We start from the raw sequence: 288,358 nt of genomic DNA, 5'->3' as shown, positions 1-288,358 counted from the left end.
CTTGTGCATTATACTATATGGAGGCCTATGGGGGTGCATTATACTATATTGAGGACTATCAGGTGCATTATACTATATGTTGGCTACCGAGGGGGACATCATACAGTGTGGAGATTACAGTAATGGGGCCATCATACAGTGTGTTGGAGCCATAAAACAGTTTGGGGGATACTAAGAGGTCAGTATATACACAGTGAGGGGGCATTATACTGTGTATAGGGGAGCTGTACAGGGGGGAAGACTCGGGACATTATTAAATGTAAAGTGGGCACTTATTGCTATAGGGGAACTCCAGTTATTGCTTTCTAGGGAACAAAATGTGGGCATTGTTTTCTGGTGCACTTGCGCCCAGCATTACTATATTGTAGAGGGTTGCTTTAGAATTTAGAGGTCACACAGAACCACACACTAGGTGCAGTAATAGGGACACATACGGCAGCAGCAGCTCAGCATTGGGGTATCAGCAGGATGAGGAGTTTGTGTAGGTTGGGGATAGATGTAGATGTTGCTGAAAATACTTGAAATATGTCTTTGTTGTAATCTGCAGACGAGTCCTGGCTGGAGAAGTTGTCATGTCTGTTTGGGCCAGATGGAAAAGATGAGAAAACTGAACGATTCCATCAGCACATCAGCTGTAAGTCACTGTCTGTAACTGTGCTGTAATCTCTTATATGTTCCGTAGGACTGGTATCTACCACTGATCATATGGCGTTAATATTAATGTTGGTCTTTATATAGAGATTATTTTCAGTAACAGAGTAGTCATCTGCTGAGGTTCTCCTACATCCACTATTAGGGTGCGTCACCCAGTTATAATCAAGGTTACCTGGGTAGTGGCCCACTCAGAAGTTTCGCCCCACCTGAACCAAAACCCTAGCTACCGCTCTGCACAAAGCACTAAAAAATGCTTGTAATGTACTGTCCAGCCATCATAATGATAAATAAGAGTTCACAACTGCGTGATCTGATCACCAACCAGTGGGTCTATGTCCAGATAAAAAAGATTCAGGGGGAAAATGTAAAAAGAGGGGACTTAAAAAAGTTACATTAGTAGTGAGGTCGTATAAATGTCCAGCCTAAATAGATGTGTTTTAGGGCACATTTGTAACTGCGAACCCAGTTGCACAGAGCACAATTAATCAGGTTGTATGGGGTAGTGCATTCTAGAGAACCAATGCAGCATGAGAAAAGTCTTGGATATGGGAATGGGAAGTTAAAATTATAGACGATGTTCGCTTTGGATCATTAGGAGAACAGAGAGCATGACTAGGGGAATAGAACAAGAATATCGACTTTGCTAAAGGGAATACCCAGGTCACAATCTAAGAGTAGCCTCTTTAGGGTTAGCTGACAGATGTGGTGTCCAAAGAACCAAAACAAGATACATGAAATATAGTCAAGACAACTCTAGGTCAGGGCACACAGAGTTTACTCAAAAATGATAAACATGCAGTAGGTCAGTACAATGCCAAGTATTTGGAAGGCAAGATCATTTGGAGGTACTCAAGGACTGGAGTTGAGCAATACTGGCCTGCATGAATCATTGACCTATATGTTCTACCAACTATATTGTTTAATGAAAAAATAGATTGAATGGTGAGTTTTTATTGCCACCTAGTGGTCATCTAAGATAGAAGTTTGCAGAATTAAAGGGAAGCTGTCTGTGACAGAGTCAGCTTCAGTTGAGTCAACTTTTCTGAGTGGACCCTCTGGGTCGTGGCACCCACCCACCTAGGGCGAGCTGACCTTGTGAGGAACCACCCCCTATACAGGGAGTGTCAGGGGCAAGACCAAGTGGGTGAGCCACCACGACTGCTGGAACCAGACGGCCGGCTCAAGGAAGACACAATGTGTAAGTGTCTGACAACACGGGACGTGCAGGAAACAAGACAAAGCGTGGTCTCAGGTTATCTTCATTAAAGCGTGATCTCGGGTAACAACAGGTGCAAGTCGTGATAACTGGGAAAACATAGCAAGGTGCGTGCGTGGGCACACCAAGGTCCATGGCATGGTATGTGCTAGGTGGCACGCCTGGGTACAGGCAAGGGCTCGATGGCATCGGACTCCGGACAGCTGGCAACGATCGACAGGATCAGGGCATCAGGCTGCGGACATCAGCTCCGGACATCAGGCCGCAGTCGTCAGGCTTAGGATCTCTGGCAGCGATCGGCAGGTTCCGGGAATCCGGCAGGCAATCCAGGGTTCAGGCAAGGATGCACGGCAGAGCTCAAGACAAGGTGCGTGTTAGGAGACACGCCAAGGTCCAAGGCAGAGTTCAAGGCAGGGTGCGTGCTAGGGGCACACCAGGGTCCAAGGCAGGGTGTGTGCTAGAGGGCACACCATGGTCCAAGTCAGGGTGCATGCTAAGGGACACTCCAGGGTTCAGGCAAGGGCCTGCATGCACTAGGAGGCAGGCCAGGGTTCAGGCTAGGGCCTGTGCATGCTAGAGGGCAAGCCAGGGTACAGGCTAAGGCCTGTGCATGCTAGAGGAGACACCAGGGTACAGGCTAGTGCCTGTGCGTGCTATAGGGCACACCAGGGTACAGGCTAGTGCCTGTGCATGCTAGAGGGCACGCCAGGGTACAGGCTAAGCCTGTGCATGCTAGAGGCACGTCAGGGTTCATGGCAAGACCTGCTCATGCTTTAGAGAAGCACGGGGAGGTATGCCAAGGAGCAGGCTAAGGCCTGCGCGAGCCAAGAGGGCACGCAATGCACAGTGCAGGGACAGTGAGAGTGCAAGGAAGCACAGAGCACGGCTGGGGCACTGGTTAGTTGGCCGGGCTGAGGCTGGCACGGCTGAGGCACAAACAGGCGGGCGAGGGAAGGCCAGGCACGTGCAAAGGGCACGCGGAGAAACAATGCAAGACTAGGGTGAGTACAGAGCAAGGAGCAGAACTTAGGCAGAAGCACAGAGCCGGGTACAGGAAAGAGAAGCGGAGCATATGCTAGAGCCCAAAACCTGGGTCAGAGACAAAGAGCAGAGTACAGTGCTATCAGCGCAACATAGGCCGAAGCCCAAAGCCGGGTCAAGGCAGAACCTTGAGACTAGACAGGGAATGTGCTAGAGAGCACCATAGGACAGAGTATAGAAAAGGAACAGAGGTTCTGCTAGAGACCACAAGAAGACAGAGGATAGGAAAGACAGGGAAACATAGGAAGTACTAAAAGGCTAAGGATAGCAAAGACAAAACATGGCATAACAGGCAAAGACAGAGAACATAGGAAATACTACAAGGCTATGGATAGCAGAGACAAAACATGGCACGGGACAAGAGGCAGAATACAAGCACAGAGCGTGTGCAGAGAAGCACAACAGGGCAGAGTGCAGGGGCACAATACAGGGAGCGACCGAACAGACCAAGCAGCCATGCAGGGAAGCAACATGATACTCAGGCCCCGACCATAGGAAGGGGCGGTCTGATATAGGGCATTAGCCCCTGTGCTTCCGGGTCAGGACCATGGGAAGGACTTCCGGTTCAGATCCTCCAGGATCATAGAGAGGATTGCTGGATCAGGTTCTGCTGGACCATAGAGAGGATCACATGGTCGGGTCCTCCAGGAGCATAGAGAGGATCACAGCAGGCAGAGCAGAGACGGGCGCGCACACGGCAACAGCATGCAGCCATGAGGAGGTACGCCTGCACACTAGCGATGGCGCACAGCCATGAGAGGTAGCACATGTCATAGCAGAGTGTATCTTTTGAGAATCCACTGGTACACAAGAGATCTTCACTGAGCAAGTTATCTTGAGTAATCAGCATTTACTTCTTATGGGTAAACATGAGATAAGAATTCAGAAGCACACAGTCGTGCTGCTGGTATAATACGGTGAAAAGCGAAAGTAAAACTAACATCAACAAGAGAGCTTCCCTCCCCACAATACAGCAAACATTTAACTTCACACTATTGCTATCTGCTGTCAGGCTAGTGTAAAGTCCTCCTTTACATAAACATTAAGTCAATTTCTGTTTCATATGCCAACACCCTTTCTCAACAGTAAGGACTTATTCAGTCAAACCCAACTTTTTTATTAGTCTCTGGTGTTTATCAGCATTCAACGCCTTCGTGAAGATGTCTGCTGTCATTTCTTCAGTAGGATAATCCTTCAAGAAGTTATACTTCACATTTCCCAAGTCTTTGATTTCAAAATGTAGATTCAGGATTTTTAGAATGTTTACTTTATCCCTTTCTTGTTCAGAACAAATCAAAATGTCGTCTACATATATGAGTACATAAATCCATCTATTCATCAGCCTTTTTTGTGTACAAGCATGGATCAGCTTTGCTTCTTTTACATTTTTCATTTGTAAGCACTTCTGTGACTTTGTCATTCCACACTTTAGCGGCTTGCTTTAAACCATATATGCTTTTCTGTAGTTTGCAAACTTTGGGTTTCTTTCATCTTTGAATCCTGGAGGTTGTTCCATGTAAATGTCTTCTGTTAAATCTCCATTCAAAAATGCTGTCTTTACATCCAGATGTATCAGTTCCATCTGTTTTATTGCTGCAACTGTAAGTAAAATTCTTATTTTAGTATGTTTGACAACTGGAGCAAATGTCTCATCATAGTCTTCTCCATATTTTTGAGAATACCCTTTAGCTACGAGTCTTGCTCTGTATCTTTCAGGTGTGCCATCTGTTTGGTATTTTACTTTAAAAATCCATTTACATCCTATGGCTTTTCTTCCTTCTGGTAAATCTGTCAGTGTCCATGTATTTGAGTCATGCATGGATTTCATTTCTGTTTCTGTTGCTTCTATCTATTTATTAGCTTCTTTAGGGAGTTTAGATATGTCTTGCCAAGAAGTAGGTTCATAAATTTTACTTGTGCTTGTCTTGTATGAGAGACGTTTTGGTGGTTTACCTTTGTTCTCTCTCATTGAATGTCTTGGTTCTGTGTCTGTTTGTAGTTGTATCTCTTCATTTTCAGTATTCTGTTCTTCATCAATTTCAACTACTTTTTCATCAGATACCCCTTTAGCTATGTCACTGCTGTTTTTCTCTTTTTTGTGTCAATTGAAATCATAGTGTCTTCATTTAGATCCTCAATGAATGTCACACTGTTACTCACCGTGACTCTGTTTTGGGATCTAGGATTCTGTATCCCTTGCAATTTTCACTATGTCCAACAAATATTCCCTCCATGGATCTGTTTTGAAGTTTGGAACATTTTTCTGTTGGAATGAATACAAAAACTTTACATCCAAAAACTTTTAAATGATTGACACTTGGTGTCATACCTTGCCACAGTTTATATGGAGTTTTCTTCAGTTTTCTGGAAAAAAGTCTGTTCTGTAGATATGTAGCTGTCATTGCTGCCTCACCCCAATATTTCTCTGGTAGTTTGGAATCTGTCAGCATACATCTCATCATTTCTGTCAGAGTTCTGTTTTTCCTTTCTGCTACTCCATTTTGTTCCGGTGTGTACGGAACAGTTTTCTGGTGTTCTATACCATTCTGTCTTAAGTAGTTTTCTATTGTGGGACCTGTAATTTCACCTCCATTATCACTTCTGATGACAATTGGCTTCCTTTGAAATTTGTTACTCGGCCTTGTTACATAGTCTACAAGTTTATCAAAAACGTCACTTTTGTTCTTAATTAAGTATGTGACTGTGTATCTTGAGTAGTCATCTATGAAAGTCACCAGGTATCTGTTTCCTCCTGATGTAGTCACTTGCATGGGTCCACATATGTCAGCATGCACCAAATCAAGTGGTCTTTTGCTTTTCATCTCACTTTCTTTTGGAATAGATATTCTTGTGGCTTTAGATTTTATACAACATTCACATCTTACGGTAATTGAACAATCTGATATATTTAGATCTTTTGTCAATTCTTTTCTTTGTAGTTCCCTTATACTGTCAGGGTGTCTGTGTTCTAGACGTTTATGCTACATGTGAATACAGTTCTTGTGATCATGTGTACATACCTTCATCTGTTCCTTTGGTGTGTCGAGATGATATAATTGTTCATCTGCCTTGACACTGGTTATCACCTTGTTTCCTGCTAGAATTGCACACTCATTGTCTTTGAATTTTACAGTGAGTCCATTGGCTGTTAAACGCTTCACAGATAACAATCCGCCTTCCAATTTTGGAACATACAACACATTCTGTACAAGTATCTTTGAATTTTGTCCGAACTTGTTTGAACAGTTTAGCATACCTTGTCCTATACCTTCTGCGGTTATTTTGCTTCCATCTGCAAGATAAATGGCTTCTTTCTTATCTAAATCAAGATCAGTGAAGAAATTCTTGTCACTTGTCATATGACTCATTGCTCCTGAATCAATAAACCAACCAAGATGATTTCTTGTCTGTTACTTTAAATGTGCCATTCCAATTAGTCTCACATGAATTGTTTTTCACTTTCTGTGTATGCTCTCTATGTTGTAATTTTTGTTGTTCTGCTTTCCATATGATACAGCCTTTCTTTAAATGACCTTTTTCTTACATCTGAAACATTCTCTTGTCTCTTTTTTATAGGTTTTTTAAATTCTGTAGCTTTAAGAGCGTTTCCACTCTCCTTTTCAGTAGAAGAATCATTTGTCTGTTCTTTTCTTCTCTGATATTCATCTATTAGTCTTGTTTTCACAAAATCTAATGTGATGTCTTTTTGTCTTTTCCAGGTCTTGTCTCTAGGGCATTTATTAAGGCTGTATACGAATCTGGTAAACTGCACAATAATATTGCTACTACATGACTTTCTTTAATGTCTTCACCAATAGACCTTAGCTGTGATATTACTTCCATCATTGAGAATATGTGCTTCTGCATATTTTGCACTCAATCTCATACTGTAAAGCATTCTTAATAGAATTAACTTGTGATTTAAACTAGATCTTTCATATAGCTTTTTCAATGCGTTCAACGTTCCTTTCACTGTTTCTTCATTCCTTATGTGTATTAATTGAGCATCATCCACTAATAAGCTAATGGTGGCTCTACCTTCTCTATTCTTTCTATCCCATGTCTGATTATCTTCATCAGGTCTATCTGTAATGATTACATCCCATAAATCATCTTTAGATAACAACATCTCTACTTTGAATTTCCATAACTGATAATTTTCACTGTTCAGCTTAGCTACTGTGAGTTTCAGCTCAGTGCTGCACATCATTTTTATATAATCTTACTTTTTTATGAAGATATTCTTCTTTCTTCTTTAGAATTCCTGTTGTCATGATCCATGCTGGATCAGGACATATAAAAAGCACAGGTAACCTTTTTTTTTCCTAAGCTGTGCTTAAGGTTGGTTTTTGCCCCCGGTGGCCATTAGGATTATTGCACTGTGGTGTCGTTTGTTCTAAGTTTACCCCCGGTGGTGGTGAGCGTCATTGCACTCTAGTTTCTTTAGTTAAGTGCACATGATTATTATGCAGGTGTGATTGCTGGCTCTGCTATAAAAGAGTCACAGGTGTTGCAATCAGTGTTGGTGATAGTGTTCATTTCAACCATCCTTGGTGGAGGAAGGAGCTGGAGAGCGTTCCTTGCAGCACTGTCTTAGCCTGGTGTGAAAGGAGTCATAGGGGATTTCCTTTGTAGCTCTGACAGAGCTTGGTGGCAGCGATTCAGGAGGAGAGCTGCATGCTGGTGGTGGACTCTGTTGCCAGGAGCAAGTGCAACAGAGTAAAGCTAAGTGGTGTTTCCCTGTTTGTGTTTTTCCTTAGTGTGTATTAGTACAGCGGTGGGGCCAGTGCCTGCGCCACGCAGCTCCCTAGCAAGGGATAGGTGTAGGGTGTGCTAATCAGCGCCCGGTGCGGAACCGGCATAGGGAGCGTTAGGGACACTGACTCAGGGGAGTGCAGGAGGTCTCCACGTCCCCTTTCCCTATCGCAGGGCCCACCATTGTAACTGTTTCCCTTCCCTTTGTCTTGTTGTTTTAGTTACCGGCCTGCGAGCCGTGTCACACAGGACAGTATCACGTGCCACGTCCTGTTGTTCTAGCTACCGGCCTGCTGGTCACGTCACACAGGACGGGTCCACGTGACACCTGTATTTCCTCTGTGTGGTGATTCTCTGTAATTATCTCCAGTGTGCGGCCATCCAGTTCCTGGGTCATAAATTCCTTTGTCCCTCTGTATCTGGATTTTTTTTTTTCAGTCTCGGTTCACTGGGTTTTATCTTATCTATTAACAGAGCTTATCTGCTTCTCCATGTCTGAGGTTATTCCTTGCAATTATCTTCTGGGATTCTGTTTTCTGGGACTGTCTCCTGTTCTGGGTGTCTGGGCCCATAACCTGTAGCAGAGTGTATCTTTTGAGAATCCACTGGTACACAGGAGAACTTCTCTGAGTAAGTTATCTTGAGTAAACAGCATTTACTTCTTATGGGTAAATAAGAATTCAGAAGCACACAGACTGCTGCTGGTATAATACAGTGAAAAGCGAAAGTAAAACTAACATCAACAAGAGAGCTTCCCTCCCCACAATACAGCAAACATTTAACTTCACACTATTGCCATCTGCTGTCAGGCTAGTGTAAAGTCCTCCTTTACATAATAAGTCAATTTCTGTTGAATATGCCAACAGATGTGTGCACAAGCAATGGCGTATAGCCATGAGATAGCGCATGAGTGCGCACCAGCAAAGGCAGGCAGCCATGAGGTGAGCTGCGCGTGCAAACTGCTCCAGGAGTCACACAGCACAACAGTCATGAGGTGCGCATGCACACTGCTCCAGGGATCTGCAGCATAACAGCCATGACGTGCGTGTGCACACTGCTCCAGGGATCACGCAGTATAACAGTCATGAGTGTGCGTGCACACTGCTCCAGGGATCACGCAGCATAACAGTCATGAGGTGCGCGTGCACACTGCTCCAGGGATCATGCAGCATAACAGTCATGAGGTGTGCATGCACACTGCTCCAGGGATCACGCAGCATAACAGTCATGACAGGTATAACAGTGAGGTGCGCGTGCACACTGCTCCAGGGGTCATGCAGCACAACGGACATCATGGGCATGACACTGTCACATGAAAAAACGCTATTTACCTGCAAATATTTCTTTATTTCTTTTTTTTTACTATAGAAAAAGTCAAAGAACCCCGGCACCTGTGCACTACAGGAACTTGCTCTGCCTCCACAGGGCAGAGAAATACGCCTGCGCAGTAGCGTGGTGCCTTAGAGACTGTGTGGATGATGCAGGAACGCGTCATCCACACGAAGCAAGCAGAAGGATGGTGACTGTAAGAAGATGGGAGGCGCCAGACCAACAAGAGCGACACCCCCCGGACCGGACCGCAGGTGAGCATGCTAAAAGTTATTTTTCTTCTTTTACAGGTCGGGTTGGGGTTTATCTACAACATTATACAGTAGAATGCTGTATATCAGCCCTGAAAGGTGATGGCCATAACTTATATCGGCGAAAACTGGTGACAGGTTCCCTTTAAAAGCATTCCAGACGGTGACAGATCCCTTTAACTCATCTCCTAGTACATTTGCAGCCAGGAACTGGGCAGGCACTAGTGGATGAGCTCCATATAAACCAGAAGTCCATTATGTAAGATAAAAGCTGTTGCAAACTTGCTTATTTTCATGCTCTCTAGTTAAACTAATGTAATAACTGAGAATACCCCTTTATTTATAATAATTCAGAAAAGACCATTTTAAGTTTAAAAATTGTAATGTGAATGACCACTGTTTATAATTCTGATAATTAATATGTAGACATTACATATGCACATTCCAGTATGACTAGTTTACTTCTTTTTATTTTTTACTTCCTGCATTATATAAATTCTGCCCACACAAAGATAGCCTATGGTTTGCACTACAGTATAGCATATGAAATGAATGGCTGTGGCTAAAACAGATGACTGCATGTTGTGGTTAAGATTGCAGAAGACATTTCCTGAGATTCAGTCTGTGCGGTTTAGAATAGTTTGTCAGATCACTGGTGTCATAACTGACGTGAAAACATTGGATTATGTGACTGCAGAAGATTGAACTTACAAGAGGAGCACCCAATATGAAAACTTCTGCTAGGAATTGCTCATTAGAAATAGGAATATAGATGAAAACGAATATGATTTTTTCTACATCACAAATACGTCATTTCCAGTTGTCTTTATTCACGGAATTATCGTATTACTCGCTAGCTATTCATGACATTTATGACACTGGCTAGTCATTGCTTGCGTTCAGAAACATGTGATGGTGTCTCCGCGGCTGTTGATTTACATGTTTTTGCATATTTCCCATAAGGGATGGGGGCATTGCTCTAGAATCACTGTGTTGAGAAACATGTGATGATGTCTCCGCAGTGTTGGATGTTGATCTCCATGAGGTCACTCATCCTCATTTTCGCAGTCTTTTTACTAGGCATTGCTCCTACTAACCAGTTTCCTACTCCACACTGATGAGGGGCAATACACCGAAACAGCTGTCTGTGGATGGATACCATGTTTTGGCATAGGTGGTTTCCTTCATTGGAGACTGCCCTTCCCGTGGTTGTTCCTTCCCGGTGAAAGACCTGGCTAGTCATTGCTTGCGTTGAGAAACATGTGATGGTGTCTCCGCGGCTGTTGATTTACATGTTTTTGCATATTTCCCATAAGGGATGGGGCATTGCTCTAGAATCACTGTGTTGAGAAACGTGATGGTGTCTCCGCAGTGTTGGATGTTGATCTCCATGAGGTCACTCATCCTCATTTTCGCAGTCTTTTTACTAGGCATTGCTCCTACTAGCCAGTTTCCTACTCCACACTGATGAGGGGCAATACCCCGAAACAGCTGTCTGTGGATGGATACCATGTTTTGGCATAGGTGGTTTCCTTCATTGGAGACTGCCCTTCCCGTGGTTGTTCCTTCCCGGTGAAAGACCTGGCTAGTCATTGCTTGCGTTGAGAAACATGTGATGGTGTCTCCGCGGCTGTTGATTTACATGTTTTTGCATATTTCCCATAAGGGATGGGGCATTGCTCTAGAATCACTGTGTTGAGAAACATGTGATGGTGTCTCCGCAGTGTTGGATGTTGATCTCCATGAGGTCACTCATCCTCATTTTCGCAATTTATGACACAGAAGTCACAGAGTGCATTTCAGCAATGTTGTGATTCAACCAAGTCATTGTGGGTCTGGGCTAAAAAAAAAGAACAAAATACATGATTGAAATGCAGACTGTGAACCCCAGTGTTGAATATTAATGATCAACCTCACTTATGTTCTTGAAGCACATATGTATGGTGTTATGGTGTCTCTACAGCTCTGGCAAAAATTACTGTAAGAGACCACTGCAAAATTTTCAATTTGTCTGATTTTTCTCTTTATAGGTATATATTTGAGTAAAATGTAAATTGCTCTTTTATTCTATAAACTACTAACAACATGTCTTCGAATTTCCAAGCACAAAATTTTGCATTTATTTTCAGAAAATGAGAAATGGTCAAAATAACAAAATAATGCTGTGTTTGCAGACCTCAAATAATGTTAAGAAAACAAGTTCATAATCATTTAGAAATAACAATACTAATGTTTTAACTCGGGAAGAGTTCAGAAATCAATATTTTGTGGAATAACCATGGAGCGCCCACCAGGGCCATGGGGATACTCGCTACCTGGCCGGTTCTTAAGGGGATATGTCACGGCAGCAGTGACCCGGTTCGTGGCCCTGGGCGTCCAATGAAAATGATGATAAAAGGGAAATAGAGTTTATAGAAGATTCGTGACGCCACTTGTGGTACTCAGCAAGTGAGATGCTAACCGACGCTGCAGATTCAGTCTAGTGGGGCAGTTGTTAATGCAACAGAGTTGGTTCAGATCTCCAAAGGCAGAGCTATTCCCCAGGGCAGATTATGGTGTGGAAGATAATGGTGGTTGTAGTGCAGGGCGAATGACGCAGCAAATAAACTGAGGACACAGCAGAGTGCAGTCTTCACACTTTACTCACAGTTCTGATGTTACAGTCCCCATCCGGGGTGCTGTGTCCTCCAGCTCTCAAGTAGTTTGGTGATCACTGTACCAAGATTCCCTTCAGATGTTCCTATCCTGGCCGTCTCACTGTGCTGGTTCCCTCCTCTCCTGCCCTGCGCCTTCACATACAGTGTCCCAAGCCAGCAGCCTTGGATCTTGTCGGGCAATGACCACTAGGTCCCCTGGATCCTATATCCGGCTGCCTTTTCAGCGAATGTATTTGGAGTTGGCTGCAGCACATGCAGATACTGCAACCTCCGGTTTTCCTAGCTGAGTCCTTAGTTTCCCCACTAGTTTTGGAGCCAGTCCCCTAACTGCGACCTGGTCCCTCCACCTGACAGCGGTCAGCGTGGATATGGGCCCCACGGGTGGGCTTCTCACTACCCGTGCCACTAGGACCCCTTCTTCCTTCCTCCGAAGCTTATCTTTCTGTCTTTCCTGACTTTCTGTGAAAAATGAGGATGAATGAACTCATGGAGATCAACATCCAATACTGCGGAGACACCATCACATGTTTCTCAATGCAGTGATTCTAGAGCAAAGCCCCCATCCCTTATGGGAAATATGTAAAATATGCAAAACACAAGCCGCGGAGAAACCATCACATGTTTCTCAATGCAAGCAATGACTAGCCAGGTCTTTCCCCAGGAAGGAACAACCACGGGAAGGGCAGTCTCCAATGAAGGAAACCACCTATGCCGAAACATGGTATCCATCCACAGACAGCTGTTTCGGGGTATTGCCCCTCATCAGTGTGGAGTAGGAAACTGGCCAGTAGGAGCAATGCCTAGTAGAAGACTGTGAAAAATGAGGATGAATGAACTCATGGAGATCAACATCCAATACTGCGGAGACACCATCACATGTTTCTCAACGCAGTGATTCTAGAGCAAAGCCCCCATCCCTCATGGGAAATATGTAAAATATGCAAAACACATACCGCGAAGACACCATCACATGTTTCTGAATGCAAGCAATGACTAGCCAGGTCTTTCCCCGGGAAGGAACAACCACGGGAAGGGCAGTCTCCAATGAAGGAAACCACTTATGCCAAAACATGGTATCCATCCACAGACAGCTGTTTCGGGGTATTGCCCCTCATCAGGGTGGAGTAGGAAACTGGTCAGTAGGAGCAATGCCTAGTAGAAGACTGTGAAAAATGAGGATGAATGAACTCATGGAGATCAACATCCAACACTGCGGAGACACCATCACATGTTTCTCAACGCAGTGATTCTAGAGCAAAGCCCTCATCCCTTATGGTAAATATGTAAAATATGCATATTTACATATACATATTTCCCATAAGGGATGGGGGCTTTGCTCTAGAATCACTGCGTTGAGAAACGTGATGGTGTCTCCGCAGTGTTGGATGTTGATCTCCATGAGTTTATTCATCCTCATTTTTCACAGTCTTCTACTAGGCATTGTTCCTACTGGCCAGTTTCATACTCCACACTGATGAGGGGCAATACCCCGAAACAGCTGTCTGTGGATGGATACCATGTTTTGGCACAGGTGGTTTCCTTCATTGGAGACTGCCCTTCCTGTGGTTATTCCTTCCCGGGGAAAGATCTGGTTAGTCATTGCTTGCGTTGAGAAACATGTGATGGTGTCTCCGCGGTTTGCATTTTACATATTTCCCATAAGGGATGGGGGCTTTGCTCTAGAATCACTGCGTTGAGAAACATGTGATGGTGATAAGGAGAGAGTTAAATTAACCCTTCACGGTTGAGACAGTGATTTCCAAATTATTCCAGTGTTGCTAGCAACTCAAATGACCACACGGTGACGAGGTCTCTGTACGGGAGGATCGAGGCAGATCACTAAGCCCCTTTATTTTAGTCACATCTTTTATAATCTTTTGCTTAATTATGCAAGGTTCTCAAGTACCAATAGCATCATTTCACTTTATAAGCCAATAATATTGCAAGAAAACCGGAAACTACATATATGTCCGTATCCAAATAGAAAGTAGTATAATGGCATATTCAGAGCAATACACTCCCCCCCCCCCCCCCCCTCCCGAGCCCCTTATCTTGCACCTGATGGAAACAGTCTGGTTTCATGACAGGCCATGCCAATTATAAAAATGTATCTTACAACAACAAAAACGGAGAAACGAAACCTTACATTGAATGGATAAAGCGAAACTTCAACTCTGATTTTAGTATTAACCCTTAACATTCCCCCTAGATAAAAAAATTTTTAACACATATGCAGCATCAGAGGTGCTATCCCAAGCTAACAGCTTGAGGGGTACTGGTCTTCACATGACTGATGCCGTGTTACCAGTCATGGCTGTCGCGGCGCACCCATGCCCCCTGTATACTGCAGTTCACGAATAACAATTTTTGATGACGGTGATGGGGAGCTTTTGTAGGTAGCCATGTGCTTGGCTTCAACATCTTCATCAAGTAGCCTTTTGAGATCGGTGTAGAGAAAAGCAGAGGCAACGACGCCTTTGGTATCATCATTAGCTGGCTTAGTGCAGAATTTCCTAATACATACAGAAATACACCAAAAAACAAGTTTTAGTATCACATATACAACAAGGATACAGGCAGCAATGTGTAACAAGCTTTGTAAGATCCCAGCTATTCAGCCCCCAATTCCCCTAAATCAATTGGCTGAATTGAAAAAGGAGAAGGTGTCTGAACAACCAACTGTCCTTATTACGATCATTGTCTTTATCGTATTAATCTCTGAGTCATTGAATATCTTCTAACTTTAACTTTTAACTTCTACCAATAATAATATGAAAAATGCGGAAAACCAAAACATTATGCCCCTTCATTTGCTATTGGCTTGTTGGGTGATGAGGAGAACTTGATAGGGACCGTCATACAAGGGTTCTAGTCCGTGCTTCCTGACATGCCTTTTCACGACTACCAAATCGCCAGGCTTCAGGTTATAACAGGTATCGGTTTCTGCTGAATCTGGAAAGGAAAAGAAAACTAGAACATAGGTGTTAGCAAGATTTTTACTAAGCAGAATAACATATTGAACAACACGGTCAGTCTCTTCTGATAACTGCTGAGGCTGGAAATTTGCAACTGGGGGCCTAGCACCAAACAATATCTCATATGGGGACAGGCCATGTTTTGCAATAAGGGTAGTACGAATGTGGTATAGTACAATGGGTAGGAGCTCTGGCCAAGGAGCTGTAGTCTCCTGCATCATTTTGGTCAATTGTCCCTTCAGTGTGCCATTCAGCCTCTCAACTTTCCCACTGGATCGTGGATGGTACGGAGTATGGAGGGCTACAGTGGATCCAAGCATTGTCAGAACTTCTTGGTACACATGAGAAGAAAAGGCCGGACCTTGACCACTTTCAACAACTTCTGGAACCCCGTACCTGCATATGACTTCCATCACCAGTTTCTTCGCTGTGGTTTTTGCAGTCATGTTGGTAACAGGGAATGCTTCCAGCCAACTGGAGAACATGTCAACAACAACCAAACAGTATTCATACCTTCCATACTTAGGTAACGTGATATGGTCCATCTGTAGCCTTTGGAAAGGATAGTCGGGCTTAGCAAGATGCTTCGGAGGTACACGTTGAAGTTGACCGGGATTGCAGGTCTGACAGATATTTACAGGCACGGTTGAGCGCTGTCAAAAACTGTGGAAATTCCCGGGGCCCAGTAGAATTTTTGCACCAGTGTGAGGGCTTGATTTTTCCCTCGATGTGTAGGTCCATGTGCCCATGTTGCAATAGCAGGGTACATCCGCTTAGGGAGACACACGAGTTGGTCCTTTTTCCAGAGACCATTATCCATTCGTGACCCATCAGTCTTCCATTGCTTCACCTCTTCTTTTGGAGACATTATCTGCATCGTCATTAAGCGGTCTTGCGGGGTCCGACAGAAAACTTCAGTCTGTTGTAGATCATCAGGTTCTTGTAGGGTCAATGCTTCTTGTAACTGTTTACGCTGAGAGCGTGTGGTCACCATAGCTGGTATGGTTGGTTCAACAGGTAAAAGAGCAGCGGCTTTTGCTGCTTGCATATCCACAAATGCGTTGCCAACAGTCTGTGGACTCTTCCTAGGACAGTACGCCTTAACTTTGATAATAGCCACCTGAGTAGGTAATTTGATCGATTCCATGAGGGTTTTAACAGCTTCAGCATTTTTCACTGGGGTTCCGGCAGTAGTAATAAACCCTCGATTGGCCCATAGAGCCCCAAAATCGTGAGCAATACCAAATGCATACCGTGAGTCCGTGTATATATTAGCCCGTCTGTTCTTGGCCAAAATACATGCAGTAGACAGAGCCTGAAGTTCTGCTTCTTGTGCTGACTGTGAGGGCGGGGGTGCAGCTGCGTGCACTACAGTGTCCTCTGTGGTAACAGCATATCCCATGTGGAATCTACCAAACTCGTCAGCATATCTTGAACCATCTGTGTATAACACCAGATAGGGATTTGGAAGTGGATTCTCACTGACATTTGGTGGAGTAGCTGTTTCTTCAGTCAGAAGTTGGGAACAATCATGTTGGAGATAATCCTCATCACTGCCATCTTTCTTGGGGACCGGCAGTAAAGTAGCGGGGTTGATTGTAGTACAGCGATGCAACTTGACATAGTCAGGCAAAAGGAGTGAACACTGCAGCCGTAAGTGTCGTTGCACAGTCAAATGTCTTGGTTGCTGAAGTGTCAGTATTTCTGCAATATCATGCGGGCAAAAATATGGTTTCATGTCCAAGAAAACGTTGGAGTTCAGCTTCATCTTTTGGGAAAGGAAGGGAGCTGACAGCTATTTTTCTTTCTTCTGCGAGGTGTCTGACACCCTGAAGGACACCTTTTGTCCACCCTCTTTGTTATGTTTGGTGTGGAATTATATCCAATTTGGCTTTAGGACAATTCTTTTTGTGTTTTTTCATTTAAGACAAAGTAAATGAAGATAATAATACCAAAGAATTTGTATTTGCAATCATTTTCAGGAAGAAACTGAGTATTATCTGACAGAATTGCAGGGGTGTCAATACTTTTGGCCATGACTGTACATTACTATAAGACACATACTGTGAACAGATGTAATTTAATTTGATTAAAATGTCTTCTATAATCAAAAGCTAATACTGCATTTTTTTACAGCTGCAAAACAGAATTTCTAAACCATATTAACAAGTATTCTCACAATTCTTACCTATATAATTTGCTACCACTAGAGTGCGCTAGATGGCTGAAGCTGATACATTTGACAAATATTGGTAACATCTATACTTGTGTCAAGCCCCTGATCTTTAAAGCACCACCAAAGCATTTTTAAGTCACCCTTCAAATGTGAGAGACCTGCAGCAGTTTGCAATAGAATATTGGTCCAAAATTCCAGCTGAGATGTGTAAGTCATTTGTTGATGGTTATAGTAAATGAGTGATTGCAGTAATTTATGCCAACAGGTGCAACCTAACTTAAGTTGAGAGTTCCAACAATATTGTCCAGCCCATTTTTTTGGATTTTGTGTGACATTATGTCCAATTTTACTTTTTTTTCCTGGGTTTTTTTTGTGTTGTTCCAGCACAAAACAAGGAAATAAAAGTGTACAACAAAACGTGTAATTGCAATAATTTTCTGGGAGAAAGGAAACATATTTCTTACACAAGGACCCCAAGATATCAGTGTCTACCCCTGGTCTACTTGTCTGTGAGAGATGAAGAAGAAAAGCGGCGATAAATGGCTTCAGTTGGAAAAGTCACTGGATTTACCTGTGGACTTAGATTACAGTGCCTTGCTAAAGTATACGGCTCCCTGGAACTTTTCAACCTTTTCCCACATATCATGCTTCAAACATAAAGATACCAAATGTACATTTTTGGTGAAGAATCAACAACAAGTCGGACTCAATTGTGAAGTTGAACGAAATGTATTGGTTATTTTAAATTTTTGTGGAAATTCAAAAACTGAAAAGTGGGGCGTGCAATATTATTCGGCCCCTTTGCTTTCAGTGCAGCAAACTCACTCCAGAAGTTCATTGTGGATCCCTGAATGATCCAATGTACTCCAAAATGACTAATGATGATAAATATAATCCACCTGTGTGTAATCAAGTCTCCGTATAAACGCACCTGCTCTGTGATAGTCTCAGGGTTCTGTCTGAAGCACAGAGAGCATCATGAAGACCAAGGAACACAACAGGCAGGTCAGTGATACTGTTGTGGAGAAGTTTAACGCTGGATTTGGATACAAAATGATTTCCAAAACTTTAAACATCCTAAGGAGCACTGTGCAAGCGATCATATGAAGGCGTATCATATGAAGGCGTATCACACCACTTCAAATCTACCAAGACCTGGTCGTCCCTCTAAACTCTTATCTCAAACAAGGAGAAGACTGATCAGAGATGCAGCCAAGAGGCCCATGATCACTCTGTATGAACTGCAGAGATCTACAGCTGAGGTGGGACAGTCTGTCCATAGGACAACAATCAGTCGTACACTGCACAAATCTGGCATAAGCCATTTCTCAAAGATATCCATAAAAGTGTTGTTAAAAGTTTGCAACAAGCCACCTGGGAGACACACCAAACATGTGGAAGAAGGTTCTCTGGTCAGATGAAACCAAAATCGAACTTTTTGGCAACAATGCCAAACGATATGTTTGGTGTAAAGGCAACACAGCTCATCAGCCTGAACACACCATCCCCACTGTCAAACATGGTGGTGGCAGCATCATAGTTTGGGCCTGCTTTTCTTCAGCAGGGACAGGGAAGATGGTTAAAATTGATGGGAGGATGGATGGAGCCAAATACAGGACCATTCTTGAAGAAAACTTGTTGGAGTCTGCAAAAGACCTGAGACTGGGACTGAGATTTGTCTTCCAACAAGACAATGATCCCAAACATAAAGCAAAATCTACAATGGAATAGTTCACAAATAAACGTATCCTGGTGTTAGAATGGCCAAGTCAAACTCTAGACCTGAATCCAATTGAGAATCTGGAAAGAGCTGAAAACTGCTGTTCACAAACGATCTCCATCAAACCTCACTGAGCTCGAGCTGTTTGCCAAGGAAGAATGGGCATGAATTTCAGTCTCTCGATGTACAAAACTGATAGAGACATACCCCAAGCGACTTGCAGCTGTAATCGCAGCAAAAGGTGGCGCAACAAAGTATTAAGTTAAAGGGGCCGAATAATATTGCACGCCCCACTTTTTAGTTTTTGAATTTCCACAAAAATGTAAAATAACCAATAAATTTTCTTCAACTTAAGTTCCACTTGTTGTTGATTCTTCACCAAAAATTTACATTTGGTATCTTTATGTTTGAAGCATGATATGTGGGAAAAGGTTGAAAAGTTCCAGGGGGCCGAATACTTTCACAACGCACTGTATATACTATATACAGAGCTGCTGGATATAAAGTCACTGGTGATTGCTGAATTACCTGCACACTTATATTATATACTATATGCAGAGCTCCTGTGTATAATGTCACTGGTGGTCACTGTATCACAAGTACACTAACACTATAAACTATCTACAGCGCTCCTGTGCATAATGTCACACTGGTGATAGGTGATTTGTCTGCATACTATACACTATATATTACCGTACACTGGCTTCCCTGAGTGTCAGTTCACTTACCCATGCTGCAGTTGGCCCCTCTCTTCCTCATGCTCTGCATGCTCCCAGCAGCACTTCCAGCTGGGTCTCTGGCCATGTTTTAAGGGCAAACGTGCATGCGCTCCCACCCTCTTAAAGGGTCAGCACGTGCACTTGCTATTTCTTCCCCAGCCAATGGTTTTGAGGCATTATGTATATATTGCTTCATCTCCACTGGGGAGGTGCCTGAGCAACCTTCCTGGTTCAGTCTATGTTGTGTAAGGTGGCATACCAGTGCAAGTCCTGACTGTTGTACACTAAGTACAAATCCTGCCCGTAGTACTCCAAGTACAAATCTTGCCTACTATACACTAAGAGAAAATCCCACTTGCTGCACACTGGAGCAAATCCTGCCTGCTGCACTCTGAAGCAAATCCTGCTTGCTGAACTGGCACAAACTCTGTCTCTGACGCAAACTCTGTCTGCTGAACTCTGATACAAGCTCTGCCTGCTGCTCCATCCAGTCTGTCCTTCTGGGTCCAGCTGCTGAGCGGCCGTTGGTCTGCCCTGGAGTGGCACCTGGTGTTCTTCAGGGCCAAGTCTAACCTCCCCATCAGAGGCTCTAGTGATTAGTCAAGTGATCGTTTAGTCACGCCCCTCCAGGCTTTCCGCAGTCTGTGGCACAGTGGTTCCACAAACCACAATCGTGACAATGTCAGCAATGATCACTGTATTACCTGGACTGTACACCTATGCTATATAATATATACTGTCTACAGAGATCCTGTATATAATGTTACTGGTGATCACTGTATTTACCTGGAGACTTACACTATATACTATCTACTTCCTATGTATAGTTTCACCAGTAATTACTGTATTGCCATGTTTTTACTGGTCAAATCTGTAGTTGAACCAACTAGAGATGAGGAAATCTTTTGAAATTCAAATTTGCCAATTTCATTGAATTTTTCCCAAAACTTTGATTCGTGACTAATTAATTCAACACAAATCGCAAGTACGGCAAAACCTCCAATTGCCTTGAAAACACGCAAATAACAATCTGAGGTCTCTTAGTTCTACATTGAGCATTTTTAGTCTCTTTAACAAAGCCTTAGTAGTGTTCACGTGACCTCAACATACACTCACTGGCCACTTTATTAGGTACACCTGTCCAACTGTGTGTTAAGACTTAATTTCTAATCAGCCAATCACATGGCGGCAACTCAGTGCATTTAGGCATGTAGACATGGTCAAGACAATCTCCTGCAGTTCAAACCAAGCATCAGTATGGGGAAGAAAGGCGATTTGAGTGCCTTTGAACGTGGCATGATTGTTGGTGCCAGAAGGGCTGGTCTGAGAATTTCAGAAACTGCTGATCTACTGGGATTTTCACGCACAACCATCTCTAGGGTTTACAGAGAATGGTCCGAAAAAGAAAAAAAATCCAGTGAGCGGCAGTTCTGTGGCCGGAAATGCCATGTTGATGCCAGAGGTCAGAGGAGAATGGGCAGACTGGTTCGAGCTGATAGAAAGGCAACAGTGACTCAAATTGCCACCCGTTACAACCAAGGTAGGCAGAAGAGCATCTCTGAACGCACAGTGCGTCGAACTTTGAGGCAGATGGGCTACAGCAGCAGAAGACCACACTGGGTACCACTCCTCTCAGCTAAGAACAGGAAACTGAGGCTACAATTTGCACAAGCTCATCGAAATTGGACAGTAGAAGATTGGAAAAACGTTGCCTGGTCTGATGAGTCTCGATTTCTGCTGCGACATTCGGATGGTAGGGTCAGAATTTGGCGTAAACAACATGAAAGCATGGATCCATCCTGCCTTGTATCAACGGTTCAGGCTGGTGGTGGTGGTGTCATGGTGTGGGGAATTTTTTCTGGGCACTCTTTGGGCCCCTTGGTACCAATTGAGCATCGTTGCAACACCACAGCCTACCTGAGTATTGTTGCTGACCATGTCCATCCCTTTATGACCACAATGTACCCAACATCTGATGGCTACTTTCAGCAGGATAATGCGCCATGTCATAAAGCTCGAATCATCTCAGATTGGTTTCTTGAACATGACAATGAGTTTACTGTACTCAAATGGCCTCCTCAGTCACCAGATCTCAATCCAATAGAGCATCTTTGGGATGTGGTGGAACGGGAGATTCGCATCAGGGATGTGCAGCCGACAAATCTGCGCCAACTGTGTGATGCCATCATGTCAATATGGTCCAAAATCTCTGAGGAATGCTTCCAGCACCTTGTTGAATCTCTGCCACGAAGAATTGAGGCAGTTCTGAAGGCAAAAGGGGGTCCAACCCCTTACTAGCATGGTGTACCTAATAAAGTGGCCAGTGAGTGTATATGTCTATGGGTAAACTGATTGTAGGTGATATTTACGGCTATCCTATCACACACGCTACTGGTTATTCAGTGTTTTAAGCTCTTTCTTGTCACCTCTATTGCCAAGTTGTGAACTGTGAGCTCTTTGCATAGTTGAACTGTCCCACTACAGAACGGGAGATCCTCCTATGGACACTGGCATCTTTAGTACCTCTAGTACTTCTATAAGGCACTTGAGTCAGCGAGAACTTGGTGCCAAACTGTGAGCCAGTGCTAACACCTGAGGATGCATATAGCATTGAATACAATTGCGGAGGACAGAGCTCATGACTCCCTCCTCTGCCATTCTGTCTGTGCATCTGAGACTTGACGTGGCAAGCATGATGAAGTCAACAGATCACGCCTATCGTGCAGAACTACAGACCACGTGCTGCAGAGACCAGATCAGTGCTGAGGGACCCTCATTATGTTTATAGGGAGCTGTGAGGGTATCATGCAGGATATAGGGAGCTGTGGGACTCGCATATTGTATATCGTTAGATGTGGCTGAGCTTCATACTGCATTTAAGGAGCTGTGGAGGTATCATACTGTATATAGGGAAGTTGGGGGAACTCATACTGTTTATAGAAAGCCGTGGGAGGCATTTTGCTGCATATAGGTAGCTGTGGGGCCACCATACTGCATGAATGTGAGGGATATCATAATGTATTTAGGGATCTGTAAAGGCCATCCTATTGGATATAGGAGAGTTGTGGGGCCATCAAACTGTATATAGGAAGCTATGGGGGAAATCATACTGTAGACAGAGAGCTATGGGGACATAACACTGGATATAGGGCCTCATAATGTATAGGGGACATCATACTGTATAATTGGGGCATTAAACTTTGCTGGGTCACTCTGGGGTAAATATATATTTCTTGTGTAAGGGAATTATACTGTATACGGGTGTGGCATTTTGGGGGGCATTATACTCAAAGGCAGCCATAATAGAGATATTGTCATAGGTAAAAATACTATGGGACTTCCTTGAGAAAATTAAATTGATTAATTTCACAATTAGGTCAACGATATTGGATCTAGTATCTCAAGAGCCTCCATTTCCTCTTTGCTTTAAAATGCAATTTATTCAATATTAATTTCCTTGCCAATAGATGGGTATCATTTGTTGACATAAATGCATCTAAATGAGAAGATGGAGGGAATGTTAGGCCGCGTTCAAGCACATTCAATTGTGCATTTGTCAATTTGTGGTGAGATAAATTCACTTCCTGGAGTCGATGTCTATTTTTTGTCTTAGTAGGTCTGTTAAACATGTCTGGGAATTTTTTCTGACTCCCGCTTCTCAAATGGAAGTCTTTGGTATACTCAGCATCACTAGTGGAAGCATTACTGTCTTGACCTGAAGCACTGAAGGTTTCAGACAGATCAAGCGATCTAGATTGTGACGGTGTCATTCACTTTTTCTGCCACCAATAGATTTTATTAGTGTCATAATCATACAGGTCTCGAATGCACTTCTTTAATTTACCTTGGTTAACATCCTCTTCCCATTTGCCGTGTCGTTTTCTAAGTCTTTCAGTCAGGTTACCAGACGATCACCTGACATTTGTGGAGTGATTTGTATAGATGCTCACGTTCATCATCAATGACATTCAAAGAAAGAGTATTTTATTCAATTATTATTTTTATAAACTCACTAGAACATGTGGAGCCGGAGACATCCATTTTTTTTGGAGTTCACTGTCCTCCAATTCAAATGTGGGATATAGCTGCGCCCTTAAACCTCTTGGTATGGTTTTCTTGCTATAATAAGCTTCCAATGTGGTCCGATTCCACCATAGTTTTGTTTTTCGATGGAGAGCATTTTTATTACTGTGCATCAGATCTTTGTTGTCATGATAGGTATCAGGTGAAACTACTGAGTCACCCTGTTTAAAGATATCAATAGCCTTGCAACACCAATATATTTCCTTGGCTGTGAGATCCATATTTGTGGACAATCTGTTGTAAAAACAGTAAGCAAAATCTATTTATCAAAATTGTGTCCTATAAGTTATACAAATTCAGACAATACGATAAACATGTTCCCTGCCCATATCTTCAGGGTCCAGGTAAAGAAGAGATCTATTAATTTAAAACCACATAAATTCTTTATTAGAAACCAAAAATTTACATATGTGGAGGAGCGACAGCATCATGCGCCGCTGATGTCAGCGGGTTACAAGCACACCGCCCGAATACTATGCGGCACCATTGGTGGACACATCATTTATTAGGGCAGTTATCCCTCATCCTGACACGCCCCCAAAAGAAGCTATTTGTGAAACGCGCGTCGAGATGAGGGGGACACCGCTTCCATCCTGCATTACCTAACTTCTCCTTGGACACTTTACTCATAGGTATCTATTTGGGATCTGGTTTTCTTTATTAGCTTTTTGCATGTGTTACATTCATCTGAACTCTCTACTTGTTATAGTATTACTTGTAGGGTTTTCTTACCCCCACATTAGGATCATTGTTTAACAATGCTATGATATTAAGCTTTATCCCAGATTTTTCAATTTTGGGTCTTTTTGGGACAAATATTAGGTGTCAGTGTATACTGCCATTGTTAGGAATTTTTTCATCATTGTCTAGACTGCGTAATATTTCATGATTTACTTTATCCTATATTTAGGGATATACCTGGTTTTTGTACCATATTCTTTATATTTATTGATATACGTTTTTGAATTATTGCATTGCTAAAACTCCTAAGTGAGTGACAGTACACTATTGGGGATTTCATGGTGTCCCCCTACTGGCCACTGTTTCTACATTTTTAATTATGTATCTCTTAATTTTTGGTTTCTAATAAAGAATGTATATAATTTTAAATTAATGGCTCTCTTCTTTACCTTGAACCTTGACGATATGGACAGGGTACATATTTATTACACCTACAGTGGGTACGGAAAGTATTCAGACCCCTTTAAATTTTTCACTCTTTGTTTCAATGCAGCCATTTGGTAAATTAAAAAAAGTTCCGTCAGGTTGGATGGTGAACATTGATGGACAGCCATTTTAAGGTCTCGCCAGAGAGGCTCAATTGGGTTTAGGTCAGGGCACTGGCTGGGCCAGTCAAGAATGGTCACAGAGTTGTTCTGAAGTCACTCCTTTGTTATTTTAGCTGTGTGATTAATGTAATTGTCTTGTTGGCCTTCGGCCAAGTTTGAGGTCCAGAGCACTCTGGAAGAGGTTTTCATCCAGGATATCTCTGTACTTGGCCGTATTCATGTTTACTTGAATTGCAACCAGTCGTCCTGTCCCAGCAGCTGAAAAGCAACCCCATATCATGATGCTGCCACCACCATGTTTCACTTTTGGAATTGTATTTGGGCAGGTGATGAGCAGTGCCTGGTTTTCTCCACACATACCGCTTAGAATTATCACCAAAAAGTTCTATATTTGTCTCATCAGACCAGAGAATCTTATTTCTCATAGTCTGGGAGTCCTTCATGTATTTTTTTAGCAAACTCTATACAGGCTTTCATATGTCTGCATCTGTGGAGCTCAGTCACAGTAATCTTGGGGTTCTTCTTTACCTCTCTCACCAAGGCTCTTCTCCCACGATTTTTCAGTTTGAATGGACGGCCAGGTCAAGGAAGACTTCTGGTGGTCCCAAACTTCTTCCATTTAAGGATTATGGAGGCCACTGTCTTTTTAGGAACCTTGAGCACTGCAGAAATTCTTTTGTAATCTTGGCCAGATCTGTGCCTTGCCACAATTCTGTCTCTGAGGTCCTTGGCCAGATCCTTTGACCTCATGATTCTCATTTGGTTTGACATTCACTGTGAGCTGTGAGTTCTTATATAGACAGGTGTGTGCCTTTTCAAATAAAGTCCTATCAGTTAAATTAAACCCCCTTAATGACCCCAGCTTTTTTCGGTTTTGTGCTTTCATTTTTCGCTCCCCTTCTTCCCAGAGCCATAACTTTTTTATTTTCCATCAATATGGACATGTGAGGGTTTATTTTTTGCGGGACAAGTTGTACTTTTGAAAGGCATCATTGGTTTTAGCATGTAGTGTACTCAAAACGGGAAAACATTCCAAGTGTGGTAAAATTGCAAAGAAAAGTGCAATCTAACACTTGTTTTTTTTTTTTTGCTAGGTTCACTAAATGATAGAACTGACCTGCCATTGTGATTCTCCATGTCATTGCGAGTTCATAGACATCAAACATGTCTAGGTTCTTTTTTAACTAAGTGGTGAAAAAAAATTCCAAACTTTGCTAAAAAAAAAAAAAAAATTGCGCCATTTTCCGATACCTGTAGCGTCTCCATTTCTCGTGATCTGGGGTTGGGTGCGGGCTTATTTTTTTGCTGTTGAGCTGACATTTTTAAGGATACCATTTATGTGCAGATACGATCTTTCATTCACCCGTTATTGCATTTTAATGCAATGTCGCGGCGACCAAGTAAACTTAATTCTGACGTTTAGATTTTTTTCCCCGCTACGCCGTTAAGCGATCAGGTTAATCCTTTTTTTATTGATAGTTCAGGAGATTCTGAGAGCGGCGATACCTAATGTATGCATGTGTTATTTTTTTTTTAATGTTTTACTTTGAATGGGGCGAAAGGGGGGTGAATTAAACTTTATTTTTTTTTATCTTTTTCATATTTTTAAAAACATAAAAACATTTTTTTTTATTTTGGCATCCTTCAATAGTCTCCATGGGAGGCTAGAAGCTGCCACAACTCGATCGCCTCTGCTACACAGAGGCGATGCTCAGATCACCTGTATGTAGAAGAATTACAGCATTGCTATGAGCGCCGAACACAGGAGACCTCTGGTTGTTATGCCAAGGCATTGCTGACCCCCGATCACGTGACTGGGGTCAGTAAAGCGCGTATTTCCGGCCCGGTGGCCGGAAGCGCTTGTTAAATGCCACTGTCAGCGTTTGACAGCGGCATTTAACTAGTTAATAGGCGTGGGTGGATCGCGATTTCACCTACGCCTATGGCGGGCACATGTCAGCTGTTCAAAACAGCCGAAATGAAGCAAAGAGTGAAAAATTTAAAGGGGTCTGAATACTTTCCGTACCCACTGTATGTCACAATGTCATGTCCCCAACACATCTGATAAAATAAAGATAAAGTGGCCGACCACGTTAACTCATTTTGTAGCTAGCAATAGCCAGTGTAATGAAGCGGCTATAGGAGGCAAGATGTGAAAAATTTTTAATAAAACCCATTGCAAAAATAATGTTTAGTCTTACTTGTATATATTTAAGTAAGAAAAATTGCTGTAAAATGTCTGTTCCTAAATCCATGAGAATATAACCTGATATAACATCTTTTAGTAAACAATATCAAGAAAGTTAATAGAAAATTACTGAGAGGATGACCAGGTAATTGGTTTTAATGAATATATTTTCAAATATAGTGAAACAGTTTTTCTCTCTGATCCAATAACTATGGCTACATGCATTATAAAGTTCTGAAGAAAAAACTTATATTATGGAAATTAGAAAAAGATTATGTTAACATGCAAATCCCCTTTAAAAGACAATTTTTTTATGAATGTTTAAACAACACCTTCCCAGTGCAAAAAATCGGCCAATGCCAAAATATGAAAAAACCCTAATCTAGAGTGCTGCACAGCCCTAAAATAAGGCCTCAACTGATACATTCCTTGCCGTGGAGGTTGGCACCCTAAAAGTACAATATTTGGCGCCCCCACTCAACGAGGACTGTCCCTCGCTTCCCTAATAATCCCTAATATCATAGAAGGGAAAACAATGTTCAGATATAGTACAGGGATGAAAGGATCAGAGTGCCCTAGAACTAGTGCAGGATCCCAGACAAAATAAATCACAAAATTGCAATTAAAAAATGTATGATAACCACATCATGAAAACATGTGACCCAAAATATGCTACCAAGGCATGATAACAGCTGATCCAACTCAGGGGATATATACACTTAGATATACTTAATAACCAATGGGTAGTCACTTATGTCTGTAGAGAAACCTCAACGCGTTTCCCCGCCGAGGCGGTTCATCAGGAGGAGAGACCAATGCTGCTAATGATGCTGTTGCCACCTCATGTCTGATATCACAATGTTGCTACACTCCACGGCAAGGAAGGTATCAGTTGAGGCCTTATTTTAGGGCTGTGCAGCACTCTAGATTAGGGTTTTTTCATCTTTTGGCATTGGCCGATTTTTTGCACTGGGAAGGTGTTGTTTTAACATTCATCTAAATAAATTGTCTTTTAAAGGGGATTTGCATGTTCACATACATGTGTGGCGCCCCCAGGAGTATGGTCACCACAGTGGCTTTGCCTTCCTCCAGGGGAGGGTAATGCCAGGCTTGTAGGCAATGATGGGTCTCTCTCGCAGTCAATCCATATATGCAACACAGTTCCACTCCAGGCCAGCAGGGGGGGGGCTCTGAACCGGAATTAAGGGGAGGAGTGCTCTCTGAGGGCCAAGAGGAAGGAGTGGTCAGTTAGTCTGCGGAGGGTGAAGTGTTGTGAGTTCATTTTCCCCTTCACCATTGAGGTCTGATGAACTCCCTCTTCTGGTGAAGGAAGGTAGTGAGGCTGATTACCAAACAGCTGAGCAGAATGATGATGACTGGGTGACGGGAATTGCTGACTGGATATAAGGCAGCCGACGCCCTTCTGCCTTGCGGGTCATTTCTCTGAGGGATTCTTGGAGACCAGTCTGATTCCTGCTCCTCAAAAGCTAAGTTTTCTGCTCTGCTTTTTGCATTTTTATTTTGGTTTTGTTTTGCCTTGTTTTGCTGGATTTCTGCCATTCCCTGCTGGGTTGAGCTGAATTCCTTTTTGCTCTGTCTTCAGAAAATACCTGGGTACTGATATAGTCTTTTTGAAGCCTAGCGTCTTCAGGGCTTTTTTCCCTATCAGTCTGTTGGCTCTTGTTTCTATAGGGTTTTGGTGGATTGCAGACAGCAGCTTTTCTATCCTGTCCTATTTAGTTAGCTTGGGCCCCATCATTTGCTCAGCCTATCTTTCTATCTGTGTGAGTGTTTTTTCATCTTGCTTCACCGTCATTATATGTTGGGTGCTGCCTATTGCTTTGGGGTCTGCTCTGGGGCAGTTTAGATTTCCCTTTCTGTCTTTAGGCTATGTAGTTCTCCAGCTGAGATCGAGGGGTCTAGGGCACCATAGGAACCCCCCACGGCTACTGCTAGTTGTTGTTGTTAGGTTCAGGGGTCTGCAATCCGATAGCTGCCAACTTCTCTGGTTTTCTGGACTTAGCTAGTATTTCTGTTTTTGCCTCCTACGGTGACTCATTCATAACAGAATCACTCGCCATACCGCAGATCCTAGGGTACTCAATAGCAGGAAAGAATTGTAAAAAAAAAAAGTGTGTATATTTTTTCCTCTATATCTCTGAGGCCGTAGGGGGAATTTTTTTTTCTCTCAATGGAAATAAAGCAATTGTCTGATCGTGTGGAGCAGCTCGCTGCGGAAGTGCGGGGAATTTCCGCCTACCTTTCTCATTCACATGCTGCTGAACCAAAGATCCCTACTCCTGATGTGTTTTTTGGGGATCGGTCTAAATTTTTGAATTTCAAAAATAATTGTACATTATTTTTTGCCTTGAAGCCTAACTCGTCAGGGAGCTCCACGCAGCAGGTTAAAATTGTCATCTCTTTGCTGCGTGGCGATCCCCAGGATTGGGCGTTTTCTTGAAACCAGATGATCCTATTCTGACTAATGTGAACGCATTTTTTCAAGCCTTGGGGTTGTTGTAAGACGAACCTAATGCTATTGATCAGGCTGAAAAGACCCTGTTGGCATTGAGCCAGGGTCGAGATTTTGCAGAATTGTACTGTCAAAAATTCGGAAAGTGGGCGGTCCTTACTACCTGGAATGATAAAGCCTTGGCAGCTCTCTTTCGGAAGGGTTTGTCAGAAGTCGTAAAAGATACTATGGTGGGATTTCCTGTTCCCTCTGGTCTTGACGATTCTATGTCATTAGCCATTCAGGTTGATCGGCGTTTACGTGAACGCAGGACTGCACGAGAGGTGTTGCCACCTGTTGAACAAGTGTCTGAACCTATGCAATGTGATAGAGTTTTGTCCAGGGAGCAACGTCAGGAGTTCAGAAGGCGTAATAAGCTGTGTTTTTTTGTGGAGATGCCTCGCATATTATTTCTGTCTGTCCTAAACGAGAGAAACGTTTTGCACACACGTTTTCTGTGGGTGGTGTTCAACCTAAGTTTCTTCTGGCAATTACTCTGATCTGCTCCCTGTCCACATTTTCCGCCAAGGCTTTTGTGGATTCGGGAGCAGCCCTGGACCTAATGGACTTGGATTTTGCTAAACGTTGTGGATTTCCGATGACACCTCTGCGGACGCCTATCCCTTTGAGGGGGATTGATGCTACTCCTTTGGCGAAAAATAAACCTCAGTTTTGGACCCACGTGGTAATATGGGTCGCCCCAGACCATCAAGAAAATTGCAGATTTTTGGTGTTGCATAATTTGCATGATACCATTGTTCTGGGGTTTCCCTGGTTGCAAATTAATAATCCAGTTTTGGATTGGAAATCTGTGTCTGTGGTGAGTTGGGGTCGTCGGTGTGCCCTTAGTGAGGCTCCGTTTTTTTCCACCTCTCCTCAGTCGCATGATGTTCCTGACTATTTGGCGGACTTTTATGTTGTATTTAGTGAGAATGAGTCTGTGTCTTTGCCTCCTCATAGGAGTTATGACTGTGCAATTGAACTGAGCCCGGGGTGTAAATTTCCCAAGGGTCGGCTCTTCAATTTATCTGTACCCGAGCACGAGGCTATGCGATCCTTTATTAAGGAGGCGTTGGAGAAGGGTCATATTAGACCATCCTCTTCACCCTTAGGTGCCGGGGTTTTTTTTCGTGGCCAAAAAGGATGGTTCATTAAGGCCTTGTATTGATTATCGTACCCTCAGCAAAATTACTATTAAATATCAGTATCCGTTACCCCTGATTTCTGATCTATTCTCCAGAGTTAAAGGTGCTTGCTGGCTTACCAAGCTTGACCTCAGGGGGGCGTATAATCTTATCCGCATTAAGCATGGGGATGAATTGAAGACGGCGTTTAATACTCTGGAGGGACATTTTGAGTACCTGGTGATGCCTTTTGGGCTCACTAATGCCCCTTCTGTCTTTCAGTGCTTCATGAACGACATTTTCCGAGACTTTGTGGATAAATTTTTGATTATCTATCTGGATGATATTTTGATCTTCTCCAAGGATTGGGATTCTCATGTGGAACATGTTCGGACTGTGTTCCGGATCTTGAGGGAGAATTCCCTGTATGTCAAAGGATCGAAATGCCTTTTTGGGGTACAGAGGATTTCATTTTTGGGATTTATTTTGTCTCCGTCATCTATTGAAATGGACCCGGCCAAGGTACAGGCCATTTATGATTGGGTTCAGCCCACTTCTTTGAAGGCCCTCCAGAAGTTTTTGGGTTTTGCTAATTTTTATCGGAAATTTATGGCAAAATTTTCTAGTATTGCCAAGCCATTGACTGATCTGACTAAGAAGGGTGCTGATGTGTTGAATTGGTCTCCGGAGGCTGTTTCTTCCTTTCAGGAGCTGAAGCGAAGATTCACTTCTGCCCCGGTTTTGCGGCAACCTGATGTCTCACTCCCGTTCCAGGTAGAGGTGGACGCTTCTGAGATTGGTGCAGGAGCTGTTTTGTCCCAAAAGGATCCTGTGACATCTAAAATGAATCCCTGTGCTTTCTTTTCCCGATAGTTCTCTCCATCTGAACGTAACTATGATGTGGTGAATCGGGAACTGTTAGCCATGAAATGGGCATTTGAGGAGTGGAGACATTGGTTGGAGGGAGCTAAACATCAAGTCGTGGTCCTCACTGACCACAAGAATTTGATTTACCTGGAGTCGGCAAAACGCTTGAACCCTAGACAGGCTATGTGGGCCTTGTTTTTTACACGTTTTGATTTTGTGGTCTCTTTTCTTCCTGGCACTAAGAATGTCAAGGCAGACGCCCTCTCTAGGAGCATCTTTGCTGATTCTCCTGTGGTGACCAAGCCTGCTACCATCTTAGGCGAAGGGGTAGTTCTTTCTGCCATCTCGCTCGATTTGAGACGTGCTCTGGAAGAGTTCCAGGAGGACAAACCTGAGCGTTGTCCCAGTGGAAAGTTGCATGTTCCTGACCAGTGGAAGAAGAGAGTGATGTCTGAAGTTCATTGCTCTGCATTGGCTGGTCATCCAGGTATTTTTGGTACTAGAGATCTGGTGAGTCGGTCTTTTTGGTGGCCCGCCTTGTCTCATGATGTCAGGAATTTTGTGCAGTCCTGTGGGACGTGCTCCCGGTCTAAACCTTGTTCTCGCTCTAGTGGGTTGTTGATGCCTTTGCCGGTCCCCAGGAGGCCATGGACCCATATTTCAATGGGTTTCATCTCTGATATGCCTGTCTCTCAGAGAATGACTGTTATTTGGGTGATTTGTGATAGGTTCTCTAAGATGGTTCATCTTGTACCACTCCCTAAGTTGCCATCTTCCTCTGAGTTGGTGCCCCTGTTTTGCAACAGGTGGTTCGCTTGCACGGGATTCCTGAGAATATTGTATCTGACAGAGGAGTTCAGTTTGTGTCTAGATTTTGGAGGACTTTCTGTTCCAAGCTGGGAATTCAGTTGTCCTTCTCCTCTGCTTTTCACCCTCAGACCAATGGGCAGACGGAGAGAACAAACCAGACCTTGGAGTCGTATTTGAGATGTTTTATTTCCGCTGATCAGAATGATTGGGTTTCATTTTTGCCCTTGGCCGAATTTGCTTTAAATAATAGAGCTAGTTCTGCCACTTTGATGTCACCTTTTTTTTGTAACTTTGGGTTTCATCCTCGATTTTCTTCAGGGCAGGTGGAGCCTTCTGCCTGCCCAGGTGTTGACACTGTGGTGGAGAGAATGCACCAGATCTGGGACCAAGTGGTGGATAAGTTGTCTCTCTCCCAGGAAAAGGCCCAGCGGTTTTCCAACCGGCATAGGACCATTGGTCCCCAGTTTAAGGTTGGTGATATGGTTTGGTTATCATCAAAAAATATCGTTATGAAGGTGGCTTCTCCTAAGTTTAAGCCTAGATTTATTGGACCTTACAAGATTTTGGAGATTATTAATCCGGTCTCTTTTCGTTTGGCTCTTCCTGTCACATTTAAAATCCATAATGTGTGTCATAAGTCCTTGTTGAAGAGGTTTGTTGAACCAGTTGTTCCTGGGGTGGCACCTCCGGACCCTGTATTGGTTGAAGGTAACATGGAATATGAGGTAGAGAAGATACTGGATTCCCGTCTGGCTAGACGGAGACTCCAGTATTTGGTTAAGTGGAAGGGTTATGGTCAGGAGGATAATTCCTGGGTCTCTGCCTCTGATATTCATGCCAAAAGATTGGTGCATGCCTTTCATCGGGCTCACCCTGATCGCCCTGGTGGCGTGGATGAGGGTTCGGTGACCCCTCCTCAAGGGGGAGGTACTGTTGTGAGTTCATTTTCCCCTTCACCATTGAGGTCTGATGAACTCCCTCTTCTGGTGAAGGAAGGTAGTGAGGCTGATTACCAAACAGCTGAGCAGAATGATGATGACTGGGTGACTGGAATTGCTGACTGGATATAAGGCAGCCGACGCCCTTCTGCCTTGCTGGTGATTTCTCTGAGGGATTCTTGGAGACCAGTCTGATTCCTGCTCCTCAAAAGCTAAGTTTTCTGCTCTGCTTTTTGCTTTTTTGTTTTGGTTTTGTTTTGCCTTGTTTTGCTGGATTTCTGCCATTCCCTGCTGGGGTGAGCTGAATTCCATTTTGCTCTGTCTTCAGAAAATACCTGGGTACTGATATAGTCTTTTTGAAGCCTAGCGTCTTCAGGGCTTTTTTCCCTATCAGTCTGTTGGCTCTTGTTTCTATAGGGTTTTGGCGGATTGCAGACAGCAGCTTTTCTATCCTGTCCTATTTAGTTAGCTTGGGCCCCATCATTTGCTCAGCCTATCTTTCTATCTGTGTGAGTGTTTTTTCATCTTGCTTCACCGTCATTATATGTTGGGTGCTGCCTATTGCTTTGGGGTCTGCTCTGGGGCAGTTTAGATTTCCCTTTCTGTCTTTAGGCTATGTAGTTCTCTGGCTGTGATCGAGGGGTCTAGGGCACCGTAGGAACCCCCCACGGCTACTGCTAGTTGTTGTTGTTAGGTTCAGGGGTCTGCAATCCGATAGCTGCCAACTTCTCTGGTTTTTCTGGACTTAGCTAGTATTTCTGTTTTTGCCTCCTACGGTGACTCATTCATAACAGTGAAGTGTGCAGACGTGTAGGGAGAAGCTGGAGGTTGAGCTGCAGAAGGCGAGCTCCCTCAGCTTGAGAGCGCAAGGACTGGAGCCTGGTCTCCACGGTTGTACGGATACTAACGGTCCTGCAACAGATACCAGAGGAGTAGGAGGCTGTAAATGCCCTACTCCCATCTAAGACTTGAGGCACAACAGCAGCTTGGATAGAGAGCCAGGACTCAAGAGTGGAGTCCCCGAGAGAGGCTACAGCTGTCTGCCGTGCAAGTAAGGTTCTTGGGAACATCTGACAGGAGGAACTTCAGGGTAACTTAGTACTGGAGTGCTTCATTCAAACCAACGTCAGGAAGGAGACTGCACAGCCCGACTGCTGAGAGAGAATCCCTGAGTTGCTTCCAGGCTAGCCTGCTCCGTTACCATCTGTAATCAGGACCCTGGACTGCAGTGATCAAGTAAAGGTACAGAAATTGCACCCCGCTGTGTCTTGTCTGCTTCCTACCCTTACGGCACTGCTACATCCCCGTGCCAACCACCTCTACACTGCCCTGGGACTATAGCTTCACCTGTGGGGAGCTTTTACCCCTTTGCTGCACCCTACCATCATTCCCAGTGGATCTGCATGCAGTGTCGACTTAACATCTCACTTGCCGAACACCACAGGTGGCATTACGAACTATTCCATTTCATTAACTACATTTCCCCATTACTTGGGCGCCCAGGGCCACGGACCGGGCCACCGCTGCTGTGACACATCCCACTGACACCGACCCAGTACCTAGTACCCCACAGCCCTGGGATGGCGACCCAACTTGGCGTCACGAACAGGATTACGGAGCCCGGTATCCCCGGGTCCTGTGTGCCATAGACTGTATTTGTGTAACAGACTGTGAAATTGGCGCCAACTGCCGCCATTGCCGCTCTGCTTGGCGCATGCGGGAAGAAAGGCGGGCCTTCGTGGGCGGAGCCTGCCGCAGAGCGCGAAGAAGCGAAGTGCCACGCGGGAAGAGAGGACAGCGCGCAAGAGAAGGAGGAGCTGAGGCCTACAGCCCGGAGCGTCGGGCCTGTGAAGCGGCTGCCAGTGAGCTCCCATAACCCCGGCCCTGGCTAACGTTAACTGGGGGGGAGGATGTCTGTGCCCAACGGCGATGCAGCGGCAGGCGCCGGTGCCAACCCTGCAGCACCACCAGGAGGAGCGCCTGCCACAGTGGTCTCCATAATGCCGCTGTCTATGCCCTACATACCGGGAGTGGCCTGGCTACCGCAGTACTCGGGTGAGTCGCATACCCTGAGTGAATTTAAAGAGAGACTGTGTAGTTTGTTTAAAGTATACCCTCTGTCTGAAAGCCAGAAAATGAATATCCTGATTGGACAGTTAACGGGTGCAGCGCAGAGAGAAGTGAAAGCCTGGCTGGACACTGATAAAGAGACTGTTGCAAAGATCCTGGCCAAGCTGAGGAGCACCTTTGACACACGCACTGCAGCTGAAATCAAGATGAGGTTCTTTGGCTGTAAACAGAAGGCGCAGGACAGTATCAGGGATTATGCTCTCAACCTGCAGGAGGCACTGCGAGCAGTTAAGCAAGTTGATCCTGACAATGTGAAGGAGGAAGATAAACTGTTAAAGGAGCAGTTCATTGAAGGACTCCTATCCAGTACCCACAGAGGACAGTTGCGTATCATAACCCTGCAAAACCCTGATCTGGACTTTGCTGATTTTAAGGACATGGCTATTCGGGTATGCAGGAGTCCACTGACAGCCGTCCAGCGCCCCCTAGGCGCCCAGCGATCACCTACCATCAGGAAGTAACATCCTTCCCTTCCATCCCTGTGGAGGCTGATGCACAGACTCTGGATAAAGATCCAACTGAGGAGCTGCGTCTTCAGGTCCAGGAGTTGACCAAAGGAATGGCTGCACTTACTAAAACTGTGCAGTCCCTACAGGAGTCCTCCAAAGAAAAGATCCAGCTGGCTTCCAGTCCAGAGGATGTCCCTTGGCTCTGGAGGAGGAGAGCCCCGCCACTTCGAGGGAGGAACAACGATCGCTATGACCAGGACGGACGTCCCATCTGTCGCTGCTGCAAGGCAGGTCATCTTGCAAGATATTGTCCTTTAAACGAGCAACCCCTGGGGCAGAGGGCCAACCCCCAGGAGTAGGATCCCCAGGCCCAAGGAACTGGAGAGCCAAGTATGTGGGAGGGAGACCAATCCTTCCTGTGGTGATTGACGGCATCCCCATGAACACTTTGCTGGGCACTGGCTCCCAGGTGACCACTATGCTGTACATTCTGTACAAGAAATATTGGGCTGATTCAGAGCTTACCCGTGGCCCAACTGATGAACTGACAGTAGTTGCTAGTAATGGTCAGTCTTTACCGCAGATAGGATGTAAAGAAATTACTGTTAAAGTGGGGCGGGTAGAGCTAAAGTCCCAAGGTTTAATAGTTGTTGATATTGACCGACGTGAATGCAATCCCATGATGACTCTTGGTACAAATGTAATTGAAAACTGTCTGTCCGAGGTTATTGTCTTGTTGCAACAGGTGGCTGAGACTGCTGGTTCCGGAGAACAACGAGTCCTGCAGAAGGAGATCCGAGCCCTGATGCAAAGGCAACGGGTAGAACTCTCTGGCGGAGAGATCGGCAGTGTCAGAGTGAGTGATGCTTTTCCCATTACAGTACCCCCCAGATGTGAAATGTTGGTTTGGTGTCGGGCAGCTATAGGTCTTAGAGGGAGAGATTACCAGGCGTTGGTAGAACCAGTATACTCCGAGAGCAGGCCCACTGTCCTGACAGCCAGAGGGGTGGTTGATGTACGAAAGGGAGAGTACCTGTACGTCTTTTGAATTGTGGGGAAGAGGAAGCCACTATACCTCGGTACGCCACAGTTGCTAAGCTGCTCACCGTTAATAACAAGTCTTTGCAGGCAGCAGAGCCCTTGGTCTCATCTGATCAGGTGGAGGACAATGGCTCTGTGAAGCAGCCAGATGAGTGGTGTCAGCAACTGCAGGTGGGAACTGACTCTACATCTTCATACCAGAAAAATGGGGTTTACAGAGTGACACAAGAGTATGAGCGGGTATTCAGCAAACACCCACTAGATTTTGCGCAGGCAAAAGGGGTTCAACATCATATCCCCACGGGAGACCATCCACCCATAAAGGAGAGGTACAGACCTATTCCCACAACACAATACCAGTGTGCAAAGAGTATGTTGAGGGAGATGAAGGAGGCAGGGGTCATCAGAGACAGTTGTAGCCCCTGGGCAGCTCCAATAGTGTTTGTAAAGAAAAAGGATGGTACCATGAGAATGTGTGTTGATTACAGGAAAATTAACAGCATTACACATAAAGATGCCTACCCATTACCTAGAATTGAGGAATCATTATCTGCACTTAAAACTGCTAATTACTTTTCCACCTTGGATCTCACCAGTGGGTATTGGCAGGTTCCCGTGGCAGAGGCAGACAAGGAGAAAACAGCATTTACCACTCCATTGGGTCTCTGTGAGTTCAAATATATGCCATTTGGGCTCTGCACTGCTCCAGGAACATTTCAACGGCTGATGGAGTGCTGCCTGGGATACATGAACTTTGAGACGGTCCTGTTGTACCTGGATGATGTCATTGTTTTCTCCAAAACCTATGAAGATCATCTGGAGCACCTGGCTGAAGTGTTTGAAGCTTTGTCCAATTTTGGCCTGATGGTGAAGCCTTCCAAATGCTACCTCCTGAAGCCCAAGGTGCAGTACCTCGGACATGTGGTCAGTGCAGAAGGTGTGGCACCAGATCCTGATAAGGTCACAGTCAACCGGGACTGGCTGAAACCCAGCAACCTTCATGAAGTACGCCAATTCCTTGGACTGGTAGGCTACTACCGAAGATACAGCAAGGGCTTTACTGAAATAGCCACCCCTATGCAAAATCTCCTGGTGGCACAGTCCAAGAAGACCAAACAGAAAAATTCCACCTTTGAATGGACTGAAGAGTTGGAGAGATCCTTCACTCGGCTGAAGATGGCTCTCACCGGTGATGAAGTTCTGGCCTACCCAGACTATGACAAACCCTTTGTGCTGTACACAGATGCCAGCAACGTGGGACTAGGAGCAGTACTGTTGCAGGTACAGAATGGGAAAGAAAGAGTGATCTATGCCAGCAAGAAGCTGCGCCCCACCGAAAGGAACCCTGATAATTACAGTTCTTTCAAGCTGGAGTTCCTTGCCATAGTTTGGGCTGTCACCAAAAGGTTCTAACATTACCTAGCCTCTGCCAAGTTCACTATCTTCACGGACAACAACCCGTTGACGCATTTGGATACTGGAAAACTAGGTGCGCTGGAGCAGCGATGGATGGCCCGGCTATCGAACTATGAGTTTACCATCAAGTACCGGGCAGGGCACAAGAATGCCAATGCTGATGCGCTGTCCAGAATGCCTAGCCTACCAGATGCAGGAGAAGACCCAGAGGCTCTTGAAGAGATAGAGCTACCTCCCTTCCACCGGCCACTGGCGGCCCAGAGTGCTCAAGGAGTGAGAAACAGACGGTCTGACTTGAAGGAGGTCACCCTGAACCCATTGCCCCATCATGATTGGGCAGAAATGCAAGATAGTGACCCTGCAGTCCGTCTGGTGAAGGAACTGCTGACCCGAGCTGACTCACGTCCAGAGTCGGATGCTCCTGAAGAAACTCAGCAGTTGTGGAAGGAGAGAGGCTGGCTGTTCTTTTATGAAGGGAAGCTGTGTCGGAGGAGTATCAATGCCCGCACTCATGAACTGGTTTGGCAGGTGATAGTCCCAAAGAGAGAGGCATCAATGGTCCTGGAAGCATACCACAATGGAGCTGGACACTTCGGATGGAAGAAGTTGGAAGTATTGCTCCGAGAGAGGTTCTACTGGGCTGGTATGAGGAAAGCCATTGAGAGGTGGTGCCGGGAGTGTGGACAATGTAACCTGCGCAGAAAGGATCGGGACAGCCAGAGAGCTCCTCTACAGCCAATCATCACCAAACAGCCCCTTGAGTTGGTAGCCCTGGACCATGTTAAGCTGGTTCCAAGCCGGTCGGGCTACATCTATGCTCTTACCATTGTGGACCACTACTCAAGATTCCTGGTAGTTGTACCTGTCAAAGATCAGACCGCCAGGACAGCAGCCAGAGCGTTCCAGCAGCACTTCTGTAGACCACATGGGTACCCGGAGAAAGTGATTACAGATTAAGGTCCAGCTTTTGAGGCAAAAGTGGTCCAAGAATTCTGTAACCTGTAGGGTTGTAAGAAGATCCGGACAACGCCGTATCACCCACAGACTAATGGCATGTGCGAGAAGATGAACCAGGTAGTGATGGACCTCCTGAAGACTTTGCCCTTGGAGGAGAGGAATCTGTGGCCAGAGAAGTTGCCCGATCTGGTAAACCTCTACAACCATATTCCAGTGAACTCTACCAACTGTACCCCAGCCTATTTAATGAGAGCAAGACCTGGTAAGCTGCCTATCGACTTAGACATGGGAGTCTTGACACCTGAAGTGGCGTCCCTAGATGCTGATTGGGACACTGAGAGGCAGCAACAGTACAGAAGAGTTCAAGAATGCGTAGAAAGGAGTCTGGCTCAGGCAAGACAAAAGCAGGAGAAGCTTTACAACCAAAATGCACCTGCTGTTCCTTTGTCGCCAGGAGAGCAAGTCTTGAAAATGAAGAGAAGATTGCACAAATTGGATGATCAGTGGGAAGCTGAACCTTATACCATTCTGCCCTCAAATTTTGATAATACTAAGGTATGCCTTGTGAGTAAAGATGGAGGAGAGACCTCAGCAGCGGTATCGAGAGATCATTTCAAGTTATGCCCTGACCAGTTAAAAGAAAGAAGAGAAGAACCAGATCACATCCAGCCCATAGTGGAAGAAGAGAAGGTCAGCACAGTGCTTGGGGAATTCCCTGCGAATTGGACTAAAGTGAACAATGCTATAGTGGTGCCAGTGTTGCAGTTTCCCCAATTGGTAGCACAGGAAGATGTGACTCAAGAGAATCAGGAAAATCAGGTAGCAGATGCCACACCAGCAGTGGAGCCAGAGAACCCTCGCCCTGCCAGTGGTGAACCTGTTGTACCCCTGGAGAGTCTAAGAGTTCACAGACAGTCTAGTATCCCTGTGTTACATAGAACCCCCAGTAGTGTATCCAGTACATTACCGACTACACCAGTCCTACGCAGGTCTACCCGCACCACACAAGGTATACCGCCCCTTAGATATCGCATATAGCAAAATAAATGTAAATGTTGAAATTGTGTATGTGTAAATATGCAACTGTTTTTCAAGTTTTGTGCCTACAGGTAACCTGTAAGAGTTTCCTTTGGAGTTTGTCTTATGGACACTGAACCACAGGACTTGTGTGTGGTCAAAAACTTTTATCATTTGCCCAGGAATGGACCATGGACATTGACGCTTGAACTTATCATCATAGGATCATTTTTGAAGCACTTGGTTTTTGTACATTTTTCATTTTTTAAATCTTGTACAATTGTTATTGTCTAACTGTTTACAAATGTTCATGTTTTTGTTCAGCCCAGGAGTGCTGACTTGCACTAGGGGGATATGTGGTGCCCCCAGGAGTATGGTCGCCACAGTGGCTTTTCCTTCCTCCAGGGGAGGGTAATGCCAGGCTTGGAGGGAATGATGGGTCTCTCTCGCAGTCAATCCATACATGCAGCACAGTTCCACTCCAGGCCAGCAGGGGGAGCTCTGAACCAGAATTAAGTTGAGGAGTGCTCTCTGAGGGCCAAAAGGAAGGAGTGGTCAGTTAGTCTGCGGAGGGTGAAGTGTGCAGATGTGTAGGGAGAAGCTGGAGGTTGAGATGCGGAAGGCGAGCTCCCTCAGCTTGAGAGCGCAAGGACTGGAGCCTGGTCTCCACGGTTGTACGGATACTAACAGTCCTGCAACAGATACCAGAGGAGTAGGAGGCTGTAAATGCCCTACTCCCATCTAAGACTTGAGGCACAACAGCAGCTTGGATAGAGAGCCAGGACTCAAGAGTGGAGTCCCCGAGAGAGGCTACAGCTGTCTGCCGTGCAAGTAAGGTTCTTGGGAAGATCTGACAGGAGGAACTTCAGAGTAAATTAGTACTGGACTGCTTCATTCAAACCAGCGTTAGGAAGGAGACTGCACAGCCTGTCTGCTGAGAGAAAATCCCTGAGTTGCTTCCAGGCTAGCCTGCTCCGTTACCATCTGTAATCAGGACCCTGGACTGCAGTGAGCAAGTAAAGGTACAGAAATTGCACCCCGCTGTGTCTTGTCTGCTTCCTACCCTTACGGCACTGCTACATCCCCGTGCCAACCACCTCTACTCTGCCCTGGGACTATAGCTTCACCTGTGGGGAGCTTTTACACCTTTGCTGCACCCTACCATCATTCCCAGTGGATCTGCATGCAGCATCGGCTTAACATCTCACTTGCCGAACACCACAGGTGGCGTCACGAACTGTTCCATTTCATTAACTACATTTCCCCATTACTTTGGCGCCCAGGGCCACGGACCGGGTCACCGCTGCTGTGACACATCCCACTGACACCGGCCCGGTACCGAGTACCCCACAGCCCTGGGAGGGCGACCCACATGCATTATAAAAGAATATGAAGTGTATTATCACACATCCATAGGATTATGAAGAAATAGTCTTGACTCTGGAAACAAGGACATATCTGTTTGAGAGAAAGTGTTTGCCGCTGTCCCACAATTAGCTTTTTGTGACCTTAGTCTGTGTGTTTCTATATATACTTCATGATGGAACACAGCATTATCTGTAAACATTATTGCAGAAACATTATCGAACTACTAGAGGAAATGCATCTTGCTAAAGTGAAGGTTCGCACATAGCTGTAGAATAATGGAAAGATTTATAAAAGTGGTTAGAGAGTATAGAGCATTTGCCTCATAGTAAAGTGGATACAATCACGTGTCCATTACTGAGTGAAAAGGTAATAGGGCAACAACGGGGTCCTCGATAGAAAAGAAAAGCTTTCATTTTATGTTTTTATTGGGTCTTTTTCCAACTTATACTGCCTTCTTTGTGTGCTGTCTTCGCTATTGTGTTAATTGCCCTTGACCTAACTTTACATCCCTTACTTTTCACCCTAGGTCAGCAATTAGTAATGCGCAGCAGTTGTAAACATTTCTAAAGCCTTTATTTTTTTCTGAATGACATCATGTAACATTTCTATATTAATCTTCCTTTACCGATATTTTATATTATTACATTTTAGAGTTAAACGTTGTGCCCCTTTTCATTGTTAAAATACATAATGCTATTATCTGCTGTGGGCTAAGCTAAATATTAAGGAAAATATACAAATAACAGTTACAAGCTACAAAATAAATATTCATTCAATATTATATCATTAGTTACAAGTTATAAGTACAATAAAAAAATAAAAACAACAAATATTTACTTAGATATTATATTATTTGGTGGCTTGAGGACATTTTTGGAGAATACTCATGTAAGCAAATTAATCGAGAAGTACCTTAAAATTTTGAATAAATTATGAGTTAATTATAGAAAGAATACACTTTGCAGAAAACCAAAAAAGCTACCGCCTTTGCCTGACTTTTTCTGCATCCTACTATGATAAGTAGACTTCTAGAACAAATTTTTACATCAAACTCACTAAATAATAGAATAAGTGTCATAATTTAGAGAAACATTAAATCTAGAAATGAATAATAAAAGTAAATAGGAAATAATCTTCACCCTAATTTTTCTCACTTTGTAGGATATTTTGTTTGTTACCAAAACAAACATTTTTATAGAAATCTTGCGTTAAGCCCTTCACACATTATAGATAGCTGATCTGAGAGCCTTCTTTCCTGGCTCACTCAAGCATTCCTGTCTTCTTTATTAGGGCTCATACTCACTTGCGAGAGACTCGCATGAAAACCCGACACTGCTGCAGACACTCGGACCAGAGCGTGCGCCTCCATGTATTTCTATGCAGCCGCACGCTCCGGTCTGAGTGCCGGCGGCACTGATAGGTTTTCATGAGAGAGACTCGCATGATAATCGTATGAGTCTCTCACAAGTGAATATGAGCCCTCAGTGTGCTGCTTCCAGACTCCTCCAAAAATGGCCATACTGGATGCTTCACTCACCAACTGTCGGTCGATCCAGCCAATATCGGCAGGTTCAGCCAACATTAGTGTAAACTAGAGGGTTTGGGTGCTACTTTTTTTCTTGATGGCCATCCTTAAGATAGGCCTTCGAAATATGATTGGTGAGGGTGCAACACTCGACTGTAAATGGCGCCCACCAAAAGTTCTAAAATGATGCAGGAACACAGCAGCGTTATCGTTTCTATAGTAGTTGCAGCGAGGTACTGAAGAATCAATGAATAGGAGGTCGATCTGCAGTACCCCGCCGCAGCCACTATAGTTTAGATGGAGCTTTTGTGTTCCAGCATCATTTTAGAATTTCTGGCCAGCTCCTGTGACAGCTGATCGGCAGGGCTGCCGAATGAGACCCTCCCCACAGATTAAATATTGATGGCCTATCCTAGGCTATGAAAGAAGAAAGAGCTCAGCTTGCTTATTTTATTTATTGTGCATTTTCTATGTTTTGTGTTTAGGGAACCTGTCAAATGATTCATGCTGCCCGCGAATCAGGATAAGGCTCTTTAATTACAGATATATCTGTTTTGCTGCTAAACACTTTTGTGTTGTAGAGAAAACATAGTTCAAACAGGAGATGAAAACAGAGATAGTAAATATTAGGGTCGGTCATTGCCGGTTTCCTCCGAAATGGCTATGCTAGATTGACAGGTATTTCGTTATATGTTTATCAGGAAGGACCTGTCAATATAGCAGAACTGCCCTGATGACCGGTCCTCGTGCATCTTGCAGAATTTTTTGATCCAGCTATGGATGCTGAAATCTCTGTATCGGTTGTGTCTGAATTGGCATAAAAAAATCTCACTGTTTTGAGACTTAACTAAAGCAGGTCAATTAGGCTATGTGCCACAATTATCATGTAGCCCCTCCATGCCAGGATACTAATATGAAGCTTATTTAAACAAAAGTGTTTTCTTTACTGTTTTAACCCCTTTCCAACATTGAGCGTAATAATACACCGATATCGGACAACCTCCCTTTGATCTGGGCTCCGGCACTGAGCCCACATCTTTTTCAGCACATGCAATGGCGGATCTTAATAGGGGCGGATGGGGCGGTTGCCCCGGGCCCAAGGTTTTTTGGGGGCCCAGGGGCAGGGGCGGGCTGGGCCGGGTGTCAGAGAGGCAAATGCCCCCGGGCCGCTCCCCCAGCACCTGTACAGTGCCGGCCGTGCCCTGTGCTGTGACGCCGCCGGCAGCAGACAGCCGCCCGCGTCACATTCTATGAGGCCGGGGCCGGGAGCTGTGCACGGCCGTCACCTTGACGGCTGCTCAGCTCTGGCTCCCTCCGGCTGTACTTCCGGGTCAGATTTCGGGCGTGCGCGATGACGTCATCGTGCACGCGCCGACATGTCCCGGAGGATGCTGAAAGCAGAGGCGCTGCTGGGAAGCGAGCCGGCTGTGAGGTAAGTATGGGGAACTTTTTTTATTTTTTTTTATTTATAAAATGAATTAAATGGGGGAGGGGGTGAGTGGGGGCTGTACACAATGAAGGGGGGGTGACTGGGGCCTGTATATGATGACGGGGGGGTGACTGGGGCCTGTATATGATGACGGGGGGGTGACTGGGGGCTGTATATGATGAAGGGGGGTGACTGGGGTTGTACAGGATGAAGGGGGGATGAGTGGGGGCTTCACAGGATGAAGGGGGGATGAGTGGGGGCTTCACATGATGAAGGGGGGTGAGTGGGGCTACACAGGATGAAGGGGGTTGAGTGGGGTTGTACAGGATGAAGGGGGGTGACTGGGGTTGTACAGGATGAAGGGGGGATGAGTGGGGGCTTCACAGGATGAAGGGGGAATGAGTGGGGGCTTCACATGATGAAGGGGGAATGAGTGGGGCTGCATATGATGAAGGGGGGGGTGAGTGGGGCTGAACATGATGAAGTGGGGGATAAGGGGGACTGCACATGATGAATTAAGGGGTAAGTGGGACTGCACATGATGAATTAAGGGGTAAGTGGGACTGCACATGATGAATTAAGGGGTAAGTGGGACTGCACATGATGAATTAAGGGGTAAGTGGGACTGCACATGATGAATTAAGGGGTAAGTGGGACTGCACATGATGAATTGGGGGTAAGGGGGACTGCACATGATGAATTGGGGGTAAGGGGGACTGCACATGATGAATTGGGGGTAAGGGGCACTGCACATGATGAATTAAGGGGTAAGTGGGACTGCACATGATGAATTGGGGGTAAGGGGGACTGCACATGATGAATTGGGGGTAAGGGGCACTGCACATGAAGTGGGGGTAAAATTAACTGCACATGATGATGGGGGAGTGGGGCTGCACATGAAGTTGGGGGGGAAGGGGACTGCACATGATGAAATGGAAGGGGGATAAGGGGCTGCAAATGATGAAGCGGCACTGCAGATGAAGTGAGTGGGTGATAGGGGACTGCAATGGATGAAGTAAGGGGACTTCAAATTAAAGTGGGGACATTAAAGTAGATCCCCTATGGCCAGGATCACGTTGGGCGATTTTGTGCGTATTGGCCGTAGGCCTACAGCTTATGTGCAACGTCTTTTTAGGCCATGTCCACACGTGGTGGAATGGTGGCTGGTTTTCCGTATGGACCCGCAGCAAACCAAGTGCTGCGGTCCGTACGGCTGTTAATTCCCGCACGGGGACCGCAGCGCTCAGGTGGGAAGGGGGGTACAGGGGCCCAGGTTTTATGAACAGCCCCGGGCCCATAGTCCACTTAATCCGCCACTGAGCACATGTGAGTTGTTTTGAACAGCTGACGTGCCGCTAACAACCGCGGGTGGAATCGTGATCCACCAGCGGCTATTAGGCTGGTTTCACATTTGCGTTTTTTAGCGCTGGAAAAAAACGCATATGTGCGCATGCGTTTTTTCCCCTATATTTAACATGGGTGCGCATACCTGCGCGCTTGTAAGCGCATGTATGCGATTTTCATGCTCTGCGTTTTTTTGGGGTGTGCGTTTGTATTTTCCAGACGCAGCATGTTGCATTTTTTGGCCCTGCAAAAAAGCGCATGCGCACATATGCGCACGTTTTGCGCTAAAAATGGCCATTATAGCCTATGGATGCGCATATGTGCGCACTGGCATGCTCATGTATGCGTTTTTTTGCATATGCGTTTTTTTTTTAACCATGGAATTTAGGGGTTTGGGTTAGAGTTAGGGTTAGTTAAGGGGGTTTAGGGTTAGGGTCAGGGTCAGGGTTAGGGTTGGGGTTTGGGTCAGGGTTAGGGTTAAGTATGGTTTGGTTAAGGGTTAGGGTCAGGGTTAGGGTCAGGATTAGGGTTAAGTATGGTTTGGTTAAGGGTTAGGGTCAGGGTTAGGGTCAGGGTTAGGGTTAGGGTCAGGGTTAGGGTTAAGTATGGTTTGGTTAAGGGTTAGGGTTAGGGTCAGGGTTAGGGTTAGGGTCAAGTATGGTTTTGTTAAGGGTTAGGGTCAGGGTTAGGGTCAGGATTAGGGTTAAGTATGGTTTGGTTAAGGGTTAGGGTCAGGGTTAGGGTTAGGGTTAGGGTCAGGGTTAGGGTCAGGGTTAGGGTTAAGTATGGTTTTGTTAAGGGTTAGGGTCAGGGTTAGGGTTAGGGTCAGGGTTAGGGTCAGGGTTAGGGTTAGGGTTAGTTAGGGTTTAGGGTTTGGGTTAGGGTTAAGTATGATTTGGTTAAGGGTTAGGGTCAGGGTTAGGGTTAGGGTCAGGGTTAGGGTTAGTAAAGTCATGGTTTGGGTTAGTGTGAGGGGCCACCTAATGTTGGAAAAAAACGCAAACGCGGTAAAAACGCACTAAAAACGCATACAAACGCATAAAAACGCTGCGTTTTTTTCATGCATGCTCATAAAAATGCTTGAAAAAAACGCAGCAGTTGTATGCTTTTGTATGCGTTTTTTCAATGCGTTTTTTTGCGGGAAAAACGCGCTGCAAAAAAAAGCAAGTGTGAAACTAGCCTCAACCTGTTAAATGCCGCTGTCAAACTCTGATAGCGGCATTTAGCTTGCGCTTCCGGCAAGAGTGTCGGAAATCGCTCCCATCGGTAACCCCCATCATGTGATCGCGGGTCACCGATGGATTGGCATGACAACCAGAGATCTCTTTGGTTGACATAGCTGGATTGCTCTGAGCGCCGCCCATAGCAAGAGTAATTCTGCTACATACAGATCATCGCATGTATGTAGCAGAGCTGATTGGACAAGTGCAGCTTTTAGTCTCGCATGAAGACTATTGAAGCATATAAAAAAAGTAAATGCTATAAAAAATATTACAAAAATAAAAAAACATAAAAGTTCAAATCACCCCCCTTTCAAAATAAAACAATAAAAAGTCAAACATACACATATTTGGTATTGCCGTGTTCAGAATCGCCAATCTATCAAGATAAAAAAGAATTAACCCAATCACTAAACGGCGTTACAAGAAAAAAAATTCAATATGCCAGAATTACATTTTTTGGTCGCTGAAACATTGCACTAAAATACAATAACAGGCAATCAAACAATTGTATCTGCACCAAAATTGTATAATTGAAAATGTCAGCTCAACATGCCAAAAATAAGACCTCACCCAACCCGAGATCACGAAAAATGGAGACACTACGGGTATCGAAATTTTTTTTTTTTTTTTTTAACAAACGTTGGAATTTTTTTTCACTACTTAAATAAAAAAGAACCTCAACATGTTTGGTGTCTATGAACTTGTAATGACCTGGAGAATCATAATGGCAGGTGTGTTTTAGCATTTAGTGAACATGGTGGAAAAAAAAAGCAAATAACAACTGTTAGATTGCACTTTTTTTGCAGTTTCACCTCACTTGGAATTTTTTTCCCGTTTTCGAGCACACGACATGGTAAAACCAATGGTGTCGTTCAAAAGTATGACTCGTCCCGCAAAAAACAAGCCCTCACATGCCCATTTTGACCAAAAAATAAAAAAGTTATGGCTCTGGGAAGAAGGGGAGCAAAAAATTGAAAATGCAAAACCAAAATTACCTCTGATCGTTAAGGGGTTAATCTGTTTTAAAATCCAATGCTAACTGTGAGCCTACCCTAAAGTCAAGGTAATTCAGTCATCCTGCAGTGTAAATCAGCTCCCGATCACCCGGTGAACAAGTAAAATGCCCATTTATCTGATAAAATTATTTTTTTGGTTTATAGTAAAGATCATAGTTCTCGGCAGCACATTGCCGTAACGGTAAATGGCAGCCTATGTACATTGAGTGATCTATTACACATTATTCAGTGCACATCTGAAGCACGGTCTGTCTGTACAACTGCCGACTGATAAATATTTACCGGCCACGGTCGTTTTATCACAAGGTCCACCTATGTAAGGGTCCCGTTACATTTAGCGATGCACCAGCGATCCCGACAACGATACGACCCGGTCAGGATCGCTGGTGTATTGCTAAATGGTCGCCAGTGAGCTGCCGAAAAGGCAGATCTCACCAGTGACGCAGCAGTGATAAACGATCCGTCGGCGGTTGCTCTTACCTGTCACACCACAGCGATGGTGACGACTTCCGCCTGCGTCCATGCGTCGCTAGTCGGTGCCAGCGGGACGCCAATGACAAAAGAATGGCCCAGGACGTTCAAGCGCAATCAGCGATATCCAGCGGGGGGCCAGTCGCAGGTACGTGTCACATGTAGCGAGATCGCTGGCGATATCGGTGCTGCGTCACAAAATAGGTGACGCTTTAGCGATATCGCTAGCAATAGCTCTATGTGTAAAAGGTCCTTAAGAGGACTTTTAGTAAGACAAAGCTATGGGACAGAAATTGTTCCTAAATTTGTGAGTGATTTCAATTCCTTATCTGTTTATCCTTGTAAATGAAGTCTTCACATTTTTTCCGAGTTCTGGGAAAACAGGGTTTCTGGTTTCTCTTGTCAGGTGGGGATTGCTGGAGATAAGGAAAACACATTCCAGGGCTGAAAAAAGTTGTGATGAAAACATTGCCATAGATGACCCCTTTTGTTCTGGTATACGAGCAAAGAGTTCAAGGGTGAAAGTTGTATTGTAACTGTTCCTAGGATTAGGGGTCATACATTCGCTCACCCGGATTTTACATTTTACGGCATAGGAGTATTTTTCTCCTGTGTTAGCTTGGTTCTCACAATTCAGTCCTGTTGTGTAGGACTATAATAGTGACTAATTGTACGCTATTAAGTTTCTTCATCTGTCCTTGACTAAAAATAATGTCTTATTTCACTTTTTTATGTGTAAATAAAAATGATTATATTTTTCTACAAGTTTGAGAATATAAATCTTGCACCATAGATGTGCTTGGCATCTGTATCCATTCGACTCTGTACTGTACAGTATGTGTCTCTATATGTCAGAGTATTGTAGATATCACCATGATATAACCTCCGACTTAGTATACCAGACAGCTTTAGAAGCCTATGTCGATTCTGTATGGCACATGGACTGCCTCAAATGCTATATTACAGTACAACAAAGCAAAACAGAACCCTAATGTTTTACATGCATGAGGCTTAAATGACCTAACACGTTACTTTTGAACAAAAGTAGGCACTAAAGATCTGGTTTTTTTTAAATTACACATTCATATTACATACGAATGTAATTGCAGTAACATTAAAATTTATAAAAGGATGGACCTTGTTGAAAAAGTGGATCATAGAAATTTTATTTCAGATTTTTTTCTACCAAAGGAAATAGTGGAAAGTTAGAAAGTAAGATATGCTGATGCATGCAGTGCTATTCCCCTAGGCTTTGGGTCTGTTGTCCCAAGGCTGTCAAAATTAATTTTATTTACCCTAAAGAAAAAAGACTGAGGATGATATTGTGATGCTGAGTCACTTATCACGGACAAGCCGTAAGTCAGGATAGTCAAGGAGTCTGAGGTCAATAGCCAGGAAGGTACGTCATAAACAGAAGGAAGAGACAAAGTCAAAGTTAGTGTGGTGTAGTAACCACTATGTCGGCTAGGGGGCGCTGTGTGGAGGTTCCAAGGGAGAGGATGAGTGGCAGAATCCTGAAGGATGGTTGTGTATCTCAAAGGGGGTGGCTTTGAGATGGAGACTTAGTTATGCGTATTGATCAGCAATGGTATTGCTGAGGTGTTATTTCAAGGTATAAGGGAGAAGTCTCTAGGTAACTTGGGAGTTGGGTGGGCCAGTTACCTACAAACCCACCCAGGGGTGTGTCTGAAAACACCTGTTGTAAAAGGCTATGTGAATGCCTGAAGGACCTGTGATGAGGTCATAGTCACATGACCCGGTGGGCGTGGCTATGGACCATATAATGTGGCCAGGGTAGGTCACATGGAGTGAATGCTGGGACCTGGTTGGTCCAGTGTGGAAGGTCCTGCAGAGATGGAACTTCCTGCCTGACAGCACGTGTGGCTGGGAGCAATGGCGATGTGTGCCTGAGAGTTCCCTGGAGGGAACGAACGTGTGCAGAATGCTGCAGCCGCATGAGGAACCCTGACGTGGGTGAGATAATTGTGAGGCTAAGTGAGCCTGCGTACTGGACATTGATAATAAGAGTGAAGCATTATAATGGACGCTATGCTGGTAATGCTATTAAGTGAACTTTCTGTTGCTGCTGTGGTTTATGAGGCGTGAATAAACTTCAAAGACTGTATGATTTGATGGAAAATCCGTGCCGGAACTGGTTTTTGTTCGCTGCAAGCGAGAATCCCCTAAGTAAATGACAGCGCTACCTCAGATTAGGTAGTGGTCTGAGGTCAAAATACCAGGAGGATAGCAGATCAGAGCAAAGGGGTCAAACAGACGGAATGTCAGAAGGAGGTCCAAGATCAGGCAGTGATACATCAACAAGCAAAATACAAGGCACAGAGTAATCCAACAACACTTAGGTGAAGCTACAGATGACAGCTATCTGGGACTGGAGAACTGAGCTGTCAATCACTGCACAGACAGCTCAGCACACCCCTGCACCAGACTGGAGAACTGAGCTGTCAATCACTGCACAGACAGCTCAGCACGCCCCTGCACCAGACTGGACAACTGAGCTGTCAATCACTGCACAGACAGCTCAGCATGCCCCTGCACCAGACTGGACAACTGAGCTGTCAATCACTGCACAGACAGCTCAGCACGCCCTGCCCCAGAATGGACAACTGAGCTGTCAATCACTGCACAAACAGCTCATCATGTCCCTGCACAAGACTGGACAACTAAGCTGTCAATCACTGCATAGACAGCTCAGCACACCGCTGCATTTTTGTAGGAAAGATGTGATTTTTTTATTTTCACGGCTCAACGTTATAAACTTCTGTGAAGCACCTTGGAGTGCATGGTGCTCACCACAAATGTAGATAAGTTCCCTGAGTAGTCTTGCTTCCAAAATGGTGTCACTTTTGAGCGGTTTTCATTGTTTAGGTACATCAGTGGCTCTCCAAACGCGGCATGGCGTCTACTAATTATTCCAGAAAATTTTACATTCAAAAAGTCAAATGGCGTTCCTTCCCTTCTGAGACCTGTTGTGCGCCTAAACAGTTGTTTTCCCCCACATATGGGGTATCAGCATACTCAGCATAAATTGCACAACAAATTGCATTGTGCAATTTCTCCTATTACACTTGTGAAAATGCAAAATTTGGGGTTAAAAACATTTTTGGGTGAAAATTTTGATTTTTTGTCTTTATTTTCATGGCTCAATGTTATAAACTTCTGTGAAGCACCTGGGGGTTCATGGTGCTCATCATATATCTAGATAAGTTCCCTGAGGGGTCTAGTTTCCAAAATGGTGTCACTTGTGAGCAGTTTCCACTATTTAGACACATCGGAGGTGACGCGCCCGAGGGGCCGTGGGATACTCGGTATCAAGCCCGTTAACTTCAATGGGAGATGTCACAGTGGCGGTGACCCGGTCCGTGGCCCCAGGCGTTCATGTAAAAGGGGTAGAATTGGATGGGGATAAAGTTCATGTAGTGACTTGTGACGCCAGTTGGAGTGTTCGACTGTAGTATAGCCGGCACTGCAGATGATCCCTGGGGAGTAGATGGTGATGGAAGCGTCCCGCTTGATTGTGGTAAGCTTCTAAAACCATAGGCACATCCTTTCTGGGGACCACTATCTGCCAGACCAGTTGATGCGTACGTGGGTTAATAGCTCTACGGATCAACTTGCCTTCAAAAAGGAACAGCTTCTTTCTCTCTTTCCACAACTGTTGGACCTCTGCAGGCGCATCAGGAGCTGGAGATGAATCTGCTTCTCCAAGGAGTTCTTTGACCATACATATAGCCGGGTCACTGCTCTGCATCTCTGCCCAACCATGGTGAGGTAGTGGATTAAGGGAAACTTTGTGAAGAGAAAGACTTCTCCCTGTCACGGGGTTTGAGTCTTGGGAGGCACCGTGGCGGTGGAATGGCGGCATCTCTATTTCTTCCAGGTCTTCTAGATCTTCTGCTGGAACAGGAGCATTTGGCATACGGGACAAAGCATCAGCATTGGCGTTTTTAGTGCCAGCTCGGTATTTAATGACGAACTCATAATTTGACAACCGAGCCAGCCATCTTTGTTCCAAGGCGCTGAGCCTGGCGGTCTCCAGATGGGTTAGCGGATTGTTGTCCGTATAGATGGTAAATTTAGACGAGGCCAAATAGGGCTTGAACCTCTCGGTCACTGCCCAAACGATAGCCAAGAATTCTAGCTTGAAGGAGCTATAGGTGGTAGGGTTCCTCTCAGTAGGACGAAGCGTCCGACTGGCATAAGCAATGACTTTCTCCTTACCCTGCTGCACTTGAGATAGGACAGCTCCTAACCCAACATTGCTGGCATCGGTGTGCAGGATAAATGGCTGATCATAGTCAGGATACGCTAAGATCTCTTCTCCAGTAAGTGCTTGCTTAAGGCTGTTAAACGACTCATCCAACCTAGCATTCCACTCAATCAGGGGACTCTTGCCTCTGGCCTTTTTGGCTTGGCCAACTAGATCTTGAAGAGGGGCTGCCAATTTAGTAAAGTATTTGATAAAGCGTCTGTAGTATCCCATTAGGCCTAGGAGTTGTCTGACCTCATGGATGTTGGTGGGTACCTGCCAGTCTCTGATGACAGTTACTTTGTCTGGGTCGGGTACTACTCCTTCTGAACTCATGACATGGCCTAAATACTGCACTTTGGGCTTTGGGAGATGACACTTAGATGGTTTTACATTTAAGCCGAAGTTGGACAACGCCTCAAAGACCTCTGCCAGGTGTTGCAGATGTTCCTCATAGGCCATGGAATATACAATCACATCATCCAAGTACAATAGCACAGTCTCAAAGTTAATATGTCCCAGGCAACATTCCATAATTCTCTGAAAGGTCCCAGGAGTACTGCTCAATCCGAACGGCATGTAGTTAAATTCACGTAGCCCCATAGGAGTAGGGAACGCAGTTTTTTCTTTGTCTGCCTCAGCAACAGGAACCTGCCAGTACCCGCTGGTTAAGTCCAAAGTGGAGAAGTACTTAGCTGATTTTACCGCTGCTAGAGACTCCTCTATGCGCGGTAAGCGGTATGCATCTTACCGACACCTGTCACCTGTCCACCTGGCAAAGCGTGAACAAGACCCTTAGGGAAGAGATGGAAGAACTCAGAGGAGTAGTAAAAGGTCTTCTGTGGGAGAAGAGCTTGGACGAAGATTTACAGCGGCCGGGCCCAGGTGATAACAAGACGGAACTGCCAGTACCCGTCTTGGCAGAGGGTCGTGAAGAGATGAGATCTCGTGAAGTTGGGGAGCTAAGAACTGAAGAAGACAGTCACCCGGTCGGGTCAACTTTAGTGAGGGAAGTGTCCGTGGTAAAGCCAGAGCCTCCTGGCCAGGAAGAGAGCAAGGCCACAACCTTCAAGTCTGTGATTGATGTACCAGAAGACATGCAAGAAGCCTGTGCTGAGGAAGTGGTGCATGAGGCTTTCAAAGAGGCGGCCATAGCGTGTAAGGTGCACTGGGCGCCTGAGACTCGGCAGTTGGTGATAATATCAGCCAGAGAAGATACATCAAACCGAGTAGCTGTCCTGAAAGAAATGCATCTGCAGTGTCTTCACGCCAAACAGCTGGTCAGGTGGAGTAATATGAAAGCTGCTCGACTCCTAGAGTTAGCGAAGGAGGCTATGGATCGGCTGGGTTTGCGGAAAGATGTGGTTCCGGTACCCAAAGCTCTGATTGGGAGAATCGTTGGAAGACTCGGGAAGGTAATGCAAGACCTTGTCAATATCTCCGGTGTGGTGAGGATGAGGATCCCTCCAGATGATGAAGACCAGGTGTCCAGTGAAGAGGGTAGGATTCCCATCATGGTGGTTGGCTCTGTGGAAAGCCTGAGAAACTTTCGCATGCTCGTGGGGTACCTGCAAGAGATTGAGCAGTTGAGGCTGGACCGTCTGCGGATCAATAAAGAGTTATGGAACACCAGGTAGCGGCCGCCTTCAACCCAAGATGTAAGGACCCGAAGGGTTCCTCCAAGAAGTGACATGGCAGATGGCCGAAGAATGTCAGCAAGTGGTAGTTCGACTGGCAGGACGAAGCTGAAAGACCGTGGTTCCTGTGAGACGCTGAATGAGTCAGACTCAGGCCAGACAGTAGGCTTAACTAAGACTTATGACCGTACTGACCGGGGGAGCTGGTCGGGGAACGGAACAAACAGGGAGAGGAATGTGGTGACCAAACAGTGTCTGATGACGCAGACAGGCTGTGACTGGAGGGCCAAGGATCAGGGCCGATATTCTGACTGCTGGGGGCAGGGGAGGCCTAACGTAGGAATGAGGCCGTATAACAGATGGAGACGGTTTTCTCGACTTGTGGGGCAGGGTGTAATGAGGGCCCGGTCTTGAGATCTTGGTGTAATGTTGTGTGTTCAACCCCACAAGTTTGAACAGAGGGGGGAGGTATGTGGTGTAGTGACCACTATGTCCGCTAGGGGGCACTGAGTGGATGTCCTAGGAGAGAAGATAAATGGCAGAGTCATGAATGACCATTATATATCTCACGGTGGGTGGCCTTGAGATGAAGGCTTGCTTATGTGCTGATCAGCAGAGCTGATCTTTCGTTGCAATGTAAAACAAAAAGCAAAAAACACAAATATCCTGAACTAAAAAGTAAAAAATAAACTGCAAATAATGCATAAAGATAATAATAATAATAATAATAATAATGGTATTTAGTAAACATAATTTTGATCAAATTAATGTACAAGCCATCCCGCCACGTCACGGCAACCCTTGTGGGACAGTCCCTACTCTAGTAGGATACCCGATGTTTACATTAGAAACCAGCGTCCAGCGTTGCTGGTCCTGATCGCTGGAGGGGCTGTCTTGTGACAGCTCACCAGCGATCAGCCTAACGATGTCCCAGCGTTCCCATCATGTCGGACCGTTGGTGGGATCGCTGGGACATCGTTATGTGTAACAGGGGCTTTAGCATACCTTTTGCACACTGATGATGAGCTTGAGGTACAGGACGATACCTTTCTTTGATAGGTGGGTGATCTCCTGTGGGGATGTTGTGTTGAAACCCTTTTACCTGCCCAAAATCCAAGGGATGCTTACTGAAAACCCTCTCGTATTCTTGCACCACCCGCTGCACTCCATTTTTCTGATGTACAGGAGTGGAGTCGGTGCCAACATGTATCTATTGGAACCATTCCTTTGTAGGAACAGAAGAGCCATTGCCATCTGTCACTTCTGACGGATCCAAGGGTCCTACAGCCTGAATATCATTGTTGCTGACTGTGAATAGTTTGGCTACAGTTGCATAACGGGGCAAGCAAGCTTCCTCCTCTCCACAGTTCAGAACACGTACTGGGACCCTGCCCCTTTTAACATCAACAATTCCCCTGGCTGTCAGCACAGTAGGCCTGCTATCTGAATAGACTGGTTCAAGGAGAGCTTGGTAGTCCCGTCCTCTGATGCCTATGGCTGCTCTGCACCAGATGAGGGTCTCACTCCTAGGGGGGAACATAATGGAGTAGGGATCACTCACCCTTAAGGCCCCATTACATTTAGCGATGCACCAGCGATCCCGACCACGATATGACCCGGTCAGGATCGCTGGTGCATCGCGTCCATGGCTCGCTTGTTGGCGCCAGCAGGAAGCAGACGACGAGAAATGGACCAGGATGATCTCGCGCGATCAGCGGTAGCCAGCGGGGGGAGGCGGTCGGAGGTGAGTGTCACATGTAGCGATATCGCTATGTGTAAAAGGCCCTTTACACTACCAATCTCTCCACCAGTTAACACCACCTACTGTTGCTGCACAAGGGCCTTGATATCTTTATTGAGGGCATGCTGTTCTTTGTACGGGGCCGACTCGGCTATGTCTTTCAGAATGGTTATGACCTCACTTAAACAATTTTCAATCACATTTGTGCCCAATGTTATGATAGGTAGACACTCTCCTCTTTCCACCTCTACCACCACAAGACCTTGAGCTTTGAGCTCCACCTTCCCCACTTTAATGACAACCTGTTAGGCGTCGGATTCCTGTAGCTACACAACAGGAGTCCAGAGCCTCACATACTGCTTTTCAGCAAGTCATTCCTGAGGCTAAGTCCCACTGCCGCTCCACTGAGCATGCTCATAAGACGATCTCCCATTGGAGCTCAGGAGTCACGTGCTCAGGTCCTTCCCCTGATCTGATTGGTCCATCTCAGAGATCTGGAAGGTCCTGGCAGTGCATGGCTATAAAAGGACCGCATGGCCGTTCAACCATGCGCTAGTATAGACATTACTTGCTAAATGTGTGAGTGGTGAGATTCTGGTGACTGACTCATTTGAAACCCCTTCCCTTTGATATTACGCATGTGGATAGGGATTTAGTTCAGCAGTCAGCGCCAGTCAGTGGCAAGCCTTAGGCCACTGTGCACACCGCGCCTCTACACTTGCGTCATATTGTGCTACTCCTCACGGCACTATCGTCTTGCAGCAGTGTCCTACGCCACGCTGCAGTTGCAGCTCTCTTTGGCGCCCGCAGTAGCGACGCCGGACACACGCTAGGTCTAGACGGACGCAGTTCCTTCAGCCTTTGGTCCTGCACCTGTGACCAGATACCGTGTGTGCATATATCTGAGACCTTTGATGCTAACAGGCTCAGCCTTTTTGTGTTTACCCCTACTGGCATCTCTGTGATTAAAAGTGATTGCTCTGCGCACCTGGGTGACGTTTAACCCCGTGCGCATTATACCGCCATATAGCACATCTGCCATTACTCAGCAGCAGTTATAACACCTTCTGCACGGTGGACCCCGAGCGGTGAATGCACTTTATTATTTATTTTATTTAGTGCGTTCCGCCGTTCCTAACACAACTTCTTTGTACCCCACCTGTGTCAGAGGTTGACCATTACTTACTATTAAACACAAGTTACCATGAGGAAATTGTGTGAAATCAGCAACAGTCCAATGTCTTTGGTACAGTGTGTGAGGCATGGTGGTTACCTGTGATTCAGTGTCCACGAGGGCAGTGAAAGGGATACCATCCACTACCACGGGTATAAGTGGACGTCCTCCAAATACCTGTTTCTCCAGTTAGTTGGACCAGATTGTCTTACTCCTGTGGGGTGGTCCTCAGCCCCAGGGGTTGCCCATTTAAAGGACATTCCCTTTCAATATGATCAACCTTATGGCACCGTCTGCAGATGGGTCTCCCAGAAGAGTCCGTTCTTCTGCCGGTGCGAGTCAGTCGTCACTGATGTTGCGGCATCCTCTTTGGCCGTCGCCATGGGAGATCATCCGGGCTTAATGCTAGCTGGATCCTCTCTGTGGGGGAACAAGTCTGGAGAATCTGAACAGTTTTACATAAAGCAGCCATATTTTTAGTCAGTTTCTGTACTTGCAGCCATAAATCTGCAATGGAATCATCAACTGGAGTCTGCACATGCTGCACTGCAGGCACCTGGGGTGAGGATACTGCCCCCTGGTGGTATGTAACTGCTGGATGTTTAACTGGCTCAGTGCAGACATAGGTAGATTCTCTTAAGATACAGATAGATCTGTCCTTAAACTGAACAAAGTCCATGTCAGGGTTCTGCAATGACATCATGCACAGTTGCGCTTTACTGGAATCAGACATAAGACCTTCAATGAACTGCTCTTTGAGCATTTTATTCTCATCTCTTATACTGTCTGGATCAATTTGTTTAATGGCCTGCAGCGCCTCCTGCAGGTTAAGAGCATAGTCTCTAACAGTGTCCTGTGATTTCTGTCTGCAGCTGAAAAATTGCATCTTTATTTCTGAAGCAGTACGGGTGTCAAAAGTATCCTTTAATTTAGCAAAATTGTCTTTTACGGTCTTTTAATCAGTCGCTGGCCAAGATTTAACTTCTCTCTAAGCAGCGCCACTGAGCTGACTTATCAGTATACTGACTTTCTGCTCCTCTGACATAGGGTAAATTTCAAACATGCTGCGCAGCTTCTCCTTGAAGTCACTTAAGGTGTGCGATTCACCAGTGTACTGTGGCAGCCATGTCGCACCAAGTATATAAGGCATGGTGAGAGGCAATATGGGAGCTGCAGCTGCTGCACCCTGAGCGTCGCCGGGATTAGACATCTTTCCCCCCTAGTTAACTCTTGCAAGGGTGCGACTCACCGCTTCAGTTGCTGCAGGTCGTTGCCCCTGTAGGACTTTAGGCACGCACGGTATCCTGTTCGAATCCTGTTCGTGACGCCAAAAATGATGCGCCCGAGGGGCCGTGGGATACTTGGTACCGAGCCTGTTAACTTCAATGGGAGATGTCACAGTGGCGGTGACCCGGTCTGTGGCCCCAGGCGGTCATGTAAAAGGGATAGAATTGGATGGGGATAAAGGTTATGTGGTGATTCGTGACACCAGTTGGAGTGTTCGACTGTAGTATAGCCAGCACTGCAGATGATCCCTGGGGAGGTAGATGGTGATGGCAGTGCAGATGTTAAACCCTCTCCAACCAGGGCAGACCCCCAGAGATTGTGATGCAAGTAGAAGGTACAGAGTAATAAGGCAGGAGACAAGAAAAGTCACTTTATCATTTACTGTAGCACAGGTACAGTTCAGAGGAGATATTACAACTCTCACCAGGTTACTGTCTGCTCTGGAGAATGGGAGTCATCTTTCCCTGCAGTGACTCAGTGTAACTTCCTGCTATTCTAATCCCTTCTGGGACCAAGGCTTCCCGGAGTTTAGAACTTCCCAGTATTGCTTCTACTCACTGTTTATTTCGCCTTCAGCAACTTGCAGCGTGAATCCTGTGTGAAGCAGCTCAAGTTCCCACTTGCACTATCCTTCACTGATCCTAGGTTATTGCAGTATTTCTGAGGGAAAACACTTTTCTGCTGGTCGTACAATCCCACACAGTCTCTCAGCTTACCACCCTGCTCTGAAAGCATGGATGGTCTAGGGGCTGGTCCCTGATGCTTCTTAGCTCTCACTCCTGGATCGAGTACATGTCTTAACATGGCCTCTAAGACGTTCTTTGTTATGAATGGGTCACCGAGGAGGAAAAAACCTAAACATGCGAAGCCCAGAAAAACCAGAGAGGTTGGTAACTATGCAGATTGCAGATCCCTGATCCTACCACACAACTAGCAGCAGCCATGGAGCGTGCCTACGATGATCCTAGACGCCTCGTCACGGCCGGAGGACTAAATAAGCCTAAAGCAAGAAAAGGGAAAACTAACTGCCCCAGAGCAGACCCCAAAGGAATAGACAGCCCCCACACATGTATTGACGGTGAAACATGGTGAAAACACAGGCAGGAAAATAGGCTGAGCAAGTGATGGGGCCAAAACTAACTAGAAAGGAGAGGAAAGGAAAGACACTGTCTGCAATCTGCAAAAAAACCCTACAAAAATAATGTCCAACACTTCTGATAGCAAAATTAACCCTGAAGTGACTAGACTTCTCCCACTATATCAGCACTCTGAAATATTCTGAGACAGAGCAAAAAGAGGCCAATCTAATAAGGGACAAAAAGCAAATTGGCAAATACAGATAAGTAAGAGTGGAAATTCAGCACAGCCCAAGCCGAGGCTGGCTGACCACAAAAAACTGAATAGACCAACAAAATCAAGTGTGAACATTAACAGAGAAACTTAGCTTGAGCTGACTGGAACAAAGCTGAGAACCAAGACCTGACAAGCAGAAGGAATCACCAGCAACTGAATAGGGCGTCAGCTGTCTTAAATCCAATCTGAGAATCCTGAGGTCCAATCGTCATCCTCATTCTCAGGTGGCAGATCTCCACCGATCAAATCAGCCTCACTACCTCCTGTTACCACCAGAGGGAGTCTGGAAGGGGAACTCACAACAATACCCCCCCTTGAGGAGGGGTCACCGAACCCTCATCCACGCCACCAGGCCAATCAGGATGGGCCTGGTGAAAAGCACGAACCAATCTATTGGCATGAATATCAGAGGCAGAGACCCAAGAATTATCCTCCTGAACATTAACCCTTCCATTTGAACAAATACTGGAGTCTCCGTCTAACCAAACGAGAATCCAATATTTTCTCTACCTCATATTCCACATTGCCTTCGACCAACACAGGGTCAGGAGGTGCTGCCATGGGAACCACTGGCTCAACAAACCTCTTCAACAGAGATTTGTGAAATACGTTATGGATCTTGAATGTAACTGGAAGAGCCAATCGAAACGAAACAGGATTAAGAATTTCCAAAATCTTATAAGGACCAATAAATCTTGGCTTAAATTTAGGAGATGCAACCTTCATAGGAATATTCTTAGACGACAACCAAACCATATATAAAGTGGGTATATCACCCACTTTAAACCGGGGACCAATGGTCCTATGCCGGTTGGAAAATCGCTGTGCCTTTTCCTGAGAGAGTGACAACTTATCCACCACTTGGTCCCATATCTGGTGCATTCTCTTAACCACAGTATCCACATCTGGGCAGGACGAAGATTCCACTTGCCCTGAAGAGAATCGAGGATGAAACCCAAAATTACAGAAAAAGGGTGACATCAAAGTGGCAGAACTAGCTCTATTGTTCAGTGCAAATTCGGCCAAGGGTAAAAATGAGACCCAATCATCCTGATCAGCAGATATAAAACATCTCAAATAAGACTCCAAGGTCAGGTTTGTTCTCTCAGTCTGTCCATTGGTCTGGGGATGAAACGCGGTGGAGAAGGATAACTGAATTCCCAGATTGGAACAAAAGGCTTTCCAGAATCTGGAAACAAACTGGACTCCTCTGTCGGACACAATGTTCTCAGGAATCCCATGTAACCGAACCACCAGTTGTAAAAACAAGGGCACCAACTCAGCAGAAGATGGCAACTTTGGGAGTGGTACAAGATGGACCATCTTCGAAAATCTATCACAAATCACCCAGATAACAGTCATTCTCATAAGGCCCTTTTACTTTTAGCGATGCACCAGCGATCCAACCAGCGATCCGACCCGGTCAGGATCGCTGGTGCATCGCTAAATGATCGCTAGTGAGCTTTCATACAGAAAGATCTCACAGCGATGCAGCAGCGACGCAGCGCACGATGCTTACCATTCACACACAGCGATCCTGCGTCCTCCCGCCCGCCTCCACGCGTCGCTGGACGTCACAGCAGGAAGTCTCAGCAGGAAGCGCCCGACGAGAAATGGAGCCGGACATTCTCGCGCGATCAGCGATGGACAGCGGGGGAGCCGGTCGTTGGTAAGTATCACACATAGCGATATCGCTAGCAATATCGCTATAACGTCACAAAACCAGTGACGTTTTAGCGATATTGCTAGCGATATTGCTTAGTGTAAAACCCCCTTAAGAGACAGGAAGATCAGAAATAAAATCCATTGAGATATGGGTCCATGGCCTCTTGGGCACCGGCAAGGGCATCAGCAACCCACTAGAACGAGAACAGGGTTTAGACCGAGAACAAGTCCCACGGGACTGTACAAAATTACACCCCTCTAGGAATTTACCTACACGTGCAGTGATGATTTAGAAGGGGTTAACTACTGTGACAGTTTTATAGATCAGGTCATTCCGCACACAACAATACCAAAAATGTGAACTTTTTTTGTTTATTTTAACACAAAAAATACATATTTATGGGTATAATAATTGTTTCATTATTATTTTGTGATTTTTAAAAACAATATATTTTTACTTTTTTTATTTTACTTTTTTTCTACTGTTATACTTAGACCCTTTATTGGACTTTAACTTTCACGGCTTCAGGGTCGGTCTGGCCCACCGGGATACCAGTCAAATGCCCGGTGGGCCCCGCCGCCCCAGAGAGGAGGAAGAGAAGGAGAAGGAAAAAAAATTAGGGACGCGGGCCCTTTAAATCTGAGAAGGAGCCAGGCGCGCGTGTCCCGAGTGCGTGGTCCCGACTCCCGGCCCACCGCCACGGCTGGAGGCACCACCCGGCAAGCCCAGGTAATCGCTGGGGGCCCTAGGTGAATGGGGGGTGGGAGTGGGAGACAAGATGGGGTCCAGGCCAGCACTGGCATCAGGGCCCCCTCTAATACTCACCTCTCCTTGTTCCAGCAGCTGCAGCCTGCAGGGTCTTCTTCAGCGCCCTCTGACACTGCAGCATCTCAGGGCAGAGGGTGACGTCATCACTGCACGCCCTCTCTGTCCTGAGCATTGCAGAGCCAGGCGAGACGCTGAGTACACGGGACCTGCGGTGGGACAGGAGAGGTGAGTATGTGATTTTTTTTTCTTCATATATGCAGCACTACATGGGCTCCATAATGTGCTGTATAGAGGAACAGGGGGCCCATAATATACTGTGTAGAGGTGCATGGGGCTCATAATATACTGTATGGAGGAGCAGGGGGCCCATAATATACTGTATGGAGGTGTAGGGGGCCCATAATATACTGTATGGAGGAGCATGGGGCCCATAATATACTGTATGGAGGAGCAGGGGGCCCATAATATACTGTATGGAGGTGCAGTGGGCCCATAATATACTGTATGGAGGAGCATGGGGCCCATAATATACTGTATGGAGGAGCATGGGGCCCATAATATACTGTATGGAGGAGCATGGGGGCCCATAATATACTGTATGGAGGCGCATGGGGCCCATAATATACTGTATGGAGAAGCAGGGGGCCCATAATATACTGCATGAAGGAGCATGGGGCCTATAATATACTGTATGGAGGAGCATGGGGCCCATAATATACTGTATGGAGGCGCAGGGGGCCATAATATACTGTATGAAGGAGCATGGGGCCTATAATATACTGTATGGAGGAGCATGGGGCCCATAATATACTGTATGGAGGTGCAGGGGGCCATAATATACTGTATGGAGGAGCATGGGGCCTATAATATACTGTATGGAGGAGCATGGGGGCCCATAATATACTGTATGGAAGAGGAGAGGGGCCATAATATAATGTATGGAGGAGCATGGGGCCTATAATATACTGTATGGAGGAGCATGGGGCCCATAATATACTGTATGGAAGAGCATGGGGGCCCATAATATACTGTATGGAAGAGCATGGGGGCCCATAATATACTGTATGGAGGAGCGTGGGGCCCATAATATACAGTATGGTGGTGCAGGGGGCCCATAATATACTGTATGGAGGAGCATGGGGCCTATAATATACTGTATGGAGGAGCATGGGGCCCATAATATACTGTATGGAGGTGCAGGGGGCCCATAATATACTGCATGAAGGAGCATGGGGCCTATAATATACTGTATGGAAGAGCATGGGGCCTATAATATACTGTGCAGAGGTGCATGGGGCTCATAATATACTGTATGGAGGAGCAGGGGGCTCATAATATACTGTATGGAGGTGCAGGGGGCCCATAGTATACTGTATGGAGGTGCATGGGGTGAATAATATACTGTATGGAGAAGCAGGGGGCCCATAATATACTGCATGAAGGAGCATGGGGCCTATAATATACTGTATGGAGGAGTATAGGGCCTATAATATACTGTATGAAGGAGCATGGGGGCTCATAATATACTGTATGGAGAAGCAGGGGGCCCATAATATACTGCATGAAGGAGCATGGGGCCTATAATATACTGTATGGAGGAGTATGGGGCCTATAATATACTGTATGAAGGAGCATGGGGGCTCATAATATACTGTATGGAGGAGCATGGGGTCTATAATATACTGTATGGAGGAGCATGGGGGCCCATAATATACTGTATGGAAGAGCATGGGGGCCCATAATATACTGTATGCAGGAGCAGGGGGCCCATAATATACTGTATGGAGGAGCGTGGGGCCCATAATATACTGTATGGTGGTGCAGGGGGCCCATAATATACTGTATGGAGGAGCATGTGGCCTATAATATACTGTATGGAGAAGCATGGGGCCCATAATATACTGTATGGAGGTGCAGGGGGCCCATAATATACTGCATGAAGGAGCATGGGGCCTATAATATACTGTATGGAGGAGCATGGGGCCCATAATATACTGTATGGAGGTGCAGGGGGCCCATAATATACTGTATGGAGGAGCAGGGGGCCCATAATATACTGTATGGAGGTGCATAGGGCCCATAATATACTGTATGGAGGTGCATGGGGTCCATAATATACTGTATGGAGAAGCAGGGGGCCCATAGTATACTGCATGAAGGAGCATGGGGCCTATAATATACTGTATGGAGGAGCATGGGGCCTATAATATACTGTATAGAGGAGCATGGGGCCTATAATATACTGTATGGAGGAGCATGGGGCCTATAATATACTGTATGGAGGAGCATGGGGCCCATAATATACTGTATGGAGGCGCAGGGGGCCATAATATACTGTATGGAGGAGCATGGGGCCTATAATATACTGTATGGAGGAGCATGGGGGCCCATAATATACTGTATGGAAGAGGAGAGGGGCCATAATATACTGTATGGAGGAGCATGGGGCCTATAATATACTGTATGAAGGAGCATGGGGGCTCATAATATACTGTATGGAGGAGCATGGGGTCTATAATATACTGTATGGAGGAGCATGGGGGCCCATAATATACTGTATGGAAGAGCATGGGGGCTCATAATATACTGTATGCAGGAGCAGGGGGCACATAATATACTGTATGGAGGAGCGTGGGGCCCATAATATACTGTATGGTGGTGCAGGGGGCCCATAATATACTGTATGGAGGAGCATGGGGCCTATAATATACTGTATGGAGGAGCATGGGGCCCATAATATACTGTATGGAAGAGGAGAGGGGCCATAATATACTGTATGGAGGAGCATGGGGCCTCATAATATACTGTATGGAGGAGCATGGGGCCTATAATATACTGTATGGAGGAGGATGGGGCCCATAATATACAGTATGGAAGAGCATGGGGGCCCATAATATACTGTATGCAGGAACAGGGGGCCCATAATATACTGTATGGAGGAGCGTGGGGCCCATAATATACTGTATGGAGGTGCATGGGGGCCATAATATACTGTATGGAGGAGCATGGGGCCTATAATATACTGTATGGAGGAGCATGGGTGCCCATAATCTACTGTATGAAGGAGCATGGGGCCCATAATATACTGTATGGAGGAGCTTGGAGGCCTATAGTACTGTGTGGAGGAGCATGGGGGCCCATAATATACTGTATGGAGGAGCATGGGAGCCCATAATATACTGTATGGAGAAGCAGAGGGCCCATAATACTGTGGAGGAGCATTGCATGGGGCCCGTGATATACTGTATGAATGAGCATTATATGTGGCCCATAATACTGTTTGATGGACTATGTGGTGCCCATAATACTGTATGGCAGACTATGTGGTGCCCATAATACTGTATGACAGACTATGTGGTGCCCATAATAATGTATGACGGACTATGTGGTGCCCATAATAATGTATGGTGGACTATGTGGTGCCCATATTATTGTATGGTGGACTATGTGGTGCCCATAATACTGTATGGCGGACTATGTGGTTGCCCATAATACTGTATGGATCACTATGTGGTGCCCATAATACTGTATGGTGGACTATGTGGTGCCCATAATACTGTATGGCGGACTATGTGGTGCCCATAATACTGTATGGCGGACTATGTGGTGCCTATAATACTGTATGGCGGACTATGTGGTGTCCATAATACTGTATGGCGGACTATGTAGTGCCCATAATACTATATGGCGGACTATGTGGTGCCCATAATACTGTATGGCGGACATTGTCGTGCCTATAATACTGTATGGAGGACTATGTGATGCCCATATATTGTACTATACCTGTATTTTTTATCTATGCATCAGGAATCCTGGCATGAGTTAAAGGGACCCACTGATACTCTTTCGCCCGAGGTCCATGAAAACCTGGAGCAGACCCTGGCGGCAACGCACATCAAGATGAATGCCGGCTGCATCTGTGACAGGGCGCTCTGCTCTGTGACAGGCCGTGCGTTGATGTCACATAGCAGTTTTGTTAAACTACTCCTGCAGCCTTTGATAATCCGGCGGCCTTTCAATGTTACTATGCGATGTCAGCGCGCGGCCTGTCACAGAGCAGAGCGCCCTGTCGCAGCGGCAGTCGGCAGCCATTTTAACGACCACTCCAAATATGAAGCCACAAAAGGACGCCAGGGAACGCAAGAAGGTAAGAATCCCCCCTCTGTGATTGGGCAAGGTTGTGGCCATAGGGTCGGACATAGGGGCCGAGGGAGGTGACGTTATTAAAGTGGACATGGGGCCCAGGATGAAGACATTATAACTGGACATTGGGGTCCAGGATGGGGACATTAAATAAAGGGGCCCAGGATCTGGCACCTTATTAAATAAAGGGGTGACAATTACTGCATGGAGGTCAGGATGAGGAACATACATTATTGGTTTATTGTGGCAAGTGGGAACATAATTACTGTAGGGGCCAATCAGGGGACATTGTTTCTGCTGTAATTTAATTTACTTTTGCGGTTACTGTCTTCCATGGGGGAGAACAAAAGGAGGTCCTGCTAGAGTGCTGGGCGGCACGGTCTTTTTTTTTTCTTCATCTGACATAGTGTAGAAGTCGAGGAAAATAGTGGGGAATGTGCTCTGGAAGTGATCACTATAAATATCTGTGCTATTTTCTGCAGAGACGAATCCTTGCTGGAAAAAGTGATGGTGGTCTGCACTGGATGAAGATGAAAGACTTCCAACTACAGACATCACAGGTGAGTCAGTGTGTTACTTACACTATATACTGTATACTGTGTACTGTACAGAGCTCATGTGTATAATGTTACTGTTGATCACTGTATTACCTGTACACTGACACTATATACAGAGCTCCTGTGTATAATGTCACTGGTGTTCACTGTATTACCTGTACACTGACACTATATACAGAGCTCCTGTGTATAATGTCACCAGTGATCATTGTATTATCTGTACACTGACACTATATACAGAGCTCTTGTTTGTAATGTCACTGGTGATCACTGTATTACCTGTACACTGACAGTATATACAGAGCTCCTGTGTATAATATCACTGGTGATTCCTGTATTACCTGTACACTGACACTATATACAGAGGTACTGTGTATAATGTTACTGGTGATCACTGTATTACCTGTACACTGACACTATATACAGAGCTCATGTGTATAATGTCACCAGTAATCACTGTATTACCTGTACACTGACACTATATACAGAGCTCCTGTGTATAATGTCACTGGTGATCACTATATTACCTGTACACTGACACTATATACAGAGCTCCTGTGTATAATGTCACTGGTGATCTCTGTATTACCTGTACACTATATACAGAGCTCCTGTGTATAATGTCACTGGTGATCACTGTATTACCTGTACACTGACACTATATACAGAGGTACTGTGTATAATGTTACTGGTGGTAATAAGTGTTGTTAGTATTGCGGTTTGTATTCATGATCAGTATTGTAGTATTCGGTCACTATGTGGTGGTAATTTGTGGTCTGGTCACAGTGTGGCAGTATTTCTCCTTGTATGTGGTATTATTTTGTCCCTGTATGCTGGTAATATGTCATATTATGCAGTCACTATGTGGTGGTATTATGTGGTATGGTCATGGTGTGGCTGTATTTGTCCCTTGATTGTGGTATTAGTTGGTCACTACGTGGTCTGTTAGGTTTTGTTCCTTGTATGTATTGTTATTCGGTCACTGTGGTCTGGTCATGGTGTGGTTGCATTTGTTCCCTGTATGTGGTATTATTGGTCTTGGTATAGGGGTTTGTGTTGTGTATGGCAGTCATTTGTTCTCTCTGATATTACTTAGGCGAAGATTCTTTATTTCCATTAGAGATTAAATACTTGGATCACAGCGTCAGAGATATAGTTATAGGGGTTCGCCTGTGAAAAAAAGTAATCACCTCTCTACAGGATAAGTGATAACGTATTGATTGGGGGGGGGGGGTTCTGACTACTTGGACCCATTCAGCAAAATGCGGAACTTTTCATCCACATTAGACTGGAGTGGCATGTCCGACTTGACCACTGATCCATTCTTTCCCTCAGTGGCTGCATTTGTTTTTTTCTAGAAGCCCCAAAGAGAATGAATGGAGCTGCAGTCAGACATCCCACCTGCCGTTTCATTTTAAAATGAGGTGTTCTATCAACGATAAAACCTCCTCATTCTTTCAATCGATGCAGATTCTAATGGTTGGACCTAAGCGATCACTTATCCTGTGGAATCCACCCATGGATCGGTGATAACTTGTTTTAACCAAAGAATCCCATTAATGTAAACTACCGTAACTATACATCCAGTTATGGAGGCGCACAGTACTGTAGATGTGCAGGAGCCGCCTGTGTGTTACAGCCAATGTTCCACTATAATCAGGATGAACGACTGACAGATATTTGCATATAGCTGTAGGGTGGGCCTCTAGAGTCCATTCCCCTGGTGGGCCCCAGGCACCCCAGTCCGACGCTGCATGGCTTTGTTTGCTGATCGAATAGAAGAGGGAGCCCACTACCTCTCCCAGTCTCCTATATGTTGCTGTCACAGGTTTACTGCGGCAGAGAGGAGCCAGAAGACTGCAGCGTCTGATTTCTCCTACTCTTGCACTGGTTAGAAGCACTTCACCTTCATATTAAATGGTGCAGGTTTCATTTAGCAGTGCAGGGGTTAATCTGCTTAGTTGAGAGCTCCTGTAAGCTTTCCAGCTTAAGGCTCTCAGCTGTTCACTGTTAGCCATTCCCATCTTCTATGTAATCTGGGCCTGGCTAACATTCATTGTCAGAGAGATAGCTTTTGCTGCATGACTACAGGTTGTTGTTGGAGTTTATTGGAGAAGGTGGTTGGTGGATTTATCTGTGACTGTTACTAGGTTTTCAGTGTGTGATATTTCCCCTTCTTCTCCTACTTTGGTTTAACCCCATGCTCCACTCCCTGGTGCATTCCTCTGTTGTTTGTGTGAGTATATTTGTATGATTGGTATTTTCCTTTATCCCTGTTCGTATTACCTTGTTAGTCTGGTTGGTGTATTTCTGTACACTACTACTCCCCTCTTCCCTGGTTGGGGGAAAAGTACAGACTGAGGACGGATTCAGGTGCTAAGGCAAAGTACGTGGCCCTGGCATCTTCACCATCAGAAGTAATCAGGGGAACAAGGCAAGCTAGGACACACCTAGCATTAGGGACAGGTAACAAGCACCTTGTCCAGGACACTTGACAACAGAGTCATGACAATTACGATTGTTATCAATTGCTGCATTTAGTGGTTTAAATAGCTGGGGCGGTGAGGGCACCACTCTTGGTTGTGAGAGTCGGGTCTAGCTGTCATGTAAGCTGAAATCCCAGTGGCGATCGCATGCTTGCACAGAGCCTGTGACGCTCACGATCACCATGACGTGCCTATACGTCATTGGTCGGGAATCCCTTCCCTTCTATGACGTATAGGTAAGTCAAATGACATGATATATCTGTTAGTGCAGCTTTCTTCACAGACTCCACAGCTCTCCTGTCCATCCACAAAATAGCTGCTGGTGGAGGAACATCTGACCAGACCTGTCCATCAGCCTCCTCCAATAGAAAAACCTCTCACACAGGAAAGCTACTTTTCTACTGGAGGAGGCTGATGGACAGGTCTGGTCACATGTTCCTACACCAGCAGCTGATCAAGGAAAGCTGCAGTAACAAATGCCGGAGGAGAACCTGTAATAAATACGTCTACATTACTAAGTGCCACAAAAACATGACCGACACATTAAATGGAGAAAATGTGGCCAACGCCAACTGCTGTAGGTTTATGACAATTAGGCAATGTAACCACATGTAACAACAACATATACTTTTTTTTATTTTTTTACATTTTATGTCTTATTTCAGCAAAAAGCAGAAAAAATACTAAGATGTCAAAGCACAAACTGTAATGACATCAGTTTTTTTCCTCAAATAACCGTAGATGTGTTTGGGGGATAAAGGGTTCAATGCTGGACTGGTGGAAGGGACTCAGGTAGTCGCTGGCCACGTTCACGTTCAGTATTTGACCTCAGTATTTGTAAGCTAAAACCAGGAGTGGGTGATAATCCAGAAGTGGTGACGGGTTTCTCTTATACTTTTCCTCTGACTGTTCCACTCCTGGTTTTGGCTTACGGAGGTAAAAACTCACCAAATACTGAATGTGTGAACGTGGCCCTAATGCTTCTGGGTTTAGGAGGTGGAAGGACTTGCCTTGCCACTGGACTAAATTTACACAGCAATCATTAGGTCAAATTTGATAGTCCAAAGGTCACTTGCTCCATTTCTCACAGGTCCTCAGCCCCGCAGTCAGCGGTGTACAGAGAGCGCTAGGACGACAGCATTAAACTTGGGTCAACTAAGAAGAATTTACAATCCTCTGTGGCTGGAATGGAGACTGTACACACAACATCTGTTCTGCTGCTTTCAATGTCTTTGAAAAGCAAGGACAAGGCTATTTTTTGAATGATCTCCTGTCACAGCTTTAATAATCACCGTGGCATTTAAATCTACTTTTATGATATGATACACAATTAATAAGGTCCAAGGTGATGAAGGTGTCTGTGCCATGTACGATATAAGCAATGGGAGAGATAGCGGAATGAAATAAGCAGGGTAATCCAACCACTAGGTGGCGCCCTGGCTATGGTGTCTAATCATTATGTGGGAGCTGTAGGCCGAGCTGTGGCCCTCGCTTTACAGCAGATCCGAAAGATCATTAATTTGGTAATACGGATAAAAATCCATTATGTAGTAGAGAAGCATTAATACACAAAGGACAAAATAACGTGTATTTTGTTTATTTTCCAGCCTAGATACTACAAATATAGGCAGAGTCGGACTGGGGTGCCATGGCCCCACCAGTAACATTGACTTTGGGGGACCCACTTTTCACCTGCATTCAAATACTACATTACCCTGGTTCACAAATGTATCTATAACATAGTTATTAAGGTTGAAGGGAGACTTTAAGTCCATCTAGTTCAACCCGTATCCTGTCCTAACATCTCTCTAATATCTCTCTTTAATAATAAACTGGGTGGTTTGATTAATGAATGATGAGACGTTGCTTTTTCTGTACAGAGTAAAACATGTGACTCCTGGCAAGTACTGCCACAGAGTGGGGTTTGGGGCCCACCGGGGATTCCCCTGTTCCCCTATGGGCCAGTCCGAGCCTGAATATAGGCTACATCAATGGTCTCTACACTGTGTGCTGCCTTCTGATGGGAAACTTCAGCTCCTAACATGCAGACATGAGCTACATAGGTTAGGTCTCATGATTTTAGTCACCGGGGTCCATTCGGCACTATCGGTATCTGGTAGAACTATTGCGGAGCCAAGTTCTTGAATAGAAGCATACTCGCCAGACATGTCACCCACTGAGCATGCTCGGGCGCTCTGGATCGGTGTATACGACAGTGTGGTCAAGCTCCTGCCAATATCCAGCAACTTCGCCCAGCCACTGGAGAGGAGGGGGCCAATATCCCACAACCTGATCACCTCTATGCATAGGAGATGTGCTGCACTGTGTGAGGACAATGGTGGGCTCACCAGATACTGACTGGTTCTTATTACGCCGTGTTTCAGAGAAAATATGGTTTGAAAATCCTACTATAATCTGGGGACTACAGGGAGACCCCTGACTAGTCCAGTGCGGTCACCGGCCAGCTTCTCCCGGTGCTGCTCCGGTTGATTGACAAGTCTCTCCCTATCTGCACACTGCAGACAGTGGAATATTGTGGCGCTGCAGTCAATCACTGGCTGTTGATTGGCTGTTTGGGTCATGAGACCCAGCAATGTTATATGACCCTTTGGGAATAGTAGCGCCGACATTGTAGGAGCCGCACTGCTGGGGAGGCGCAGAAAGATTGTTATTATTTTCTCTGGGGTCTCGAATTGATAAATCTAGCAGCGGACAACCCCTTTAATGGGGACCAGCTAATCTGCCTGTGGATACCTGTATATTCTCCTGAGGAAGAGGAGAAGGATCAGGCTGATGAAGTGCAACATGTCTGATCACTGAGCTGGAAGGGGAGACCCCAGCCATGATAACCCAGCAGCAGGGACCCCCCGGTCGGAATCTTGTCCCATGTGAAGTTGTGGCTCTGGGTGCACCTCCCCGGGGAGGGGGCTACATTTCACAGCAGCCCATCAGCACAGGAAAGCAGCCATGTTTAGGTTGATTGATTGCACTGGCTGTGACAGCCGCGCTGCTGCTGGGACAGATGCTGTAAGTTGCCTCCGCCCCAGTCCCGCCCCCACCTGGACAGCGCCGGCAGCAGCAGCAGTGTGGTGTGTGCAGTGCGGTGAGAGCGCAGCCGGGGACAGCAGCACGTCCTGCCCAGTAGGGTCACCCGCTCCGGGGAGCAAGCGCACGGCGCCGGCTGTGCTCCGTACGACGCGGTGTGCCGGACTAGCAGGAGGACTGAGGCAAGAGGAGCCCAAGCTGCGGGTACCCCGAGGTAAAGCTGCGGAGGCGAGTCCCGGCTGTGAGCGCTCGTGTGTGTGAGCGGCTGGATCATCTGTACGACCGCACAAGTGAGGGGTGTAGTGTGTGCACAGTGGTGATATACAGGGGGAGAGTATATATATATCATGTGGTGTATATAATGGGGTGTGGTGCCATTGGGAGGGGGGGCGGTATATAATGGGGTGTGATGCCATTGGGGGGGCGGTATATAATGGGGTGTGGTGCCATTGGGAGGGGGGGTGGTATATAATGGGGTGTGGTGCCATTGGGGGGGCGATATATAATGGGGTGTGGTGCCATTGGGAGGGGGGGCGGTATATAATGGGGTGTGATGCCATTGGGGGGGCGATATATAATGGGGTGTGGTGCCATTGGGAGGAGGGGCGGTATATAATGGGGTGTGGTGCCATTGGGGGGGCGATATATAATGGGGTGTGGTGCCATTGGGAGGAGGGGCGGTATATAATGGGGTGTGGTGCCATTGGGAGGAGGGGCGGTATATAATGGGGTGTGGTGCCATTGGGAGGAGGGGCGGTATATAATGGGGTGTGGTGCCATTGGGAGGAGGGGCGGTATATAATGGGGTGTGGTGCCATTGGGAGGGGGGGCGGTATATAATGGGGTGTGATGCCATTGGGGGGGCGATATATAATGGGGTGTGGTGCCATTGGGAGGGGGGGCGATATATAATGGGGTGTGATGCCATTGGGGGGGCGATATATAATGGGGTGTGGTGCCATTGGGAGGGGGGGCGGTATATAATGGGGTGTGGTGCCATTGGGGGGGCGATATATAATGGGGTGTGGTGCCATTGGGAGGGGGGGCGGTATATAATGGGGTGTGGTGCCATTGGGAGGGGGGGCGGTATATAATGGGGTGTGATGCCATTGGGGGGGCGATATATAATGGGGTGTGGTGCCATTGGGAGGGGGGGCGGTATATAATGGGGTGTGGTGCCATTGGGGGGGGCGATATATAATGGGGTGTGGTGCCATTGGGGGGGCGATATATAATGGGGTGTGATGCCATTGGGGGGGCGATATATAATGGGGTGTGATGCCATTGGGGGGGCAATATATAATGGGGTGTGGTGCCATTGGGAGGGGGGGCGGTATATAATGGGGTGTGATGCCATTGGGGGGGCGATATATAATGGGGTGTGGTGCCATTGGGAGGGGGGGCGGTATATAATGGGGTGTGGTGCCATTGGGAGGGGGGGTGGTATATATAATGGGGTGTGGTATATATAATGGGGTGTGGTGCCATTGGGAGGGGGGGTGGTATATATAATGGGGTGTGGTGCCATTGGGAGGGGGGGTGGTATATATAATGGGGTGTGGTGCCATTGGGAGGGGGGGTGGTATATATAATGGGGTGTGGTGCCATTGGGAGGGGGGGTGGTATATATAATGGGGTGTGGTGCCATTGGGAGGGGGGGTGGTATATATAATGGGGTGTGGTGCCATTGGGAGGGGGGGTGGTATATATAATGGGGTGTGGTGCCATTGGGAGGGGGGGTGGTATATATAATGGGGTGTGGTGCCATTGGGAGGGGGGGTGGTATATATAATGGGGTGTGGTGCCATTGGGAGGGGGGGTGGTATATATAATGGGGTGTGGTGCCATTGGGAGGGGGGGTGGTATATATAATGGGGTGTGGTGCCATTGGGAGGGGGGGTGGTATATATAATGGGGTGTGGTGCCATTGGGAGGGGGGGTGGTATATATAATGGGGTGTGGTGCCATTGGGAGGGGGGGTGGTATATATAATGGGGTGTGGTGCCATTGGGAGGGGGGGTGGTATATAATGGGGTGTGGAGTAGTGTATAATGGAGTGCGGTGCCACTGGAGATATGTATATTTCCCCAGAAGTAGTGGCGTGTTTCTACTATATTTTTCCTCTGATTGCCCCACTCCTGTTTTTCCATACAACTACTAAGGTAAAAAAAACCTCATCAAATACTCAACATGTGAACGTGGCCTAAGGGTGGCATATTGTGTGGTAACATATGCCAGCACATACGAGCAGATAGCTTGTTCTGCCCACAGACCCGTGCCATGCCTAACCCACAGCTTCTAAGGCTATGTGCACACGATGCGGATTCACCTGCAGGTTTTTGCGCGCGGATCCGCAGGTAAAATCGCAGGTAAAGTGATCTGCAGTTTTGCCCTGCGGTTTCACACCTCTACTATGTTAAAGGTGTGAAACCGCTGCGGAAACCGCCCAAACAATTGACATGCTGTGGTTTGTAAACCGCAGCAAAACCGCTCGGAAAAAAACGCAGCGTGAGCACAGCGGTTTTGAAATGCCATTGAATAACATGATGCTGTACCATGTCAGCGGAACTGCTGCGTTTCCTCAGGGCCAAAACCGCTGCGGAGACGTAGCAGAATCCGCAACGTGTGCACACAGCCTAAGACTGCATCCCTGGCACGGTGTGGGGCAGAGGGTGAATGCCAGCAGCCAGCTGGACGGCCAGTCAGCCATTGTCTATTTCTATGGATGACTGTTTTGTTACTTCAGTAATTTGTCCGTGTTATAGTACCAGAGAAAAGCTGCTAAACTCTGAGTAATGCCACAATTACAAACCAAGTGTGACTTTTGCTGCTGAATTACACTGGCGTTCTCCAGGTTTGGGGTCAGGGTAGGACTAATACTAGGACACTATCCGAGCAGTTAGGAACGTCCTGCTGGTCACTCATTGTAGGTTTGCAGTTGATGTTGAGAATCTGATTGAATTAACTATTTTTTGTTTTAACAATGTGAACTGACGCATTAAGACTAAAGGCCGAATACTGACCCGTATCTAGAATGAATGGATCAGATTATAGCACAGATGAATGTATGGAAAAGACTCTCGCCTTGTACGTAAATGGCCCCGCATGCAGCAAAGTAAATAACTGCTCTCAGTCTATGAAATAAATGTGCTCAAGGTCATGGACTAAGCAGAGTTTTCTACTCCAGATATAAATATATGTTGGAATCTGGCCACCCTCCCTACAAAGTGCCAGTACCATGAGGCAGTTTCACCACGGAAGAGAGTTTCTTATACTCGCCAAGTTTTATAGTTTTAAAGTGTCTTGTTATAAAATCTCAAAACTTCTGAGATCTTTCATCAGCTTTGGTGTCACCAAGCCAGCCGGCTACTTTTGGGCATGACATTTAGACCTCACTTAGTCCTTGAAGACCTTTTGCCAAACTTTTCATGTTGAATTAAACGCACAATGTATTTGTAGCTGTAGAGCAGAGCAAAACTTTTTTTTTTTACCTTTCTACCACTCCATTGCGGAAATATTGGCAATAAAATTATTTGACCTCTAATGAGTTAACACCTACTTAAATACAATTTTTTTTTTTACTTTTTTACTTTTTTTTTTAACATTTTCATTGGGGCAGGTGCTTGTCTCTTGTGTATTAGTTGACCAATCATAAGCTGGCAGCAACATGGCACAGAAAGAACACTCCTCTACGATAGCTTAGGATTCTCATTGTATGAGATGTAGGGAATGGATACAGCTCTGATCTCCTAGTCCAACCTCCTGCATGATTACAATTTATAGAGTTCAGTGAATTTGTTTGGATTTGCTTGCCGAATCTGAATTTGCCATATAATAATACATTTTATTTCTATAGCGCCGACATATTCCGCAGCACTTTACATTTCAGAGGGGACTTGTACAGACGATAGACAGCATACCAATAATCACATAGATCATAACAGATACCAAGAGGAATGAGGGCCCTGCTCGCAAGCTTACAGTCTGAGTAAAAAAGGGAGACACGAAAGGTGGGTGGTAACAGTTGCCTTGATTATTTGGACCAGCCATAATGTTAAGTGTGTAACAGTACAGACACAGAAGGCTAATAGATGCATAAAGCATGTGGGAACATGATGCGGGGAACCTGGTTATGGTAAAATTTTTGACTGTGCCACACAGGGATAGTTAGGTTAATGTGTTGAGGCAGTAGGCCAGTGTGAATAAATGCGTTTTCAGGGCACACTTAAAATTGTATGGATTCGGGACTAATCGTATTGACCTGGGGAGTGCTTTCCAAAGAATTGGCGCAGCACGTGTATAGTCTTGGAGACAGGAGTGGGAGGTTCTGATTATTGAGGATGCTAACCTCAGGTCATCAGCAGAACGGAGGGCACAGGTAGGGTGGTATACTAAAACGAGGGAGGAGATGTAGGGTGGTGCTGAGCCATGGAGGGCTTTGTGGGTGAGGGTAATAAGTTTGTACTGGATTCTGGAGTGGATGGGTAGCCAGTGTAATGACTGGCACAAGCTAGAGGCATCGGTGTAACGATAGCGAGGAATATGATCCTGGCTGCGGCATTCAAGACAGATTGGAGGGGGGGAGAGTTTGGTAAGAGGGAGACCGATTAGAAGAGAGTTACAATAGTCTAGATGAGAATGAATAAGAGAAACAGAGTTTTTGCGAAATCAAAAGTAAGAAAAGGTCGAATTCTAGTTGTTTTTGGGGTGCAGATAACAAGAGCGAGCCAGTGATCGAATGTGGGGGGCAAAGGAAAGCTTGGAGTCAAGTATGGCCCCAAGACAGCGGGCATGTTGCTGGGGAGTAATAGTGGAACAACACACAGAAATGGCAATGTCGGGTATAGGTACATTAGTAGAGGGAGCAAACACAAGGAGTTCAGTCTTTGACAGGTTCAATTTCAGATATAGTGAGGACATATTAGACACAGTATTCAGACAATTGCTAGTATTATGTAAAAAGGCAGGCGTGATATCAGGAGAAGTGTATAATTGGGTGTCATCAGCATAGAGATGGTACTGGAACCCAAATCTACTGATTGTTTTACCAATAGGGGCAGTATACAAAGAGAAGAGGAGGGGGCCTAGGACTGATCCTTGAGGAACCCCAACAGTAAGTGGAAGATGAGAGGAGGAGGAACCAGCAAAAGATACAGTAAAGGAGCAGTCAGAGATGGGAGGAAAACCAGGAGAGAACAGTGTCCTTGATGCCGATGGAGCAGAGCATGGTGAGGAGGAGCTGATGAGCCACAGTGTTGAAGGCTGCAGAGAGATCCAAGAGAATTAGCATGGAGTAATGACCATTTGATTTAGCTGTTGGATCATTAGAGACTTAAGTGAGGGCAGTTTCAGTAGAGTGTAGAGAGCGGAAACCGGATTGGAGAAGGTCGAGAAGCGAGTTATCGGAGAGATAGCGGATCAGACGGGAGTGGACCAGGCGTTCCAGGAGTTTAGAAATGAAGGGAAGATTAGAGACAGGTCTATAGTTAGCGGCACAGTTTTGGTCGAGGGATGGTTTAAGTAGTGGATGTATGATGGCATGCTTAAATGAGGAGGGAAAGATACCAGAAGAGAGAGAGAGGTTAAATATTTGTTAGGTGAGTGGTGACAGCAGGGGAAAGGAAATGGAGGAGATGTGACGGAAATGGGTCACTGGTGCAAGTGGTTGGGCGAGAAGATGCAAGGAGCATGCTTACTACTTCTGTGACTGGTTACAAATCGGAGAGTGAGCTAGATGCAGTGGGGGAGGGAGGACAGTACATGGTATGAGGTGATTGGGAGATAATTTCCTGTCGGATATGGTCAATTTTTTCTTTGGAGTAATTGGCCAGATCGTCAGCTCGAAGCTCCGTGGTTGGGGCTTGCACTCTTGGGTTGAACAGGGAATGAAAACTGTCAGACATTTAGGGTTATTGGATAGTGAGGGTGTTGAAATAGGTTTGTTTGGAGAGGTGAAGGGTAGTGTTGTATGTTCTAAGCATAAACTTATAATGGATGAAGTCTTCGTGTAGACAAGATTTTCTCTACAGACGTTCGGCATACCTGGAGCACCGCTGCAGGAAACGTGTTTGCAGGGTGTGCCAGTGTTGTCACCGTCTGTCGTGTTGGTCTATGTGAAGGAGGTGCAAATGCATTCAGGGCACTTTGAAGTGTTTCATTGTAATGCTTCAGTGCAGAATCAGGACGAGAGGGAGGAGATAGGGGCCAATGATGACTGCAAGTTCTTCATAAGTTTCTGGGTGTTAATGGCCTTTATGTTTCTATAAATATGGACAGTGGTGGTGACCTGAGCGGCCTGGCAGTTCTTGATAGACAATGTAAGAAGGTTGTGGTCAGAGAGCGGGAGAGGGGAGTTTGTGAAATCATCCACTGCACAAAGCCGAGAGAAGACCAAGTCGAGGGAGTTTCCGTCTTCATGCATTGGAGAATTAGTAAGCTGTGGAAGGCCAAACGAGGAGGTTAGAGATAAAAGGTGAGTAGCAGATGGGGAGAGGGGGAAGAGCAATGGGGATGTTGAATTCGCCCATGATGAGGGTGGGGATGTCACAGGAGAGAAAATGTGGAAGCCAAATGGCAAAATGATCCAGGAACTGATGGGAGGGGCTGGGAGGACGATACACCACCCCCACTCGCATGGAGAAGGGGGTGTAGAGTCTGACGGCATGGACCTCAAAAGAATGGAAGACAAGTGAGGGTAGTTGAGGGATAACCTGAAAGGTACATTTTGGTGATAGGAGCAGACCAACGCCTCCACCTGCTCTTTTGTCTGATCTTGGGGTATGAGAAAAGTGTAGTCCCCCATATGAAAGAGCAGCAGCAGTGTCTGACTGCTGGATCCAGGTTTCAGTAAGAGCCAGAAGTGTTATGATTGAGTCACCGTAGGAGGCAAAAATAGAAGTGCTAGCTAAGTCCAGAAAACCAGAGAAGTTGGCAGCTATCGGATTGCAGACCCCTGAACCTATCAACACAACTAGCAGTAGCCGTGGGGGGCTCCTACGATGCCCTAGGCCCCTCGATCACAGCCGGAGGACTACATAGCCTAAAGACAGAAAGGGAAATCTAAACTGCCCCAGAGCAGACCCCAAAGCAAAAGGCAGCCCCCCACATATAATGACGGTGAAGCAAGAAGAAAGAACAAAGCACAGACAGAAAGATAGACTGAGAAAAGATGGGGCCCACGCTAGCTTAGATAGGAAAGGACAGGAAGGCTGCTGTCTGCAATCCGTGAAAAACCCTATGAAAATAAGAGCCAACCAACTGACAGTAAAAAAGGCCCTGAAGACGCTAGGCTTCAAAAAAGCTATGTCAGTACTCAGGAATATTCTGAAGACAGAGCAACAGGCAAAAGGAGATTCAGCTCACCCCAGCAGGGAATGGCAGAATCCAGAAAAGCAAGGAAAACAAAACACTAATGCAAAAAGGCAAAGCAGAAATCTTCGCTTTAGATGAGCAGGAATCAGACTGGTTTCCTAGAAGTCCACAGAAAAATCACCCGCAGGCCAGAAGGGCGTCGGCAGCCTTATATCCAGTCATTAACTCCACTCAGCCAGTCATCATCATCCGCCCCAGGTGTTTGACAATCAGGCTCACTACCTTTCTTCACCAGAAGAGGGAGTTCCTCGGGCCTCAGTAGTGAAGGGGAAAATGAACTCACAACAGTACCTCCCCCTTGAGGAGGGGTCACCGAACCCTCAACCACGCCACCAGGGCGATCAGGGTGAGCCCGATGAAAGGCATGCACCAATCTTTTGGCATGAATATCAGAGGCCGAGACCCAGGAATTATCCTCCTGACCATAACCTTTCCACTTAACCAAATACTGGAGTCTCTGTCTAGCCAGACAGGAATCCAGTACTTTCTCTACCTCATATTCCATGTTACCTTCAACCAATACAGGGTCTGGAGGTGCAACCCCCGGAACAACAGGTTCAACAAACCTCTTCAACAAAGATTTATGGAACACATTATGGATTTTAAATGTGACAGGAAGAGCCAAACGAAAAGAGACCGGATTAATAATCTCCAAAATCTTGTAAGGTCCAATAAATCTAGGCTTAAACTTAGGAGAAGCCACCTTCATAGCAATATTATTTGATGATAACCACACCATATCACCAACCTTAAATTGGGGACTAATGGTCCTATGTCGGTTGGAAAACCGCTGGGCCTTTTCCTGGGAGAGAGATAACTTATCCACCACTTGGTCCCAGATCTGGTGCATTCTCTCCACCACAGTGTCAACCCCTGGGCAGGCAGAGGGCTCCACCTGCCCTGAAGAAAATCGAGGATGAAACCCAAAGTTACAAAAAAAAGGAGACATCAAAGTGGCAGAACTAGCTCTATTATTTAAAGCAAATTCGGCCAAGGGCAAAAATGAAACCCAATCATCCTGATCAGCAGAAATAAAACATCTCAAATATGACTCCAAGGTCTGGTTTGTTCTCTGTCTGCCCATTGGTCTGAGGGTGAAAAGCAGAGAAGGACAACTGAATTCCCAGCTTGGAACAGAAAGTTCTCCAAAATCTAGACACAAACTGGACTCCTCTGTCAGATACAATGTTCTCAGGAATCCCGTGCAAGCGAACCACCTGTTGTAAAAACAGGGGCACCAATTCAGAGGAAGACAGCAACTTAGGGAGTGGTACAAGATGAACCATCTTAGAGAACCTATCACAAATCACCCAGATAACAGTCATCCTTTGAGAGACAGGCATATCAGAGATGAAATCCATTGAAATATGGGTCCATGGCCTCTTGGGGACAGGCAAAGGCATCAACAACCCACTAGAGCGAGAACACGATTTAGACCGGGAGCACGTCCCACAGGACTGCACAAAATTCCTGACCTCACGAGACAAGGAGGGCCACCAAAAAGACCGACTCACCAGATCTCTAGTACCAAAAATACCTGGATGACCAGCCAATGCAGAGCAATGAACTTCAGACATCACTCTCTTCTTCCACTGGTCAGGAACATGCAACTTTCCACTGGGACAACGCTCAGGTTTGTCCTCCTGGAACTCTTCCAGAGCACGTCTCAAATCGGGCGAGATGGCAGAAAGAACTACCCCTTCGCCTAAGATGGTAGCAGGCTTGGTCACCACAGGAGAATCAGCAAAGAAGCTCCTAGAGAGGGCGTCAGCCTTGACATTCTTAGTTCCAGGAAGAAAAGAAACCACAAAATCAAAACGTGTAAAAAAACAAGGCCCACCTAGCCTGTCTAGGGTTCAAGCGCTTAGCCGACTCTAGGTAAATCAAATTCTTGTGGTCAGTGAGGACCACGACTTGATGCTTAGCTCCCTCCAACCAATGTCTCCACTCCTCAAATGCCCATTTCATGGCTAACCGTTCCCGATTCCCCACATCATAGTTACGTTCAGATGGAGAGAACTTTCGGGAAAAGAAAGCACAGGGATTCATTTTAGATGTTACAGGATCCTTTTGGGACAAAACAACTCCTGCACCAATCTCAGAAGCATCCACCTCTACCTGGAACGGGAGTGTGACATCAGGTTGCCGCAAAACCGGGGCGGAGGTGAATCTTCGCTTCAGCTCCTGAAAGGAAGAAACAGCCTCCGGAGACCAATTTAACACATCAGCACCCTTCTTGGTCAAATCAGTCAATGGCTTGGCAATACTAGAAAATTTTGCTATAAATTTCCGATAAAAATTAGCAAAACCCAAAAACTTCTGGAGGGCCTTCAAAGAAGTGGGCTGAACCCAATCGTAAATGGCCTGTACCTTGGCCGGGTCCATTTCAATAGTTGACGGGGACAAAATAAATCCCAAAAAAGAAATCCTCTGTACTCCAAAAAGGCATTTAGATCCTTTGACATACAGGGAATTCTCCCTCAAGATTCGGAACACAGTCCGAATATGTTCCACATGAGAATCCCAATCCTTGGAGAAGATCAAAATATCATCCAGATAGATAATCAAAAATTTATCGACACAATCTCGGAAAATATCGTTCATGAAGCACTGGAAGACAGAAGGGGCATTAGTGAGCCCAAAAGGCATCACCAGGTACTCAAAATGTCCCTCCGGAGTATTAAACGCCGTCTTCCATTCATCCCCATGCTTAATGCGAATAAGATTATACGCCCCCCTAAGGTCAAGCTTGGTAAACCAGCAAGCACCTTTAACTCTGGAGAATAGATCAGAAATCAGGGGTAACGGATACTGATATTTAACAGTAATTTTGTTGAGAGCACGATAATCAATACAAGGTCTTAAGGCCCCGTCTCACTAAGCAATCTTGGTAGCGATATCGCTGCTGAGTCACAACTTTAGTGACGTAACAGCGATCTCACCAGCGAGATCGCTGTGTGTGACAGCGATCAGCAAGCGGCCCCCCTGCCGGGATCGCTGCAAGAAACCTCTGGACATTTCTTTGGTCGCTGGTCTCCCGCTGGCCAGCACGCATCGCTGTGTGTGACAGCGGGAGACCAGCGATCAGGAGTAAAAAAATAATAAAAAAAATAAAAAATATAGTTATTCTCACCTTCCGATGTCCCGTTCAGCCATCCTGCCTCTCTCCACGCTCCGGTCCCAGTGATCCTTTGCATGAATGACCGCGAGACTTTGTTATCCCGCGAGACCGTGACATCTCGCGGTCATTCGTGCAAAGGATCACTGGGACCGGAGCGTGGAGAGAGGCAGGGTGGCTGAAAGCGACGTCGGAAGGTGAGAATAACTATATATTTTATTTTGATACTATTTTCTAAAGCGATAGCCAGCGATGCCGGGCGCTCGGCATCGCTGTGCTGATCGCTGGTGAAGCTGTCTGTGTGACAGCTCACCAGCGATCACATAGCGACTTACTAGCGATCCTGACACCTTCATATCGGTGTCGGGATCGCTGGTGAGTCGCTTAGTGTGACGGGGCCTTTAATGATCCATCCTTTTTGGCTACAAAAAAAAAAAAAACGGCACCTAAGGGTGACGAGGATGGTCTAATATGACCCTTCTCCAACGCCTCCTTAATATAGGATCGCATAGCCTCGTGCTCGGGTACAGATAAATTGAAGAGCCGACCATTGGGAAATTTACACCCCGGGCTCAGTTCAATTGCACAGTCATAACTCCTATGAGGAGGCAAAGACGCAGACTCATTCTCACTAAATACATCATAAAAGTCCGCCAAATAATCAGGAACATCATGCGACTGAGGAGAGGTGGAAAACACCGGAGCCTCACTAAAGGCACACTGACAACCCCAACTCACCACAGACACAGATTTCCAATCCAAAACTGGATTATGAATTTGTAACCAGGGAAACCCCAGAACAATAGTATCATGCAGATTATGTAACACCAAAAACCTGCAATTTTCTTGATGGTCTGGGGCGACCCGCATTACCAGCTGGGTCCAAAACTGAGGTTTATTTTTAGCCAAAGGAGTAGCATCAATCCCCCTCAAAGGGTTAGGCGTCTGCAGAGGTGTCATCGGAAATCCACAACGTTTAGTAAAATCCAAGTCCATTAGGTTTAGAGCTGCTCCCGAATCCACAAAAGCCTTGGCGGAAAATGTGGACAGGGAGCAGATCGGAGTAATAGCCAGAAGAAACTTAGGTTGAACACCACCAACAGAAAACGTGTGTGCAAAGCGTTTCTCACATTTAGGACAGACAGAAATAATATGCGAGGCATCTCCACAGAAAAAACACAACTTATTACGCCTTCTGAACTCCTGACGCTGCTCTCTGGAAAAAACTATCACATTGCATAGGTTCAGACATCTGTTCAACAGGTGGCAACACCTCTCGTGCAGCTCTGCGTTCGCGTAAACGCCGATCAACCTGAATGGCTAAAGACAGAGTCGTCAAGACCAGAGGGAACAGGAAATCCCACCATAGTATCCTTTATGGCTTCTGACAACCCCTTCCGAAAGAGAGCAGCCAAGGCATCATCATTCCAGGTAGTAAGTACTGCCCACTTTCGGAATTTTTGACAGTACAATTCTGCACAATCACGACCCTGGTTCAATGCCAGCAGGGTCTTTTCAGCCTGATCAATGGCATTAGGTTCATCATACAACAACCCCAAGGCTTGAAAAAATGCGTTCACATTAGTCAGATTAGGATCATCTGGTTTCAAAGAAAACGCCCAATCCTGGGGATCGCCACGCAGCAAAGAGATGACAATTTTAACCTGCTGCGCGGAGCTCCCTGACGAGTTAGGCTTCAAGGCAAAAAATAATTTACAATTATTTTTGAAATTCAAAAATTTAGACCGATCCCCAAAAAATACATCAGGTGTAGCAATCTTTGGTTCAGCAGCATGTGAATGAGCAAGGTAGGCGGAAATTCCCCGCACCTCTGCAGCGAGCTGCTCCACACGATCAGACAACTGCTTTTTCTCCATTGAGAGAAAAAAAAATTCCCCCTACGGCCTCAGAGATATAGAGGAAAAAATATACACTTTTTTTTTTTTTTATACAATTCTTTCCTGCTATTGAGTACCCTAGAATCTGCGGTATGGCGGGTGATTCGGTTATGTTTGAGTCACCGTAGGAGGCAAAAATAGAAATGCTAGCTAAGTCCAGAAAACCAGAGAAGTTGGCAGCTATCGGATTGCAGACCCCTGAACCTATCAACACAACTAGCAGTAGCCGTGGGGGGCTCCTACGATGCCCTAGGCCCCTCGATCACAGCCGGAGGACTACATAGCCTAAAGACAGAAAGGGAAATCTAAACTGCCCCAGAGCAGACCCCAAAGCAAAAGGCAGCCCCCCACATATAATGACGGTGAAGCAAGAAGAAAGAACAAAGCACAGACAGAAAGATAGACTGAGAAAAGATGGGGCCCACGCTAGCTTAGATAGGAAAGGACAGGAAGGCTGCTGTCTGCAATCCGTGAAAAACCCTTTGAAAATAAGAGCCAACCAACTGACAGTAAAAAAGGCCCTGAAGACGCTAGGCTTCAAAAAAGGCTATGTCAGTACTCAGGAATATTCTGAAGACAGAGCAACAGGCAAAAGGAGATTCAGCTCACCCCAGCAGGGAATGGCAGAATCCAGAAAAGCAAGGAAAACAAAACACTAATGCAAAAAGGCAAAGCAGAAATCTTAGCTTTAGATGAGCAGGAATCAGACTGGTTTCCTAGAAGTCCACAGAGAAATCACCCGCAGGCCAGAAGGGCGTCGGCAGCCTTATATCCAGTCATTAACTCCACTCAGCCAGTCATCATCATCTGCCCCAGGTGTTTGACAATCAGGCTCACTACCTTTCTTCACCAGAAGAGGAAGTTCCTCGGGCCTCAGTAGTGAAGGGGAAAATGAACTCACAACACAGAAGGTTGAGAGTATTTGAAAGGAAGAAGTCATGGATGGAGGAGAGTTTGTTACATACTGCGCGAGAATTCCAAAGGGCACAATTAAGAGAGACAGAAGGCATGCAAGGAATATTAATAAGATTAGAGGGGTTTCTGAGTGTAGCAGTTGGGGGGGGTTTGACTTTCTATAACATGCGGGACCGGGGTTGGGAGCAATGTCTCCTGCAACTAGGAGGAGGATAGAAAGATTGAGCAGATGGTTGAGTGATTTGTGGGAGCGTCTCTTATGTTGAATGGTGGGAATGACTGGATCTGTGCAATTTAGCAATGTGAAAAGAGCGTGAGTGCTATACATAGGAGAGGAAAAGAGTGAGGGGCCAATATGGATAGAGTGTAGAGAGTTATTGCCAGGGCGGTGGATGTGTGTGAATGCAGCGGCCAGGATATAAATTACACAAATGCATATGGTATATATTTTTTGTACTCCAAATGTACAGGGAGTAGATGTATATAAACGTCTTACCTGTCTAACTGCCATGTTATAACTGCCTCATACTTTGATAAAATGTACTTCAATTAAATGTGCATAAATGCCCCTGCATAAATGCCTTCCCCAAGCTATGTCTGAATATATAGGAGGCTGAGGCTTAGATTTTTTTTTTTTTTTTATCTCCTCGTTAATCAATCAAACGAAGCTGAGACAGCAGGGCCCAATAAATATAGTAGTCAGATAACTAGTGTCCTGGCCTACATGCATCATAAACCACTTTGAAAAGTTTCTTGACCTCACAACATAAGAGGACAAGCTGAGTAAGTTGAATTAACTATATACCAGATATAAGCTTGCATAGTTGAAAAGACATACGGTATATAGCATTCAGGATTAAATGCTTGCTGACATTGAATGGAGTATATATGTGCAGGTAAATAAAGTGAAGTGCAATAAATAACTAAATTAAAAACATGATTTTAGGGTAACATACTGTAATTAAAATCTTTTTTTTACAAAACAATAAAAGGTGCAAGGACAAAGAGGGAATTCCAGCTCATGTAACAATCAGAGCAGCGATATGACGAAATGTTCATAAATTCTATATTCAGGCAGTGTCAAGAACTCAAAGGGCTAACATCAGCCACCAAAATCAACAATGAATGAGCACACCTGAAATGAATCAACAAGCTCATTAAGTCAGACAGGAATCAAACACTAGTTTGTTAAAATGGATCTACAACGACACACATTGACACCCATGCCTCCGTGGCCTAAGAAAAGTCATAGGGAAGAGTGCAGGGTGAATAATCCATAAAATATCCAAACATTTATATAATACCTGTATTAGGCTGGTTTCACATTAGCGCTTTTTAAGCGCACGCACGGCTGGGGGTAGCTCCGCCCCCGAGCCGGCTCTCTGCCCGGCGTGCCCGCCCCTTGCTTGTAGCGCCGCCTCCTAGCGCACAGTGGCGCCTGCGATCGGCGCACCCTATCTTTAGCATAGGGTGCGCAGATCGTGCGCAGGCCGTGCGCTAGTTGAGCTTTGACCTGCGCTGCGCACCTTTGACGGTGCGCCGTGCGCGCCAAAATCCGAAAAGTTTGATTTTGGCGCGCACGGCGCACCGTCAAAAGTGCGCAGCGCAGGTCAAAGCGCAACTAGCGCACGGCCTGCGCACGATCTGCGCACCCTATGCTAAAGATAGGGTGCGCAGATCGCAGGCGCCGCTGTGCGCTAGGAGGCGGCGCTACAAGCAAGGGGAGGGCACGCCGGGCAGAGAGCCGGCTCGGGGGCGGAGCTACCCCGGCCGTGCGTGCGCTTAAAAAGAGCTAATGTGAAACCAGCCTTAGACCATGCTGCCGTGTCACATGAAGGGTGTCCCTTTTTCCCCTCTATGCGTGTTTTGCTTTCACTTCTTTGGGAGGCGTGTCGGGACAGGGGGCATCCAGGTTTAAGTATCCCATACAACCAATAGAGTGGAAGCGCTCTCAGTTCTTGATGTTGCAGATTTTCTACAGCATTTGTTCACCTGTTATGTAAATTGCAGGGCTGTGGAGTCTGAGTCGGTGCTCATTTTGGTGGAGTCGGTATAAAATGGACCGACTCCTAAAATATATAATTGAGTACAGTCGTTCAATGCAGAATGTGCTGAATATTTTTTCATAGGAATTTGGGAAAGTTATGAAATGTCCTATAAATGGCTGTTCTATTCCTGATCTAAGGCTACATTCACACAAGAACAGGCTCTTGCTATTGTAACGGACAATGCTTCAAACATAACTACAATTAAACTGATGAATGAGAGTAATGAACAACAGCTAGAACATTTAGGGTTCGACATGTTTGAGATGGAAGGCCACAGTGCTGTTCATGTAACTGAGGAACAAACAGATATTACTACAGAAAAGCAAAATTATTCTGTTGAAATAGATCTTGTTGAAGCTGCTTCAAAACACTTTCCTATTCATCACATGCACTGTGTTGTGCACACGCTGCAGCTAGCAATAAGAGATAGTCTGCAAGCGGGACATGCTGGAACTCTGTTCGGTTATTGCCGCCAGAACCCCTAAAATTGATTCCATCTTGAAGAGACGTGCTGGGAAAGGGGCAATTGTCGATCAAGCCACTCGGTGGGGCAGCCCTTATTTAATGATTGAGCGATTGCTTGAACTAAAACCGTTTCTTATAGTTATGAACAACCCTTAGGTAACCCTAAATGAAGGTCAATGGACACAGGTGGCTGAATTGAAGGAATTGCTTAATCACCCATTTACCGTAACTAAAAAATTACAAGCTGAGGATTTAACTCCTGGCATTTTCATAAGAGTGGAAGAACTTGCTATTTTCCTGTCCCAAAGAGGAGGTTTAATCTCAGATGGCATTTCTGCTTCAATGAAACGGATAGAGACATGGCTATTGGAAAATAAAATTTTTCTGGCAGCTCTTTATGTGGACCCAAGTCATCGTATACTGCTTGATGATCAATAGCTTAAAATTTAAAAAAAAAAAAAACACATTTGAAAGGTTAACTCACCAAAACCATGACTAATGCACTAGCAGGATGCAGCAGACCTCCATTGATAAAGGCTGGAGCAGTACAGGTGCAAACCACTGATGAGAACAGCCAGTAACCCAATATGGTCTGGCTGGCTAGTGGAGAGAAAAAAATGCACACAAATAGGGCTTGCATAGGACATCAGTCACACAGATAAGTGTGGTGCAAAGTGTCTGAACAGCCTATTAATGACGCCCATAGTATCAGCAGGCGGGCTGCTCAGCACTGTATATATGCATCACACAGAAAAAAAACAAGCCAACATGAAGAGGTCTAGCTGCATCCTGTAAAAATTAGTCAAGGTTTTGGTGAGTTAACCTTACAAATGTGCTTTTTTTTTTTTTTTTTTTTTTTTTTTTATAAATTTTTTCCTTATGTGCGCTGTTCAGATTTAGTGTTGGGGACTCACAAAATCTGGGGACCCTTGACGTTGGGTTGTGAGCTAATCAGGGCAATTGTTACCACCCACCTTTCGTGTCTACCTCTTTCCTCATAGACTGTAAACTTGCGAGCAGGGCCCTCTTTCCTCTTGGTATTTGTTATAATCTATGTGATTATTGTTATGCTGTAATGTCTATCGTCTGTACAAGTCCCCTCTGAAATGTAAAGTGCTGTGGAATATGTCGGCGCTATAGAAATTTTATTATCTACTTTGGCCAAAATAGTAACTAATACCCCATATCTTTTTATCTTTTTGCACTTTTTATAATTTTTGCAGGATGCAGCTAGACCTCTTTATGTTGGCTTGTTTTTTTCTGTGTGATGCATATATACAGTGCTGAGCAAGCCCGCCTGCTTATACTATGGGCGTCATTAATAGGCTGTTCAGACACTTTGCACCACACTTATCTGTGTGACTGATGTCCTATGCAAGCCCTAATTGTGTTCATTTTTTTTCCACTAGGCAGCCAGACCCTCTTGGGTTACTGGCTGTTCTCATCAGTGGTTTGCACCTCTGCTGCCCCAGCCTTTATCAGTGGAGGTCTGCTGCATCCTGCTAGTGAAATTAGTCAGGGCTTTGAGAATTTTGGGGAATTTTTTCCTTATGTGTGCTTATCAATGGCTTACTAAAGGAAAAGAAGCTCTGACTGAGGTTAGCAGTTAGGAAGAGTGGCCTACAGGAGGACTGCCAGGTGCAAGAGGACTTGGGTCCTGACAGTGCTACTGCTGCCATATCTTCATCCTCATCAGATGAGGAGTTTGACTTTGACAAGTATTTGGATGACATGGAGCAGGCAAAGCGTTGTCGCGCGGAAAAAGATTTCACTCCGTCTCCTATAGCAAGCAGATTTACCAGATTTCAGCAAAATGTTTCACTTGTTCTCGAAGAAATAGAAAAATTCAACCGTTCATCAAAACTGACTGTGTCTGAGGCAATTCCTTTATACCCGGAAATTGTTAGAGCTGTTGCCCATGTGGTTACTGCTTTGCCTCCAACCCAAGTTAAGGCCCCGTCTCACTAAGCGATCTCGGTTGCGAGATCGCTGTTGAGTCACAACTTTTGTGACGTGACAGCGATCAGCGAGCGGCCCCCTGCCGGTATCGCTGGATGAAACCTCTGGACATTTCTTTGGTCGCTGGTCTCCCGCTGGCCAGCACGCATCGCTGCGTGTGACAGGCGGGAGACCAGCGATCAGGTGTAAAAAAAAATAATAATAAAAAAAAATAAAAAATATAGTTATTCTCACCTTCCGACGTCGCGTTCAGCCATCCTGCCTCTCTCCACTCTCCGGGTCCCAGTAATCCTTTGCACAAATGACCGCGAGATGTCAGTCTCGAGGGATAACAAAGTCTCGGTCATTCGTGCAAAGGATCACTGGGACTGGTGCGTGGAGAGAGGCAGGATGGCTGAACGGGACGTCGGAAGGTGAGAATAACTATATTTTTTATTTTGATTCTATTTTTTACAGCAATGGCAAGCGATGCCGGGCACTCGGCATCGCTGTGCTGATCGCTGGTGAAGCTGTCTGTGTGACAGCACACCAGCGGTCACATAGCAACTTACCAGCGATCCTGACACCTTGATATCGGTGTCGGGATCGCTGGTAAGTCGCTTAGTGTGACGGGGCCTTTAGTGTAGAGGGGTTGTTCTCTGGCCTTAAAATTATGAAGGAGGATCTGATGGAGGCAATTCTATTTCTTAGAACAAATTCATAGACTGTACAAATGTTTAGTATGTTTTTGTTGAAAACTGTTTTTTGCCACTTACATAGTTTATTAGATAGTGTTATATATATTCGATATTACATAGTGTATTACATATTTACAATTTTATAGTTTTTTGTGTTCTAAAGTTGTATTCCAATAAATATATATTATGTTCTATCTAAATATCTTGATTTTTGTATCATAAAAATTATTAAATGTCTGATGTTCACATTGTACTACAATAAATTTTTCACTTAAATCTAAGCAATATATGTGTGTGTCGGTGTAAGGGAAATTGAGGAGTCTGAGTCGCAGGTTTGGCTTACCGACTCCACAGTCCTGGTAAATTGGGTAACTTGGGCTTTTTTTTTTTTTTTTTTTTTTTTTTTTTATTTAAACTGCATCTTTTGTCTGTGTAGGCAGCCATAAGATATTCCCTTTTTTTTTTTTTTTTTTTTTTTTTTTTTTTTTTCTTCTTTCATGAGCGCTAACTGTGCTGGATCAATATAACCCACTTCTACTAACGAATATTCAAGTTGTCCAAATTGCTTAGGTTATAGGTCATCATTGATTAGGGTGATGTATGTAATCTTGTTACTTCAAGTAATGGTTATTGTAGAGATTTATTGGGGTACAATAACAATGCTCACCTTTTAGATAATTCTTAGGTTATGCTGAGTTCACACCTGGCGGAAATTTCCATGTTCCACATTATCTTTAATGCTGTCTTATTTTAACTTTTTACGGGTTCGTAAACTTGCGTTGGCAAATTTGACAAGCCTAAAAAATGGACAAGTCTCCCCTTTTGCATGCAAAAGCACTCTGCCCGCCTAAGAAGCCTCAGTTGTGTGAACAACCACAGTGATTACACTGCGTACGAGTATTATAATAGGTACGAGTTCAGCTAAAACTTAATGTAATGCAGATCCTTAAGGCTTTGTTCACACGCAGCATTTTTTTATGTTTTGTTTATGCAAAAAAGAAGCAGAGTTTTACTCTACAGCAAAAGCTGAGATTCTGGAAATCTCATGGACACTATTTGTTTTTTTTAAGCCTCTGACTGAATTTGAGAACTGCAAGTGATTTTTAAATTAGTATTTTTTTGCTTCATTTTTGCATCGATTTAAAGCAGTGAGAATGAAAAAAGGGAACAAACAGGCTTTGCTGCATTTTTAGTGAATAAAATTAACTTAAGTGTGTATTCTAAATGGATTACACTTATATTGCACCTTTAAAAAAAAAAAAAAAAAAAAATACAGCAAAACCTGCCTTTTCAACTTAATGTGTTTGCATTAAAAACGCTTTTTGTGGACAGGGCCTAAATGAGCCTTTAAAAGGAATTTGTCACCAGGTATTTCCCACCTAATCTGAGAGCTGTATAATGTAGAGATGGCGACCATAATTATACAGATTAGGCCGGTTTCACATTCGCGCTTTTGAGCGCAGCGACGGCCTGCGCACGGCCGCCGCCAAGCCCCGCCCCCTGCCCCGCCTCCACCGGTATCTCCGCCTCCGGGCGCATGACGCTGCATGCGTCGTGCGTCCCCTATCTTCATCACAGAGGGCGCAGGCCGTGCGCAGTCTGCGCACAGTCTGCGTTTGGCGGCGCATGCGTCCTATTGACGGTGCGCCGAGCACAACCAAAATGCAACAGGTTGCGTTTGGCGCTGCTCGGCACACCGTCAAAAGGACGCATGCGCCGCCAAACACAGACTGCGCACGGCCTGCGCCCTCTGTGATGAAGATAGGGGACGCACGACGTGTGGAGGCGGGGCTTAGCGGCGGCCGTGCGCAGGCCGTCGCTGCGCTCAAAAGCGCGAATGTAAAACCGGCCTTATAGAGTGATTTTTATTGAAACTGCAGAAACCAGCCCAGTAAGTGACACATGGCTTGAATGATGGTCTCTGCCCGTACATCATTCTGCTCTTTTATGGGGAAGCAAAAACCTGGTGACAGATTCCCTTTAATATGAAACAGTAGCGTATTAAAACCATTACGAATAGCAGTAGAAAGTTTGGGGTCAGCCATTGCTTTTTAATAATACAATAGCCTGGTATGTGACTGATGAATTTACTGTACGTTACTTTTAGTGCAAAAATAAAAGCCCTTTTTGTCCTCTTCTCTCCTGACTTAATGATTGCAGATGTCTAGTGAGCTTCTGTCCTTTAAACCTAGCTCTGTAATGTAGGCAACATGTTCATCATGGGATTTTCTTTGCAATTTGCGTTTGTGTTCCGTGCATTTAACAAGATCTGTAAATGGATTTTGACTTACAGCTACTGATGTTCTAGGAGAAGCCAATTAAAAGGAAATGGCATTACAGAGCACTCACACTATCACAATAGTTTGTTATGGACACCCAGGAAATGTAATCACAAGTTGTCCACCAGCCATTGGATAGGAAATAATTTCCTGATTGCTGTGGGACCAACTGCTGGGATCTCCAGTGATCCTGAGAATTGGCTCTGCAGAGCCCTGTCCTCAATGGAGAGGAGATAAACGTGTACGGACTCCGCTTCATTCATTGCTGGAAATGGCGGAGTACATTGCTCGCCTTTCTCATAGGCAGAGGCCGAGCATCCGCACCCCTGCTATATTTTTGGGATCGCTGTGAATTGGCAAGCTGCATGATTTGCGGCTGCTAGTCAGCCTGAATACATGACGGGATTCCCTAACAAACAGTCATTCCTCACATGTATTCAGCCTGGCTAGCAGCCACAAATCATGCAGCTGCGTCGACACAAACTAAATCTCCGAGCACGTCAAAATACTAAGAGATCACCTGAGCATGCTCGCTCATCACTAGTGAGCATTGTTATAACGAGGTAAACTCTGTGGTAGCTATTGTGATTGTATTATGTGCACTGTTATAATTTGTACCTAGCCATATATTAGGGATTTTCTGAGTTTATTTTGACAGGTGTGCACAGGATGTCATCTTGCAAAAGCAATTCATATGTTAAATCTGCAGTGAACGCAAAGGGGTTTTCTCACAAAATGTTTTAATCCATAGATCTTCGCAGGTCTGTAGGAGAGATCCGCACAACATAGGGTTTTATCCGAGGAGTAAAGCAGGCGATAAAATAAAAATTACTCACCTTTTATGAGTATCTATAAAGCATATAATGAAGCATATCAGCTGCAAAGAAGTCTTTTTTACTTTGAAACTCATAGAATAAACCATTATCCATTTGACAATCTGTGATATGTCTCATCCTTGATCGGCAAGCGCGGTAATCATCCACAAACCTCTCCTTTCTTTCTCCCAACAAACAGGCTCTCCGTGCTTGTTCTGTGACTGTAACACAGCCGCGACACATGCAGCAGCGGCATTTATCAGCCGGTGTGATCCAGGAAGCCGGGTTCCCTCTGCAGTTTAATTGGTAAGGGCTATAGCTTGTCGAATAACAGGGAACCCAAATAAATTTGCTCAACTCTACTGCTGACCCCAGGGGTTAGGTACGCAGACACTGAAAGGACTAGGGCTCTGTTCAGACTAATAGGTTCTGGATCCTCTGCTGAATGAATACTGACACGGAGACTAAGGACTGATTTAAGACTGGTTGTAGCAGTCTGGATATATGGGGTACTCTGATAGGCACACATTCAGACACACAGGTCTCAAATATTGATTCAGGGACGGGCCGCACCAGGACCGGTGTCTTTGGGCTCAGTCCCGGGCCGCACCAGGACCGGTGTCTTTGGGCTCAGTCCCGGGCTGCACCAGGACCGGTGGGGGTACCTCACAACTTAATTTGTAAAACACCACACTACTGAATGACTGTTTGTTGTTTGGCACCTCACTATTAGTTGGCAGCCTTCTTGCAGGTGTATCTTTTACCAAATGCCTCCCAGCTATAGACTGGGGGTATTTCACTATATGTATGTGCTGCCACTCTAATAGCAAGGGAGAGCACGTGCACTAGGCGCGCCAGTGGGATTTGGCGCACTCAAGGGGACCACACCCGTGTGGCCGGGACTGAGTATGCTGGTATCTCACAAGTGTTAAAAGGTCTATGACAATGTGTGATTAAAAAGTGAGTAGCTGACTCCTACTGAGCTTTATGCAGAAATAGGTCAATTTTGTCTTCACAAGTCTCTAGTTGCTGCAAAGTCTATAGCAGGGGGAGGATATCCGGAGTTGAAGAGCAAGATGATAAATGCAGGGACAAGAGACTTCCTGTTTCTACATACAGCAGAGAAAAATTGATTAAGTAGAAGAGCAAAACTAGCAATTGTAAGTACACAGTGCTATATAATGATTGTAATAGAATAAGAGGATACACACTTTGAGGAGTGCTTCTTTTAGAGGTTTTCCAGTTTTTGAAACCCTTGTCCACTGGCTGCAATTTGTTTAAAAAAAACAAACAAAACTGTGCTTTACTCTCCCTTCTTGGGTCCAGCGCGGAGTCCCTGACGCTGCTTCTGGCCGTTACTGTCTGAAGCATCGACATCACGTCTACCGCATTATCTGCGCTCAGTGGCTATGCTTCACTTTCCAGCACGCGCTGCTCAGTCGCTGAGCTCACTGACTGGCTGCAGTGCTGTCGTGACATCAGCGCTGCTGGATCAAGGGAGGGTGGGGAAAACAATGTGTAATGTGTGTATACATATTAATTTTTTTTTTTTTTTTTTTCCGAAACAAACTGCATCTGGGGGTTCGGGGTTTCTGAGACTAGAAAGCTTCATGTTGCGGTGGTAACGCACCTAATAGCGTGGATTTTCCACATCTAATGCATTTCTGGTGTGAAAATCTGTACGTAAAACGCTGGTTATTCGTGAGAGAAATTAATGTTGCAGATTTAAAAGTTGCACAGCAGGTCATTTTGCGCATCATGAAAATCCCAAAAAAGCGAAAAGATACCTGCCTTGGGAATGAGATTTCTATAAATGCCAACTACTTTCCTGGAACTGTAAGAGGGTGTATATATTTCCACTATGCAAAAAGCTGTGTCCAAAAACTCAGCAGACCATCATCTGGGAACTTGCCTTGTATAATGCGCTAAGTAAGCGATCTGCAAATCATTCTTGACATGGAAAATTTCTGTTTTTTTATTTTTTTATTTTCTCATTGCTTGACCCCTAATTTTATTTTTTTTGTCTTTTTGGGGCTTGTTTTATGAAAGAAGTTGACATCATTCATTTTACCACATAATGTAATAAAACACTGGAAACAAAATCCCAGTGCGGTGAATTTGTGGGGAAAAAAACACGTAATTCTGAATTGCTTCTACAACATACATTTTGTGGTAAAAATGACCCTCTAAAAAGTTTTTCCAAGTACAATTACAGTAATACTAAACGTGGCCATTATTTTTTTATTAATATAGTGGTAAGATAAAGTTTATTGTCGCAGTTGTCGGAGACCAGTAATGCTTAATTTTTTGGTCAATAGAGCATGGCGACTTTTTTAATGTTACTATTTTGGCACAGATAACATTTCGAACATTATTTTTGTGGTATTGCTGTGACTGGAAAATGCAGTTTTGCCCTTTTTTATCAATTTTTGTTTTTTTTTTCTTTTGTGTTTACCGATTGGGTTAAGTTTTTTATTTTTTTATTTTATTCCATTCCTTTGTCACTAGTTTCCTTAGGGGTCTTGAACCTGCAATTATCTGACATACAGCCATTACCTGCCAGGTATTGGGTAAGCTCGCCCCATGTACCCACTCCCTACCGCAGGGCAAAACCGCAGAGCAATCCGCAGGTAAAACCGCAGGTCTTTTGACCTGCAGATTTACCTGCGGCTTTTACAAAATCCGCGCGGCCAAATCTGCACCCCAATCCGCAGCTTGTGCACATACCCTTATGGTGCCTGAACTATGGGCAGCATTAATCTGCAACCGAACTCCTATATGGTTAACGTGTATGTTTTACTCTAAAATGCTGCAGCATTTCAGATAAGAACATAATTAAAAACCAGGGAAGGGTAACTAGTCAGCGGCAGGTTCCTTCCAGCATCCCCTGCACACAGAGGTGATCGGACTCTACCGACGTGTGCATAGGTGGAGACTGTCCGTCTAGCAGGGAGAAGCTGGCGGCCACTACCTCTTCGACTACTCGCCACCTCCTGGGAAATTCTTCCAAAGTCCAGCTTCTAAGGCTATGTGCACACGCTGCGGACTGGTCTGTGGATTTGTATCTGCGGAACCGCAGGTAAAATGACCTGCAGAATGGCCTGCGGTTTTCCCCTGCGGTTTGACACCTGGACAATGGAATAGGTGGCAAACCGCAGCAGAATCCGCAGAAAGAATTGACATGTCAGTTCTTTCTGCGGATTCAAAACCGCAGCTTTTCCGCAGTTAATCTGCAGCATGTGCACAGCAGATTGTGAATCACATAGATTTACATGCTATTGTACACTGTCTGCAGAACTGCTGGAGATCCGCAGCGACCAAAACCGCAGCGGATCCGCAGCAAAAACCGCAGCGTGTGCACATAGCCTTACGCTGCAAGATTTTGAGTAGAAAATAATCGTTGAGAATGCAGGAGCCGATTATGAATTCATGCTGCCCTGGATGTGAGCCAAACACACAACCACAGAAGAAATCCAACTCTGTACAGCCACTTTTCAATAGGTAATTTGCTTATAATAAATTTTACTTCTATAGCGCCAACATGTTCCGCAGCACTTTACATTTCAGAGGGGACATGTACAGCCTATAGACATTACAGCATAACAATAATCACATAGATCATAACCGATACCAAGAGGAATGAGGGCCCTGCTCGCGAGCTTACAATCTATGAGGAAAAAAGGGAGATCCGAAAGGTGGGTGGTAACAATTGCCCTGATTATTTGGACCAGCCATAATAAGTGTGTAACAGTACAGACACAGAGGGCTAATAGATGCATAAAGCATGTGGGAACATGATGCGGGGAACCTGGTTATGGTAAAATTTTTGGCTGTGCCACACAGGGATAGATTAGGTTAATGTGTTGAGGCGGTAGGCCAGTCTGAATAAATGCGTTTTCAGGGCACGCTTAAAGTTGTGGGGATTGGGGACTAATCGTATTGACCTGGGGAGTGCATTCCAAAGAATTGGCGCAGCACGTGTATAGTCTTGGAGACGGGAGTGGGAGGTTCTGATTATTGAGGATGCTAACCTCAGGTCATCAGCAGAACAGAGGGTGTGGTTAGGGTGGTATACTGAAACAAGGGAGGAGATGTAGGGTGGTGTTGAGCCATGGAGGGCTTTGTGGGTGAGGGTAATAAATTTATACTGAATTCTGGAGTGGATAGGTAGCCAGTGTAATAACTGGCACAAAGTAGAGGCATCGGTGTAATGATTGGTGAGTAATATGATCCTGGCTGCAGCATTCAAGACAGATTGGAGAGGGGAGCGTTTGGTAAGAGGGAGACCGATTAGAAGAGTTACAATAGTCGAGAGGAGAATGAATAAGAGAAACAGAGTTTTTGTGGAGTCAAAAGTAAGAGAAGGTCAAATTCTAGAAATGTTTTTGAGGCGCAGATAACAAGAGCGAGCAAGTGATCAGATGTGGGGGGCAAAGGAAAGCTCGGAGTCAAGTATGACCCCAAGACAGCAGGCATGTTGCTGGGGAGTAAAAGTGGAACCACACACGGAAATGGCAATGTCGGGTATAGGTACATTAGTAGAGGGAGGAAACACAAGGAGTTCAGTCTTTGACAGGTTCAGTTTCAGATATAGTGAGGACATGATGTTAGACACAGCATTTAGACAATCGCTGGTGTTTTCTAGAAATGCTGGCGTGATGTCAGGAGAAGAAGCGTATAATTGTGTGTCATCAGCATAAAGATGGTAGTGGAAACCAAGGCTACTGATTGTTTGACCAATAGGGGCAGTGTACAAAGAAGAGAAGGGGGCCTAGGAATGATCCTTGAGGAACCCCAACAGTAAGGGGAAGATGAGAGGAGGAGGAACCAGCTAAAGATACAGTAAAGGAGCGGTCAGAGAGATGGGAGGAGAACCAGGAGATAATGATGTCCTTGAGGCCAATGGAACGGAGCATAGTGAGGAGGAGCAGATGATCCACAGTGTCGAAGGCTGCAGAGAGATCCAAGAGACTTGGCATGGAGTAATGACCATTTGATTTAGCTGTTAGATCATTAGAGACTTTAGTGAGGGCAGTTTCAGTAGAGTGTAAAGAGCGGAAACCGGATTGGAGAGGGTCGAGGAGAGTTATCAAAGAGATAGCGGATAAGACTGGAGTGGACCAGGCATTCCAGGAGTTTAGAGATGAAAGGAAGATTAGAGACAGGTCTATAGTTAGCAGCACAGTTTTGGTCAAGGGATGGTTTAAGTAGTGGATGTATGATGGCATGCTTAAATGAGGAGGTAAAGATACCAGAAGAGAGAGAGGTTAAATATTTTAGTTAGGTGAGGGGTGACAAAAGGGGAAAGGTACTGGAGGAGATGTGACGGAAATGGGTCACTGGTGCAAGTGGTTGGGCGAGAAGATGGAAGGAGCTTGCTTACTACTTCTGTGACTGGTTCAAAATTGGAGAGTGAGCTAGATGCAGTGGGGGAGGGAGGACAGTACATGGTATGAGGTGATTGGGAGATAATTTCCTGTCGGTTCTGGTCAATTTTTTTTCTTTGAAGTAATTGGCCAGATCATCAGCTCGAAGCTCCATGGTTGGGGCCTGTACTCTTGGGTTGAGTAGAGAATAATAAGTGTCAGAGACGTTTAGGGTTATTCGACAGTGAGGTGATGAGGGTGTTGAAATAGGTTTGTTTTGAGAGGTGAAGGGCAGTGTTGTATGTTCTAAGCATAAACTTATAATGGATGAAATCTTTGTGTAGATTGGATTTTCTCCACAGACGTTCGGCGCACCCAGAGCACCGCTGCCGGAAACGTGTTTGTAGGGTGTGCCAGGGTTGTCGTCATCTGTGTTGTGGTGTTCTTTTTATAGGAGGTGCAAATTCATCCAGTTTCATTCAATTCAACATATTTGAACAAAATGGCACAAACTTAGTGTAAACCTACCATTTCTGGTGTCTAAATTTGTAATGTATGGCAAGGTTATGCTGAAAATTTCAATCAATGATTTATAGCTTCGAGAGGATTAATGGGATCTTTAACTTAGTGGATCAATTTAAGTGCACAAAGAACTCAGAAGCGCCTTTTATGTGGAAATAACTCCTATCCTGGAGGCGGCTGCGGACAAGTGCATATGTAGTGCTGTCATGTGAGGTGTATACAGTGAACAGAACCCCTAATTTTCCCCATTAGAAAGTGAGAGGAATCGGAAGACACTATATGCCCAATACTTAAAGGGAACGTGTCAGCAGGATTGTGCTTGGTAACCTAAAGACAGTGTCAGGTCGGCGCCATTATACTGATTGGTCCGAGTGCTAAGCGATTTTTTTTTTTTTTTTTTTTTTTCCCTCTAGTGTGACTCCGGCCTAATGTTAATCTATGGGGCAGCTCCCATCATCCATTTTTTTTTTTTTTTTCTCTCGCCCGTATCATACGTGCGGGTGAAATCGCAGCATGCTGCAATTTGCACGGTATTACGGCCGAGACTCGCCAATGCAAGTCTGAGTGCGAGGGAAAAAAAAATGATTACACATGGACCATGCGTGTGACTTTTGAGAAATACCCTCCGGTGTCCTTTAGAAAAGCCGGCAATTCAGTGCGCTATACTGTAAAATCACACTGACGTGTTTAAAATAGGATAGATAGAATACATGTATACACATAGTGTCGGGGGGTGTGTGTGTGTATAGATAGCAGAATAGGTGATAATTCAATATTGGGTATCTGTAAAATCATTACAGAAACGGACAGGGATATAAGACATGGTTTACATACAGTAAATCATTGCATATCCGTTAGATTTATAGATGTCCCTCACTAATGTTACGTGTGTGTGTAAAATTTTGGAGTTGTAGGTGTTAAGTTAAAGGATTAATGAACGGAAAAAAACTGGCGTGGGCTCATGTGCGATTTTCTCCGCCAGAGAGGGCAAGCCAGTGACTGAGGGCAGAAATTAATAGCCTAGAGAGGGACCATTGTTATTGCCCCCCTGGCTAAAAAAAAATCTGCCCTCAGCCACCCCAGAAAAGGCATATCTGTAAGATGTGCCAATTCTGGTACTTACCCGCTCTCTTCCCATTACCCTGTAGTGGATGGCATATGGGGAAATAAGGGGTTAGTGTCACATTGCTATTGTAAGTTGACATTTAAGGGGGTTTTACACATAGCGATATCGCTAGCAATATCGCTAAAGCATCACCGATTTGGTGACACAGCAGTGATATTGCTATGTGTGATACTTGCCTCCGATTGGCTCCCCCGCTGTCTGTCGTTGATCGCGCAGCTCCATTTCTCGTCGGGCGCTTCCTGCTGGCGCCGACGAGCGACGCGTGGACACGTCAGGATCGCCGCGTCTGAAAGGCAAGTAACGACCGCTGTATCGCTGCTGCATCGCTGTGAGATCTGCCTGTGTGGCAGCTCACTATCGACCATTTAGCGATGCACCAGCGATCCTGACCGGGTCGTATCATTGTCGGGATCGCTGGTGCATCGCTAAATGTAAAGGGGCCTTAAGCCTGGTTAATAATTAAGAGGCGTCAATAAAACACCTATCCATTATTAATACACTAGTGTGAAAGGGGTTAAAAAAGACATTAGGAAAAGACTTTTAATGAAATAAACACAAATTTTTTCCATCTTTAACTCCCAATCCAAGCAAAGCCATCATTCTCCTGTAAAGCAACAATATCCCATACCTGTCCACCGTACAGTCAAGTCCCATGCTGCAATGCATCTCAAGGGGTTAAATAGTTTAAACCCTGACTAGTGCTAATGCTACCGGCCTGGCTGTAAACCATGGAGGAATGAAGGAAAAGCTGCCTGTGCAGCCTCCCCACTTTTTTTTTTTTTCCCACGCTTTCAGTTCACCGCGGGTCAGGCAGGGAGTCTGCGCAGCCTCTGTGACTACCGCTGACATCAGTGAGGCTGCACTGATTCCCCGCCTGATGCGGTGAACTGACAGCGTGGGTAACCTTCTGCATGTGTGCTATGTTAATACTTAATCTAATCAGAGCACCACATGGAGATATTATCTCACCCATCAGGGTTCCTTATGCGGCTTCACCATCGCATACGTTAGTTCCCTCCAGGGAGCTCTCAGACACACCGCCATTGCTCACACAGTCGCTCCACAGGCTGTTAGCCAGGAGATTCTTCTCCTCACGGGACCTTCCAAACTGGACCAATCAGGTTCCAGCATTCACCCCTTGTGACCTACCCTGGCCACCTTATATGGTCTGTAGCCACGCCCACTGGGTCACATGGCTATGACCTCATCAAAGGTCCTTCACACACTTACAAAGCCTTTTACTATAGGCGTTTTCAGACACACCCCTAGGTGGGTTTGTAGGTAACCAGAACCCACCCATCTCTAGTTACCTGAAGACTTCTCCCTTATACTTAGAAACAACACCTCAACAATGATATTCCTGATCACACATACACAAGTCTCCATCTCAAAGCAACCCACTTTGAGATACATAATTATCCTTCAGGATTCTGCCACTCATCCGTTCTCTTGGGACAATCACACAGCGCCCCCTAGTGGACACAGTGGTGATTACACCACAGTGGGTATGGAAAATATTCAGACCCCTTTACATTTTTCACTTTGTTTTATTGCAGCCATTTGGTAATTTCAAAGTAGTTCATTTTTTTCTCAATGTACAGTCTGCACCCCATCTTGACTGAAAAAAAACAAATGTAGAAATTTTTCCAAATTTATTAAAGAAAAACTGAAATCACATGGTCATAAGTATTCACACCCTTTGCTCAGTATTGCGTAGAAGCACCCTTTTGAGCTAGTGCAGCCATGAGTCGTTTGGAAGTGATACAACAAGGTTTTTACACCGAGATTTGGGGATCCTCTACTATTCTTCTTTGCAAATCCTCTCCATTTCCATCAGGTTGGATGGTGAACGTTGGTGGACAGCCATTGTCAGACCTCGCCAGAGATGCTCATTTGGGTTTAGGTCAGGGCTCTGGCTGGACCAGTCAAGAAATTGTCATAGTTGTTCTGAAGTGACTCCTTGTTGTTTTAGTTGTGTGCTTAGGGTCATGGTCTTGTTGGAAGGTGAACCTTCAGCCAAGTCTGAGGTCCAGAGCACTCTAGAAGAGGTTTTCATCCAGGATATCTCTGTACTTGGCCGCATTCATGTTTCCTTCAATGACAACCAGTCGTCCTGTTCCTGCAGCTGAAAAACACCCCCATAGCATGATGCTGCCACCACCACCATGTTTCACTGTTGGGATTGTATTGGCAGGTGATGAGCAGTGCCTGGTTTTGCTCAGTTTGGCTGGACGGCTGGGTCTAGGAAGACTTCTGGTGGTCCCAAACTTCCTCCATTTAAGGATTATGGAGGCCACTGTGTTCTTAGGAACCTTGAGTACTGCAGAAATTATTTTTGTAACCTTGGCCAGATCTGTGCCTTGCCACAATTGTATCTGAGCTCCTTGGCCAGATCCTTTGACCTCATGATTCTCATTTGGTCTTACATGCACTGTGAGCTGTGAGTTCTTATATAGACAGGTGTGTGCCTTTACAAATCAAGTCCCATCAGTTTAATTAAACACAGCAGGTGACTTAAATGAGTGAGCAAAGGGTCAGAGTACTCATGACCATGTGATATTTTGTTTTCTTAATTTGCAAAAATTTTTCCGTCAAGATGGTGTGCTGAGTGTACATTAATGAGAAAAAATGATCTATTTTTTGAATTTACCAAATAACTGCAATGAAAAATTGAAAGGGGTCTGAATACTTTAGCCATACAGTGGATAGCAGAAGCCTTTTTTTTTTTTTTTTGTGGTTCTTCCCCCTCCTCTACAAGGCCATTTATTTTTCTCTGCTAACTCTTTACACTCCTTCCCACTGCAAACAATAGCATCTGTCCTTGACCTGATAAGGAAATCTTTTGAGTCGTTATTAACCTTTTATGTTATCTCCTAGATATTTTCAATTTGCATAGCTTCATCCCTGGTTTTTTTTTTTTTTTTTTTTTCCCCACTGTGCTGTAGTTTCTGAATAGTTTCTCCTTTTTGGCTTTTAATTTTTATCTAGTCTCCACTTTTGTTTGCTCTCTGTTAATGGAAAACACATTTTCATAGTGAGTTCCAACTTTTAGAATCTCATGAAATTGAGCTGGAAACTACTTTTCATAGCTACATCAAGCTTTCTCACATTAAAGGTCTGTCGGATATGCAGCTTATTTTTCTGATTATGCCATTGGTTGTAATTTTATTTTTGTTGGTATGCATTTTCTTTGAGAGAAGGAAAGTTGTCTGTTTTTACGCTTTTTTTAAATCAGATTTTTTTAAGTTTTCAAATACAATGCAGTACATGTACAAAAAATATCCCTCCCTCCTTCAAACCAACACTGTTTGCACCCCATATCTCAATATAGAAGAAGCAAGGTATTTTAGTGCTAGTAACTCTATTTGGAATGTTTTGTTGTGGCTGTTTGTGGTCCTTAAATTGAATCCTTGACACCTCCATGGGACCCAACAAACACATGACAACGTTTTCACAGGGTTTTTTGACATTACGGTATCTTACTATAGAATATGTTGGCCCCTAGCAACCAAAAAGTTACTAATTCTTAAGAATTTTGTGTAGGCAGAACATCTGACAACCAATGTGGCACAGTCCATTTCCTTGCAGCATACAGAGGTCTAGCAATCATCACATTCCCATGTTCGTCTGCATATATCTCAAGTACATACCCTAAAATGCATATTATACGCACTCACCCTACCATTACAAGATGTCTTCTATTTAAGGCTTGTCTGTATCTTTAGTTTTGCATCTTGCCATTCATAAGCTAACCTCTGGAGACCCTACTGTTATACATCAGGAAGATACTATATTAGCAAACATGTATGTATTGCATGTGTATAGTAAAATATACATTTTGTACACAGACACGCTAATCTACTGCCTAATGTGTACGTTCTATTACCTGGCAAGACATGGGCAACAACACAACCTTTGAAGATGTCCTGTGGTATAGATAATGGTAGTGGATCCTTTATATACTGTAAGCTGCTGGCGACCATTCTTCGACTCTGGGTGGAGGGCGAGAGTGCTCAAAATGCAGTCTTCCAAATTATGCACAAAGTAGTTTCCAAACTTTTTACAGGTTATAAAGAACTTAAAATGGTCACTTGTTGATTTTACAGCATTAGGCTAAGTGCACACGTGGATTTTCCGCGCAGACTTGAAGAAATCCGCAGGTCAAATGACCTGCATTTTTAATGCGGATTTCTTCCTGTTATTGTGCGGTTTTCCCCCTGCGGGTTTGGAGAATGGAGCAGGTGGAAAACTGCACAAAAGTGACATGCTGATTTGATTTTTTTGTACTGCAAAAAAACCGCAGCGTCTGCACAGCGTTTTTTTTTTTTTTAATTGATTTGCATTGTGCTGTAAGTCACTTTGCGGATCCGCAGCGTTTCTGCACGGTAAAATCCACTGCGGATCCGCAGGAAAAATGCATCGTGTGCTCATGGCCTTAAGAAGTCACATTTACTGAAATATGAAACATTTTATAGAGCCAAGCTACATGGTAACACAGGAACCCTTATCTTCACAATTCTGGCATCCATTGAATTTGAGTTTTTGGATAGTGTCTCCTTTAATTTCTTTGCAGGATGCCAGAAGAGCCTCCCAGAGCTGCTGTTTTGATGTGAACTGCCTCCCACCCTCATAGATCTTTTGCTTGATGATACTCCAATAGGGTTGAGGTCAGGGGAGGATGGTGGCCACGCCATGAGTCGTTTCATGCCCATAACAGCCAATGAATCTCACGTATTCTTGTAATGATGGGTGCTTTGTCATGCATAAGGATGATTTTGCTCTGGATGCATAATTCTGTTTGTACCGTGGAAGAAAGTAGTCTGTCAGACTCTATATACTTTGCCGAGGTCATTGTCAAACTTTCAGAGACCATAAAGGGTCCTACCATCTTTTGTCCCTATGACTCCAGCTCAAAACATGACTCCACCACCTCCTTGTTGACGTCGCAGTCTTGTTGGAACATGGTGCCCATCCACCAACCATACATTACTCCATCCATCTGGATCATCCAGGGTTGCACAGCACTACTCAATAAACAAGACTGTTTTAAAAATAATCTTTATGTATTTCTTGGCCCATTACAATTGTTTCTGCTTGTGAGCTCTCTTTAGGGGTGGCCAAATAGGTTTATGCACAACAGCAAGCCAGCACCAGCAGTTTCAAATACTTGATTGCTGCTTTGTAAAGGAATTTTAGCAGGTGCTCGTAATCCAATTAGTCTTGCAGAAACCTTCCTCATTTTGCCTTTATCAGCACAAATCCATCTGTGCTCTGTATCTGCTTCAAAACTCAGTCTTTATGTTCACTGGCACCATTTTCCTGAAATGCCTGGAAGGAGATGTGCGCCAGGACTGTGCCAGTGTGAAAATTAAGCATGGAGATTATAAATACACTAGAGGCATCGGAGGGGCCGGTGCAGAGCTGAAAACCCTACCAATAATATCACCCCGATGCATGAAGCTATGATTACAAGAAAACATAAGTTGCTCATTACACAAATATGTACAATGATTTCTTAACTGCAGGTATCATTTTTAATCACTGTAACAGTGCCAACATGGCTTTCTCTGTACTTAGCAAAATCCTGCTGACAAGTTCCCTTTAGGTAGTTTTCCTTTAATTGGGCTCACCAGGCAAACAAATTCACAGGTATTTCAGATTGATTTCTGTGATCCAATGAGCCCTGAGACACCTTACCATCCGTTAGATTATTTTAAAAACTACATCTTTGACACCTCAAGACAGTTTGCATAATAATTGGGAACGCTGTGTACAGCAGTTACTACTGAGCAGTGTGGCTGTGAATCCATTTATGGTGGAAGCTCAATCTATACCTAGAAAGATTCAGCACACTCTGTGTGAAATTGCTCTGCTTCACTCCTCCCCATAGAATTTAATAGGCTATGTACTGTGGAAAGAGAACAGCACTCCTGTGTTTTCTCGGTGCATGGATAGAGTCCCAACCTGTTACATGTAGAAGAATCCAGAATTCAATTTGGTGTATTTATTTACAACGTGAAGAAAGTGTATAAAACGTTTTGGTCATTGAACCTTTATCAGTTATACACTAAATGGTTCCATTAGATTCAGAGAGATTTAAATATGTAGCCTATGCGGATTCGGCTATATTTGTTCAAAGCATATGCTTGTGTCAAGGGAAAGGGTGACCTATGGCAGCCCGCAGGGTTGCGACTCCTGTCGCTAGAGTGACCAGTAGGCTATGTAACCTGTCACCGCATTGTGCTGGCAGTCCATCTTTGCTTTAATCAAGATGGACTTAAGTGGTTTTTCAGAGTGGATGTGAGTTCAAGAAGCAGAGTTGAATGAATTGGCTCCTAAGTGGAGAATGAAGCAAATGTCTCTAATTGTATATGTTCGCGTTCCTTCTATTCACCTGTACTAATCATTTAGTTGATTTTCAATATACAAATGTACATGATGTGGGATTCCTGGATTCATTGTGCATGAACTATGTGCTGTCCTCTAGAATGTGTAACGTGTAGAAAAATAACTTGAGAATTGTCTGACAATCTCAGTGTTTTAGATGGATAGTTTTCCTTAATATGAGTGACAAATGCATTATGTTGACATGAACTGAATAGTTGTGCAAAGCAATACATTCTAAAAATATCTGGGGCAGAATGACCTTATAAGACATCTGTTTCATTTATGCACGTGCTCAGAAAAAAACACATAATGGAAAGGGATTGTTGCTATTTCACGGCACGAACCATAGTTTCTCGCATACTGGACGTACATGATGAACAAACTGTCCTATCTGCATAGATAATGGTGGGGGGGTGGGGAGACTAATTAATTGCCATGAAATGTACGGTACCTTCAGCAAAGTCTGTCTGTTTTTTATGGTCTAGATGAATATAGATCGCTTAAAAATTGTTGCAATAATGCAGCCATACACGTTTTTGTCTCATTGTTTAACTTTCTGAAGGTGTCCATGCACAATAGATAACCTCTGTCTGAAAGCGCTATCTCCACCGGCTCCCGGATGCACGTCCACGCGTCTCAGCCGAGCATTGTATTTATTCTTATTGTGGAGAGTGGATTAAGCCGCAGATTAGAAATAATAATGTATCACCTTCCACAGGCTGGGATCCATACAGATCCTGAGATTGGGGATCTGAAATGCCTTGAGTTTGTACGGCCACCACAACTCCATTAATTCTTTATGGGACTGCCAGAGATGCCCAAGAGTTGTATGCATGGGATGGATTCAAGTTTTTATCACGTTACCAGTTTGTGCAGAGTAAACCATGTCCCCTTCAACAGACCAGAACCAGCTTAGGGAAACCAAGCAATGCTACGTGAGCGATGTGGCTACATTTTGGGAACAAGCAATGCCTTGTTTACAGGCTACGCCACTTTTTACAGACCTCGCTCATTTATACACCACTTCCTTAGTTAAACCTGAGTAACAGTAACCAAAATTCAGACATATTACCTTGTCATCTGCAGTCCTATGTAACACTACTACCTATGGCTTATCTTGGATAATGTAGTAGTTACCTGCTGTCCTATATCTTGTATTACCACCATACAATGACCATATAGTGGTAGATACCAGTTATACACATCTGTAGGCCTTTTCTGTGTATTTTCTCTTGCTAGATCCAGTGACTCACCGATGCCTCGCTCTGTGATTGTATTGATCACTTTCTCTTCTTTGTCCCTTCAGCACAGCCTGCCATAACTTCTTCCACCCATGTCTTCTTTATATAGGATGTAAATCGGACATAATTTGTGATTTGCTTTTCCAGCCCCCTGCTTACATCCCCCCCACCTCTACACAAACCACAGTGCTTTACCCACCCAAAGAGGCATCCTGCTTCTACTGCTTTGCCACTATTTTTAACAGTTGTTACATGCAAACCGCTGAGATCCGACCTAATCCCACTTCTGTCTCTCATTCCTGTCCACAATCTCGCTCTTTACACTGACCACAGCAGTATACAATAAAATGGCACATTGCACTGTTAGGATCTGTGGGGGTTTCTGTGGTCGGACCTCCACAGGTTTGCAAGTTATCACCTCTACCTTCTATTGGTGTTCACTTTAAAATGTTAAGAAGTAAACATTTAATCACCTTAAGTACTGTAGATTATTTTTAATGTAATTTATTCAGATACAAACTGTTACCAGTAGTTGGCTTGTGGCTCTTTCTAACGTAACTTCTGCAATGATATCTGAGTCTTAACCCCTTAGTGACCACTAGAGTTGAGCGACTTTGGTCAGATCGGGTTTCGTGAAACCCGAATGAAACAAAATTTGAGTCGGATGAAACTGGTCCGACTAGGGCAAAAAAAAAATCGGAGTTTCGTCCGAAACCCACCCCAATGCAAGTCAATGGGAAATAAAAGTCGGCATTGAGCGGATGACATTCATCCACTCAATGCCGACTTTTAATCCCCATTGACTTGCTTTGGGTTTGGGTTTTGGACGAAACTCCGACCTTTTTTTGCCCTAGTCGGACCAGTTTCATCCGACTCAAATTTTGTTTCATTCGGGTTTCACGAAACCCGATCCGACCAAAGTCGCTCAACTTTAGTGACCACCAGTACAACATAAAACTGACCTGAGGTATGACTAGCATCCCCCGATGGGTGAAGATGTCGCAGCTGTCTGCTGTATGCTAGAGGTGACACCCTGCTCCATCAGTCACAATCAATGTTCAACCATGGTCGTTTAACCTTTTACATCCGGCTTTCAATCGTGACTACAGCATATAGATGGTTAACAGTGTGGGGGCTCCCTCTTTACCCCCATGGGCGCCCTGAGATCATGCTTGTGTGCTCCTGATGGTTTCCATGGCAATTCATGGCTACATAACGGCCCTAGAGTGCCAGCTATAGCGGCCTGTTAAGAAGTTAGCAACATTAGGTGGCAAAATTAATTTTCTTTCCTGTCATACCACTCTGCATTTATTCCTGAAAAATGTGTTAACCTACCTGACAGCAGTTTTGAATATGTTGAATGGGGGGGGTGTATAACATGGGGGTTTTCCAATATATAAGTCCCTCCAGTCACTTCAAAACTGAATAAGCTCCCTAAAAATACTTCAGTTTTTCCTTGAAAAAAATGAATACTGCTACAATTTCAAAGCTTCCACATCCTAAAATAATAAAAACATTTTTACTGATGGTGCAGATTTAAAGCACAAATGAGATGCATGTTTAATTTTTTTTTTGTATGGTGCCGCGTGACTGATAATTATTTAAATCCATGAATAGTGTGAAAATTGCAAATGTTTAGAGATTAGTCAAATTTCTGATATTTTGAATAAATGTGAAACACTTCACCTTAAATCTACCATTATCATAAAATGTGTCAGGAAAAAACTGGATATGTTGAAATATTCCAGAGTTACTGCCACATAAAGCGACAAAATCTTGGCCCGGTCACTGAGAGGTAAAAGGCATTTCCTTATCAGCAATACCCATTTAAAATAACACTTGGTGAATATGGATATTAAAGGCTAATTGTTTTTAATTAGGGTTCCCAATAAAATTATAGTTGTTGGCTGTCGCCCATCTCCAAGACACCCCCTCACACAGGAAGGCTTGATCATGTGTTCTGAGGACATCAGTCAGGGGTGAGTTTGAATGTCCCAATTACATATTTAGGTAGGAAAGCATTACATTTGTGCCCAAAGTTGGGGTGGGGGGAGATACTGTGAGGAGGTGGCCACTGTCAGGATGAAAATCCACAATGTGTAAATTTCCTCCTTAAACTAAATGTTCAGCCCCGATAAAATGATGAAGGCTATTCTCTCCTCCCGTGTTTGTACGGATCCCACTGTTGGCACTTGCTCTCCCCGTTGTTGTGACATGTGATTCCGGCGCTCAATTAGCGCTGGCATCACTGTCTCCTTTGGGCCTCGCGTGTCATTCCACCACATCACCGGCACAGTAGGTGAGTATAGGCTTTTTTATTTTATCGGGGCCTAACGTTTAGTTTTAAGAAGGGGTTTTCCTAGTAGTAGACAACCCCTTTAAGTAGCCCTCTGTGTAGGAAAGCACAGTTTTCTGTGCTTTCCTACATAAATTGAAGGTACACACACATCTGCCAAATGAAAGCCAGCAAGACACATTTGGCACCATCTGGCTAATGGGTGGTCTATTGCAATATTGATGTACATCAGGAAAACCTCATAATATATAATGTAGGCTAATCACAGTGTGCACCCATCCTAAAGCTTGCCATACCCATTACTGTCAGCCAAGCTTGCCAATAATGACTGGTTCATCCAACAATCTGTGTATAGGAGGAGCCCTGGACAATTGTTTGTCAGGGATGTTAATGGTCTGAAATGTCAAACTTTAAACTGATCCTTTTGTTCTTCCTCAGGTAAGCCACCCTCAGAAATGTGAAAGCGGCTTCCTCATGGAGAACAATTGTGTTCTCAGCCAGCTGATGGCCAATATAGCTGCCAACCAAAACTGACAATCAGTGTGTTTTGACACTAGCGTTCATCAGGGGGCTGACCCCCTTGATGAAGTCTGCAGAAACGCACAGCGGTGTCTGGCGTTATTCCAGCAGGAGGATGACCACATGGGTAATATTGATTCCAGCTGATCTTATTTACTTCACTTAGCCGCTTTGGTCTTAAGCCCCCGTTACACATAGCGATATCGCTGTAACGTCACCGATTTTGTGACGTAGCAGCGATATTGCTAGCGATATCGCTATGTCTGATACTTGCCTCCGAGCGGCTCCCCCGCTGCTCATCGCTGGTCGCGCGAGAACGTCCTGGACCATTTCTCGTCGGGCACTTCCTGTGGCGCCGACGAGCGACACGTGGACACGGGCGGGAGGACGTCAGGATCGCCGCGTCTGACAGGTAAGTAACGACCCCCGACCCCTGCTATGTCGCTGGTGAGATCTGCCTGTGTGGCAGCTCACTAGCGACCACTTAGCGATGCACCAGCGATCCATATCGTCGGGATCGCTGGTGCATCGCTTAAGGGGGTTTTACACTAAGCAATATCGCTAGCAATATCGCTAAAACATCACTGGTTTTGTGACGTTATAGCGATATTACTAGCGATATCGCTATGTGTGATACTTACCAGCGACCGGCTCCCCCGCTGCTCATCGCTGATCGCGCGAGAATGTCCGGCTCCATTTCTTGACGGGCGCTTCCTGCTAAGACTTCCTGCTGTGACGACGAGCGACGCTGGACGCGGGCGGGAGGACGCAGGATCGCTGTGTGTGAATGGTAAGTATCGTGCGCTGCGTCGCTGCTGCATCGCTGTGAGATCTTTCTGTATGAAAGCTCACTAAATGTAAAAGGGCCTTTGGTGTAACGGTACCCTTACTATATAGTGAAGGATTATAGACGTACTTATCTGTACCGATCTGACTTGAATCATATTCTTACCTGTGTGTAATACTACATGCATGTATACATTTTACTTGCCTCCCTTCTGTGACTTGCCCTGTTTTTCATGTTCTATTATTTTGATAACATAAAATATATTCTAATTACCAATTTGTGGCTGTGTCCTGTGCGATTAGGTTTCTGTAGTGTACTTGGGCCATTGCCTATTATTGCATGCACTTACACTGTGGTACTACCATACAACATGCGCTTCTCCTATGCATGTTTGTGACATAGCTAAGTAGTATAGCACCTGAAAATGTATCTGTATTAAGGAGACAGTCTGCTTCCAGATCCATTGTGCGCTCCTTTTCTAGTAAGTAGGATTTTTACCTTTTGTAATCCTCATTTAACTGGGTAAGATGGCAATGGCCAGCTTTTCTTGAGCATATTGAGTTTGGGGAAAACTAAATGAAAATGCACATTAAGATAACACTAGGCACTAAATAAGTGTACGGCATCACCCCATTTTAGAAAACCCCTTCTTAGTATGCAGAGTACAGCGCTTTATAGCAAACTTCATGTATTAAGAAAGAGCAGCTGTCTGTCCGGGCTGATCGCATTACAAGCCTCTGAAATAGGTGACAGTCTGTTTGCCTCTGAGAATTACAGATTATCTGCTGGGAGGAGGGTGGGGTGTTACAAAAGGTTCAAGCTTCTATTATAGTGTGGGAAAGTACACTGCAACATGGCACATAGTAAGGAAAATCTCTATACACCAAGTATTGCGATGTTTTGTGAGTTGTACAGGGCAACATTAAAGTTAATGGGGTCTTGTCACCCCGGATCGTGATTTAAATTGGCTTGATCTTGTTTTTGCTTGCTCAGAATAGTGGAGTTGATTGCTGCTTTGTGCACCCTTTGTCCGGCTGAAGGCTCAGTGCACCGTTCTGCTCCCTCAGTCGCCATGCGCCATATCTTATGTTGATTGACAGCGCTCGCTTGCCCAAAATTTCGAGTTGTCGGAGCAGAGTCCACAGCCTTGTACATGTATTTTAAACACTGCCAAAATCCTATGAGCGCTCACACACAGGTATGGTAAAGGTGCGCTGTCGTCACTTGCTACACTTCCGTGTAACTGGTAGCGGCTGAGGACAGCAGAGGGGGGTGAGTGCATGCTAGCGCTAAGACTGTGCTTGCACGCTGGAGGGGTTATTGCAGTATCATTGCACATGCGCAGTCTGGGATTCAGTTCGGGGTGTCCTAGGCAAGTGATGACTGTAAATCAGCATAAAAGAAGGTGCACAGCATGGTGATTTGGGGGGTATAACAGAGGGTAATAACAAGGGTGTACCGAAGCTTTGACTTTACGTTGTGTGTTTTTTTTTTTTTGTTTTTTTTTAGTTTAAAAACGAAACGAAATTTGAACGAAATTTATTGGTTATTTTAAATTTTTGTGGAAATTCAAAAACTGAAAAGTGGGGCATGCAATATTATTCGGCCCCTTTAACTTAATACTATGTTGTGCCACCTTTTGCTGCGATTATAGCTGCAAGTCGCTTGGGGTATAGGGGGCTTTACACATAGCAATATCGCTAGCAATATCGCTAAAGCGTCACCGATTTTGTGACGTAGCAGCGATATCGCTATGTCTGATACTTGCCTCCGACCGTTTCCCCCGCTGCTCATCGCTGGTCGCTCGAACGTCCTGGACCATTTCTCGTCAGGCGCTTCCTGTGGCGCCGACGAGCGACGCGTGGACGCGGCGGGAGGACGTCAGGATCGCCACGTCTGAAAGGTAAGTAACGACCTCTGCTGCGTCGCTACATTGCTGTGAGGTCTGCCTGTGTGGCAGCTGACTAGCGACCATTTAGCGATGCACCAGCGATCCTGACCGAGTCGTATCATGGTCGGGATCGCTGGTACATCGCTAAATGTAAAGGGGCCTTTAGTCTCTATCAGTTTTGTACATCGAGACACTGAAATTCCTGCCCATTCTTCCTTGGCAAACAGCTGAATTGTTCACAAATAAACGTATCCAGGTGTTAAGCCCCCGCTACACATAGCGATATCGCTAGCAGTATCGCTGTAACGTCACCGATTTTGTGACGTAGCAGCGATATTGCTAGCGATATCGCTATGTCTGATACTTGCCTCCGACCGTTTCCCCCGCTGCTCATCGCTGGTCGCTCGAGAACGTCCTGGACCATTTCTCGTCAGGCGCTTCCTGTGGACGCGGCGGGAGGACGTCAGGATCGCCGCGCCTGACAGGTAAGTAGTGACCCCTGACCCCTGCTATGTCGCTGGTGAGATCTGCCTGTGTGGCAGCTCATTAGCGATGCACCAGCGATCCATATCGTTGTCTGGATCGCTGGTGCATCGCTAAGTGTAACGGTATCCTTAGAATGGCCAAGTCAAAGTCAAGACCTGAATCCAATCGAGAATCTGTGGAAAGAGCTGAGATCTGCTGTTCACAAACGATCTCCATCAAACCTCACTGAGCTTGAGTTGTTTGCCAAGGAAATATAATTTCACTTATTTGTTTTGTGTAAACACTATATTTGAACATATATAATATTATGGTCTTCAGTGGAGAATGAAAGAGGTTGAACAAGGAAATGACATCACAATTCTTTAATTTTTTTTATTTAAATATCTTTATTTAGCTCTATGGATTTACAAAAACACATAAAAACCAGGTGATTTTTTCCATTGTGTTTCCTGCCAAGAAATGCGGAAACCGCGCAGAAATTTCTGCAAGCAAATCCGCAACATGCGCACATAGCCTAAGGGTAAAATGTTCAAAAACAGGCAGTAAAATAGTTTACTCACAAAAGGATCAGCCATGATCCCCTGCTGTAATGTCTGTATACTCTTTTTTGCTTCCTCCCCTGCCCAGGAACTGTTATATCTGACCACCATGTTCCTGCACAGTCTGACACGACCATTACACAGGGGCATATATATAAGATTATTTTAGCACAAGAACATTTATTTTAAACGCATCCAGTTGTGGAGCTTATTTTCATTCCAAGAAATGTTGATTAAAATATACTTTAGTTTGTGGCACAACCTTTTTAAGGCTGTCATTGCCTGCAAGAGATTCGTTACAAAGTATTTAAAAAATCAACATTTTTATTTATGGTAAAGTTAATTTGTCCAATTTACTTTTTAGCCCCTGAAATGAGGCTTTGTAGAAAAATGGCTGCAATTCCTAAACGTTTCACAGGATATTTTTGTTCATCCCCTTTATTTAAACCTGATAGTCTACACTTTGATCTGCATCTCGAATGTTTCATTTTATATACGGTAATAAAAGTGGCATGCAGAGCCCAAATCATGAAGATTCTGTCACTGTTCAAATATTTCTGGACCAAAGTGTAATATGGTATTTTCCATGTAACAAACCCTGCCTGGTCACTGGAAAGTCACATTCTTTGGATTTTGAGGTGTTAATTGGATTCTAATCCTTGAAACAGAGGCAACATCTCCTCTTCCTCTCTGGCCATTGTTTAACCCTCCTGGTTGGTGCTAGTTCATCCTGGTCTGCTGGCTTGCATTTAATTAGGATTAAGTTTAGGTTGCCTAGTTGTCATTTGAGGGTTTTTTTGTTTGTTTGTTTCATTGCCTAAATACCTGCTGAGATGAACACAATTGTCTATGGGCTGTTTTGTAGCCAGAACTATGGTAACATCCCCCACCGTTGTCATCTTGGTTTCTAAGCAACAGGGTCTTAAGAACCTGATATCTTCATTGCAAATGTTTTGGCTGTACATGTAGTATGCTGCTAGGCTTAATCAACTCCCTTTTTTATTAAATATTGACAACTTATCAAAATAATGTGAAATACAAGAACCTCTGGCCTTGGTCTTGTGGGTAAAAGCAGATTGCTGCTGACAATTGAAGCAGGACCTTATCCTATAATTTTAATTTTTATTATAAGTAGACACATCTAGCAATGTTTCTGCCAGCTAGTAATGTCTATTACTATACATTGCTATCCAGACCTTTTGTGTTTCACGTTTTAAGATCTTGAACAGGATATGGTAATCTGATTTTGGTTGGAAGAAAGTATTTTGTTTCAAAACCGAATACTATGGTCATTCCTGTTTATGTTGAACTAGATAATCATTAAATCATTAACTTACCTTTAGCGTCATTTGTTAGGGTGAGGGTACATGCTCTCTTCTGTTACAGTAGATAACACAGCTTTATTCTTTTCAATGGCCACTTTTTCAATATAATCTAAAAAGTTGGAGCTTTTTTTCCACCTCCACAGAGAACAAAATTAATGTGATGAAAAGAATGTTTACAGAATGGAAGGAATAGAACTAAGCAACAGCACGTGTGAAAGAGATTTGGGTATACTAATAGATCAGTCTGCACATGAGTCAACAGTGTGATGCAGCAGCTAAAAAGGCAAATGCTGTTCTGGGATGTATTAGGAGAAGCATAGTCCAGATCACATGAAGTAATTATCCCCCTCTACTCCTCATTGGTCAGGCCTCATATGGAATACTGTGTCCAGTTCGGGACACCACATTAAGACATTGAAAAACTGGAACAAGTTCAGAGAAGAGCTACCAGAATGGTAAGCGGACAGCAAACGGAAGTCCTACAAAAACTATTAAAGGATCTGGGAATGTTACTTTTCGACTAAAGGTTTAGAGGAGACTTAATATCTGTCTACAAATATCTGAAGGGATGTCACAGTGTAGAGGGATCATCCTGATTCTCATTTGCACATGGAAACACGCGAAGCAATGGAATGAAACTGAAAGGGAGGAAATATAGATTAGATATTAGAAAAAAACTTTTTGACAGTTTGGGTGTTATCAATGAGTGGAAAAGGCTGCCGCAAGAGGTGGTGAGTTCTTCAATGGAAGTCTTCAAACAGGCTGGACATACATCTGGCTGAGAGAGTTTACTGAATCTTTCATTGAGCAGGGGGTTGGACACTATGACCCTGGAGGTCCCTTCCAACTCTAACATTCTATGGCCGGTTTCACATTAGCGCTTTTTCAGCGCGCGCACGGCCGGGGGTAGCTCCGCCCCCGATCCGGCTCTCTGCCCGGCGTGCCCGCCCCTTGCTTGTAGCGCCGCCTACTAGCGGACAGCGGCGCCTGCGATCGGCGCACCCTATCTTTAGCATAGGGTGCGCAGATCGTGCGCAGGCCGTGCGCTAGTTGCGCTTTGACCTGTGCTGCGCACTTTTGACGGTGCGCCGTGCGCGCCAAAATCCGAAAAGTTTGATTTTGGCGCGCACGGCGCACCGTCAAAAGTGCGCAGCACAGGTCAAAGCGCAACTAGCGCACGATCTGCGCACCCTATGCTAAAGATAGGGTGCGCCGATCGCAGGCGCCGCTGTCCGCTAGTAGGCGGCGCTACAAGCAAGGGGCGGGCACGCCGGGCAGAGAGCCGGATCGGGGGCGGAGCTACCCCCGGCCGTGCGCGCGCTGAAAAAGCGCTAATGTGAAACCGGCCTATGATGTGTGCAAAACCTAAATGCCTCCTTGCACATTAGACAAAAATGGGTCGATGACGGATTATTCCTTAGTTGAACAAACTTTTCTTAGGGCTCACTCAGAAGTCATTATTTCTTTCATATGCAGAACAAAAAAACTGTCCAATTGTTGGTACTGGTTCTTATCAGAGTGTCAACAGTGGTGGGTCACTGTGTCAGTTTCTACCATCAGTTTGGTCAAAGTTTAGTCAGTCTTTCTTCGATGAAAAAGTGAAGCTTCTCATGTCAAACAGAATGTGAAAATGGACACCACATGGATGGCAACCAAGTGATATCTGTGTTTTGATTAGCGAGTTTTATCTTCCACTTGGGTCAGTATTGAAAGTCTCTTGGTTTTTATGCAGGCCACTTTTGTCTGTTAAAATATCAGAAATGTGGACTACCTTTGGTACGAGTATTGCCCATGAAAAAACATGGGTAATACTTGTAAAAGATAAACTGATGTCCAACAGATCCCCTAGTTCATGGGCTCCAAATACTTCAGACTATACTGGACAATTTTGTCTTTTTTGCACGAATGATCCAGTTAGTGCTCAACATTGGGCATTTTAAAGGTTTACGAATGCACATCTGTTAACATGAATTACCGTTTGTTTCACTGTTCCAGCCAATGATTCTTCATTTTTGTCAAAATCGTCCATTTCTTTGTTTTATCTAACGTGTGTGATCCTTTAAGCTTATGAGCATCTTTTAATTCGTTGTCCATGCACAATATTTATTAGCTTTCTGCAGGATTGGTGTTAAATATTAGACCTCTGGCTTCATCCGACCATTTATAATGTGGTCCCGAGCCTCATATTTGTGTGCCGCTGCTCTATTCAGATGGTGGATACAGTATTTCTATTATGATCTGTGGGAACTCCAGTGATCACACATTTGTCACATATATATAGGTAACATGTTTGTGGATCAACCACTTTGTTTGAAGCACTAGACTAAAGGGGGCTTCACACATAGCGATATCGCTAAAGCGTCACCGATTTTGTGACGCAGCAGCGATATTGCTAGCGATATCGCTACATGTGACACTTGCCTCCGACCGGCCCCCCCCGGCTGGCTATCACTGATCGCATGAGAACGTCCTGAGCCGTTTCTCGTCGGCGGCTTCCTGCTGGCGCCGACGAGTGACGCGTGCGGAGGACTTCATCATCACCGCGTCTGACAGGTAAGTAACGACCGCTGCTACGTCGCTGGTGAGATCTGCCTGTTTGGCAGCTCACTAGCGACCATTTAGTGATGCACCAGCGATCCTGACCAGGTCGTATTGTTGTTGGGATCGCTGGTGCATCGCTAAATGTAACTGGGCCCTAAGAGACCATTTATAGGGAAATTGAGCCATTTGTTCCAGCCATAAAATCTACAGATTTTAAATGTTTTCCTTTCTAATGATGGTGAAATAATGTTATTTAAAGTATTGGGCAAACAAGGGTCTTGCTAAGGGCCCCGTCACACATAGCGATCTCGCTAGCGAGATCGCTGCTGAGTCACAAGTTTTGTGACACAACAGCGATCTCACCAGCGAGATCACTGTGTTTGACAGCGATCAGCGACCGGCCCCCCTGCTGGTATCGCTGTAGGAAACCGCTGGACATTTCTTTTGATAATGGTCTCCCGCTGGCCAGCACTCATCGCTGCGGGAGACCAGCGATCTGCTGGTAACTAACGTACACATCAGGTATCCAAGGGACGTGCGTCCCTTAGATACCTGATGTGTACGTTAGTTATCAGCGCGCTGATGCAGGGAGCTGGTAACTAACGTACACATCGGGTATCTAAGGGACGCACGTCCCTTGGATACCCGATGTGTACGTTAGTTACCAGCTATCTGCATCAGCGTGCTGGTAACTAACAAACACAGCGACGCCGCGCGCTCGGCGTCGCTGTACTGATCGCTGGTGAAGCTGTCTGTGTGACAGCTCACCAGCGATCACATAGCAACTCACCAGCGATCCTGACACGTTGATATCGTTGTCGGGATCGCTGGTGAGTCGCTATGTGTGACTCCAGCTTAAGAATCCCAGAAGGACCATTATTTATTTGCTTATATTACCCAATTATTTTCACAGACCTCATAATTATCCTAATCACTGTCCACATTGGGGCTTACACTGTCAATGAAGCCTTGTCTAACAAAACTGCACGTTCAACATCAAAGTCAACTTGACGCATTGGATATAGTGGATGTCAAGGTGCTGTTTCCATTTGTCCTGTCCATGATCTCCTGATGTCTCTGAGACACGAGTGGTAATTGCCAAGTTGTCCTTTTTAACGTGTGTTTGCTGCCTCTGGTTATTGTTCTACATAACTTATTTGTTTCCTTCTGTAAAACTTCACACTGACAATCTGAAATCTGTTTAATTTTCACCTATTTGTGTTTTGTAGGTGTCAGCCAGGGAGCTGACTAATGGTGATATGTCAGGACTCTGTACTGGATACTACCACTCCAAAGTGTAGTTGGAAATCTTGGCTGTTATCAGGAGATATTGGTGCTCTTTGAAACCTGTGCCAGTGATCGTTCTGAGCTCACCTGGCAAACCGTGCAGTACATGGTGCTTAGATTTGTTCTTTCTGGTTCGTATAGTCAGTATGAGATACGCCTAATTAAGCAATTTATCTTTTCCTCTGCTGAATATGGGAAGCTGTGCCTTATTTAACAGCTTTTTACTATACCTCTTTTGGTGTGATTTTGCTTACCTTGTGCTGAATAAAACACATATTGGGCTGACTTTGTCAAAACTGCCTGACAAGTTTATACCTGTTATCCACAGCAACCTGAGCGTGACTTTGATATTTTTCTAACCCTTTTGGTTGCTTAAGGCAACAAAGACAGAGTTCCTGTTAGGGCTAATGGAGAGGTCCCTGCAAACGAGTGCCAGATTGGACCGCAATGCACGGGTCGGCATCTGCCACTCTCGTGGCTAGAGCGCAATGCACGGGCCGGCATCCGCCACTTTCGTAGCTAGACCATGACTACTTCAGAAATACATTTAAGCTTATGGAAACAAATATTCCGAGTCATTTAATAAAATCCTATCTCCCTATCTTTCCTTACAGGAAAGATGTATATCTTTGTACCGTGTTAGCCAGTAGATAGAAAAATATTCAGGATTGAGAGTCCTCAGTAGTTGATACCTTTTAATGGCTAACTGAAAAGATGGTAATACATTGCAAGCTTTCGAGACAACTCAGGTCTCTTCATCAGGCTAGACTAATACAAAATCTGAAGTCACATATTTATGCACAATACAGCCTAGAAAAAATGCAATAGATAAGACAAGTGACGTGAAGCAGAACTATCAATATGGGAGAGGGAGAAACATAAATATAAACATTGGACCAGTTCATAGATAAGGAGTCTGGATGTTTTATGGTCCTCTGATTGGGGTCTAGTTCTGTGTTGCCCTGCAAGGTTTTAAAAGGAAATTCCTTAATTGATGTAAAAAGACATAAATCCATGCGACACATTCATTCCAGCACTGAGAGTGTCAAAGTTCGTCATAAATTTGGGAGTACAAATTTATGACGAACTTTGACACTCTCAGTGCTGGAATGAATGTGTCGCATGGATTTATGTCTTTTTACATCAATTAAGGAATTTCCTTTTAAAACCTTGCAGGGCAACACAGAACTAGACCCCAATCAGAGGACCATAAAACATCCAGACTCCTTATCTATGAACTGGTCCAATGTTTATATTTATGTTTCTCCCTCTCCCATATTGATAGTTCTGCTTCACGTCACTTGTCTTATCTATTGCATTTTTTCTAGGCTGTATTGTGCATAAATATGTGACTTCAGATTTTGTATTAGTCTAGCCTGATGAAGAGACCTGAGTTGTCTCGAAAGCTTGCAATGTATTACCATCTTTTCAGTTAGCCATTAAAAGGTATCAACTACTGAGGACTCTCAATCCTGAATATTTTTCTATCTTTCCTTAATATTCAATAAGGCCTCTACATCTGGTTCATTCCCAGAAGAGATGCTGGAGGCTGCAATTATTTTAATCCCTATGCCCAACCAAAGTCATTAACTACAGGCCAATCTCCTTAATTAACTTTGATCTGCAAGTATATTCTAAAATAGCGAATAGACTGCAACATTTTCTTCCCAAATTAATTGATAAAGATCAAATTGGTTTCATTAAAGGGCGCCAAGCCACTGATGGGACAAGGAGACTAAAGGGCCTGTCACACTAAGCGATATCGCTAGCAATATCGCTATAACTTGTGACGTTATAGCGATATCGCTGTGTGTGATACTTACCTACAACCCGCTCCCCCTGCTGCTCATAGCTGATCGTGCGAGAACGTCCAGGACCGTTTCTCGTAGTCAGCTTCCTGCTGGGCTTCCTGTGGAGAGACGAGCGTGGACGCGGGCGGGAGGACGCAGGATCGCCTAGTGTGACAGGTAAGTAGCAACCCCCGACCCCTGCGATGTCGTTGGTGAGATCTGCCTGTGTGGCAGCTCACTAGCGACCACTTAGCGATGCACCAGCTATCCTGACCGCGTCATATCGCTGGTCGGGATCGCTGGTACTTCGCTAAGTGTGACAGTACCTTAATAAACATTATTAAAATAATCCACTCCTCAAAACCTCCCACAGCTATCCTCACCTTGGACACCGAGAAGGCCTTCAATAGTTTAAATTGGGATTATCTGAAACTATCACTCACTAAATTTTGGCTTTTCAGGAAATTTCATATCAAGTCATGGCCCTATATTCCAGCCCAAAAGCTAGAATCTACTCTAATAATCACTCCTCCAATTTGTTTCCGATAACTAACGGCACCAAGCAAGGTTGCACCCTCTCACTTCTTTGTTTTGGCAATGGAGCCCCTTAAACAATCCATTAGGCAAAATAAAAATATAAAAGGAATTGAGACTCCCTAACTTCAGTTCAGGATCGGCCTATTTGCTGATGATCTGATCCTGACGTTATCCAACTCCCTGGAATCCATCAAGAAATTGCAAAGCACCCTCAAGATTTTTTCCTGAAATCTTACTTTAAAATTAATGAGAGAAAATCGGAAATTTTACAGTTTCATCTGAGCGTGTCGCAAACTAAAGAAATTGGCAACCTCTCAGCACTAAGCTGGACAGATAGAGATTGGTTACCTTGGAGTTACCATACCAAAAAATGTTAATTCATTAATTACTACAAATTTGAATATACTCTGACACAGTAACAAAGGACCTCTCCTTTTTGTGGGAGCCAAGATCTATCTTGGTGGGGGTAGGACTCTAGTTATAAAGACCTTTTATCCTCCCTAAAATTCTGTATATCTTTAGAACTCTCCCCCTCACAATTTCCACTTCTTATATTACAAGTCTCCAACCCTTAATTAACCTTTTTATTTGGAACCGGAAAAAAGCAAGGACCCCTACCAATACCCTATATAAGAGCAAAGCTTTTGGTGGAATCGGTCTACCTAATGTCTTGGCCTACTACCTAGCTAATCTCTTCAAACCAAGCATTTACTGGCTATCAAATGAACCTCCGGCGTGGTTGGACCTAGAATATACAATGTACAACCACAGTCCCCCCGAAGGAATTGCTCTTCAAACACCTGCTTAATAAAAATCCTCCTATTCATAACCATCCCATTTTTTTCAGTCATTCTATATGCATGAAAATTTTTAAAAAAAAAACAAAAGGGAACCAATAAACTTAATTTACTATTAAAAACTCCAATTTTCCTTGCCGTATCAATTCAAAACCTTACCCTCATTCCTCTTTGGCTGGAGCACAGTATTAAAAAAGAGATTTACATGATGGGAAAATCTTTTCCACCTTTAGTAGCTTGAAGGCAAATTTTAATCTTCCCTCATCAGTATTTATTATATGGTACTTAAAACCAGTTTCGAAACTTCTTCATGAATAAACCACTACTCTCAGAAGCAACTATTAATCTGTTAAGCAATGTTAAACAGAGTATCTATCTTTTGGAGTAACCAAAGCATTTACAAATGGTTTAATACAGACTTGGTCAAGTCCTCCTATATGTTGCTATGGGAAGCAGAATTAAAAAGTTCTCAACATCCTGAGCAATGGGAAAATGCTATTTTCCGCACATACACATCAAACATTTTGTATGACTTTTACAAGAATCCTACTTTAAAATACTAACTAGATGGTACTACACCCCAGCCCATCTTTCCCACATACATCCAAACAAATCCCCCCCATGTGTTGGAGAAATTGTGGAAGCTATGGGAGTCTTCTATATACGTCTTGGAAATGCTCCAAAATTAATTCTCTGTGGGCTCAAGCCTGTAACTTAATCAATAGTCCATGGTACCATTACTCCACAAATGGTTTTCTTATTAGAGATGGACAGCATAAACCCAACACTGTGACTTATCATAATTCACATTTTTTTTTCTGGTCATAAAGCACTCCATAGCCTACCATTGGAAGAACCCGACCCCACCCATTTTTTTACATCATAGACAAAATCAATATGCATAGATTTTATGAACAAAAATTTGCAACTGCTAATGACTACTATAGCAAATATGCTAAAACAAAACAAATGGGCCAAGTGGTTGGAAATATACCCTGAACCAATGACTTAGGGCCCCGTCATACATAGCGACGCACCAGCGATCCCGACAACAATATGACCTTGTCAGGATCGCTGGTGTGTCGCTACATGATCGTGGGTAACAAGCACTCACGTCGCTTAGAAACCCACTGTGTACCTTACTTACCAGCGCGCTGGTGCAGGGAGCTGATAACCAAGGTAAACAGCGGGTTTCTAAGTGCCACGCGGTGCTTAGAAACCCGCTGTTTACCTTGGTTACCTGCTCCCTGCACCAGCGCGCTGGTAACTAGGGTACACAGCGGGTAACTAAGTGACGCGCACCCTTAGTTACCCGTGGTTTACATTGGAAACCAACGTCCAGCTCGCTGGTCTCCCGCCAGCCACACGCAGCGATGCATGCTGGCCAGCGGGAGACCAACGATCGAAAAAATGTCCAGGCCTTTCGAGCACGATCAGTTATACCCGGCAGGGGGGCCGGTCGCTGATACCTGTCACACACAGCGATATCGCTGGTGAGATCGCTGTTGCGTCACAAAACTTGTGACTCAGCAGCGATCTTGCTGTGTGTGACGGGGGCTTTAGAGTGTGTTATAAACTCAAACTCCTATGTATTAAGATTGAATGTTACGCTGAATACGATGTTAAAGAACCTGTTAGAACTTTGTAGTCCTCTTTTGTTTGTCTTCCCCTTCCTCCTCCTTTCCCTCATATCCCCTAATATTTGTTGTAAATGTTAATAAAAATTATTGGAAAAGAAATACCATACATAAAGCTGTCCCGATCGGATCATTAGAGCCAGTCTGTGCACAAGCTGTCCATGGTCAGGGCGATTGGCACGTGTGTCGCTTGAGAAGTAAAATTTAATGTTGTGAAGCCCCTTTTCTGACATGGTCTCCCATCTCATACATAGTGGTGTTGAGAATGGAAGCTGCTTTTTCCATTGGCTTTGTAATAATTTGAGGGTGTTCAAAGCTGACTCCCTTATGCAGACCCAGGAGATGGCAATATTTTTCTACAATACAAAATGGCTTGCCTTTTTATTTTGGCCTCTCTAGATAATGTAATTTTAGATTTGGCGAGCTGTGGTAAGGGCTGTCACCCAACACTGTAACGTGCCTTTGGCATAATGAGTACGGGCTGTTCAATGCTGTAAGAGGTAAAAAGGTCACGTACAAGTAGATTTTTTGGCCGGACTATCAGAACATAATTCATCCTGGCATTTTGTTTCTGGTAATTTGTGGCAGACAGTGAAAATCTGAAGTGCATTGTACAAAATGTACTGCTCTCTGCAGATAAGGGTTGAGTTTTCTTTCTAAGCCGACATTGTAGAAGAACAGCGTGAGCTTGAAGTACAAATGAATCATTTTTAACATCCCTTGGCTGTGGATGCAGGCTGCCTTTTTTATATTTTATTATTCCCTTGGAGAGTAAACAAATAACTACACAATATGGAAGATTTTATGTGGGATGTCGAAACTGGTATTTTTGATGAATTCATAATGAACTGTTGGTTTTGTCTAATATCGGTTTTTCTATCAAAACTTGAGCCGGGTCGTGGCCTTATTGTTCGCTGTGTAGTTGCACTGTAGGGCTCCATCCACAGAGGGGCCGATATGGCAGCACAGTTGTACAGTACAGAAGTGATGTATTAGAGAGGGAGGTACCGGGCCATTTGGAGGTCTCTTGGGAGTGACTATCTTAGGAATAGAGCATCAAAACAAATGTGCAATCAATTTTTTTTTTTTTTGAATGTAGAAGAAATGAAATACTAGACACAGCCTGGGGACAGGAGTGGGTGCTGTTCTTAAAGAGGAAAACTTGCACCATATTATTTATATCTTTAAAATCACTTTAAAGACTATTCATTAATAGAGTTAAGCTAATATGTTCGCAATCGGTCACCGAATCTGAATTTGCCTTATTGGTACCCTATTTGTGCCGAATTCATGTTGGCGATTGATTCCAAACTTATTCGGTCATTTCTACTCCCATTGATTCCAATGACGTTGGGCGACTATTGCAAATACAATATTCGCCGCCGATTTTAATCGGAACCGAAAACTATTCATGAACACCTTACATGCCAGTCCCGGCCTTCAGTTAACATATGTACATAATTCATGACATGGCATATGCGATTTAATGATTTAGGCACCTTGTACTCCAGCAAGCTCCTGACTGATGTGCACCATGTTAGCTTTAAAGGGGCTACCTGGCACTAATATTTTTTTATGGCCCTAAGAGCTAACAAGCACGAATCTGAGCGATCACAGACCGCATATGCTGACGTTTCCACTGATGTCACATCGATAGAGCAGCGTTTTTTCCCACTCTACATGATTTCCCATGTCAGGTCATACTGGTTGACAGCTCCATGCTTCCTAACTGCAGGATAGGTTGTTAATCGGCATGATGCCAGCAGCCACACCCTGTCGATAAAGCAGCTCGGAAGAAGAGCTGCTAGAGCTGTTCTGTTAGTGTCGCTGTAGAATCGCCGGCAGCAGGGGTTCGAGACCGCTCCGAGCTGGCACCGAGTAGAACAGACAGGTAACTGATGTCTAGCTGCCTATTTTAGTTCTTGGGGGGGCCCATAGTAAAAAAAACAAAACAAAAAAAAAAAACCTGGAAAACCCCTTTAATAAATCTGCCCCTTACTGGTTATCTTCCTTCTCAAAAGTTGATTAAGGGCTCATTCACACAAGTAAAAATCAGACACGTGCAATGCGAGAATGTCGCATTGCACTCTGACCAATGTTAGTAAATTAGTCAGTGCTCATCTGCAAGTTTTATATTTTTTATTTTTCTCAGCTCAGAGTGAACTGAGTCACAGCATGCTGCAATTGTCTGAAAAAATTGGATCGCACTCGCCAGTGCAAGTCGGTGTGCAAGAAAAATTGCACGGCACACGGACCATACATGAGACGTCCAAATGTTTTTCTTTGTTTTTTTTTTAACACCCATCTCGATGGAAACCCAACGTTTCATCAGACAAATACAGAAAATTCACAGCTTGAACCATCAGAATAGAATACATATATGGATAGAAATGTCAGTGACTTATATATTCAGTGCAGTGCTTGTGTAAATGTGTTTAGCTAAGACTAGTTTCACATTAGCGTTTTTTAGCACAACGCTTTGTGCGCAATAGAAACGCATGCAAAACCCGCATCATGCGTTTTGCATGCATTTGCTTTTTTAGGCGCATGCGTTTTAACCGGTTTCTAGCCATGTTAACTCTTAAAATGCAGGTGTGCTCATGTCCACGCGCACGTCTGCGTTCCCATAGACTGTAATGTGATTTTTTTATTTTTTTTGACACGGGTCGGACGGACCAAAAATGCAACAGGTTGTGTCCGGTGCACCTAGGCGCACACTACAAAAAAAACGCATGCGCACGAAAACTCATACGAACGCGTGCAAACGCTAGACCATGTGCCCCCATGTTAAAGATAGGGGCGCAGGACGCATGCGCATGGACGCAGCCTAAAATAAATAAAAATAAATGAAAAAAATGATGTGGGGTCCTCCTTATTTTTAATAACCAGCTGTGGGCTGGTGTTCTGGGAAGGAGGCAATAAACATGGAGCGTCCCAGACTATTTTATATCTGCTTAGCCTTTACTGACTATTAAAAAGGTGTGGCCTTCCCTTTCCACCCAAAATAATACGTCCCTGTGCTTTGGTACTTCTGGACGCGGTACAGATTGTCAACGCGATGATGCGCACACACAGGCTGTGCGCGCTCAGTCCCCACTGGGTGTCAGCTGATTCTCACAGCCGACACTCTGCACTAAGCTCCTAGAGCCGTCCCGCATCGCTCCTGGCACTTTAACCCCCTAAATATTTCGATCAAACTACAGGTGTCAAGTCCTGTTGGAGAATGAAATTTCCATCTCCAATAAGGTTGTCAGCAGAGGGAAGCATGATGTGCTCTAAAATTTCCTGGTAGACTGCTGCGCTGACTTTGGTCTTGATAAAACACAGTGGACCTACACCAGCGGATGACATGGCTCCCCAAACCATCACTGATTGTGGATACTTCACACTAGAACTCAAGCAGCCTGGATTGTGTGCCTTTCCACTCTTCCTCCAGACTCTGGGACCTTGATTTCCAAATGAAATGTGAAGTTTACTTTCATCTGAAAACCACACCTTGCAGCACTGAGCAACAGTCCAGTTCTTTTTCTCCTTGGCCCAGGTAAGACGCTTCTGGTGTTGTCTATTGGTCATGAGTGGCTTGGCACAAGGAATGCGACACTTGTAGCCCATGTCCTCGATACCTTCTGTGGGGATGTTTCTTATCATACAAGATTTTTTTCAATCTTGAAAAAGATCTTGTATGATCGAAACGTCGCCACAGAAGGGCAGAATAAAGGAGATGTAAAATCCACCAACCTGTGAAGCGCTGTCTTTGTTTGTGATGTCTGAACGTATTCCAAGATGGACTCCTTGGACCTGACATGCGCTCTATTGTGGGTAAAGTTTAACCCTGTGATACTATGAGGTGCTGTGGACTTATTTTTCCTTTTGCATGTCCTGGATACGTCTGTGTGTGGTGGCTCTTGAAGCAATGACTCCAGCAGCAGTCCACTCCTTGTGAATCTCGCCCAAATTCTTGAATTGCGTTTTCTTTAAAATTCTTTCAATGCTACTGTTATCCCAGTTGCTTTTGCACCATTTTCTACCACACTTTTTCATTTCGCTCAACTTTCAATTAATATGCATTCTGAACAGTCAACTTCTTTAGCATTGACCTTTTGTGGTTTACCCTCCTTGTGGAGTGTCATTGACTGCCTTCTGGACATCTGTCAGGTCAGCAGTCTTCCACATGAATGTGGAGCCTACTGAAACAGAGCAAGTGACCTTTTTAAGAGTTTGGAAGCCTTTGTAGGTGTTTAATTATTCTAATTTACTGAGATAATAATTTTTGGGTTTTCATTGGCTGTAAGCCATAGTCATCAACATTAACAAATAAACACTTGAAATAGATCACTGTTTTGTAATGACTCTTATGAGTTTCACTTTTTGTGTTGGAAGAACTGTAATAACATTTTGATGATATTCTAATTTTGTGAGAAGCACCTATATCTGTATGCAAAAAATTATATCCCCTTTAGTGAATACCATAAAAAAATGAAACTATGCAAAAACCAATGCTTTATCATACTGCCGAACAAAAAGTGAAATAACGCAATTAAAAAGATGGATAAAAATAAACATGGTACCGCTAAAATTATCTTGTCCTGCAAAAAAAAAAGCCACCGTACAGCTTCATCAGTGGAAAGATGTGTTATAGCTCTCAAAATAAATCGATGCAAAAATATTTTACTTTACTGGTAGTGCAAAGGCTCGGTCTCCTCACCTTCCAAAAGAAATTCCGCAAAATCTCGGCTTCTAAATCCAAATGTCACCTCTCTTCTGAGCCCCAGTGTGCCTAAACCACATATCGCGCCCACTTTTGGCATTTCTGAAGCGGGGCATAATGTAGTGGTGACTGCAGTGTACTGGTCACTACAGCGACAGTTTGCAATTTTCACTCTGCAACATTCATTGCTGCTTGTTTCTGGAAAAAATCCATGGAGTCAAAGTAGTCACTACACCTGTAGATAAATTCCCAAAGGGGTATAATATCCAAAATAGGGTCACTCGAAGGGGATTCTAGCACTTAGGGGCTCTGTATATGGAGTTTGCAAACTAGTCTAGGAAAATCTGCGCTCCAGGTGGCAATTAGCTCTTCATTCCTACCGAATCTCTCAGTATGGCTAAGGCTAGTTTCACACTAGCGTTTATGAGCGCAGCGAGGGCCTGCGCACGGCCGCCGCTAAGCCCCGCCCCCTGCCATGCCCCGCCGGTAGCTCCGCCCACCGGCGCATGACGCTGCATGCGCCCTGCGTCCCCTATCTTTATCACAGGGGGCGCAGGCCGTGCGCAGTATGCGTTTGGCGGCGCATGCACCTTTTTGACGGTGCGCCGACACAACCAAACTGCAGCAGGTCGCATACTGCGCACGGCCTGCGCCCCCTGTGATAAAGATAGGGGGCGCATGCAGCGTCATGCGCCGGTGGGCGGAGCTACCGGCGGGCCGCGGCAGGGGGCGGGGCTTAGCGGCGGCCGTGCGCAGGCCGTCGCTGCGCTCATAAACGCTAGTGTGAAACTAGCCTAAGTAATATTGTACAGCCACATATGGGGTATTGCCCCTTTCAGTAGAAATTGTGGGACCAGTTATTGTGCCATTATTACCCATTTCATGTGTAAAAATGTTAAGTCTGGGGCTAAAAAAAATTTGGTAAAAATCTAGGTTTTTTTTTTTTTTCTTCACTGCCCAATGGAAGAAAATTCTGTGACACACCCGTGGTGTCAATATGATCACTGCACCACTAGATGAATTAACCGAAGGGTCTAGTTTCCAAAATAGGGTCGCTTGTGGGGGTTTCCACTGTTAAGGCACATCAGGGCCTCTGCAAATGGGACATGACATCTGCTAATGATGCCAGGAAATTTTAAATTCAAAAAGTCAAATGACATTCCTTCTCTTTCGAGTCCTGCTGTGTGCCCAAACAGCAGGTTTTTTTTCCTCATATTGGTTATCTGTTAACAAATTTGTATGGTGCAATTTCTCCTTTTCCTTATGAGAATGTAAGATTTGGGGCTAAAAGCGTATGTTTGTGGGGAAAAATGTGTTTTTTATATTTTCACGGCTAAACACTATTAACTTCTGTAAAGCACCTGAGGGTTCAATGTGCTCATCACACATCTAGATGAGTTTTGAGGGGTCTAGTTTCCAAAATGGTGTCACTTGTGGGAGATTTTCACTGTTTCGGCACATGAGAGGCTCTCCAAACATAACATGGCCTTTGCCTATTCCACCAAATTTTGCATTCAAAAAGTCAAATGGCTGTCCTTCCCTTCCAAGCTGCGCCCAAACAGTGGTTTTCTCCCTCATATAGGTTATCCGCATGCTCAGGAGAAATTGCACAACAAATTTTGGGGTTCATTTTTTTCCTGTTACCCTTGTCAAAATAAAAAAAAATTGGTTCTGAAGTAATTTTTTTTGTGAAAAAAGTTAAATATTCGTTTTTCCACTTTCCCAAAATTTCTGTGACACCCTTGAAGGGTTATTAAACTTCTTGAATGTGGGTTTGAGCACCTTGAGGGGTACAGTTCTTAGAATGGTGTCACTTTTGAGTATTTTCTGTCACGTACACCCCTCAAAGTGACTTCAAATGTGGTGTAGTCCCACCAAAACCTTTTTTTGTAAATTTTATGGAAAAAATTGAAATTGCTGATCAACTCTTAACCCTTATATCTAAGTAACAAAAATACATTGTTTCAAAACTGCTGATGTAGACATGTAGGAAATATTATCTATGGTATTAACTATTTGTGACCTTTCTGTAATTTAAGGGCATGAAAATTCAAAGCTTAAAAATTGCTGAATTTTTGCCAAATTTCTGCATTTATCACAAATAAGCGCAAGTCATATCAAAGAAATTTTACCACTACCATGAATTACAATATGTCACGAAAAACTATCTTGAAATCACCGTGATTCGTTGAAGCGTTCCAGAGTTATTACCCCATAAGGTGACGGTGGTCAGAATTGTAAAAGTTTACCTGGTCGTTAATTTGCAAACCAGAAGGTAAACGGGTTAATCAGCAAAGGTCCCCAGACAGCTGGGGACTGAAGTAGAATAGAAAAGAAATAAACTGAGATATCCTTTAACCGTGCGCAAGGCACAATAGGCCAGACAGGCACAACTCACACATTTTTTTTTTTTTTCACCTCCTCTCCAAGGTGGCAGGGGATCCCGCCCCACCCTGTACCTTCCTATCTTTAGGTGCTGCTTGAAACCCCCCCCCACTCAGTTTTACCCCTGTCCTTGCAGAGAGCAGGTGTGACCTCTATGGCCTCTTATGCTCATTTAGCCTGCAGGTTCTCACTTTTGAAGGTTAGTACTTTCTAAGTTAGGTTTTTTTTTTTTTGTTTGGTTAGTTTTTCATCACAATTGTTTGTTTTGCTCATTTTATGACTGAATAGTGCAAAGTTAGTGGATATTTTGTAGAAATAAGTAGTGTTTTCTTACAAATAAGGTTTTCTTAGAAATGGACTCTGTGAGTACTTTTTGCTTTATTATTATTATGGTTATTAAATGGCTTTGTTTTTGCATTAGCTGGGTCAGGAGGTGAAGAGGGGAATGATTTCTGCAGGGACAAGATTTTTCCTGTTTGTACATGACGCAAAGAAGAATTAGCTAGTTAGAAAGGCAAAATGAGCAATTGTAAATACACAGTGCTATAATATGACTGCAATATATTAAAGGGAATCTGTCACCGGAAGTTGGCGGCCTATGTACATGGCCTGTGTCCGGTCCGATGGGTGGTTTCTCTTTTTTCCTCCACCCCATCTGTGGCCCCCGTCCGCGATCTTTTCTGGAATTCTAGTTGTTCTACTCCATAGTTTGCGCGTGCACAAAGCAATCTTGCTTCACGCGCGCAGTATGCTTTACCCAACTGCGGGCAAAGCTGAAAATCATTACTGCGCACGCGCCGCTACACTATGTCCTGGAACACAGCGAAATACGTTCGGGACATAGTGTACCGGCGCATGTGCAGTAATGATTTTTGGCTTTGCCTGCAGTTGGGCAAAGCATACTGTGCGTGCGCAAACAATGGACTAGAATTCCAGAAAAGATCACGGACGGGGGCCATGGATGGGGTGGAGAAAAAAAGAAACACCGCCCATTGGACTGGGCACAGGCCATTTACATAGGCCGCCAACTTCCGGTGACAGATTCCCTTTAAGAGGATGAAAACTTTGATGGGAGAAGTGCTCCTGTAACAAATGTAGTTCCATCCATATGATTCAGATGTACTGTGGGTCCATCCACTTTACAGTTTTATTTAGCTCTCAAATTCTGCGCCCTCCCTTCCTCTGTTTTGCCAATGATTGGCTGCATTACAACTGAGCTAACCAATTCCCGAAATAGCTGATCATGTAATGTGTGTAGTGATGTCCCACCCCAATGGTAGTTGTGCCCAAGTGTATCGTTCTTAAAGAGAACATGTCACTTATTCATGAGGCCAAAATCATGCACAGCATGAGCCACAGAGCCTGGCTGCCCAGTTTCAGCCAAGTGTCTAGTAATAGTGGTCCAAGGACCATAAGAAGAGACAAGTCTGGCACTGACCTCAGCTACCTATTTCCTGCTCTGCTCCAGGTGATTCTCAGATCTCTTCCATGTCTGTATTTAGCCAGATACCTGTCAGTTACCTTCAGGGCGCTGTGAAATGATGGCTGTTATTGGCTCCGGACTAGTATAGTCTGTCTCGTCTCCTCAGCCATTTCTCAGCTGCAGTCCATGGGCAATCGAGCACAGTATGGTATAATCCAAATGACATTGTTGATGGTCTAGCGGTACTGCTCAACAGATGCGGTTTTGTGAGACAAAACACTGGTAAGGGTTTCAGAATAGGAATTTCCAGCTGCTGCAGCTCTACAGGTTAGATGGAAACATATCTCCTTACACTCAAAGACTACATTGGAAGTGCTCTGACTTCTTCATCAGGAGAAATACAAAATCTTTAAGGTCACCAGCAGGCTGTTCCAGGTAAATTTTCTCCAAAATGTGAGAAAATTTCAAAGAATAATATACGCGGCTGCAATAAATGCTGCTTGTGGTTTGGACAGTACTTGAGTGACAGATTTTTTTTTTTCTTAAAAATGATCTATCTGAGTTGTCTGGCAGTGGCTTACTCCTCTTGGAGAGAGAATACATGTATACTCCATTGAGGCTAGCGCGCGGTCAGCTGACTTGTCCAAGAGTGGATTCACTTGGCCTTTCTGAAACTTAGGCCATTTGTATCCTCAAATTGCTGACATGACTGGCTGTATGCAGATCCTTTTGCTCATCCACATAGGCCAGTGTTTCCCAAACTCCAGTCCTCACATCCCCCCCCCCCCCCCCCCAGATCATGTTTTTAGGATTTCCTCAGTATTGCACAGGTGATGGAAATGGCCACAACTTCTCTCACCAGTGCAATGCTAATGAAACCCAGGAAACTGTGTTGGGGACATGAGGACATGGTTTGGGAAACTGATTTGAGCTATTGTCATGCACAAGTGTGGTCCAAAAAAGATTACTGCATGCTGCCACTTTTTTTTTTTTTTTCCATTGGCTCTCAGCTCTTGTGTAAAATTGTTGGTGTGAACAGGCATGTCTGTTATTAGTGGAAGAGTATGTTGGCAGCACAATGACCAAAAATACGTCTGTCTGAAACAAAAGTGTAAGATCAGTAAAGGCTCCTCTATAACGTGAGCATTGTACGTCCGTCTCCCAAGACTTTTCTTGTGCTGCACCAGTAGTTATCTGCACTATCCTGCACAACTCTATAATGAAACCGAGCCGATATCTGCCCTTGACACCTCTACTTGTGAGATAGGGGTGTGTATGTATGTATGTGTATATATATATATATATATATACACACACACACACACACACACACACACACACACACACACACACACGTACACACACGTACGTAGAGGTGTCAAGGGCAGATATCGGCTCGGTTTCATTATAGAGTTGTGCAGGATAGTGCAGATAACTACCGGTGCAGCACAAGAAAAGTAATAATATAATATATTTTTATTATTTTTTGCATAGTTGTCAATTTACCAAAGTGATGTTCGCCAAGTCTAGGAATCCGGCTGGACTAGCAGCATACATCGGAGGGTTAAACGGATTTGATGGTCTTCAATAATTGGAAAAGAACCCCGAATAGTGAACTGCATAGCATTTTGGAAGGTTGGCCTTTTATTGCATTCACTTCCGTTGTTAGAACACTTTCAGCTAAGATTTTAGAAACAAAATGCTTAGCAAATATTTTTATGTGGGAGTGTGACAGTAACTGGTCAGGGTCAGAGCAGGACTGATACAATACGCCAGGTCACAGAGTCCCAGTGTCTAGGATTAAATGGAACTTGCACATAATGGAAAGCTGCGCAAAATGCGTTTCCTTAAAAGTGACAAGCTTTAACTGTGTGTAGCTTTTATTTAACTTAATATATTCATGAAATATGTAAAACCGCAATCACTGTGCCTGTCCTGTTAAGTGGATGTACTGGATCCACGATCAAGAAGATCGTAAAGTAATGAAACGTGTCAGACTAGTTTAGTAATGGCCGCTTGGCATATTCTAGGAATGCTTCTCTAATGTGGGGAATTCCTAGACTCTCAAAGCACTTGGGGCAATTTGGGGAACAATGTAACTCAAGGTAAAAGTTTCAAGGGTATTTGTTGAAGAGCAAGTTACGTTAAAGTATATTTGCATGTGTCATTATCGTGTAGGTTTAAATAAAAAAAAATAAAAGTAAAGTTAATGGGTTTTTCTGGTTATAGCTTTTTGGCCTCTGGTGACCCACACTGGGTTTAAATGGTAAAATTATTTAATGCTCACCTGTCCCAGGTCCAGCGCTGCATGTATGGACTGCATCATGAGCCGTTGAGCTCAGTGATTGGCTACAGAGGTGATGCACTCCTTAGTCATGTTATCTCTGCTGCCAGTAAAGAGACTTTTGCAGGCACTGAGCAACAGCGCTGAACAAGGAGAGGGTGAGTAATACTGATTTTTGTAGAGGTGGCGGGAGGGGAGTTTATGCCAACGCCTTGGGAAAGAAATTGGTTCCATGGTGCTGGGATTACTTGCAAAATACAAATATAACTTTGTGTACAAACTAACGACAGACTGCTACAGAGGTGAGAGGACTCTGCCCTTGCAGGCTTAGTCTACAGGTTAATAGGGAAAGGAGACAATAGGTTAGATATTGTGGAAGCTCCCGTGGTGGTGAGGTGGCAGCGGAGTCATTGCAGGCTTTAAGCTTTCTTGAGGTGGATTTTCAAGTTGTTTCTGAAAGTTCAGAGTGTGGCGGATTATCGGACGTGTTGGGGCACAGAATCCCAGAGGATGGGGTGTGATACTTAAGAAAAGTCTTGGAGGCGATCGGGTCAGGAACGTATGAGTGTGGAGGGGGAGAGAAGGCAGTTTTGGGAGGACTGAGGGATGTAATAAATCTGTATTGCCATAGAGGAAACGGTAAGATTTAGACTAGTAGTGTTGTAGATATGGTTATGAAATGCATACTTTCAATTTGCAGGATAGGAAAAACGTTGTCAGAAAATCCGTGCTGCGAATCACAAAAAACTCTGATTAATACAGTGGTCTTTATTCTACACGTATTAATAATCTGATTTTTTTTAGTGATTTGCAGCGCGGATTGTCTGACATTTTTCTTATTCTGAAACTTCTATGTTGGTCCCTCGTGGATCTGTGGTTCTGCAGCAGCAAATCCTCCATTGCCTGTTACAAAACTCCATTTGGTGAGTGTATCACTTGCAATTGTTATCTGCACACCGGGTAATGCACTATTGTGCTATTTCTCTTTTACAGCAATCTCTCAGTTTGCAAGATGTGCAACCTATATGTATGTGACAGCACAGCATATTGTGAGAATGGCAATTGTTTTATTAGAACTCTGAGAATTATTGAAATTGGAAAATGATTTAGTGGGAACTGCTTGTTTGCATGGCCATACAATACAAGCACTTTTTCCATTTACCTTTCGTGTCTCCCCTGTTCCCTCAGATTGTCCCTCATGCCTCCTGGTATCTAAATTGTGTTAGCGACCCATTACACTAAACGACGCACCAGCGATCCCAAAAACGATACGACCTGGTCAGTAGCACTGGTGCGTCGCTACATGATCGCTGGTGAGCTCTCAAACAGGCAGACTCACCAGCGATCAGGACCAGTGAGCACGCTGGTATCCAGGGTACACAGCGGGTAACTAAGGGATGCTCGCGCTTAGTTACCTGCTATTTACCCTGGATACCAGCTCCCAGCGTCTGCATACAGCGCTGGGAGCTCGCTGATAGTTGGTCTCTCGCTGCCACATGCAGCAATGCGTGCTGGGCAGCAGGAGACCAACGATCAAAAAATGGCCCAGGACATTCCTGCACGATCAGCGATACCCGGTGGGGTGGGGGCGGTCGCTGATGCATGGCACACAGCGAGATCGCTGATGCGTCACAAAATCGGTGACACATCAGCGATCTCGCTAGCGATCTCTCGCTAGCTGTGTGTGAAGTACCCCTTACTCTTATGTCTCTATTGTCTGTACAAGTCCCTTCTGAAATGTAAATTGCTGCAAAATATTTTGCCACTAAAGAAATTTAAGTTTTACTACGTTTGGCACAACTCTTAAAAATACATGATTAGACCTCAACGTCTTTCATATTTGCTTGATAAGAATAGACTCGGGGAAAGCATAGATTCCCCATAGTCAGTGCTCTCCTGGACACTGTTACCACTTGACTTCAACACTGAGGCCAGAACCTTTTTTTCCTTCATTTTTTAATTAAAAAAAAAAAAAAAAAAAAAATTTTATTTGAGGGATGCATAGCAGGAAAAAAGTTTCCTTTTATCTACATTAGCACTTAAATGACAAGAAATAAGATCATTGCGATTTCTACGTTGGACAATCTTGGAAACACTGTCCAAAATCCAAGTAGAAGGTCCTTTAGCTAGTTTATTATGGGTTAGATCTATATATAAATTGCTGTTGCTACAATTCCTTTTATGTAGTAAGTTCACCATCCCAGATTGACGGTGTGTTTTGGGGGTTTCTCTATTTGAGTATTTCTTTCTATCCACCGTACTGGAACGAATTTTCTTGGAGATCCGTTCAGCCGTTCCAGTACGGTGGATAGTGTCTTGCTGGTTTTCCCTTTTTATATCCCTCAGTCAGTTCTTGATTTTTTTTCTGATGTTCTTTTTTTATTTTTTCACATTTTTTCTTAAGTTTTTCTGTGAATTTAATAAAGAAATACTGTGATTTTTTTTATGTAGAATTTAATGGTGTTTTTATGATGTGATTGATTTATACGTCACAGTATGAACTTTTTACTTTTTGTAAAAAAAAAAAAAAAAAAAAATTGTGACTATTGGCGCCAATTTTAAATGTGAGGTGTATTTAAGCTGGCAGTAATGCCACTTTTTCATGTATCCCCTGAGGAAGAAGTTCATGCTTCAGAACGCGTTGGGAATAAAAACATTGATCTTTTAATACATCGGTAATTGTGCAATATGTTAAGCAGCGCACGAAGTCCAAAAAAAGCTTCATAGGATCTGATAGATCAGATGATTGACATCCTCCACATGCGGACCTGATTGTTGGGCCATAACAAAAAACCTGATGCATGTGCACTATGTTCTGCCTTTTGAGAATGCACAGTGAAGATGGGAGTGTCAGAATTTTACATGTGTGCGTGAGATTTGTGATGGTTGGAGAATGGGGTCAGTGTATGGCAGATGTCAGTCATGCTCAATTAAACGTGATTACTGGTTCGACTCCTTGCTGGAACATTGCGGCTCATACTCGTATGACGAGGGCGACGTTATAGTTTTTTTGTTTTTTTGAGAAATGGTTAAATGGCACTTGCATTATATTAATACATGATTAGGCTTCTTTAATGTTCTGACTGCTTAGGAGGCTGGATGGTTCCCTCCTAATACCTGATAACGACTTTCTGAATCCTGGTGACCTAGTTGGCGGTTAATGTAGTAGATCATGCTTGCATTCATTAAACCCTATGGAATGCGCTATTTCTATTGACCGGTGCAATACTTCGCATCATTGCTACCAAACCGTTTTAATAGGATCAAACACTTGTAACAATAGAAAACCTGAAAAGGCATAAGGTGCCCACACCCACCTAAAGACATGACCGAGCCAGCCGACAAGTTTTAGGTAAGACGCCCCTCTGATATGCATTAAATAGCTGTTGGCCAAATGATTGTGCAGCTGATAGCTATGTTTCCCAGCCCCAGCGTATACGGGGAGCGTTCAGCTAGTCTGTAAGCACTGCTGTCAGACCTTGGAGGCTAATCTACTGGAGAACAAAAGAAACTAATGCATATGATGAGCGGGGATGTTGCTGTAGATAAGTTTAGACTGTTGGCTGCTTCCCCCAAGGATTGTCTTTGGGGGCCTTCACCTGTGCGTTTTTTTTTTCCATTCTCCCTTGTTCTTAAAGGGGTTTTCCCACAAACAAAAGTTCATTTTAATCAATAGTTTTTGGAATAATAAACTCCACAATTTGTTTTAATAAAATGTTCCTGTGCTGAGATATAAATGTGCCCCTGCTGTGTACTGTGTAATGGCTGTGTCTTAAGGCCCTTTTACATTTAGCAATGCACCAGCGATCCGACGAGTGATCCGACCCGGTCAGGATCGTTGGTGCATCGCTAAATGATCGCTAGTGAGCTTTCACACAAAGACCTCAGTGATTCAGCAGCGACGCAGCGGACGATACTCACCTTTCACACACAGCGATCCTGACGTCCTCCCGCCCGCCTCCACGCGTCGCTCGTCGTCACAGCAGGAAGCTGACGACGAGAAATGGAGCCGCCCAATCTCGCGCGATCAGCGATGGACAGCGGGGGAGCCGGTCGTTGGTAAGTATCACACATAGCGATATCGCTAGCAATATCGCTATAACGTCACAAAACCGGTGACGTTATAGCGATATTGCTAGCGATATCGCTTAGTGTAAAACCCCCTTTACCGTACAGGGACATCGTCTGATCATGCTACAGCTCCTGGGCAGGGGAGGAAGAAAGAGTATACAGACATTACAGGAGGGGATTGCAAATTATTTTTTCTTTGAAGTAAACATTGCTTAACCACTTCATGACGGAGCCCTTCGTTTTTGCGTTTGTTTTTCGCTCCCTTTCCCAGAGCCATAACTTTTTATTTTTCCGTCAGTATGGCCATGTGAGGGCTTATTTTATGCGTGACGCATTGTACTTTTGAAAGACACCATTGGTTCTACCATATCATGTACTCAAAAATGGGAAAAAACAATTCCAATTCCAAGTGCGGTGAAATTGCAAAAACAGTGCAATTCCACAACTGTTTGTTTTTATTTTTAACCATGTTCCCCAAATGTTAAAACTGGCTTGTCATTATGATTCTCCAGATCAATACAAGTTCATAGACGCCAAACATGTCTAGGTTCTTTTTTAAGTGGTGAAAAAAAATCCAAAGTTTCGTTAAAGAAGAAGAAAATCGTCATTTTCTGAGACCCGAAGCATCCCCATTTTTCAGGATCACTGGTTGGGTGAGGGCTTATTTTTTGTGTGCTGAGCTTACATTTTTAATGATACCATTTTGGTGCAGATACGATCTTTTGATCGTTCGTTATTGCAGTTTAATGCAATGTTGCGGCAACCAAAAAAGTAATTCTGGCGTTTTGACTTTTTTTTTCGTTACGCCGTTTAGCAAAAGGGGGGTCATTTGAATGTATGTATATAATATAATTTTTTAAAGATATTTGTAAACTTTTTTTTTTTTTTTTACTTTTGGCATGCTTCAATAGTCTCCATTGGAGATTAGAAGCTGCCATAACTCGATCAGCTCTGCTACATACAGGCAATGACCAGATTACTTGTATGTAGCAGAATTGCTGACTTGCTATTATGAGTGCCGAACATCGAGCGGCGTTCATAGCAATCCGGCAGTGACAACCATAGATGTCTGCAGTACACCTCTGGTTGTCATGCCGACCCATTGGTGACCTGCGATCACATGACTGGGTCACCGATGGGTTGGATTTCTGTCTCGCTTGCATTAAATGCTGCTGTCAGTTTGGCGGGTTAACAGCCGTGGGTGGATCGCGATTCCACCCGTGGCTGTTACGGGCGCATGTAAGCTGTTCAAAACAGCGTCTGAGCCCACATCAAAGTGGGAGACACGACATGTGCAGTACTAGTATGGCGCATGATGTCAAGGGGTTAAAGGCAGGTAAATTTTTTACCTCCAAACAAAGAATCTGCTGCGATCCCATGCTGTAATATCTGTATTTTCTTATTTTTTTTTTCTTCCTCCTTTGCCCAGGAGATGTGGTATGTTCAGACTATATTCCTGTACAATAAGCCACAGCCATTACACAGTACAAAGCAGGGGCACATTTATAATATCTCAGCACAGGAACATTTTTTAATACATAATTGTGGAAATTATTCCAAGATATATTGATTAAAATGACTTTCACTCGCAGGAAAAAACACTTTATGGCTACTTTCACATTTCCGGATTTTAAATCCGGCGGGCTGCGGCGTAAAGTTATCAAACCTGATCCGGTAGGAGCCGCAGCCCGCCGGATCATCTGTTTTTGCCGGATAAGGTGCAGGAGAGGGAGAGGGAAAGAGTCTTCGCGCATGCGCTCTGCAAAAAAGCGGTCCGGCGCTGTCAAAAAAACGTTGCATGGAACGTTTTTTTGCAGACGCCGGACAAGCATTTTTTGCCGTTTCCGGCTAAAGCCGGACACGCCGCATGGCCATCAGGCGCAATGCGGCGATAATGTAAGTCTATGGGAAAAAAAGCCGGATCCGGTGGCAGCAGGCGCTGGATCCGGTTTTTCCATTTTTCGCCGCATCGCGCCTGATGCTTCAAAACGGAAATGTGAAAGTAGCCTAAGCATGGTCTTAAAGTCAGCAAACTTGGCTCTCAAAAACTTTCATCTGTAATCTAATAGGGCTGTAATGGCTGCTGTCTCTGAGATTGCTGCCGAATAGGTCACTTTTTTTAAAGATGTTCACACAAGATTACCTCTTAATGAAAATAGTTGCTTGTCGTTTTTTAGACATCGCACATAGATCTGTAGCGCTTACATCTCAATAGCCATAATTTAAATACAGATGAAGTGGGCGTATAAGTCCGTGCATTTCAATGGGAGATCCCTGGTGATAAATCCGGTGGTGCATGACCTGGAAGACTATAATGTAATCTCAAATGGCAGCCTACAGCATGCGGCAGGTATTTTAAGTTTAAGAAAACACATTACTGGGTCCCTGATTTTCTTCATGGTCATTTTTCTTGTTTAAGTGCATGTTCACACAGAATTTTTTTGCACGCAAGTTTTGATGAAAATCCACAACAATGTAAAGAATATTGCAGCGTTTTTTTTTATATGAAGTCTGAAGCGGATCAACCACTCCACAAAAGCCTAATCTGTTCTGCTTGTTTTGGGTAATTGATGTCTTGATTTAGCATCTTGGCTTCAGAATTGTCTTCTATGATGTATCACAGATTAGATTGTGCCTATTAGAATCTTCTGATCCATATGAACTTGGTGACCCACCCTGACTTTTCAGTCTTAAAACCTTTCCGAAACTTAAGTCTAGATAAAAATATTTCTCATACTTGCTTTAAACTGGTTCTTTGTAATTACAGCCTTACAAAGTTTGCCTTAATTACTGTCCTTTTCTGAGCAGGCTGACCTCACTTTGTTCTAGGACTGAGACCATTTCTAAATGTAAATTTTTTTTTTTTGTTTACCAACCTTAAAAGCTTTAGCATTTGCTGTAATTGCATTAAGAATGCATACCATCCTCCTTTTGATATGCTGATTGCCTATCTCCCAAGAACAAAACCCTGGGGTTTTACTATTGTGATGAATGACTTGACCTACAGTGATGGATGAGATAGGCAGGATGACTCCACACTGTAAAATCTTTGAAGGTTGGACACCATTTGTGATGCTGGGAGCACTTGGAATCATTACCACTGATTTAAGTAGATATGGCTTCTATAGGCAAGTTTTTTTTTTTTGTTTTTTTTTTTCTTCTTGATGTTAAATTTTCTTTGAAAAAGGGACTAATGTTAAGTTTACCTAAGATTGCACTAAAATAAGCCATCCAGTGTTCTTTCTGCTATTTTATTTTTTAACATTATTGCATTTAAGGAGAAAACCTTTTAACTTGAAATTTGTAGGCTCTATTCACACTAGTATTCTAGGAGCTCGCGCAAGTCCATTGGTAGAGTTGTCATGGCTCAGTTATAAGGTGAATTTACACTGGCCGGTAATCAGTAAATAGTATTCCTACGAATACTTCTTCTGAATAATCTTAATGTTGACAGGTTAAGAACGAGCAAAGCACTTGTTCGTCTGGTGAAATGATTTTTAGGCTATGTGCCCACATGTTTTAAAACGCTCAAAAAACCGGACTCCTTCCCAGAAAACGCACGTTTTATTTCTGTGCGATTTTTGCACAAAAAATTCGCGTTTTTGATGCGTTTTTTCTGGAAACATTGGAAACAGCTAAAAACGCAGACCTATGCGGAAAATGAGCATGCTGCGTTTTTAGCCACTAAGCGTTTTCTGAGCGGAAAAAAACGCACTGGCACAAAAAGGCCAAAATGCATTAAATTGAATGTGAAGCTTATTTTAAGCGTTTCTGAAGCGTCTGATCCGGCACAAACGCTTCAAAAACGCAACGTGGGCACAAAGCCTTAAGCTTCCGGTGTAATCAGGACATGTGGTGGTCTGTGCGCATGGAGGTGCAGTCTGCGTGCCAGAACAGGCTGTTAACTGCAAATCTGAGAATTTGTTAGATTTTGTCATTTGAATCTTTAGTTGAGCATCTTTTTAGTAACTTGGCTATGAAAAAAATTGTTTTTGCTGGTCCTTTACTCATTTTTTTTTTTTTCTCTTCACTGTTCTGATTTTACGTTCTCTTCATAAGAAGATTGCAGTGGCGGGTTTTGCTCTGAATGTGACACTCCTGGCCGCCGCTTGACCTTTTTGTAGGTGTGTACGCCTATAATGTGCAATTGCTCTATTTTAAGACCACTTTCATTACTAAATGACTTTCAGTGAAGAATAGGCTGTTTAGATTAGCCTAACTTGGTCACAGGCCCATCAATGCTTGGATTGATGCTAATTTAGTGCGGGTTTTATAGTAGGCCCGTAACTTAATGATTATGGCTTTTTCATATGACAGAATAAGTGTTTTTTTTTTCCTTCCCCCTCCTTTCAGCCTAGGGTTGGGCAGTTATTTAGGCTCCAGAGCTTAGAGAATTTTATGGGCTCCTTCTAGCAATGGCTTTCAGATGGAATGTCCCAGGCTTTTGTTTACTGGGAATGAACTCCAAATTTTCACATACAGGAGCACTCTGCAGGTAGCCAAGATGGTTAGGGATTTAGGCCATGACCTCATACCCTGGTGCCTAATTAACTTTGAGATACTATTAGGAAGGAAATGTAGATGTTTGGAAATGGGAAATGCTGCATTTCTAGTTATTTAGTACCCGTAGGAATTTGGCTATCTGATTAAGGTTTTCACCCAGGTGGTCTCTAACTTTCCTTTACTTCATAAATTGTAACACACTATATACTGTAACTTTGCATATAGCAAATTATAAAACCAATCTGTACTTTTCTTTTCTTTCATATTTCCCGTTCATTTCTATGTGGAGCTAATGTTTAATTTAATGTGGTAGCAAATACATGCTGCCCGAACCACAGGCAGAATGTATTTTACACTGATGCTATCATTTCAGCCAGATACGGTTTACTTTGAAACACGGCTTTTCAGAGAAACCTTACAATGAATGTTGGGTTCACATTAGTTCTTTGCTTTGGGGCTTCCTTCTGGGAAAAAAAGTAGTTGTGTTTTATTGCAGACATGGCCATTAAAGAAGTTGAAAGGGGTTGAGCCTTCATTTTTCTTTCTGAGGAACATTGCTAAAATTAAACCCCTTATTCCACCAGAAGACCTCTCGACACGAAGTGCCATCACAATCTCCGAGCTGGACTGTTGTAATGCCCTTTACAAAGGCCTCCTAAACAAAGCAATATAATGCCTTCAATTAGGAGAGCATGTAAAAAATGCACCAAAAAGTAAAAAAATGAAAATAGTATTTATTAGTTAAAATAATGGCGTGAGAGAAAGGGGATTACTAGCCAAAATGCGTGTTGGGGTCATGGCACTGCAATATCTAGGTAACTTTTCATTATTGTATCTACATTTATGCCCTCTAGAAGGCTATCACTTGATTTTGAATTTGACCTAAACATCAGGACATAAGCTTGTGGTTGCTCCTAGGATATATATTATTGTCCTACTATGCTGCAAATGGGAGTTTCCTAACGACTTACTAATGTCCTGATCCGCATCCCATTGCACACTGTCTTGCGAACTACGATCTATGTATGTATGTGTGTGTGTGTGTATGTATATATGTATGTGTGTGTGTGTGTATATGTGTGTATATATATATATATATATATATATATATATATATATATACACTTTTCCATGCTCTCTTGCAGTGCCACTTCTTGGTCATTAATTGTCATCACCTTAGCCTTTAATATTATGTACTATTTTAACTATTAATAAATACTACGCTTTGGTTCATTTTTCTATATGCTCTTCATGTCATATAAATTTTTTCTTTTTTCAGCATTATTACTCCTAAACTAATATTGGAAAAGTTTAGCTTCTCTTTAGTGACCAGCTGAGCATGAAGTTTTTCCGGCAATGATCCATAACAGAAAAGCGTGCAAATTATTGTTTTTCAATTGCAAGCGCTGACTGTTTTTTTGTGTAGCATTATCTACCAAAGTTTTTCACCTCTTAACAAGCCATACAAGATGACCAGGGATAAATGCCAAGCCAGAAACTCATGTACGGACTGTTTTCAGGTTGTTGCTAAGGTCTTCTCTATATTGACAAGGGACAAAGTGCAGCCCATAGTCCATATGCAGCCCTTTGTCTATTCCTGTCTGGCCCATGGACCAAAATCTCAAAAGGGGTTAGACACAGTGACCTGCACCATGTGGCTGTCCTCTGCCCAGGATCTTAATTTCAGCAGTATTTGCATCATCAAGGCATCAGTGTCTGTGAATGCAATGATAGAGGTGGGAGCTACTACTTTCTCCCTGTTTCATCATTGCCATTGCATCGGAGTCTCGTAGTGCAATATCGTCACCAGAATAGTGCTTGCTGTGTTGTTTTTTTTTTGTACTTTTGCAAGGACAGTCCATCATACTGTGTGGGTGGCTGTTGAAGGTATATACGCAAGACTATAACAATAGTAGTATGAATATAAAAGTTATAAAAACTAATGTTTTAATTAGCTGCTACGGCTATAAATGCACGTCTGGAACATATTAGTGGTAGTCAACATATTTAATGCTGCTCAATATTAAGTAATTAATGGTAGTAAGAGTAATATTTTTAATATTTTAGAATTACCGTAATATCGAATTGTTGGTTTGACTCCAACACAGTCAGTCTCATGTGGTCCCTTGGGATACTTAATTGCCCACCCATGATATAGAATGTAGTAACCAAGGAAAAAAGCTAAATATAAAAGGAGCATGAATGTGACGAATGACTGTGATATCCCGAATGGTGACATTAAAGATGAGTTTATTGCTATGTGGACAATGCATTTCTGCAACTTTCTTATTCAGCTCACATTCATGCTAGAGAGATTCACTGATGGGCTTGCCAAGAAGAAGCCCCCATACACAGTTTAAGTGCTTTCTAGGTTTGTGCCTATTGTGAGAATAATCACATCAGGTGTGCCTCTAAAATTTGGAAGTTTATTTTGTTGAGGTCAAAGACTGATCTACTACCTTAGTGGAGCACTGCTATCCATTTTCATAACCAGTATGACATGTTATGACTGACATTTCTCACTGCAGAGCTGTGTGATTTCTGTAGAGTACAGCAGAGAAATGTTGTGGTCATTACAAACACATCTGCAATCTCCTCTTGTAGTGTTGTCGGCTCTGCTGCTCTCTCCTCTCAGACTCTGCAATTTCTTCAACTTTTCCCTCACTGGCAATCTGCAGAGGTACAGCGGCAGGCCTGGGAGCCCTGAGAGGAGAGCTACCACTGCTGATGTGTTTGTACAAAGTTCAGCTCCGTTGTGCTGTTAATCTGCTTTCATGATTGCACTTCAGGGCTGTGTGAGATTATAACTTTCAGTCATATCCACACAGGAAGCACCCCCTTTCATTATAATAAGCTCTAGAGCCACATTCACATAGACCTTTGTCTGGCCCATAGATCCTAATGGCTCATTCACAGATTAAAACAGATTTTTCTTGTAGATATCAGTAAATTAAACTTTCTGTGACTTTGATATTCATGTAGATGGCTTAGGAGGGTTGATCCTACTGACAGATCCCATTTATGAAAATGGGTGACTGAAATCTGTGATTAGCTTTATTTTTAGTGTTGTACAATGTAATATTTTCATTGCTTTATATTTGATGGCAATGTAAAGTAGGAGTAAATGTAAAGTTAGAACAGAAGTTTAATTGCCATTAAATATTCTTGACCCCCCCCCCCCCCCCCAATATACAGTATATGTATTGGAGAAGAGTAAGAATTTTCATTGTGTAGTAATGATGGATGTGTGTTCCTGTGTAGATTTCTCCTCCTGTGATCTGGACATAGTGCAGCCTTTTGTTTTTGTTCATTCGGGCAATAAGGAACTTGATGTATTTTGATGTGTATATTGTTTCTCTGTTGGTGTGAATCTGTACTCTATTTAGTACGGGCTAATTTTATCCCAAGTATATGTGTACACCTGTAAGTTATAATGTTTAAGTAAAGAACCTTTCATTTTAGGTTAATTTTTGGTGGATGCACTGTTAAATAAAAACTTAGACCAAGGCATGTGCTAGCTTTATCGGGTCATAAAGACATTATTTTCACTGTAAATTAAGCTTGTAGGTCAATAGAACCTCTCGCTTAAAGAAAAGGTTAAATGCTTTTGTAGATATACCTGAGCTCTGCTGACTTTGGGTCCTTTTTTACCATGACATCGTATGATTCCATTGCATAGCTATTTATTGCTTTTTTGGAGCGTGATATGTGAAATTTCTTCTTGCATTCAACTGGGTGTTTATCCAGAGTCGTGGTTGGTGGCACGCACTTTCATCCTTCCATTCTATATGCTGCCAATAACAGCTTGGCCGCATCTGGTAGTGCATGCCCTCAAAGATGCTGAAAAAAACATCAGAGCAGCAGAGATTTCACATGCTTCGCTCCAATAGCAACAAATGTGTATATCTCTGCAATGGAGCGACACAGTGCAAAATTAGGGAGGGAAAAGGGGCCGAATCAGGGAAGCTCAGGAATTTTTATAAGGTATTTAACACAACAATTTTGAGCAAGTGACTGGTCCTCTTTGAATACTTTGAGTCTCAAACTCCTCAGTGGGCAAAGTGTTTTCTCTTTTTAGATCTCCATTTGCCTATTTAGACTCAATAAACCTTTTTTTTTTATATAACTTATTTCATATATTGGGTCTTAATTGTTCAGTGTATTGTTACAGCAGTTTCCATGCTAGAGTAGCAGTTCTGTATTTAAAGCCGAAAATGGTTTTTCCCAATTCCTTTGAATACAAGATGCCTTCACCAACTACAAATATCCAATACCATCATATAAGCAAGATGTCATTCAACAAATAACCTAGAAATTGCTTGTTGGCCTAGTGGCTATGTTCTTAAACGATCAGAAAAACATTGCGTTACCCTGCACATTTCATTATAATTTTTTTTTTTTTTCTTTTTAAGCGTTAACATGTGTCTTGGGTTTGAGAGTGTATGCATTTTTAATACTTGCTATTTCTTCTGGTTTCCACTTGGCAAATGACCAATGTTTAGCTGAACGGTCACAATGACAATTTAGCTATTTTTACTGCAGAGGATCCTTGGTGAGCGCACGAAGTTGCACGCACCCCATAGTGTCCCAGATTTAACTTGTTTTGGAAAATAGTCAAATATAAATCACTGTATGCTAACTAGCTACCAGGGCATTCATTCACTGAGATTATTCCTGGATTTCATTTTGTACCTCCTCCATGTGTGATTGATGTCCACCCCACCGGTCGGCCAAGCAGGAGTGTCATGTGTCGTGCGCCATTAAAGCATTGGAGAGTACATTCAGCTTCAATAATAATAATTTTTATTTCTATAGCGCCGACATATTCCGCAGCACTTTACATTTCAGAGGGGATTTGTACAGACAATAGACATTACAGCATAACAATAATCACATAGATTATAACAAATAACAAGAGGAGTGAGGGCCCTGCTCGCAAGCTTACAGTCTATGAGGAAAGAGGTAGACACGAAAGGTGGGTGGTAACAGTTGCCCTGATTGTATGGACCAGCCATAATGTTAAGTGTGTAACAGTACAGACACCGAGGGCTAATGGATGCATAAAGCATGTGGGAACATGCTTCAATGTATATAACCAGATAGGCATAATGAGCGTTTCACTCAGCCAACCAGTGAGGAGGACATCAATTATACACAAACATGACTGAAGTCTCTGATGCAGGGACTAGTTTCTGTGAAGGGCTAGTCCAGTAGGGCATTCCTATTTAATTTACATATTGCAACAATTATATATTTGAATATATGCCAAAATGTCTGGAACACCTTGGACATTTTAAGACTGAAAAAAAAAAATGCAGTTTTGGAAGCTTGGGTGGACCTGACAGGTTCCCTTTTAAAAATGTTAATTACTGTGTTACATGTTCAGTGACTCCTTTTGTTTAATGTTTTTTGGTCAGTGGTCATCCGGTAGAATTCTAGTTCTGATGTTTTAGTTGATCATGATGGATGATTTCAGCATGACTGATCTTTCAGCAGGTGCAATTGAACACATGATCATTTTAGCTGATGGGGAGATCATCATTTGAAACCTTCGTCTTAGAAGTTTGAACAACTGTATTGGCCATAGTGGTCTGAAGCGTGTGTGATCGACTAGTTTTTGGCAGAGCACTTGTTTAACAGATAACTATTTGTTCAATGATCACCTTATGGTTCATTTATACAAGTAGATAATTGGTGAACAATTAAACAACTTTGTGACCTTGCTGGCCATCACCTGATGAACAATGATAATGGGGGGGGGGGGGGGGGAGAATCATGGTCTGCAGTGCATTGCCCCTTGAAAATAGAGGATATGCTGCTGATAACATGATACTGCGTCATACTAGCCATCGTTTTGTCCTCATCGTTTGCTGGCCTGTCTAAACAGATTGATAATCATGGGCCTAATGACTTGTGTCTAGTCGATCGGGTGCTAGTTAATGATGTATTGACAAGCCAAAATCTTCCATGTTAAGGCTCCCATAAACATTAGATAAAAGTAGTTGAAATCTGCAGGATCAGACAATCTTGAGTGCATGGAGCCCTCCAGTCTGCCCCAAGCAGTGATTTTAGGGGATAGTTTGCCTGCAGAATGAAAGTGAAAACCAGTTCCTTGTATCACTGCCAGATTCCACTTGCCCCATGGATAAGAGCTTGTGTTGTCTAAGGCCTCTTTCACACTTCAGTTTTTTGCATCAGTTCAAATCCGCCAAAAAGTCAGACAAGCGGATCCGTTCTGAACTGATGTGAACGGATGGAAATTTAAAGGAACCGCTGGCGAGAGAGAGAGAGAATTTTTTTTTTTTCTTTTTTCTTTTGGTCCGGCACCCAGAAAGAATTTCGGATTAAATGAGTGTCTGGAGGATCCGCCAGAGGGAAAAAACGTTGCAAGCTCCGTTTTGAAATCTTTGAGGATGGTGACGGACAGCAACTTTTGGCGGATCCTCAAAAAAAACGGATGCAACGGACAGCAATCCGTCACAATCCGCCATTAATGGAAGTCAATGGGGGAAAAAAACGGATCCTCAAAAGAAAATTCAGGATCCGTTTTTTTCAAAACCTGGCGGATTGTGACTGATTGTAAAAAACTGAAGTGTGAAAGAGGCCTAAGCTGACATTCATGTGTATGGGGAGTTCAGGAGAGATGTATTTCTAAGTTGTATGGATAACTTTCTTGTGACCATACACACACATTTATAGTACATAGAAGTTGATGAAAATGGTCCATATTGACTGGATGATGGATTGACTTGCTGACCTGGTGAAAGGAACAATCGATTGGAAGTATTAAGGCCCCGTTACACACAACAATGTCCCAGCAATCCCACCAACGATCCGACGTGGATGGGATCACTGGGACATAGTTAGGCTGATCGCTGGTGACCTGTCACATAGACTCGCCAGCAATCAGGACCAGCGAGCAAGCTGGTATCTAGGGTAAACAGCGGGTATCCAAGAGCCGCGCAGCTCTTAGTTACCCGCTGTTTACCCTAGATACCAGCATGTAGCGTCGCTGATCATTGGCCTCCCGCTGCCACATGCAGGGATGCGTGCTGGCCAGCGGGAGACCAACTATAAAAAAAAAAAAAAATGGTCCTGGACGATCCTGCACGATCCACAATACCCGGTGGGGGCGGTCGCTGATGGATGTCACACACAGGGAGATCGCTGGAGAGATTGCTGATGTGTCACAAAATCAGCGATCTCACTGTGATGGGGCCCTAGATTTCATCTTCTGATATGCATGAAACCACCATTTGTGCAGCCATTGAAGGTTATCGGCCGATGTGATCTGAAATGTGTATGAGGCAGTCACTGATCACTTGTCCGTTTTCAGTACATGTATGTTTTCCAATTGATAACTTGACTCAGTAGAGAAGTGATTTTGTCATCAGATTATCTGGTCTTGTTTAATGTCTTCCCTTTTGAAAGGGTTGTAGTGTCCATGTCATTGAGGACAAACACAGGCTGCAGTACCTGGAGATGTTATCTGGTCCTCACTCACCAGGGTATTCTCTGTACTAGGAGCAGCTGTCACTCCAGGCTTTGTAAGATGGATGGCTCTCAAGTGAGCTGCTTCCAGCAAATGGTGCAGCAAGAAAGGTTTTGGTGATTGGGAAGCCCAGGGAACAGACAAGGCAATGCTGTAAGAAATCAAGACTAAGCAGTTCACTTAAGAACAAAGATGGATCGCATGTCTTATTCTAAAGCTCCTGAAAAGTGAGACCATCAGGTTTCTTAATCCGAGGTGGTCCTTTCCTATTGATATTGGTTTCAGTTATGTGTCACATTTATTGTGGGCTCAAGTGATTTTACTAGCCTTCATGTAGTAGTATATTCTTTTATATTTGCTACTACATATAACTTTTTTGGTTATTTATCTCAGGGTTGCTAAATTCTATACACCAGTATGAAAAAATATTAACCGGTAGTTTTTTTTCTTTTTTTTTTTTTTTTTTTCTGTTGCCAATCTATAATTTTAATCAGAATTATATTTGAATACCTGTGGGTGGCAAATATTAGTGCTGGGTTTCACTGAGACAAGTTCACAAAAACAAATAAAAAAAAAATGATCAGCAGCCAGTCAGTGTAAATAATGGTGATCATGTCAGGAGCAGCAAAGAATGTCTCTGCATTTAGGAGGATGTTTTTTTTCTAAATGAAGAGCTGGGGCCAACGGTTTGATCTTTGTGTATTTCTTCAGCTTTAACGAAATACAAGTAACTCCACTTTTAGGTGAAGTGTGCTTCACATGTCGAGGGGGGAAAATGCCATTCATGGACCCAAATAAGCAAGATTAGGTTGCAATTGTAGCTTATTTGCTATCATTAGCGTGCCTATGAAAGTCTACAGTTTTCTCAAAAGCAATATAGTCTGACCTTGTAGGCCATCTGTGACTGTTCATATCGGTGGTGAAACTGGCCCCCCCACACCAAGGCAGCATACAAGTCTACTGAGAATTGTACAAATGGATTCTTTTGTCTCTTATTTGTGGAATTGATTGACGTGGTGAATGGATGCAGCTGAATCTAGCTTCTACTTGTGTACCTTAATTAGTTCTATTTGTAACTTGTATAGACATACGGTGGATATACAACAGGTTTTTAAAGTTTTATTAAATGAGTCTTGGCATGGGCTGATGTGTATTCTAGTTACCGGTGTTGAGTGTGTGTTCCTTAGTAAATGGAAATTAGTTTTTTCTAAATATACTTGTGCTCATTTTAATATGTTGCTTTTATTAGGTTTTGGTGAAGTGCTCTTCAGCTTGTGAATTGGCAACAATGGCTTTCATCTAGTTAAACTGATTATTGCCAAGGTAGGTAAAATAGGTAAGCTTTTTAATATACAGTGTATAAGCCGACCCGTGTATAAGCCAACCCCCCCAATTTTGCCTCAAAAACAACTGGGAAAATGTATTGACTCGTGTATAAGCAGAGTGTGGAATCCATAGACTATGCCCCCATATGCTGCTCCATATACTATGCACCTATATGCTGCTGCATAGACTATGCCCCCATATGCTTCTCCATAGACTATGCCCCCCATATGCTGTCCCATAGACTATGCCCCCTTATGCTGCAAAAAAAAAAAGCCATACTCTCCTCTCCTGGGTCCATCGCCGCTGTCTGCCGCTTCTTGTGTCAGTGACTGTTAAGCCAGCAGATGTGCGGCGTGCACTAACCACGTCACCGCCCCCTGCTGCCTAAACGTCACCGACACAGGATGCAGCAGAGACAGCGGTGGACCGGGGGACAGGTGAATATCGCTATACTCACCCATCCTGCCGCTGTCTCTGCAGCCTCGCTTCTCCACTGTCTCCCCTCCTGTCTTCAGTGGTCACGTGGTACTGCTCATTACACTCATGAATATGCGCATATTCATGAGTAATGAGCGGTACCACATGACTGCCGAAGGGAGGCAGTGGAGGAGTGAGGCTGCAGAGGCCGCAGCAGGACAGGTATGTATGATCTCTGACACCCTCGCTCCCCCGCCGACCCCAGGTATAAGCTGAGAGGGGGACTTTAAGCCCAAAAAAATGGGCTGAAAATCTCTGCTTATACACGAGTATATATGGTACTTTAAGTTGAATATATTTGCAGTTATTGAAAAATGACTATTAATTTCAATAAATGTAAGAGATCATTTTTATGGTTCATACCATTTGGATACTTGAAGAATCCATGATGGCTTCCCGCAACACGAGTTCTTTTTGCCAATGAATAGGTGACTTATAGGCGCTTCTCGATTACTAAGCCTTGGGCTTGATGTCACCAGACAATACAAAGGTGACGTCAACCCCATAAATATGAACCCCACTTGCCACCGCTACAGGATAAGTGGGAAGAGCCGGGTAAAGTGCCACAATTGGCGCATCTTTGGATATGCCAATTATGGGCGGTTGTGGGCTGCTATTTTTAGGCTGGTGAAGGCCAAAATCCATGAGTCTCGCCAGCCTGAGAATGCCAGGCTGCATCTGTCTGTGTTTTCCTTGGCTGGTTAACAAAAATAGGGGGACCCTCACCTTTTTAATTTTTTTTTTTTTTTTGTTTTATTTTGGGGGAGGGGATCCCACTATTTTTGGTAACTATCCAAGGTAAGCAGTCTGCTCCTACCTGGTATTATCAGGCTGGTAAGGTTCATGGATATCGATCCTTACCAGCCTGAATTACCAGTCCCCGGTAGTCTGCTTTACTCTGGCTGGTTAACAAACATAGGGGGACCCCACGGTGTTTTGTTTTTTTTTTTTTTTTTTTTTTTTTTTTAATATTTAGCAGGGGACATCTCTGTGCTTTCCTCCACTTCCTTTGTCATGTACTTTTGGCTGTGTCACAAGATTTACCATTATTTAAGTTAGTACAGATGCGTGGTAAGCTGCGTTCCCGCACTTAATACGCATGTGATTAGGAAGATAATGTGGTTTTACCGCATCTAATAGTGTATGGGTAATTTATGCAGCGGAGACGGAGTGTCTCCACTACATTGACATGCTGTGGTCTGGAAAGACGCGCCGCATATCCATCTCTGCGGGTGAGCCGTGGTCATCGGTGCACACATAGTGGGCATGGGATTTCTTGAAATCCCATCCAATATGCTGTAATAGCTGGACGCTGCAGGCTGGATGCTACGGTTGTATGCAGCGTTCAACCCTCAGCGTTAAAGGGAATCTGTCACCCTTTTTTTGGCCTTTCAGCTGCCGGCATAGACATCGGGGGCTCATCTACAGCATTCTGTAATGCTGTAGATAAGCCTCCGATGTAACCTGAGAAGAAAAGCACGTTATATTATACTCACCGAGGTGGGCGGTCCGGTCCGATGGGTGTCACCGTCCCGCCCGGCGCCTCCCATCATGCGGTGACGTCCTCTTCTCGCGTCCTGTAATGGCTCCGGCGTAGGCGCAACAGGGCAGTTGAGGGCAGAGCAAAGTCCTGCAGTGCGCAGGCGTCTGGAGAGGTCTGGCGCCTGCGCACTGCAGAATTCTGCTCTGCCCTCAACAGGGCAGAGCAATGCACCTGCGCTGGAGCCATTTCAGGACGGGAGAAGAGGATGTCACCGCATGATGGGAGGCGCCGGGCGGGACGGTGACACCCATCGGACCGGACCGCCCACCTCGGTGAGTATAATATAACGTGTTTTTCTTCTTTCAGGTTATATCGGGGGCTTATCTACAGCATTACAGAATGCAGTAGATAAGCCCTCGATGTCTGCCAGCAGCCAATAGGGGGAAAAAAGGGTGACAGATTCCTTTTTATTGACCGTGGGAATATACCCCAATATATCTGCAAACAGGAAATCGCTTTTTTTTTTTTTTTTTTTTTTTTCTTTCCCTGAAGCCAACATTCAACTAGCTTTATTTCAAGTGACCAAAGAACGCGTGCAATGAAAACACATCAAAAATGCATGTAAAAAGACACAAAAACGCAGGTGACCTGTCAGTGACCTCAGATCTTCACCTGCGTCAAATCCTGAACAAAATACTGATCCATTCCTGATGGTGTGCACATACCCTAAGTGTTTCATTTAACTCTAAATTCTCTGTACTTTATGTTAAAAAAAAAAAAAACTGCGGATTTGATAAAATGAAAAGATATTTCATATAAGGAATTCAACCAAATAGAAATATAGAGCTCAGACATCATTGCTCCTTCTTAATAGTTTTGTTTACTGGCAGCTGCTATCCTTGTATAACCTTCTGAACATGATCGCGCTGTCCTTGGGTCACATCCATCCTTGGACTGCACATTTACAAGTGGATGTTTGTATTTTGCAGATGCCTTGTCTGCAGCCAATCCACAAAGCTGTGTATGTCTTAATGGCTGGGGATGTCTGTATGAAGTTGGTTACCCGGTCTCTCTGACCTTAGGCACTCTCCATCTATCTATATTCCCTGCTTAGATGGCAAAATCAGGATCGCAAGGATAAAAGCAACAAGAAAAAAAACTAGTTTAGGCTTTTTCTTTTCTGGATAGACAAAGCAATCTTTGCCGTGAAACACTGCTTGACGCAAGAGGCAGTTTCAATTTGGAAATGAAGGTTGAACATGATGAACCCTGAGCATTTTGCCTGGTTTGTGTTTTAATTAGTAAAATTGTCTCAAACCTGCATTCATCTTGTTTTATTAGGCTTAGAAGTGTAAAAAGGAAGTAAAGGTGGCCATACACTTTGACTCATTTGACCAGTCACTATTCCTTGCAAACCCACAAATGAATGCTTTCTTGAAATAGTAGTGCAAACTACTGCTAACTTCTGGCCGAAATAAAGGGTATCTAGCTTTTCCAATGACCTAATTAGAATTCATTGTCATGTATTTGCACATGGAACAAATCCATTTCTGGCCATTATGACTTGTTTTCTTCATTATTTAGCTGGTTCCTCCTCCGCAGACTTTTTTCACTAGTAGCTACTACTTTGCCTTTCTCCACCTTCACCTCTTGATGACTTGTTTAGGCAGCGGCTGTAAGTTGATCCTGAACTGGCACAAATTTGAGCAGTTTTGGAGAGTGAATAGTCTGTGCAGGAGACAGGGAAAAGCAGAGCAAGAGGCTTTTTTTTTTTTTTTTAAACTTTTGTAATTTATATTTTCTTTGCTTTTACTACTGATTTTTGAAACAAAAGTTTGACTGCTTTTTGATGCTGACTTATATGGAGACCAAAGAAATATGGTCAGTAGATAGGCCAGTAAAGAAGTTGTCCACTATGTTTTGATTGATAAGCTATCCTCCAGGATAGGTCCTCAATGTCTGATCAGATGGAATCCGACAACCAGTACTCCTGCTGATCAGCTGTTATTGGTGTCGACGCTGGCTGCCTTCTGGTAATGACTGAGGTTTGGTACTACACAGCAGCTTCCTATTCAAATCAATAGTAGGCAAATGTGTAGTACCCTATGGCGGCCACTACCAGAAGACAACCAGCTCTGTAAGTGAGTACTTTGCCCTGCCTCTGCCGATACTGATAACAGCTGATCGGTGGTTGTGCCAGATGTCAGACCCTGGCCGATCAAACATTGATGACCCATCCTGAGTATAGGTAATTGATCAAAAAGAAGTGGACAACCTCCTAAAACAACCAGCTATGTACAAGGCAATTTTTTTTTTTTTTCCTTTTTTTTTTTTTAATAAAGTTTTGGCAGTTTGGACAGACTTCTACACACCAATACGATCCTTCGGTGCAGCATGTTAAGCCCCTATTTACACATGGCGGTGTACTGTTGATGACTTAAGGCCCCTTATCGATCGATCCACCAGCGATCCCGACCACGATATGACCCGGTCAGGATCGCTGGTGCATTGCTAAATGGTCGCTAGTGAGCTACCAACAGGCAGATCTCACCAGTGATGCAGCTGCGCAGCAGCAGTCGTTACTTACCTTTTCAGATGCGGCAATGATGATGCCCTCCCCGCCCGCCCGCATCCACGCATCGCTCGTCGGCGCCAGCAGGAAGCCGCCGCCGAGAAATGGACCTGAACAATCTCGCGCGATAGCCAGCGGGGGATCCGGTCGGAGGCAAGTATTACACATAGCGAAATCGCTAGCAATGTCGCTGCTGCATCACAAAATCGGTGACGCTTTAGCGATATCGCTATGTGTAAAGGGCCCTTTATGCTGGTGTATATCTCCTTGAATAAGCGTTTTGCCCATTGGCCTTGACTATTGCCAGAATGTTAAGGTGAGCCAAAAATCGAACACTTGTTTGTTCCACAACTCTGACTACCGGTATTTGGAAAAGACTATGAACTGTTTTTTTTAACTCCTTTTTAGATACATGGTAATAAAATGTAAACTATTGGACAGTCTCTTCAGTGTACAACTCTCATTCTGCAAAAAGATTGTACCAATGTTTTGCTTTAATTCTAGCCTAAAATATTTTCTAGATTGATGTTTAACCACATGAAAGTTTAACTTTTTTAGAAAATGTTACAATAAGGGGTACAGACCCTACTTCTAGAATAAGCTCACTGTTTAATTTACTTTTGCCTCGTTCTGTGGACAGCTGACAGAGGCTGTAGAAGTTAAAAATGTTGAGTGCCCTTCTGCAAAAATGATTTTTAGATAAAAAAATTGATTACGTTAAAAAAAAAAAAAAAAAAAAAAAATAGAATGAGTGCTCATATGCTTTAAAGTAATTTACATTTCAAGTGAATGGGAATCCGTGGTAAGCTATCTATCACCTGACATCTGCTTCATACAGTTGCTCCAGCAGTGGTGCCACCAACTTATTTCCCTCCTCTCCCTATGGCTCTGAAAAGTAAATTGTGTTCTTGGCACATTATACAAATCCTGTATCAGTGACTCGGTGGAATACAAAAATTTGTTTTTAGATAAATTAACCTGAAGAATCACTCCCAGGAAAGTTTTCAACCCTTGTAAATGTCTGTAGCGATCGCAGTCTTCCCCGGTAAACATTGCTGTCCTGTTCACTTCAAGATCACATAACCTCATTTCAGACTAGCCAGATAACAGAGGTTTGTGTGTGGAACAAGTCACTTTCACAATGTAAGGCCGACCATACACATGTAATATTTATCTGCCATCCAGTGACAGATCCTGATTTTTGTTCTTAATTTCTTGCGTAATGATGACCTGACGTCACATTCACATCAGATATCACCAAATTTAAATAGATCTGCAAATACATGGTCAGCTGAAGTATTTGCAGACTCTAAAGTCCCCTTCTCACATAGCAAGATCGCTGAAGCGTCACCAATTTTGTGACGCAACAGCGACCTCGCCTGCGATCTCGCTACGCGTGACACATAGCGGCGACTGCCCCCCACCCCTGGATATTGCTGATCATGCTCGAATGTTCTGGGCCATTATTTTCGTCAGCGTCCCGCTGGCCAGCGCGCATCGCTGTGTTTGACGACAACGAGAGACCTCGTTGGTGACGCAGAACTCAAGGACGCAGGCGTGAATTGTCTGAAAAGCTGCTGTGTGACAAGGTCCCAACGACTGGCAATGTCGCTACACGGATCGCCGGATCGTTGCTGCGTCGTTGAGTAGATCTGCCTGTTTGGCAGCTTACTAGCGACTATTTAGCTACTCGCCAGCAATCTTTACCAGGTTGTATCGTTGTCGGGTTTGCTGGTGCATTGCTAAGTGAAACGGGACCCTAAGGGTATGTGCACACTTTGCAGTTAATGCTGCGTTTCCGCAGCGGTTTTGGCTCTGCAGAAACGCTGCAGATTCTGCTGCGTTGTACAGTACCTTTATTTCCTATGGAAATAAAAAAAAGCTGTGCACATGCTGCGTTTTTTTCCGCGCGGTTTTGCTGCGGTTTTCAAAACGCAGCATGTCAATTGTTTGGTGCAGAAACGCTGCAGTTTTACACCTCATCCATTATGAGGTGTAAAACCGCAGGGCAAAACCGCAGAAAAAAACGCAGATAATCCGCAGAAAAACCGCAGCACTTTGTCCTGCGGATTTCCTGCAGTTTTCTCTACAAAATCCGGAGAGACAAAAAACTATGTGTGCACATACCCTAAGGATTACATTGGGGTAGTGGCACTGCCCCATAAAGCAGTTCATGTGTGAGCCAGCAGAGGTGACCACTCACATGGTCCCGAGGTGAAACTGAGAAGTGGTGGAACTGGAGAAGACCTTAATCTGGAAGGATTTCATGCACCTTCACTATATTAGGGGCACATTTAGAAGAAATTGATGGATATAAATGTTGCTAGGTGTGCATCTTTAATTGGAAGTCATTTGCTTAATATTTTCATTATACACAGATTTAAAAATACTTATTCATTGATTATTGTATGATACGGATTGTTAGCCTTGAGCCATTGGCTGTATGACCATAGTCATGGGTCACTCAGTTACTAGGTTGTGTAGAAAAGTGCATGTTGTGCAGGTGAATCTTCAACATTATGTATAGCCCTGAGGTCTGTGCCACTGTGACCCATGTCCTTATCTAGGCAATCCCTGGCACATTAGCAAAGTAGTGAATGAGTAACATAACTGCAACTAATAGTCCTTTGTGATGGCGGCTCCATGCACACGTTTCCAAACATGCCGTAAGTCTTACCTATGAATGTTGACTCGTAAGTGAAACATAAATTTCAACTGGTTTCCTGTACAGGATATTCTGTCTACCAGATTTCAAGATAACTAGCTAAATCCTTTTTCTCCTCTTTGTTTACTTGAATGTTACCTCCTTATACTTGGTTTAAACTGTTACTTTGGATACAAATTTTTTTTTTAAAACATTGCTTTACGACTTGCATGGGAAACCTTTGTGGCATGTTAAACATTAGTAGATTTCCATGTTGACGTGCATGAACTTGCACAATAGGTGTTCTTCCTGACCCCCAACCCCTATGTACATGTATGCTTTGAGGCTACACATTCACTATTTGGTCAGTATTTTACATCCGTACTTGTAAGCCTTAATCAAGAGTGGAACAAGTGCTCGTTACCGGAGTTTACTGAGGGTTCTCGGGTATGCGGGTGCTCGAGTGAGATGTTTACATCCCTATGTCCCCATATTAGACAGCCACAAAACATGCAGGGATTGCCTGACAAACACGGTCAATCCATGGCTGTTTTGTGGCTGTCCAACAGCCACGAATCATGCGGCCATAGGGACATGAATGTCACTCAAGTACCCGCGATACTCTGTGCATACCCAAGCACCCTCTGCAAACCCGAGCAATGAGCACTTGTGCTAATCACTAAAAAGCACCCTAAACAACTAATGTCCTTTCTCACATTAGCAAAATGTTAATGTTCACGAGTCCGTCATCAGGCGGACACTGATGAAAGGGAACCTGTGAACAGAAAAAACACTATTAACCTGCAAATATGTGGTTAACCTGCAGGTTCATACCGTTATAAAGCTGCCCAGTTCCTGTGCTTAGCCTAATGCTGTGGGGGAAAATGAATTTTATTCCCCCCCAGCATCGTTCCCATTTGTTACAAGGGCTGTGGCGGCGCTGATTCAGTCACCGCTATGAGAATACAGAACAGCGCCTGTAACCGTGCTCCCTGACTTGACTGACAGCTGAGCCCCAATGCAGAGCGAGTGTCAGTCAGGGCAGGGAGCACGGTTACAGCCACCGCTCTGTATTCTCATAGTGGTGACTAACACTGTGCCCATCAGCCCTGATTGACAGCTGGCCCCAATGCAGAGCCAGAATTGGGGCTGGTGGCTCGGTTTAAGTTACGATGGCTGCGCCGGTGCTGTTTCCATCACCGCGGTGGCTGTAACTGTGCTCCTGGCCGTGACTGACGTTCTGCCTTGCAGCTCAACTATCAGTCGGGTCGGGGGTGCAGTTACAGCCGTCGCTCTGTATACCTAGAGTGGTGACTGAACTGGCGCTGCCCCGTGACTGAAATGAGAACGCTACTGGGGAAAATAGTTAATTTTCTCCCTGCAGTGTCTAAGGCCAGGTTCACATAGCGTTAATGCAGTCCGTTCAACACATAGCGTTGACGGACTACGTTAACTCTACAAACATAACGTGATCATCCCATTAGCGCAGATGCTTCAGCTGCGCTAGCAGTGACGGACCCTCGGACGCTGCAGCCCTCGTCCGAGGGTCCGTCACAGAATGATAGCACTTTGCTAGCGCATGCTGATTATGGCATGCGTTAGCAATGCGCTCGTCCATAGCAGTGTATAGCGTTAATGCCGCTATGTAACGGATGCGTTAAACGCAGCCCATTTAACGCTATATGAACCTAGCCTAAGTGCAGGCTCCGAGCAGAATTATAACGCTATTAACCTGCAGATTAACCCCATATCCGCAGGTTAATGGCTTATTTTTTCTGATGACAGATTCCCTTTTAGATGTGTATTGTTTTAGATTACAAGGGGTAAGCCATTGCACCTCAAAAAGAACACTGCCTGTCTGCAGGTTGCTAATCTTTTAGCCTCACAAGCTATAAAGCTATTGGACAATGTTTTGTGGACGGATAAGACTAAAATATAGCTTTTTTTTTGTAGAAAGATAACTTTGCATTAGAACTTACAAACCTCATACAATCTGTGAAACACAATGGTGGCAGTATCATGATCCAGTCCTGTTTTGCTGCCTCTGACCCAGGACAGCTATGATCATTGATGGAACAATTCTAAATTTAAACTAGCAAATTCTAAAGGGAAAACATCAAAACATCTGTCCAAGAGCTGAATCTCGTGAGAACGTGGGTTGTGCACCAAAGCATAAAAAATGTTCTACAAAAGTTTGGCTAAAGATGAATGAAGTTCTGCAGTGGCAATGGCGGTCCTGTCTCTAATCCTATAGCAGTTCATGGGAGAAAATTCACCAACATAATTGAGTTGAAGCTATTTTGTGGGGAGTAATGGGCTAAAATTTCTTCTAACTGATGTGATGTACAAAGAGTTTACACCAGATTTTGAGAGCAATGGTTCACATACTTTTGCCACTCACAAATGTAACTTTGGATCATTTTCCTCACTAAAGAAATATTTTTGATGGAGGGTAGAGTATGACAGAGGAGAAGCCCCTGTGTACCGAAATCTAATTGGCAAAAATCTTCAAATGGTGATTAATGAACAACACTGGTCGTTGTAGATGCATCACAATCCACAGCGGGTTTTCATGAGAATGTACTCTTGGCTGCATTCATACATCCATGTGACTCTTCCAAGGGCTTTTTTTTTTTTTTTTCCTCAGACAGCACTTGGACCCGTAGCATAGAGTAGATCTATTCACAGATCCGAGAGTGAGATCCGTGACTCTCGGCGCACGTCTTCTTAGTCGGAACTCCAGATCCGAGAGACGCTGATTCAAAGCGGAAAACTTCTGGTTTGCATTCATGTCTCGTGGATCTGTTCCTTAGTGATAAACGTGAGTAAAAGCGTAATCTTACAAGAAAGTTTTTATTTTATTGATTTAGAGGTAAACAGAACACTTAAATAAAAAAAAAAAGAGCAAAGAAAAAAAGTGAAAAAACAAATCCAACTGATGGATGTAGTTTTTTTTCCCCCCTTCTGAACTATTTGATGTATATACTGAAAATAATTGGCTAAATATTTAAGGTTGTTGTAATGTCACACTTGCATTATCAATCCATTCCCTCTGTCCTTTGATTAGGATTTGTGTTTTATTTTGGTAGGTTAAAGTTGTATTACCATCTTCAAGATCATATCCCAGTATAAAGTAGATGTAGTAATATTAGCATATCTTCAATTAGAAATGTAGTATAGTTGTCCTGATGAGCTGCCACTTTTCCCCATGTGGGGCATTGCAGTAGCTTAGGTATGCATGGTTACGACCATTAATACAGTGAGTTAGTTGTTCGTAGTCATAAACATGGATACTTCGGCTACTGCAATGCCCTGCACATGAAGATAAGACATGGCTTATCAGAAGAATTATACTACATTTCTAACTGGAGGCATTTGCTAATATACCTACTACATATTGGGATAGGACCTTGGAGACGGGAATATCCCATTTTAAAGCTTTTTTTTTTTGTCTTCTGTACACATTATTTTCCTTCATTCTTGATCACATTGGTCGTCTTGGTTTGATGTGGTGTGCACATTGACTGCAGTCTTTATTCTGCTCTCAGATTCTTGACTGCTTTTGTTCCCCTCGAAAAAAATGATGTGCCTGACATTTGACATATCACAGTTTGATAGAGCACAAAGATGAACAAGTTTGATGGCGAGGTCAGGCTTTCACTTTTTTTTTTATTTTTTAATTTGTTTATTAACCAGGAAAAAGAAAAACATGTACATATATACATACACCAAAATAATACACATGCATTTTGTCAAAATAATTATGGGAATATAGCAACTCGCACATTAAATTGTTTATACAATTTAGTTTCACAGGTCTGAGTTACTGCTTAGGTAGCAAATTATTAAATGGGTAAACAGAAGCATTGTCAAGCTCTTTCTTTAAAAGTACATATCACTAAAGCACTACCAGTCTAATTAAACTACAACTATACCCAACACGCTGCATTAGTACATTACACAATATTAAAAAAAATTGTGATGCCCTAAATACGTCTCGATGTTTGTCAACTATAACAGTCACAGTGGTGCCGAACCTTCACCCCCCGACATAGTGAGATGAGAGGAATTCCATCTGTCCCAGATTTTGTCGAATTTCCCTAGACAGCCCCAGTTTTGATAGTGTTAGCTCATATGGAATGACCGAATTTACCAGGTCAATCCTGGCTCTGAGTGAGGGGTTTGACCCTCCCATCCAACATAGCACCAACACTTTCCTAGCCCAAAAAAAAGTGTCTCGCATAGAAAAATCCTAATATAGTGTCCCCAATTCTCTTCGTCTAACACCCCGAATAAACAAACTAATGGACTAAGAGGAACAGGAATTTGCACTAAGGATGTTAACAGCGATGTTGCATCAGACCTGTATGAAAGGACAGTGGGGCATCCTCACACCATATGTGCAAAGTTTGCTTCCATTGTATGACACTTCAAATATTCTGAGGATTGGAGACGACCTATCTTGAAAAGTCGCGATGCCGAGTTAGATATGAAGGTGTAAGATTTATAATTGAGTCATTCTATTATTGATAGATGGAGATACTTTAGTTGGAGATTCAAGAATCTCCTCCCAATCCTCAGCCTGAGCATCAGGAATGAGACCCTCCCACTTTCCCCTTAATTGTCGCTATAGCAGAGTCAGTTCCCGCAGACAACATGTACATGTAGAGAGTTAAGGCCCTAAGGGCCTTGAGATTTAAGGATTCCTATTAAAGGGAAAGATGACTTTGAAATTCTGGGGAAGAAAGTAAAGGAACGCAACGTACTGGTTGTTTTCTCATCAATCCTCCCAGTCGATAGTCATGGCATCAGAAGATGGAATAGGATACTAGAGGTGAACAACTAGCTACGACACTTGTGCAGGCAGCAAGGATTTGGATTCTTGGACCATGGCATGAATTACCTCTACGATGGACTTCTCGCAAGAGATGGGATACACCTGGGAAACACACATTTGCCGGAAGACTTGCCACAGTCATCAGGAGGGCTTTAAACTAGAAGAAGAGGGGATGGGAGGAAAAACGGCAGACAAGAACATGCAGCAGAAGGACAAACTAATTAAGGATACTACATGTGGTACAGGGGACCCAAGACAGGGTACTCAGAAGGAAGCTAAGAAAAAGGAAGCAAAACTTCTTTCCTGCATGCTGACCAACGTAAGGAGCCTGACCAATAAGATTGAAGATCTGGAGTTGGTAATATATGAGCAAAAATACGACATAGTAGGAATAACTGAGACATGGTTAGACGACAGCTATGACTGGGCGGCTAACTTGCAAGGATATGATTTGTTTAGGGGGGATCGTAGAAGAAAAAAAGGGGGTGGAGTCTGTCTATATATAAAGTTCACTTTAAAGCCCACACTAAGAAGATATACAAGAGGGAAACGAAGAGGTGGAGTCTCTATGGGTGGAGATACAAGGAGGGAAAAGTTAGGGTATGTGCACACATAGTTTTTTGCCTCTGCGGATTTTGTAGAGAAAACTGCAGGAAATCTGCAGGACAAAGTGCTGCGTTTTTTCTGCGGATTATCTGTGTTTTTTCTGCGGTTTTGCCCTGCGGTTTTACACCTCATAATGGATGAGGTGTAAAACTGCAGCGTTTCTGCACCAAACAATTGACATGCTGCGTTTTGAAAACCGCAGCAAAACCGCGCGGAAAAAAACGCAGCATGTGCACAGCTTTTTTTTTTTATTTCCATAGGAAATAAAGGTACTGTACAACGCAGCAGAATCTGCAGCGTTTCTGCAGAGCCAAAAACGCTGCGGAAACGCAGCAGAAACCGCAAAGTGTGCACATACCCTAATAAAATCCTCATAGGGGTTTGTTATAAGCCACCAAATATAACAGAAGCCACTGAAAATGTATTATTGAAACAAATGGACAAAGCAGCAAATCGCAATGAGGTGATTATTATGGGGGACTTCAACTACCCCGACATAGACTGGGAAACTGAAACCTGCGTGTCTCTGAAAGGAAACCAATTTCTGTCAGTGACCAAGGATAATTATCTGTCACAACTTGTGCAGGGCCCAACTAGAGGGACAGCCCTTCTGGACTTAATTTTAAGCAACAGGCCAGATAGAATAACAGAAGTACGAGTCGATGGGCACCTAGGGAACAGTGACCACAATATAATACAATTCCACTTGTCCTTCAGTAAGGTGCCCTGGAAGGGGGTTACGAAAACGCTGAATTTCAGGAAAGCAAAGTTTGATCAGCTTAGAGAGGACCTTCGCCGAATTGATTGGGACAATGTCCTCAAAAATAGGAGCACAGAAAATAAATGGTAAATATTTAAATCAGTTTTACACACCCACTTCGAGCTAGCCATACCGTACAGAAATAAAAGGGCTAGGAACAGGAGAACACCAATGTGGCTAAATAAGGATGTAAAAAGGGCAATAAATAACAAGAACAAGGCATTTAAGAAGCTAAAACAAGAAGGCAATGAAGAAACATTAAAAAGTTATAGAGAAAAAAATAAAATGTGCAAAAAAACAAATAAATTTAGCAAAAGTGGAAACTGAGAGACTCATTGCTAAGGAAAGTAAAACAAACCCCAAACTATTCTTTAATTATATAAACAGTAAAATGATTAAAATTGATGGTGTCGGCCCTTTAAAGAACAATGAGGGTGAAATCATAGAGAGTGATGTGGGAAAAGCAAATGTTTTAAATACTTTTTTTCTCACGTGTTCACACAGGAAAAGGATTTGCCAGGGGAAATGCAGAGTGATAATGTGAACTCCCCATTAAGTATTATCTGCCTAACCCAGGAAGAAGTGCAGAACCGCCTTAGTAAGATTAAAATCACCAGGCCCTGATGGCATTCACCCTCGGTTATTAAGGGAGTTAAGTAACGTGATAGACAGGCCTCTATTCCTTATATTTAAAGACTCTATAGAAACAGGGTCTGTTCCTTTTGATTGTCGGCAAGCAAATGTGGTACCAATATTCAAAAAGGGGTGTAAAGGGGAACCTGGAAACTATAGGCTGGTAAGCTTAACATCTGTTGTGGGTAAAATTTTTGAAGGGTTTCTAAGGGATACCATTATGGAATATCTCAATGTTAATAAATGTTTAACTCCATATCAACATGGATTTATGAAGGATCGCTCCTGTCAAACTAACCTGATCAGCTTCTATGAGGATGTAAGCTCTCAAATGAACCAAGGAGAATCATTGGATGTCATTTATCTTGACTTCTCAAAAGCATTTGACACTGTCCCACATAAAAGATTGGTAAGTAAGATGAGAAAGCTTGGGCTAGGGGAAAATGTGTGTAGATGGGTAGGTAGCTGGCTTAGTGATAGAAAACAAAGAGTGGTTATTAATGGGGCATACTCAGATTGGGCCAGGGTTACTAGTGGGGTACCACAGGGTTCAGTATTGGGCCCCCTACTATTTAATATATTTATTAATGATCTAGTGGATGGCTTACACAGTAAAATATCAGTATTTGCAGATGATACAAAACTATGTAAGGTAGTTAACACAAAGGAGGACAGTTTGCAACTACAGACAGATTTGAGTAAATTGGAGAATTGGGCTGAAAAATGGCAAATGAGGTTTAACACAGATAAGTGTAAGGTTATGCACATGGGAAGGAGAAACAGATGCTATAATTACTTACTAAATGGGAAACTGCTGGGGAAATCAGACATGGAAAAAGACTTGGGCATCTTAGTCAATAAGAAGCTAAATTGGAGTGCCCAGTGTCAGGCAGCTGCCACCAAAGCAAATAGAGTCATGGGATGCATTAGAAGAGGTCTGGGGACACGAGATGAAAACATAATTCTCCCTCTGTACAAATCACTCGTCAGACCACACTTGGGAGTATTGTGTGCAATTTTGGACGCCGGTGCTCAAGAAAGACATTACTGAACTTGAAAGGGTTCAAAGGCGGGCTACTAAAATGATAAATGGAGTTGGTTCACTACAATACCCAGAAATGTTATCAAAATTAGGTCTATTTACTCTAGAAAAGAGAAGACTTAGGGGAGACCTAATATATATGTACAAGTATATCAGAGGGCAATACAGAGATCTCTCCAATGAACTGTTTGTACCAAGGACAGTGACAAGAACAAGGGGGCATTCTCTTCGTTTGGAGGAAAGACAATTTCTGCACCAGCATAGAAGAGGGTTCTTCACGGTAAGAGCAGTGAGGCTCTGGAATTCTCTTCCTGAGGAAGTGGTGATGGCCAACTCACTGAATGAATTTAAGAAAGGAATGGATGCTTTTCTTGTGAGTAACAGTATAGAAGGTTACGAATAACATAATATTATAGGTCGATGGTTGACCCAGCTTAGGGGAAGGAATTTTTTCCCTATGGAGAAAATTGGCTTCTACTCTGTGGGTTTTTGCCTTCTCCAGGATCAACAATACAGAACAGCTGCACTAAAAATAAGCTGAACTAGATGGACATAAGGTCGTCCTTCAGCCTTCAAAACTATGTTACTATATGTTACTATGAGATGGCTTGGATCGTACATGAATAACGTAAATGTGAATGAACAGCTGATCTGAATTGAAGATAGCGAAAGAACTGGGATGTAGGGATATTAGATTTAAATTGGATTTGTTCAAAAGACATAAGGATATTGCCTTCATATAAGTCTTTAATCAAAGAAACATGTGAGATCCAAAAGCCAGCGGATGGGTGGTTCAACAGTAGCAGGACATAGTTATTGTTCCATAATGGTATTTCAAAGTGGATCACATTTTTGATCTGTTTCCAGACCGACCTTACTAAACAAACTAGAGGCAACAGTTGGGGGGCAATAAGTTTAGAGTTTCTAGAAAACCTAATGGGCAGTCAATCTCTGCAGCATGAATAAGATGATGTTCCAAGTTAGTTATCCGGTATCCACTTAAAGCTTTACTCTGTCCTGCCAGATAATATAAATAAAAATCTGGCAGCGCCTCTCCCCCCATCTGCCTAGACCTCTGTAGAGTGGATAATTTAATTTTAGGTCTAGATTTCCCCCATATAAAGGACGTGGTCAGGGAGTTCAGATTGGTGAAGATGGATTTGGGAACCAGCACCGCACTATGCTGGAGGGAATAACTAAGTTTGGGGAAGTAGAATCATTTTAATTAGATTAATATGGCCGGCAACATAGAAGTTTACTCCAAGAGGCAAATTTGAGTTTGACTAGTTCCAATAGTGGTAAAATATTAAGTTGTAAGTCAAGTTCACTGCTTTTAGATATATTAATTCCTAGATATTTAAAATGAGACACCACAGGCAATGGGGACAAAGAACTAAGATGAGTCTCAGGGCCATGAGAGAGGGGCAAGAGAGCGGACTTATTCCAGTTAATATACAGTATACGCCGGCGTATTTACAAAATTTATCTATGGTAGTAATCACATGTGGCAACGTCTTGTCTGTTTTATCCATAAACACCACCATGTTGTCAGCGTATAAACCAATAGTATCTAGACGATCTGCTATATTTATTCCTCTGATACTCTGAGAGGACCTTACATGTATTGCCAGCGCTTCTATAGCAAGGGCAAAGAGGGCTGGGGACTAGGGGGCACCCCTGGTGCATTCCCCTAGAAAGAAAAAAGTATTCCGATATGGGGTCATTCCATGGTAACTTGCGTTACATTCACAAGTCAAAAACTGGCTACAGACTGTTCTTTGAAGGCAGGCACAAAAATTTGTGAATGTATATTGTACATTAAACTATTTGCAATAGATTTAAACAGTTTGATTTTTTTCAACAATAAAATTAAATACAAAATACAGTGTTATTACTTGGAAACTGACAATACAAAAAAAAGGAAAGGCTATTGTCCATCATGAGACTGCCAAATTTTCTTTTCTGGTAAACGGGAGAAGAACTGTTTTTATTGTATTAAAACACCATAGTCCAAGTAACGTTACCATATTTATTTTAACCTCTCAAGTTAAATGCAACATTTTTTATTACAAGAAATGTTGGTATCTTATGTTACAACACAATATAGTGACTTGCGTTACAAAGCTGATGGTAACTTGCGTTACAATGCGTTACTTTACCATAGGTTTATTTCATCTGAAGGCAAGTTACAATTATCTTTGTATCGTAAGTTACTATATCGTGTTGTAACGTAAGCTACCATGGAATGACCCTATGGAGTTATTTATGACTATACGAGCTTTAGGTTTTGTGTATATTATGCCAATGCATTTTTGGAATTTAGCACCAAAGCCATATCTCTGTAAACCTGCAAACAAGAATGGCCATTCAAGGGAATCGAAGGCTTTGTCTGCGTCTAACGACGCCAGGGCCCACTTATTATCCGGTACCAGAGAGCAATATTGAACCACTGACTGGACCCTCCTGATATTGATAGCGGTGCTCTTACGGGCATGAAGCCCGTATGGTCCGGAAGTATATAAGATCCAATATTACTGAGTTTAATCTAGTGGCCAGAATCTTAGTGAAAATTTTATAATCTACATTTACCAGTGATATGGGGTGATAAGATCCACAATCAAGGGGGTCCTTCCCTTCTTAAGTATTATAATGTTTGCCTCATAAAACGAGTCGGGTAAGTATCCCCCCCCCCCTCCAAGTCCCTTGAAATACTTTTAGAAAAAGTGGTGCCAGAACATCTTGATATTTTCTATACATTTCAACAGTGAACCCATCTTGTCCAGGAGCCTTTCCAGGGGCCATAGCCATCATAGCATTTTTAACTTCCTCTATAAAGTCAGCGTCCAAAAAAGCCCGCTGGGTAGTATCCAGTGTGGGAAATTCTATATCTGATAGATAATTCGGGCATTGTGGAGTATCAAGACCACTCGTTGAATTATATGATTTTCCATAATACTCATACTTTGTTGTCATATCTTCAGTTGAGGTCACTATTGAAATATCTTATGTCCAGATCTGGAGTATAGTGTTAGATGTGTTTATGTTGACGCACTAGGAAAGCCAAAAATTTACCTGCCTGATTCCCTAATTCAAAAGAAGATTGCCAAGTAAAAAATAATTTACACTTAGACTTGGTGTCCATGTATTGAGTATAAAGCCTATGGGAAGTCAGCCATACAACTCTATTCTCGGTACTATTCTCAATAGTCTGGCTAGATAGATATGCTGCTTCAGAGTCTTTAAGTCGTTGTTCCATCTCGTCATCTTTCCTCGAGGTTGCCTTTTTAATACAAAAAAATCGTAGAGGACAAACATCCTCTCAAGTACGCCTTAAGGGTATCCCAAAACAGGTTAATATCTTGGGGTTCAGAGTGAGACGAGATGAAGCAATCTAATTGGTCTATAGTTCTGTCATTAGAGCTTATCAACTTGAGCCAGAATGGAATTAGTTTCCAAAAAATACTATGTTTTGATTGGCCAAAATTAAGTTTAAGTATAATCGGACTATGATCTGAAATCCCTTTATTACCATGTTCTGTGTCAGCTACCCACATCACTAAATTACTGGAACCAAATATATAGTCTATACAGGATAGAGTACGTTTAGTAAATGATTAACAAGTGTATTCCTTTACCCCAGGGTGGCGCATCCTCCACAGATCTAGCCAACCACTATCCTCCATAAACAATGCCAATGAAGAGGGAGATGAGGGTAAAGAGGAGGTCCCTCCAGATATCTCGCCATCCAGTCTAACACTATCAAGACAGTTATCCATAACTAGATTAAAGTCCCCCATACATATGTGTGCATCAGGATAATTTAGAGCAAAGCTCATTGCCATCTGAAGAATTGACATATTGGCTGGGGGGGATTGTATATACATTATAACGCATGTTTTGGAGTTGATCAGCGCATATACAAAAACAAAGCTGCCTTCCAGGTCTCTTTGAGCCTCCCATCTTACATCTCTATGTATCAACAAGGAAACACCCCCCCCCCCCCACCCCCCCTTGAATAGCTAGTATGAAATGTGTGAATACACCACTGTACCCATGGCTTCTGTACATATCGGGCTGAATCCCTGGTGAGGTGCGTCTCGACCAGAGCTAGGATGTGAGGGCAAGGACGCTTAATCCTGGAGAAAAAAAAAAACCTTAGTTCTCTTGCGAGGAGTCCAAAGACCCCTTCACATTCCAGGTCATACAGTCAATTTCAGAATCCATGTCACCTTATCTAGGTATGAAATGCCACATCACGCGAGTGGAGTGTACAGGTTACAGAGAGATTTTTGGCAGTATCTATATAAACTACAACAAACAAAACTAACAAGAAAAAGAGAACAAGAAGCTCAAAAATAAAGGAGCAGAGTCCTGCGCTCCTATCGTAGATCAAACATGGGGATACCATCACTGGAAACAGTGTCCAGTATGGTTAAGTCAGACGCCAGTGCGAGGAGCTCCAATTCTACAGTCCTTTTGGATAAATCTTAATTAGCTGCAAACATATCAGGACTGTTTGTCACGAGATCCCATGTGAGAGCGTAACCACACAGCTGCCTCCGTCGGATCCGTAAAAAACATGGAAGAATCCTCATGGACAATGCAGAGATCAGCTGGATATGAGCTGCGTTTTAATGTCCATGAATTGTGCCCTTTGCTTCTGGAGTTGCATAGACAAATCAGGGAAAACCGAAATCATGGCATTGTTAAACTTAATAGGGCTTTTTTGCCCTGCCAGATGTAATATAGCATCTCTGTCTTTGCAATTGAGGAGGCGCTCCAGGAATTGTCTAGGTGGACTGCCCGGTGGAATGGCTTTGTGGGGACCCAATGAGCCCTTTCCACGGAAAACGTGAAGGAGAATTCATCTCCCAGATTATCCTTAAGTTGCTTCCAGGCATTTATAGAGCCAGCCACTCTTAACTTGGTTTCCATGGGTGGAAGATTATCTTCTAAATGGGATACTCTCAATTCCACTTTTGTAATGCACCCCGTCATGGTTTGCATATCCTGTCGGAGACTGCCCACCTCAGAATGCACATCCTCTATCTTTTCGGTCAGAGATGCTCTAGTTAAAGATATGGCTTGCATTAACTGTTCGGATGCTTGCTTAAGAGTGAGATCGTCTTTGTCCCCACCTACCTCACTATCAGAAGCACGGTTTTTACGCTGATCTATAGCTTTAGCATGTGATGAATTATGCCTGAGAGATCGCGCACTGTCAGATGGATCAGTTCGTGAAAATTCCTTCAGTTTGTCAGCCATCCCCGACCATTTTGAACAATTCCTATTTAACAGTGATTTAAAATGGCAAGCTGAATAAACGTGTGCCCACAAAGTACCCTTTTTCCTCCGACTCCAGCAGCAGTAGTGTTTAATCTAAAATATATGTTGACTCCTTTAGGCTTGGTAGTAGAGGAGTGCAGTGAGCTCAGAGTAGGATAGTAAGATGAAGTGCTGAGCTTGTGATTAGCCTGAGGCCATCACCCAGGTCCTGTGATGCAGGGTATATTGCAGTGCCCACGGGGGGGGGGCGCAGTCTGGGTGTACAGACCCCTGAAATGGCGGGAACCGCGGGCCAGCTATAATCACCAGGTGAGCATGGGGTTCATTTCCAAGAGCTCACACCGCGCTTCCCCTGCAAGTACCTCTAAGGATCGCTGTGTCCGTCCCTTGGTCCCTTCAGGAGCAGGATCCGTCAGATGGTGTTTGTCTCCTTGCAGGAGAAGATGGCCGCCGTCAACTGCAGGCCTCGCTCCCCCGCCGGAACAGCCGCGGGGCCTTCCCCACCGAAGCCGGGTATCGCACCTCCTGGGGAGCCAGAAGCCGTCAGGAGCCCAGGAGACCGTGCCACCAGCAAGTACAGCGCTCTCAGCGGGTTCTGTGCGCAGGATAATTGCCCGGATAATGGGAGCTCTCCCGAGATGTGTCCGCACGGCTCTGCTACATCGGCCCGCCCCCAGGCTTTGACTTTATTTGAAAAGTGCCAGTTTGTGGTGTGTGGTTTTTTTTTTAGTATGCAATGTGTTTTACTAGTAGTACGGTAATTATAATATTTGTCTGGAGAAGCTAAATTCATTTGTGAATCTGATGAGAATTTTTTTTTTCTTTAGTAATTGGTGTTTGAAAATGAATGAGGTATACTCTTGCACCATAGGGTCATTCCATGGTAACTTACATTACAACACAGTTACTTACGTTACAATAAGTTTACTTCTCATATGACGTAATGGTATTGTAACGTAAGTCACCATCAGATTTGTAATGTAAGATGTAAGTTACTACATTGTGTTGTAATGCAAGTAATAACATTGTATTTTGTATTTAATTTGTATTCTTGAAAAATCAAACTGTTGAAATTTATTGAGAATAGTGTACTGTACACTATACATTCACTCATTTTTGTGCCTGCCTTCAAAGAACAGTCCGTAGCCATTATTAACTCAGTTTTTGGCTTGTGAATGTAACGTAAGTTACCATGGAATGACCCCATATACAAAAAGAAAAAAATTATGTAAGAACTCTAACATTGAATGGATCCTAAAATCTTAGGTTACACTAGTTGAACATTTTTATACGCCTGTACATTTTCTGTTATACATTATAGTGGTCTTGTACCACATAGGCGTGCGTATAATTCCTTTCTTTCAGGGAAAAAAAAGCTGTTTTATTACACTAGAATTGTGATGTTTAATTTGTGTTTTTTTTTTTTTTTTTTTTAAGATTTGTATTTTTTACTTAAATTTTACATACTGAAACTTGCATTGATACACTGACTTTAACAATGAAATGTGTAGTGGAAAGGGAATTGTCTTTGTAAGTGGCTTTCGGCTGGAGATGTTAGAAAATCATTAGAAGTCATGCAGTTTATGGAAATGCGGGAACAGCTGTGCAGCAAATAGATTGGGAGACTAAGCGTCCCATGTCCCCCGCGATGTTCTCTACCAGATCACACGTGCCACCCCCACACGTTCCAAATCTGTTTGTCCTGTTTAGCTCGAATTCATTGTCTTGCCTGGCGTTGCTCATTATTTTGACATGTCCCCTGGCTTTTTTTGCTGACCACCTGCCCTGCATTAAAGGGCACAAACTCCCCTCCTCCACCTACATTTGACAGATGGGACTCCATAAGGAAAGAAGGGAATTATTGTAAAGTGCTGACCATTACTAGGATAACCCATGCAAACACAATTATTAGAAATGCTATAAAGTTACTAATTTAGTTTTTGGTTTTTTTTCTCAATTACCGGTATCTTGTACTGAGGTTTTTTTTTTTTTTTTTTATGCATTATTTTAATTGTACGTTTATGTAAATTGTGCTGTTATATATAGCACAATTTACATAAAAATGCAATTCACATAATGAATAAAAGAAATTTCAATACAAGATACCGGTAATTGAGATAAAAAATCTAAATTAGTAACTTTATAGCATTTCTAACAATTGTGTTTGCATGGGTTATCCTAGTAGTGGTCAGCACACAAATATATTTTTCATAATACTTTAGTTGCCCAATTGGTTTTTCTTTTCTTACAGGACATGGGTAACTCTTACGCAGGGCAGCTAAAATCTGCCCGGTTTGAGGAAGCTCTTCATAATTCCATAGAAGCCTCTCTAAGATGTAACAGTGTGGTGCCGCGTCCAGTATTTTCCCAGCTCTATCTAAATTCTGAAAACTCCCCTTTCTCTTCAGATGGTAAGTGTTTAAAAAAAAAAAAAAAAAAAAAAAGCCCAAATCTACTCTCCTACCTGATCTGATACGGGGCACAGAGACGTTAATGCTTGCTGGGTGGTACGGTTGACAAGACATCTTTGATGTCCGCCCAGTATTGTGAATGAGTCAGATCCTTACTAGGACCTGAGCAATGTAAAAAATTAAGTAGGAGTTGCATCTGGCATGTCCCCAAATACTATTAACCTGCAGATATGGGGTTAATCTGCAGGTTAATGGCATTCTAAAGCTGGGCGACCGCCATACTGAGCCTGGCTACCGGGGAGGGGGGCTCTGTCATCCAGGCGCTGCTTCAGTCACTGCTCAGTATATTGGCGCACCCTGGCACATAGTGAGGAGATGGTGATCAGTGCCATGGCGTGCTTGTACACGCCACTCACTGTATATGGATTGGTGGTTGAAAGCCGGAGGCTGCTCGGAGGAATGCAATGAATTTCCTCCTGGAAGCCGGGCTTTCAGTATGCCAGCCGCACTGCTTTATAAACCTGCAGATTTACCCTATGTCTGCATGTTAACAGCGTTTGGGGACATTACAAGTTCCTGTAAATAGCGGATTGGCTTTAGTAAGTGGGTTAGCAGTTTTGTACAGCTGGATCACCCGTTTCCGTTGACTTCCTGAAAGTGATCTTCTAAGTAATATTTTAGCCATCTGCTTCTAGTTAAATTAAAACCAATGTTTTTGATAAGGTGTGGATGTAAAACCAAAAGTTGAAGAACTTGAGAAGGATTTTGCTCAGAGGTACACCCAGAATGGCAGCCTGGACTTCTCAAACAGTCAGTCTGTGTGTGAAATGGAGGAGGATGATGAGGAAGATGAATTGTCTGATTCAAGTAGTCCATCTTTACCTTATACACAGAAACCAGCTCCAGAAGGTTCTTGTACTGTAGATGGTAAGCGAGAAATGTTTCACAGTTTTATCTTCAGTTCTGAAAATCATAATTCTGTACGGTTTTCTGATACAAAGTTCCAAATCTCCTGCTTCAGATGCCCACCACAAGGAAGAGCTCTTTGCATGCTGTATGCAGTCGGTGCTACCAAAGGATGTTCCTTTAATGTACTGAATGAGCTCTGCTTCAGAAAACCCTGTGTGTTTTAGTCATATAATGTAGAATTAATGTAGGTTTACCACAATAGTGTTTTAAGTAAAATGTGTTTTAGTTTTAAATAAAGGAAACAAAAGACAATTATATAGGCTATGTACATTACCTACATAGAAGTATATTGTACTTAAGTAATGATATACTTAAAGGTAATCTGTTATAAAATTTTTGTATCATTTACTGTGCTGCTTGCTGTAGATTGTATAAAATTATGGTTTTCTCATCAAGAGACTGAAGACTAAAAGAAACCTGATGAGCTCTATATAACCCTGCCCGTACTGAATCGTAGACTTCTGCCTATGCACAGTGTACACAAAGTGGACTCCTGGCACTCCGGAACAGTTGTCTGCAGTGGTCTCTGCTTTCTTTATATTGCTCCCTACTACACAATGCCTTAGTGTACTTTAGTAGCAGATGTGCTGGGTATTGCAGCTTTGTTGAGCATACAAGATGACTGCAATGCCATGCACAGCCGCTACGAAGTATGGTGGTGTAAGGTATAGAGTAATGTAAGCAAAGAAGGGGACAAACGTTGCAGGAGAGCTGAAGACAACTGTTCAGAGGGGGTGACTAAAGTCTAACCCTCGCCCATCTGATAGTCCATTTAAACTGCAAGATTTCAAGAACGAGCATTTTGAGAATTATTATTTCACGATGCTCTTGCATTCCAAACAGGCTGGTTACCTGACGAGCAAGCAAAATATTTGCTGATTCAAATGAAGTTTGTGGCACAAACTATCATGGCTGTCGGCAGCTCATTGTCCTGTGTAAACAGAGCCTGTGCTGCCGAGAACATTGCCAGCCTATGAGCACATACAACAAAATATTACTGATAGTTAGTAGCACACCTTGATAGTCTTCCTTTGTGAGCTGGCTATTAAATGATCACCATTTGCAAACAAGTATCTAGTTGGTTCTTGTAAATGGGTTATCGTCAAGTTCTTAAATTAATATGGACAGCTCGAAAATCAGAGTGTTTGCAGTTGACTTGCTTTTTCAATCTGATTCTCCTGCAGTGAGGGCTTTTATCCTACCTAGTGTACAGCTGGTTTCATTGGAGGTTTGTTACTGTTGCCTACCCAGACCCTGGCCGGGAGTGCACAGTACGACTACGTATGTACAGGGGTTAAAGTTTCATTTTATCTACTACAGGATTCTGCCAAGCAGGGAAGGATATACGTTTGGTGTCCCTGAGTAATGAGCAAATTGAGGTTCCTCCTGGCTTTCTTTTGGTTGGAGTAAAGACTCAGAGTTCTCCTGAACATATTCTTGTCTGTGCAGTTGATAAAAGGTTTCTTCCTGATGATGATGGGAAAAATGCACTTTTAGGTACGTGACTTTTGGATGCTTTACTGCTGCACTACCGCTGCTTTTTCTCTTTAAATCCTACTGTGAAAAAGTCATTTTCAAAAGTGCTTAAAATGTTTGTTCCTGCTTATCTATATAGTTCCGCAGCTAAGGGTGCTTTCACATTGTGTTATTAGTTAAACGTTCCTGTGTTCATTCGGGGCTTGCGTCCAACTCCTACCCCTCTCGGAAAAACTGGATTTGGATGTATGTGCCAATGGGGCCATAGTCTATAATGGTGCTGACAGAGAGGCGGACATCCGGATGTAGTGGAGTGCTTCTGCATGTCTGCCTCCAGTAGGCGTATACAGCTGAAAGTGATGCACAACAGCGCACACGTTCATTCTATCCTCACCATTATATTTTATGTCCCAGTCGGCGCATACGTCAGAATCCAGCTTTGCTGGGGGTTATGATGCAATGGCCAACAGGACCCACACATGTGTAACTAAACACAATTTGAAAGCACCCGAATATATTGTAGCTTTATCTATACAAAGATAAATCCTATGTTCAATATTTTTTTCTTTAAGGTTTCTCTGGAAATTGCATTGGCTGCGGAGAGCGTGGTATTAGGTATTTCACAGAGTTTTCCAATCATATTAACCTGAAACTTACAACTCAGCCAAAGAAGCAGAAGCACTTAAGGTATTACATTGTGAAGAACGCCCAAGGAGCACTGTGCAGAGGACCACTTATCTGCTGGAAAGGTGAGTCACTTTACACGAACCTTATTTTTGGCATTTAGCTCATAGATTCTTTTTCAGTGCCTGCTGATTTTCGTTCTTAGCTCCTACAAATAATCTCTGGTTACAGAGGAAATGGATTTAAAGACAACCCTTGCCCTTTTTCCCTATTGGGGTCTGTAGACCTCATAGATTGGGTTCCCTGCTTTGGCTTCCCTCATACGACTGAGGGGCAGAGTTGCTCAATAACAGTGGCTCCTATTCCGGCAGACTCAGATCAACAAAGTATTATGTAGATGGTCATTCATGTAAATGGCTGCTAAGCAATGCTGAATTCTCTGTCACTGCAGGGTGAATGAGTGTCCCGATGAGGCCTCCACGGGTCTCGTATATACAGAGACAGCCCCTGCAATGAAATTCAATACAATCTCTGAATTAAGGCCCTGTCACACATAGCGATCTCGCTAGCGAGATCGCTGCTGTCACAATTTTTGTGACACAACAGTGATCTCACCAGCGAGACCGCTGTGTGTGACAGCGATCAGCGACCTCCCCCCCTGCTGGTATCGCTTATCGCTGCAGGAAAGGCCAGGACTTTTTTTTTTGGCCGCTGGTCTCCCGCTGGCCACCACGCATCGCTGTGTGTGACAGGCGGGAGACCAGCGATCTGCTGGTAATTAATGTACACATCGGATATCCAAGGGACGTGTGTCCCTTAGATACCCAATGTGTACGTTAGTTACCAGCTTCCTGCATCAGCGCGCTGGTTACTAACGTGCACAGCGTCGCTAGGCGTCGCTGTGTTGATCGCTGGTAAAGCTGTCTGTTTGGCAGCTCACCAGCGATCACATAGCGATTCCCCAGCAATCCTGACACATTGATATCGTTGTCAGGATCGCTGGTGAGTCGCTATGTGTGACTCCAGCCTAGCAAGCAATTTGCAGTAGATGCTATTCTGTTTGCAACAACCAATTTTATTAAAAATGTTAAAGAAAACATTGAACGTTTACAATTTTGGTTTCTGCCACACTACTATTGTAATCTGTCTAACAAGCAAACGAGCGTGTGCTGCAACATGAAAAATCACTGCTGAAATGTCAATTTTGTAATCAGTAGTAGTAGTTATCAAAGATTTATTAAAAAAAAAAAATCACAGCAACATTTGTTTAACCTGGGTCCACTTTAGTTGTGTAGTACATGTTTGGTTCTCTGTGCCATACATGCAAGTTGCCACTTCTGGTTATACCAATCAATTGCAGTTTGGATCCTAGCTTTATCACTAGCATTTGACATAAACCTGATGCCATTTTAGTATTTGATACATATGCCAACATATGTGGTGTATGCTATTTGTTTGTTTTTTTTTGTTTTTGTTTTTTTTTTTTTTTTTTTAAGAGCCTCGAAGTCGACCATTCACAAATCCAACTGCAAGGCCGGTCACTTCTGTCCAACTGACATCTGATAATGGAAGCCTCAATGGGTACAAGCCTGGATTCTTGCATACCGGTAATCCTTCATCCTAATTTCTTTCCCTTCCTTATGCTATTGCGTTTACAATGATCAGGTATATGAAACAACAAATATATCTGGATTATTTTTTTTATTAAAATTACGTTTTTTGGGATGGTCTAATAAGGAAACTTATTTGCATGTGCTTTTTGTTTGTTTTTTGATACACATGCTAAAGTAATGTAAAGGGTAGCTAAGCCTCCAACCTGATGCCTGCAACACGCACTCATTCTGTTGTTCTGCAACACGCACTCATTCTGTTGTTCTGCAACACGCACTCATTCTGTTGTTCTGCAACACGCACTCATTCTGTTGTTCTGCAACACGCACTCATTCTGTTGTTCTTTGATTTTTTTTATTTTTCATTTCAGAAATGCAAGCTTGGGCCTCAGTCAAAGCACATACTGCTATTAATTCAAGTACTCCTCAGGATCTGTCCCGAAATAAGGGTATTGTGAAGCCATTACCACTACCTATCCATGCAGCAGCAAAGGCCTTTGCTGCAGGTGAGTGCCCATTGATTTTGAAGCTGCCATTACATAAATTGTTGCTTTATGTTCACTGGTTATTGATTTATTCCTGCCAGCAAGCCAAGCACCAGATCTCACTAATGGCGCCATGAATGGAGTACGAGTGTCAATACTAAATCTGGCACCACCTCAGCCGCTCTCTCACTTAATTTCTCCAAGTCCTGGATGCATTGCCGGTGATGGCGGTATGGATATTTTTATTACATCAACCCTTTCCACTGGCCTCTCTGAATAAAATCTTGCTGTGTTCATTGATATCCAGTTAAGAATGTTCATCTTCACCAGCAGTGATGACTTTTTCTGGACCACCAAAGAAGAGGCACAGAGGATGGCCGTCTACCTCCTTCGCTCAAGCGCCAGCATTGTCTTTTCCTCCACCTCCTGTTCGTCCCATTACAAGACCAGGTCAGATAGAACTTTTTTTTTTTTTACATTAGTAAAAGGGAAGCTTATGAAGAGAAAAAATTACTCCAGTTTTTATTTGGGAATCATGTTCTCTTTATAGTCTGACACATTAATTATCAACCAGAAAAGGATAATGGATGATTAACAACTTAAAACCCCTATACTCCACTAAAATGAGACCTTTATTTCTGGAGCTGTAGTGCAGAGATAAATGGTGGTAGCAGTAGACCTGCGAATAGATATACTGAGACCTGATTTTTTTTTTTTTTTGTCCACTTCCTAGCCGCTGTGCCACAACCTAATTTAGCTGGCATTTTCCAACCACAACCAATTTCAGCTGAAGAAACTGTCATTGTGCCTGACAATCTGCTGAATATCTCAGGTGTGCGGCCCGTGATATTGATAGGTGAGTCTCCAAGAAAGACATTTGAGCCAGTCAAGTGTTCTGGGGAATTATGTGAATGTAAAATAAATATTGCTACTAATACCAATATTAATGCCAATAATATTTTTGTATTACTAATACAATCTATTACTATACATGTATAATCCTAATTTGCATTTTTTATACACACATTACAGGTTATGGCAAATTTCCGTATTTCTATGGAAATGTTAACGATATTGTAATAAGTCCACTGTTGGTGAATTGCTACAAGTTACAAGAATTGGAGAAAAAGGAGCTGGATCAGAGAGGAATGTCCAGCAGTCAGTTTCTCAGTGTGGAAAATCTAATTCTTCTCACTATCCAGTACCTTGTGCGACTTGGTGAGATTTAGTCTTTATCTGCTTCCTTTCTGTAATGCAAGAATGATTTATTTATAAGATTTCCACGTTCACGAGTTTAGACATTTTCCAAACTGTCAAAGCAAGGAACACCTTGTAACGGTAAAATCAGAATGTCCCAATAGTGCCCAGAATATAATTTATATAATGGGTTACTACTTATCAGCAATAAAAGTAAGAAAAAAATAACAATGCCTTTTTGAAAAAAAACTTTTCTGAGGACAAGGTCTTCATTGTTTTGGAACCTTGAAGATCAGAGAATTTTATTGTGACGTCCCACATCTGAACACTCTTGTGCTGTTTGTCGTCTTCTACCAAGGCGATTTGAGTGTTGACTTTCTTTTAGCTTTGTATATATGTCTTTTATCTGCATTGTTTACATTCTTGTCTCTTAGGCCCCGATCAGATACCAATTCGTGAAGTTTTTGAACAGATTGTACTAAAGGCATTGGAGGAATTTAACTATAAAGATCGCTCCACACAGATGAACTCTCCTGGAATGTCTGTGTCCCAAGCTCAGCTTCCATGGCTCGCCCGCTTGTCAGCTAGCGTTTCTCAAGATTTGGTTCATGTCCTTGTCACACAGCACTCACTGGCAGAGGGCATTTCGGAGACCCTTCGATCCCTGAGTGATCTGAAACGCCAGCAGAAGCTTCCGGACTATGTAGTATCAATCTGTTGCTCAAAGCTGCGAGGAAATGAATTTTGCATGATTGCTCTTGGTAAGTAGTTGCCACATATTAAGTTCTTTTGGCCCACCTAGGTACCATCATAGCAAGGTTATATTAAACTCTTGAAGTAACACGAATAATTTAATTTTTTTTACTCCTATACATCAATGTTAAATTGTTTTTTGACAAACTTTTGAACTTGTCTACTTCTGCCACTACCTGTACTACTCGGTTAGAATTGTTATTGGGGGAGGTTCAAAGGAGAACCTGTTTGGCAGAATTTCTTCTTGCACGTCAGAGGATTTCCATCCAGACCTCAAAAAAAAAAACCTATGCCTGTGATTTATGTAGCCTGGCCCATTGCATCTCAGGTCACGAGTGCCACTGGCCAGTTTGCCAATTGCAATGCCATCCTTAAGCGTGTAATACGGCCGACTGCGCCCTTACAGTGATTGTGGGTTAGTTCTCCCTGTTCGAACAACAAGCTTTTCCAAACCGCTTTGGTTCTTAGCGTAGCCTCAAGCCCTATAGCCAAAATTAGACCAACCTTGGATCCCAGTGTTAATCCTTTGATCGGCATGATCCTTAACCGCAGCATGATTAGAGGACTTCCCCCTTCGGTCAGGTCTGTGGTTTTCAGATGATCCGATTGCAGGACCACTCGCTATTCAGCTTTTAAAGCGTTGCCTTAACAGCAGCCTGCATCTTGGTATCTGAATAATGTTGTAGCATATAGGTGTATGTTATTACATTATTAGTTTAAAATAAAAAATGTAACATTAGATTAAGAAAACTAATAGTGATGAACAATAGTGCTCGCATAAGGTGTTATCCGAGCATGCTCAGGTGTTAGGCTGTGTGCACACGATGCAGAATTCCTGCGGATTCGCAGCAGATTTTACCACGCAAAAACGCTGAGGATCCGCAGTGTGATTTACAGTATAATGTAAATCAATGTAAAAAAAAAAAAAACGCTGTGCAGACTCTGCGGACTTTTCCACGCGGTTTTCTTGCGGTACAAAATCCGCAGCATGTCACTTCTTTTGTGCGGTTTTCCACCTCCCCAGTCTCCAAACCTGCAGGGGGGAAACGGCAGTGGAAAACCGCACGAAAACCGCATTAAAAATAGAAGAAATCCGCAGGAAAAATGCAGATCATTTGACCTGCGGATTTCTATTCTGCACGGAAAAATCCGCGGGGCAAAAAAGTACGTGTGCACTCAGCCTTAAACGATTCACTTTGACGCGCTGAAATAATATGTTCAAGTCCTCGGAGTTGTATGTAATAGAAAATAGGGATTATCTATAAACAAGCACACCTGCAAAATTCAAGCATATAATCTTAAGTATAAAAACAATTAATAAAGAGCAAAATATCCCCACAGATACCGGAGACTGTCAATAAAATGCTATATGAATTAAGTGGGAAACAGTGGTGACTCTATAGTCTCCAATAATGTAATATTCAAATGGTATATATGATGTACCAATAAATGTGAGTCGTCTATCACATACTGAGAAACAACAATATATTGTATAGATCAAATTAATGCACTTCATACTGTAGCCGATATGGTGAAAAGGCCTATGTGCCAAAAAAGACTGTACTAGCTCAATATAACAATAACTCAATGATCCAATGTGTTGAGCAGCACCAGAGAACATAGGAGTTCCAATGAACTAGTAGTATAGGAAAAGCACATAATAATGCCACAAAGTCCTATGTATAGAATACCTCTAACTAAACAGTCCAATTATATCAGCATACTAAAGCGTGAATTCATGCATATCGGGCAATACCTAATTCAGTGTTGAGGTGTCAAGCTTGCGGTGCACGCACTCACGATTCCTCTGTATCGCTGGTGCGAGCCAGCAGTCACGTGACCACACAAGAGATTTGCATACTTGCAGTCACATGCCAACTAGACTCATTCAGTTTGCCTCAATTCTTCAATTAAAGATGCCGGATGAGACGTATCTGCAAATCTCTTGTGTGGTCATGTGACTGCTCGCACAAGCAATACCAGTCAGTTGTGACTGCAGTTGTGTACTGCAGACTTTGTTCTCAAGCCTCGACAACCCTTTTTTATTTATTTTTTTTATTATTTTTTTATAACAAAAATTTAAAACAGGTATTATGTGTACAAAGATCAGTTCTGCTTTGCAGCACTAATAGTCTCGTTGTACAAAATCGTGGCATGAGTCCTATCGTATAGTTACCTATTCATATTTTTTTCGTTTTATTAGAACATATAAAAACAAGTACCCTCCTCCTCATTAGCTTACCAGAGAAACCTATACCTGTTCTAATTCCTACACATGCAGGTTCATTGAGACAGTGCTAACTACTCTTCGGACAGGATAAATATACGGTATCCCCCAATAAAAATTACCAATGAGCTATTTATTGGACTAGGTATAGCGCTCAGACCTCATTCCAGGCAATAATAACTGGGCAGAGGCGTAGCTAGGGTTTCGATTCGGGGGGGCGACACTTCTGAGTGGGCACCTAACTAGGTAACTTTGATTACAACTCGGTGACACACCCTAATAGTGGATGTTGGAGATGACTGCGCTGTTACTGAAAATAATCCCTATATAAAGACCAACATGGATATTACCGCAATATGATCAGTGGTAAATACCAGTCCCTACAAAACATATGTGATTACTGCACAGGTATAGTTGGTGTCTTACCGCTGACGTTCTTTCTGATGGAATCGGTCACTTTTCACGTCTTTTCCATCTGGCCCAGACCGACATGATAACTCCAGCCAGGACTCTGCTACAGAGAATACAACGACACGTTTCACTTCTCATATTCCAAACCCATCACCATGTATCCCCAACCTGTACAAACCCATCATCCTGCTGATACCCCAATGCTGAGCCGCTGCTGCCGTATGTGTCCCTATTACTGCACCTGATACCCCAATACTGTGCCTCTGCTGCCGTATGTGTCCTTATTACTGCACCTGATACCCCAATACTGAGCCGCTGCTGCCGTATGTGTCCCCATTACTGCACCTGATACCCCAATACTGAGCCGCTGCTGCCGTATGTGTCCCCATTACTGCACCTGATACCCCAATACTGAGCCGCTGCTGCTGTGTGTCCCTATTACTGCATCTGATACCCCAATACTGAGCCTCTGCTTCCGTATGTGTCCTTATTACTGCAGCTGATACCCCAATACTTACCCGCTGCTGCCTTGTGTCCTATTACTGCACCTGATACCCCAATGCTGAGCCGCTGCAGCCGTATGTGTCCCCATTACAGCACCTGATACCCCAATACTGAGCTGCTGCTGTGTCCCTATTACTGCATCTGATACCCCAATACTGAGCCTCTGCTTCCGTATGTGTCCTTATTACTGCAGCTGATACCCCAATACTTACCCGCTGCTGCCTTGTGTCCTATTACTGCACCTGATACCCCAATGCTGAGCCGCTGCAGCCGTATGTGTCCCCATTACTGCACCTGATACCCCAATACTGAGCCGCTGCTGCTGTATGTGTCCCTATTACTGCACCTGATACCCCCTATACACACACGGCTCTGCTCCACACCCCCTATACACACACGGCTCTGCTCCGTACACGCTGTACACATGCCGCTCCGCTCCATACACCTTGTACACACTTGGCTCCGCTCCTTACACAAACAGCTCTGCTCACCCCGTACACACACCTCTCCGCTCCTCTATTCACCTCATACATGCATATCTCTGCTCCGTACACCTTCTACACATACGGCTCCGCTCTGTACACCTCATACACACAGCTCTGCTATATCCACCCTGTAAACCAATCCTGACCTCACACAGAAACTTACTTCACCTCATCCAGCACCATGACATCCAGCACCATGACAACCAGCACAGCAGAGCCCTGTGCTGAAGCCCCTGATCATGTGACCCCCTGACTCCGCCCCTCCTGTGACCTCATCACAGGTCCTGTGCGCACAGAAAAGCTCAGGACGACGTTGCTGGCTGTGAGGTGGGGGGCCCACTGCTGGCATCGGGGCCCACAACCGCCTTCTCATGGGCCCATAGTGGCTGGGCGGCAGAGTAGGGAGATCGATTCTCCCTGCTCTGCCGCAGAATGTAACTGTATGGGCGCACTGTGCACGCCGATACAGTTACAGTAGCGTAGCTCAGTGGGCCCCTCAGAGCTCGGGGACCGGGGCGATCGCCCCCTCTGCCCCCCCGGTAGCTACGCTACTGTAACTGGGGCATCCTGTCTTTCAATAAAATGTCAGGTGTCAAACCTGGGACATCCATCCAGGGTCCCCAGATGTCTTTGAATTTCTTAATTGCATTTCTCTTTCTGTATTCTCCCTTTTCTAGCCAGATAATGCTGTTCAGCTAATGTCTTAATTCTCCTAGTGACGACACTGTACGTCCAACCGGTGTAATGCGATAAGTTTGCGCACTTGATATAGAACCCGTGATATGCGAGTAACCTGTGATTCAGAATCCACCATCCCTCCCAAATACACCAGTACACAGGTTTTAGGATCTGCTTGGATTCACACACCAATCAATCAATGGTAAAATATTCTAATATGGGCCTGACCGAGTATACTCCCATAACATATGCATTACATGTGCATCCATTTAGTCACACCTAATGCAATCTGCTTTTCAGCGAGCCCTTATTTTGCACAGGAAACTCGGTGTTCTGTATACCCTATGAGTAATGTAAATTTGTAATGGCCTTTTTAATTCACATGGGGATAACCTGGGAATAAGTTTCCAGCAAGTCTTCCCATTGCTCTTTAGAGATCAGACCCACATATCTTTCCCATGTAGGTTTAACTAATAAAGAATGTTAAAGCTGTTGCTAAACTTTGGAAATAATAATAATAATCTTTATTTATATAGCGCCAACATATTCCGCAGCGCTTTACAGTTGAACAGTTTCAAACACAACAGTCATAAGCAACAACGTTAACAATACAATAATTAAAGCGAAATAAGACGACCCTGCTTGTGGAGCTTACAATCTACAATGAGGTGGGGGAGATACAAAGCATAGGTTTGTATTTACAATGACGGTCCAGCCATCTTCAGGGGGTGGGGGTTAGATGGAGATAGTGAATGGGCTACACACACACAAACATAACATGACTTTGATTACTGAATGTGATAGGCCGCTCTGAACAAATGTGTTTTGAGCGAGCGCCTAAAACTATGCAAATTGTGGATGGTCCTAATATCTTGGGGTAGAGCATTCCAGAGGATTGGCGCAGCACGGGAGAAGTCTTGGAGTCGGGAGTGGGAGGTACGGATTAGGGCAGAGGTTAGTCGAAAGTCATTTGCAGAGCGCAGCGGTCGGTTAGGCCGATAGACAGAAATGAGGGAGGAGATGTAAGGGGGTGCCGCACTGTGGAGAGCTTTGTGGGTGAGAACAAGTACTTTGAATTGTACCCTGTAATGAATTGGCAGCCAGTGTAACGACTGGCGAAGAGCGGACGCGTCTGAGTAACGATTAGCCAGATGACAACCCTGGCTGCTGCATTAAGGATACTGGAGAGGGGAGAGTCGAGTGAGAGGGAGGCCAATTAATAGAGCATTACAGTAGTCCAGGCGGGAGTGGATCAGGGCGACAGTGAGAGTTTTTCTTGTTTCCATGGTGAGAAAAGGGCGGATTCTAGAGATGTTCTTTAGGTGTAAGCGGCATGAGCGGGCAAGAGATTGTATATGGGAGGTGAAGGAGAGATCGGAGTCGAACATAACACCCAGACAGCGCGCCTGCTGTCGGGGTGTTATTATGGTGCCACCCACAGAGAGGGAAATGTCAGATTTAGGGAGGTTAGTAGATGGTGGGAGCAGAAGAAGTTCAGTTTTGGAGAGGTTGAGTTTCAGATAGAGAGCAGACATGATGTTGGAGACTGCAGACAGACAGTCAGTGGCGTTCTGTAGTACAGTGGAGGTAAGGTCAGGGGATGATGTGTACAGTTGTGTGTCATCAGCATAAAGATGGTACTGAAAGCCAAATCTGCTGATGGTCTGTCCAATTGGGGCCGTATAGAGAGAGAAGAGAAGGGGGCCAAGGACTGAGCCCTGAGGTACCCCAACAGTGAGAGGAAGAGGAGATGAAGTGGAGCCAGAAAACAGAACACTGAAGGAGCGGTCGGAAAGATAGGAGGAGAACCAGGAAAGAGCAGTGTCCTTAATGCCTAGTGACTGGAGCCTAGAGAGTAGGAGAGGATGGTCAACAGTGTCGAAAGCTGCAGAAAGGTCGAGAAGAATGAGCAGAGAGTGGTCACCATTACGTTTTGCTGTCAGAAGGTCATTGGTCACTTTGAGTGCAGTTTCTGTCAAATGTAGGGGGCGGAAACCGGACTGTGAAGGGTCTAGGAGGGAGTGAGTGGAGAGGTAACTGGTAAGGCGGGAGTATATCAGGCGCTCCAAGAGTTTAGAGATGAAGGGGAGATTGGAGACTGGTCTGTAGTTGTTTGTGCAGGATGGGTCGAGGGTGGGTTTCTTTAGTAATGGAGTAATGATAGTGTTTGAAGGAGGAGGGGAAAATGCCAGAGGAGAGGGAGAGATTAAAGATTGTAGTTAGGTGAGTTGTGACGACTGGGGAGAGAGACTGGAGGAGATGTGCGGGAATGGGGTCGGTTGTGCATGTAGTCGGACGAGAAGAGGAGAGGAGCCTGGAGACTTCTTCTGTGATGGGATCGAATGTGGAGAGTGAGCCAGGGGAAATGCAGGGAGGGATGGGAGTCACTGAATTTGGTGATTGGGAGCGGATTTCCTGACGGATATTGTCTATTTTCTCTATAAAGTGGGAGGCAAGGTCATCAGCGCAAATGTCTGTGATAGGGGCTTGTGCTTTTGGCCTGAGGAGGGAGTGAAAGGTGTCAAAAAGTTTCTTGGGGTTGTTGGATAGTGAGCAGATCAGGGTGGTGAAGTAGGTCTGTTTGGCGAGGTGAAGGGCAGAGTTATATGTCCTTAACAAAAATTTGAAGTGTATGAAGTCTTCTGGTGTGCGTGTTTTCCTCCATAAGCGTTCAGCACACCTAGAGCATCGCTAGGAAATAAACCCCTAGTAGTTTTGGCTAAAGCTAGTAAATCTAGGATGTAGTCCTTTTGTATAACTGGATTGGGTACAGCGAATTGACCCTGAAACACATGCCTTAAATGTAGATGTTGGAAAAGGAGATTATGCGGTAAACTTAAACTACTGTTGAAATTTGTCCAAAATTTTGAACCACCAGTTTTCCTACGAATGGTCTGTTTGTACTCCCCTCTCTTCTGAACCCCCCCAACCAGACAATTTAACAAATGGCATATTGGGGTAAATATGGAATAATCCGTAATTCCCAGTAATTGTTTCCCCCCGCCAGATCTTGTATGTTAGTGCTAAGGTTGGCTTATTCGGTTAACCTGCAAACTCAGGGTTCTCTTCCAGTGCATATAAGGGTGAGGTCCATTTTTGTCTTGTAAAACAAGACGTCCTGTTTTGCCCATGATCTTTCCCTTCCCAACCATGAAACTGTTGCATCTGAGATGCTAGGAGACAAATACACGGGTCCTCTATTGCCAATCCCACTTCTTATTTATGATTCTGAAGTGTTAAGTTGATTCTTGTTTGACTAGTGTGCCATATTAGTTCACTGAAGATGGTCTGTATTCTGTGAAAAATGGGTGGTGGAATCCAGCACTTAGAATTATGCAACAGGTAGAGCAATTAAGGCTTTAAATTCATTTTAATGATGTTCCCACTACCTATTACTGACAGGCAATCTACACTATGTATTTTATTTGGAATCTAAAGCTCCCTAAATGGGGGTTTACAATAAGTGTAATAGTCTTTTAGTTTTAAATTGATCACCACTGTATCGGGGTCAATAACGTTTTTTTCCAAAGAGGGGAGGGGGTCTGGTGACAATGATTTCTTCTCAGTTAAGTTTGAGGCCTGACCATTGACTGAATTTTGCACACTGTCATATTTGGTCCAAAAGATGAGCCTACATCTCCCACATAAAGAAACATATCGTCTGCATTCAGACTCACCTTTTCAATATTATTGCAGTTAAAGCCTACAAATTCTGTTCAGTCCCTCAATTGATATGCCAGGGGTTCTATCTCGAATTCGAATAGAAGAGGTGACAGCGGACAAATCTGTCAAGTACTCCTCCCCAACACAAAGGGAGATGACAACCGACCATTCACCCTCCACCTATCAGTCAGGGATCTATAAAGCATTTTAACCTAATGTATAAATTTTATGGCCAAAACGCAATCATCTAATACATCCACAAATTGTTCCACTTGATGCTGTCAACTGTTTGTGCAGCTTCAAGCGACATTATCTCTCTCTGCCCAGTATAGAGCACCTCACGGTCTATGGACTTTGAACCCATGGAGCCTGGTGTAGGCGGGATTAGCTTCCTCTGCTCTGCTTCTAAATATTAAACACTGGGTCAAAATAGCTGCACCCGTTAATCTAAGTGATACATGGTTGGATTCAGTTTCTCTTTACCTACAGTAGGCTGCTCTCATGTGAGGTAGCAAAAGCCTGCTGACTGATTCCCTTTAAATTATTGACTGTAGACTTAAGAGGCATAAACAGTGATTGAGCTTCATGGATTGCTTCAGTTATCATTTTATTCAGTTAGCCAATACTTTCACCAACAATTTGACATCAAACAGGAGCAAGGATATTTGTCGGTAAGAATATGAATGTTCATTCAAAGAGATGGGCAAATTCACCACTACTTCAGCCTCCTCCCCCCTGCTGTTCTATTCCCATGTACTATACACTTGTATTGCTCCTGGGTCACTATGACCCGGTTTATTAAATCTTGATTTTAGATACTCTAACGCAATTATTTTTATACCTTTTGCTTACTAGACTGTATGGGAACATGTTTGGAAATAAAAAAAAGAAAAAGAAATTTGAAATCTTTATTATTTTTTTATTTTTTTTTTTTTTATTCAGAAAAAACTTAGTAATAAGCAAAACGAAAAATGGCATACTACACATATGTGGTAAAAAAAAACAAACCAAAACAAGCAAATCAAACTTTTTGTGAAAAAAATTAAAAATTAAAGATAATAAACACTTCAATTTGAACATCTTTACATGGTAATATTACTTTATGTATTCTTGCACGAAGAACAAAAAACATGGGCTTTGCATAAGAATTTTTTGCGTCCCGAACATGTATTACTTTTTTTATTATCACAAGAATAAGGGCAATAGCTGCACCTTTTTCTTTTTATTCTTGAAGCACCGCTGGTGGAGGCCATGGTATCACTTTCCTGAGCATGTTGCTGGATGCTCTGTACAAGGCCTGCTGCTCCTTCCATTCTGGGTGTTACCTTTCTTTACTCATTATATGGCCTAACCCAGTGATTTTCTAAGTTCTTCTATAAAGAGTCTTCGTTTATGGAGTTTGGTTGATTTCCCTCCACAACACAAAAGCATTGTATGCCGACAAATCCAGAATGTTGTAAAACAGAATCATAGGCCACCGATTTGTTTTTCTTTTGCAGGTATGTGTACTAATGAGCTGATCTAATGTGTCTACACCACCTTGGGTTGCATTATAGTCCAAGATCATGTTAGGTTTTTTTATCTTCCCGGGTACGGGTACTTACTGCATTATCATGGTGGTTCGTACTCATTAGTATTACTTGTTTATTTTTTTTTTGGAACATACGCAACAATTGTTGTATTTGCAGTAAAGTAGAACATGGAACTATGTACATTTCTTTTACTCAAGATACCTTGCGGTAGTTCAGGCTTGTTTTTTCGGATTGTACCCAACATGGTCAGTTGTCAAAGTAAAAAAAAAAATTATCACGTGACACATTTTGTCCTTTGAGTACATAGGTCAAATCAAGGACAACTCTCATCCCCTGATTTTTTTTTTTCTACTCTTTGTCCTGGTGTTTTTCTTGGAAAAAAAAAAAATCATTTGGAGGCCTTTAGAGCTCTACTTTACAAAATAAGGCCCTCCTACACAGCACGTTCTGCGCAGAATATACACGTGTAGTGCACACCTAGTGATCTCTCTGGATGCACTCTACATTTTAGTATAGACTGCGCACCAAAAATAATGTAAAGCCATTTTTATGGTGCGCAGATCTCAATGCATACACCCGGCAGAGCGCGTGTACGACCCCATTGAAATAATTTAGGAAATAAATAAATTGATATACAATAGTAGATGCAATAAATAGACCCAACTGAGGTTATAAAACTCCTTTATTTCACTGAAAATATGGCCTCACAGCTGTAAAAAAAAATGTCGGGTCACTATGACCCGAACACGACAAGTGTACAAATCGGCGTGTAGCAAAAAAGTAAACACACAAAAAAAATACTCATAGATAGGTCCCCCCAAATGAGGAAAAGTCAAGTAACCTCAAATTTTAGAAAGTTATAGAAAAATATCTACAGGGCCACACAAATTCTCTACGGGTCACTATGACTCGAACAGAACAGCAGGGATTGGGAATTAAAATCTCCTTGTATTCTTTATACAAATCCCCTGGAAGGCCATCTGATCCTGGTGCCTTTTTCATTGTGAAGGATGCTCCTCCAACTCATCTATTGTCAGAGGCTTTTCTAGAAACTGCAAATAGTTTAGGGCTCTTTATACTATCTAAAAATAAAATGTCTTCCCATAAGCCATGGATTTATATGTATACATATCCTTATAGTAAGAGCAGAACGTAAACAACTGAGGAATCCGTAATTTTCTCTTTCTGGCAAAACCAGTTGTTTAATGTTGAACCTTCTTGTGCCTTAACTAATGATTCCAGTAGGTTCCCTGCACTTTCTCCCTCAAAAACATTTTTGTTTAATAAACATACATTTCTGAGATGCTAAGACCAGTAGATGATTCGCCAAGGCTGTCTGTGCCAACTCCCATTTTTGTCTCTTTTCCACGGCTCCCCATTGTACATAAGATGCTTCCCTTGATTTAACCTCTTGCTGCAACGCTAAGGATTGTCCCCGTGTCTTAGATTTGATGTTTACTAACTTCACTCATACAAATTTCTCATATATGCCTTCATGGCATCCCACACACTACTCCCAGCTGATCCCTCATTTATGCAAAAGTATTCCATAATTTGGGGTGCAAGGGAACCTTTAATAACTTGCCGCGAGCAGATGTAAGCGCCCGAGTTGTCCCACAGAAGAGGCGCTGGTCAATAACTGCTTAGGCCTGTTTCACACTTCCGTTTTTTCAAATCCGTCAAAATCCGTTGTTTTCCGTAAAAAAACGGATCCGCCATTTTTTGCAGGATCCTTTTTTTTGTCCCATAGACTTCCATTACGGTTACTGCGGATCCGTCAAAAAAACGGATCCGTTTTTTTAAAAACGGATCCGTTGGCATCCGTTTCCGTCAAACGGAAACGGATCCATTTGGCGGGCACAAAAATGGAAGTGTGAAACAGGCCTTAGACGTTTAAAGGGCTAAACTACCTGGTACATCTGAAGATAAAACCTAAATGTTGTGTACACCCAACAGAGTGGAAATTAAAAATTATAAATACAACTTTCAAGGTTTTAGAGTTACTAAATGAAATTACTAGCTGCTTCAACTCTGTGGGCACACCCATTTGTTTCATCTTTGGTTAGGTTAGTGAATGCTGTGATATCGTATAGTTGTCATTTCATCATGTTATACATACAGTATACAGCATGGTGTTGGGAGGTAGTAGTTGAAATGTCAATGGTAATTTCTATTGCAATGTTTGACATTAGATGGGTACAACTAGTTGAGACCACAAGTTGGCAAAAGATCTTCGCAACCAGAGATTTATTCAGTGCATGACCTCACTTTAGTGTTTACTTGTCAAGGCACCATGACACTTAATAGAAAGGATTGTACTGGTTTAGTGTTCTCTTTTTGTTTGTTCATGCTGTAATATCGTTGTTAGTCACCATGTCAGCTGGCACTGATCTTTCTTGCACTATGGTTTATTTATAGTATTAAAAAAAATCTACTTTCAGGAAAATACCAGTCCCGAGTTCTTGCTGAGAGTATGCTGACGACAAGTGAATTCTTGAAGGAGATAAGCTATGAGCTAATCACAGGAAAGGTCAGCTTCTTGGCCTCACACTTTAAAAACACATCTATGGGTAAGTTGTGTTCTAGGTCTGAGTAGTAATGACTGTTCAGCCCAGCGTCGGACTGGAGCACCTTGGTCCCACCAGAGAAAATCATTCTTGGGGCCCACTATGTAGCTACATAGAAAGAAATACCAGACCACCAATTGTGCGGTAAAACGCGCTAATATCAGGGTATAATATAAGGCAGTACAGGTCTTAGTTATGTAGCAGGAGTTGGGGTAGCCTCCCTAATAGAATATAAAGCAGCCCCCTCATAGAATATAATGCAGCCATCTCATAGAATATAATGTAGCCCCCTCATAGGGTATAATGCTGCCCCCCTCATAGGGTATAATGCACCCCCTCATAGGGTATAATGCTTCCCCCACTCATAGGGTATAATGCACCCCTCATAGGGTATAATGCTGCCCCCTCATAGGGTATAATGCTGCCCCCTCATAGGGTATAATGCTGCCCCCTCATAGGGTATAATGCTGCCCCCTCATAGGGTATAATGCTGCCCCCTCATAGGGTATAATGCTGCCCCCCTCATAGGGTATAATGCACCCCCTCATAGGGTATAATGTTTCCCCCACTCATAGGGTATAATGCACCCCCACATAGGGTATAATGCTGCCCCCTCATAGGGAATAATGTACCTCCTCATAGAATATAATGCTGCCCCCTCATAGGGTATAACACTAGATAGATAGATAGAAGATAGATAATGGATAAATAGATAGATATAGAGATAGATATATAGAAATAGATAGCTATAAATAGATACAGATAGATAGATGTAGATAGATGGGGATAAATAGATAGATCGATGGATAGATGGATAGATATGAAGATAATAGATAGAGATATATATATATAGCTATAGATAGATATAGAGATAGATGGATAGATAGATAAAGGATAAATAGATCTATGGATAGATGATAGATAGATGGATAGATAGATATAAAGATAATATACATATAGATAGATATAGTCTATCTATCTCTATACCTATCTATAGCTATCTATATCTATCTCTATATCTATCTATCTCTATATCTATCTATCTATCTCTATATCTCTCGATCTATCTCTATATCTCTATATGTAAGATAGAGACAGATAGATATAGAAATAGATAGAGATAGATATAGCGATAGATATAGCGATAGATATAGAGATAGATAGACAGATATAGAGATTAATAGATATAGGGATAGATATAGATAGATATAGATAGATATACAGATAGAGATAGATATATAGACAGAGATAGATATAGAGATAGATAGAGATTGCTATAGGGATAGATATAGAGATAGACACATAGATAGATATAGAGAGAGATATAGATAGCTAGAGATAGATATAGAGATAGATAGATAGATATAGAGATAGATAGATATAGAGATTGATAGATATAGGGATAGAGAGAGATATAGAGAGATATAGATAGATAGAGATAGACAGATATAGAGATTGCTATAGAGATAGACAGAGACAGAGAGAGAGACAGAGAGAGAGACAGAGAGAGAGACAGAGAGAGAGACAGAGAGAGAGACAGAGAGAGAGACAGAGAGAGAGACAGAGAGAGAGACAGAGAGAGAGACAGAGAGAGAGACAGAGAGAGAGACAGAGAGAGAGACAGAGAGAGAGACAGAGAGAGAGACAGAGAGAGAGACAGAGAGAGAGACAGAGAGACGGGGATATAGAGAGAGAGACAGAGAGACGGGGATATAGAGAGAGAGAGACAGAGAGACGGGGATATAGAGAGAGAGAGACAGAGAGAGAGACAGAGAGAGAGACAGAGAGAGAGACAGAGAGAGAGACAGAGAGAGAGACAGAGAGAGAGACAGAGAGAGAGACAGAGAGAGAGACAGAGAGAGAGACAGAGAGAGAGACAGAGAGAGAGACAGAGAGAGAGACAGAGAGAGAGACAGAGAGAGAGACAGAGAGACGGGGATATAGAGAGAGAGAGACGGGGATATAGAGAGAGACGGGGATGTAGAGAGAGAGAGACGGGGATGTAGAGAGAGAGAGACGGGGATATAGAGAGAGAGAGACGGGGATATAGAGAGAGACGGGGATGTAGAGAGAGAGAGACGGGGATGTAGAGAGACAGATAAATAAAAATCACAATACTCACCTCTCCTCCTAACTCCCATGCTGATGCCGGCTTCAGACTCAGGAGCTGTCCCATCTGCCAGACACACAGCGGGTGCACGATGGTGACGTCATCGCGCACCGGCTGTGAGTCAGGAGCAGAGGGGACTGATGGGAGAGAGGCGCTCTCTCTTCCACTGCAATTGAGGGTGGGGCCAGCTGCCTAGGCTGGGGGGCGGAGCCCCGGGGAGTGGAGACCGAGAGTGAAATGATATTCACTGCTTCGCAGTGAATATTCATTTCTCTTTAGTAGCGGGGACAGGTGCTCTTGCCTCCTGACACCCGCTGTTGCTCCGCTGGCACGGGCCCCCATAGCAGCTGTGTGGCACTGGCTGGGAGCCCCTGGAGCAGTGGGGGCCCAAGGCAACTGCTGGCCCTGTATGCCAGCAGGTGCCAGGGGCCAGGGCCCACCAGAGAATCCTCCGGCTCCCCGGTGGGCCAGTCCGACGCTGGTTCAGCCCCATCCGCACACTGACGTTCCCAGTTGAAGTGTAATATCAAACCCTTCTGTAAGGCTGCTTTTTACACTTACCGTGTTTTTGCGGTCCGATTTTGAGGCCCCAATACATTGCTATGGGTCCACAAAATCGGCTCGCAAAAATTCCACAGTGTGCCGTCCGTCCGTGAGGGCCGTTTTTGCAGCCGTGATAAAAGATCGAGCTTGCTCGATCTTTTATACGGTGTACGGACACTGCCCCCATTGTAAATCAGTGGGGCCGCAAAAACCAACGGAAGTTTGTTTTTGCGGTGCACCGTGACTTCCGGTTTTGCTGAACGCTTTTTTTTTTTTTCCCAATATTATTTCCATAGTATTGGAAAAAATTATACAGCGATCCGCAAACTTTTTTGCTGTCCGTTATTGCGGCAGACCACAAAAAAATGGGCCGCAAAAAATGCGATTAGTGTAAAAGTAGCCTAAGGCTAAGTGCACACGTACCGGAACTCTCGCGGAAATTACCGCGAGAATTCCGGAATTCCAGTCAGCGGGAAAATCGCATTTTAAATTCCCGCGATTTTCCCGCGGAAAAACTAGCATTTTGCAAGCGTAATTAGCTTGCAAAATGCTAGCGTTCTCCAAGCGATCTGTAGCATCGCTTGGAGAACTGATTGACAGGTTGGTCACACTCGTCAAACATAGTGTTTGACGAGTGTGACCAACTTTTTACTACTGAGGCCGCCTATGCACCCTCAGTAGTAAAAGATAGAATGTAAAAAAAAAAAAACAAAAAAACGGTGTTATTCTCACCCTCCGACGTCCCGCGCATCCGTTCCCAGTAATCCTTTGCGAAAATGCCCGCAATGACGTCAGTTCTCGCGGGATCGCGACGTCTCGCGGTTATTCGCGATGACGTCGCGCGAATGACCGCGAGACTTCGCGATCCCGCGAGAACGGACGTCATCGCGAGCATTTTCGCAAAGGACAACTGGGACCGGAGCGTGGAGAGAAGCGGGAAGGCTGCGCGGGACGTCGGAGGGTGAGAATAACAATATTTTTTATTTTAAATTCTATTTTTTACAGGGATATGGTACCCACAGCCCGGAGGACAGTCTCCTCTCCTCTGGACCGTGGGTACCATCCGCAATTGTTCTGCTTACTTTCCGCATGGTGTGCACAGCCACATGCGGGAAGTAAGCGGAACAATGCATTCCTATGGGTGCGGGATCGCCGCGATTCTGCAAATTAATGAGCATGCTGCGGTAAAAACCGCAGCATTAACACAGCATTGCGGAATCCCATAGGAATGCATGGGATGCTTATTTTTCGAGTTTTCGCGGCAAAATCGCGCCGTTAAAACCGCTGCGGAAACGCGAAAAAAATGCAACGTGTGAACTCGGCCTAAAGGAGCATGTACTAGCTATGCCTATTAATTCTTTTACAATATCCCCATTAAAACTACAAATTAGAAAGCCCTCATATTTGGATTTGAAAGTTCACTTAATCATTCAAGTTTAACGTTTAAAAAAAAAATAAAAATGATGCCTAACGCTAGAAAGAGGTTTGTCCGTTATAAGTTCCTTCTGGTTTATGGGTAATGAAGAACTCCAATAAAAGTAGATATCATTTATTCTTGTGCAATCTCAAACCGAACATTCGTGAAGTTTCGGTCAACAATAGTGGACCTTCATCTGACCAAACTGATTGCAAGACTAACAAAATGAAGATCTCAGGTAGAACAGTAGAAAAAAGTACAATGATAAGAGCAACCACCAGCACTAGGTAGTGAACCAGGAGTACCGTATAACCAATATACCGTATCTCCGCCTAGGAAGATGCAGGGAGGAGCTCCGCTTACATTTAACTAGTTTATTTTTTTGTCTAGTAGTAGTTAAATATTTCCTGAACGTGTTTTTGCTATGAGCGCACAATAGGGCGTATACAGGTTTCAGAAAGTCCAAAAGTTAGCACTGATCAGAGTATGTTTAAAATTGCTCTTGTAAAATCTTAATTTTATTTTATTTTTTTTTTATTAACTAGGTGATGATTTGGACAAGCTGCTGGATAAGATTCAGAAAAAAAGAGGGGATAATTTTGTTGTTCCATTTAATGGAGATGTAAAAGAATGTGTCCCGTCCCTGGAGGCAGCCAGCATGATCCCTACTCAGGGCAGAGGTACCATTCTCCTAGTATAGAATTCTTATTTTTTTTCCCCACAGGTTTTCTTTTAATTTAAAAAAAAAAAATGTTTAAACAAGTAGAAGATGAAATATAAATGTGTTTTTTTTTGTTTTTGTTTTTTTTTATGTGAGGACTTTTTTTTTTTTTTTAAAGGTGTGCTTACTTTTAAATTCAGAATGATTCTATCCCTAGTTCTGTCCCTTTTTAATTGCTGCAGCAGAGGGAGGCATCAGTAGCTCACACACTTCTTTTGTACTTGCCATAAAGGCTTTCTCATAGTACTTATATGTTTATACTGTGAATGTATAATATTTAGAATGTCATGATGCATAAAATACTGTTTAATGTAATTGACTCAAGGAGAACAGATTTTTAAAATTAAAGTGTGTGTTTTTATAAGTAATAGGAGAAAAAAATGCTTATGCAATTTTATGCTTTACCCTCCCGACCCAAAGTATGGCAAACAACGGTTTGGACATATAGCAAGATTCTAAAAAGTGTCAATAAGCTTTTAGAGATCTGCAAATGAGATTTGGCACGTAACGTATTTTTCGGACTATAAGACGCACCCCAATTTTCAGAAGGAAAATGGGGAAAAAAATGTGTCAAATGGGGGTCCGTCTTACAGTCCGAATTCAGCTTACCTGGGAAGGGATCCGTCACAGGTGGAGGAGTGGTCACAGGGGTCATTCAGTGGTCCAGCCTGGTGAGGGTGGCGGCGGGCTGTGCTCCGGTGCAGGGGCGGAGGCTCCGCCGGCATTTCCTCGAAGCCCGGAGGCCCCCGCACATCCGTTGCTGGCTGCCGCCATGTTGCGGTGGCCTCCGGGAACATGGACACCGGGAAGATGGCCGCCGGTTCGGGGACGGCGCATGCGCAGGTTCAGATCTCGTCCTGAGATTTCGGGGGACGATATCTCGTTGCCGATATTTGAATCTCGTCTCCCGAGATCTCGGGACAAGATCTGAACCTGCACATGCGCCGTCCCCGGACCGGCGGCCATCTTCCCGGCGGCCACCGCAACATGTTTTCAGCCAGCAACGGATGTGCGGGGGCCTCCGGGCTTCCAGGAAATACCGGCGGAGCACAGAAAGCCACTACCCCTGCACCGAAGCACAGCCTGCTGCCACCACCGCACCACAGAGCCCCACGGCACCAGCCATGGACGGATGTAAGTATATTGCATCCATAAGACGCACCCCCCACTTTCCCCTAAAATTTTGGGGGAAAAAAGTGCGTCTTATGGTCCGAAAAATACGGTAGAAGCCAGTTCCATAATTTCATCCCCACAAGTATGTAATAGAATGGTAAATCTGGCCACAGCATGTTTATCTTGCGGAGATGCTCCGCAAGATAAGTAATCCAGTCTATGGTATAGGATGTGGTGATTCCACGTGTGTTCAGTGAGCACATTCGGAATCCCCATGCGTACAACAGGGGGCGGAGCGGGGTATTCGCTGCGTCCAAAGTCCTGCCAGTACGCAGCATGGAGACATAACCTTAGAGTTGACCAAGCACCAATATTTATTGCATTGAAACAATATACCTACTGTATGAAAATTCTCTTCTGTAGAGGTTGTATCGAATAAACCTGAAACAAACATTTTGGGCACAATGTAAGTGCTGAAAAATTGTAATTAGATAAATGTGAAGATGTGTTTGTTATGTTACAGGCTGCAGTACAGAAAGCTTCCAGATATACCAGGCTCAGCTGATGGTTGCTCGGAAGCTTCTGTCCCAGGTGTGCGTCATTGCAGATAGTGGAAATCAGTGTCTTGATCTAGGCCGCTTCAGCAAAGTGGACTTCCTAATTGTTGTCCCTCGCTCAGAAGTTCTGGCTCAACAGACCCTGAACAATATAAGGCTTTCAGGTGAGGCTTTGATATTACAGAAAATAAAATATCATCCATTACATTTTGTGACAAAGACTGTGACTAAAGCCTAATTAAAGAAGCAATAACACTAACTTTTTTTAATTCATTAAATGTGCATGTTTATGTATGTAATGTAGTGTGTATTAATATATGCACCAACCGCTGCTCTGTATAGATAGAGAGAGATATATATATATATATATATATATAGATTTAGAGATATATATATATATATATATATATATATATATATATATATATATATATATATATATATATATATCTTTCTGTTTATAGATATCCTGGATTCTCCATTTCCTTAATAGGACAGTCAAGATCAGTTGATGTTACATTTCCTTTACGAGAGAACAGATGCAAAATAGGAATGTAAAAGTTCGGCCTTCTCAACATCCTTTCTTACCATTTCATCATTTTCATCCTGTAAAAATCCTATAGCATCTTTAACTTTTACTTTTGACATATCCCCAAAATCCTTTTTTATTGCTTTTGATGTCTCTTGCAAGCCTTAATTCAATGTACGCTTTAGATAATCTGATTTGTGCCCTGCAGGTTTTGCAGGCAGCATTATAATCTTCTTTAGATATACCTCCCACTTTCCATTTGATAAGCATTTCTTTCTTCGTTTTACAACCCTTGGCAAAAATTATGGAATCACTGGTCTTGGAGGAAAAAAGCACAACATTTAAGGGATACTACAGTGGGATATTTGTTCATTAGGTGGGAGGTGTGATGCCTCCTAAAGATGAGTCAAGGAAATCGAATTAGCATTTTCTTACAAATGGAGAGGCAGTTGGAATGATGTTCTTAGTTGTCTGAAGTCCTTCTGGTGGAAGTGTGAACTGTAAATGTTGTGCTTTTTTCTTATTAATCCATTTGTTGTCTTGCCTGAAGGAGCCACTGCTCTGAAAGCTTGCAAACATATTTTCTGGTTAGCCAATAAAGGTATCACCCTGAGAATACTTTTGTCATCATTGGGCGGAAAAGTATTCACATCAATCTGCCTTTCTGAAATCTAACCTTGACGTCTGAGTCTTCACAGGTCTTCCTCCTCTAGTTATCCAAAATTCTAAAATAGCATGGTCGCTACCTCCTAGGGTCCCAGCCACTTTTACCTCCTCAACCCTTTCCTCCCTATTTGAGGATTAGATCCAAGGTAGTAGATCCCCTTGTTTTCTCCCCTACCTTTTGGAACATAAAGTTTTCAGCAAGAGAAGATAACAATTTCCTTGACCTATTAGTTTTGCCTGAGCGAGATTCTCAACAAATGTCTGGATAGTTGAAATCTCCCATGACAACTGTCTTATTTTTTGGAGAATTGGCAATTTGATGCATAAAGAGTTCATCAATATCTTCAGCTTGCACAGGCGGCCTGTAGTAAATGCCTACAATGGTGTCCTTTCCATTGTTTTGTCCTTGTATTCTTACCCAAACAGTTTCCACAGAACTCCCGGTCTCTGAAGCTTCAATCTCTGTGCAGATATACGCGTTTCTAACATACAATGCGACACCTCCTCCTCGTTTATCAAGTCTGTTTCTTGCAAATAAGTTGTATCCTTCTAGTCTTGTATTCCAATCATGTGTATTGTCCCACCAAGTTTCTGTGATTCCAATGACATCATTTCTTCTCCTGTGTTAGTAGTTCCAATTCTCCTTGTTTGTTGCCCATTCTTTGTGCATTCATATAGAAACATTTTAGTTTGTTATTGGCTCCTCTTTCTCCAATATTATTATTTAGATTTTTTTTGTCTGTTTTTTTCCTTCCACTTCTAATAGCAGAGTTCTCAATAGTATTTGTCAGGTGTATGGCTTTTTATGGCCTTTTGCTTCCCTTACCACATTGTTCTAGTTTAAAGCTCTCCTTGAGTGTAGCAAGGTGTACAAAGTCGTTTTTTTTTTTTGTTTTTTTTTTTAACCGGTACATGCTATAAGCACATATTTTCTATATTGATCTTTATTCTTTTTCATTTTGGCAGGTGTGTTAACAGATTTGGGACTAGAGGAGTCTGCGTGTGTAAATCAGCGAGCTGACAAATATGTGTTACGATTTGAAGGAGATGTCCAGGCCAAATTTGATGGTTTTATGAAAAAAGTGAAGCAAAATCCATACACACTGTTTGTACTTATACATGATAATAGCCATGTGGACCTAACAAGGTAACTGTTATAAAAGACACAAGGAATCTGGCGACCAATTTTGTACTTCATAGGTGTAGGGCTTGTAGCATTCAACTGACTTGAGATACAAGTTGTCCAGTGATCAGTGCGCTTAACTTTTTTTGTGGGAAAACCACTTTAATTGTAATCACTCAAATATGGGATAATTCTGAATTTCTGCATCTTCAGAATTTGCAAGATCCAAATTTCTGGAAGCAATATGGAGTAGTGTCGCTCAATCAGATTTTCGAAAATGAACAATTTCATGTAAAGTTTGGGATTCCCCTTAGGGACTTTTATAGATATCTGCAGTTGAGGCATGCCATACAGTACCAGTTCAGGCTTCCTAGAAGGCGAATATCTAAATATCCGTTGATAGTATTATCGACTCAAGGGCCCACAGGTGTGATATCCTCCCTATATTACCTTCCTGTTGAACTCCAGGATTGCGTCCACTAAGCTAGCTGTAGAGGGTAAATGGAAGCATCTAATCCCCTCTATTACAGATTATCAATGGGATGACGCAATGGAAGCGCATATGGTGGTATCTGCAGCTGCGAACAACAAGATAATTCAATTATATATACTTCATCAATCCTATTTAACCCCAATTAGGCTATATAAATTTGGTAGAAGGACATCTGATGAATGTCACAGGTGTGGGTATGGTGGTGCGGATTTCTGGCATCTCATTTGGAACTGCAGAATTATAAAAAGATACTGGAAAGATGTAATAGCTACTTTCGAGCGGATAATTGGGATACCGATTGAATTTTGCGTAGAGTTATGTATTGTGGGTGTGGTGGATGAGGAAAAATGGACCCATTACACTGGTCAACAGCATTTTTGGTGCCAAAGATATTTCATCGAATTTAGGGTATTTTTGGGGTGCTGATTCTGAATATGTCATCAGTTTTGCCAGATTGGCTCAAGTTTTTGAGATTTTTGGTATCTTATTTATAGCACTTGTTGGTAAATGCGACGCATCATCTCATTAATTTCTTTGGATTAGTACTTGAACTGAGCAGTTCTCAATATAGTTTTGTGTTAATTAGTGTTCTAAAAGTTTGTTCATAGCTTGATTTTTGCACTAACTTTATGTTGTTGTCTGTTTTCCAGTGAAAAGCATGAACTCATCAAGAAGAAGTTGTCTTAACGATCCAGACTCATTCTGTTACATTTGTGGTGAATACACACTGCCAAAACATAGAAGAAACATAACAGACTTCGTAAAAAAAGTGTATTTTGCCTATTTTGGGGTTATGCTTGGGGACCAAGACAAGTTTTGGGCACCACACATAGTGTGCAAAGCATGTATCGAATTATTACGAAAATGGAGCAAAGGACAAAGAAAAAGCTTCAAATTTGGTGTTCCAATGGTGTGGAGAGAGCCAAAAAATCATCATGATGACTGTTATTTATGGTAAACACAGGTACAGGCACATCTTCACAATGAGGGACAGGCCTTCTTGCAGATTCCATGTTACTCCCATTTTCGTTTCTTATGCTTATTGAATCCTTGCACTTGCACTGCACAGAAATAACAGTCATCATGATGATTTTTTGGCTCTCTCCACACCATTGGAACACCAAATTTGAAGCTTTTTCTTTGTCCTTTGCTCCATTTTCGTAATAATTCGATACATGCTTTGCACACTATGTGTGGTGCCCAAAACTTGTCTTGGTCCCCAAGCATAACCCCAAAATAGGCAAAATACACTTTTTTTACGAAGTGTGTTATGTTTCTTCTATGTTTTGGCAGTGTATATTCACCACAAATGTAACAGAATGAGTCTGGATCGTTAAGACAACTTCTTCATGATGAGTTCATGCTTTTCACTGGAAAACAGACAACAACATAAAGTTAGTGCAAAAATCAAGCTATGAACAAACTTTTAGAACACTAATTAACACAAAACTATATTGAGAACTGCTCAGTTCAAGTACTAATCCAAAGAAATTAATGAGATGATGCGTCGCATTTACCAACAAGTGCTATAAATAAGATACCAAAAATCTCAAAAACTTGAGCCAATCTGGCAAAACTGATGACATATTCAGAATCAGCACCCCAAAAATACCCCAAATTCATTAAAATATTTTGGACACCAGAAAAAAATTTTTTTTTCGTTGACCTGTGTTATGATAGAATATTTCTCCGGGAAGTTCTGTTTATGGCCAGAAAAGCGATAGAACTGAGATGGATTGGGGGGGAGGTCCCCTTCAATTCGGCAATGGAAAAAGTTAGTGAATGATGTGATTCCATACGAAAATATACTATATAGGTGTAGGGGGTGCCCCTGGAAGTTTCACAGGATTTGGGAGAGATGGTGTGACTCACCCTTGACACATCTGGCCCCTGATACTATAACCTCATCAATTCTGCGGTATTACCCCTGAAACAGAGTTGTGGCCAAAAGTATTGACACCCCTGCAATTTTGTCAGATAATACTCAGTTTCTTCCTGAAAATTATTGCAAACACATTCTTATCTTCATTTAATTTGTCTTAAATGAAAAAACACAAAAATAATTGTCCTAAAGCCAAATTGGATATAATTCCACACCAAACATAAAAAAGAGGGTGGACAATAGTATTGGCACTGTTCGAAAAATCATGTGATGCTTCTCTAATTTGTGTAATTAACAGCACCTGTAACTTACCTGTGGCACCTAACAGGTGTTGGCAATAACTAAATCACACTTGCAGCCAGTTGACATGGATTAAAGTTGACTCAACCTCTGTCCTGTGTCCTTGTGTGTACCACATTGAGCATGGAGAAAAGAAAGAAGACCAAAGAACTGTCTGAGGACTTGAGAAACCAAATTGTGAGGAAGCATGAGCAATCTCAAGGCTACAAGTCCATCTCCAAAGACCTGAATGTTCATGTGTCTACCACTGACTGCGCAGTGTCATCAAGAAGTTTAAAGCCCATGGCACTGTGGCTAACCTCCCTAGATGTGGACGGAAAAGAAAAATTGACAAGAGATTTCAACGCAAGATTGTGCGGATGTTGGATAAAGAACCTCGACTAACATCCAAGTTCAAGCTGCCCTGCAGTCCGAGGGTACAACAGTGTCAACCCGTACTATCCGTCGGCGTCTGAATGAAAAGGGACTGTATGGTAGGAGACCAAGGAAGACCCCACTTCTTACCCCGAGACATAAAAAAGCCAAGCTGGAGTTTGCCAAAACTTGCCTGAAAAAGCCTAAAACGTTTTGGAAGAATGTTCTCTGGTCAGATGAGACAAAAGTAGAGCTTTTTGGGCAAAGGCATCAACATAGAGTTTACAGGAGAAAAAGAGGCATTCAAAGAATAAATCACGGTCCCTACAGTCAACCATGGCGGAGGTTCCCTGATGTTTTGGGGTTGCTTTGCTGCCTCTGGCACTGGATTGCTTGACAGTGTGCATGGCATTATGAAGTCTGAAGACTACCAACAAATTTTGCAGCATAATGTAGGGCCCAGTGTGAGAAAGCTGGGTCTCCCTCAGAGGTCATGGGTCTTCCAGCAGGACAATGACCCAAAACACACTTCAAAAAGCACTAGAAAATGGTTTGAGAGAAAGCACTGGAGACTTCTAAGGTAGTCAGCAATGAGTCCAGACCTGATTCCCATAGAACACCTGTGGAGAGATCTAAAAATGGCAGTTTGGAGAAGGCACCCTTCAAATATCAGGGACCTGGAGCAGTTTGCTAAAGAAGAATGGTCTAAAATTCCAGGAGAGCATTGTAAGAAACTCATTGATGGTTACCAGAAGCAGTTGGTCGCAGTTATTTTGGCTAAAGGTTGTGCAACCAAGTATTAGGCTGAGGGTGCCAATACTTTAGTCTGGTCCATTTTTGGAGTTTTGTGTGAAATGATCAATGTTTTGCTTTTTGCTTCAATCTCTTTTGTGTTTTTTCATTTAAGACAAATTAAATGAAGATAATACCAAAGAATTTGTGTTTGCAATCATTTTCAGGAAGAAACTGAGTATTATCTGATAAAATTGCAGGGGTGTCAATACTTTTGGCCACAACTGTACCTTCTTAAATCCATGAAAGTGATGCTATGAGGGATCTTAGGAATGAGTGTCTATTATAATCTGAATAAATACAGACTCAAATTATGATAAAGAACTGGCTGGTTTAATGGTGCAATGCTTTGTAGAAACGTTATACTTTATTTGTATTGTTTGTTTATACTATAATTGAAAGTATGCTTACATATCTACTTTGGATGGTAATTATATACTGATCCGAATTCTATACTGCATTATTATTTGCTTGTTGTATTAATTTGTGGAATCTTTCAATAAAAAGTTTACAATTTAATTTTTTTTTTTTTTTTTTTAATCAACATTTCAATCAATAGACCTCTGAAGAATAATAAGTTTCACAATTGGATGTGTTAAAAATATGTTCCTGGTCTGAGATAATCTTATAAATGTTCTCCTGTAGTGTACTGTGTAATGGCTGTGTCTGACCGTATAGGGACATAGTATGATTGCACTACAGCTCCTAGGCAGGGGAGGATGCAAAAGAGCGTATACAGGCATGACCGCATGGGATCTCATTGCTTAACATTGCTTAAATCCAGGCAATGAAATGTCTTGTCTCAGAGAAAGAATCAGCTGTGATCCTGTGCTGTAATATCTGTATACTCTTTTGCTTCCTCCTCCGCATTGGAAACGTGGTATGATTAGACCATGTTCCTGTACGGTGAGACTCAGCCATTACAGAGTACACAGCAGGGGAACATTTATAGGATTATCTCAGCACAGGAACATTTTTTTTTTTTTTTTTTTTTTTTTTTAGCATATCCAATTGTGGAAGTTATTTCAAGATCTATTACTTAAACTGTAGCGTATATATTCGTGTATAAGCCGACCCCCTAATTTTGCCACAAAAAAACTGGGAAAACTTGTTGACTCATGTATAAGCAGAGGGTTAATGGTGGTCCAAGAAGATGCTCCATAGATAAAAACCCCCCATATGCTACTGCACAAGGGTTAATGCTGCCCCATAAGATGCTCCATAAATACCCCTTATTTGCTGTTGCAATTAAAGAAAAAAAAAAATGACATACTCACCTCTCTGTCCCTGGGGGCCAGGTGCCGGTGTCCTGAGCCCCCGGCACTGGCTGTATTTACCGGTCCCCGTTTCATCACCGTCCACCGCTCTGTTTCCCGGGTCTCTGCAGTGACGTTCAGCAGAGGGCGTGGTGTTGTGAATTCACTTTCTGGGCTCCCTCTGGTGGTTACTGGAGGTAGTGGAGCTGGTCAAATTGGCAGAGGCTTGACACCTGATAATGCTGATGACGATTGGAGATCTGGGGTTTCTGACTGGAGTATTTAAGACAGCTGACTTCCTTCAATCCCTGCTGGTGATTTTCTTCCTGTGCCTTCTGAGGTCTGATGTCTCCTGCTCTGTTCCTGCATAGTTCAGCTAAAGCTACTTTCACACTTGCGTTTTTTTGCTGCGCGGTTCTGCGCGCACAAACGCATGAAAAAAACGCATCGTGCGTTTTTTGCGGGTTTTGGTGCGTTTTGAAAAAAAGCATGCTTTTTTTGCGCATACGTGCGCATTACAATGCACACCCATAGACTATAATGAGTATTTTGCCATAAAAAAAACGCATTGCGTGCGCATGCGTTTTTTGGGGGCAAGTCGGACGCACAAAAAATGCAACAGGATGTACTTTGTGCGCCCGAGCGCACACTACAAACAAAGCATGCGCATACAAACGCATGTGTATGCGCACCTATGCGCACCCATGTTAAAGTATAGGGAAAAAAAGCATGCGTTTTTTTGCGCAAAAAAACGCAAGTGTGAAACCAGCCTAAGTGGTTCATTTGCTAATCTTTTTGCATTTGATCTCTCTGCTTTGTGCGGGTCAGCTTGCTCCTGCTGGGGCTGTGCTGGATCACCGCCCATATGTTACTGCTTGTGTCAGTTTGTTCTGTCCCCTGTTATATTGGTCTCGTTTTGCTTTGCTTTCAGTATATACCAGAGTGCTGATATAGTAGGGGCGAAGTCGTGTGATTTCAGTGTTGTTTTTTTTTTGTGCATCAGACATGTTGGATTTTTCAGGGTTTTTTGCGTGATTGCAGACAGTGTCTTTCCTTGTGAGCTCATTTTCTCGTTCACCTTTGATGTCCGATGAACTCCCTCTGCTGGTGAAGGGAGGTGGTAAAACTGATTTGGATGGGAGAAACCTGTCACCTGAACAGGTGGATTGCGATTGGACATCCAGAATCTGATTGGATATAAGGCAGCCGACGCCCTGTAGGGTTGCTGGTGATTTTCTCTGCTCTGAGCTCTGGCCTCCAGTTCAGTTCCTGTCTTCTAAAGCGAAGTTTTGCTCTGTTATTGTTCCATGAGATTTTGTCTGATTTGCTTAGTTTTGTGTTCTGCCAGCCCCGGCTGGGGCTCTGCTGAATTTCCATTTTTGTCCCTGATCGATTAATTCTCTTTTGCTCTGCCTTCAGAATATATTGGAGTGCTGATATAGGGATTTTGAAGTCTAGTGACTTCAGGGCCATTTTTCCTATCAGACGTGTTGAGACATTTTTGGTAGGATTTTTGTGGATTGCAGCCAGCATCTTTTGTCCTTTCCTATCTAGTTAGTTGGGCCCCATCGTTTGCTCCGCCTGTCTTTCTGTCTGTGTTTGTGTTTTCATCTGTTTTCACCGACAGTACATGTTGAGGGCTGTCTATTGCTTTGGGGTCTGCTCTGGGGCAGTTTAGATTTCCCCTTTCTTTCTTTACGCTTATTTAGTTCTCCGGCTGTGAAGAGGTGTCTAGGACCACCGTAGGATCGCTCCACAGCTACTGGTAGTTGTTGTGAATAGGATCAGGGGTCTGCAATCCGCTAGCTACCAACCTCTCCGGTTTTCTGGACTTAGCTTGCATTTTTGTTTTTTCCTCTTACGGTGACTCATTCATAACACCCATCATTTGCTCAGTCTATTTTTCTGCCTACGTTTGTGTTTTTTTTTTTTCTTGTCTCACCAACAATATGTTTGGGGGCTATCTATTCCTTTGGGGTCTTCTCCGGGGCAGTTTAGATTTCACCTTTCTTGCTTTAGGCTGAGTTAGCTCTCCGGCTGTGCAGAGGCGTCTAGGGCATCATAGGTATGCTCCACGGCTACTGCTAGTTGTGTGGATAGGATCAGGGGTCTGCAATTTGCTTAGTTACCAACCTCTCTGGTTTTATGGTGGCTTAGCCTGGTCCTGCTATCCTCCTCAGTGACGCATTCATAACAGCGTGCACTGACTACGTCATCGCGCCCTCTGCTGAACGTCACAGCAGGAGGATCCGGAGACAGAGCGGTGCACTGCGATGGAACGGGAACAGGTGAATATTGCTCTGCCCCCGTCATACTCGCCCCCTCCTGGCGCACGGTCTTCTCTGCAGCCCCTGCTTCTCCCTCGGTCGTCGTCTTCCTGCATTCAGCGGTCACGAGGTACTGCTCATTAAACTCATGAATGTGTATATTCATTAGTTTAATGAGCGGTACCACGTGACCGCTGAACGCAGGAAGAAGACGACGGAGGGAGAATCAGGGGCTGCAGAGACGTGCCATGAGGGGTGAGTATGGTCTCTCACACCCCCGCTCCCCCTCCCCTGCCTACCCCCGGTATATGACTCGCATGTAAGCTGAGAGGGGGACTTTCAGCCCCCAAAAATGGGCTGAAAATCACGGCTTATATGCGAGTACATATGGTACTTTGTTTGTGGGAATAGCACTTTAACTCTTGTTTTGGATAAGTCATTTTCTTTCCATCATAAAAAAACTATGCTGTATCATCCTCAACTTTGGGTTATTTTCAGTTGATGCTGCCTCTTTGCTCTTGTAGGAATCTGACTGCTAAAGTATACGGTATTATGTTCTTATCTGATTAAGAAGGATTATTTTATTGCTTATAGTCCATGCTTACTGATTGAAAAGTTTGTTCCATCTACAAGAGTTTGGAATTTAGTGAGTAACCGTTGTTAATTTTTATTTCAGAAATCAATAGTATGCATAAAAATTACATTTATGTACTTTATCCGCTGTTTGTGTCGGATGGGACTGATCAATAATTTTCAAAATTCCCAATTTCCGGGTCAAATCTGTATTCCGTGAAGACTGATAATTACGATACGGACATGAGAGATGATAGTTGGTGCTGATAATCTGTTGACTGTAAGGGGTAGGAGGAGCTCTACCTCTAGCTCCTCCCTCCTTTTCTTCCTCTACATAAAATCTTATCAGTAGCAACTGGCCATCTCCTGCCTTCACTGAATACAGATTTTACTTGGAAAAAGTTTTGAAAATGATCCATCAATCTTGTCCGAGTAAGAAGCAGGTTTCTCTGAGATATTGCAAAGTTTCTTATTTTTATGTATCGTATTGATTTATGAAATAAAAATGAAAACAGCGATTTTTCTTGGAGAACATTCAGCTGAACTTATGAGAGCACATCAGCCATGACAGTGACCTAATTCAGGTGGGTCCTATGACTAAAATTCTACAATAGAACTGCACTAGCTGTAATCTGCACTAATCACTCCTGAAAAGGAATTTGTCACATTTTCACATCCGTAAAGATATATTAATACTACTTTTTACAATTGACTCGTCACTGTACTGGCAGAGCTGTTAATAACATGTCTGCTTTAACGCCTATTCTGACCTGTATTTCTCGTCAGTGCATTGTCGGGGGCATTGCCTCATGGAGACCCCAGCCAGGGCCTTTGTGACCGGATTATTAATAGTTGTGAAGTGAAGGAAGCACTGAATCTCATCATGCTGCAAGTTAGTGCCTTCCCGTACGCCTTACAGACACAGCAGTCTAAAATCCTCCCCAACAATGAGGTGCACTGGATTCAGCCTGAATTGGTGGTAAGGAAACTTGGATATTATTCATAGCTTTCACATGTCACCCGGGATGAATTTGGCCACCATCCTAAAGTTCACGCTGGCCTATTGCTTGTTCCAGTGATTGTGGAATTTCCTGTCTTTTTTCCATAAAAACCTGTTCTCAACGTTGAGGTTAATATTTTGGTTAGTATCAAAACTAATGTCACTAAGGAAATCTTTTGCCTCAAGTCATAGAAAGATCTTGATCCTATGGTTAGGTAATGGCATAATAGATCTAAGCTAATGTTTTGGAATATGCACGTCAGTAAGTTTAACGGGGCCAATTTTTTAAATTCTGACCAATGTCACTTTATGTGGTGTTAACTCTGGAATGCTTAAACTAATCCCAATGATTTTGAGATTTGATTCTTCATGGCACATTATAATTTATGATAATGGTAAATTTAGGTTAAGTTTTGTGCGTATTTATAAAAAACAATCAGAAACGTGACAAAAATGTAAAAAAAATTGTGGTTTTCAAGCTTTGATTATCCTTTTTAATCCACATAGTCATACCTCAGAAAAACATTAAATAAAATTTCCAGTCATGTCTGCCTTAGGGTACAGTTACACCTAGCAATGCACCAGCGTTCCCGACTAGCGATATGACGCGGTCAGGATCGCTGGTGCATCGCTAGGTGGTCGCTAGTGAGCTGCCACACAGGCAGATCTCACCAGCGACATCGCTGGGGACGGGTATCGCTACTTACCTGTCAGACGCGGCGATCCTGACGTCCTCCCACCCGGCTCCACGCGTCGCTCGTCGTCACAGCAGGAAGCGCCGCAGGAAGCTGACGACGAGGAATGATCCAGCAGCTTCTCGCGCGATCAGCGATAACCAGCGGGGGAGCCGGTCGGAGGTAAGTATCACATGTAGCAATATCGCTAGCAATATCGCTGCAACGTCACAAAATCGGTGACTTTACAGCGATATTGCTAGCGATATCGCAGTGTGTAACGGGGGCTTTACATCAGCACCATTTTTAAAATGCTAATTTATATTGTTAGCATTTTAGGAGGTTTAAAAATGCAGCAGTAGTTTTTCATTTTTTCAAGGAAATTTACAAAAAAATTTTTTTCGAGGGACCTATCCAGGTTTGAAGTGACTTTAGGAGTCCTATATATTGGAAAACCCCAAACACTATACCATTTTAAAAACCGCACCCCCTGACATATTGAAAACTTTGTCAATTTATTAATCCTTCACGAGATTTTCAGGAATTAATGCAAAGTGGTGTAGCAGCAATGAAAAATTGTTTTTGTTTTTTTTAACCTCTAAATGTCGCTAACTTCTCAAGTGACCGCTATAGCGGGAGACTCTAAGGCCGCTATTTGGGCATGAACTGCTATGGCAAACATCAGGACCACACAATCATGATCTCGGTGTGTCAGTTAGATTAAAGCAGAAGCACCCCACAATCTATTAACCATTTATTTGATGTAGTCATTTTTGACAGCAGCAATTAAGTAGTTAAACTGGTATGGACGGTGTTGACACTGATCGTTGGTGATAAAGCAAGTTGTCAGCTATAGTGTACAGTTGCTGGATTGTCACCTGTATGGGGATGATCTCTAATATCTCAAGTCAGTAAAAAGACGAATTGGCTGTCATTAAGGGGATGAAAGACGGGAAACCTGTAAAATAGAAAGTTTGTAATGTGACAAAAGCTTTTGAAATTATGGATTTATTTAAATTTACACACAGCCCCAGACACAACATTTTAATATGTTCTGCAAAATATAAATGCCAGGCAAATGAACTTGTGCCTCACAAATGCTGCTCTGTGCTATTAGGGGGGAAAAAAGCTCATCATTGCCTCTGTGCCTGTAAATTTATTTTCAGTTCCCAATTTATTTTAGCTATTTTTTTTTTTAAATTTTTTTAAAGCTTATTTTATATGAACTTATCTGTATGGGGTTTTTTTGTTTTGGTTTTCGCTCTGTGGGCAGAGTCTAGCAATTTCAGATGCTTTTGCCTGATTCATCAATTCAAACTTTTTCGAGTCCTACAATTTGGTGCAATTTCACTCCAGTCAAACCCACACTCCCTGTATGCGTTTTTTTTTATACAAGGTTTTTTTGACAAATTGTGGTTGATGGTGCCAACTGTTGCAAAACAACAGTTCAACACAGGGGAAAAAGCTTTAAGTTTGTGCCAAATTCATGAATTGTGTTTGCCATTTTGATGCCACATGACAAAAAATAGTGACTTACACCCCCCCCCCACAAAATATAAATAGGGACTTTCGTTTTTTTGCCATTCACATACTGTTGAAGAGTAACATTTGTTTGAAAATGTTGTGACCTTTAGGTAGTAACAGGTTATGAAGCAGGAAGAGCTGATCAGACTGATTAAACATTATCGTAGGTAGAGTTTGGGTAAAAGTTGTATTCATGGAAATCTGTGTTTTGTATGCATGAGTCTAAAAGGTGGTCCTATTGAGTGGACAGTGCTCCCTGTAAGATTGTACATTCAAAAATGGCTGTCAGCCAAGGAGTATGAATGGCCACTTGACTTGCATGCAAACACCAGGGATTTCAAGCAATTAAATGGTTCTGTTGAAACTTTTCCAACAGGCCTGCAATACAGTTTTAGGCAAGTGTAGGGAAAAAATGCTGCAAAGTTAGGCTACTTTTACACTTACCGCATTTTTTGTGGTCCGTTATTGCAGCCCGTTTTTGAGGATCACCGTTTTTCTTTTTTCCAATACTATGGAAATAGTATTGGGGAAAAAAAAAACGGCGTTCCGCAAAACCAGAAGTCACAATTTACAATGGGGGCCGTGTCCGTACGCCGTATAAAAGATCGAGCAAGCTCGATCTTTTATCACGGTCCACAAGAACGGCCCTCACGGTTATACGGCACACGGCGCACCATGGAATTTTTGCGGGCCTATTTAGAAGTCTATTGGGGCTGCAAAATCGACCTGCAATAACACGGTAAGTGTAAAAGCAGCCTAAGAAAGGATTGTTGCCTGTAGACAAAAGGTAAAAGAGAAAAAGGTAAAGGAGAAAACAAGGGGAACTGCTACCTTGGATCTAATCCTTATAAACAGGGAGGAAATGGTTGAGGAGGTAAAAGTGGCTGGGACCCTAGGAGGTAGCGACCATGCTATTTTAGAATTTTGGATAACTAGAAGCGGAAGACCTGTGAAGACTCAGACGTCAAGGTTAGATTTCAGAAAGGCAGATTTTAAGGGATTCAGAAAGAGAATTGGAGGGATCCAATGGCTGGATATCCTTAAAGACAAAAATGTCCAGGAAGGATGGGAAATCTTGAAAAATGAAATTCTCAAAGCACAATTGTTAACAATTCCGAAAAGAGGGAAGAATAGGAAGCATTTAAGGAAACCAGGATGGATGAACACAGAACTTAAGCACATGCTAAAAAGGAAGAAAAAAATGTTTATAAAATGGAAAGAGGGAGGCATATCTAAAGAAGAATATAATGCTGTCTGCAGAACCTGCAGGGCACAAATCAGATTATCTAAAGCTGAAAATGAATTGAGGCTTGCAAGAGATGTCAAAAGCAATAATAAAGGATTTTGGAGATATGTCAAAAGTAAAAGAAAAGTCAAAGATGCTATAGGATTTTTACAGGATGAAAATGATGAAATGGTAAGACAGGATGTTGAGAAGGCTGAACTTTTAAATTCCTATTTTGCATCTGTTTTCTCTCAGAAAGGAAATGTAACATCAACTGTTATTCACTGTCCTATTAAGGGAATAGAAGAATCCAGGATATCTATAAACAGAAAGATAGTGAGGAAACACTTAGCTAACCTAAATGAATTCAAGTCTCCAGGTCCAGATGAATTACACCCCAGAGTACTGAAGGAGATAGCAGAATAAATTTTTGAACCCCTCTCCATAATCTTTGAAAATTCTTGGAGAACAGGAGAAGTGCCAGAAGACTGGAGAAGAGCAAATGTTGTTCCTATCTTCAAAAAGGGGAAGAAGGTGGACCCAGGCAACTATAGGCCGGTGAGTCTGACTTCTATACCAGGAAAGATCTTTGAACAAATTATTAAACAACATGTATGTCAATACCTGGATAAGAATGAAGTGATTAAACAGAGTCAGCATGGGTTTGTAACTAATAAGTCATGTCAGACTAATTTAATTTCCTTCTATGACGGTATTACTGATTGGGAGGATCAAGGAAATGCTGTAGATATAGTATATCTTGACTTCAGCAAAGCATTTGACAAAGTCTCTCATACAATCCTTATTGAAAAAATGTCTAAGTATGGAATGGACAAGGCAACTGTTAGGTGGATTCATAACTGGCTTAGTGATCGGACCCAAAGAGTGGTCGTAAATGGCTGCACATCCAGTTGGAAGAATGTCTCAAGTGGGGTACCACAGGGCTCTGTCCTGGGCCCTGTATTGTTCAACATCTTTATCAACGATTTAGATGAAGGAATTGAGGGTAAACTGATTAAATTTGCTGATGACACAAAGCTAGGAGGGATAGCTAATACTAGAGAAGAGAGAGAGAGGATTCAAAAAGATTTAAATAAACTGGAGAAGTGGGCAGCAACTAACAGAATGGTTTTTAACAGGGAGAAATGCAAAGTACTACATCTGGGCAATAAAAATGAAAAAAGCATGTATAGAATGGGAGGAATAGGGCTAAGTGACAGCACATGTGAAAAAGACTTGGGTATACTAATAGATCACAGACTGAATATGAGTCAACAGTGTGATGCAGCAGCAAAAAAGGCAAATGCAATTCTAGGATGTATTAACAGAAGCATACAGTCTAGATCACGTGAAGTAATTATTTCCCTCTACTCCTCTTTGGTCAGACCTCATCTGGAATATTGTGTCCAGTTTTGGGCACCACATTTTAAAAAAGCCCTCACCAAACTGGAGCAAGTTCAGAAAAGAGCGACCAGAATGGTGACCGGTCTGCAAACCCTGTCTTATGAGGAAAGGTTGCAGGATTTGGGAATGTTTAGTTTGCAAAAGAGAAGACTGAGAGGAGACTTAATAGAGGTCTACAAATATCTAAAGGGCTGTCACATTGTAGAAGGATCAACTTTATTCTCATTTGCACAAGGAAAGACTAGAAGCAATGGGATGAAGCTGAATGGGAGGAGACACAGATTAGATATTAGAAAAAACTTTTTGACAGAGTGATCAATGAGTGGAACAGGCTGCCACGAGAAGTGGTGAGTTCTCCTTCAATGGAAGTCTTCAAACAGAGGCTGGACAGACATCTAACTGGGATGATTTAGCGAATCCTGCTTTGAGCAGGGGGTTGGACCAGATGGCCCAGGAGGTCCCTTCCAACTCTACCATTCTATGATTCTATGACACTTAGTTGTACGCTCCACAGCCCTTCAATAATCAAATTTACTTGACGTTGGTATTGTCAAGTATTTACCTCGTAAGGGGATATCAACCATCTTGACTTACCCCCAAAAACCCCACCGTGACCATAAAATGACCACCCCCACCTCGGCGCCCACTAATACACAGACACCGGTATTTCTTTTGGAATTTTATGGCCACAGCAGCCTTTTATTATAACAATAAACACTGTATCATAAACAACATGAGTACAATGAATTTAACCCTGGAAGGAGAAGTCCTTGAAGCCACAAGATCGTGGTGAAATAGTCCAAATATTGTGAACAACCCCCGACCATTTGCTCCCAGCCGTTACCCCACAGGCTCGGGAGCACCAGCACACCAATAGATGTTGTCCACAAACTCCTTGGGGATCCGCCCTCTTCCGACGGAAAACTCCCCATCCACCTTTCACCAGATCACGACCAGCATACCTTTAAACGAAGGAGACCCTACCCACAAAGTCTCCAAAACCAATTTCCACCGACTTCAAGGACTCCCCCTCCCCCAAAACCGCCACAACGAGGGGCCTTTGAACGCCTCAATGACCCGAGACCCCCACAACCCGCCAAGCGACAGCCTTCTCTATACCCTCCTGAAGGGCAAGGGCCCAAATATCGGAACCCACTGCATTCAAGTGAATCCCGTCCGCCAACCAGTAATCGCCCTCACCCTTCTCCAAATCAAAATGTCGCACGGCAACTCCCCCGTTTTTAACTATAAAAGCGGACACCGCTCTGTTGACCTTTTCCAACGATCTCATGGACCGCCAACGCCTGCGTGGCACGATCTCCGACCACACAATCGTGACTTCCCGATAAGTCACCCACAACCGCAAACAATCTTGCTTAATATCCTTGATCAACTCCCGGAAGGGACGGACAGCCAAATCATTACCCCCAGCATGAATAACGAGAACATCTGGCGCCCGGTCCAAACGAACGCACTCGTGAATTTCCGGCAACACCCGACGCCACACCAGGCCCCTAAAACTGCACCACCGCCGCCGATCTGGAAATTCCCAACTGTCTGCCGTCGTTCCTGACATCGGCTCTCACCGCTCCCCAGTAAACAAAGGAGTGACCGAATATCCAGACCAGCAGCGGTTCCGTACCTGAAACACAAAACGACACTCACAGAAACATATCGCAAAGAAAACGCTCCAATACTTGTAACATTTAATCTACCCCATGGACCACACCGACCGGGCACACCTCCTGCACACCTGAAGGCCGAACATAACTACGATAACGATTAGACCTCCACCCGCCGATGCGCTGTATGAAAGAGGGACCCAAACCACGCTCAGCTGCCTCAGTCGCCGCACCAATCCGAAAAGAATGAGAAGCAAACCTAGAATCATCCAATCCCAAACACCGAATTGACTTCTTAAACACTGCGCCAAACTGATATCGAGACAGACTTCCACCGTCTGCGTGACACAACAAAGATCCGCCCAGACTAGGACGAAGGTCCCAAAATCTACGCAAACACTGAACCGGACACATTCCGGAACCAGACACAACACCCAACACAACTCGACGGCCTTTCCCAGACTGGTCCGTTTTTGACCTACGTAGCCAAAACTCGACGCCCTGAGAAGTCAGTCACATCCCTGGCTAACAACCCGCCCACAGACTCTTTATTGTGAGACACGAGTTCCCCAATCCGCAGTGCCCCAAAAAATGCAAAGGAAAAAGCCAGACGAAACAACGCAACCTCATAACCATCCGCGCATACCGATCCCAGAACCAGTCCCAATTGCTCAAGCATATTAAACGGCACGGGCCGCCTTAAATCACCCCCCCCGAAAACGGTGAAAACCTTTCACCGCCTGTCTAACCAAAAACGTTTGTCAGATCCCTGTACCCGCGCAACCGAAAACCGAAAGACAATCCGGCCAACAAACGTGTCACCTTTGCCCGAGACCAACCTTCGTTTGCGCCCTGCCCCAACCATGACAACAACAGACCCTCTTGCTCAAGCCTGACCCCACTGGTGGAGCCAGCCGTAAGGACCTCTTCCCACGTACACCACACATTCCGGTAGACCTCCCAGGTTTTTGGTGCCAAAGACGATACGATCAGTGACTCCGCGGCTCGTAAGCCACCCTCCACAATTCCTCCGGACAAATCAGACCCTCGAACTCTGCCTCCGGGGCCAAGGTACGAAAATGATCCCACTGTAAGCGAGAGAGTCAGCTATCTCGTTCTTCACTCCAGGCACATGCGTCGCCGTCACATGCGCATTCAAAGACAAACATGCTAGCACCAACTTCTGCAAAACTCTGACCACCGGAGGGGACGATGCAGTAAGACCATTAATCGCGCTCACAACCCCCATGTTGTCGCAATTGAAACGAACGCGCCGATTCCGAAACTCCTGACCCCACAAATGAACAGCCACCAGAATCGGAAAAATCTCCAACAACGTGATGTTACGCACCAACTCCGCCGAAACCCAAGCAGCAGGCCACTGAGCGGCACACCATTGCCCTCCCAAATAGGCACCAAAACCAAATCCGCCTGCCGCATCCATAAACAAATCCAAAGCATCGTTACAAACCACATCAGTCATTACCAACGAACGACCGTTGTACTTCTCCAAAAAGGACTCCCAAACCACCAAATCGGCCCTGAGCTCCGCCGACAATCTCACAAAATGATGAGGAGCCCAAACCCCCGAAGTAGCGCTAGCCAGCCTACGTGAAAAAACTCGACCCATCGGCATCACCCGACAAGCGAAGTTAAGCTTTCCCAACAGCGACTGAAGGTCCCGCAACGATATTTTCCGCAACCGACGTGCACGAACCACCTCAGACCTCAAATCATCAAGCTTGTCCTCCGGCAACTGAAATTCCCATTCAACAGTATCGATGACGATCCCCAGAAAACGCAAACACGTACTGGGGCCCTCAGTTTTTCCGGGCGCCAGCGGAACCCCAAACCGATCCGCCACCCACTCAATCGCTTTCAAAATCCTGAGACAACGTGAAGAATCCGCCGGGCCAATGCACAAGAAATCGTCCAAATAATGAACTATCGAGTCACAACCAGAGACGTCGCACACGACCCACTCAAGAAAAGAACTAAAAGCCTCAAAATACGCACAAGACAAGGAACAACCCATAGGTAAACGCCTATCTACAAAAAACCTGTCTTCCCAGAAACAGCCCAACAACCTCACGCTGTCTGGGTGAACCGGAAGCAAACGAAAAGCGGATTCAACATCAGTCTTAGCCATAAGGGCCCCGCGACCACATTTCCGGACCCAACTCGCCGCTTCATCAAATGAAGAGTATACCACTGAACAAATCTCCGGATCGATACCGTCGTTAACCAACCTCCCCCGTGGGTAAGACAAATGCTGAATGAGCCGAAACTTATTGGGCTCCTTCTTCGGAACCACCCCCAACGGGGAAACGACCAGATTCGGAAAAGGAGGGGACACGAAAGGGCCCGCCATGCGCCCCAATGAAACTTCTTTCTGGATCTTCTCCGAAACAACTGACGGATGCTCCAAAGCAGAGCGCAAATTTTTTAAAACAAACGGGATTTCAACCGGAGGACCCGGAATCCGAAAACCCTCCTGAAAACCTGAATACAACAGCCCCGCTCTTACCCTATCAGGGTATCTATTTAGATAGGGGACCATCCTTTCCAGATTCACTGGAGTCTCCCCCTTGCGAATTACCCCCGCCCGATTTGGACTTCCCTTTCTTGAAACACTTTGATGCCCCGTGTGAAGTACCGTTGCAGTTTGAGCAGAGGTGTTTAAATTTACAGTTGGCCCCAAACTTACACTGGCCGTCATTAAACTGCCAGCACACACCCGCCTTGTGCGTTCCCGACTGCCCTTGACCCCCACCACTCGTAGAGCCGGCAGTGTCGCTATTCTGGCTGGTGCTTCCAGCCCCCCCAAGAAAGGAACTCCCAGACTTATTTTGCGCTATCACACGCATCCACAAGCCAATGTCTTTTTGGTCCCAGCGGATAGCCGGACGCACAGCTTTCTTCTGACTAAACTGCTCGTCATACCGCAGCCACGCCTGACCGCCATAAACTCTATAAGCCTCCCCGATAGCATCCAAATAACAAAATAACGCGGAGCAATTATCAGGGGCCTGTTCCCCGATAACACTCGCCAAAATGGCAAACGCCTGCTGCCAATTTACAAATGTCTGAGGAATCAAGCGCCACCTCCGCTTTTCGTCCTCTTCCTTTTTGCTATCCTCTTTCTTTTGTCCAAATTAAACTTCTCAAGAGGCAATAGCGAAAATATTTCCACATATTCATCCTTCCAAATTCGCTCTTTCACCTCCTTTTTCAGATGGGCCCCCAACGAACCTTCAAAACACACATACACCACGCCATGTGCCCGATCATCCAGATGCACACGACACTCCTTTTCCTTCTCGGTTTGCACTGACACCGGCGTGCCAACACAAGGGCCCGACGCAGCCGCGCCCTGACCCGCCAACCCGCCACCCTGTGGCCCAACCCACGCTGCTACCGGTGACGACCCAACAAAACCCCGCTCCAAACGTAAAAGCAAGCTGCGCACATCCAACATATCACATACTCCCCCGGCCGACCCTGAACTGCTCAAACCAGCCTCAACCCCACCGCCCCCGGACTCTGCTAAGGGGCCCCCTACCACCACTGACGAAGACAAAAGCGGGTGACAAAAGCGGGTGACAAACAGGGGACATAGACGCATACTCACCGGGCTGCGAGGGGGCTGTGTGCCCTCCAGCCGGAAATCCTGGATCCCCAGACGCCTCATGCACCTCGCGCCTCCCGGTGGCGAACTCACCGCCTCGTTGTTGCGGCCCGAACACCCCTGCAGACTGAGCCGGGGTAGGAGGCCTGAACCCCCCGACGGAACTGGACCGCGGCACCTCCACAAATGAAGGCTCCTGCCTCCCCCCCGCCGAGAGTCAATTCAGCCAAGCCATCGTGAGGCACCCGGTCGCTCAGGGCCCCCCACGGCAACTGGGAGCCCGACAGTGTCCTCCGCTCCAATCTTCTGGCAGCCGGCCCCGACTCCGCCGGGCTGCCCTCCGGTCCCGCTGCAGCCATAGGGCTGTGGCACATTCTCAGGGGGTCAGAGGCAAGCGCCGCTGCAGGGGCACCGCAGCAGCGCCCCCCCCCCGTTCCAGCTAGTTCCCCCCCCCCCCCCCCCGCCGCTGGGGGACACGACCCGACTCGGCCCTGCCGCCTGGCAGGCTGCCACTCTGCCGGTGGCCGAAGCGCCCGCCGAGGCAGGCCACGCGCCACGTCCACCACCGCTACGGCCCCCCGAAGGACCTGGTGCTGCCGGAAGTCGGGCGTGCGCCGGCCCCGCCCCCTTCCGGCCCCGGGGCGAAGGTCCGGACGCCACCGCAGGGCCTCGCCGCGTGAGAGGATTCCTCCCAGGCTGCGCACCCCCAGACGGGGAAGGCAGCGTCGCGCGGCCTGGAGGGTCCCGGGAGGGGCTCCGACGGCGACGCGAGGCCGGGGAAGCGGTGTCGGAGGATAGCCGCTCTGGAGGCCGCGCCCGCCGGGGCTTCCGTTCTCTCACCTCGGCCCGCCCCGGCGCTCGTTGAAGCAGGCCGGCCACCTGCGCCTCCAGCCAGCCAGGAGGCTGCCCTGCCGCTGCCGCCCGCAGTCTGTCCAAGGCCTGGTCCACTCCCGACATCCTGGTAAGTTGTTGGACTGTTCAGGAGCTGGGAAAACAGGAACAGAGGGCGGGCACCCCCCAGACCCTGCCTTAAATACCCCTTAGCTCCTCCTCCCCTTTAACCCTTCCCCTTCCCTCACTAACTTCCAACCCCCCGTCATGTTGGCCTCCGCCCACGCCTCCTCCAGGGGGTTGGGAGGCTCACTCCGGCCATTTCTTGTGTTAAAGCCAAATATTTAAAATTTGACTCATCCATTCAGAGCACCTAATGCCATTTGTTTGCACTCCAGTTGCTATGTTTTCATTCATAGTTGAGCCACTTGGCCTTGTCTGTTGAAAATGTGTTTTGTTTTTTTTTTTGTTTGTATTTTTTTGGCCGTGATTCTTCCATGAAGACTACTTTTGGCCAGATTTCACTGACTAGTAGATGGGTGTAGCTAGGGGTCATTAATTGCTGCTAGTTTTGAGTTGATGGCAGTGTTGGGCATTTCCTGATTTCAAAGGAAGGAAAGCCTGATGGGTCTTTCAGCTGCTGAACTAAGTTTTCTTGGTCAACCACTGCATTTATAACTCTGTGGTGCCCATTTCTTGTTGGTGCTTCAAAAGCTTGAATGACCCATTTTAAAACCTAAAGCTCCCGTCACACACAGCGATCTCGCTAGCGAGATCGCTGCTGAGTCACAAGTTTTGTGACGCAACAGCGATCTCACCAGCGATATCGCGGTGTGTTACGCTTATCAGCGACCGGCCCCCCTGCCGGGTATCGCTGATCGTGCTGGAATGGCCTTGACATTTTTTTGATCATTGGTCTGCTGCTGGCCAGCACGCATCTCTGCGTGTGGCAGGCGGGAGACCAGCGAACTGGACGCTAGTAACAAAGGTAAACATCAGGTTTCTAAGTGCCGCGCGGCGCTTAGAAACCCGATGTGTATGTTAGATACCAGCGCGCTAGTGCAGGGAGCTGGTAACCAAGGTAAACATTGGGTTTCTAAGTTCTGCGCGCCACTTAGAAACCCGATGTTTACCTTGGTTACCAGCTCCCTGCACCAGCATGCTGGTATCTTAACGTACAATGCGGGTAACTAAGTGACGTGCGTCGCTGGTTACCTGCGTGTCGCTATCCTGATCGCTGGTGAAGCTGCCTGTTTGGCAGCTCACCAGCGATCATGTAGCGACACGCCAGCGATCCTGACAAGTTCATATCGTTGTCGGGATCGCTGGTGAGTCGCGATGTGTGATGGGGCCCTAAGTCTGCTTTCAAATGATTGCCTGGGAGAGATCTTGCTGATGCAGTAGAACGAATGTCTTCTTGATGTGGTCAGTCTTGGCATGGTCTATCATCTTTGACATGAAACTGTCTTCCACAACCTCACTTTTTGTAGCAGTTTGGCTGCTCCCTATCTAGTATAAAGCCTTAAGCGCAGCAGTTTCTATTAATGACTGTTTATCAACTAGCATATGATAATGATCATTACCACCTGCTTGGTATATTTGATTACTTATACATATGACTATAATGCTATAAAATCCTTGACTTTGTGTAAAGGTACTGTCACACTTAGCGGTACCAGCGATCCCGACCAGCGATATGACGCGGTCAGGATCGCTGGTACATCGCTAAGTGGTCGCTAGTGAGCTGCCACACGGGCAGATCTCGCCAGCGACATCGCAGGGGTCGGGGGTCGCTACTTACCTGTCAGACGAGGCGATCCTTACGTCCTCCCGCCCGCGTCCATGCGTCGCTTGTCGTCACAGCAGGAAGCTGACGACGAGAAACAGTCCAGGACGTTCTCGCGCGATCAGCAGCGGGGGAGCGGTCGGAGGTAAGTATCAGACATAGCGATATCACTAGCAATATCGCTATAACGTCACAAAAACCAGTGACGTTATAGCGATATTGCTAGCGATATCGCTTAGTGTGACAGGCCCTTAAGAGTACCTAGGAGAATTGATGTGGTTTTGAATGCAAAGGGTAATCAGATTTTTCTCTTCTGCTCATTTGCTTTGCATTTTATTCATTGAAAATATCCTAAATTTCAACCTTTTGTAACCATTCTAACTTTGCAGTTTTCTTTCTTGCAGAAGTTTTTTTTCACAATACTTTATAGAACATTCTACTGAACTTTTTATTCCATGCTGTCCACAAATTGGACTACATGTACGTGACGTATTACCCTTTAAAGGGTTATTATCAAGATGGGGGATAATGTAGTGTTGGGGGTACAACTGATGGGACCCCCAGAAATCAGGAATGGGACTTTGGAGCTCAGGAACTAGGTTTTGCAGAATATCCTCTTGGGTGGATCATCTGTGCATTTTCTTGACCTCTGCTCCATTCATTGCCTATGGGACTTCCATAAAACACAGCAGTATTTCCGGCAGTCCCATAGACACTTAATGGAGTGGAGGTCTAGCATGTGCACCTCTAATGGTGTTCCAGAGCTCTTCTCTGGATAGTTTTGAGTCCCATAAGTGGAACCTTCAGCAATCAGAATGTTCCCTTTACCTATGGTAAACATGCATGGGATGGTACTGCCTGGTGTTTTAACGCTTATACCATTAGACCTGGGTTGCAGTGACTTTTTGTGGTACTACTGATTTTGATTTTAACGATTCAGCTTCAGCAGTGTTGACGTATGCCCAGTCACTCTACACACTGGCAGTTCCTTGCATAGAGATTTTCTAACTATAGAATAGATTATAGAAATTGCTTTCTGCCTTGGTGGCAAGGACCAGAGCATCTGCTGATACATGGCAATATAGCTAAAATAAAAGATTAGTAAAATCTACCATATTGACAGTTGCCAGAAGGGGAAGGAGACTGAATCTTACTACAGCCTGCCCTCAGCAGCTTAGATAAGGAGGATTTAAGAACTGATGTGTATTATCTGATAGAAATGCTGTATATTGTATATGGCTTTTAACAGCCGGTCAGTATTTTTAGCATAGTAGTTATTCATGGGAACTCTTAAAACTTCATTAAGAGTGGGGGGAGGAGGGGGAAGGATGGGGGGGGGTTATAGTTGAAAAATGCAGTCTAATGATAATAATATTGCATAAATGTTCAGTTATGCTATTGGACATTATATGTATACTTTGTATTACACTCAATAGAGACTGTTTAGAAAAAAAAAAAAAAAACTTCATTTAAGAGTGTAAATGTCATCCTCGTTCTATCTTTTAGGAGCAAGAAGCGAATCAAGATAAGCTTTACTTTGGAATCAATGAATACAGTAAATCTCTACAGTGGGGCATAACAAGTCCGCTTCTTAGATGTGACGAAACATTTGAGAAGATGGTGAACACATTACTGGAAAGGTGATGCAATTACTTGATAAATTTGGTACATAGATAGTAAAAGACACACAGTTAAAACCAATTTGTATTACCTCCATTCCTGAGACAGCCAATGAAAAAATCCTCATCTTTTGTTGCAGGCACCCAAAGTTGCACAGCATGGTGATACGGTGCTACCTCCTCATTCAGCAGTATTGTGAAGCTCTTATGGCTCTAACTACCATGGCGTCACTGAGAGATCACACTACTCCGGAGACACTGAGCATCGTGGACGACCTCCTCAGCTCCCCTGGAAAGGACAAGAGTGGGCACGGACACATGCTCCTCATCCGGGTTCCTTCACTCCAGCTGGCAATCTTGGCCAAGGAAAGATTGCAGGAAGTGAGAGACAAGCTAGGGCTGCAGTATCGTTTTGAGGTGCTGCTTGGAAATCCTTCTTCCGAACTCTGTGTTGCCAAACACTTTATTACCAGACTAAAGGTGAGGAAATTTTTTTAAGGAAAATCTCATTAATGTAGTTGGATATTGACTAACTTTTAGTCACCGGTAGATTTAGTGGTCCTGCATAAATGACAAATTTGGTGCTACTTTATCTAATTTTGCCTGACTTTGCACGGTTTGCTTTATTTTGCCACACATTGGAACATTGTAAGCAAATGGCCAGTTTTAGCTAAAAAAAAAAAAAAATCCGGAGGATGGGGTATGTGTGAAAACTACATAAAAGACATTGTTTAAATCAAGTATTTGCTCTTAAGTTTTTTGTTTTTCTTTTATTCTCATGTTATGTGAATTTAAAAAATCATGCAACTTTCACATTTGGTCACTGGGGCTTTCTTTTTATACTCAAATTCATGTATTTGGGGCTGAAAATCTGTTTCACAATTTGGGTTACGTTAAAAATGTAGCAGATTATATTTATTTTACTCATTTATATAGCGCCATTAATTCCATTATTGGCACTGTTCCCGATGGGGCTCACAATCTACATTCCCTGCCAGTATGTCTTTGAAATGTGGGAGGAAACCCACAGAAACACAGGGAGAATATACAAACTCCTTGCAGATGTTGTCAGCGGTGGGATTTGAACCCAGGACTCCAGCGCTGCACCAGCCTTTGTTTCCCTTCGCCTTCAACTTTGATGTGGTCTGTGGTACTAAATGTGAGGCGCTCAAAGACGGAAGTTACTAACTCCTTGTGAAATTGTTGTAGCTGGCTCACTTACTGATTCTCAGTTTTATCTCATTTTGCAGTAAGCAAAACCCAGTCCAACACAGAGGCTATAGAAAGCAAACGGTTCAAAATTTTTAATATAATCATTTTTGTAACTGGATTTTATTTTTTCAGCCCCAATTTTAGGCATTTTAATGAAACAAAAAATAGCTCCAAAGGGTGGACAACTACTAAAATCAAGCTGGAGTGATTTTAATATTTTATGGTTTGATTATTCATTAATCCTATTAATGCTTTGTTTTAGGTATGGCGGGGATGTGATGAAGACTGGGTCCCTAAAACATTTAAGGATCTAGAAGGCCTACCTTGTATTTTATTTCTCACTGGCAAGGATCCCCTTGGAGAAACTTTCCCAAGGTAGATGAATTAGTTTATTTATAGTTGTGTTGTACATGATGGAAATGATGATTTTTTTTTTTCTACTCTGTGATAAATGTGCTATTAATTTTGTGCTTCAGATCTCTGAAATACTGTGATCTCCGGCTGATTGACTCCAGCTTTTTATCCCGAACGGCCCTTGAACAGGAAATTGGCCTGGCCTGTTGCTATGTTTCCAAAGAAGTCATCCGACAGCCCACAACCATTCTGGATTTAAGCGATAAAGACACTGATAAGGTTAACTCCACTGAGAATGACTCCGATGAGCTGTTTATAGACCTAGACAGACCTCCGAGTACTGGCAGTGAAGTCACTGGAACTTCAGGTTAGGATTTTTTTTTCTGCACTGAATTGCCTTTGTGGGTAGAGTCTAATTCTATTACTTTTTTTCATGAAATTTTTATTAAAGAGGTCATTTTACCACCACAAAAATAAAGTTGTATAGTAACTTATGGTAGAAGTATTTTTAGAAAAGACTTTGTCTAGCATTTGGAACACTTTATCAGAGTATTTTGAACCCTTTTAACCTTAATGCCTTTTATTTGCTTTAGGTTCAATTGCAGAAAATGGAGTTAGTTCTTCCAGTGCAGCCGACAAAACTCTGAAGCAGCCAGCGAGCCTTGACTTCCACAATGTGGCAAACAGCTCGGTGGATGAAGGCACATACCCCAATTCCACAGCCAATGATTGTAAACCAGAATGTGATTCTCTTGGGGCACAAATGGCCAGCAGCACAACATCCAAACTGTCATCCTCGTCATCACAAGCTTATCAATGGGGTCACCAATCTGAGAACAAGAAAAGGACGTTTAACTTGGCCTTACCCCGTATCGTAGTTCTGTCACGGGCTACTTATCAGCTCTTGGCTTGCCATAAAAATGGACAAACTCCCACTACAATTTCTCTTTTGCCCCATACTGATGTGAGTTGGTCAAGATCATTAAGGCCTATGATATCTAAAGACTTGAGCAGTGAAGAACAGTCACTTTACTACAGAACGTGGACAACAGCCAGGCAGCATCATGCTGATTTTGTGAACTCAAGCGAGCCCACGGGAACCAGAAGTATATCTCCGCGCCGTCTACTCCTGACTGGACCCCCACAGGTTATTTCTCACACAGTATTGTTTGTCTGCACATTTTTAATGCTGTTTGGTGATTTTAAAATTGCCACCGGTCTGTAACTTCCAACATCTCCAGGGAGTATTAACATGTATATGAAATATACATGTTACATATTGGTGCCAAACAGGTTTGTAGAATGGATTGTAAAGTTCCTGGAGATGAGCTTTGTCATACTATTTTTATTTATATTTTTTTTTAAAGGTTGGGAAGACTGGTGCCTACTTGCAATTCCTTAGGATCCTCCATCGCATGTTGATTCGACTTCTGGAAGTCGATGTCTACGATGAAGCAGAAATAAATGCAGGTAGGGCTAGAAATCAGAAAATGGGTTCTGTGTTCAGGAGTCAGTTTCAAATCCTTTTACTATTTTGACTGTGAAAACAGAATTAGACTTATAAGCAGATTTGTCACACAAATGTACAATATAAACTGTACACGTTATCAAATAATGTTTGACCCGATGGTTCTTTTGACTAATTCACAGCAGATTGGCTGTGTAGACCTGATATTAAGAGGTGGCCAGCAATAGACTGAAATAGCCCATGAGTCGGTGTATTCACTCTCCTCCCAACCAGCTTAACTAACAGTTGCAGCTTGTACTGAGCAGTGTGATATTGCAGCAGGGAGGAGGGAGGGACACTGATCTATTAATTCTGCAAACTAGGCAGAGAATGAGTTAGTAGTTCATAAAGTACTATATAGCCATTCAGACATGGATTTTTATAGTAAATGCACGATCCTTATCAGGTCAGAGAAATGTTTAGTATAGTGCCGACGACAAATTATACTAAAAGAGAAACCTATTAAAACCTTCCCCATGCTGTCTTACAGAAAACAACTTGGATACTTTATTATGCTATAGCCATCTGTTCTGTTAAGTAGAACTGCAGGTAGCGTGTCATGATTGTAATATAGCCAATAATAAGCCCTATTGTAATACACAATTGCATTACTTGCCTTCTGAACCACGGCAGTAAAGTCACCCAACATTTAGACATAGTTCACATTTGTCTGAAAATATAATTGTTCCTTTAGATGTGCCAATATTGCTCCTTACAGGGGTTGTCCAGGACTTTTATATATTTACTAGCTGAAGAACCCGGCGTTGCCTGGGCATAGTAACCAACTGTAATTAGTTATAACAAATTATAATGATTATATTGGACATAAAAACCGTGCATCTAATCCTATCCTGTGATACTGGGCTCCCCCTGCAGTCTGTGTCAGAGGGTGGTCTGTGTTGGCACGGTAATAAATTGTGTTATTTCCAGTTTTACAGAAGGACGATAACACCATAGAAATGATAAGAATAATAGGCCTCAGTTACCACAACTGTCTACAAGGAAAACTGTTGCTGATAGCAACCAATCACAGCTCATTTTTAATCTTTAAAACAGCTCTGGGACAGCGTAGCGAGTTTTGAGTGGCAACTTTTGTGTTTCGACTTGTGGTGAGGTTGGTGTATGTGTGGTGAAATGTGTGCCGAGGGTGGTATATGTATTGAAGCACGTGGTAGTGTGTGGCGCTTTTTGTGTGTGTTCATATCCCCGTGTGTGGTGAGTATCCCATGTCAGGGCCCCACCTTAGCATCTGTACAGTATATACTCTTTGGCACCATCGCTCTCATTCTTTAAGTCCCCCTTGTTCACATCTGGCAGCTGTCAACTTGCCTCCAACACTTTTCCTTTCACTTTTCCCCATTATGTAGATAGGAGCAAAATTGTTTGGTGAATTGGAACGCGCGGGTTTAAAATTTCGCCTCACAACATAGCCTATGATGCTCTCGGGGTCCAGACGTGTGACTGTGCCAAATTTTGTGGCTGTAGCTGCGATGGTGCGGATGCCAATCCCGGACGGACATACATGCATACATACATACATACATACATACATACATACATACATACATACATACATACATACATAAAAAACAAATCTGAACTGAGAAAAGTAAGTTAATGTGTATGCACAATGTAAGTGCATATTAACACATGACCATTAACCAGAGAAAACAAAAAGCAAAAAACACAAATATCCTGATCTAAAAGTAAAAAATATACTGCAAATAATGCATAAAGGTAATAATAATAATAAGGGTATTTAGTAAACATAATTTTGATCAAAATAATGTACAAGCCATCCCGCCACGTCACGGCAACCCTTGTGGGACAGTCCCTACTCTAGTATTTAAAACCTTTTCACTTGCCAAGTGGCGTGAATGTGAATAAGGGTCGAGCGGCTGAACCACTTGTAACAGCTTAGGCCAGACTGGATGGCTTTCCCAGCTCAGAAAGAGGGCGGTCACACCCATATATGCACTGAATGCACAATGAAATGAATACAAAACAAATCTGAACTGAGAAAAGTAAGTTAATGTGTATGCACAATGTAAGTGCATATTAACACATGACCATTAACCAGAGAAAACAAAAAGCAAAAAACACAAATATCCTGAACTAAAAGTAAAAAATATACTGCAAATAATGCATAAAGGTAATAATAATAAGGGTATTTAGTAAACATAATTTTGATCAAAATAATGTACAAGCCATCCCGCCACCTCACGGCAACCCTTGTGGGACAGTCCCTACTCTAGTATTTAAAACCTTTTCACTTGCCAAGTGGGGTGAATGTGAATAAGGGTACATACATACATACATACCCACATTGAGCTTTATATATTAGATGGTCTATTCTTAGGACCAGTCATCAGTATCTGATCAGTGGGGGTACCACACCTTGCACCCCTGCCCATCAGCAGTTCCCAGTGCTGGCGGTGGATTGATATCAGTTGTAGAGCAGCACATCTGTCAGTTATATAGTCCCCGCAGTGGGGTACTGCAGATCCGCCCCCAATTTGAATAGGTATAAAAGTCCCAGAGAACCCTGTTAACGAGCGCTAAGCAACTTTGTAGCACACTGTTTAGCGTTCACTTAAGCCCCCATTACACAAAACTGTGTCCCAGTGATCCCACCAACGATCCGACACAAAGGGATCGCTGGGACATCGTTGGGCTGATCGCTGGTGAGCTGTCTCGAGACAGGACCAGCGACGCTGGTTTTTAATGTAAACGTCGGGTATCTAAGAGCCGCGCGACTCCTGGATACCCGATGTTTACATTAGAAACCAGCATCACTGATCGCTGGTCTCTCGCTGCCACACACAGCGATGTGCGCTGGCCAGCGAGAGACCAGCGATCGAAAAACGGCCCAGGCCGATGCTGCACGGTCAGCGGGTAGCTGGTCGCTGATCCCCGTCACACACAGCTATCTCGCTGGCGAGGTCGCTGTGGCGTCACAAAATCTGCTATCTTGCTAGCGAGATCACTGTGTGTGACAGGGCCTTTAGTGGCCTGTTTACATAGGCTGATTAACAATGATGAGGACAGAACTATAGCTGTACATATCCACAATGCAAAGAGGTTACAACACGGAGGACTGTGAAACCAAGCACACAAAACACCATAAAGAGAACAAGCTCCTCCAAAGACACTTGATAAAAAGGTATATTTTCCCTTCACCCATGACAGCACACCTGAGAGGGATACACCCCGCCAGGACAGAAACCTACTGAGATAAGGGGCGGCACCTCTCCCCTGCTTCAGTTGGGTTCCTGTCATGGGCGAAGAAAAAGAGATAAAAAAAAAGGACCCAGCCCCGTCTTGGCACGGGAAGAACAGGTATCTTGCCTGTAGCGCCGGCCGTCGGGTGCTGGAGGCACAGTCCCCAGGCGCTCCGGGTTTGTGTGGGCGCAGGTGGGATCCCCGGTAGCTCCTGGAAGCCCCCACCGCGCCGCCCTCCCCTCGCGCACGCCCGCATCTCAATCCCCGAAGCGTCAGGCAGGGGAGAGACGCGGGCGCCTTCCGGCCTCTGACGGCGGCGCAAAGGATTGTGTGCGCGCCGGCTGACGTCAGCACTAGGCAACGGTAACATGGCGCCGGGTGCGATGCCGGCTTTCTGAAGCGGTCGTCCGGCATTCCCCGGGACAGAGGCATATTTAAATGAGGAGCAGTGGCAGGGCAAACTGCGCAAGTATGGAGTCAGAGCAGGAGAGGTCCTTGTCCCTGCCACCCTCACAGCCCTCCGGCCGCAGACATGGAAGCCGCTCAGGCAGCAGCCACCCCAGCCGCAGGTCGGGAGAATCCTCAAGATCAAGAGAGCACAGCTTGCGTGCTCGGATGCAACCTCCTAGTCCGGTACCCTTGATTACGGGTGGTGAGTGATCTTCGTAAATGCTAGCATTTATGTTAATAGGGTTTCTCTGTGTATGTTTGACCCCATAGGGAAGGCCCAAAAAAGCAGGAAGCAAGAAAAATAGGGACTGTGCTATATGTAAATCGGCCCTAGCGAGAGACTGGCAGAAAGACCTCTGCGCCAGTTGTATTCAGCGAACTATGGCGGAAGAGGTGCCTAGTTTCGCGGCTAATCTGATATCGGCCCTTAGATCGGAAATGGAGGGTTCAATTAAGACCCTATTGAAAAAAGGGAGGAAGGATAGGAAGAATCCCCTTAGCTCTTCCTCAGATTCCTCTTCGGTCTCATCTTAATCAGAACAGTTGCCCTCCTCAGACTCCTCAGACAGCGACACGGGGTAAGCCGCGTTTTCCGGTGGAAGACACAGATGCTCTCCTAAAGGCCATTAGAACAACGATGGGCCTACAGGAAGAAAAAACGGCAAAAACCCTAGAAGACGTTATGTTTGGGGGGCTCCAAGAGAGAGAAAAACGGACCTTTCCAGTGAACGAGAAGATCCAGGTACTTATTGAGAGAGAGTGGAGGAAACCCGAAAAATCAGGGGCTCTTCCCTCCACCTCTTAAGAGGCGATACCCCTTTGAGCACAAAGTATGGGACAAGGTCCCAAAAATAGACGCAGCGGTATCCAGGTCTTCTAAGAAATCGGCCCTGCCCCTGGAAGATTCAGGGGTTCTTAGGGACCCGCTAGACAAGAAAGCAGACTCATATCTGAGGCATGCATGGGAAGCAACAGCGGGAGGTTTAAAACCGGCAATAGCAGGCACCTGCACGGCACACTCCCTGATGATCTGGCTGCAGCAGTAGGAGGAAAAGTTAGCATTAAGGGTTCCAAGAGACAAGATATTGGCGGATATGTATCTCTTGCATGGAGCAGCAGCTTTTTTTAGCACACCTCGGCAGATTCCATGAGGTTGTCGGCTAGGGCGGCAGGATTATCAAATGCTGCTAGACGAGCGCTTTGGCTTAAAGGCTGTCCGGGAGACCTGCAGTCTAAAGCTAAACTGTGCTCCCTCCCCTGTGATGGTCAGTTCTTATTCGGGAAGAACCTAGATGATATTCTGGAAAAGGCAAGCGACAGGTAAAAAGGCTTCCCTAGGTTCCCGACAGAGCAGAGAAGACAGCCCTTTCGGAGGGGAAGATTCAATAGGGGGAGTTCTCCGGCCGACAGAAGGAGATGGGAGGACAAAAGAAAGAGTTGGGATTTATTTTTGGTGGGGGTACCTCCACCTCAAAAAAATCACCACAATGACGCCTGTATTCCAGTAGGGGGGGGATTGGCACTCTTTTCCCAGGCCTGGGAAAAAATCTCCAATACCTGCATCCTAAGCGTCTTAAGAGAAGGCCTGAAAATCCCCTTTGTTCACCAGCCGAAAGCCATGTTCGTGGTTACCCCTATCAGAAAAGCGGAGAGTCTGAACCTAATAGACAAACAGGTCCTTTACGAAGTCCCAGACACACAGAAAGGGAAAGGCTTCTACTCACCACTTTTTTTGATAAAGAAACCGGACCAATCGTTCAGGGCAATTATAATCCTCAGAGGACTCAATCCGTGGATAGGGAATCAGACCTTCAAAATGGAGTCAGTGACTACAGCCATAAAGCTACTACATCAAGATTGCTTTATGGCAGTAGTCGATCTGAAGGTTGCATATTGTCATATCCCTATCCATCCAGATTTCCAAAAATACTTGAGGGTAGCACTTTATATCCAAGGCATACTGAAACATTTCCAATTCAGGGCCGTTCCGTTTGGCATATCCATAGCCCCGAGAATTTTCACCAAGGTCATAGCAGAAGTAACAGCCTTCCTCCGGATTCACAATACAATCATAATACCCTACCTGGAAGATTTTCTCATAGTGGGCGACTCAGAGAATCAATGTACTCTGCAGTTAAGCCAGGTGACCGACACCCTACAAGAATTAGGGAGGATAATAAATTTCAAAAAATCAAAATTACATCCCCTAAAGCAACAGACCTTCCTAGGATTCATCCTGGACTCAGAACAGCAGGCGTGTCTGATTCCGGAGGCCAAAATAGAGAAGGTACGGAACATGGCCTTGTCTGCTCGAAACCAACCTCAGATGACATTTAGGAAAGCGATGTCTCTACTGGGCACCCTGACGTCCTGTATTCCGGCAGTCAGATGGGCCCAATTTCAAACCCGTCAACTCCAGTGGGAGATACTATCAGCACAAAGATCGCTAAAAGGGCATTTAGAAGGACATCTGGAGCTTTCATTAGAGACCAGAGACTCTCAACTGGTGGCTGGACAGTACAAACCTGACCACAGGAATACCTTGGGACAATCAGGTGACAGATGTGATTCTAACCGATGCAAGCTCCTTGGGGTGGGGGGCACACCTAAGGGGTCGTGTAGGCCAGGGGTCCTGGACACCTCAAGAAAGGAGGACATCCTCCAATCTGTGAGAATTGTGGGCAGTGAACAAAGCCCTATCCCGCTTTTTTCCCCTACTCAGGGGCCGCAATGTCCGCATCATGTCGGACAACAAAGTGACTGCGGCATACATCAACCACCAAGGGGGGGCAAGATCACACTCCCTAATGAAAGCAGCAAATGACATCTTGGGCAAGGCGGAGCAACACTTACACTCCTTAACAGCTTTACACATAAAAGGGACAGAAAACATAGAGGCCGATTTCCTGAGCCGCAATACTCTGAGGCAAGGAGAATGGGTTCTGAATCGGTCCGTTCAAAAATAACACAGCTTTGGGGGGAACCAGTAATAGACCTCTTTGCCAATAAGCACAACAGGCAAACACAAAAGTTTTGCTCTCTAAACCCGAGGGAAAATCCATGGGCAGTGGATTCTTTGCACATTCAGTGGGACTTAAAGCTGGCCTATGCGCCCCCCCCCCCCCCCCCCCCAAGTCGCTCTGATCCCAACAGTAGTCAAGAGGATCAGGAGCGATCGAGCCAGAGTAATTCTGATAGCCCCATTTTGGCCAAAAAGGCCCTGGTTTGCTCTACTGCGAAAGATGTCCCTTTCCGATCCATGGGTTCTGCCTGAGATCCCGGACCTTCTAGTTCTGGGGCCGATATTCCACGCACAAGTCAAAAAGGATTCCATCTGACGGCGTGGAATTTGAAAGGTCGCTTCTAATGGGTAGAGGGTTCTCTACCGGGTTGGTGGCCACCCTGCTAAAGAGTAGGAAACCAGTGACAACCAATATCTACGGCAGAACATGGAATAAATTCCTGCAGTTCTTAGGTAAGCCATTAGAACAAGAACCCCCGATTAGTTCCATCTTGGAGTTTTTACAAGCAGGATTACAGCTGGGGTTAGCGGTGAATACGCTTAAGGTTCAGGTATCTGCATTAGGGGCTCTCTATAACTGCAACCTGGCAGCAAATAGATGGATAGCCAGATTCATCAAATCCTGTCATAGGGCTAAGCCTACTCCAATACCCAGGATAGCCCCCTGGGATTTAAACCTAGTACTAGAGGCCCTTACAAAGGAACCATATGAGCCGTTACATCAGCTCCCCATAAAATTTCTGACCCTAAAAGCAATCATTTTAGTGGCCCTTACATCAGCCCGTAGAATAAGCGACCTGCAGGCTCTCTCGGTGAATCCACCCTACACACAAGTTTTCCAGGACAGAGTGGTGCTAAGAACTGACCCCGCTTATCTGCCTAAGGTAGCGGCAGATTTCCATCGGTGTCAAGAGATTATCCTCCCATCCTTCTGCGATAACCCAAAGAATCCAGGGGAAGTAAAGTTCCATAGTTTGGATGTTGAGAGCCCTGCTAGAATACATATCGGTCACTAGCCAATGGAGGAGGTCTCAGTCCCTATTCGTAGCTTTTCAGGGTGCCAGGAAAGACTATGGGGTTTCAAAATGGACTATTGCTAGATGGATTAGGGAGGCCATTAGTGTAGCCTACTCAGCTAGTGGCATCCCGATTCCTGACTGCATCAAGGCTCGCTCCACCAGAGCCGTGGCGACCTCCTGGGCTGAAAAGGCAGAGGTATCGATTGAATAGATTTGTAAGGCCGCTACCTGGGCCTCACCTTCCACCTTCTTTAAGCACTATAAATTAAATCTATCCTCCTCTGCTGACTGAACCTTTGGTAGAAGGGTGCTGCAAGCGGTGGTCCCTCCCTAAGGTATTTCGAAGTCTCCAAAAGTCTCTCAGGTGTGCTGTCATTGGTGAATTGAAACCCACCATGGTTACTTACCGGTAGCCGTTTTTTCCGGAACCCATGACAGCACCCGTATATTCCCCCCCCTTTTCACCGTATGGGTGTGCACGATTAGTAGGGTGTATTTGTGTGATGTGGTGTTGGATTAACATGTAACTAACTGGAAAGGCCTCTCAATGCTCTGTAACCCAACTGAAGCGGGGGAGAGGTGCTGCCCCTTATATCTCAGTAGGTTCCTGTCCTGGCGGGGCGGATCCCTCTCTCAGGTGTGCTGTCATGGGTTCTGGAAAAACCGGCTACCGGTAAATAACCATGGTGGTATTTTATTAATAATGCAAAAAGTAAAAAGACTGTTAACCATACAGAAACTGGACAGTAGCTTGACAGTGGATGAACATGGGATATAAGTGGCTGCTGCATGAATCAAAATAAGTACAACACATGACAAAGCATGCAAATTTGTACATGATTGTTACAAAACATTATATAAAGTGGAGTAGAAAAAATTGGTCACATATTCCACACAGCTAAAGGTATATGGTACGTGTAAAAAAAAAAATAAAAATAAAAAAATTACTAAATATGCTGGTACAATGATAGAATAATTACATATTTATAACTAAGAGTTAATTATTAATACCCATATACGCCGAATTAGTCATGTGTTTCACACAGCTTGTGGTATGCAAATGCACAAGAAAGGATTAATGCATAATGTAGTTTCAATAAACACAATTAACATGCAAACATTGCTGGTCTTTCCATGGTTGATCCTCTCACAGGGAACCAAGGCATGAATCAAATGCTGATATAAAGAGAGTCAAGTGTGGAGGGTGCACCTTATGACAAAATAAGCAGTTCATAAGCCACATAGATTATATGTACCCAGGTTTGGAGGCCACCCAGTGGTCCAGTCAATGGGGTCCTGTCAGGTGCCATTTGTTTTCCTTATGCAAAAGAATATTCCTGGGCATTGTTTGTTTCTAACCTAGCATTGTGTCTTCTGGATTAAATAGATCATGGAAATGTGAGCTGAGCCTACATGAAACTTTCTTTGGGTTCAATCTTTTGTTGCGGAAAAACATTTTTAAGACTGTTCATATATCTGTTGCAGATTCTGTAGATTTTGCTGGGAGAAATGACGCTTCATTCAATGTAGGTCAGTAGGGTCCATCAGGCTCAGACGGTGTCTGACCTGTAATGGATCGGTCAATGTAATGGCTTCTGTTAGAAATGTAAGTCATAGCGCCGAAAAATAAAATATCACTGTAAAATAGAACACTTTTAATTTATTTCCTTCTGTAGATGTGGAAAAGGGGCAGAACCAAGATCCCGGAACAGATAAGGAACTTTGGCCAGATATTGAAGTCTTCAGTAAGATGGCTTTTGACATCACTGTGCACGATCCAAAATACCGGAACATCAGTCCGCTTCACACAGAGAGGAATTTCCTAATTAAGCAAGGTGCATGAAGTAGGGAATACACTTTAAAAAAGCTTCAAGGAAAAAATGGCACTCTTAATAATTATGTACTGTCTTCAGTTAAAATCTTAAAATGGGAGGTAATATGGCAAAATCCTGTACTTGCCTTGAAATATTTCTTCTTTCTTTCAGGCCATCATTTGAACCAGCTTATTTTTTTTTCTTTTTTTTTTATTATTCTTCTTCACTAAGTGGCAGGATTGCTTTCTAATACTGATAGCTATCAGCTGGTGTCATGACTTTTTGCACCTCCTTCATGCGGTCAATACTTTCTCCGTGTCATTTCTCATTATTACACATAATTAATGGACATCTATGGTTTGATTTCTTTGCCTGTGTGAATTGGTTGGGTTGTTGCCAACATCTGATGAGAATTACATGTCCGTAAGATAATTGGTGACATGTTCAATACTTTTCGCCTGTTGGGTCTCCTATACATATACAGTGTCACATATTATAATCAAGTGGGATGATCCAATACTGTTTGCAGGAATTTTTTTTTGCCCAAATCCTATATATATCAATGCACATCAATCAACTGAAGCAAAATGATATCTTAAGTCCTGTAAATGTCAGACATATACATTTATCTATCATTAGATGGGCTCGTGTAGACCGCATAAGAACAGATCAGCTCAGAGCTGTAGACTCTCTCCCGAAAACAGATTTATTTTGTTTCCTATTTTTCCTTTAGAAACCCAGGTCTGCCCCTATTTTTAGCTGTTCCATAATTCACAGCTCGGTTTATGGTGACTGTGTTCAGGAAGTCGTGTAAATGCAGAGCATGCTGACACGGGCTGCTCGACTCTTGTACAGAATATATCCTTGTCTGCCTGGAAAATGATCAGCTTTTGCAGGTTGAACAAAGGGCATTAGCAAACTGATGTGCTTTCCCAAATTGCAGGACCTAATTTCTTTTAGTTTCTGATGTGTTCAAGCGTACTGTTCTGTACATTGTTTAAGATTTATTGCTATTTGAACAGCTTTTTTTTTTTTTTTCCATGTGATGTTACCTTTTTGCACCTTGCTCTGGTGTACGTTGGGTCATAGTGACAATCTATGTGTGAAGTCAGATCATTCTTCCATTAGTCTCTCTAGAACGGTCATCAGTAAGAATGCTTATTCAGTCAATTGGTGTGGATCTAATTGCATAGAATGGGGGGTCCCAAATGTTAGCTCTGGTATATACCAGGGCTAGCAGGCACTTTTCCAATGTTCCCATTCATCTCAAGAAGGAAGAAAAGGCCAAATGAGTTGTCTTGAAGGCAGAAATTGTGGATTTACAGGTCTGCTTGATTTATAAAGTTAAGTTGATGATAATCTATATAGTAAAAAACAGACCACTTTTCACTTATGAGCTAGAGCTGTGTAAAAATATATATATATATATATATATATATATATATATATATATATATATATATATATATATATATTAAAATGTGTATGCATATGTGTATGTATCAAGCCACACCCACTCCACATAGCCCCGCCCATTGGTGGCTGGAGGGCGGGGTTGCAGAGGTAAAGTGGGATGTGGAGGGGGAGAGTAGGATAGCGGGTGTAGAGTGGGGCTGTTAAAAGAGAGAGTGGGACCCACAGTTATTTTTTCCTCCCATTTACATCTGTAGGCAGAGAAGTACAGGGTAAAACTGTACATTGTCACAATAGTCATCTGGGTATAGCATCTCACTTAACATGGATAATGCAAGAAACAAAAATCGCCATTTGTTAGATACATTAATGTTCTCTTTGTTCTCCTGTTCAGACTCTTTAAGATTGCATCCTGATGAACTCTGGAAGCGTGAAACCGTTCCTATGATGCTGACAAAATATGCATCATACAACACTTTCCACCACTGTGAGCAATGTCACCAGTATATGGATGTTGGTGCCAACTGCCAGGTAAATGGTAACCCAACTAGGTGATATTTGCTGGACACATGGTGTTGTGACCCGAGATCATGACCTGTAGGAGCAAAAACACAGGAAACCTTTACTTATGCATATGAATCTACGCCTCTTGTGTTGCACAGTACGATCACGCTTCTTTTAGTCCTTCCTTTCTCCTGCGTTACTGGAGTTCAAGTTGAAGAGTCCTAACCTGGTCTGTACCATGCTCAGAAATGGCGCAGTTCAGCTAATTGTAATCCGAAAGCTAACTAGACAAGAAGTGTCTGCACTATAATTTAATACATCTTAAAGCAGCACTCAAGCAGTTAAAATAAAATACTACTAGACTGGCATCACTAATGTACCAAAAGTTCCCTGCCCCTAGTATTGAACTTGCTATCCGCCATTGTCTGTTATAGGAGCTGCTCTGCTTATTGTCTGCAGCTTGTCAGTGTTTCTGCAGGCCAAGACATTGGCTTATAGACTTACAGTGAGAGCATATGACAGTTGGCTGTGACTCTCGGTTAAGGCCCCGTTACACTAAACGACAGCGATACAACCTTGTCAGGATCGCTGGTGCATCGCTACATGATCGCTGGTGAACTTCCAAACAGGCAGCTTCACCAGCGATCAGCACCAGCGAGAACGCTTGTTTCTAAGGTACACATTGGGTTACTAATTGACGCGCGCCGCTTAGTAACCCGATATTTACCTTAGAAACCAGGGTCCTCGCAGCTCCAGCACACAGGTTTCTAAGGTACACATCGGGTAAATAAGTGACGCGCGTCACTTAGTAACCTGATATTTACCTTCGAGAAAGGGCTCCCAGCGCCTGCTGAGTGCTGGGAGCGTCGCTGATCGTTGGCTCCCGCTGCCACATGCACCGATGCGCGCTGGCCAGCGGGAGACTAGCGATGGAAAAAACGGCCGTGCACGATCAGTGATACCCGGTGGGGGGGGGGGGCGGTCACTGATCCCCGTCACACACAGTGATCTCGAAGCAGCTGTGGCATCACAAAATCAGCGATTTCGCTAGCGAGATTGCTGTGTGTGACGGGGCCTTTATTCAGCAGTTCCAATCACAAGATGGTGGATTATAACCGGAGCTGAAGACTGCGGCTAGTAGGTATATTCCTAGGGGCAGGGAACATGGATTAGTGGTACCACTCCGGCATGGAAATTAAAAAAAAAAAAAAAATGCTGGTGTAGAGCTTTAAGAATTGTAAAAACACGTGGTTTTTTTTGTGTTTTTTTGCAGTAAAAATTGCAGCAGCAGTGTTACCTGTAAGTCAATAGGGATTTTTGACACACACTATAAACAGTACCTCTGTTTAGGAATTTTTTTTGTTGGCGTTAAGAAATAATCTGAAAGCACCAAATCCCATGTAGTAGAAAAAAAATTGCTTAGTAATCCATGTAATGTCTTTACAATCAATTGAAATGCATTGCAGCAAACTGAGGGGTCAAGCCCTTTATGACTTTGATCACCCAAACAACCCCTTTTGATATGAAAACCAATGCTGAAAAAAATTATTTTTAGCTGACCATTTTTCTCTGCAGCAATTTTTCATTCTGGATTAAATGGGGGTCTCACGCAAATAGTTAATTAATTTTCCTCAGATTCTATATGAGAATACCCTGCATTTTCTTCCTTTACAGACACCTGAATCTACCATACATGCCTTCACATTCTCGTCTTCAATGCTAGGAGAGGAGGTTCGGCTTCACTTCATTATTCCGAAATCTAAAGCGCATCACTTTATATTCAGTGATGAGGGCAAGCGCCTGGAGAGCATGCGGCTCCCGCTCGTGTCCGATGCAGTAAGTCTTGTACTTTGGAAACAAGTTGTATAAATGAGCCCTGGCTGCAAATACTGCTGTTTGTATGTGTGTGCACTTGGTCATAATATATTGAACTGGTTGGATAAATCAAAACTTAAGCAAACCCCACCCAAATAATACCTTTTTTTTTTCTTTCTAGCTAAACCCAAACATGATTAAGAGTCCAATTTTCACCCCATCCAGTGGACGTCACGAACATGGTCTACTAAACCTTTACCATGCAATGGAAGGCATCAATCACCTACATATTATGGTAGTAAAAGAATATGAAATGCCACTATACAGAAAGTACTGGTCCAACCACATCATGCTTGTGCTTCCTAGCACATTTAACAATGCTGGAGCTGGTAAGTAAGAGCAGTTATTTATCTGGTGGTGTTTGATTTTTGCTTCTCATCTGTTTTTTTTATTTTTTTTTTTTCAATATTAAATTGTCTTAAAATGTAGGAGCTTCCAGATTCCTTATTAAAGAATTGTCTTACCACAACCTGGAGTTGGAAAGAAATCGTATGGAAGCAGAGGGGGTGAACCGTCAGTGTCTGTGGCCACTCGTTGTAGTAATGGACGACTCGTGTGTTTTATGGAACATTCATAGTAAATTACCAGAGCAGTCAAGGTTAGCAGCTATATGTGTGTGAGTAAAACTTAAAACAATAGTATGAGGCTACTTTCAGACTTGCGTTATGAGGTGCAGGGCTGCCGCTAAGCTCCACCCCTGGCCGTGCCTCCTCCGGGCAGCTCCTCCTATGGGCACATGAAGCTGCATGCGACCGGCGTACCCTATATTTAGCGTTGGGTACGCTGGCCATGCGCTGGTCCGCTTTTGCAGGCGCATGCGCCCTTTTAGCGCGGTGCCGACGTGCGCCAAACGCACAGTGTTGCATTTTTGTGCGCAGGGCCTAAAGGGCACATGCGCTGGTAAAAGCAGACCAACGCTCGGCCAACGTACCCAACGCTAAATATAGGGTACGCCGGTCGCATGCAGCGTCATGCGCCCATAAGAGGAGCTGACCATAGGAGGTGGGGCGGAGCTTAGCGGCGGCCCTGCGCTACGCCTCATAACGCAAGTCTGAAAGTAGCCTTAGGGTGTGTGCACACGCTGCGGATTCTGCTGCGGATCCGGCCGCTGCGGATCCGCAGCAGTTTCTGCTGCGGTGTACAGTACCATTATTCCCTATGGGAAATGGAAACCGCTGTGCAGACGCTGCGGAATTTTCTGCGCAGATTATCTGCGGTTTCTAAACCGCAGAAAAAATTGACATGTCAATTCTTTCTAGGGATTCCGCAGCGGTTTCCTTTCTTCTCCATTGTGGAGATGGTGAAACCGCAGGGCCAAACCGCAGGATAATCCGCAGATAAACCGCAGTTCTTTTGACATGCGGATTTTGCAAAATCCGCGCGGATGAATCCGCAGGAGATTCCACAGCGTGTGCACATACCCTTAGAAGAGACCGCTCATTCTGCTAATGTTGTTGTTTTTTTTTTTTGCCTTGTATAATATACTACTTTAGGACCATTTATAGATTTAAATTGTTTGTACCATCAATAGCTATCAAGTATTAAATATAAAATGTTCTAACCTTAACACATAAATCATCCATCTGCTCTCGTTTTCATGAGGCTGGCTATAAATTGCTGTCTCTGTGGTATAGGGGTCCAACTTGCCTACACTCATCTTCCCAGAAGCAAGCCCCATGTGTTGGAGATGTAGGGAAGTGGAAGGAGATTAGTTACATATTTTCTTGGTTTTGCAGGCTTCTCGCCTCTTTTTGGGGGAAAAAGTGCAGCTAGTAATAAGTTTCTGACCTGGACCTGGCTCTCGTCCATAACTGTGACATCCCTTTAAAAAAATTACAGGCACTCCATATTAAGACGCTTAATCGGGACTGCAGGAGCGTGCATCCCTCTGATCTGGAAAGAGAAATATCGCTCTGACAATCTCCCCCCATGGGTCTCTAAAATGAATGAGGTTGTGATAATGGAGTAACTCACTTCTATGTTTAATCATTCCTATGATCATTTTTACAAAAACTAGTTTTATTGGCAGGAATTTAAATTTTCTAATGACTCCTGAGCCCTCTTCAGGCAATACTGAGTGCATCATTTTTTGGGCCTACCTTTGGACACCCTTTCCCATTGCGTCCCTTCCCCTCTTTTCTCCGTGCTGCTTTTGCTTTTTTTTCTGTACTTTTCCTTCTTCTTTGACTACTTCTATTACTGGATTATGCCACTCGGTCTGTTCGAATTGGTTGTTATTTCACATCCTGTTTATTCATTGACATTTTGTCACTGTCTTGCATTGCTTTCAGGATTCGAGTTATAAAATATTAATTTTTGTCGATATTTCCTTTCCCACAATGATTGTTCTATCTCTGCATGGTTATAACCTTGTGATTTGTATTACTAATTTTTTTTACATTCAATAAATGTAAAAAATATATAAAATGATCAATAGCAAAACTTTGACAACCTTTTTCATATTTAATGAGGTTAAAAAAAAGTTTTTTAGTTTAAATATGAATACTTTTTTTAAATGCGTTTTTATTGCTTTTTTGATGGTGCAATTGTATCTATCTTAGGCTGGTTTCACATTCGCGCTTTTTAAGCGCACGCACGGCCGGGGGTAGCTCCGCCCCCGAGCCGGCTCTCTGCCCGGTGTGCCCGCCCCTTCCTTGTAGCACCGCCTCCTAGCGCACAGCGGCGCCTGCGATCGGCGCACCCTATCTTTAGCATAGGGTGCGCAGATCGTGCGCAGGCCGTGCGCTAGTTGCGCTTTGACCTGCGCTGCGCACTTTTGACGGTGCGCCGTGCGCGCCAAAATCCGAAAAGTTTGATTTTGGCGCGCACGGCGCACCGTCAAAAGTGCGCAGCGCAGGTCAAAGCGCAACTAGCGCACGGCCTGCGCACGATCTGCGCACCCTATGCTAAAGATAGGGTGTGCCGATCGCAGGCGCCGCTGTGCGCTAGGAGGCGGCGCTACAAGGAAGGGGCGGGCACTCCGGGCAGAGAGCCGGCTCGGGGGCGGAGCTACCCCCGGCCGTGCGCGCACTGAAAAAGCGCTAATGTGAAACCGGCCTTATACTTAAGGGTTAACTTACTGATCACAAATATTGTGACCACTGGGGGCACACTACTATATCTCTGATGCTCCCATTGTTAATGACTGGAGAGGCGGTGCCTGATCGACCTCCTTTCAGGCATGATTCTTGATAGCTGGGAGTCTCAACGGTTGGACCGTTAATCCTATCCTTACAGTTTATTCTATGGATCCTCTTGTAACTAGAATACCATTTGTAAGGAGGTGGTTGCCTATTGCATATATTGCAGATATTGTCAGATTACACAGTTTCTATGATTTTAATCTATGCTCATATGTAAATTGTGTTTGCAGCCAATCATTAGAGACTAATTATGGTACAAGGAATGTGTCCCTGAGATCTGTTCTACAACACCTTGAAGCTACACCAAAAATAACCAGCTATGCAATGCTTGGGATTCAGAAATGGAACAGCAATTTAAATTCTACCTTCCCTAAACGTCCATTCTCCAGGTGCCATATTCATGATTTCATACTGCTCAACGTAGACCTTACCCAGAATGTGCAATATGACCTCAACAGGTGAGTAGCAGAATGTTATCATTTGCTGCCAATCCAATGGGTGGTCTTATATTTTTCACTGTTAACTTTTACATTACAAAATCTCCACAATGCTCTAAATAAATTTTCCAATACATTATTCCCACTTTGTGATTGTACAGGATTACACTAGATAAAACGTGCTGCTTTCTTGCACACCAATGACCTGGACACCATGCATCAAACGTTCATGGAGCTGTTGATTTTTTATTGTTTCAGCTATATTTTGTTTATAACCTTTTTTTAACGTTGTTCATTTACCATAAACATTTGTTCAGCGCCCAGAATTCATTCTTAATATACAATACTTTTTGGGCTTTCTTCCCAAAACGTTCCACACATATCCATAGTGTTATGGGGTACAGCAGCTTAGGCTGGTTTCACATTTGCGTTTTTTAGCGCTGGAAAAAAACGCTAACCTGCGCATGCGTTTTTTCCCCTATCTTTAACATGGGTGCGCATACTTGCGCGCTTGTAAGCGCATGTATGCGATTTTCATGCGCTGCGTTTTTTTGGGGTGTGCGATTGGATTTTCCAGACGCATCATGTTGCATTTTTTGGCCCTGCAAAAAAGCGCATGCGCACATATGCGCACGTTTTGCGCTAAAAAGGGCCATTATAGCCTATGGATGCGCATATGTGCGCACTGGCATGCTCATGTAAGCGTTTTTTTGCATATGCGTTTTTTTTTTTTAACCATGGAATTTAGGGGTTTGAGTTAGAGTTAGGGTTAGTTAAGGGGGTTTAGGGTTAGGGTTAGGGTCAGGGTCAGGGTTAGGGTTGGGTTTTGGGTCAGGGTTAGGGTTTAGTATGGTTTGGTTAAGGGTTAGGGTCAGGGTTAGGGTCAGGATTAGGGTTAAGTATGGTTTTGTTAAGGGTTAGGGTCAGGGTTAGGGTTAGGGTTAGGGTTAGGGTTAGGGTCAGGGTTAGGGTTAAGTATGGTTTTGTTAAGGATTAGGGTCAGGGTTAGGGTCAGGATTAGGGTTAAGTATGGTTTTGTTAAGGGTTAGGGTCAGGGTTAGGGTTAGGGTTAGGGTCAGGGTTAGGGTTAGGGTTAGGGTCAGGGTCAGGGTTAGGGTTAAGTATGGTTTTGTTAAGGGTTAGGGTCAGGGTTAGGGTTAGGGTTAGGGTTAGGGTCAGGGTTAGGGTTAGGGTTAGGGTCAGGGTTAGGGTTAGGGTCAGGGTTAGGGTTAGGGTTAGGGTTAGTTAGGGTTTAGGGTTTGGGTTAGGGTTAAGTATGATTTGGTTAAGGGTTAGGGTCAGGGTTAGGGTTAGGGTCAGGGTTAGGGTTAGGGTTAGGGTCAGGGTTAGGGTTAGTAAAGTCATGGTTTGGGTAGTGTGAGGGGCCACCTAAAAATGTTGGAAAAAAACGCAAACGCGGTAAAAACGCGCTAAAAACGCATACAAACGCATAAAAACGCTGCGTTTTTTTCATGCATGCTCATAAAAATGCTTGAAAAAAACGCAGCAGTTGTATGCTTATGTATGCGTTTTTTCAATGCGTTTTTTTGCGGGAAAAACGCGCTGCAAAAAAAAGCAAGTGTGAAACTAGCCTTAACCTCAATCACTCAATGGTGCAAAGCTGCAATACCATTCAAGACCCAGCGACCAGTGTAGATCTGTTTCTGGAAGAAAAGTAGCCATGTGTTTTTTTTTTTTTTTTTTTCCAATACTGAACAACCCCTTTTTAAATATCCTTCTGTATTTCGTTTTCAACACTGGTTCGGTTCTTTTCAAGTTCACGTGCTTGCTAGTGACTATGGTTTCTAGCTTTTGCAGATGGATGTGGGATGTTTGGTAATGGAGTGAGGCCTTCTTCAACAGTTGCTCCATGATAAATCATGGAGCATTTAGATGAGCATTTTGTTTCTTCAATCCATCTTAAGGAGCATCCACTATACACAAGTTGTTTGCTTATTTACCAGCCTGTCTAGGCCTGATGGAGACAGATGGAGACTCCTGTCTCCTGATGGAGACAGAACGTATGCTCATTCTATCTTAATCACCAAAAAAGTTAGCATTTTGGTTGTTTTTTGAGCGATTACTTCCATTTACACAAGCAGATAATCTGGGATGAGCCTTCTACAGAAGCTCTTTTCCTATCATCCTACGCTTCTAAACGCACAATTGGACACACAAGTGAATGAAGACCCCTGTACACCTTAGAATAAGGTCGGCCCGCCTGCCGATATCTACTGGTTCAGCTACAACTATGTATGGAGGCTCCGGCCAAAAGAGAGGCTGCATTTTGATTGGGCAGGTCTGATTTTGTACTGCTGGTCGCTTTGGTCTACTGTTAATTTAAGGTTTGTCAGCAGTTTTCTCATAGAGAACAGGAGAGCTTGGCCTTGTAATGGAGAAACGGCCAATATGGCTGTTGGCTGAAGTGGTGTTCTGTCGACTGCCATCTAATGTGTATGGGGGGGGGGGGGAGGACTTTTTAGTCTTACGATCTGCATAAATGTCAATCTATTTATTTCAGATACTTTTGTGAGGATATAGACTTTAACCTTCGAGCCAATAGTGGGGGGCTGCTGATCTGCCGCTTCAACAACTTCAGCCTCATGAAAAAGCACATTCACGTAGGAGGGCACAAGGACTTCATCGTTAAGCCGAAAGTTTTGGTATGAATGGGGTTGAATAACTTTTGTAATAGAGATCACCTGATTGTTGAATATTGGCGCTTCTCATGTGGTCAGTTGGTAATTCTGCTCTATGCTGGATGGCCATAGACTGCTGTTCTGTTATGTCGCAGCATCATCACTGCTGAGAAGTCCTCTCTGTTGTATTACAGTGCTATCTTAATGTGAATTTTTTTTTTTCCTTTAACTACCCATTAGTATCCCTGTAGAAGTCACATGATTGATAGGTGGCTCTTCTGTTGTGTCTAGGTCACAGAAAGCACTGCTCCCATCTCTCCTATGCAGTTTGTGTGTGCCCCAGACAGCGAGCAGACGCTCTTGTCTGCACCGGCTCAATTCCTCCTTGAGAAGTTCCTTCAGCACAGTTCTTGCAAGTTGTTCCCAAAGGCTGTTAATAATCCGAAGAACCCACTACTGGCCGTAGACTGCTACTTAAATCTAGGACCAGAGGTGAAAACAATAGTCACAAAATGGTGCACAATTTGTTTCCATACTCTAAGAATTTGTTTTAGATTTGAAGTTCTGTCTTGTATTCTCATATATTGATCCTCTGAGACACCACTGTGTAGCAGGTCTGTGCCTTCCATGCACCCTGGGTGTCTAGTAATGTCCTGTCTCTCTTTGCAGGTATCACTGTGTTATGTGAGCTCTAGACCACACTCTGTGAATGTCAGCACTGAAGGTGTTGAGTTCAGTGGTCTCCTCCTGTATTTGTGTGACTCCTTTGTGTGTTCAGCAATGCTTAAGAAGTTCAAGTTTCTGAAGGGTAAGTGATTGTCAATCTTTTAAGCATGGCCACTTTTAGGAATTGGTTCTTGTTCAATGCCCTAAACATTCATTGCATTGATTTTCCTCCATTGGCAAAATTAGATTAATTGTGACTGTTTCTTCTTTACTTTTAAAGGTGCCACTCTTTGCTTGATCTGTCAGGACAGGAGCTCCCTCAGGCAAACAATTGGGAGGTTGGAACTTGAAGATGAATGGCAATTCCGACTACGGGATGAATTTCAAACTGCGAATAGTATTGATGATAAACCACTCTATTTCCTTACTGGGCGCCACATATGAGCTTGGCGGGAAATCCTTTTAGAATATGCCGAGATAAAGCCTTGACACAATTGACATGGATCATGTGCAAATGGATTGGGGATTCTATATAAAGACTTTTGACATTTTAAAAAAAGACTTTTCACTTCACCCAGATATTTATGGACCAATGAAGGCTACAGGGCGGTTACCCCAACTGGCTTTGACGTTCTTCATTAATCTTATATTGTGGACGTTCTCAAATGTGCTGGATCAATGGATCTCTTGCAGACATTATCTCAGGGATTCATTCTTGTCAAAAGATGGACAGCAGCACAATCTCTTCCTATGTCAGTGTTGATATTTTTATATTGTGAACAATGTTTTTTAATCAAACCAGGCAAAACTAATGCGAGGTGATCACCAATACTACTTTACTAGGAAGCCCACATGATTTGTGCACCATTTGTCCTTTATTTTGCACTCAAATATCGTATGAACCACAAACGAAAATAACATTATATGTAGCAAACATTGTTTTAAATACTTGCCTTATCTGTTAGAGTTGACCCTATAAAAAAATGAATGCCATCCATTCATGGCCATTCTGTAGGCAATAAGTGTGATATCCTTAGGCTAGTTTCACACTAGCGTTTTGAGGTTGCAGCGCACGCTCGCTGTGAAGCTCTGCCCCATGCCTGCGCCTCCTCCGGTCAGCTCCGCTTATGGGCACATGATGCTGCATGTGACCTGCGTACCCTATCTTTAGCATTGGGTACGCAGGCCATGCGCAGATATGCATTTGCCGACGCATGCGTCCTTTTGACTGTGCGCCAAATGCATCGTGTTGCATTTTGGTTCGGCCAGTGCACCATCAAAAGGACGCATGCGCCGGCAAAAGCATACCTGCGTACCCAATGCTAAAGATAGAGTATGCAGGTTGCATGCAGCGTCATGCGCCCATAGGTGGAGCTGACCGGAGGAGACACGGCAGGGGGCGGAGCTTCACGGCGAGCGTCCGCTGCGCCTCAAAACGCTAGTGTGAAACTAGCCTTACATGGCTTTCAGACAGTGTGCCCTGTTCTTGTGTTTCCTCATATTTAATGCTTTGATATTTACAAGTGCCATAAATATGGGCAGCTATCAAAAACATAAGAAATCGAAATGCCCACATTTTTCTGATTTTATAGATCAGATGGTCAAAGGGATACAAATGGAATGTATGTGTTTCTTAGAGTAGCTTTCATATTATTTATCATCAAATCTGTTTTTTTAGTTCACCTTTTCATCATGAAATTATTTGTGCAGTCTTGCTCACATTTGTGTTTTTGTTTTTTTGCCATTTTCCCTTTCTTGTAAAACATCTAGCCACATATGGACCCAAAAATTTGTGCTAACTTCTATAAAAAAAAGTTTACAGATTTAGAACAAAATATTTAATATATTAGAAAAAAAGTTTGCAAAATTGTGTCATACACTAAATCTATTTCTGTTGCACATTTTTTTAAAATGAATGTCTTCTTTCATGAGTCATTTTTGTTTCACTTTGATCTTGGGGTTTGCACCATAATACCCTTTTCTTGGACTTTTTGAAGAACAAAGTGGTCACCGTGTGGTGTAGTTACATACAGGAATCTGTTTTTAGCACTGGAAATTTCCAAAGGAAAATCGATGCTAAATAGAAGGTTTTTCATAGACTTAAAAGATTTCTAGTCTGTATTTCTGTATTGTGACCATGACTGTGTTGTGTGATGTTTATTTTGTTGTCCTTCCTTCAGGTACTGGTACTACAGCTTCATCAGCTTATCTGCCTACAATATTATTTTCTTTTCGGGTTTTTTCAGATAGAAGTTGTAATGGATGCCAAAGAACATGAGGAGTAAACTTTTTTTTATTTTTAGGATCCAGTCTCTACACATTTGCTGCAGTGCATCTGCAAGTCCCATTTATTTTTAACGCTATCCTTACTGTCGGCCGTTCCTGAAGATTTGCATGTTGGTTTTTTTTTTTTCATTTTTTTGATTTGCACTAAATTTACTTGCAGGTAGGGAAATTCATCAGTTTTGTAGGGCACATAATATTGTGTTTTAAAATGGCATTCATGCAGTGTTTTGTTTTTTTTTCTTAATATTCCCACAAACTTTGTTAGGCGTAGTATTTCCTCCACCAAAGAGAATGAAAATGTAATTAATGTTTTGTTTGTCATTATGGCAAAAATCATGCCAACATTGCCTAAGAAAAATTTCCGTAATGAATGTAAGCTGAAGATTGGTTCTTTTAACAAATGGAAATCCTAAATGCTGCTTAAAAGATAGTTTATTGACCAAACAGATGGTGAATTTGGCTTCACTAGTCAGTCTACCTCATGCTTTCTTTTTTTTTAAATGTGTGCAGGTTTGTTAATTTGTCATTTAATTGAACCATTTTTGACTGTATTAAAGTTGTTTACAGGAGTGGTCTCTGATATTGCTTTGTTCTAATAAGCTATTAAGTCTAAAGAACAAGTGGCTTTCCAACCTGATTGCTGGGAGTCCCACCATTCCTTTAGTGTTGGGCATACTTAAGGGATTTTAGATTTTGTTTTCAGAATGACTTGACAAAAAAATGATTTTAAATGTTTTGTCTTTCCAGCTGATAAATATCTGAGAGAGAACTCCAATGTATAGCCCTGTTACTCCTTTGGCTCCTTTTAAAAGTCAGTTTTGTTTGTTTTGTTTTTTTTAAGGTGGTCAAAAATGAGTTTTCTAGTGGAAACAATTTCAGGAAGCGCTCCTTCAGGGTGTTTTTGGAGAAGTTTTGTTTCCTGAAACATTTTTGAAGCGCTTTTTTTTTTTTTTTTTTTTTTTTTTTTTTTCCTCAGAAGTGTTTTTTAATCTTTTGATTTTGAACAGCTAACTTCTTTAGCAATGACCTTTTGATGCTTACCTTCTTTGAGGAGTGAAAACAGGATACCAGGAATGTATACAAATTGTGTCAAAATTGAATTTACTAATCAACACATAGATACATATAAATTATAATGGGTGCTAGATCAGTCAGACCACACAAATGGGCAAAAACTGACACAAGTAAAACAGGTCAGTTTGACAATGTAAAGCCAGGTGGAGCGCGCATACATTCAAATATTAAGGACAAATCCTATTCATAATATTAACTGAACATTGCACAAAGCATGTAATGTACTATAAAAAAAATCCTGTAAAAATGTAATGTACTGTAAAAAAAAAAATCAGAAACCCACTAAATCAGTGGGTGCTTTACAAACCAAAATCGAGTCATTGAAACCTATCATACCCCTAATAAAAGATTTAGTAGGCACTTTTTAGATCCAATGTGCTCATCACGATCACATACCTATACATGCCTAGTACCAGAAATACCTCAAGTTTGCAATAAAAGATCAGGGGAAGATTCAGCATTTCCAGTTTCATTGTCTTCCATTCAGTCTCGTCTCCGCTCCACGGCTCTTCATGACGCATATCGTGGAAATCATGGCTTTCTTGGGGGAAAAATACATTTGTCATAGTCTCGTACTTAGACGATCTAGTTTTGATAGCTGACTCTGTAGGTCAAATGGATTTGCATCGATCTACTACTATTGCAGTCCTGAAACGTCTGGGATGGTTAATGAATCTGAAAAAAAAAAAAAATCGAGCCTCAGATCTGGAAAAAAAACGGTGTACCTAGGAGTACTTCTAGATTCTGAACAGGAAAGCTCCTCCCTGTCCTAGCACAAATAGGAGGCAATCAGGGGAGAGATGCAGGGCATCCAGAATGGGAAGTGGATTCCAATCAGGAAAGCAATGAGAATCCTGGGTCTAATGACCTCATGCATTTCCAACATTCAATGGAGTTCATTCCATTTGAGAGTCCTGCAGCGGGAAGTCCTCTCAGCCTGGGATGACAGAGGCCACACTGGACAAGAAGATATTGTCTGAAGAAGCAAAGGAGTCTCTGTCCTGGTGGACCAGGATTACAAATCTCAAGCGGAAGACCCTGGAGCGTCTCACCATGTGCATTACTACAGATGCAAAAACAGAGGCTGGGGAGCCCATGTAGGGGGCTGTTGCCTTCAGGGGACATTGCCTACATCAATATGCAGCAGCTCTTCAAATTACAGGGAGCTCAGGGCAGTATGACATCTCTAGAGCATCCCAATCACAGCTTAAAGGATCAACGTGTCTGAATATTTTATGACCATTCAACCTCCGTATCCTACCTTCACCAGGGAGATTCAAGGCACTGTCATCTACAGTTGATATCATAGAATATTTTCTTGGGCAGAAAATACGGTCAGGTCAGTCATGGCAGTACAAGGGCTTGAAATCAGGTGGCATATTTCCTAAGCAGAGAAAAGATTCAGCCTTCAAAGTGGTCTTTAAACCAGGAAGTCTTTCATCAACTGACACAGCACTGGAGTATCCCAGCAATAGATTTATTTGCCTCCAGGAAGAACACAAAGAAAGTTTTTTTTTTTGTTTTTTTTTTCTATAAATCCAAGCGACAATCCAACCGGGGTGGACGCCTTGGACCAGAGATGGGATATGGGACTGGCGTATGCTTTTCTGCCACTCGCGTTCATACTGAGAGTATTGAGGAAAATCCAGGAGAGCTAACTTATGGTGATTGTAATTGTTCTCTACTGGCCCAAAAGAAGCTGGTTTTCTCCTATTGAAGTGGATGTTAGAGGATTCTATACTCCTGACGACAAGATAGGACCTTCTACTTCAAAGCCCACTATACCATCAGAATCTAGAAATGCTGAACCTATCAGCCTGGATCCTGAGAGGGAGATCCTGACGTCAAAAGGACTGTCAGTCATCTCTAATATTGCTTCATACTTTTTTTGAATAGATTTCAAGATCTGGAAAAAGTTTTGTTCCCAAAGTAAAATCCCAGTCTCTATCAATTCAGGTCCAGATAGTCTGCAGATATTAGACACTAGAACAGTGCCGTAACTCTAAACTTCGGGGCCCCGGGGCAAAACTTCATAGTGGGGCCCCTCAACATTTCAATTACTAGAGGTTGTGCGAAACGTGGTGAAGCCTGCTATGCATTGTTGTATACAACACACAGGCTTCACCACGTTCCGCAAGACCTTTAATAGGTTTTGTTTATGATGCAAGTTTTAGAAGTTAAATATTCAGTGAACATGTTTGGAAAATTAATAAGGTGAATAATTCCAAATATTGCACAATTTTCAACTAACTGTGTATTAAATATTAAGTACTTTTAAACAGTACATATTTAAACTTTGTTCACTTAAACATAACATTAATTAAACATTACCAATTTGTTCAGTTTTAAACAGCTACTTAAACATTTGTTTCCTAACTTTCAGAGAAGCGAATTCATCAATTACTTTGTCAAAGTTGATCTGTTGAGCTCGATCATTCTCAATTGAAAGTAAAGCTAAGGCTGGTTTCACATTTGCGTTTTTTAGCGCTGGAAATAAACGCATACCTGCGCATGCGTTTTTTCCCCTATATTTAACATGGGTGCGCATACCTGCGCGCTGGTAAGCGCATGTATGCGATTTTCATGCGCTGCGTTTTTTTGGGGTGTGCGTTGGTATTTTCCAGACGCAGCATGTTGCATTTTTTGGCCCTGCAAAAAAGCGCATGCGCACATATGCGCACGTTTTGCGCTAAAAATGGCCATTATAGCCTATGGATGCGCATATGTGCGCACTGGCATGCTCATGTATGCGTTTTTTTGCATATGCGTTTTTTTTTTTTAACCATGGAATTTAGGGGTTTGGGTTAGAGTTAGGGTTAGTTAAGGGGGTTTAGGGTTAGGGTTATGGTCAGGGTCAGGGTTAGGGTTTGGGTCAGGGTTAGGGTTAAGTATGGTTTTGTTAAGGGTTAGGGTCAGGGTTAGGGTCGGGGTCAGGGTTAGGGTCAGGGTTAGGGTTAAGTATGGTTTTGTTAAGGGTCAGGGTTAGGGTCAGGATTAGGGTTAAGTATGGTTTTGTTAAGGGTTAGGGTCAGGGTTAGGGTCAGGGTTAGGGTTAAGTATGGTTTTGTTAAGGGTTAGGGTTAGGGTCAGGGTTAGGGTCAGGATTAGGGTTAAGTATGGTTTGGTTAAGGGTTAGGGTCAGGGTTAGGGTTAGGGTCAGGGTTAGGGTCAGGATTAGGGTTAAGTATGGTTTGGTTAAGGGTTAGGGTCAGGGTTAGGGTCAGGGTTAGGGTTAAGTATGGTTTTGTTAAGGGTTAGGGTCAGGGTTAGGGTTAGTTAGGGTTTAGGGTTTGGGTTAGGGTTAAGTATGATTTGGTTAAGGGTTAGGGTCAGGGTTAGGGTCAGGGTTAGGGTCAGGATTAGGGTTAAGTATGGTTTGGTTAAGGGTTAGGGTCAGGGTTAGGGTTAGGGTCAGGATTAGGGTTAAGTATGGTTTGGTTAAGGGTTAGGGTCAGGGTTAGGGTCAGGGTTAGGGTTAAGTATGGTTTTGTTAAGGGTTAGGGTCAGGGTTAGGGTTAGTTAGGGTTTAGGGTTTGGGTTAGGGTTAAGTATGATTTGGTTAAGGGTCAGGGTCAGGGTTAGGGTTAGTAAAGTCATGGTTTGGGTAGTGTGAGGGGCCACCTAAAAATGTTGGAAAAAAACGCAAACGCGGTAAAAACGCACTAAAAACGCATACAAACGCATAAAAACGCTGCGTTTTTTTCATGCATGCTCATAAAAATGCTTGAAAAAAACGCAGCAGTTGTATGCTTATGTATGCGTTTTTTCAATGCGTTTTTTTGCGGGAAAAACGCGCTGCAAAAAAAAGCAAGTGTGAAACTAGCCTTAGCTGCTGAGTCTTTGAGCCATAGTACTTCTCAAGTAGTTTGAGTTTAAGCTTAGAGAAGGATCGCACAGCCTTAGGGTACCGTTACACTTAGCGATGCAAAAGTGATCCCGACAACGATGTGGATCGCTGGTGCATCGCTAAGTGGTCGCTAGTGAGCTGCCACATAGGCAGATCTCACCAGCGACATTGCAGCGGTCGGGGGTTGCTACTTACCTGTCAGACCAGGCGATCCTGACGTCCGCCCGCCCGCGTCCACGCGTCGCTCGTTGGCGCCACAGGAAGCTGACGGCGAGAAACGGTAGAGGACATTCTCGCGTGATCAGCGGGGGGAGCCATTCGGAGGTAAGTATCAGACATAGCGATATCGCTAGCAATATCGCTGCTACATCACAAAAACCAGTGACGTTACAGCGATATTGCATGTGTAATGGGCCCTTTAGACACAGGAACAGTCAAATACATGATGCACGCTGTGCAAACGTCTGGATAGCTTGATGAAAGTGAAGAATGCTCGACTATTAGGAAATCAGCACATTCTTTAACACTTTTCATTTTTTCCAGTTGCTTTTGAAAAATTTTTTTACTGAACATAACTGTGAAGGAAAGGCTGGAGTTACATCATCTGCAAACTTGTTAACAAAATCAACAGCTTTTTTGTGAATATCTCTTGCACTGGCCAAAAAATCAGGTTGTATTACTTCATAAGAGTCATAGAATCATAGAATCGTAGAGTTGGAAGGGACCTCCTGGGCCATCTGGTCCAACCCCCTGCTCAAAGCAGGATTCGCTAAATCATCCCAGTCAGATGTCTGTCCAGCCTCTGTTTGAAGACTTCCATTGAAGGAGAACTCACCACTTCTCGTGGCAGCCTGTTCCACTCATTGATCACTCTAACTGTCAAAAAGTTTTTTCTAATATCTAATGTCTCTTCCCATTCAGTTTCATCCCATTGCTTCTAGTCTTTCCTTGTGCAAATGAGAATAAAGTTGATCCTTCTACAATGTGACAGCCCTTTAGATATTTGTAGACAGCTATTAAGTCTCCTCTCAGTCTTCTCTTTTGCAAACTAAACATTCCCAAATCCTGCAACCTTTCCTCATAAGACAGGGTTTGCAGACCGGTCACCATTCTGGTCGCTCTTTTCTGAACTTGCTCCAGTTTGTTGATGTCTTTTTTAAAATGTGGTGCCCAAAACTGGACACAATATTCCAGATGAGGTCTGACCAAAGAGGAGTAGAGGGAAATAATGACTTCACGTGATCTAGACTGTATGCTTCTGTTAATACATCCTAGAATTGCATTTGCCTTTTTTGCTGCTGCATCATACTGTTGACTCATATTCAGTCTGTGATCTATTAGTATACCCAAGTCTTTTTCACATGTGCTGTCACTTAGCCCTATTCCTCCCATTCTATATATGCTTTTTTCATTTTTATTGCCCAGATGTAGTACTTTGCATTTCTCCCTGTTAAAAACCATTCTGTTAGTTGCTGCCCACTTCTCCAGTTTATTTAAATCTTTTTGAATCCTCTCTCTCTCTTCTCTAGTATTAGCTATCCCTCCTAGCTTTGTGTCATCAGCAAATTTAATCAGTTTACCCTCAATTCCTTCATCTAAATCGTTGATAAAGATGTTGAACAATACAGGGCCCAGGACAGAGCCCTGTGGTACCCCACTTGAGACATTCTTCCTACTGGATGTGCAGCCATTTACGACCACTCTTTGGGTCCGATCACTAAGCCAGTTATGAATCCACCTAACAGTTGCCTTGTCCATTCCATACTTAGTCATTTTTTCAATAAGGATTGTATGAGAGACTTTGTCAAATGCTTTGCTGAAGTCAAGATATACTATATCTACAGCATTTCCTTGATCCACCCAATCAGTGATACCGTCATAGAAGGAAATTAAGTTAGTCTGACATGACTTATTAGTTAGAAACCCATGCTGACTCTGTTTAATCACTTCATGCTTATCCAGGTATTGACATACATGTTGTTTAATAATTTGTTCAAAGATCTTTCCTGGTATAGAAGTCAGACTCACCGGCCTATAGTTGCCTGGGTCCACCTTCTTCCCCTTTTTGAAGATAGGAACAACATTTGCTCTTCTCCAGTCTTCTGGCACTTCTCCTGTTCTCCAAGAATTTTCAAAGATTATGGAGAGGGGTTCAAAAATTTCTTCTGCTATCTCCTTCAGTACTCTGGGGTGTAATTCATCTGGATCTGGAGACTTGAATTCATTTAGGTTAGCTAAGTGTTTCCTCACTATCTTTCTGTTTATAGATATCCTGGATTCTTCTATTCCCTTAATAGGACAGTGAATAACAGTTGATGTTGCATTTCCTTTCTGAGAGAAAACAGATGCAAAATAGGAATTTAAAAGTTCAGCCTTCTCAACATCCTGTCTTACCATTTCATCATTTTCATCCTGTAAAAATCCTATAGCATCTTTGACTTTTCTTTTACTTTTGACATATCCCCAAAATCCTTTATTATTGCTTTTGACATCTCTTGCAAGCCTCAGTTTATTTTCAGCTTTAGATAATCTGATTTGTGCCCTGCAGGTTCTGCAGACAGCATTATATTCTTCTTTAGATATGCCTCCCTCTTTCCATTTTATAAACATTTTTTTCTTCCTTTTTAGCATGTGCTTAAGTTCTGTGTTCATCCATCCTGGTTTCCTTAAATGCTTCCTATTCTTCCCTCTTTTCGGAATTGTTAACAACTGTGCTTTGAGAATTTCATTTTTCAAGATTTCCCATCCTTCCTGGACATTTTTGTCTTTAAGGATATCCAGCCATTGGATCCCTCCAATTCTCTTTCTGAATCCCTTAAAATCTGCCTTTCTGAAATCTAACCTTGACGTCTGAGTCTTCACAGGTCTTCCACCTCTAGTAATCCAAAATTCTAAAATAGCATGGTCGCTACCTCCTAGGGTCCCAGCCACTTTTACCTCCTCAACCATTTCCTCCCTGTTTATAAGGATTAGATCCAAGGTAGCAGTTCCCCTTGTTTTCTCCCTTACCTTTTGGAAGATAAAGTTGTCAGCAAGAGAGGATAAGAATTTCCTTGACCTGTTAGTTTTGCCTGAGAGAGATTCCCAACAAATGTCTGGATAGTTGAAATCTCCCATGACAACTATGTCATATTTTTTGGAGAACTTGGCCATCTGATGCATAAAGAGTTCATCTATATATTTGGCTTGCACAGGCGGCCTGTAGTAAATGCCTACAATGGTGTCCTTTCCATTGTTCTGTCCTTGTATTCTTACCCAAACAGTTTCCACAGAACTCCCAGTCTCTGAAGCTTCAATCTCTGTGCAGATATACGCGTTTCGAACATACAATGTGACACCCCCTCCTCGTTTATCAAGTCTGTTTCTTGCAAATAAGTTGTATCCTTCTAGTCTTGTATTCCAATCATGTGTATTGTCCCACCAAGTTTCAGTGATTCCAATTACATCATATTTCTGTTCCTGTGTTAGTAGTTCCAATTCTCCTTGTTTGTTGCCCATGCTTTGTGCATTAGTATAGAAACATTTTAGTTTGTGATTGGTTTCTCTTTCTCCAATATTTTTATTAATTAGATTCTTTCGTCTTTGTTCTTCCTTTCCACTTCTAATAGCAGAGTTCTCAATAGCATTTGTCAGGTGTATGGCTTTTTCTGGTCTTTTGCTTCCCTTCCCATGTTGTTCTAGTTTAAAGCTCTCCTTACAAGTGTAGCAAGGCGACTTCCAAATACATGCTTTCCAGTCTTCGTAAGGTGCACCCCATCTCTAGCAAGTAGTCCATCGTATAAGTAGTTCACTCCGTGATCCAGAAATCCAAATCGTTGCTGACGGCACCATCGACGTAGCCAGTTGTTCACCTGCAGAATCTTATTCCACCTCCTTGTTCCATGGCCATCCACTGGGAGGATGGAAGAGAAGACCACCTGCGCTCCCAGTTCTTTCACTTTCTTGCCTAAGTCTTCAAAGTCTCTGCAGATGATTTCCAGGTCGTTTCTTGTGGTGTCATTTGTCCCCACATGTAGTAGCAGGAATGGGTAGTCATCTGTAGGTCTGAAGAGTCCTGATATCCTGTCAGACACATCTTTAATTTTTGCACCTGGAAGACAGCACATTTCTCTTGTAGTTATATCCGGTCTGCAGATAGCGGCCTCTGTTCCTCTCAGCAGGGAATCCCCCATGACCACCACTCTCCGTTTCTTCTTCACAACAAATACAACAAGAACAGCTTTCATCCCTTCAAAGCGGTGATGAAGTTGAGTACAAAGTGTGTCTACCATTGGCTAGAACACAGTAACTCTGAAACAAGCTTTTGGGTCTGCTAATATCTCGTCTTCACACAACTCATCAAAGTGTTTCTTCACTTTCCTTACTCTGTTCTGGTGAAATTCATTTTTTTTTTTTTAAATTCTTTATTTTCAAATTTCGACCACATCATAAGACAGAACATCGTATTACAAATACAGATGGTTAAAGATTGCATAGACGTCCATCCAAGGTGGTAAAAAATAATAAAGGGGGGGGTAAGCAAGGGGGGGGGAAGTGGGCGGGGAAAAGGAAGAAGAAGGGAAGGGAAAAGAGGGATGCATAATAGCAAACAATCACAATAACATCAAAACAAAGCAGTCGTCGGCATTGACACTTGCAATAAATGAGTGTATTATAGAAATAGAACAGGTGAAAAGATTTATAAATAACCTTGGAACCCGCCACCCCAAGATCGAGGCCACCAGGTCTAATTGAGATTCATGCATTATCTGATCTCTCTCCTCGAGGATTATCCCCCAGATATCTAGTCCACGGGGCCCAGGTCAACACATAAGATTTGTGGCTGAAGACCTCCCAGCTAGACAGGTCTTCCAGACGAGAAATCTGATTTATCTTGTCACGCCACTCCTCCAAAGTGGGAGGAGCGACATCTTTCCAATGAACAGCTATCAGTTGTTTTGCAGCACTTAGCATCAATGGGAGTAGGCCATGTTTTCTTGGCAAGAAATCTTTTGATGGGCACGAAAGGAGAACCTCCGTAGCCCTGAGATTGGTCTTTATTAGCTGTAAATTCTTGAGAACTCGCTCGACACCGTCCCAAAAATGTCTCAATTTGGGACAATCCCAAAATATGTGTGTGTGTTGTCCTCCAGGGTTGAGGCATCTCCAACAAGCATCATTATCAGCAAGACCCCTCTGAAAGAGCTTCGCGGGAGTCCAATGCCACCTGGTCAGAATTTTATAAGAATTTTCTTGCAAAAGAACACACCTGGAGAATCCCCGTGCACTAGACAGCATTCTAGATACTTGTTTCTCTGTGAACGTAGTATTAAGTTCCATTTCCCAGGAGTAAATAAATGAGGGCTTAAAATGTATTCCCGGAGAGATCAGATGTGAGTATATACGAGACAGGAGTTTTAGCCGTGGAAGCGGGAGTTTGATCATAATATCTAACCAGGACCAGTTCGATTTGATCGGGAATTTCTTCCTAAACTGTAGAAGCGTACGTCGAATGTGCTGGCACTGAAGAAAATTAGTTGGTTGACTCATTGCATTTGATGGCCAAACTTCTCCCTGTAATATTTTATTACCGTAAAAGCTATTCAATGTATCTCTAGGGAGGGTAAACCACAGATTATAAGGATCCTGAAAATCAGAATCCAATAAAAACGGTATTGAGCTAATCGGCGTTAATGTCGAAGGAAAAGTGTCCTCCGGTAATTCCCCCAACATCAATCTTTTGGTGCGTAGTGTAGTAGATGTTATCTCATCCAGTCTAAGAGTAACCGGTGGCTTAGCCCTAGTCCATAGATAAGGCAAACCCCTCGGACCCAGCAAAGCCAGATCGACACAAGCTCCCTCCCCTCCCTCAGTGCAAGACACTACCTTTAACCATCTGACAAGGTGGATTGCTTTATAATATACCAGGGGGTCTGGAACTCCCAATCCACCAGAGGCAACTGGGTAAGTAAGAAGCCTATAAGGCAACCTAGCCGGTTTAGATTTCCAGATGAATTTTCCTATTAGTGACTTTAATGACCCAAAGAAGGTCAGGGGTATCTGAATCGGTACCATATTCATGGCATACAAAATGATAGGCATAATATATGCCTTAAACACGTTTATGCGACCCAACCAAGATAAAGTGGGTAGGTTATATTTATGCTTCAGATTAGTAACTTTCTTCAATAAGGGTATGAAATTACTTTGAAATAAGTTAGTGGGGTCCCTAGTTATAAATATACCTAAGTATTTGATAGAGCCATTAGCCCAAGAGAAGGGAGTCTGCGTACGAAGAATGGAAAGTTGGGAGTGGGGGAGAGTGACATTCAACGCTTCAGATTTGGCTAGGTTAATTTTAAAATTGGAGAGGGAACCAAACTGTTGAAAAATTCGGAGGATGATCGGGAATGCCTGAGATGGATTGGATATAAGGAAAAGCAAATCATCTGCGAAAGCTAGCGTTTTAAATGTCACCGGGCCCACCGTCAACCCTTTTATGTGTTGCTCTTGTCTGATGCTTTGTATCAAAGTTTCTATAACCAAAATGAACAAAGATGGGGACAGAGGGCATCCCTGCCTAGTCCCATTGTGAATCTCCAGACTTTTTGACAGGGTGCCATTTATCCTGATCCTGGCCGTCAGTTGGGAGTAGAGAGAGAGGACTGCTGTTATATATTGAGGGGGAAAACCGAATTTAATTAACACCTGCTCCATGAATCTCCAACACACTCTGTCAAAAGCCTTCTCGGCATCCGTTGACAAGAGTACCAAGGGGACCTGCTGGGTTTTGGCAAACATTATAGACTGTATGACCCTAGTGGAATTATCTTTCCCCTCCCTACCCCTCACAAAGCCCGCCTGATCCGCATGAATCAATTTGGGTAAAAGATTGCTTATTCTACCCGCTAGTATTTTAGCCCACAATTTTATGTCCGTATTAAGTAATGAAATTGGTCTATAGCTGGCACACAGTTTTGGGTCCTTACCCTCCTTCGGGAGAACCGTAATATATGCCTCTAATGATTGCTTAGGGGGAAGCTGGCCCTTCAAATAGGAATTAAACAAGGTCACCAATTGAGGTAAGAGTGATTTTATAAACTTTTTATAATATATGATAGGGAGACCATCCGGGCCCGGGGCCTTTCCATTTGGAATGGTGGAAAGAGTTTCTAAAATTTCTTTAGGGGTAACCGGAGCGGTTAACAAAGTTTGGCCTTCCAGGGTTATTTTAGGTAAAACTAATGGAGTCAGGAACTCTCTAATTTGTTCTATAGCTTTTATTGGGTCTTGCATGCTATCTGGTATGTTTAGATTATATAAGCTGTCATAAAAGGACCTAAACTCCTCAGCAATATCAGCGGTCTCGAAAATTGAGGAGCCATCCAGAGTTTTGAGCTGCCTAATAAACGTCCTTTCTTGCTGCTTTTTAAGCAATGAAGACATAAGCTTGCTACTTTTATTGCCATGGAGATAGAACCTCTGTTTACATCTCATATAGGTTTTGGCCGATTGGATATTTAAGAGATTTTTTAGCGAATTTCTTAGGTCAGACAATTCAGTTAGTGTCTTAGTTACTTGAGATCTCTTATGCAATCTTTCCAAGGCATTAATTTGATGCAAAATAGACACAACCTGTTTTGCCCTTTCTTTTTTGAGATGGGAACTCAAAGCTATAAGTTCTCCCCTCATTACCACTTTATGTGACTCCCACACTACAGGTATGGATGGGCCAGAGTGCAGATTTGTCTGAAAGAAGAATTCCAGAGTGTCAGTCAGTCTCGTAATGTGGGAATCTGAATCTAATAATGTCTAATTAAGCGACCAAGACCTGGCTGGTCGCGGAAGGGTTTCCATGCCCATATCGAGAAAAACAGGAGCATGGTCCGATAGTGTGATAGCGTCTATGGTCGCATTTTTGACTAATGAGAGGTTGGTTGTCTGTGTCAATATATAGTCAATTCTATGATAGCTGCCACACGGATGGGAATAGAAAGTGTAGTCTCTGCCTGAAGGAGAGAGTGTCCTCCAGGGATCTATCAAGTGTAATTCTTGGAAAGAAAGGTGTAATTTTCTCAGTGCCTTTTGGGAAAGGGAAGACTTGCCCGTGGAAGTATCCAAAGATGGATTGAATGGTACATTAAAATCTCCCCCCATCAGCAATAAACCTTCAGTAAATAGTTTTAAGGTATTCATTGTCCTGCACAGCCATCCAATCTGATTCTTGTTTGGGGCATATAAGTTACACAAGGTAACTTTGGTGTTAGCAATAAGGCCCTTCAGTATAATATACCTTCCTTCAGAATCCGAAAGGCAATCATGTAAGACAAAAGGAACATTTTTTTAATAGCAATACTCACTCCTCTATATGCCGACCCACCTGTACTATGATACCAGGTCGGATAACGAGATCTGGACATGTCTGGTACTCTCCCCGCTTTGAAATGTGTCTCCTGTAGAAAGATCACACTAGCTTTTTTTGCATGCAAAAGGTTCAATACCTGATTTCTCTTACACGGAGAGCGTAGCCCCTTTACATTATACGAAGCCACTACTATAGTGGCAAATTTTTCCTTGTCACCCATAGCAAATTGGATGTAGCAAAAGAAAAAATAAAAAAATAATAAAGTGTCCCATGCCGACAGACCACAAAAAATACAAAATGCAAGGTAAAATAACAGTAACCAATAGATAACAATAACCAACTACCTGCCAGCGGCAGGAACAGGGGACTAACATGCCCCCCATGACAGATCAGGGAATCCTATCCCCAACACACGAGTAGTACATGTTAGCTTGTACGGCAGTTAAATGAAAGCGTCAACACCTAGGCAGGTGCCAATCAAGGCAAACCAAAGCGATCCAAGACATTGCAAAGTTAAACCAAAAACTACTGGGTCCAAAAGTGAGAAAATGCGACTAGACCCAATAAAACAATATTCAGGGGGGCATCTCTTTTCTTGCCCCAGATTTCCCTCGCTTAGAGGGCGTGCGTCTCTTCACTGAGGCCCAATCCCCCTGACCTCCTATATAAGCGTTGATGGGAGGAGGTGTGCGAAGATCCATATCCAAAGGTAGCCACGAAGGGATATCAATAGAAGCAATGTCAAAAGTGTCCCATATTTTGCTTAAGTCTTCAGGACTTCTCACTGTTACTTGTTTGCCATCTCCATTTACCGATATTCCAAACGGAAACAGCCATTTATAGAGAATTTTATGTGAGCGTAGTATTTCCAGTAAGGGTCTCAGGATTCTTCTCTTTGCAAGGGTCGACGGCGCAATGTCCTGGTAGAGTTGTATGGCAGATCCTTCGTAAGCGAGATTTTTAACATCCCTTGAAGCAGACAAAATAACATTGGTGTCCACATAACTCAACAAGCCGCAGATCACATCCCTCGGGGGTTCAGAGGGCTTAGGCCTGGGTCTGAGCGATCTATGGACCCTCTCAATTACAATTTGGTAGCATTTTGCTTGCGGAATTAGGAGGGCAAAAATTTCTTTCGTGGATTTTTCCAATATTTCTGCAGAAACACTTTCAGGCAATCCTTTAATCCTTATATTTTTTCTGCGGCTTCTGTTCTCTTGATCTTCCAAAGCCAGAAGGGAGTTGTTAAGCTGTTCTCTGTGGTATTCCAAATGGTCCCTCATGGCATTCGACTGGCTAATGAGAGAGGACTGAGATGCTTCAAGGGATTCCACTCTGTTACCAATATGTGACAGATCAGCTCTCATACCAGATATCTCTGTAACCAAAGGTTTTAATGCTTGGGTCAGAAGTTTTTTAAATACTGATCTAGAGAACTTCCCAGAGTCTGAGTGGGTAATATCACTGCCTGAGACATCTTCACTTGAGTCCGAGTCCTCGGCCCGCTCCTCCACCTCAGCATTTGTATGTAACTTTTTTGGTGTGGGCCTAGCTGACCCAGGTTTATTTTTCAAAAACTTCTCCATTTCGCCTTGCCTGCCCTGATGCACCCTAGTATCCAGTGGTTTTGCACGCTCTTTATTAGATTTGACCAAAATGTTGAATTAAAGCGTGCATTTAAAATCACTCCTCGTGCATTTAGGGAAAGTCTATTAATGCATGTTCATAGGTGAAAATGACCTCATGCGTCTTGAAAGGTAGAGAGCTGGCATTAGTAAATAAGGCCCTGATATGGTGCCTTATATAGAGTGTTTCTTACTGCTGTGGTATGGGATCAGGCCGGTCTTGGCATCTCTGGAAAGGGGGAGCAGTGCCTTCAAACCCCCAGTCACTATATACAGCAGGAGCGCCCGACCCAGCCACCAGGAGCACTCAGCACTGCGGCCACCCTCTGATCACCAGCCAGGCTTCAACGTCTAGCTCACCTCCTTCTCCTCCGGTAAGCAGACCTTCTCCTTCCTTCTCCTTCCCTCCTGTAGCGGTCAGCAGTCTCCCCTCCCACATAGACCGCAGCCCTTCACCTCCTCCAAAGGCTCTCCGCAGTCTTCTGGCCCACGCTGCTCAGGAAGAAGCAGGAAGACGCGGCCAAGATGGCGCCTGTCCACCTCCGGCACCAAGCCCCGCTCCCCGCGGCCGCTCTCCTCCCAGAGAACCGCGGTTTCCTCCACACTGTCCTCCACCACTCTCTCTTGGTCCAGTTCTCTCCGGGGGGCACACAGACACCTCCGTAAGGGTCAAAACAGGGCTCACTTCGTGGCTGGCAGCAACAACACACGTCCTCCCCACAAGCGATCCAGGCCACGCCCCCCGTGAAATTCATTTTTTATTCCCCATCGACTACACACATCTGATGCTTCAGAAACAAGTGCTTTGAACCTTTCACGCATTTTGGTTATCTTTAATAATGCATTACCCAATAACTCATATGCAGACAAGAGGTCCATGGTTTCAGATTGTAAGGATTTCGATGCAAGGTTGAGAGTCTCTAACACTTCACACTGCACAAACAAAAGTAATGCAAAATCAAAACTTTCAAGTTTGTTCTTTAGCTGCTGTGCTTCATTTCTTTCCTTGCTTTTTTTTGGCAGTCAAAGTTATGCAAGTAAGACTTTTCATCACGTCACAAAACCTGTGTTTCAGTGCATACACTGCATCATGTCTGCCAGACCAAAGAGTTGGATTAAGAGTTTTCAGTGTTACTTTCGATTTCGAATTCAGTGAATCGGACTGAGCTTCGATGCAGTACACTGATTTCAAATCTTGCCAGCGAACAATACTATTACCAGAAAAGCAATATACACTTTGAATTGTTTAAAAAAAACAAACTGGCTCACCACTCGGTTCTCTTCCACAGCATCCTTCAACACTAAACACGTATGCAGAAATTTCTGCATAAAAACCGGACTCCCTTCCCAGAAAACGTGTGTTTTCTGCGCAAAAAATGCACGTTTTTATGTGCGTTTCCAGACCCATAGAAAATAGTTAGAAACGCGGAATTTTCCGCGAAATTAATGAGCATGCTGCGCTTTTTACCGCGAAGTGTGTTTTTCGAGGTAAAAAACGCATCAATATGCACAAAAAGTGCAAAATGCATAGAAATGAATGGGAAGCTTATTTTAAGCTGATTTTTTTTTTTTTGGCAAATCCGCAAAAAAAACACGTGTGAACACAGCCTAAATTAGGGTTATGAGCAGCGCAGTGCACAAAATATGCGTGTGGGGCTTTTTCTTTAATACGCTCCTGCACTCCATTGTATACCCCACTCATGACTGCAGCACCATCATAGCCTTGCCCCCAACATTTGGTCAAATCCAAGTTTTTCTCTTTCAATTAAGTTATTTCTTCTGCAAGACCTTGCGCAGACTGATCTTTTATCTCTCTGCACACACAGCGTTTTTTTAGTGGATTTGCCAATAAATCCGCTATAAAAACGCTAAAAATAAGCTTCCCATTCATTTCTATGCATTTTGCAATTTCTGTGCATATTGATGCGTTTTTTACCGTGAAAAAAAACGCTTTGCGGTAAACGCAGCATGCTCATTAATTTTGCGGATTTTTCCGCATTTCTGGCTAGTTCTGTGTGTCAGGAACCGCGCGGGGAAAAATGCATAAAAACTGCGCGTTTTTTGAGCGGCAAACGCAGAAAAAAACGCGGTTTCTGGGAAGGGAGTCAGGTTTTTAAGCAGAAATGTTCTGCTACGTGTGCACATAGCCTGAAGCAGTGGTCCCCAACCTTTTTTGCACCAGGGACCGGTTTCAAGCAAGACCATTCTTCCATGGCCCGGCAGGGCGGGGATGGAGGTGTGGCAGGGGCGGGGCTTTGGTCATAAGGGGGCGGGGCTATGGACACGGTTGTAGTGTAGCAGTGCATACTTATAATTAAATAACATTTATAATGTGACTCAACTCACCATAGGTTTTGAATGAGTGCTCCATCACCCCCTTCTCCCCATCATTGCCTTCACCCCATCACTCCCCTCTCCCCATCATTGCCTTCACCACATCACTCCCTTCTGCCCATCATTGCCTTCACCCCATCACTCCCTTCTGCCCATCATTGCCTTCACCCCATCACTCCCTTCTCCCCATCATTGCCTTCACCCCATCACTCCCTTCTCCCCATCATTGCCTTCACCCCATCACTCCCCTCTCCCCATCATTGCCTTCACCCCATCACTCCCTTCTCTCCATCATTGCCTTCACCCCATCACTGCCATCTTTTCATCATTGCCTTCACCCCATCACTGCCATCTTTCCATCATTGCCTTCACCCCATCACTCCCTTCTCCCCATCATTGCCTTCACCCCATCACTCCCTTCTCCCCATCATTGCCTTCACCCCATCACTCCCCTCTCCCCATCATTGCCTTCACCCCATCACTCCCTTCTCTCCATCATTGCCTTCACCCCATCACTGCCATCTTTCCATCATTGCCTTCACCTCATCACTGCCATCTTTCCATCATTGCCTTCACCCCATCACTCCCTTCTCCCCATCATTGCCTTCACCCCATCACTCCCTTCTCCCCATCACTCCCTTCTCCCCATCATTGCCTTCTCCCCATCATTGCCTTCACCCCATCACTCCCTTCTCTCCATCATTGCCTTCTCCCCATCATTGCCTTCACCCCATCACTCCCTTCTCTCCATCATTGCCTTCACCCCATCACTGCCATCTTTCCATCATTGCCTTCACCCCATCACTCCCTTCTCCCCATCACTCCCTTCTCCCCATCACTCCCTTCTCCCCATCATTGCCTTCAACCCATCACTGCTGTCTCTCCATCACTCCCCTCATGGCCTTCTCCTCATGTCCCCATCTCCTCCAGGGCCAGGCTACACAAACACAGACCAACACACACACACACAGACATACATGTACACACACAGACAGACATACACACACACCACCTCTCTCCTCTCACCTGTCGCAGCATCGCCCGCGCTTCCTCGCTCTGACACAGCAGCGGCCGCGCTCCTCTCTGTGTCAGTCAGAGACAGGAAGCGCGGGCGGCGGGCAGGAAGCTGGACGGGTCCTTGCAGCTCCGCTCCTGCTATTCCCTCTTGCAGGCAGCGGAGCTGCTTGGATCGCTCCCTGGCTGCCGCTAAGAACTGCTGTGCGCCGCCCCAGCCCCCGCTACGCCACTGACCGCCCCTGGCTCCCCTTGTGTCCGCGGACCGGCAAGGGCACTGCAGCGGCCCGGTGCTGGGCCGCGGACCGGCGGTTGGGGACCCCTGGCCTAAAGGATACAAAAGTTTCACATATTTTGATTTCAATAGATTTCCCCTCTTCATCATTAACTATTTTGACATACCGGTAAACTTCACTCATCTGATCAATTTTAGCTATGTCCTGGGTGGTATCTAGGATCAATGAAAAAAACAAGGAATTTCAAAGCTCCACTACAATTTCATCTTTGATTTGTAAGGCTGATAGATTAATAAGCTCATTCTGAATTTTAGGACTGAGGTATTTCACAGTCCCTTGCGGACGCTGAAGCAATTCTTGTAGTACTGGGTCATATTTTGACAAAAGCTCAACTATCGAGAGAAAGTTTCCTTTACTATATTCTAACTTTTCAATAGATCCACGAAACGCAAGATTACATGTTGCAAGTGTTAATGTCACATTCAGGATTCTTTCAAGAACTTTACGCCAAAAGCTTCTTTCACTCTCCACATTTTTGTCGAAAACGTCTTCTAAAGTACCACGTTTCCGCCATTGCTCATAAAATACACAAGCATGTGTATGGCTTTTGGATGCTTCATGAACTGAAATACGTTCTGAAATATGCTTCCAGTCTCGAACTCCGGTTGTTGAAAACGGTAATACACGATTTCTGTATTCAAGTGCTTCCGACTGTGACTGAGGGAATAGCCAACATGGCAAGCAGTAAACACAATCTAATTTTGTTGAGTAACATAACCAACTTCTTTTAAGCTTCAACCCTGACTTTGTGTTGATAAAATAATAGTTACTTGAAAAAGATCGACCTTGTTGATTGATATCCTTGGGAAATGATCCGTCAGACTGTATTGGACCAGACACTATCAGCCTACATTTCTTATCTTGAATTTCAATCACAGTAGGAAAAGCGTTGTAGTAGGCAGAATCTTCATCTTCCAAAAAATTTGGTGTATCATTGGTTGGGTCTGTTATTTCTTCTTCGCCTATAAATTTTTGGTTTTTCAAGTCATTATCATTATTAAGGTTGTCTTGTTCCGACGTATCTGAATTTAATTTTTGTGAGATTTCAATATCATTCCCTGTCGAGTGGTTTTCAACATCCAGCCATGCTGCTAAGCTCTTCAAACTTTTTTCAGCCTCCAAGTTTCTTCTTTTTGCAGTCTGTCTTTTTTTCATTTCCACTTGGCTGGTGCCGAATTCGTTTCATAATAAACGGTTTTATTAACACACACAATTACAGTACCGTATTTTCCTTTTCCGGCATATAAGACTACTTTTTAACCCCTGAAAATCTTCTCAGAAGTCGGGGTCGTCTTATACGCCAGGTGCAGGCCGCCACCTACTGGCAAAGAGACAGCACAGTGTGGCTGCCCAGGATATGTGCACTGTGTCCAGCCGCTCTCTCCAGGAGGAGAGAGACTGGAGCTGACATTTCTGCCTCACCCATCAGGTGCCAGACATCAAATACTACAACCCCCGACCACAGGTACAGCAGTCACTATTGCTCCCTCCCGGTTGTGAGGCGAGACTGAGTGGGGGTTGTACACAGCTCTGATTATGGAAAACAAGAGGCAGATGACTCACTGAGAAGATAGATACTGCATGACCCGGAGCCAGGAGGAATGTGTGATTATGGAGACTTCCTCCTGACCTCCTCCCCTCCCCCTCGCAGCAGTATAGACCTGCAGACTGGAGAGGGGCAGGGCTTCTCACAGTTTGTCACAGAGATATTCGTGTCTGCTGAGACTGTCTCCTCTCAATGCTGAGAGTTTGTTACAGTGTGCACTGTGCCTGCCTTGCCAACTCTCTGTGATCTCCAGACTAACATATTGTTACAAATCTTGTGCTATGAGACTCTCCAGGCCAGTGCAGGTTTCCATTCATTGACAGCTGGCAGAGCTCCTGGAAATTATTGAAATGAGAGTCTCCTGTCCTCCGGGTGACATTGTCTGACAGGAAAGTTTGCCCCCCTGTACTCCCCCAACCCCCCCATCTTGACACAGGCACAAACCCCTCTCCATGTCACCTACCCCCTCACGGTGCTAGCACATCCCAATCCCCATATTCCACCCCCCTCCACACGATGCTGGCACATCACCCCTCTCCATGTTTATAGTATATGGAGGACTATGGGGGTGCAGTATACTATATGGAGCACTATGATGGTGCATTATAATGGGTGACTATGGATGATGCACTATTAATATACGGAGCCAATTATACTATGTGGAAGCCATTATAATACTGGGAGGGCTCTGTGGGGGGCATGAAGGACTATGAGGAAGCCTTTACACTTTATTCAAGGTGATTTAAAGGGACACTGTTACCAGTGTCACTTACTGGGCTGCTCAGTGTAGTTTTCATAAAATCACTGTTCAATCAGTTTGAGATTAACATTGTAGGACTAATCAAATAGTCCAGCACATTCATTTACTGCTAAATATGAAGCAGGGAAAACAGTAATTATATTAAAATTACAGCAAGCAGCTCAGTAAGTGACACATCACTGGAATCTGGGTCTCTATCTCTACATTGTGCTGCTATCAGATGGGATGGCAAAATCCTGGTGACAGTGTCCCTTTAAGGCTGTGTGGGGGCCATAATACAGTGTGAAGAGATGTAGGGGCCATTATACTGTATGAAGGGCTGTGTGGGGTTCACAATGGGAATCATACCGTAGAAGAGGGGTAGTCTTATACGGCGAGTATATTCCAAACTCTATATTTTAATTGGAAAAGTTGGGGGTCGTCTTATACGCCAGAAAATACGGTAATACTAAATACTATCTACCTACACATGCACTACAACTACTATATGCGACACAGACTGCACTGACGATCCGACACTGGCCGCTGACCGATGAGCAATGACAATGAGCAGTTCAGCAGTTGGGGTAAACAAGACCTCAGTGTCAGCGCACGTCGCGTCGCGGCCGCTGCCTGATCTATTGGCTGAGTCACCGCCTGGCGCGACACCACATGATCAGCCCTCACGGGCAGGGTCCTCTCTCCTCCTGTTCCAGTCGTGACTTGTATTGTTTAAGATTACTGTACATGTATGTATTATGTATACCCCTCCTCACATGTAAATCGCCATGGAATAAACGGAGCTATAATAAGGAGGGCATAAAAGTGCCATCAGCCACAGTTTTGTGCACCGTTGAACAGAGGCCAACTAGTCCAGAGTAACTCTGCAACTTCATTATAATGAATGGATCCCTCGGGGGTTTCATCTGAATCACATCACTCAGAGATTTAGATGAAAACCCCAAAGTAAGTGGTCAGCGTAGCGCGCTGGATAAATCCCAAACATTATCTAAAATGTTCCCAATAAAAGCTTCTACTACATCCACGTGGAGCTTTCCACATTAATGGTAGTACAAAGGCTCTGGAAAAGTGAAATGGCCCTCGCCCCCAAAAGAAATTCAGCAAATTCTTTGCTCCCAAATCCAAATGCCCCCTTCCTTCTGAGCTCCACATTATACCTAAACCACAGTTAGTATCCACATGTTTGGCATTGCTGTAGCAATGAGAGCCCGCCTAATTTACAGGTGCATGAGCTGTGCACTGGTCACTACAATGGCAGTTTGCAATTTTCACTCGGCAACATCCTTCTGCTTGTTTCTGGAAAAACAACCATGGAGTCAATCATAACTACATCTGTAGATAAATTCCCAAAAGGTTTTAATTTCCAAAATAGCGCTCCATCCCTAACAGAGTCTCACTGTATTGCTAAGCAGTACTACGCAGCCACATATCGGGTATTTCTACATTCAGCAGAAATTGTATAACAAATTTTGGTGCCATTTTTACCCATTATCCAGTGTGAAAATGCAAAATATGAGGTAAAACAAAATTTTGGTGATAAAAATTATTTTTTTTCTTCATTGTCCAATGGTATAAAAGTCTGTGACACACCTATAGTGTCATTTTGATCAATGCACCCCTAGATTAATTCATTGAGAGGTGTAGTTTGTAAAATGGGGTCTCTTATGTGTAGTTATGCTGTTCTGGCACCTCAGGGGCTCTGCTAATGTGACATGGCTCCCTCAAACCAGTCCAACAAAATGTGGACAAAATATCTCCAATATGGTGCTTCTTCCCTTCTGTGCCTTGCGCTGTGCTTCAAAAGTAGTTTTTGACCATAGTCAGGAGAAATTGCACATCTTATTTTGAGGTCCATTTTCTCCTATCCTTGTGAAAATGCAAAATTTGGGGCCAAAAAAACATTTTTGTATGGAAATTTTTTCTCTTCTCATTTTCACAGCTGAATGTTATAAACTTCTGTGAAGCACCTGGGGGTTCAAGGTCATCACCTCACATCTAGAGAAGTTCTCTCAGGGGTCTAGTTTCCAAAATGGCGTCATATTTGTGGGAGGTTTCCACTGTTTAGTCACATCAGGGGCTCTCCAAACGTTACATGGCATCCAGTAAATATTTCAGCAAATTTTACATTAAAAAAGTCAAATGGCGCTCCTTCCCTTCCGAGCCCTGCTGTGTGCCCAAACAGTAGTTTTGCCCACTAATGGGGTATCCGTATGCTGAAGAGAAATTGCAAAACAAATTTTGAGATCCATTTTTCCTGTTAACGTTTCAAAAAAAAAAAATTGGGACACATTACAGGTATGAGGACCTATTTATAAAAGTCGATATTTCTGCGTTACTGGGGGTCAGAAAACGGAAGAGCCACCTTCACAGAATGCAGCCTTAGTGCTGCTGAAGGTGGCTCTTTTACTTAAAAACGCCCTGAGGGGGTGACAGGTTTCCTTTAACACGTTCCAGAGTTATTACCACATAAAGTGACTGGTCAGAATTGTAAAAACTTTCCTGGCCATTAACTTGCAAACAGCCTTGTGGTTAAAAGGGCTAAAAGGGAATCGGTCACCCCTTTTTTGAGATATCATATAATGATATCATTCAATTGTGTGTCACATAAGGATTCTCTTAGTACTTTTGCTTCCCCCTGACCCCGCACCTTTCATGCATAAATACCTTTTTTATATCGGTTCAGATGTATGTAAACTGCCGCTGTCCTGTCCGCTGGGTGGGGCTTATTCACCTGCTCCCCTCCTCCCTGTCTTGCTCTACCCATTTCTTCTTGTGTAGAGCAAGATAGGGAGGGGGGAGCAGGTGAATAAGCCCCGCCCATCGGACCAGATAGCGGCAGTTTACATACATCTGAACCGATATAAAAAAAGGTATTTATGCATGAAACGTGCGAGGTCAGGGGGGAAGCAAAAGTACTAAGAGAATCCTTAAGTGACACACAATTGAATGATATCATTATATGATATCTCAAAAAAGGGGTGACAGATTCCCTTTAAAGTGTAGGGTGCTTTTCTTTTTTTTTTAAAGCGATTTTGCAAGTTTTTTTTTAAACTGGACTTGCTTAAAAGAAAAAAACTCCTACAAAAATAGTCCATATCCCCTAAATTTATCCCTGCACAATTATGATCCCAACCACTCACGGTGCTGAACGCTTAAGAAGCCCCTAGGTTATACTAATGTCATGAAGGGTTTAATATGGTATGACATATGATGTACATATGTCATATCTCTGCCTTTGATGCGGGCTTGCAAGTTTCCTGGTAGATAATGGCTAATTTAATCGGCAATCATGTACCATTAACATCCATGGGTGGATCGGAGTTGCGCCCGCAGTGCTAATCTGACAGCGGCATTTACCTCTGATGGTGGTAACGCGCTGGCAGGAGGTGCATTATTCAACGTGCCCATCAGCACACCGGTGACATGATCGCAGGATACCGATGGGTTGTCATGATAGCTAAAGTGTCTTCTGATGAACCCTGTGCCTATCATTGCAATCCTACTGTGAAAGCCAGCCCATGGCTGGTGTTAATAGATTGTAATTTTCGCTATACATGCTATGTATACCATAAGTGTTCAGACGATCGCAGCTTCAAGACTCCTAAGGAGAACATTTACAGGAATACGTAAAAAATAAATGTGAAAAATAAACAGTTCAAATTACCCCCCTTTTGCCCCATTAAAAATAAAACTATAATTAAAAAAGTAAACACATTTGGCGGTGTTGCATTTGTAAAAGTCCAATCTATCAAAACATAAACGGCATAATGAGAAAATGACTGAAATGCCAAAATTAAGGTTTGGCTGCCGCAACATTGCAGTAAAATGCATTAAAAGGTGATCAAAACATCGTATCTACCCCAAAATTGTATAAGTAAAAACGTCAGTTCCTGGTGCAAAAAATAAGCTCTCACAGCCCAGATCCTGACAAATTAAAACGTTGCAGGTCTCAAAAAAAAATAAATCGGAATTTATAAGGTTAGCTTTTGTCGCCATTTTCCACCACGTAAAGCTATACATGTTTGGTATCTGCGTACTCGTACTGACCTGGAGAATCGTATTGCGACTTCAGTTTTGCCATATAATAAACATGGTAAATAAAAACAATTGTGGAATTGCACTTTTTTTGGCAATTTCACTTGGAATTTTTTCCCGTTCTCCAGTACTCTGTTGTAAAATGAATGTCAATCAAAAGTATAACTCTTCCCACAAAAAAACAAGCACTTTTATGGCCCTATTGACAGAATATTTAAAATATTATGGCTCTTTTTAAGAAAGGGAGCAAAAAACAAAAAAATACAATCGCAATGTTGTGCAGGGGTTAAATATGTAACTTCCTAATAGAGACCCCGATTCATCATTTGCTTTTTTATTTTTTGCCACTTTCCTTTTTTGTATAGTAGAATTAGTTGTCAAATTAATCAAAATGGCACACGCAAATTGACAGTTAAAAATGTCCTTTATTTATTTTTTTTACAATTCTTTATTTAAAGACTCACAACGCGATCCAGGTTAACATAATAATTGAAACCAGACAAGTAGTCGAATACAAGCAATACAACTTAACTCCTGACCAAGACAATCGTCCATGAGTCCTTAACATCCGGGGAGCCGGTAGTAGAGGTCAATTTGGAGGGTCTTTCATTTTTAAACTTTTACCAAACAGTAGAGGAAAGAAAAGACAGAGCAGAGGAAGAAGAAGGAGAGCAGTTGAAGCGAAAAAAAGAGAGTGGGGGGAATAAGTAATGGAGCCAAGAGAGGCAAAAAAAAAAGGGGGAGGGAAGGAAAAAACGAAAGGGGGTAAGGGAAGGAGTACCCACCTGATCCAAGTCCACCACTCAACCTGATGTTTTCAGTTAACCTCAGGGGGGTTTGCCTCCAGCATTAGATCACAATACTCATTAGAGCTTCGAAAATCCATCCATCCAAGCCAAGTAGCCCAAAAGTTTGGGTATGATTCATGTATGGATGAGGTCCTCCATATACATAATTTAATTGACTTTTGTGATCCACTGAGTTATGGTTGGAGGAGCGGGACTCTTCCATCTCTCCACGATGCAAGCCCTCGCAGCCATGATCAAAATTTTCAACAGAGAGGATTTATAGATCCGGAGAGGGATTTCATTATGTTGGAGTAGTATCAGAGCCGGAGTCAACCCGTAACCCGACAAATAATTTCCCACAACTCTGTCCAAAATGATTGCAAAACGTCACATTGCCAGAAAATATGAAAAATCGTGCCCTCTGCCATTCCACACCTCCAGCAGTTGGGGTCAATTTCCGGAAATATGGTGTGCATCCTCGACTGCACTCTGTACCATCTGGACAAAATCTTATAGCCAGCCTCCTGGAATCTAGAGCTAATCGAGGCACAGTGTACAAGGGTAAAAATTTGAGTTCTCTGATCTTCCGTAAAAGAAATATTTAAATCTCTCTCCCACTTGCACAAGGAAAGAAGGGGGCGACCGGCTCCGGGGGTCCATCAGCATAGAGTAGGTTTTAGCTAAGGTGTGTCTGATTGGGCCCAGGCTATTACATAAAAGCTCAAATTGAGTTTTGGGTTGTCTAAATGAACTTTTAGGGGGGAAGGCTGCTGAAAAAGTGGGTAAGTTGCAAACACCTCCAACTGCCCAGGGGTATTGGATCTGTTTTGGTGGTAAGGTCACTCAGAGAAGGCCAGGAGGCTCCCTCTCCCCAGTTTTCTACTCTATCCATCCCCGAATATATCCAGAGATGAAAAATGAAGTCCGAGCGGCTAGGGACAAATTTAGGATGACTCAACACTGGAGTGAGAGGAGAAGCCTCTGGGAGTAAATGTAAAACAGACTAGTGCTGTATTGCAGTATTTTAAAGTGGATCCAATAGTAGGATGGGATTTGATTTGCTGTGGGGCCGAAAGTAAAACCTATGGGAGGGTCTTCAATGGAGTCGGGCAAAAACTTTGTTCTATGTGAACCCATGCCTTATGGTGACCATTTCTGCACCAGTCTATCATTCTAGATAGGTGGCCTGCCAAGTAATAAATTTTTAGGTCTGGAAGCCCCACTCCCCCCAACCTCTTGGGTCTGCAGAGAACCTCCCTCTTTAGTCTAGCAGATTTTTTTCCCCATATAAACGAGACTTGAATGGACCCTAATTTTCTAAAAAAGTTAGCAGGGATATTGATGGGGAGAGCCTGTAGAATATACAGGACCCTCGGTAATATGTTCATCTTAAAAATTTGGCATCTGCCAAACCAGATGAAGGATATCTTGGACCACCTATCACAGTCTTCTTGAATAGATGTTAAAAGGCTAGGGAAGTTCCATCAATATAGAGAATTGATGTCTGCAGATAGTCTTACTCCTACATATTTCAGGTGTTGAGTAGCCCATTTGAAACTGAAGGACTTCTGTAAAGATCTTTGAAGTTCCAGGTAAGAATTAATATTAAGCGCCTCGGATTTTGAAAAATTAATCCTGAAATTAGACAATTGGACATATGTTCTGAATTAATTCATTAGGTTAGGCAGGGAGATCTTAGGTGAGGTAGCGAAGAAAAGAAGGTCATCAGCGTATGCTGCTACTTTATAAGTGTTTTGAAGGACATGAATACCCGAGATATTGGGGTTGGCTCTAACATGTCTAAGTAAGGGTTCAAGGGTGAGGATGAAAATGAGGGGGGACAGAGGGCATCTGTTATGATTGGGTCACCGAAGAGGAAAGCAAGCCCAAGCTAAGCCACAGAAAGCCAGAGAGGTTGTTAACTAAGCGGATTGCAGACCCCTGATCCTATCCACACAACTAGCAGTAGCCGTGGAGCGTACCTACGATGATCCTAGACGCCTCGACACAGCCGGAGAGCTAAATAAGCCTAAAGCAAGAAAGGGGAAATCTAAACTGCCCCAGAGCAGACCCCAAAGGACTAGATAGCCCCCAAACATATATTGTCGGTGAGACAAGATGAAAACACAAATGAAGGTAGGAAAATAGACTGAGCAAACGATGGGGCCCTCACTAACTAGACAGAACAGGACAGGAAATTAAAGACTGTCTGCAATCACGCAAAAAACCCTGCAAAAAATGCCCAACACATCTGATAGAAAAATACGGAAGTCACTAGACTTCGCCCACTATATCAGCACTCTGGTATATTCTGAAACCAGAGCAAAAAGAGGCCAATCTAATAAGGGACAAAAAGAAACTGGCACAAGCAGTAACATAAGGATGGAAATTCAGCACAGCCCCAGCCGGAGCTGGCTGACCACACAAAACTGATATAGACAAAACCAGATCAAATGTGAACAATAGCAAAAGAACACTTAGCTGAGCATGCAGGGACTGAGCTGGAAACTAAGACTTCAGGAGGCAGGAAAAAATCACCAGCTGGGATAGAGGGAGTCGGCTTTCTTAAATCCAGTCAGAAACTCCAGATCTCCAGTCATTCTCCTCATCAGTTGGCAGGCCTCTGTTAATTAGATCAGCTCCATTACCTCCAGTAACCACCAGAGGGAGCCTGGAAAGAGAACTCGTGACCCCTCTGTCAATACAACCAGCTCCACTACCTTCACTAGTAACCAGAGGTAGGCCAGAAAGCAAATTCACAACAGTACCCCCCTTGAGGAGGGGTCACCGAACCCTCATCCACGTCACCAGGCCGATCAGGATGGGCCCGGTGAAAAGCATGAACCAATCTATCGGCATGAATGTCAGATGCAGAGACCCAAGAATTATCCTCCTGGCCATAACCCTTCCATTTGACCAGGTACTGGAGTCTCTGTCTAGCCAAACGAGAATCCAAATTTTCTCTACCTCATATTCCACATTGCCTTTAACCAATACAGGGTCAGGAGGCGCCGCCATAGGAACTACTGGCTCCACAAACCTCTTCAACAGAGATTTATGAAACACTTTATGGATCTTAAATGTAACTGGAAGAGCCAATTGAAAAGAAACAGGATTAAGAATCTCCAAAATCTTATAAGGTCCAATGAATCTTGGCTTGAACTTTGGAGACGCAACCTTCATAGGAATATTCTTTGACGACAACCATACCATATCACCCACTTTAAACCAGGGACCAATGGTCCTATGCCAGTTGGAAAACCGTTGGGCTTTTTCCTGAGAGAGGGACAACTTATCCACCACTTGGTCCCAAATCTGCTGCATTCTCTCTACCACAGTGTCCACACTTGGGCAGGTCGAAGATTCCACTTGCCCTGAAGAAAATTGAGGATGAAACTCAAAGTTACAGAAAAAGGGCGACATCAAAGTGGCAGAATTAGCTCTATTGTTTAGCGTGAATTCGGCCAAGGGCAAAAATGAGACCCAGTCATCCTAATCAGCAGATACAAAACACATCAAATAGGACTCCAAAGTGTGGTTTGTTCTCTCAGTCTGCCCATTGGTCTGAGGATGAAATGCAGAGGAGAAAGATAACTGAATTCCCAGTTTGGAACAAAAAGCTCTCCAAAATCTGGAAACAAACTGGACTCCTCTGTCTGACACAATGTTCTCAGGAATCCCATGCAACCAAAAGACCTGTTGTAAAAACAAGGGCACCAACTCTGAAGAAGATGGCAACTTTGGGAGTGGTACAAGATGGGTCATCTTAGAAAATCTATCACAAATCACCCAGATAACAGTCATTCTCAGAGACAGGAAGATCAGAAATAAAATCCGTTGAGATATGGGTCCATGGCCTCTTGGGCAGCGGCAGGGGCATCAACAACTCACTAGAACAGGGTTTAGACCAAGAACAAGTCCCACAGGATTGCAGAAAATTCCCGACATCACGAGATAAGGCAGGCCACCAAGAAGACCAACTCACCAAATCTCTGGTACCAAAAATACCTGGATGACCAGCCAACGCGGAGCAATGAATTTCAGACATTACTCTCTTCCTCCACTGGTCAGGAACATACAATTTTCCCATAGGGCAACGTTCAGGTTTGTCCTCCTGAAATTCCTTTATGGCACGTCTCAAATCGGGTGAGATGGCGGAAAGAACTACCCCCTCATTTAGAATGGTAGTAGGCTCGGTCACAATAAGAGAATCTGCAAAGAAACTCCTAGAAAGGGTGTCTGCCTTAACACTCTTAGTGCCCGGAAGAAAAGAGACCACAAAATTAAAACGCGTGAAAAGCAAGGCCCATCTAGCCTGTCTAGGATTCAAGCATTTGGCTGATTCAAGATAAATCAAATTCTTGTGATCGGTGAGGACCACAACTTGATGTCTAGCCCCCTCCAACCAATGTCTCCACTCTTCAAATGCCCATTTCATGGACAACAATTCCCGATTCCCCACGTCATAGTTACGTTCAGATGGGGAGAATTTTCGAGAAAAGAAGGCACAGGGATTCATTTTAGAAGTCACCGGATCTTTTTGGGACAAAACGGCTCCTGCACCAATCTCAGAAGCATCTACCTCCACCTGAAATGGGAGTGAGACATCAGGTTGCCATAGAACCGGAGCAGAAGTGAATCTCCGCTTAAGCTCCTGAAATGCCGAGACTGCCTCTGGAGACCAATTCACCACATCAGAGCCCTTTTTGGTCAGATCAGTCAGTGGTTTGACAATACCAGAAAAATTACTTATAAATTTACGATAGAAATTAGCAAAACCCAAAAACTTCTGGAGAGCCTTCAAAGAAGTGGGCTGAACCCAATCATAAATGGCCTGTACCTTGGCCGGGTCCATTTCAATAGCTGACGGGGACAAAATAAATCCCAAAAATGAAATCCTCTGTACACCAAAGCGGCACTTCGATCCCTTAACATACAGGGAATTTTCCCTCAGAATCCGGAACACAGTCCGGATATGTTCCACATGAGAATCCCAATCACTGGAAAAGATCAAAATATCATCCAGATAAATGATTAAAAACTTATCCACAAAGTCCCGGAAAATATCATTCATAAAAGATTGGAAGACAGAAGGGGCATTAGTGAGCCTAAAAGGCATCACCAGGTTCTCAAAATGTCCCTCCGGAGTATTAAACGCCGTCTTCCATTCATCCCCGTGCTTGATGCGAATAAGATTATACGCCCCCCTGAGGTCAAGCTTGGTGAACCAGCAGGCACTTTAAACTCTGGAAAATAAATCAGAAATTAGGGGTAACGGGTACTGATATTTAACAGTGATTTTGTTAAGGGAACGATAGTCAATACAAGGCCTTAATGAACCATCTTTCTTGGCCACAAAAAAACCCCAGCACCTAAAGGTGAAGAGGATGGTCTAATATGACCCTTCTCCAACGACTCCTTGATATAAGATCGCATAGCATCATGTTCGGGTACCGATAAGTTGAAAAGCCGACCCTTGGGAAATTTACACCCGGGCATTAACTCAATTGCACAGTCATAACTCCTATGAGGAGGCAAAGATACAGACTTACTCTAAGAACATCAGAAAAATCAGCCAAATAATCAGGAATATCATGAGACTGGGGAGAGGTGGAGAAAACAGGAGTGTCCCCAAGAACACACTGACAACCCAAACTCACCATAGACACAGATTTCCAATCCAAAACAGGATTATGAGTTTGCAACCAGGGAAAACCCAGAACAATAGTATCATACAAATTGTGCAACACCAAAAATTTACAATTTTCTTGGTGGTCCGGGGCGATCCACATTATCACCTGGGTCCAAAACTGGGGTTTATTCTCCGCCAAAGGAGTAGCATCAATACCCTTAGGTATACCCCTAGGTATAGGAGTCCGAAGGGGTATCATGGGAAAACCACAACGTTTAGCAAAGTCTAAATCCATCAGATTCAAAGCTGCTCCTGAATCTACAAAAGCCTTAGCGGAAAATGTAGACAAGGAGCAGATCAGAGTAATTGTCAAAAGGAACTTAGGTTGTACACTGCCCACAGCAAATGTGTGCGCATAACATTTTTCTCATTTAGGGCAGACAGAAATAGTATGAGAGGCGTCTCCACAGAAAAAACACAGCTTATTACGCCTTCTAAACTCCTGACGTTGCGGCCTAGACAAAACCCTATCACATTGCATGGGTTCATAAAGGCGGCAAAAATACTGAAGTCACTAGACTTCACCCACTATAATCAGTACTCTGATATATTCTGAAAGCAGAGCAAAAAGACGCCAATCTAATAAGGGACAAAACAAACTGGCATAAGCAGTAATATAAGGATGGAAATTCAGCACAGCCCCAGCCGGAGCTGGCTGACCACACAAAACTGAAATAGACAAAACCAGATCAAATGTGAACAATAACAAAAGAACACTTAGCTGAGCATGCAGCGACTGAGCTGGAAACTAAGACCTCAGGAGGTAGGAAAAAATCACCAGCAGGGATAGAGGGAGTCGGCTGTCTTAAATCCAGTCCGAAACTCCAGATCTCCAGTCATCCTCCTCATTATCAGGTGGCAGGCCTCTGTTAATTAGATCAGCGCCATTACCTCCAGTAACCACCAGAGGGAGCCCGGAAAGAGAACTCGCGACCCCTCTGTCAATACAACCAGCTCCACTACCTTCACTAGTAACCAGAGGTAGGCCAGAAAGCGAATTTACAACAGGCATCCCTGTTGTGTGCCATTATAAATATAAAACGGATCTGAAAATGCATCGTTCACCTGGACCCTGGCGGAAGGGACTGAATATAGAGACAGGAACCACTGGAGCATCCTTGTTCCCAGACCCAGGTGAATGAGGGTCTCTTCCATGAAAACCCAATTGACCCTATCAAATGCCTTCTCGGCATCAGTGGATAAGAGGATTGATGGGACATTCCGGGATTTAGCATGATGAATTAAGTTAATAGACTTAATAGTATTATCTCTGGCCTCTCGGCATGGCATAAATCCAGCTTGGTCCGGGTTAATGATTCCCGAGAGAAGGGGAGCAAGTCTAGATGCAAGGATCTTGGCAAAGAGTTTTACACCAACATTTAACAGGGAAATGGGGTGGAAGCTAGCACACTGGGTTGGGTCTTTCCCTTCTTTATGTATCACAGCAATATGGGCTCTCAGAGAATCTTGATGTGGGGGGTTATTTTTAGACATTGAATTAAAGGAGGCCCTTCTCTGATTTTTTTGTAGTAAAGGGCCGGGAAGCCGTCAGGACCTTGTGCCTTACCCATTTTAGAGGCAGAAATAGACGAGCGCACTTCTTGTTCTGTTATGGGTTCCTCCAGCATCAAGATGTCACTGGAGATCAGCCTTGGTAAACCTGCCTTCGTAATATATTCCTTTACATGGGAACGAAAACCGAGCGAGGCGGTGGCAGGATTTTTATTATTTGAGTTGTAAAGGGACGCATAAAATGTCTGAAAGGCTTTTGCAATGTCATGGGACAATTGGACACGTTTAGCATGGGCGGTGGAGAATATTTCTGGAATGTAAGACCTAGCTCTTTGCTGTCTTAATGCTTTTGCGAGGGATTTGCTACATTTGTTCCCATGTTTGTAGTAGTGTCGCCTACAACGGGCTAGAATCCCCTTAGCCTTTTTATTAAGAAGGTTACGCAAATCGTCTCGCACCTTAATGAGTGCAATTTTTGCTGCTTCTGTAGGGGAAGTTTTATGGCTTGTTTCCAGTATTGTTAATTGGGTCAGAAGGGCATCCAGATCGGCTTCCCTCTCCCTCTTCCGCCTCACCCCATGTTTTATCAATACTCCTCTGATCACGCATTTATGAACCTCCCAAACAGTGTTTGGAGAAGTATCAGCAGATTTGTTTAGTTCAAAAACTTCTCTCAAGGTCTGGAAAATCTCCTGAGTAACCATAGGATCATCCAGGAGAGAGGAGTTTAGTCTCCACTGCCATTGACGGGAGGCCGAGGAGAGTAGGGCAAGCACGATAGTACAGAGCGCATGGTCCGAGAAGGTAATGGAGTAAATGTCAGTCTCCTGTATCTTAGAGATATCTTTGTGTTGTACAAAGAAATAGTCTAGAATAAGAGTCATGGACTGACGAGTAAAAAGAGAAGTCCTTTTCCGATGGGTGTAGTAGTCTTCAAGTGTTGATAAGTTGGTGATCATGTTATGTCCTTCTAAGTCTACATAGTGCTGCTAGGGAATGAGATGAAGCTCCAGAAGATGTGTCTACAGATGGGTCAAGTGCAAAATTGAGGTCACCCCCCCAGGACCAGAGTACCCTCCGAGAACTCAGCAATAGAATCTAGGAGACTCGCCAGTGCAGAGACCTGTCTGACATTAGGTAAATACACAGAGGCAAGAGAAAAGATGTGGGAAGCTATTTTCCCCTTTACCAACGTCATTCTACCCATGTTATCAGTGCGAGAATCCATAAACTCCCATGGGAGAGCCCGGGAAATCAGGATACCCGTCCCTCTAGATTTTGAGTCAGGAGAGCAGCTCTGATACTGCTCTCGGAACCATTGAGAAGATAGTTTTACTGGCTTGACTGGGCTGGCATGTGTTTCTTGCAAGAAAGAGATTTGGATATGGGACTTTCTCAAAAAATTTGTCAGAATGGCTCTCCTGCCTAAACTATGCAATCCCTTTACATTAAGTGAGCCACACTTTACCTCCATTGGGATGGCATGAGGCATAGTGAAAGCAGCTGTGGGTCTCCGTGTGTGTATGGGGGGGCATGGGCAGGTGGGAGGAGGGGTGAAGGTAAGAAGGGAATAGGTAGGGGGAAAAGAAAAATACAAAAATAGGGAAAGAAAGTAGTTAATGCGAAACGCTAAAAAAAAAAAGAATGGAGGAAAATTCCTCACCAGTAGTACTGGTGAGCTCTCCGGACCCCTAGCAAAACGAGGTCAAAGAACTACCTAGCAAATCCAAATTGGACTTGCAAGTACTTTGGGGAACACAGAAAACTGTGAGGCAGTGCCCCGACGGGCAAAGGACATAAGAACATACATTAACTGAGCAAGAGAAGATAATACTACTCACCCACAAGAACCCAACCCAACCCCAATTTGGGTAATATAACCTCAGGTTTCTTCCAAATCACAGAGTATACAATTCTATCAGTCACAACAGGGGGGAGGAGGGAGGGGGGACCAAGATAAGTTTACACATGGATATATTAAACTCAGGCATTTTAGATGAACAAAAGCATATAAGCCGCAGCCCCATGGGACAGGATCCCAATAATTCCCTCCAAGTCTACCTCATCAGACAGGAGGGGGGAAATCCTCATATTAGCTATATAACATTTGCAGCAGAGTGTCAGATGGGAGCCTCAGAGGGAGTGGAACCGTGACTTTTTGAGATAAGGTATCCATTGTGACGCTCTCAGGTATACCTTTGAGGCGCGCGTTATTGCATCGACCACGATTCTCCTGGTCATCCAGCAACAGCATCATGTCCTGTATATGAGCCTGTTATGATGAGAGCTCCTGCTCTAGAGAAGACAGCCTCTCAGATAGTGACGCCGTAGCCTCCTCAACTGAGGCCGTGCGAGCAGATAG

The 288,358-nt window shown here is 43.7% G+C and overlaps 1 protein-coding gene across 5 annotated transcripts; it reads left to right on the top strand.

Annotated features, from left to right (window-relative positions):
- Nucleotides 1-72,795: 72,795 nt before the first annotated feature.
- On the top strand, nucleotides 72,796-253,698 carry GREB1L (GREB1 like retinoic acid receptor coactivator). Of its 5 annotated transcripts, none has more exons than XM_073550859.1 (35): nucleotides 72,796-73,028; nucleotides 153,549-153,622; nucleotides 174,403-174,675; nucleotides 176,217-176,376; nucleotides 177,100-177,303; nucleotides 178,666-178,842; nucleotides 179,394-179,570; nucleotides 180,942-181,052; nucleotides 181,427-181,561; nucleotides 181,642-181,770; nucleotides 181,874-181,990; nucleotides 182,274-182,396; nucleotides 182,573-182,758; nucleotides 183,172-183,498; nucleotides 195,432-195,560; nucleotides 200,173-200,307; nucleotides 201,985-202,182; nucleotides 204,180-204,360; nucleotides 213,040-213,232; nucleotides 227,454-227,587; nucleotides 227,707-228,046; nucleotides 229,041-229,153; nucleotides 229,255-229,499; nucleotides 229,726-230,279; nucleotides 230,500-230,602; nucleotides 240,029-240,187; nucleotides 241,974-242,110; nucleotides 243,758-243,919; nucleotides 244,080-244,287; nucleotides 244,388-244,556; nucleotides 247,332-247,559; nucleotides 250,060-250,201; nucleotides 250,469-250,669; nucleotides 250,847-250,985; nucleotides 251,124-253,698. In XM_073550859.1, the coding sequence occupies exons 3-35, from the start codon at nucleotides 174,409-174,411 to the stop codon at nucleotides 251,285-251,287; spliced, it is 6,147 nt and encodes a 2,048-aa protein (XP_073406960.1). In that variant the 5' UTR covers nucleotides 72,796-73,028; nucleotides 153,549-153,622; nucleotides 174,403-174,408; the 3' UTR covers nucleotides 251,288-253,698. The 5 variants fall into 5 exon arrangements, with proteins under 5 accessions (XP_073406960.1, XP_073406959.1, XP_073406962.1 ...); XM_073550858.1 differs by having other exon boundaries at nucleotides 181,871-181,990; XM_073550861.1 differs by lacking the exon at nucleotides 174,403-174,675 and adding an exon at nucleotides 94,559-94,665 and having other exon boundaries at nucleotides 181,871-181,990.
- The last annotated feature ends 34,660 nt before the right edge of the window (nucleotides 253,699-288,358 follow it).

The sequence above is a fragment of the Dendrobates tinctorius genome, unplaced genomic scaffold (genome assembly GCF_039654945.1).
Source record: "Dendrobates tinctorius isolate UK_male_01 unplaced genomic scaffold, ASM3965494v1 ptg000171l, whole genome shotgun sequence".
Classification (NCBI taxonomy): Eukaryota; Metazoa; Chordata; class Amphibia; order Anura; family Dendrobatidae; genus Dendrobates; species Dendrobates tinctorius.
This window is presented reverse-complemented; position numbering and strand designations above follow the sequence as displayed.

Coding starts and splice junctions, on each gene's coding strand:
- GREB1L (XM_073550858.1), top strand. CDS start 174,409: ATGGCCGCCGTCAACTGCAGGCCTCGCTCCCCCGCCGGAACAGCCGCG. Junction 181,771..181,870: donor ATGCATTGCCGGTGATGGCG/GTATGGATATTT, acceptor CATCTTCACCAG/CAGTGATGACTTTTTCTGGA. Junction 182,759..183,171: donor CCAGTACCTTGTGCGACTTG/GTGAGATTTAGT, acceptor CTTGTCTCTTAG/GCCCCGATCAGATACCAATT.